This window comes from Phocoena sinus, chromosome 19 (genome assembly GCF_008692025.1).
Source record: "Phocoena sinus isolate mPhoSin1 chromosome 19, mPhoSin1.pri, whole genome shotgun sequence".
NCBI lineage: Eukaryota > Metazoa > Chordata > Mammalia > Artiodactyla > Phocoenidae > Phocoena > Phocoena sinus.
Genome location: NC_045781.1, coordinates 48,720,229 through 49,008,586, shown reverse-complemented (window position 1 = coordinate 49,008,586; position 288,358 = coordinate 48,720,229). Strand labels below are relative to the sequence as shown.

Genomic DNA, 288,358 nt, shown 5'->3' with positions numbered 1-288,358 from the left:
CGTTGGACGTTACAGTTCCGAGTTGTGCGTTACACATCAGGTCATCTTTGCTTTCAGATGCAGAAACATCTTCATAGGGGTCACACACCAGATCTTCATGGAGGCAGCCTGGTTCAGTGAAAAAAAGTACATGGGGCTTGGGGATAGAGAGACCTGGGTTGACCTCTCTATCCTGATGTTCTCTATTTGTATAATTTTATGCAAGTTTCTTATCGCCACTGAGGCTTCGTTTCCGCATCCTTCAACCAAATTCCCCTGAGGAATGAAATCACATATGCACAATTCCTGGCCTGGAATAATCACCAACAAATGATGACTCACCTTTTCTTCCTCCCTTCCTACGCATTCCTAGCTGGGCTTCACCCTACAAGAAAAGTAATCACCAAGAGAAGGAGGAATGGGGCCAACAGGGAACCGACAGGAACCTGCTTCTGCCTTCTCCTTGGGCTCTTTGAGAGATCTTTGCAGTTTACTGTGGTTAATTTTCTGCCAGTGTTGATAATTTTGAGGAGTTTTTTAAACCCGAGAATAGCTTTCTAATTCTCAAAGGAGAGGCTGAGGTGGAAAATGAGACAACTAGTTTATTTTCAGTTCTCCATCGAAACAGAGGCCTCTGTTCCTTCTTGCTTTGTCTGAGGAAAGGTTTTGCTCTTCTGTTCACATAAAGATCAGAATTTAACCATTGATTTCTCTCCAGGGAAGACGTAGCAGAATTTCTAGAGGGTCTGGCTTGTGAGCATTCATTGTCTCAGGAGCTGGAGGGAGCTTTGGAGGTTATATGGCACGATCCTTTTACTTTACAGATGAAGAAACTGCACTTTGAGAAGGGGAAATGTCTTGTCCAAGTTCATCCAGGGAGAAACTCGTGTAACCTTTTGGTTCCCTTGAAACTTCTCCTGTAGACTTACTTACTCATTATGATGCAATATTGGGAATAAAAATCCCAGAGGTGACTCTTTACATCATTCAATAAGCCTTTTTAGCAACTTTATCAAAATGGAACTTATCCCTAAAAAAACTATTTAGAATAAGTTTAGAGGCAGGAATTTTACTTCCTTCAAAGAGTGCTTCCTATACACAGTTAATTTCCTTAACAAACCTTTTCTTTCTACGGGAAGGTCCGTGGATGCACTTCCAGAGGACTACAAACCCCTGAAATTAACTACACAACTTTCTGTGTGTTTCCTGCCAAGAAGGTCAGGTAGATTCTACAGCCCCCAGATTCAGCCAAACATAACCTTTCTTCAAAGTCTGTACTACAGGGTAACAAAGGAATAATCTCTTGAGTATCTTTGGTTTTTAATTAGAGAGACTTCTAGATGTTTTTTATTAGATAAGCTTAAAATTGTGTGTGGTCATCAGTGGAAACTGGGAAACATGCAGTGGAAACTCCAATAACTCATCTCCTCTCCTGAAGTTTGGTTGGGCAGCAGAGAAGAATCTAGTAGAACCTTCTGACCTTCCCCCTCCCCCGCTCACTTTCATCCGGGCACCTTGTCCCTAACGGTCAGCAACATATCACTTCCAAGCCCGGCTACATGACATTACTTCCCCTCTTACTCAGCATTCTCTTTCCTTCCTTCTTTAGGAAGTTTTTCAACGGTAATTTTATATCACAAGTGATTTACTTACATGATGACTTAAAAAATCTTACACTTGAATGATATGTGACTCCAGTGTGTGTGTGTGTGTGTGTGTGTGTGTGTGTGTGTGTGTGTTCGTCTTATGGACCTCTCTGGTGTTCAGACTTGTTCCTGTCTCCTTCCCCAGGAAAATCTTTCTCCAACTTGCCCTGCGCTTTTCAACATGAGAACCAAGGCAACATGATATACTTTGGGAATAGTTAATCCACAGATACTTTGGATACCTCATATTTCTATCAGTGGTGATTGGACCTGTGAAAATTAAAGATGGGCCAGACATTTTTTTAGGCTGCCATAGGGATTACGATTCACTTCCTGGCTCCCATCGTTTGCCAGACACCCACTATATTCAACATGCTGGGAATACGAGAAAAAACTCCACAAGATGTGCCTTTAACCCAGCGACCACGTTCTATGTATACGCGTTGCAAAACAGCCAATTTGGATAGTTTAGGTTTCTCAAGTCTGAAAAGTAATTGACATTTCTTATTTGAAGGTTTTAAAGTGTGAGGAACAGGGCGGCCTGTCTGCTGGTTCTGATGAAAAACCCTTATAAGCTGGAGGTACCGACGAGGAACCTTCCTCCTCAGGAAGCCTTGGCCTCTGAGTGTCTGCCAAGATCCGCAGAGATCGGGTCTCATAAACCCTTGCTGCGTCATCCCCGCAGTGTCACCCCAGCTCCCCAAACAGGCACGCCCATTTTCCTTCCCCAGCATCCGCCTGCCGGGAGCACTGCCTCTCTTTGCTGAGCTAGGCATCTGTTTTCACACAGGCTTCTGGGAAGACGCTGGTGCTGTGTGACTTGTCACAGGTCCTGTATAAAGTCCAGCAGTCATGTTCATCTTTCTTCATTAGGTCTTTTGGCCAAAAGGCCTGGTAACCATGGATCACCTTTACCAGGAGAGCATTTCTATTAGCCAAAGTGTGGAAAGTCAACTTCATAGCAGCAGCCTTCACAAAGAAATGGAGCTCTTTATAACCCGTTAAGCCACTGGAGAGAGATTTTAGGGGGTCGATGTGAGAAGTAGGATGTAGGAGGAAGTTGAAACATGCAAGAAGCTCCCTGACCCAGAACAAGAGCTCTAAACACCCCAGCCAGACACATCCCTTCATTGTCTGGCCCCTGCCTACCTCCCATCTCACCCCTGCCTTCTCCCCTCGTTACTCTCCAAAGTTCATCCATTCTTAACTACAGTTATCCCTGGGGGACTCATTCCAGGACCACCCAACTCCATGAATACCAAAATCCACAGATGCTTAAGTCCCTTGTATAAAATGGCATAATATGTTCGTATAACCTACACACATCCTTCTGTATATTATAAATCATCTCTAGGTGACTTGTGATACCTAATAAATGTAAATGCTATGTAAATAGTTGTAAATACAATGTAAGTAGTTGATGACACATGGCAAATTCAGGGTTTGCTTTTTTGGAACGTTCTGGAATTTTTTCCCAAATCTTCTTGGTCCGCAGTTGGTTGAATCTGCAGATGTGGAACTATAGATTGGAGGGCCAAATGTATGCCCATCACGTGTGCTTCCAGTGCTAGGACTTTTTGCACGTGTGCTCTCAGTGCTAGGACTTTGCACGTGTGCTCTCAGTGCTAGGACTTTGCACGTGTGCTCTCAGTGCTAGGACTTTGCACACGTGCTCTCAGTGCTAGGACTTTGCACGTGTGTTAGCTTTATCTGGGCTGTTTCTCTCCTAACTCGTGATTTTCTGTGTATGTTTTCTGTTAGCAGGCCTTCTAGAACCTTTCAGATGAGATAAATATGCCTCCTCTGTGCTCTCATAACCCTTTGTTCTTCCCCTTATGTAAAATGTATTCATCCCACCTAAGGTAGTTGCTTATTTTCCCTTGTAAACTCAGCGGAAGAGCCTGTTCTCAGTACAGAATTCAGGACGTGCCTCTTGGATATGTATGGAAGTATGATAAGATACTAGCAAATATCTTGGGATGTAGAGTCAGAATTTGAACCCTTTTTTCTAGCTGTGTGATCTTGGGTAGGTTACTTAAAGAAGTGTCTAAAACTGCTTCCTTGTTTTTAAAATGGTGATGGCAACCACGATCCTTGTAGGAGTGTGGTAAAGATTAAAAGGAAACTTTAGGACACGATGGATATGTTAATGGCGTAGACCGTGGTGATGGTTTCACGGGTATATATTTATCTCCAAACTCATCAAGTTGTACGCATTAAATATGTACAGCTTTTTGTATGTCAATCATTCCTCCATAAAGTGGTTTTTAAAAGATTAAAAGGAGATAATGGATATAATATAATTGATAGATATTATTCGGAAATATTCAAGGTCAATTTGTATGGAATGGGCAGCAGCGATTTTAAAGCGTGTACCTCACCTTCTACAGGGATAAAGGAAACAAGACCCTCAGATGTGGGCATGATGAAAGCTCAACATAAGTCTTAAAAAATAAGTTCTTATTTTTCTAAGTATGTACTGAGCATCTTCTGAGGACCCACATACAATGTGCTTTGCATGCATTATCTTGGCACAATTACCTTGCAAGACAGGAGTTAATATCTCCATTCCATACATGAGAAAGAGTTTCAAGGAGAGTGTGTAACTTTCCCAAAGCCGTGAAAATTGTAGACTAAGAGTTTGGACCCACGTTCATCTAGTTTACTGTTTCACAACTGGGTGATATTCACCAGCCCCCTCTCGAGGGACCTGTGGCAATATGTGCAGGCATTTTTCATTATCACAAACTGGGGGAGGAGGTGCTTCTAGTATGTGGGTGAAGGCCAGGGATGCTGCTAAACATCCTGCAACGCGTGTGACAGCCGCCCTCCCACAAAGAACTATCCAGCCTCTAAAGAAGACGTGGCACGTATACACCATGGAACATTGCTCAGCCATAAGAAGAAACGACGTTGAGTTATCTGTAGTGAGGTGGATGGACCTAGGGTCTGTCATACAGAGTGAAGTAAGTCAGAAAGAGAAAGACAAATACCGTATGCTAACACATACACATGCCATCTAAAAAAAAAAAAAAAAAAAAGGTTCTGAAGAACCTAAGGGCAGGACAGGAATAAAGATGCAGACGTAGAGAATGGAATTGAGGACACGGGGAGGGGGAAGGGGAAGCTGGGACGAAGTGAGAGAGTGGCATGGATATATATACACTACCAAATGTAAAACAGATAGCTAGTGGGAAGCAGCCGCATAGCACAGGGAGATCAGCTCGGTTCTTTGTGACCACCTAGAGGTGTGGGATAGGGAGGGAGGGAGACGCAAGAGGGAGGAGATATGGGGATATGTGTATAGTTCATTCACTTTGTAATAAAGCAGAAAGTAACACACCATTGTAAAGCAACTATACTCCAATAAAGATGGTAAAAAAAGAAAAAACAGAATTATCCAGCCCCAAGTTTCAATGGTGCTGAGGTTGAGAAACTCTGGTCTGGTTTCACCACATTAAGGTTTTCCTTCTTTCACCCCAGAGATAAAACGTCATTTCATTAGTATGGTTTTGATCGTATGGTGTCATATAAGAGGGCAACGCCATTTCAGAAAGTTCCTTGTGCCAATAAACTGAAATAACTCTGTGTCCTATATAAAGGGATGGGATAAAAATGGCCATGTAGACATTTCCACACTGAACAACCCAGTTAGAACTTTGGCCTGCTTATGGTTGAAAAACTCCACACCCAGGAATCTTGGATATGGGAGGGATGTGGAGTGTCGGAAGCAGAAGGAATGCAGACAGAGGTTAGTTCCACCCCCTGCTCTACTTAGTGGCTCATTGTCCTTGGGACGTTTCACAGGATTCGTTTTCTACATCTGCAAAGTGGGGATATTAATTCCTGACTCACAGAGTTGATGGGAGGACGATGGGACTTAACGTAGTAGAGTGTTCAGCAAAGAATACGGCAGGCATGTCGTAGGTGTTCCGTGGTACCCCCAAATGAATATCCTCTCTGAATATGGTTCTTTGCCCATCCTCTGCATGTAAGTGGCAGAAACTCACTTCATACCCAATGTTGACTTTGAAGACTGCGCTTTTCTACCTCTCCTTGCAACCTTCCCAGCCCTCAGCTTTGCCTGATAGGAGTTGATGAGGTACCAAAACCCCCCAAGAGAATGGTGACAGATGATGCCTCACTTGGGTAATATTCTCTCACATTCTTTTTCCCACTTACCCCTCATACCCTCTTTTCACCAGCTGCTGAGTAGAAACTTCTCTGGTCACAGTGGGTGGGCAGAGCGGGGCACCTTTAGTGAGAAAGGATGCTCAGGACATTTGGTCTCTCTGGTCATCTTCACACTGCACCTAGTGGATCTCCTCATTTGTCTTCACATATTGGGTATTCAACTGAGCAAAATGCCACTTGACCTACACCTGCAACATGACAGAAACTTGGGTAAGCACTGTATAGGCCTTATCCTATCTTATCATGGCGCCCAACAAGATATTCAACAAATGTTTGTTAAATGAATAATTTATACAATAATCTCATGAAGTCAGAACCACACATCCACATGATACAGCATCTCAGAGAGGCTAAGTAACATGCTTAGGGTCACAGAGGAGCTATGGGGAAGGGCCAGCTGTAGGACCCCAGTTGTCTGACTCCAAAGCCCACATTCTTCAATAGGACAAAGTATCAACGCTTAAGGTGTAAGCAATGGCACGCTCTAAGCAGTGCCTATTGGTGGTTGGAGTCATCCCAGTGCTGGCTGTAAGTACATCCCACTTTCTCTGACTTACGAAACCATCTCCTTCATACGTTCACTTATTTAATAGGTATTAATTGAATTTCTGCTACATCCCAGGTACTGTAAGAAAAGCACAGTAAAACCTCTGCCCACATATAGTTTACACACCAGTGAGGTAGGAGGTGATGGTCCTTAAAGACAGAAACAAATTATAATAAAGAAATGTTGACCAAAGAGACAAATAAGCTACCCAGGTAGAGAATGAAGGAGGTATGCAGGAAAGCTTCACAGAGTAGGTGGTATTTAAACAGAGACTCTAAAGAAAAAGGGGCCAGACACACACAGAGGAAAATGCCCTGTGAAGACACAGACACACAAAGAGAAGAGAACCATGTATGATGGATCAGATACTGGAGATATGTAGCTGCAAGCCAAGGAGTGCTGAGGACTGCCAGCCACCACCCGAAGCTAAAAGAGAGAGCATCGTTCTGCCAGCACCTTAATTTTGGACTTCTGGCTCCGGAGCTGTGAGAGAAGACATTTCTGTTGCTTTAACACTGAGTTGGTTGTAGTTTGCTAGGTGTTAGGGCAACCCTCAGTAACTCATTATTTGCAGTGATTCTCACGAGTGATCGCGATCTATGAAAGCCAAGGACTCCTACTGGTGAATTGACCATCTCTGAGCTGGGAGGGGGCTTCTCCTGAATCCCTGAGCCGGTGACAGGCACAAGAGGGATCCCATATTCTTCTCCATTGTGTTTATACACATTCCACTCTTCCAGAAGGACTCCAGAGTGCTTCTTCCCCAAAGGTGACTTTGCCAGACGTCTTGAAGGTTGGCCATCCCTCTGTCCTAGCAGGCACGTAAGCAGCGAGCAGGCCTGTCTTTGCAGCCTGGCCTCAGTGCTGACTATAGCGTGAGCTGAGGGGCTGGGTTATATCTCTCGGCCCAGCAAAAGGCATTCTCAGTGCCTTTATTGGCCTCACATCTTCTTTCCCTCCAAGAGGGTCAGAAGAGGGGGAAAATTGGGGTTCTGCGGACTGCATCCTCTCTGTGGGGTGGTTTGGATTACCCTAACGTGGACCTCAGATAATTAAGGAAAAAAAGTTTCACTTGCCCCAGAGTGCGTCTTTCCTTGCACAAGTGTTCCTCGTTAACTTAAGTTTTTTTTTTCCCATCCTGAATGGCAACTGCTCCTTCTTATTAGCGCATAGTTGCTCATCTAAAGAATTGTTGTAAAGAATTGAAAGGGAATATGTTTCAAGAAGAGTGATGAATTCACTGCTGGCAGGAAAAGAGAATCTTCTGGGATGCTAATTGCAGGCATGGATTCAGACAGACTTGGGCACTAGCTGTGTGATCTTGAATGAGTTACTTACCTTTCTGAGAGCAATAATTCCTAATTCACAGAGTTCTTTTGAAGATTCAGTGAAAGTGCATAAGGCTCTCAGAGGTGTCTGCCATTCTCAAGCATTTGGTCAAGTACCCCATTATAGATATATGGCAGCCTAGGGAATCGTGGTGTTCGCTCAGGAACTGGGACCTGGTGGGAATGGCTTATTAGCATTGGAGATATTTCCCAGGTTGCACTGCCCAAGGATGCACGAGGTACCAGAATGCCTACTGGTGTGCCACGTGGGAGCATCTGAACTCTGTCTGGGTGCCATGAGACAAGTAGGATTCGTCTGGGTTTCTCTGTCCATTCCCTGCTGCTCTATGAAGCCTCCAGTGCTGTGGAGTCTGAGATATTACTCTACTTGCCAGCTAACAAGTTAGTCTGTCCAGATTTCATGGATGTTGGCAGAAAACGTGATACTCCTGGGTCAGCGACAAAGGACTTTGTGATTCCTGGCATAGCAACCAGCATGAGCTTCGTGTTTGTGTCATCTCCCCCTGCCCTGGTGCTCACGGGGCAATGCAAAGGGGGCCACGTGACACATACACAAGTTGTAGGGTATGTCACAGAAGAGGAAGCGGATTTTTCCTGCTAGATAGTAAGCAGGCTGCCCGTTGCTCCCAAGGGAGATATTATCTCTATCTTCCAAATCTGTGTGCTGGGTATCCTTTAGAAGATGGTACATAACAAAGTCAGTCAGTGCCCCTGCTGACAAGAGGTGCAAGGATGTGTAAGACTCAGGGAAAATCATCTCCCAATGGCACTGCCTATTCCTGTTCTGTGTTAAAATGATAAAGCACTAGTAATCATTTAGAAACTGTCCCCATGCCACTCTGGTCTCCTCCCTTTTTCTCAGCCCCCTTCCTGCTTTTAATTCAGAGACAAGAGTGTAATGGAAAAAACACACTCCTTGGAACTTAGTGCAGCTGGGGTTACTGGTATTCACACTTTGATCTGCTTCTCTTTCATTATGGAAACTTGGGCAAGTGACTTCTTATCCCCAAGCCTCAATCTTTTCATCTGTGAAATGGGGATAAGAATGCCTACCTCACAGGGTGTAGATGTCTGGCGCCTAATAGGTCCTTAAAGAATACTGCCACTATTTATCACCTACACTGGCATGGAATTGCATTCTTGCCATGGGTCAGTCAAGAGAGGAATAGACATTTTCTTGTGAGTGCCCCTGTCTCCACAAAGAGGACTACAGAGTGGAGGCTGGTCTGAGGCTGTGTGAGATATTTTGAACAGAGTTGCACAAACAGAAGCTGGCTTTCCCCATGCTTCCCTTTGGGCTCCCTAAGGAAGAAAGCTCACATGTCATCTTGGTGAGAGGTTCATAGCTGGCCAACCTCTCCTCATCCTGAGGTAGAGCAGTTTCTTGGATTTTATGTGGCGCTTATATCCTCTGACCTGTGTATTCCTTTCCCTTTTCCACTTTGCCTCTATTAAGCTAATGCAAAACACCCTCCATCCTCCCACCCTGCTCCTCCCTGGCTTACTTTCTCATCATCTACGCCTCCCCGGGGTCTGCCCCTCAGATTTCCCCCCTTCACTGCCACCTTTACTGTGCGGACAAGTTATAACTCATTGTCAGCACCTCTCCCACCTTCCTTCCCAGAGATGCTTTGTCTTTCTTCACTCCAAATGGGCCTTGGCCAGCCTTTGGAGGGCCGGACAGGATGGGAGGGAGGGAATCAGACATACTCCTCCATGCCTGGCTCTCAGAAAGTAGGTAGCTGAATTCCTCCGCTGGCCTCATTTCTGTTTTGCCAATTTCTGTTGGTTTTGATTTCTCAGGCAGGGCAGACAGAGTAAATCCTCTGCTCCTTGAGGGGTCCAGAGTCAGGAAGAGTTAGAGGGCTGCTGATGACCGGGGCTCTGATTCTACCCACGTCTTTAGGAGGAGTGGACCCGTCCCATGAGTAGCACATCTGTTTCCTCAGAATCCGTATTACCATCTGGCTGGTGACTGCACAAGGAGAGAATGCCACAGCTTCTCATACTGAAATCTCCTTTCTGATGTTTAGCTGGTCTGTAGCATCAGATCCCTTTTTATGATGACTTCTGAGTACGGGTAGTCGTGGAGAAGGAAGTGTCGGTTCATTCAAACAAAACTAATCACCAGTTTATCTATCTATCCATCTATCAATTTATATACCTATCTACCTATTTCTCTACCTGCCCATCCCTCCCTCCCTCCCTCCTTCCCTCCAACCATCATATCTATTTTCTATCTATCTCTCTACCATCTGTCTACATGTCTATCTATCTGTCTGTCTATCTATTTATCCATCTGACAGTCTATTTCAGATGACCTAAATATAACTGTGGTATTGAGGATGAATGTCTGTATATTCTGTTCTTTCTTTTTTTTTCTGATGAGGAGAATCTGTATGGTTCAAAGTTTTATAGACATTAATTAGTTTCCAGCTTCTAGAAAATCCTGGCATTCGTGGCATTTGCTCTTTTGCCACACCTGGAATGTCTGTTCTGTGGGTTTCAGATCAACACTGGCAAATATTCATTGGCCATTCAGGGTTTTGGTATTAGAATATTAGGAGTCTCATTCAGAACCTTCTGTTAACTGGAAGCTTTTCTTTTCCGCTTAAAGAAGAAAGTTTAATTTTTTGTTTAAGGACAAAATACAAAGCAGCTCTGAGGTCAGGGTATTTGTCCATTCTTTTGTCAATGAAAGCAGGGAATGGGGTGATGGATGCCACGTCGCCACGTGTTCTCACGAGAAGAGGCAAAACCAAGACATGCTGGGGGGTGCATGACAACAAGTGGGAAGAGCCACTGCAAAAGGGGGTACGGGAAAAGCAAAGGGCATGCCAGCAGTCCTGAGGGGGCCATGCCTTTATCAGAACAGTGCTAGGGAGTGAGAGCTGTGTCACGGGGCAGGGTAGAAGGCTCCTCTTCTGAGCAGTGTCAGATTTCATGTATTGAACTAAAGCCTCCTGCAATCCACTTTTCAGTGGCTCTGGGGTGGCCTGAGAGCCTAGGGTGAGCTCAAGTGGCCTCAGTTACACAAAGAGAAGGGGTGTGAGGGTTGGAGGTGTCTATAGGGATCTACCCTCAGATGCTGCAAAAATGAGAAAGAATTTACCTGTGTTCATTGTTCTTTTTGGAATAATATAAGGAGATTTTAAGCCACAGGTGTAGAAGAAGAATGTTGACTTATGAAACACTTGGTGACTTAAAAACTTCCATATGAGACGTCGAGGGGTATTTGTTTACGTTAGGCGTGTTATCTAATCCTATGCAATAGCTAGGTACAGCAGCACTTGCCGAAGGAATGAATGACGGGACTAGACTGTAGGCGACGGTCCCAGTTATTGATCTGCTCTCCTCTTCGGTCCAACAAAGCTTAGTCGTCTGGGTCATTTTCTAACAGGGGATGAGGGGCTCCCTTTAGTCATCCAGGGTCCTTGGTTTGATGTCCCTCCCATTGTCTGTCCTTCCTCCCACCGCTTTTTATTGAAATCTCTCCCAAGAAGGACACAATTATTAGGCTCTATCTTAGTGTGGTCGTAAGTTACGGATTCTGCAGCCTCAGGTGCACTGACTCATTTATAATTGGGAACAAAAGACCTTATCCCCAAGGATTGGATGTCAGGAGACAGAATGGGATAGGAAAACTGAGGATGACCTCTGACCAACAGTCAGCTAGGAACTGAGGCCTCTTCCTGGTTCCCCCCAAATTTATGTCTTCTCTGTCTGCCCTCAGACACTGTTTTGAGTCTAAATTTTCTCACTTACAAAGTATGTTAGTTATATCCAGGTCAGATGGTTTTAGAGAATAAAATGGCAAAAACCAAACAGATCTGTGTAGAAAATACCTGGTATAGTTCTTGGCACATGATAAATGCTCAAAATGGTAGTTATTGTTACCGATATTTTTATGATCACAGTCAATATTAGGGACTAGGTTAAAAGACTAGAAATAATCATGTAGTGAGCCTTTCTAAAATATATTAAATTTTATTTTAGAGCTTTGTAAAAGACAAGTTTTCACTACACTGAAGTACATTGGAGAGTTCATTTAAAATATGGTTCATCGTAATGTAAGTTTGTGCTTTAAAGATTACAGAGAAACTTGGCAATAAAGCAGTTCCTTTAAGAACACTGATAACTGAGTGAAACATCATCAGCCTGGGTGTTCGAACATAGGGAAGCAATCCTAACCAGACAGAGAAATTCACACTATGGGAACCCGCCTTCTGAATGCGAGGATGCTATCTTCCTCCTTGACTTTCATGTTGGAATTTAAGTTCTTTTGAAGACAGATGTATCCAATTCAGACTGGGGTTCAAAGACCATAACATACGAAATACTCTAAGAGTCAGGGGTGTTCAGGTTTCTAATTTCTGGGTGGACATGTTGGAACTTCTCACCAACTAGAGGATGGCCGAGCACTGCAAACATTCCCGCTGAGATTCAGGCAGCCAGAAGTTCAGCTGGTGTTTACATGAGCCGAAAGGAAAAGTCAAGGTGAGTGGGGAATAGCTTGAGTGCTAGGGAAGGGCTTCTCTGCTCTTTTATGTGCTCTTCCCAAGTGTTTACTGACCACTGCTGGGTGGTCACCTTGCCCTGTACTCACAGAGGAGATAGCAAGGAAGACTCACAGTCTGCCACCAAGGCACTCGCAGTTTAATAAAAGACTCATGTTCACAATGATAATACTCGCTGCACATGCTACTTCAAGTTAAGTACAAAGGGTTACAGAAGCACAGTGTGTGTAGCTACTTAAGTTTTTAGGGATTCAGAGAAGGCTTCTAAAAAGGGGAGTTGTATGGACTGAATATTTGTGTCCCCTCCAGGTACATATGTTGAAGCTCTACCCCCACCCCCAGTGAGATGATATTTGGAGATGAGGACTTGGGAGGTAATTAGATTTAGATAAGGTCATGAGGGTGGGACCCTCATGATGAGATTAGTGCCCTTCTAAGAAGAGGAAGAGACACCAGAATTTCCTCTCTCTGCCATATGAAACACAGCAAGAAGACTGGCTATCTGCAAGCCAGGAAAAGGACCCTCACCAAGAATCAAATCTGCTGGCATCTTGAGCTTGGACTTCCCAGCCTCCAGAACCGTGAGGAATAAATTTGTGTTGGTTAGGCCACCCAGTCTATGGTATTTTTCTATAGCAGCCTGAGCAGACCAAGACAGGGTAGCATTAGATTTAACTCTTTTAAGGATGCATACAAGCTCAACAAGAAAGAAGGAATGTTTTTAGCAGAGAGAACAATGCATGGAAGGGAGTATGGACAAGCACAGCACGGACACCACATCTGACTCATTTTTCCTCATTGTGACTGGACTATATAGTGAGAAAAAAGAAGGATGAAGTAGTACCAGTTGTGAAGGGTTTTTGTGCCAAGCTGAGGAGTTTGACTTCAACTTATGGACAGATTAGTGGGTTTCATCCAACCATGTCACACCCCTAGTTTACTACTTCTGCACCCTGCGCTTATCTCTCTCATAGTACTTGCAATAGGGTGTGCTGAGGACTAGTTATTTATTTGTCTCTTCCACTAAATAGAGAATTCCTCGAGGTTACAGATTGTGGGGTAGGGTTCCAGACAATGCCTAACATGTAGTAGGAGCTCAATAAATAAGTATCCAACAGGTAAACACATTAGGACTTCAAGGAAAGATGACATCTCAACAGGGGCCTGGGTAGAGTTGAGAGGAAAGCGTGCTAGGCAGTGAGAAGAGCAGGCATGATGGCCATAAAGCTTGTAGTCATGGTGTGTTTGAAGAAGACAGAGAAGACTTATGGTCTCTCCCCATGGTCTATGGGGAGACTGGAGAGTGGTTTAGAGATATAGGACTTGAATGCCTGTTTGGAAATGCATTGACCTCGAATTCTTCCTCTGCTTCATATGAGTCCCTAACAGCAGACAGTGATAGTGGCAGGTAGCCTCGTAGAGGACCCCCAGTACTCCCCACCTCCTGGTACTCACTCCCACTGAGTGTGGGCAGGACCTATGACTTTCTTCCAACCAACACAATATGGCAAAGGTAGTGGTGTGTCGCTTCCAAGGTCAGGTTATAAAAGATTGTGATATCTATCTCACATTGTCTTTCTCTGACCTGCGTCCTTGCTTTCACGCCGCAAGCTGCCATGTTGTGAGTTGACCTAGTGGTGAGGCCACATGGCAAGGTCTTGAGGATGACCTCTTGCCAACAGCCAGATAGGAACTAAGGCCATCAATCCACAATCCTCCTGAATGAAATTCTGTCAACAACCACATGAGCTTGGAAGCCAGTCCTTCTCTGGTTGAACTTTCAGATGAGATTCCAACCCTGGCTCGTGCCTTGATTGCAGCCTTATAAGTCTGAAGCAGAGGGCCCAGCTAAGCTGTGCCTGGATTCTTGATCTATACAAACTGTGAGATAATAAATGCATGTTGTTTTAAGTCACCTAAGTTCGTGGTAATTTGTTTTGCAGTAATAGATGACTAACACAGTGATGTTCCAGGGTCCACTGAGACAGAAAGGAGTGTGTGGGATTCGAGAGAGGCTTTGGGGTGGCCTAGCCATTCAGCAGCTGCTTCCAGGAGCATTGAGCCTGGCAAGTTTCTGGGTGTGGCTCTGTTGTGATGTTAGCCTAGACCCACTGCAGACAGCTCTGGCTTTGTGGAACTTCGTGGAACTTGGGAAAGAAGCTTCTCCTAGAATGAGTCAACCAATCCAAATCTTTGCTCCAACTCTCACGATCTGTAACAGGAACATCTCGTGGGATCTTCTAGCATCACAGTGAAATGGAAGCACCTACTTCTATTTCAGCCAACATTAGAAAGAACAACTGCTATCAACCCAGCCTAGAGGGTTGAAGCAAGGACTTGGCAGGCCAGACAGAAGGAGAAGTTTAAGAAAAATATCACAGGGCTCATTCAGAAAATCTGTTTTCCACTGACTGTTTTCTTGGGTCTGAAGGAGTCTGAAGATAAATGCTGCAAATAGCAGAGGTCTTTTCCTCCACCTGTTCTGTTCTGTCTCTGAAGTTGAAGGAATCACTCAGGACTCAACTTGCTGTATTGTACGCATTGAACTTGAAAGAAAACCAAAAACCTAGTGAATGCCAGGTATTTCTTTTCAATTCACCCGTAATGCACTTCTGAACTCGCCCAAAATATTGGGATTCTCTCTCCAAATCATGCTTAGTTGATGTCTTAACATTTTAATCAGGGCTTATTTAGCTTTGTAGAGTTTGAATTTTGCTCCAAGTGAAGTGTTTGGCTCTGAAGCTGTCTTTTGGGAGTACTACAGATGCTGGAGAGCTTTCCTCCAATAACACATACGTAATTGTTTTTATCGCTTTTATATATTGGGGTCCTAGGTAAGATTACATTTGAAAAACAAAAAGAGCTCCGGTAAGAAAATGAAAATAAAACATTTTAAAGTGTTGCCCAGATCGCTGAGTTTGAGCACCTGCAAAAGATGCTAGCCCTCTAAGCCATGATAGGGTATACTTAATTTAATATTTAAAATTATAATTAATAATATAATTTATTGAATGCTTATCTTATACCAGGCACCTGGGTGAATTTATTTCAGGCATCAGTGTGTCCTTTATTTCATACAAACGTATTTTAGCCCCTAACAGAGAAGAAAATGGCCTCTGACTAAAAGAAACCAAGGCACCTTGAGCCCTGCTCCTGAAGGATCTAGTGAGGGGGCAGGTGACACGGAGATCACTATGACTAACAGTCAGGCTCACAGCAGGCGCCAGGTGGCCAGGGGCTACCCCCCGTTGACTGGAATAATTAAAAGCACCTCCCTTCACTCTTAAAAACATCCCAGTTTGGAAGATAAATTTTATGGTCCCCCCAAGCTAAGGCTAACAGGCCAAAAGTGGTGTGTGTGCAAAGAACTGCCTTTCGGTAACATCACGCACATATTCTGCTATCACTTAACGTAAACAAACGTTGATCATCAACCTTTATATATTTAATTTACATATTGATAGATTAGGTTAAAATCTAGGGGTTTTACCCTGCCGTAAATTATTGGCAGTTTTCGAATTCTCTTGACAAATATATGAAATTAGTCTTGGTTTAACCCAGGTCGAGGGAAAATGCTGTTTAGTTGACTCACTTCTTCCAGCTCTGACAGTTTCCCAGTTGCCATGGATAACATTCATCCTTTGGAAAGCATGAGTGTGTGCTCTTCTATATGGAGATGATGACTATCATGGATTTCTGGGGAGGAAATCTACCACCCACACTGTACTTTCTTTAACTTTCTACTCCTCCAGGAATAATTGTGAATCAGAGAATAGCTATATGGAAATCAGAGCTGAAATAGCCTATAAATCACACGTGTTATCGTTTCCCCAAACTGTGGTTGATTTATGATACACCCTAATGCTTCATTGCTATGGCCACACCATTCTCTTGATATGAAATCACATACGCACACCATCGGGGACCACTTAAAGACTATACAGAGGGAGAAATAAAAACAAAACAGAGTCAAATTTGGAGATGCTGAGACACATACGGGTTGCAAACACATCAGTGGAAAATCTGGGGGAAGCTGGAAATAAATGTTCACAGCATAGAGAGCAAGGGAGACAACCGTTTGGTCAACACTGGATTATCTAAGATGATGGAGAGTGGAGGGGTTTATACAAATCTTGAAATAATCAAATGCTCGTCTCTAGGTACGAAAATGCCCCTATGACGTCATCCTCGGGCACGCTAAGCAAAGGAATCGTCAAGATTAGCTGCCAGTCAAAGCTGGTAAAGGTTTCCCTTTGGCAGAAAAACGTGTTGGGGGAAAGCTACGAGCATGGCCAGAGGAAGGAAGACTAGAGGAAGTGGGGCTGATTAAGAGTCCTCTTCCATCCTTTTCTAAGCTAGGCATTGGAGATCCGGGGATGAACTTGGGGAACTTCCGCATACCCACGTTCTCCCAGATTAAAATTGCAGAGCTGGGATTCAGCTGCCCATATCCATCGGCATTACCCCAAGAACACACTTTCCTCTGATGAGTCAGTCTTGAGGCTTGCTCTCAGTGGAATGTCCTTCATTAAAAAAAAAAATCTCCAAGTCCCATGTATTCCAGAAACCCGTCTGGGATAATTTTCGAAAATACTGCAACAAAGAGAAACGGTCAGTGATGAGCTCATGGAGGAAGCTAATGGGAGACCTAATGGTCCTCCTTTTGGGCTGCCATGAAATCTTCTCTCCCTCCAGGGCACGTCTGGAATCAGCTAAAACCCATCAGAGCAGCTCGGGGAATGGGCAGAGCCAGAGAGAGCGAGCGGTCTGGACTGTGCTCGCCTCTGCCAGGGCAGCCCTGTCTCTTCCAGCAGCCTGTCTTTTCCGACTGTAAAGGGTTTTGCTGCTGATATTTACTGGGAGATGATTCCACACTTGTGGGTCTTCTCCCTTCACATGTTCTGCCACTTAATTTGTTTCATTTTGCCTGGTTACTTGTCATCACTTTGGGAATTGAGCACAATGTCTTGGTCAGGTGGACTTGAGTTCAAGTCCTAGCTCTGTCTCTTGTAAGCTGTGATCAAGTTAGCTAATCTTTCTGAGTCTCAATTCTCTTGCCGATAAAATGGAGAGAATAATATCTAGATTGTAATGTACTTATGAGAATTGAACAGACATAAATAATCTGGCATATTGCCTGACATAGAGTAGACATGTAGTATGACTGTGTGTGTGTGTGTGTGTGTGTGTGTGTGTGTGTGTGTGTGTGTATTAGTCAGGGTTCTCCAGAGAAGCAGAACCAATAGTAGGTGTATATCTTCCTTCCTTTCTTCCTTCCTTCCTTCCTTCTCTTTCATCATACATCTAATCTATCTAATTAATCTATCATCTATTAATCTAATCTATCCTCTATCTTTCTACCTATCTATCAAGAGATTTATTTATTTATTTAATTTATTATTATTATTATTTTTTGCGGTACGCGGACCTCTCACTGTTGTGGCCTCTCCCGTTGCGGAGCACAGGCTCCGTACACGCAGGCTCAGCGGCCATGGCTCAGGGGCCCAGCCGCTCCACGGCATGTGGGATCCTCCCGGACCAGGGCACGAACCCGTGTCCCCTCTGTCGGCAGGCGGACTCTCAACCACTGCGCCACCAGGGAAGCCCCAAGAGATTTATTTTAAGGCGATGGCTCATGCAACTGTGGAAGCTTGATAAATCGAAACCTGCAGGGTAAGCTGGCAGGCTGAAAACCCAGGAAGAGTTGCACTTCTGGTCCAAAGGCAGTCCTGCTGGCAGAATTCCTTCTTACTTGGGGGAAGTCAGCCTTTGTTCTATGAAGGTCTTCAACTGACTGGATGACGCCCACTCCCATCATGGAACGTCATCTGCTTTACTCAAAGGCCATCACTTTAAATTGTTAATCTCACCCAGTAAACACCTTCACAGAAACATCCTGAATAATGTTTGACCGAATATCTGGGCACCATAGCCCAGCCCATCACAGCATGTACCTATTTAAAATTGGGACCTGTGTGGCTCCTTGCATTTATTTGCATCAGATAATTGTAGGCAGCCTAGACTTCCTAATAACTTTTGAGTAGTCACTGGCTTTCTGTGGAAAACAATTTCAGTAACTTTGGCCAGTCATTCCAGACCCCACATTTTGGGTCTTTCAAAATGTATTCCACTGTGGTTGTCCATGCCAAATCTTGAGTTAAGCAAAACTCCTCTCTCCAGCTGACCTGAAGCAAATCTTTTGGAGGAAAAGGAAAAAACAACCAGAAAAATGAACATGTCTAGGCAGAGATAGATGCTGAAGAGAAAGTAAATCCATTCACTCTTTCCTCAGAGACGTGTGATCTCTCTGGCACTGTACACTCTTCATTTTGGCTTTATTGGCATTGTGCCATGGCTTTGATGGAGAGACCACAGAGCTTTGTCAGTTCCTTGAGGTCTACAGGACTTCTCGGAGGGGACAGTGAGCTGTCTGTTCTATTACCACTCTAACCACACGAAGCATATTTTCCAATCATGGTGGTCTTTGGACCCCCTTGAAATGGGCCTTTTACATATATAAGGATGGGCTCAGTCAAAAGGACTCTTGCACCTTCAGATAAAGTCACTAACATTGCAAACCTATGGTGCGAGCCTGCGTGGATCATGGGTCTTATTTTCTATAACTTGCCTCTTGGCTTTTGAGACATTAATCTTGGCTTCCTCACTTGTCTGTCTCAGATTATGGTGTCTCTTGGTGTCACTAAATTATACAAGTCTTTGACCGCACCCTTGAGCTGCCTCCATAAAGGAATATGTTTAAGGGAATGCTGTGCTTCCCTGGCCCTCCCCTACTTGTGGTTTTTCACTCTCTTCTTGATGCCAGCAACCATCTTGGAAGATCAAACTGGTATGGAATGAGATAGGGCAAGCTAGATAGACAGCTCCTTAGATATTTTAGGTTGCTTTTAGACAGTTATTCCGGATTGACCACATCTCTATGGATTCCTTTGTGTAGGAGTTTTTCTAAAGAGACCCACCTCCCAAACGTTTTTCTGGGGTAGCCAGTGTTTCTACTTTTTCAGTTTTTTCCATCTCTGTTTTTAGCATACACATGAAGGGAAGGCTTTCTCTCTCATCTCCACATGGCCTCTCATATGTCTGGGCCATTTTCCTAAATTGCCTCTGTCTTTCCTACAGGGCTACCTAAAAAAACTCTTACTCATCCCATCAAGTTTAGGTCAGATGGATGGAAGGAGCCATGAAGATCTCAGAGGTATCCCAAAGTTTTAGTGCCGGCTTTACCACCAACTTGCTGTGTAACATAGATCAATTTGCTTGCTTTCTCTGGTTTTTCTCATATGTCAAAATGAAGGTGACTTTCAGTTGATAAGCAAGTCCTTACCTGTTCAAGTAATCTGCACTGTCAGGATGCTGCTAGGTTCCTATGGGGCAGGTAGCTTCCAAGCAAAGATTCATCCCTTTTTTTTTTTTTAACTTGTTCTTTAAGTTTATTACAGTCTTTATCTGAAAAATCTTCATAGAAATTGTGGTTTGGTTTATTAACTCTCCGCAGCCCGTTCCTGAGCTCTAAGGAAGCTTGTCTTCTCCTGAGCTACCCGATATTTCTTCTGGGCAAGTGACATCTGGGGACGGTTCCACCTCTTCTTTTCAATTTCTTCCTTAGGCTTTTTCTCATACACTGGATTCTCTCGTATTGCAGCATGAGCCTTCTTATACATCTCCTCCATCATGTCTGGAGTTACTTTGTTCTTTATGTATTGAGAGAATTGTTTTCTGTAAGCAGCTTCCTCTCCTTCGATCAGATAACGCGTATAACCTGCAGCATTCTGCCCCGTGATGTGCTTTCGGTGTACCTCAGCATTGAATTCCTTGCTTTCTGAATCATAACCAGGGGACCGTTCGGTACTGTGAGGGATAGACAAGCCTCCATCGACAGCTCCCTTCAGGGCCCCAGAAACTTTATTCCCAGTAGTAGTCCTGGCAAGCCTTGCATCCAAGTAACAGGTGAAGGCACCAGGTTGACCATCAATGCTTTCCACATTGTATTTGCCTCCAGTCACCTCGACTTGGCCTTCATAGATTTTGTCCATGCCAAACCTATTAAGAAGCCTGCGTGCCAGCAGCAGGCCAGTACCAGATGCTCCAGCATAATTTGTCAGGCCAACCTTCACGCCACACTTCGGGAGTTTGTGAGCACAAGCTGCAAAAACTATCATATCTCCTCGGATACAGGCATAAGCCATCTGACCAATGTTACCTCAGTTACACGAACTCTCATTCTGTATTTGGGTGTGTTGTACTTATTTTTATCTTGGATTACCAATCGTTTCCAAGCATAGTAGTCAGTTTCGCCCTGTCACCGTCTTCTAAATTTCACTTGGTATCTCTTGAAGTAGGCCTTATTCTTGACACCTTTAACAAACCCCGTCCTGTGGAACAGAGGCCGTAGCCGCCCCTGAGCTGCAGAACCAGCACGGCTCCGGGGAGGAAAAAAAATAGATTCGTCACTTTTGTATGGTCTCGGCATCCATCAACAAGTCCAGGTCATGCTGTTATACCAGCTGCGGCTCGGGCTAAAGTGTAGCTCTTTCAATGATGTTTATTGCCTGCTTCACTGGGAAAAGAAACACTAAACTCTCAGAATTCCTTCTCTCTGGAATCCACATACCCTATGAAGGTAGCTTAGCAGTATGGTCAGGACCATTTATACCTTGGTGACACCAATAGACACCATAATCTGAGAGATACAAGTGGGAAAACCAAAATCAGTGGATCAAAAGCTGAGAGGCAAGGCACGGAAAGTAAGTCTTGAGACTCATATACATCCAATATTGGAAAAGACGTAGGTCAGTGGCTTCACCCTGGATCAGAGACATCTTTTCCCAGTGGACATTCTACACTTACTTGATTCCCCTCTGTGACGTTCAGCTTACTACCTGCCGAGGCAGTCCCTGCGACTGTTGGAACACTGAGAAGGAATGATGGTCAAATTCTACCAGAGCTGAAGCCTACATTGTTTGAGAACAGGAACAGCTGTGATCTTAGATATTTGTATGTCCACCAGTTAGGAGTGTGTGCTCTGCATCCAGTTGCCATGAGCATAGTACTGAGTAAGCCACATGCTAACCACATGGCTTTGTGCAAAATATTGAACCTCTCGTAACCTCAGTTTTCTCACCTGCAAAATGGGGGTGATTATGGTACCAGACTTGGAGTGTAATTATGAGGTTTAAATGAGGTGATAAATACACACTGCATAGCACAATGATTAGCACAAACAAATCACATTTACTGAACACTTACTATGTCTTGTAGCACATCAGCTGCCGTCCAGAGGCTCTCCATTTTCTTCTCTTCAGCAGATTAGGACAAACACCAAAACATGTAGCCACCAGATACACGAATATCATGAAAAGGGGACTGAGTTTGGAATCAGAGTAATTCCAAGTCTCAGCTCTGCCTCTTGCACTGGCTGGTTTGCCTTACCTTTCCTTAGTCGCTCTGGGTATCAGTTTACCTGTAAATGAGAAGTTGTTACTAGGTCAGCATCGCCCACGTTGTAACAGTCTTAAACAGCTTGATCCCTTGAACGTTCCAAACAGAATAAATTGTTTGAACACCATTCAATCTAAGCAGTGAAATAATTTTAAAATCTTTCTAAGTGTTTGTGTGCATTTTCCCCTGGGAAAATCTTATCTGTACCTTCCTATTTTCCACCCTCTCCACAATATTCACGCACCCCGAATTTAAATCACTGTCGTAGAAGCTCTCTACGTTTTCTTTTCCAGCCTAGAAATGTTCACACATTATGCTCATGAAGAACCACCAGTGGAAGTTATTATTGTAGACACTTATTCATCTGTTAAAAAATTACAAGAAAATTACATTGAGGCGAACAGTGGTCTAATATTTCATCTGCTCTTTTGGTAGTGTATTTAAAAAGAAGTGAAAGTCAACATGCAGTGGAATAAAAGCATGGTGGATCACAATTAATATTCATTATCTTACAAAACTTGCGCATGCACTGAACTCTGGTGGATTCATATTATCCGCCCCACAAAGAACTGAAAAATCACTAAGCCCACAAAAATTCCATTTGTCCATAGTGTCTGCCCTCGCTTTTCCGTCTTCTCCACCCATTCATCAATGGCTACATCTTTTCCTTCTTATCAGGTTCTACTTCACAGCACGGCCCATCTCAGACTGGATGAAGAAAGGAGGCTTGCAAATATCTGAACAATAGGCTCCATGAGCTGCAGGACTTTTTACCTCCAGTCCCCTAAAGGCTGCATCTTTGCCCCACATTTCCTTGGCTTCCACCCCCCGCAAAGGCAGCAAAAGGAAACAACAGCTATCACCCCCACCAAACTGTGTCTTTCGAGATGCAGCTGAATAATCAATTAGCGGCGGTGAGTGTATCTGAATTTCCCTGGCTGCCTTCCACATGCCTTCCAAACTTCAAAGTCTCCAGGAGCAGGTCTGCAGGGCCCTCCTCCCGGACGTTCTCACCATCCTGTCACTCATCCCGAACCTCTGAGGCAGCTCCTGCCCTCACCAGCCACACTTCGCTTCATCCATCCTTTCCACAAGGTGTCTGGAAAGAAAGACCATTGTTCCCTTGAAGAAAGGACCAGTTAGTAAGGAGAGACAGGGCAGACAGCAACATTTGGCAAATTCGTGGCTCAGGGCAAGGACCAGAAGCTATGAAACAGATACTTTAAACAAGTTTTCTTTTCATTTTGGTACATTAAGTGGCTATATTACAATAAAGCAAATAGATCCAAACTGTGAAGACCTTCTGTGAGAAAGCAGAACCCTGAATGCCCTCCTGTTTCCATGTGCCCAGGTCGCACACGGTTAGAAAGGGCAGGGCATCTGTGCTTCTGGTTGTTTGCAGAGTTTACTGTAAGAAAAGTCAGAATATGAAGTGATTGAACAGCGGCATCTTGCCAACTGTGAGAGCAAGCTGGGAAACAGTTTAAGGAACAGAAAAATTCTTGTCTGTGAAGATGTCCAGTTTTTCCGAGTGTTGGTGTGGATGTTTATGTCACTTTGGGGAAGATGATGGCACAGACGGAATGCCTGACAGGAGGGTGGTTGGCGGGCAGATCAGACAGCAGGTTGTAATGGTTCCGTTGAAAAACAAATATTGTTTATGTAACAGGTCGCACACCCAGGCCCAAAGAGCCCTGTTAAGACAACATTTTCTAAGACGTACGACTTAACAGTTTTTGCGGTTTTTTGCTTGGCCAAAGCTGAGGATTCAGACAGACGTGTGTTGAGCAAGTTGGGTTAACAATTCTCAAAATCAGCCAGCTCTAGAGGCAGAGCCAGACTCTAGTGTTCTCATCTGTCAAATGGGAGCTACACTTGTTCCCTTCGCAGAGGTCTGTGATGGAGACAAAATGAAATACTTACCAGTTGCCTGATAGTAGGATTTTATTTGTTTATTCTGGGCTCCTAGGAAAAGTGATAAAGTCCACCAAATAACAATATGTGTTTCCAAAAATCTTTGGGGAGAATCTTTAACCTGAGAAGGTATGATAACAGCAAAAAGATTGTAACTAAGCCCACTATATAGTTATGGAATTCCCACCATACGTGAGGCACTGGGGACTGAGATTTGTTGCTATTTCATGCATTTGAAACATAGGAAGTAGATTATTTGTTGCCTGGGTGGAAACAGTGGAGGGAAAATTGGGGAGCGATTGCTAATGGGTATGGGGTTTCTTTGGGGGTGACAAAAATACTCTAAACGGTAATGGTTGCATAATCCTCCAAATATGGTTAAATTCAGTGGGTGAGGCGTATGGTATGTGAAGTATATCTCAATAAGGCTGTTAAAGGCAATGTAGAGAAACAGTATAAAACTAAAAGAAAAAGGAAAACAAAAGAAACAAGAACAAAAAACAAACAAGTCTTGGGCAGGAATATACCAAATTGACCTTGTTCCTATCCTCATGGAGCTTTAAGTCTTGAGGGGCAACCACACATCTGCTAGTTGGCCAAATAAATAGAGGGTTGGATAAAGGATAAATGGGTGTAAATGAACTGTGTTTCAATAAAATAAATTTTTAAAAAAAGAATAAATGGGAATAGGGCCATGATTCTACTCTGTCTACTGGAAATCACCCCACAATGAACATGTTCTTCTTTTTCATTTGAGCAGTGGTCCTCCCCGAGGTCAGAGACTATACTTAATAGTATAGCTCCTCACAGCCAAGTTTGGCCCTGGGACTCAGTTCTGGCCGACAGGATGTGAACAGAGACCAGGTGGACACTTTTCAAGTCACATCCCTTAGAGCAAGCTCTGCTTCCTTTTCTACTCTCCCCATGGATGGGAAACCAGCTTCAACCTTGTGAACTTTGTAGATGGTAGAACATCAAGACAGAGGCCAGAGCTGCTTACTGCTCTAGGTGGCCTTACTGTCTTCTTGCATCGTTTGCAATGAGAAATCTGCCTACATCCTTATCTTGGTTTTTCTGTCCATAACATGGCTCTTTTTCTCTGACTGCTTTTAAGATTTTCTGTCTACCACTGATTTAAGCAGACTTTATTTATGATTTTGATGATTTTTAAGCAGGTTTTGATTGTGATGTGCCCTTGTCTAGTTCTCATGTCTCTTGTGCTAGGGAAACATTGACTTTCTCAGATCTGTAGGGGTATAGCTTTCATTAAGTTTGGGAAAAAACACAACTGGCCGCGATTGCTTCAAATATCTTCTTCCCCCATCTGTCCTCTTTTTTTTACAGAATACAATCACAAATCTATTAGGCTACTTGAAATTGTCCTTCAGTTCACACTGATAATCTTTTCTTTCTCTAATTCTTTTTTTTTCTCTCTGAGTTTTATTTTGAAGAGTTTCTATTGCTAGAGTTCCATGATCACTAATCTTTTCTGCTATGATGTCTCATCTCATCCAGTGTATTTTTCATCTTATACACCATAGATGATTTCATCTCTAGAAGTTCATCGTGGCCTATAAATATAAATATAAATACAAATATATATATATATATATATATATATATATATATATATATATATATAAAGCAAGACCTTCTTGAGTACTCTCCCTGATGCTCCATGAAATATGAATTCTCCCTGGGGAAAAAGACATTATTCCTGGCCCTGTGTAAGTACCAGGCAATGTTCCCTTTAATCCTTTTGGTTGGTTCTTTGCCTTATTTGGGGTAATTTCCTTACAGGCTTATAATGATTATGAATATGCAAGAAGGACTGTCTGCTGACCTTTGGGGTTCTCGCTAAGTGCAGCTCTTTCCTCTCCAAAACTCTGCCCTCTATATGCTAGTCATGGTGGTCTGCACACTCTAGCTGCCTTGATCTCCCTGGACATTCAGCTCAATCATCCAACTCAAAGCGTTAAAGGTTTCACCTGGGATCCCCCTTGTCAGAAACAAGCTGGGGCAATGGTAGCATTAGCTTCATTTCTCTCCCTCTTCTCAGAGATCACTCTCTTTTGTCACTTGGTGTACAATGCCTTGAAAATAATTTTTCCATGTATTTTGTTTGTTGGTTTGTTTCAAGTGGGTGGGTAAATCTTGTTAATCCATCTTGTCTGGAACAGAAAATATGCTTTCCAGTATCTTACCTAGTCTTATCAATGAGCCTTTGGAATAGCTAACCCCACCCCCATTTACCAGAAGAAGATGAGGTTCAGACAGGTAACATAAGTTATCTAAGCTTACACAGCTTGTAATCAGCAGGGCCCAGATTTCATCCCAAGTTTGTCTCTTGGAAATAGCTGTTTATACAATTTCATGTGCTCTGCGTTCCCTTCACTTAAAACACTCTGCGGTAGTAGGAGAGGGGTTAGGCTTGAAAATAGGCCACGAAATACTGTGTGGAACCCTGTAGGCCAGTTCCCTGCTCCTTTAGGGCTTGAAAATTAAGTCAGGGTGGAAAATTGAACACATGGTTCAGACACAGGGTCTACACAAGTGACAGTCATTTCTTCCTTTCTCATAGCAAACAGTCTTCTAGCTTAGTGGGTCTCAGTTGAAAACAAACAAACAAATGAACTCTTGACTGGGAAGGATACACAAAGTTCTGAGTTATGAAGAACGATAAAATTGAGAAAATTAAGAAAAGATTGAAAATTAATATACTTAATTCCTTGCCTGAGATTCTGGCATGTGCCCCCAGTGAGAACCATCAACATGTAGAAATAAATTCTTCAAAGTGGAGAATTTCATACTCTGAGTGAAAGGAGAAAATTAGTTTTTACTTTCAGCACCCTCTTTTCTTCCATGGATATGCTCACCTCCACTCACTGTGGTTCAGCTGAGACCTGGTTGGGCATATAATGCAGACCCAGCCAACCATTAGGACCACTTTTCTCTAACTGCGGCAATTGGCTTAGTCCCATGCCCCAAGCTGAGTCGTTCCAAGTTCTTCCCTAGGACTTCGTTTATCTAGGGCTGAAAGAAAAGGGGTTTTGTCTTTGGGGATACAGAATTAGAAGGCATGAATCAGAATTATCTGGGAGCCATCTCCTAAAGCGTGCAAAGAAAGCTTGTGTGCAGTAGGGGTGAATCCAATGAGCCACAAGAGAAACACAGCCAAGAAGTAGAGCACAGTGGGGATGGGGGCAAGACATCAAAAAATGTAGGTCATCAGCGTTTAATCATTCATGATCTCCACATCCCATAGTGCTGCAGCCAGTACTTGGACTTCCCAGTTGCATGATCTGATAAATCCTATCTTTTTAAATTGGTTTGAGTTGGGTTTCTGTTACTTACAACCAAGAGAGTCCTGGTGGATAAAGAGGAAGTAATTTACCCGATGTAAAGATTCGGAATTAGTAGGGGGGCTGGAGTGAGAATTCTACTCATTCTATTTCAAATATATCAGGCAAGAGAGAGAACGCAGGACCCCGTTTCTTTACCTCATGGCGAGCAAAGTCTGCCACATGCACAAAAACTACTGACAGTTTTTATTATTATTGACATGCGCATGTCAGAACCGTAAAAGCTTAGCGTCGGGCCCATTCTAAGGGTATTACATGACCGCCCTGCAACCTCTGAGGAAGATCTTGTTATGGTCTCCCTTTTGAAGATGAGGAAATGAAGGCTTGAGGAGGTTAAGTGCCTCAGATCCAGAACTGGTTAGTGTCAGAGCCAGGATTCTCAAATGAAGGCGGCCTGACTTCCAAGCCACGCTCTTGACGGCTGTGCTGTCTTTGCCCCTGAGCTTGTGCATCAAAAGCCTTCTGCTTGAGTACCAGGTGACGTCAGGAAACGACCTTTGACCAGCCTCTCTCAGTGTAGTGTGAATTTTCGTTCTATATCAGGCACTGGCCTCCAGATTTCTCCCTGAAGAACGAAAGAGCAAGAGGAAGCCGCACCTCAGAGCAGAGGAGGACGGAGGCCCAGGATTGTTCCCCCTCTTGTAAAGCTGTCTTCTCACAGTTCTTTATCCAAATGATTCTTCATCTGGTGTTTGCTACGTTTAAGAGAGTGCTGGTCAAGACTGCTGAGTGAATTCTGGTACACGAGGGAATATCCTTAACATACCTTTCCAAAAAAGCTGTATGATCCCATCTCAGGTGCCGTTCTCGCAGAATTTAGTTGCCATTCCTGCTGATCTAGTGAATCGGAAACAGATCGACGTGCTTTTCCTTCAGTGACACCAAAGCACTTATTTTACGAAACCCTCAGTTGTCCTGATCACCATATGAGAAAAGAAAAGCCCAAAGGGAGAAAACTGAGGCTAGCGCCATCTTTGCAATGTTCTGTATCTGAATATATACACAGCATCCATGAGCCAATAATGTACGTGTCCCTCGAAGTGGACCAATGCCTGTTTGGACAAGTGAGACCAGGAAATAATTTTCCTTATGGCCATTTTTCATTTGAAATGGTTGTTGCTGTTGTTGTTAAAAAGTAAGTCAGCTTTTAACCATCAGTGGGGCCAGATCTAAAGAAAATGACACAGACGCCTCTGGCATTCACTGCAATGGCTTTTGGCTTTATCAGCAGTAGGGTTTAGACAAGTCCTGCTGGGACAACCGAGGAGAACTCAGTAGGGGCTGCATGTTTAGACAGGGTGGGGCTGGGAAGCAGTCACAGAAGGCCCACCCTGGGTCTGGGCTATGGGAACGATAAACACAGAGTAGACTCCCATGTCCTGGGGAGGAAGACAGCATCATCAAACTCTCTGGAAGAACGGAACTGCAGGGTCTCCCGTGGCTTTGCTGTCACCTCACTCCCGAGTTCATCATCACACGTGTCTTTCTCAAGCACCAGATGGTCTCTGCCTCAGAGCTGGCAAGCTGAGGCTTCTCTTCTCCCAGTTGGCCAGTACCTACAGGCTAGAGTTCACAGGAAGAAAGTGGATTTGGAACTGAGCAGAGTGGCATATTGCCCCAAACCTGCTTGGGTAGCTTTACTCAGCAGATGGTGAACAGGGAGCCATGAGCCCTCGTACTGGCTCTGCTGCTTACTTACTGTCCCTGTAAATTTGGGCAAACTCGATGACCTCTCTGAGCCCCAGGAATCGCATCGAAAAGTGAGTGGGTACAGCCTGAAGGAACTTTTGAGAGTCTCTAATTAAAACAAGCCATGATTCTAAGAGTGAAAGGACCGTCCAAGAGACCACTGTTCTTTTGCATGTAGAATTTTCAGGAGAGTCAAAATTCCCCATGTTTGTTCTCCACCCTCGGGTTGGAAGTAAAGGGACAGAAAGTAGATGAGAGGGAAACATCAGAATCCCTCAGGACATATTCAAAGGACCCTGGGTACTAATGTTCCCTTAATATTTGTCTTTAAACCAATTCACTCTTTTTCCACAACGAAAATACTTAAAAAGTAAGCCTTGTATCGTTTGCCATAATAAGAATTGTTAAACACTGTATTATTTTCATTGTAGTGTTTTTTTCAATCCTCCTCTAATGAGACACTGTTGCCAGCCAAAGGTTCTAGCCCCAGGCTTGTTCTTTCTTTAATGCTTGCTAATCTCTCTTTTTAATGAGAGGTATCAAAAATCCACTAGTTCCAGGCCAAAATATTTCCCCCTGATGTAACCAGCAAGTGAGTCCCATTTCAGTTCTGTTCAGTTCTTGAGATTTCACTGTTATTTTTTTCGTGCACTTCTGAAAATCATCTCCCGAACTATCAGTGGTGCCTGGTTAGCATTTTCTGCCCTCGGGAATGGGGAACGCAGGCTCTCCCAGGCCTAACCAGAAGTCCAATTAAACAGTTTAATCCTTGGTAGGGTGAAATCAGTCCTGGCCATGAGAGGGATCTCCTTGCAAAGGGCAGGATGCTGTACTTTTATCACTGTTTGCTTTGGTGCAAACCTTATACAGGTCTTCCATAAAAATTAATTATTCTCAAACAATACCTGTCCTGTCCAATACTTCCTGGAGAGCAACAGAACAGAAGCCTCAGTAACTAGGACCAAGATTTGGACAAGCCATCCCTCTAAACCGTTTTGGAAAGTCATCAAGCTTCTTGAGAACTGGTGGAGTTCATATTCTTACATACCTACTGAAATCCGGCTCTTTCTAATCACACAAAACATCCATGAGAAAGTCCACATAGGTTGAAATATGACACACAGCACTAAAACTTAAAGGCAAAGAGGTTTAATAGAAAAATCCCTATGTACTGTAATGTACTATGTACTATGTATAATGTACTATGTATAGGGATTTTAATAGAAAAATCCCTATGTACTATGTAATGTACTGTATCTAAACAGTACATTTTAATATTGGAGTGTGTTGATGAGCACGTGAGAAGGATACTGTTAACTGTGTGAATGTGGCAGGAAACGCTGCTGGTGAGTAATGAACTGCAAGTGAACAGGGACACAGGGATCTGGGTCTTCAGGACCGTGGCTGCTTCCAGACCAGGGGCTGTCTAGCAGATCAAAGAGCTGAGGTTCCGTGATGAGGCATAAGGGTCCTGGTTACGGGGGTCTGTAGTCCTCTGGGTGTCACTCAGGTTTTCCATTTTCTCTATCAGGGAGGATGTTGTAGTGGTGGTGGGAAGGGTCACTCAGTGAACCACCTGAACTCGGGAGCTGTTCAACTCATCATCTCATTTAAACCTTATCATGATCACATTATGTAGATCTGGTGAGTCCACTTTTACATTAAAGACTGAAGCTCAAAGACGTCAAGATGTCTACAGTGACAGAGTAAGTTATGAGGCGGGAGGCCAGTCCTCAGAGTCAGGCTTGCTCCGTTGTGTTTCCTGAAATCTTCAGCCCCTATTTGCCTCTGTGATTGAATCTGCCTTTCCCATTCCTCCGGAAGCCCTTCATCCTCTGCCATGGGTGCTTTGGTTCTGTGGAAGCTCCAACTGGAGCATTTTCAGTACAGAAATGTTATGTTTCAAAGACACTTATATCCTTCTTACACACACACACACACACACACACACACACACACACACACACACACACACGCACGATCTACTTGGAGGAAAGAGTTTACTAGGGTTCCTCAATGGAACTTTGAATAAATTATATGGGACATTTTTCTACCCGTAGTGACTCAGAGAAATACATGCCATTTTGAAGACGATTTAGAGCTAAAAAACAAAGCAAAACAACAACAACTAAAAAAACAAAACACAACTATATCTTTGCTAGAGAATACCTACTGAAGACAGAAAAAGAAAGCTTACTCTAATTTGACGATCTAATGAGGGAGTTTGATGTCACATGTGAAGTTCAATTGCTCTAATTTGTCATGATGCCCTAGAAGAGTTAGGAGATTCTGGCTACATTTACTAGTTCTGCCATTTAATAAGTTTTTATTGAGCACCTACTGTGTGCCGCACACTGTACCAGGGATACAGGTGTGAATGAGCATTAGGGAAAAAATACAAGCTGTGATGGGAGTCTTTCACAGGGATCCTAACCTTGTCTGCAACTAGAAAGAAGACATGGTTTTTAAGCTTGCTTCCAAGGAAGAATATATGCAGGCTCAGAAGTTCCCAACTTAACAAAAATTGTATCAGTTTTTACTGCCAAACTCATTCAGAAACAAAACGCAGGTAGGAAAAAAAGCTTCTTAAATATAACATCAGTTATGTCAACCGTTCGATAATAGACGTCTAATCTGGGAGAAGATTAAGGGAGTTGCCATAAATCACTTATTCACTTGTTTCCTTTTAGTGGTAAAATATTGTAACAAAATTTACCCTTTTAACCATTAAGTGTACAGCGGCATTAATTACATTCACCATGTTGTGCTACCGTGACCACTATTTCTAAAACTTTTCCATCACCCCAAACAGAAACTCTGTTATAATTACGCAATAACTCGTTTTTCCTTCCCCTATCCCCTAGAAACCTCTGAATCTATTTTCTTTCTCTGTGAATTTGTCTATTCTAGATATTTCCTGTAAGTGGAATCATTACCATATCTGTCCTTTTGTGTCTGGCTTATTTCACTTAGCGTAATGTTTTCAAGGTTTATCCACGTTGTAGCACGTGTCAGAACTTCATGCCTTTTGATGGCTGCACAATATTCCATTCTATGGATCTACCACTTTTGTTTATCCGTTAATCTGTTGACAGACACGGGTTGTTTTCACCTTTTGGCTATTGTGAATAATGCTGCAATGAGCGCTGGCATACAAGTATCTGTTCGAGTCTGTTTTCAATTCTTTTGGATTGTCTTTTCAATTCTTTTTGGAATTGCTGGATCTTAATTCTGTGTTTAGCTTTTTGGGAAACCACCATCATTTTCCACAGCAGCCTCAGTATTTTACAGTCCCATCAGCGATGTACGCAGGCTCCAATTTCCCTGCACCTTCACTGACACTTATTATTTTCCATTTTTTGATTGTAGCCACTGTAGCAGACATGAAGCGATATCTTTGTTTTTGATGTGTGTTTCCCCGATGACGATGTTGGGCGTCTTTCCATGTGCTTACTGGCCATCTGTATATCTTCTTTTGAGAAATCGCTATTCAAGTATTTTGCCCATTGTTTAATTGGGCTGTTAGTCTTTTTGTTGTTGAGTGCTAGGAGTTCTTTATATATATATATATCTTAATATATTATATATTATATATTTAATATATATTTGGATATTAAATCTTTATCAGATACACGATCTGCACATTTCCCCCACGTTTTGCAAACTGTCTTCTCACTTTCTTAAGAATGTCCTTCGGTGCATGAAAGTTCTTACTTTTGATGACGTCCTATTTACCTATTTGTTGGTCGTGTTGCACATCCTTTTAGAGTCTGTATTAGTTTGCTAGGACTACTGTAACAAAGCACCTCTGGCTTTTTGTTTTGCCATAACAGAAACACCTTTGGTTTCCTTTGCGATCTCTCTCTTTGGCTTGCAGATGGATGCCCTCTTGCTGCCTCTTTACCTGTTTTTTTCTCTGCTCACACACATCCCTGGTATCTTCGTGTGTCCAAATTTCCTCTTCTTATAAAGACACCAGTCCTATTGGATAAGGGCCCACCTATACAACCTCATTTAGCCTCCATTACCACTTTACGGATTCTATCTCCAAATAGGGTCACATTTTGAGGTACCACCAATCCATCCCATAAGAGAGTCATATCTAAGAATCCATTGTCAAATCCCATTCGTTGAATTTTGCTTTCAACAAATACTTATTGACTGCATAGCCTGCGGCAGAGAATGTACCAGGAACAAGATACATAAGACAGAAAGACTCCTGCCCGCGTGAAGCTCAATTTCTTGTTAAAGGAGACAGAAAATAAATAAATAACATTTGACATTTTTATAAACATTTTAATAAACATTTTTATCACGGGACTTGCAACAAGTCCTGCGATTAAAAGTAAAATAAATATTTAAAAAAATTTAAACTAAATGCCAGAATATAATAGGATAGAGAGTGACTGGGGGAGAGAGAGGGTACTTAAACTGAATGATCAGGGAAGCCCTCTCTGAGGAGTTGATATTTCACCTGGCACCTGAATGATTAGAAAGGACCTGTTATTGAAAGACCTAGGAGAAAATTCAATCTTAACTGCCTTGAAAACCACACCCTTAAATCCAGACCACTTGCCCATAGTAGCAGAGGCAAGGTTTGCGCCCACATCTCCCAGGTTCCTTTTGAAACAAATTGTATCGTGCAATTCAAGATTAATCAGTGAAGTCTGAACGAGTTTATCGCTGGTGGGAGAAAAGGTAAAGGGTAAAAGGGGATGTGATTTCTATTTATTTATGTATCAAATTTAAAGAATCTTTGGCAGCCGTGAGAGGGTAATCAAATGACATATTAACTTGACCAGTATTTTGACAAGCTGCCCTGGAATGTAGGTTCCCAGAATTACTTAAAATCAATAAACAACATTCCTTGCTGGGGAAGGTGGCAGGCACCCTGATCAGCTATCCTGGAAAGGAAAGCAATGCATGCATTCCAGGCTGGCCGAGGGCCGGCCACATTAGGATTTCTGGGTGGCCAAGGAGAAACAAGAAGATACAAACGCATGGTCTTTGGTGAACTGGCCTGATGAATATCGAAATGACAAATCGAGTCTTCTAGTGCCCAGTGCCTGATGGCAAAACACAGTGGGAGCTCAGTGTACAAGTCGCACTGCACTCTTGCAGGATTGCGAGGAACCCAGCCCAGCTGTCAGAGTCCTTCTGGATCCCAGACCAAACTCTCCTCCTTGAGAAAGCACCGCCCAAAGAAAATCTGCCCCAGCACACTGTCTTTTCTCAGAGCGCAACTCCCGGATCGTTGCATTTCCCAGCACCATCTCGGCACACTACTGTCTATAAAATAGATAAACAACAAGGACCTACTATATATAGCACAGGGAACTCTACTCAGTATACTGTAGTGACCAATATGGGAAAAGAATCTCAAAAGGAATAGCTATATGTATATGTGTAACTGTGAATCACTTTGCTGTACACCTGAAACTAACACAACATTGTAAATCAACTACACTCCAATGTAAAATCCAAAAGGAAAACAAAATAAAATACAAAGAGTAAGAGAAGACCCTTCTCTAGGGAGAGAGTTTACTTCTGATTCCCTAGGAATCAGTCTTATTTGCGCTGTTCTCTAACCTGGGCAGCAGAGACAATGTCTCTTTGGGGTTTTGCCGAGTCCTAATCGCCATGAACTCCATCACCCCGCTTCTTGCCCCAGGCAGAGTGTTTTAATCCCAGATTCGTTTCTCCAACCTTTGCACATAGCATTTTGTACACTCAGGGCATTTTCCATATTCTGCCTCCTTTTTCTGTGGGTTTTTTTTTTTTTTTTCCCTTTATTACTCCTCCTCAATTACATGTCTCTGAATATAAGGGCCGTGTCTTATTCATCTTTGCCTGTACCACCGCACCTACCATGCTTGGAACAAATGCTTTCTCCATAAATTTTGGTTTTTTTTAAACGGCAGACAAATTCAGTGAGTTTTGAAAGCTGGTTCACTGTTTGCCTTTACCAATTGAGAGCTGCCGTTGTAGGTTTCTGCATAGCTGTCATAAGCCAACTCTCTGATAAATGTACTAGGTGGATACTATAGAAGAAAATGATGTAAGGTTGCCACATCAGAAAATCTAATTGCCCTGTTTCAAAAGGAGAGGAACAAAACTAAGTAGAACAAGTTTGTTTTTAATTTACCAACTGGGGAAATTGATATAACACATGTCTACTGTCTAACCATCTACAAGCCACAAATGTAAGACTTGATGCGACAAAGACAAAAGAGTTCTTAGAACAGAGCGTTCGAAAAACGAACAGTATATATAACGCAGGTGTAGTTTTAACCAACACGTCTGTGCGTGAGTGGTAACACTATAAATTATTTTAAACATAAATAGTAATATACATTAAAAGGAGTGAGAATACTCATTTGCTTAGACCCAATTCTCTGTGTCAGGGGAATTCGTATCAAGGAAATAATTCAAATAGATAAAAGGCAATTCTTTACTAATAGAGACAAGGTTTGTTTTCATATCTATATAAAAATTAAATTTACAAATTTCTAGTTGTTCAACTTTCAGTATTTTAACATCAGCCTCATAATTCAGGCAGCTGACGTATCAAACTTTGGTTGCTTGTACCACTAGAATATGAAACGGGACAAACTAGGATACGTTTCGAGACTAGTTTAAAAATGCAACTGTAAAGGTATGTCGGTGATTTCCAATAGCTAAAATATGCTGGTCTGAAATGAAACTTCATGGATCTGTCTTCTCACAGCAAAGAAAAGATCAAATACATTTTTGTGGAAACTTTCCTAGACAGGAAAAAAAAAAAGTGGAAACTTCCCTAGATAGGAAAGAAGATAGTGGTCACATGCCGCAAAGCAGGTATCTTCCTTCAGGGCTTCTGAAAACAATGCTGAGATCTGAAACTTCATTAGCAAAATTTTCCATAACCTTTGAATTTTCTTAGAGACTAAGAAGGATGCCATTAGGTTAGAAACACCCAGTGTTCTACGAGGGGGACTATTGAAGTCACTTCTAGAAACCAAATAAATGACTTAATCTTTTGAAAGAGAAATAATCTCTAAAGAGCCTAGTGCCTTTTATTACATTGATGAGCATTTACAAATGTGTGTTGATATTAAAAGGCAGTTTGTTTTTGTGCCAAAATAACTCTACATACACATGAGTAGTTTTCCTACGAGGCTGGTGAGTCAGGGGACAAAGGCGAACTGGTGTCAGAGAAGGATTTGATCAAGTTGCCCTGATGGTTGTGTGTGCAGGATTATGACATGGGAACTAGATGATGGGACCCCTGAACACAATCATAGATGATTGAGGAGGTTGATTGATAACTTCTTGTCGACTTGGTGGGAGGTCTGCAGCAGCGTGACGTGGGGATCACTCCCTGACTCTGTCCTGTTTGTCATTTTTTTACCAGTTACTTGGGTTGAAACTATGCTTATCGCATTTTCAGCTGCCACAAAGTGGGGAGGGGTTGCTAATAGCACAGATGACAGAACCAAGGCACAATGAAATCAGCAGGCGGGAACAGTGTCCGAAAATGGAATGCAAATAGGGAGAAAAGGAAATCTTGCTTTGGGGGCTAATAGTAAAATCAATAACTTTACCATGGGAGACATGAGACTTGGTGAGAAAGCAGGAAAAAGAGGTCTGATTTTTTTTTTTCCCCATGCATTTCCAAATCCAATAGGGATCTTTGAAATCATGAAGACATTGAAATTTCAAAAATCAGTGTGTTTATGTCATGAAGTCTGATGGTTCTACCTTCCTTTGCATCAGACTACCCCTGGGGTACTGTGTGTAGATGAGAGCCTCGCATTTCAGGGGGTTCACTAAAAAAAATAGGAATCAGAGGAAGGTCGACAAAAGAGTGAAAGGGAACAGAAAGCCAAACGGTACTAGATTGTTATTCTGTGCCTGGTACTGTGCTATGCTGGAACCTTCATATTTTATTTCCCCAGAGCCCTGTGGCATGGGCTGTGTTCATCAATTTATAGATGAGGGGACTGAGGCTTAATTTAAGGAAATCGTTTACAGATTAAAGTGTAGCAAAGGGCCAAATTGACATTCGAATCTAGGTCCGTAAGTTGCCTAAACTTAAACTGCTTTCTCCTCCAGAGAAGACATCCAAATTCATTGAGGACACAAGCATTGTCTACATATATTTTAAGCCTTAGCATATGGAAGAGGAAACAGACTGAATGATGTGGGTTTCCAGACACAAGAACTAAGACGTTTGGTACAATTTCGTGGAGCAACTAATTTCTGCTTAATTTAAGGAAGAAGTGTTACTGAGAATTATCCCACCACGCAAAGATCTGTCCACATAAATCTTGAATTTCCTTTTACCGGAGCAGTTGAAGCAAAGAATAGAAGGTCATCTATCATGGATATGTGGAAAAGATTCCTCTCTTTCTGAGCTCAGAGACCTGCACCATCCTTTCCAGCACAAAAAATTCTGCGTCAATAAGCCAAGCCCACAAGAAATTCAGAAAGGACCAATTTGCCAACTTCTCTGCTTTAGTACTTTTGAGCTCCTGCTGTTTAATCCCATGTAACATTCCAGATTGCTGGCATTTCGTTTCCAGCCCTACAACTCACTGGCCCTGTGACCATACATAGATCAGGTTACCTAACCTTTTCAGTGTCATTTTCTCCACATGCAAATGGGGACGATAATACTGCCTTCTTCAAACGGTCGTGCAAACATCAAATAAGACATTCATTTAAAAAAAATGCTAAGCACCATTCCCAGATCACAGCAAAATCTCAGTCAGTGTTAATGATTGGTAGTAACAGCATTGTGACTGTAGTTGTGATACAGAGTGACTTACATTTTGTTTTTCTTTTCTATTGTTTAATTCTTCAGCAAGGATATGAAGCCGCTCAATGAGGCGGTGTGAGGCTCAGATGGCCCAGAGTATCCGAGGGGCTGCCTTTCCTATTACTCCACTGCACAGTTCATCTTAGAATCAAGCCAGCCCCTGGCAGAGTATCATCAGTTCTGGGGAGGGACCCAGACATTGAATTCCACTGGGTTTCAGGACATGAGTCAAGGACCGAGAACCCCTTCCATGGGCACCTTTTATCTTCTTGCTGTTTTTTGTTCTTGAATGTCTTTTTGATCATTGACATTTATATGTGAAGCATGTTCATTTTAACACATTCAACTAGTTTGGAAGTATGTAAAATACAAAATGGGAGTCCACCCTGCCATGTACTGACCCCGGACCCCCAATCCCCAGTGCCCACCTCCACACGTGCGCACATTCCCAAAAGGACAGCTTGGTTGAGAACTTGATGTGTTGTCCTTCCAGATTTTTTTTTCCTTTTCAACCACAGAGTTCCCACTTTCCTATTTCATTTATATGCTCAACAATCGCGAAGTGTCGCCACTTTACACATGGCCATAAGGATCAGAGCGGGCTATTCTCCCACAGACAGTAAGTAGCCATTAGGGTTGGAACTCTGCTCTAAATCTGCTGATTCTTGTCCCAACAGAGGCTGCCTTAAGGTTGTTTAAACCAGCCTTCTGGCTTATGGCATAAAGAATCATCAAAAACATTATGCAGGGCTTCCTTGGTGGCACAGTGGTTGAGAGTCCGCCTGCCAATGCAGGGAACACGGGTTCGTGCCCCGGTCCGGGAAGATCCCACATGCCGCGGAGCGGCTGGGCCCGTGAGCCGTGACCGCTGAGCCTGCGCGTCCGGAGCCTGTGCTCCTCAATGGGAGAGGCCACAGCAGTGAGAGGCCCGCGTACTGCAAAAAAAAAAAAAAGAAAGAAAAGATTATGCAAGCAAAATTGAATTCATTAGTATTTGCTTTGAAGATTTTACATTGAAGAGACTACTAACTTACAGAACTCTGCAGAGAAATATATAACCAAAACCTTTATCATCCAAGAATGTGTCATAATTATTTTCTTTAAAATGTAAGACAAAGAATAACACTTAAATTTTTAAGAGGCGATTTAGACATTTTGATATCTTATGTTTAGAATAAGATATGATTTGATAGACCCTCAATTTCTAGTTAGTTTAGTCTTTTCCTACCACCAACTTGTGGGAGGGGTTCACAACACTGCAATTCAGGGGAAGAAAATGTCTGTCTTCTTCCATAATGCTTCCTTTTTTGAGAGTTGTTTACTTAATAATCAGAATCACACTCTTTTTTTTTGCCGGCTTGGCAAGTGGCTACCAGTTTCGGACCCATTCTGATTTGATTAACTGGACCGCAGAGAAGATACTGGAGCAAAACTGACTAGAAGTTTCCTTTTTTGAAACTAAACATTTGTGCTTTGCTGCATTTTTTTGCCTGTATACATGAGACCACAGTGTTATACGTTCCGAAGTCCACTGTTGTATTGAGAACATTTTGGGTTTTATTTTGTGATAGCTTCTCTTCCTGATGGATAACTTTTTGAATTTTAAATTCAGTGCTCGTGATACATGAAATTTTCAGACTCCAGATGACATGTCTGTGATAGGTCCTTGGTGTAGCTGGCGGCCCTTTCATATGTCACACGATGCCATGTGGTCAGGTTATACAGACCAGAGTTTCCCAGGCAACCGAGTCATGCCCTATGGGGATTCCTTGGGGAAGTTGAAAAAAGATGTCAGAGATGAGAGGTCTGGAGCCACCACGTCTCAAAGCCATTGTTTGCTTTCTTTTGTCTTCTTCCCCGCATTCCCCATCATTCTACCGGAGTGCATTGTGGGAAATGCATTCCATCACTGGCACTCCAGAAGGTTCTTGGGGACACAGAATTTTTTTTTTAATTTTATAGATTTGTGCTTTAAACTAGTAAGATATTCACACTGGATAAAATCACTTTAAAGTGAAGCATGGTAATGTGAATCAAGGTACATAAAAATAAGTAAATGGCTCAGGTGATACACAGATTTGGGGAGAAAAAAGTAAGAAAAATTATGAGGTTGGCAGAGAACAATTGGACTCAGTTTCCAAAACTTCTGTCATTCTAGTTTTTCTTTTTCTTAGTCCTTAATGACAACGATGGTTGATACCTAACATTTTATTTTCCTTCAAATTCACAAAAGTTTCATATCTATCGATGCCTATCTGTGTAACTGTATGATCGTCCTTGACTTTTTTTTTTCAACAAGGAGGAAGAGTTATTATTTGTTGACTGGAGGGAGAGAGAGAGACCTACAAAATTGCCTCCTGGTTCATGTCAAGAGAGCTTAGTCTGGAGCCTGATAAGCCTTTTTCTCGTTCCCAGCCTCATCATTCACTAGTCAAGTGGCCTAGGGGAGTTCTTTGACCTCCCTGTGCCTCAGTTTCTTTCTCTGTACAGATTTTTTTTAAGTGATGAGCTTGTACACAGCAATTGGCATAATCCCTTCTTATAGATATTACAGAGTAATACTTCCTTAGAGAATAGCCTCATGACAAAGATAATCTAATCTGTCTTAAAAAACAAAATCTTGCTAGGTTGAAATCAAGCCTCAGTTTTTTTTGTTTGTTTTTTTTCCAATTTCTTCAAAGAGGATAGAGGCTCAAAATAAATGCTTAAGGTTACTGGATGGAATGCAAAACTCAAACACTTATTCCCCCACCCCCGGCTCTATTACTGCAAAGTGGATCTCAGCAAAATAGTCCTTTGAGAAAGGGGATTGATTTACTCCTGTAATAGTTCCAAAGATAATATTAAGAGTCTTTTCTGTGCCATGCTCAGGGCAATGATCACTAACGTTTGTTGCTCGTTTGCTATGTACGAAACGTTACATCACATAATTCTCACGATACACACGGGAGATTTGGACTGCTTTCTCCCTGTTTTACAGATGGAGGAACTAAGGCTTGAAAGGAATAAGTAACTTGCCCAGATGACTGAACAGTTTTATCCCAGTGCAATCTACCCTACTCTCATTCCGCCCCCCCTTTCTTCTTCATGTTATTATACAAACCTTGACGGAGCCCTTGCTACACGTGAGTCACACATATCAGAGTTCCTCCAGGATGGGTCCTGAGACCTGCTGTCTTCTCATTCCAGACTCTGTGGCTTCCACCCTGAGACACACACATGTGAGTCACTTCACGTTTTGATATCTGCAGCCTGGATCTTTTCTCTGAGATCCTACTCCGGGCATGCACCTGTCAGTCTCAAGGACAGGCCAAACTCAGCACTTGAAAAGCCTCCTTCTTCGTGTCTCACCTCTCACCTCACCTTGTCTCAAACTACATGCTCTTCAGAGGTGTCACCTCACTGAATGGTATGCCCATCCCTCTAGCTGCAAAGCCAGAAACAGCACTCTGTCTCCCTGCCCCCAGGATCAGCTCTTGCCAATGCCTCTCACTTCCTGCCATGTCTCTACATCTCCACCTTCACCACCCTGGCCTCCCGACCTCACCTCTGGCCTCCACAACAGCACTGCCGTCCTAATTGTACCCCTGACCCTTGTTCCTTCCCAGTCCATCCTCCACGCGTCAACCAGACTGGGAATTCTCCCAGTGCTGATTTCCTCATGTGGCCGCATCCCTGTCTTCAAGCTTTTCATTGGGTGCCATGGATCTTGTAATAAAGACCAAATTTTTAAGATCCTTCCAAGCCTCTTTTATGCATCCTGTGTCATCATTCTCTGCCCTTTGATCTCTGCATGTCGGCCACCCTGATCTTGTCAATCCCTTCAATGAGCCACCTTCATCCAGATGCCTTGACACGTGCTGTTTCCTTTGCCTGAAAAGCCACCTGCATTCCAAAGTTTACCAACGTAATATCTGTATTCCCTTTATATCTCAAAAAGCAGAGCTTCTTTGCTGAAGCTTTTCTTAATCTCCCATACTGGATCAGGTCTGTCGATTTCATTCACAGCACCTCAAATAACTGATGCTTGTATACTTATCTCTGTGTTTGACTAATACCAGTTCTCTTGGCTAGAAGATGAGCTTGTGAGCACAAGGACCATGTCTCTTCAATTACCATGATACCTTCCCATGCCAAGCCCAGAGCCTAGAACATAGTAGTAGCTCAACAAATATTTGAACCAATATGCTGTGATGAAATGATTATGACATAGTTAAACTGTCTTGTGTTCTAGTTATCGGTGAAAACACAATCTCTGTCTCTAGAGCAGGGATTCTCAAACTTTAGTGATGATCAGAATCGCCTGGAGATCTTGATAGAACAGAGTACTCGGTCCCATCCCCAGAGTTTCTGATTCAGTAGGTGTGAGTTTGTCCAAAATTTGCATTTCTAACGAGTCCCCTGGTGATGCTGCTGCTGTTGGTCTGAGGACCAGGCTTTGAGAACCATTGTACTACCCCACATACATTTTTAGAAAACAGTTACTACATCAGTGTATTCCAAACATTTTTGAGAAATCACCCCTTCTTCATTTACTGCACTACGTACATACAGCCTTGGCTGCTCTGGGAGATGAACAGGTTTGCTCTTGGCTTAGTCATTTCCAGACCTGGGAGAAGCTTCATACGTCAACCACTGTGCCTGGCGTTGCTCAGGGATTCAATATCCAGCAGGGATTTGCTTTAGCAGGACTCTCCTGCTTCTCAACAGGGACAAGTGCCTGCAACTGACAATAAAAAGGAGAGGGAGGTTGGGGAGGCTTAGGTTTCAAACATCTTTCAGTGAGGAATTAGTTTTAAAGAGACACACACCAATAAAGCGTACTCTGAGTGCAGACACCATCATTCACAGCAATCTTACCCTCTGCAACTGGCTGCATGCCAGCTTGGAGCCAGGTGCCTTTGTTGGATCTGAGTCAAGTGCCCTGCGGCCACCTACAGAGCACTCAGGTAGGATTCTGAAAGCCCCTCACCTCCATCCACTCTGCTTGATTACTATTTCAGGTCCCACCAAAGGACTCCCAGCTGGCTGGCCAGGATCCAGAGGCTCAGACTTGCCCCTCCCATCATACGAGCTGCCCTCGGGAGGGTGACCAGGAGCGGCAGGAGAGGAATGACAATTGCACTGCCTCTTTGCTTGGAGCTCACCTCAGAGAGGTATTGTTTACACATGATGAGGTGTTTATAGCTTATTATCCTGGGCCTAGTGGCTTCGGAAAGAAATAGGAGGGCCAGACGGTCGAAGCAGAGATACAGGTTTTAATAGGAAGCAAAACGGCATCATAGATCATTCTGGGGCGAGGTGGGATGCAGTGAGAGATCACCTGTACACGGAGAGGGGCAGGTATCACATGTCCTGCAAGCAGGTGAGCTCACTGGTTCTAAGCTAGCACCACAAACAGGTGCTCGAGTTCAATTCCGAGGACAGGCAGGTGACACGCTGCTTGCCCAAAGGGCATGTGTTTGAGGACATGCATGTCTAGTTGAATCGAAGACAGATTTGTGGGTGTTTTATTAGACATTTAAAAGTACCTGTGGGGCTTCCCTGATGGTGGCAGTGGTTGGGGGTCCGCCTACCGATGCAGGGGACGCAGGTTCGTGTCCCGGTCCGGGAGGATCCCACGTGCCGCGGAGCGGCTGGGCCCGTGAGCCATGGCCGCTGAGCCTGCGCGTCTGGAGCCTGTGCTCCGCGGCGGCAGAGGCCGCGGCAGTGAGGGGCCCGCGTATCGCAGAAAAAAAAAAAAAGTACCTAGCGTGGTGGTCATGAGAATGCATCTCACAAACGTTCAACTCCAGGGAAGGGAACCAACCAAGGGCCCAGCTGCTGTACACTGAATTCCCTTGCTGCCTTCATGCCAGGCCATTTCCTTGGGCTGCTTTTAACCGGTGGGTGCAACAGTGACACTAAGCAGGCCCATTCCTAGGAAACACAAGACGCCTCTGCTGGCTGGCTTTGGCTTGAGGCCTCTTCCCTGGCCTTCTGGAAACTTCCTTAGATTTCACAGAAGTCTGAGCACTTCCAGTCAACCATCCTTCCCTCTGTCCTTCTTTTGGGGTCAGACCCACATCATGGGCTGATGGGTTTTTCAGACATCCTGTTTCCTCCCTGTTTTTTCTTACGAACGTGACCCCTAACATCCTTGCGGACTTATTCCTTCTCAGAGGATCCTGGTAAAATGAGAGGGCGCAGAGGAAAGGGAAACAGTTACTGAAAAGGGGTGGACTGAGATTCTAAGAAATGGAGATATTTCTTTTTTCAGTTGGTCCAGGCTCTCCTCAATATTGTTTACCACGATTCTCTGTTTTCTGCCATCCACTAAATCTCCCCTTCCCAACACACACCGCACGCACACACACACACACACACACACACACATATGCTTGTTCTCCTATAAAGGGTCTGCAACAAAGGTTCATCATCCCTGGGGAATAATTTGGCATTCAATATTTTCTACAGTCATGGCCACCTTTTAGATGTCCTGTCTTCTCTCTTTACCTCAAGTGACAGTCTAGTACCTGTCAAGCCACCCACCATAGCAAAGGTCATTTTCAAGCCTGTAGCCTGAAAGCCTATTATATTCATGGAGTCATTAAACACAAAAAATGAGGCCACATAAATAATCTTTATAACAGCCCTAGGAGGTATAGACCATGATTCCCAATTGCTTTTAACCTGGTAGGCAATTGTGTGTCATAGTTAGGAATCAGGAAACCTGAGCCAGACCCTGTGTTGCCTTGGGAAAGTTACTTGACCTCTCTGAGCTTCTACTCTATCATTCGAGATAATGACGTTACAGAGTTATTGTGAAGATTATAGATGATAATATTAGATGTGTGAAGAGTTAACATAGGACGCTACTCCCTTTAATGCTCGATAGGGTTGACGATTGTTATCACAAAAATAGTTACGGTAAGGAAACAGGAGCAAGTTTTCCAACCCTTAGTACAAGGTATGATACATAGACAGTACTTAATAAATATTTGCTAAATGAATAACCTTTAAGATCAAGGTTTCTCAGCTTTGGCACTGTTGACCTTTTGGGCCGGATAACTCTTCACTGCGGGGGTTGTGTTCTGTGCAGTGTAGGATGTTTAGCGACGTCTTGGCCTCTGCACAATAAACGCCGGTAGCAACCCCTAACCCAGCTGTGACAACCCCAAAAGTCTCCAGACATTGCCAAATGTCCCCTGGGTATAGGAAATGACCGCGGTTGAAAACCACCATTTAATCCACCATTTTTAGCCCCTAGATCTCAGAGGCTCAAAGTCCAATAGGGAAGCCATCCCACCTTATTCTAGTTTTTGATTTAATTCACTATGCTGTGACAGAGCAAAATACTGTAACCGAGCAGGACCCTATGGGGCCTTCCCGGGAGAGACCTCGCCCCCATATCCTCTGCTGTAGCTCCTCTCTGAAGTACCTAGATAATAGTATCTGAGGCACATTCCCTGAGTTGTTTTACAGATGCTAAAACCACCACCAAATGGAAGATTTAGCTACCTGATGATCATGAGCTCGTAGCCCCCAGACCTACTGGCACCTGAGTTTTGATAACATTAACCCCTGTGATACCACCCTGTTACCTCACCATCAGCCAATCAGAGAATTGTGCATGAGCCGATCACCTGCCCTGGGATGCCCCTCCCTCACCTGGCCTTTATAAATGCTTTGCTGACGGGCTTCCCTGGTGGCGCAGCGGTTGAGAGTCCGCCTGCCGATGCAGGGGACACCGGTTCGTGCCCCGGTCCGGGAGGATTGCCACATGCCGCGGAGCGACTGCGCCCGTGAGCCATGGCCGCTGAGCCTGCGCGTCCGGAGCCTGTTGCTCCGCAACGGGAGAGGCCACAACAGGGGGAGGCCCGCGTACCGCCAAAAAAAGAAAAAACAATACTTTTGCTGAAACCCATCAGAGTTCAGGGTTTTAAATCACAAGCCATCTGTTCTCCTCGCTTGGTGCCCTGCAATAAACACTGAACTTTCCTTCACCACAACCTGGTATCTGTAAGATTGGCCTTACTGCGTGCAGGCGAGTAGACCCAAGTTTGGTTCGGTAACAATACTGAGTGTTTAAAGATCAGAGAGAAGGGTCATCAACCCGTTTGGAGGGGTTGGGGGTAGTTTGAAAGGCTTCCCACTGAGAAACCTGAGCTCAGTCTCATGCCAATTCTGGTCTATTGGATCAACCTTTATACATGGACCCATTCGGTCAGTCTGAACTAATGATGAGAAGATTCGGCTTGGTTTCACTCCTAGCTCCATGGGTGAGAGAATGTATCCTAGCTTTTATATTTTAAAAGTTAACAACAGGGACTTCCCTGGTGTCCAGTGGTTAAGACTTTGCCTTCCAATGCAGGGGGTGCGGGTTCGATCTCTAGTTGGGGAGCTAGATCCCACATGCCTCACGGCCAAAAAACCAAAACACAAAACAGAAACAATATTGTAACAAATTCAATTAAAAGACTTAAAAAAAGTTAAAAACAAGAGGAATTTTTAATCTTCTGAGGGAAACAGCAGTCTTCAGAACCATGAGGAAATCAATCTCTTTCCAGCTTTTCTTTTTTTGTGGAGACCAGGTAAGCAGAAAGGAGATCTGAAACATCAGTGCTTTTGTTATTCTGTTCTACTGAAGAGTAAAGCAAGGCATGAACGACCTTCTAATGTTCAAGAGTCCATTAATGAGTTATTTGATATGCTAAGATAGGCCTGGACTAGGGCGGAAGCTAAATTGTCCTGCACAAAAGGTAGGGGAGAAGGAAAGGCAGAGAGAGAGAAGTCTTTGGGTTTAGGGAGATGGCACACAACCTGGTGGGTGGCCAGGTGACTTGTAAGAAAAGAATATCTGGGATCACTTTAAATCAGCTTAGACCTCTGTGATATAAACCCCTCTGAGGGTGGTGAGGGTTGTACAACATTGTGGATACACTGAATGCCACTGAAACACACACTTCCGAGTGGTTAAAATGGTACATTGCATGTTGTGTGGACTTGTGATGCTTAATTTTCTGTGTCAACTTTTTTTTTTTTAATTTATTTTAGGCTGCGTTGGGTCGTCACTGCTGCGCGTGGGCTCTTCTCTGTTTGTGGCCAGCGGGGGCTACTCTTCGTTGTGGTGCGCAGGTTTCTCGTTGCGGTGGCTTCTCTCGTTGCAGAGCACGGGCGCTAGGCACGAGGGCTTCAGTAGTTGTGGCGTATGGGCTCAGTAGTTGTGGCTCACGGGCTCTAGAGCGCAGGCTCAGTAGTTGTGGCGCACAGGCTTAGTCGTTCCGCGGCATGTGGGATCTTCCCGGACCAGGGCTCGAACCCGTGTCCCGTGCATTGGCAGGCAGATTCTTAACCACTGCACCACCAGGGAAGCCCTATGTGTCAACTTGACTGGGCTAAGGATGCCCAGATAACCCATAAAACATTATTCCTGGGTGTGTCTGTGAGGGTGTTTCTGGAAGAGATTAGCATCTGACTGGGTAGCCTAGGTTCAGAGATCAGTCCCCACCAATGCCTGTAGGCATCTTCCAATTCACTGAGGGCCTAAATAGAACAAAATTTCCCAAAAGTAGGAGGAAGGGTAAATTCCTTCTCTGGGCTTGAGCCGGGACATACACTTTCCCTTGAGTTTGGACATCAGCACTTCTGGTTTTCTCAGGCCTTTGGACCGGGACTTAGACCACTGGCCCCCGCCTGGTTCTCAGGCCTTCAGGCTTGGACTGGAATTGTGGCACTGGCTTTCCTGGGCCTCCAGCTTGCAGATGTCAGATCGTGTGGTTATGAACTGGTTGACTGGACCCGTGCCAGGGTCCTATCCCAGGCCAAGACCCCTTGTCTTGGCCAGGGAGGTTCATTTTCTGCTCGGATTTGCACAGCCAATAAAGAAACCGATGCTGAGACTAGGACAGCACAAGCTTTATTCAACAGCCAAAAAGGGAGAAGCAGGAACTTAGTTCGTAAATCAACTTCTCAGGCCAATTCGGGGGGAGACACCTAATATATTGGAGGGTTGAAGTAAAAGGGGGGCATTGGAAAGAGTAGGAGGAATATTCATGAGCTGTCTGAGAAACTGGGTATGGTTTGGACCCAGAACTGAAGCAATTCTCCTTTTCAGTCCTTACATGGGCTTTTCTGTTGTTGTCATGGCAATCATCAACATCAACTGTCATGGCGCCTGTGGGTGTGTTATTTAGCATATGCTAATGTATTACAATGAGCGTGTAATGAGGCTCAAGGTCGACTGGAAGTCAAATCTTCTGCCATCTTGGGCCTAGCTGGTTCTAACCAGTTCTTACGTTTTTTCTCTTTGCAGCTTCATCCTGAAACTTAGATAAGAGCAATTACTTTCCATTTGAGGGAGGGGCAGGGGTATGACTCTCAGGCAACAGGCTTGGTAACAATGGGGCTTCTCAGCCTCCATAATTTGGTGAGCCAAACCCAATCCCTCATAATAACTCTCCTATGTATCTACATGTGTCCTATTGCTTCTGTTTCTCTGGAGAACCCTGACCAAGATGGTATTTTTCCACAATCAAAAATAAAAAGCATTTGGGTCCCCAAACTTTAGTGACAACTGCTACACACACAGATGCCTTTCTTGAGTGGTTTTGGGGAAACAAGAGATGCTGTGTTCTGTGTCTGGGTTGATGCAGGACAGAGAAGAGGAGAGAACAGTGGAGTAGGTGAGAGCCGGGGATGTAGTGGGTTTGGGGAGAGCCAGCGGAAACACGAGAGGCAGAGTCTAGAAGTCATTCCAATTCTGGCAAAGCCACTAGACGTCCAATAGTATCGGGTTGGCCAAAAAGTTCGTTTGGGGTTTCCCGTAACATCTTACAGAAAAACCCAAACGAACTTTTTGGCCAACCCAATACAAGGGAGTCAGGGATCACACCACTTGTGGTCACATTTTAAGGGATAGGGTACACCTAGTCATCATCTGGCTTAACATAAAGATGGAATTAAAAAGGTTCCCAAAGACTGTAATCTACGTGCTAGCTTAGAGTTTATCAATTGCTATTTATATTAGCAATCTCACAGGGCTGTTATAAGGGTCAAAGTTAAATAGCTGTAAAAATCTACTACCTACCAATTTTAATGTCGGGATGCTACCTTCTCACACACTGTCTCCTCTCTTTGCACCTTTTAAGTGGTTCACTTGTCTTCTCATTACATTGCATCCATTTGATAGTTATTGTCTTTGGCTTTTGTTCTCCATGCTTTTGCCCTCAATTTCCTCCTCCCTCCAGCAGGCCCCTGATTTTTGCTTCTCTTAGTGCCTTTTCCTGATCATTTGAGCATAGAAATGCCATCTTGCATCAGGCCCGTGGCCTGCCAGGTGAGCGTTATGGCACCCAGGGATAATCCGGGTGAACTATGAAGGTGTTTTGCAACGTAACTCTGAAAGTTCAGGATGAATTTCAAATGCTGTCCATTCCCAGCTGAGGTCTTGTCTGGCCAAGCCTTCAGGGATGGCTCCACAGGCATCTGCTGCTGGATCCCAGGAGTAGAGTGTCTTCCTCTGTTGAGACTCCCTGGAAACCTGAAACTCCTGCTGGCGTGATGGGGGGGCGTGTTGTACCCACTGGCCCAAGGCTTCATGCTACCCAGTAAATTAGGAGGCTGAGATGAATCTGGCATCTGAAAAACAGTAGACCCACTTTCAGATTCTACCCCTGACACTTACCCAAATTATGTCAGCGAGGAATTACTTTTTTGTGCATTTGACATTCTTACTTTCATTTTCCAGCTTAGGCAACGATGCTACAGAGTACTTTAATGCTTCTGCTCTTTAAATGTTCATGTTACCAAGTCTAAGCTTGCTCTTCTCGCTGCATGACAGGCCAGTAAATTGGGAGACAAGGTGTTCAGGCAAGGAATAGAGACTTTATTCAGAAAGCTGGGCATCTGAGACGATGGCAGACTAATGTCCTAGAGTACCATCTTATCGGGATCTGGGTGCCAGTTTCTTTTATAGAACAGAGAGGGGGAGGAGGTGAGGAAGTAAAAAGACCATAAGTCTTGCAAAATATCTCCTGGTTTTGGCCATCCTAGGGGACGGGATGTGTTCATATCTTCTTTACTGCGGCCATTCACAAGTGGGCAGGGTCAGGGTGTTTCCCTGTGGCCTGAACGAAGGCACTTTAGTTTAACATTCAGGCAGGGGCAGGGTTCCCCAAGGGAGGCCATTGTGTATGCCAGTAGCTATAGACAGAACAAAAGCAGTGGAAAGCAAAGGTCAAAGTAAAAGAAACAGATCCAACATGGAGTCAGATTTTGTTCTTCCCTGTTCCATTCACGGTGTTTGGCCCACCACCAAGTAAGCAATTAATTAGTGGGAGTAACTTCTATTATTTTCATTGTCCTCACGACATTTCTTTCTCAACCAAACTCGAGTCTCTGTCTACCACAGTGGAACTTTCTGAGACATACGTTTGCTCTGTGCTTCAATTTTCCTAGTTCTACATTATTAACTAAACCTATGACATCCTTCATACATAAAATTAAAATTTTAATTGGAGCTCTTGGGAAAAAAATATGCCTCGTGAATGTAACGTTTTTTGGGTGCAACCCACAAAAGGTTTTAGGTTTGTGAGTGAGAGTATTCATGAAATTCAAAGTAGAATGAAAGGTATTTATGAAATATGTATTCATTGGGCACTTAGCTTTTGCATGGTACGTGAAAGGACACTTAGACTCCAAACTCATGCCCTTTGAGTACGCTGCTGTGTGTCTTCAAGTGGATGAGAAGGAAGAATGAAGGGAGAACCCGACACACTTGCGTCATCATCCTGGCTGTGTCTCACTAGCTTAGTAACCTTGGCCGGTGACCTTACCTATCAGTGAACCCCAGTTTCCTTCTGTGTTAAAGGGGGTTAGAATAACCCCCTTGGAGTGCTGTTGGACAATGAAATGAGGAACCCTACAGAACATTACCTGGCAAAACGTTTGGCCCAGTGTAACTCACAGAATATGAGTCCCCCACCTCTCTTCCCCATTCTGGGGGCAATGGTGTCGACATCCCCGCTGCTGCTACTGTTATAGCTTAGCTGTTCTACAGCAAGAGAGCTTCCAAAGTTTTGCTAAGTGTGTTACGTTACACTCCTCTGATGGATTATGTCCCAACCATTAACAATGGTGGTGCAGGGAATTTTAATACCTGCAACATATTCCGTATATAATACTAGTGAAACAAAGCCATCCACAGAAGTATATTGAATGCAGTTCTCAACTATATAAAATAGTGCTTCCAGAAGGAAGGTACCATGATATCTGTGGTCATCTTTGAGGGGTGGACGATGAATTACGCTTGTTCTGTCATCATACTTTATTTTTCTGAGGTTTTCAAAAACAGCTTGTATTGGGGCTTCCCTGGTGGTGCAGTGGTTGAGAGTCCGCCTGCCGATGCAGGGGACACGGGTTCGTGCCCCGGTCCGGGAGGATCCCACATGCCGCGGAGCGACTGGGCCCGTGAGCCATGGCCGCTGAGCCTGCGCGTCCGGAGCCTGTGCTCCGCAACGGGAGAGGCCACAGCAGTGAGAGGCCCGCGTAACGCTTAAAAAAAAAAAAAAAACAGCTTGTATTGGTTTTGTCATCATTAAAAAACAAATACTTATTACTGTTTTTATCTTAAGCCCGATCTGCAGACCTTCCATACTCAGTCTACTTGTCAGGCAAATTATCTGCTTTCTTTTTGGCGGGGGCGGTGGTGGGGGGGTTGTTTTTGTCTGCATTCTCTTTCTGTGCTTTTAAACCAGAGAACTGTTTCCTAATGAGAGCAGTGTGTTCAAAGCTGCATGTCTGCGAGAGATCTTTCATTTACTGTACGGTTAACTCATTGGGCAAAGCAATATTTAGGCAATCCTGAAGAAGGGTTTTGTTTTTTTTTTTTAGGCATGACGGAGCATGGGGTGGGGGGTTTAATTGTAATGATTTTCCTCTGTGTCATTTAGCAGTTTTCCAGGGCTTTTCATTATGGCAGCACTGGGCCATTTGAGGTACCTGCTTTCTAATCAGCCCTGGCTGCCTTCCAGTCAGCCTCAGCGGAAACTCACTAGGCACAGGGTTTAATTGGGGCCACCCACCATGGAAGCGCTTCCCCCCTTTGTCCAGAGAGATGGAAGCTCTTAATGTAATGCACATAAAAACGTCCAGTACTGCAGAGCAGGCACCAGCGCTCTGATGTCCCAAGGCTGTTATTATGTCCCAGTTCAATGTCAGGTTTTCAGAGACACTCCATGCAATCGCGGGGGATGCTTGAACTCTCAGAAAGAGAGCAATAGAAAATATTGGGTTGCAGTCTGGACACCACCCCTGATGTTTGGAACCTCTCTAAATAGATCCCAGACTCCTGTAAAAATTTGAAATCACCCCCCTCCCATCCCTTTTACAATGATCTCTCTGGCACCTTGGACTCCTTCAATTAATTCCTTGCAGAAGCCAGTTGAGTTCCAGTCCTTGGTTTTAAGTGATCAGCCTCTTGAAATGGTGCCCGGTAGCCTTTTGGAAACACCAGCCTCAGGCATGGTGGGGACCAAAGTCACTACGCAGCTTCTGGAAACAGACTGCCTGCGCAACGGGGTGCAGGCCCCATACAGCACTCCTGGTGGGCAGGTGATTGTGTAATTGGGTAGATGGGGTGTCTAGCAGCCCAGATCAGGGTGGTGGTTAAGGTGATGCAGGTTCATCAAGGGAAACAGAACTTCTTTTGTGCTTAAAATTGGAAATGTTTAATTTGGATTTTAATATGGCATCTGCCAGCCTCCTATTGGCTGTGCTTCCCAGGATAACACAGTTGGCATCCTAGAAATAAAGAGTGGACCTGCTTTGCCCACCCCCAACCATCGCAGGGAGAGGGATGGAGAGAGGCAGGGGGAGCGAGAGAATGAATGCTAATGAGACTGCCACTTATCAAGTGCTTCATCGAGCTCCGCACCTGATGGTCATGAAGATCCCTAGTTCTCTTCCGTCCATCCCTGGGAGACAGTACTGTTTTTATCACCATCTTGTAGAGGGGGAGCCTGAAGCTTCTAGAGGGCACGAGATTATCCAAGTTTTACCCAGTGGTGTCACCATCCTACCTGTTTGACTCTACGGCAGCCCTTCTGAAACGTTCATGTGTGTACAACCACCTGGGGACCTTGGTCTCATGCAGGTTCTTGATTAGTGCAGGACGTGATTCAGGTCCAAGGCTGGAACTGAGATGCTGCAGGTGATGGGAAGCCTGCTGGTCCGGGGATTGTACTCTGAATACAGAGGAAACAGACAATGGTTGGGTCTTGACTAGCTGCATTTTACATTCACCTGGAGCCAGGGGGCTTTAAAAATACTCCTGATGGGCATTCAGACCCCCTAATTCAGGATCTCTGGGGTTGGGATTTGGCCAGTGTGCACCCAGGTTGAGGCCATCTGCAGAGTTGGGGAGTCCTATGGCTGAAATGATGACGGTGAGCCTCAAGGCCCTTAGGTTTACTTGAACAGCAACGAGAATGAACGGTTTTGGTTAGGAAGGGAAGGTGAAAAAAGAAAGACCACTGTGTCCTGGAGGGTGAGGTACGGGATACAAAATGAGGCCAAGCTGGGGAATAAGGGAGGGAGTGAAAACCAATAAAAAGAGCTGGAGCTAGTTCACACGCAGGTGTGGGGCCAGTTGGGTGGTGGATTCTATTCGTCACAGGAGGTGGGAGTAATGAAGTTCCCTGGTTGGGACTCGCCGAGGAGGGCTGTCTCAGCAGCCTGGATTGTTTTCCTTCCGGGCAATGAGGTTTCCATTCAACATAGTATCACCGTGAGTGAGCCCTGTTCCTGGTACCGGAAACAAAGATGTCGATGGCATCGTCCCTGCTCTAAGCAGGCGGTGACAGTTGGGGTGGGGTCTGGCCTCCACTGTGCTTGTCTCACTGACCGATCAGAGGCTGAGGGAATGGTAGGTTGTAGGAACACAGGGAGATGGACTTAACCCAGCCGAACTCAGCCCAACCCATCCAGCCACAGTGATCAGGGGAGTCTGTCCTAGATGAGATGCCCCTTCTCTTCAGTCTCAGGGGTGACAGACGCTGAGGGCCTGAATTAAAGCAATCACGGTGAGGTTTGATGACAAATATCTCCCCCTCCACATCTGAAAAATACAACAAGCTAGTGAATATAACGACAAAATCAAACCACGGGGGGAAAGTGGTGGGGTGGGGTGGGGGGAGATGAACTGGGGGATTGGGATTGACATGTATACACTAATATGTATAAAATAGGTAACTAATAAGAACCTGCCGTATAAAAAATAAATAAAATTCAAAAATTCAAAAAAAAAAAAAACAGACCTAAAAAACACACACACACAAAAAACAGACCGACAGATACAGAGAACAAACTAGTGACTTCCAGCAGGGGTGGGGCACTATAGGGTCGGGGAGTGGGGTGTACGAACTATTGGGTGTAAGACGGGCTGCCAGCATGTATTGTACAACATGGGGATATAGCCAGTATTTTGTAATAACTGTAAATGGAGTGTAACCTTTAAAATTGTATTAAAAATAATTTAAAAAATAGGGCTTCCCTGGTGGCGCAGTGGTTGCGAGTCCGCCTGCCGATGCAGGGGACGCGGGTTCGTGCCCCGGTCGGGGAGGATCCCGCATGCCGCGGAGCGGCTGGGCCCGTGAGCCGTGGCCGCTGAGCCTGCGCGTCCGGAGCCTGTGCTCCGCAACGGGAGAGGCCACAACAGTGAGAGGCCCGCGTACAGCATAAAAAAAAAAAAAAAAAAAAAAAAAAATAAAATAAAATAAAAGAAGTTGATCAGCGGAAAAAAATAAATCTCCCCCTCCCGGCTTTGCCTCCCAAATTCAGGGGAGATGCCCAAACTTCCCAGCTTGGGGTTCTGGGCAGATGGTGGCAGACGGAGAGTAGCTGATGGTTCAGGCTTGGTGCCTTGTTGAGTTTAGGTGCCTCTGATGCAGCCAGTCAAATTGCCCTGTAAGTGGCTAGAAATGTGTGTCTAGAGCTTGGAACAGAGACTTGAGCTGGAAAAAGAGATCTGGGAGACATCGGCACATCAGATGGGATGTGAATGTCCAGGAACGGAAGAGGTGATCTTATGAGAAAAGACAAGGGGAGGGAATGGAAGTCTGTGGATGCCAACCTTTAAGGGACATAAAAAGGGTGGGAAATTTTTTGATAAGTAAAAATGAAACAAGAAAGGAGAAAACAGGACAAGGTAATGACCTGGAATCTGAGCAGGTGAGAGGTTTTTGAAAAGGAAGCAGTGACCGTGAATTTCAAATGCTACAACAATTTAAAGACGATACACTGCCAAGGGCTCAGTTTCTCTCTCTCTCAGACGTTTTTAATGGTTCTCTCTGAGTGAAAGGAGCAGGGTTTACACATTTTGATCTCTCTGTATTTTGTAATTTATTTATTTTTTGCGGTACGCGGGCCTCTCACTGCTGTGGCCTCTCCCGCTGTGGAACAGGCTCCGGACGCGCAGGCTCAGCGGCCACGGCTCACGGGCCCAGTCGCTCCGCGGCATGTGGGATCTTCCCGGACCGGGGCACGAACCCGTGTCCCCTGCATCGGCAGGCGGACTCTCAACCACTGCGCCACCAGGGAAGCCCTGTAATTTATTTTTTTGTTGAAGTATAGTTGATTTTATTTCTCTGTATTTTAAAATAGCTTTTCTCATCTCATGATTATGAAATTACCCTTTGGAGTCTGGCCTTGGTGGGGACAGTTTCAGGAGACTGAGGGCAGAAGAAGTGAAGGGTAAATGACCAATGCATTTACCTTCACCTACACGGTCCAGCCTTTTGAAAGGGCACTCCGAGAGAGTGGGAACACATGGGAAGGATGCTGAGTACATGGGGGGAAATGATGAAATGGTCATTTAGAAATTGTAATGCAGTACTCAGCAGTGGGTGGGATGGATCTCTGCTCCCATTCACTTCCCCAAGCCAAGATAAGGAAAGGCTTAAGAAAAGATTGCAACCCAAGCTGGGCACTGTGGATGGCTGTGTCCTGCCTGGGCTTGAGTTGAAATGGAATCCAATAGGTCCTAGGCTTTTAAATCCTGCCCCCCCAAAGGAGTCAGTAGCCCAGAGGGGCACTCTTGTCCTAATTTGCACAGCTTCCAAATTTTGGCTACTTTAACTTCGAATGCTGCCTCAGAAGGGCATACCATTTTTTTTCATTTAATTTTTATTTTATATTGGGGTACAGTTGATTTACAGTGTTGTGTTAGTTTCAGGTGTACAGCAAAGTGATTCAGTTATACATACACAGAGAAAGATAAATATCACATGGTATCATATCATACTATACGTGGAATCTAAAAAGATGATACAAATTAACTTATTTACAAACCAGAGACAGGCTCACAGACTTCGCAAACAAACTTACGGGTGCACCATTTTTGAATGCACACTGTGTCTAGGAGCTGCAGCCCTTAAATCTAATGGAAGATATCAGGATCCAGCCTGGAGTTTAGATGAAAGAATATTCAGATGACATCCATCTCTAAGCAACAGTTCACAGCCGAAGGAAGTGGAGTGGCTACAGGAATAAGGTTCAAAGAAGTTCCCAAAAAAGGGGAGAAGAGCTGTCATTTAACAAGCACCAGTGGTTTGGGGTTCTGCATCAGACATTTTCTGCTTTATTCAACCCTCATAAAAAAAAAGATGTGGGGCTTCCCTGGTGGTGCAGTGGTTGAGAGTCCGCCTGCCGATGCAGGGGACATGTGTTCGTGCCCCGGTCCGGGAGGGTCCCGCGTGCCGCGGAGCGGCTGGGCCCGTGAGCCATGGCCGCTGGGCCTGCGCGTCCGGAGCCTGTGCTCCGCAACGGGAGAGGCCGCAACAGTGAGAGGCCCGCGTATCACAAAAAATAAATTAAAAAAAAAAAAAAAAAAAAAAAAAAAAGATGTGAAATAAGGATCGTTCAGCCTGTGTGACAGATGAACACATAAAAGACTGCATTCAAGGTCACATAGCAAAAATACAAGGACTACTTTGACTGAAACCCAATACAAACCAACTTAAAAGGCAAAGGAATTGGAAAGAGGTTTCTTGGCTTAAATGGCAGTGATTTCAAGGATTAAAGGCGCAGGTACAAGAATCATGGTCTCAAACTGGAGCGTGCATATTTTCCTCTTTCCTTCCTCCTCGATGGATTTCATTTTTGCAGCTCAAGAGGATGGCTGCTGAAATATCCAGGCTTTAATCACATATCGTGACAACCTCAGCTGAAACACGGGTTTATTTATTCTCCCAAATTGTGTAGATCAGCACCAGTAAATGATTCTAACAAGTCACACTTGAGTCCGGACCATCACCACCCCCACCCCACCCCAACACCCAACCCCGCTTTGGCCAGACATTTTTTGCCCAAAAGAAAGTGTTATTATGTTTGGGCAGGTCTAAATCATGGATTAAACCAGAAGAATGGAGATGGAAATGTTTAGAAGGCAAATCACTCTCTCCAACATTTAAAGATCTAATCAAATAACAAATCCTTCCTGCTCAAAACTGTGTCAAGGAGCCAATCCCAAGCCCGTCCTTTCTTCTTTCTATTATACTTTGCTTTCTCTGTGAATAAAAAAAGACTCAAAGGCATCTCAGAAGCTTTAAACCCTATTGGCTAGGAAGCAGCGCTGGCATTCACATGGAGGTGTAAGTACAGTGGGCCACAATTACGGGTTTGTAATATATTTAGTTACATCAGAAACACCCAGGTGTTGTTTCAAAGACAGATGTCTGGGCCTCATCCCAGACCCACTTAATTGGAATATTCATAGGGATGCCCAGAAATGTCAGATCTAACAACTGCCCAGGTGATCCTGATTAGCAGTAGTTGTTCCCAATCTTGGCTGTCCCGGGCTTCGGGCAGATGGGCTGGTGTTAAACCTGTGAGTTTGGGAGTCATCAGGGCAGATGTCTAAGCCTGCGCGTGATGAGATCTGGTGGTTGAGAAGGAGAGAATACTTCATGTAGACAAGAGTCATTTCCCTTTCTCGGGCAGCCTGAGATTTTCCAGAGCTTTGGCAAAATATACGCTCCATTCTTTGCTGCACACAGAGTGCAGAACTTGGCCTTGAGTTCGTCTGTGGGAATAGGGAGTCTAGTTGTAATGCTGCCTCTCCAGTCTGGAACAGACAAGCTACTTTTAATTGTAGGGTTTGGGAAAGGGCTGAAAATAGAGCCGTGAAGCAGCACATGTAGACAGAGCAAGGGAAGCTGAGATGAATAGAGAAAGTCTTAACAGAGAGACAGTCAGACAAGCGCAGGTTGCAAAGAGAAGAAATTGATGTCAGTGTCCCAGGAAAGCGGCATGAACGACTAAATATAATTTGAGCTGAGACAACAGTTGGTAGTTCCTAAATTGGGTTTGCGGGCGATCTCCTGTCACTAACGAAAACCGGTCTATGCATGTCATTTGCTTGAATTTCACTCTTTATTTTGCATGGTGAAGGAAACACTTTATCTTTCTGGACGGCTGTCTCTAAAGAAGATGCTGCTCTGTCCTCCTCCCTTTCCCCCTCCCCACTGTTTTTGAGGACGTGGTTGTAACTGCACCTTGTTTTCTGAGACATTGGCCAGGAAGCAGCCCTTGCCTCTCAGGGCTCAAGGATGGAAATCCGTTTCCGTCTCTTTATTTTTCTTTTTGGCTACTGTGTTGAAATAAGTCCTGTTTACTGTTTCTAGGTTACCCTGTTCTAGGTTCGGATACTTGGCTTTGGACATCTTTCTCTTTGGACATGAAAATGCCTTCTACAGGAAACCGTCAGGAACCTGTTAAATAGAACCTGACGGACCATTCAGTGCAGCTTTAAAATGCATCCCTCTGTGAAAGTCAGCTGTGATGGGAGAGGGGCTAAATGTTTCTTTCTTTCTGTGGAAGAGACCCTTGCATCCTCATGGAGCAGAGATCAAGGAAAAAGTGAATCAATAACAGGGATCACCATTTATTTCTTGCTCTGACCAGGAGGAGGTATGTGACTTAAAGCATATTATCTTGAAAAAGAGGTTAAACTTATGTCAGTGTAAAAAGATGAGAAACCAATACCTAGAACTGTACCACTGATTTTAAAGGATGGAAAAGAGTGAAACTGTGTGATCTCTCCATTTCCATTTCCCTACCATTCCCTCCCTCCCTCCCTCACTCTGTCTCTCTGTCCCTCCCTCCCTTCCTCTCTTTCTCTTTCCTCCCTTCCTTCCTCCCTTCCTACAAATACTTACTGAATGTCTTCTCTGTGCCAGGGTCTGGGCTAAGTATGACAGAATACACCATGAAAGGGATAATTTTTTTCTTTTCCCCATTTGTTCATGCAATGTTTGTATCCCTCTCCCAAACTCATATATTGAAACCTAATCCACAATATGATGGCATTTAGAAGGGAGGGCTTCGGGAGGTGATTGGGTCATGAGGGCCGAGGCCTCACGAAAGGGATTAGTGCCCTATAGGAGAGATCCCTCGCCCCTGCCACCTTGTGAGGACACAGCAAAAAGGCCATCTATGAACCAAGAAGCAGGTTCTCACCAGACACCAACCGAATCTGCTGGTGCCTTGATCTTGAACTTCCCAGCCTCCAGAACTGTAAGAAATATATGTCTGTTGTTTCTAATCCACCTAGGCTGTGGTATTCTGTTATAGCATCTCAAATGGACTGAGACAGATTACTATGAACTTTAGATATTCTTTATGGTGTCTTAGATTTATAGTTTTAAAATCAGCTCAGATTTAGATTTCCAAGTAATTTAGAAGCTGGTGCTCCTTTGCAGTTCACAGCTGAAAGGACCATGTGCTCCTGACTCTCTGTCACCATCTAGAGGCAATTTATACATATTGCAGGGCTAGTTCCCGGAATATCGAGTGTGGAAAATCATCCCAGAAGTTGGGGCTTGCAGTGTTTGTGTGCCAGCCCAATAGAATAAATTGGACCCAGTCATCTGAAAATGAATGGAATGGGAAGTTTTGCTCACATAGGAGTATATGAGACGGGGGTCTTGATTTCTGTACCAAACCACGGAGGGTCGGGATCTCCTGGGTGCAAACGTTTCCGAGGGTATGGGAGAAGAGCTGTAAAATCAGTGGGGGATGGGACACTTAGAGGAAGTTCAAGAGGAGGCCTCCAGTCCCTCAGCGGTGAGCACTCAACAAATACTTGTCCAATTGAATGAGAAGCTATGAGGCTCCAGATCAATGGAGAAAATGCCACAGAGTAGGACTGGAGTCCACACTATTCATCCAGGTTCTCACTAGGGGTGTTTTTGTTTCCCAGGGACATCTAGTAACATCACAACATTTTATCACAATTGTGAGGGTGCTACTGGCGTCTAGTGGGTAGAGACCAGGGATGCTGCTTAATATCCTGCAATGCACAGGACAGCTCCCACCACAGAGAATTATCCAGCCCCCAGGGTCAATAGTGAGAAGCACAGGTAAGAAGTGTTCTCTGAGACTCAAGCCCTGACCATGGTGAGGAACCTCTACTCCTGGTCGCAAAAGAGCAAGACCAAAGGGGTGTGGATGACTTCATGCAAAGGTGTCTCACGGGAGAGATGCAGATCAGGGACATGGTTTCATTGGGCCAAGTGTGGGCACACCATGCACCCCTCCAGCTTCCTTTAGAAGCATAAAGCACTGAAGTTACCTGGGTCAGAATCACCCACAGCTGCTTGCTACAAATGCATATTTGGGCCCAACACCAAATCTCGTGAATCGGAATGTCCATGGCTGGTGGCCCAGGCATCTGTATTTTAAAGCCAGCATCATGGGTGATATTGATGCATATTCAAGTGTGCCATAAGATGGATAAGTAAAAGAAATTCCGGGTATCATCTGTTCTTATTTTTAAAGCCCACTTATAAAGGGCTCAGAAGAACATTCACTTCATCCTTGCGATGCTTTTGCTATATTGTGCTTAACTCCCGTTTTACAGATTATAAAATGGAGGCCACAAGAGCTTAAACAGATTACGTCGTGAAACCCACGTGATTTGTTTAACCTAGATTTTCTCACTGTGAGGCCTTTCCAAACAGAAGCTGTGCCACCTTCTCTGCTTTTCTAGCCCCAGCTTTAGATCTTCACTGATGCATCCAGTGAAACAGACTCTGAACACACACACACACACACACACACACACACACACACACCCCTTAAATCTAAGTTTCTTACATGCTTCACCCACAGCCCACAAGGTCCTGTTGACCTGGCCATCTGCTGTTTCTGTCTCTCCCTCTGGCCTGTAGGCCTTCCATCATGGCAGGTACGTTTCCTACTTCAAGACCTTCACTTACACTGTGCTCTGTCTCCGGACATGCAAGACCTCACTTCTTCCTTTCTTTATAAAACTGACCCCCTCTCTTTAGTCCTCTTTGAAATGTCAGCTCCTAACAGACATCTTACAGTTACACACCCACTCTTAGACCCCCTCCAATTAAATTAGTTTCTGCTCTTATTCTTTCTAATTTAGGACCCCATTCTTTTCCTGTAGACTATTTGTGATCATTTTGGTTCTGGTATTGTCGAGTTATCCCTTGAGGGTCTTTTCCATTAGCCTGTGAGGAGAATATATTTTGTTCATCACTGCAAACAGTGGGGATCAAAAGATCAAATAAATGTGGTGTGTAATCAGCAAGCACCCAACAGAGGGGATGCGCATTCATGGAGATGGCAGCAGTGTATGTTACGGCTCATTTCTGCACGTTGCGGGGTCTGGGGCCAGGATTCAATCTTGAGGAGCTGGAAACGCGGTCACTTGAAGAGGTGAGGCCACCGCCAGCCAGCCTGGGTTTTCACAGCTGCAGCCGGTGTCAAGGCTCTTGCTTCCAGCCCTCCAGGCCGCCTGAGATTTGCGAGTTACCGGGATTACTCTTTGGGTAGCGAGGTACTCTGGAGCCCAGCCAAGCCCGGTTTCCTCGACCTTATCAAGGGGTTAATAAGGCCCACCTTTGCAAGGAGAGGGTCCGAGGTGAGCGAGATAAAGCAGAGGAGGGCAGCTGGCCCTTTGGAGGTACTGAGAACGCTAAACACCTGGGCTGTCTCGCCAGGAGACTTGTAAAACAGAAGTCTGCACTGGCAGCGAGAGAAGTCGCGCCACTCACCTGAGTGCCGCCCTGCTCGGCTCATCCCTCCGTGCGCTTCAGTGACGTTTTCCCAGCCTGGCCCAGGGCGCTCTCCTCCCTCCCTCGGCGGTCGCTCCCTCCCTCCCCCTTCCTCTTCCCCAGCCTCCCCTCCCCGTGCGCCCCCTCCCTCGGAGCGGGAGCGGGGAATCCCACGCCCTTGCACCAGCCCGGGGGCTCGGACGGGCCCGGGAGCCGCTGGTCGCCAATCACCGTGCGGTGGAGAGGCGGGCGCTCGGCTCCGGCGCGCTGGAGGAGCCAGCTGGCTCTACTGGCCCCGGGAGCCTCAGACGCTCACCCCGACACAGACAGACGCACGGACGGGAGGGCAGGCGCGAACAGAATCCCCCGGCCGTCTGCGCTCGGAGGCGCGCGCCAGCCCTGGTCCGGGGCTCCCCCGTGCCGCCTCCAGGAGCCGCAGGCGGCGCTGTGCAGGCCGGCGCCGGCGGGAGGGAGGGCGCGCGAGCTGCCGGAGCCGGGGAGGCCCGGCGCGCCCGGCCCGCGATGTGAGCGGCGGCGGCTCCCACCTGGCGCCGCACCTGGAGCGCTGCGCTCCGGGGCGGCGGGGAGGATGTGCGCCGCCCGCAGCCGCCGCGCCCGCACCTGACCATGGAGTGCGCCCTCCTGCTCGCGTGCGCCCTCCCCGCCGCCCGCTCGGGCCCGCCGTGGGGGCCGGCGGGACGGGGGCGCGTGGCCAAGGCAGGTGCCCGGCGGGGAGGCGCCGATGGCGGGTGGCCGGGGACCCCAGCCCCGCCGCGCCCCTCACGCACGGTGTCACCTTTTCTCTTGCAGGCGCTCCAGCTCTGCTGCCTTTGCTGTGCGTCGGTCGCCGCAGCCTTAGCCAGTGACAGCCGAGGCGGCGGCGGCAGCGGATTAAACCACGGTTCGTATTCGCCCCCCCCCCCCCGCGCGCCCCACCGCAGAAGGGCCTCTCCAGGCACTTTGTCCTTTCTTTCCCCCCAAAGAGAGAAAGGGCAGACGAGGCCACCCCTCCCCCCCACGTGGCAGGTGTGCGCGCGTCCTGGAAACGGTTCCTGTTTGGAGAGGGGGATGTGGCCCGGACTCTGAACTTATCGGAAGAATCAGTGCCTCAAGCTGCAAGTCACATAAATGAGAAAACAATACTTGCCCTCGTTCACAGACGGCTGGTTTAAAAAAAAAAAAAAAAAATCCGTGCTGCGGTGAGAAATTAGAAAGTGAGTGGACATTGACTAGGTAGCTGATATCAAAGGGCACCTTCCTCATCTCCTTCCTCTTCCGGCAAAGGACATGCCCCCTTCTTCCCCCATCTTCTTTCCTCCCCCATCTTTCCTCTCCCCCATTTTCCTTCCCCCCCCCTTCACTCCTGTCCCCTTTCTCCCTTTCCTTCCTTCTTTCTCCCTTTTCTCTTCCCTCGTATCATTGATTCCCAAAGATCACTTTTAGAGAGAGGAAAGCAGGTAGCCTCTGGTGGGGGGGGGCGGGGGGTTTTGCTTTATCTTCTTTGAAGTTCCCTCGCTTCAAACTTCCAGAACACTCTTTACTTCTGTCATTTATTAACTTCTCCCTGGCACCTGGAAGGAAAATCCTTGTTTCCATTGTTCCCATGGGCTACTGGAGAACAGCTGATTCCTGATCCAAGGTTTCTATAGCAAGACCTTGATGTCTAGCCGGGGTTTTATCATTTTTTAGTCTTGCAGGCTTATCTCCTCCTCTCAGGGGACCAGGGATCATACTGGGGAGAGGGGGGATGGCAGAGTCATGGAGAAAGGCTGTGCCACCAGGGAGTGGGTGAGTGAGGGGACAGGGGAGAGCCAGGAACTTGCCCTTGAGAAATTCGCCTTTTGTCCAACCAGAAAAGCTGGCTGCAGTTTCTAAAACAAGCCCTCATTGTTTCATCGGGGCCAAATGGCTGGAGGTCCCCTCCATTCCAGCTACCACCTGTAAGGACCTCATCTTTAGGTAGTCCCTGAGCCGATTAATCAGATCACTCACTGCGGGGGCCCTGACTGCCCCTCTTCCCATCAAGGACTGAATATTACCATCAGCCTGCTTGTTCATTCTCCCCTTGGAAACAAACTAGTAGCAGGTGTCTGGGTGGGGGGCTTTGCAGGCTGATCCTGCAGACCGCTGGCTGGGTAAGGCTTCTGCGTGTTCTCCCAGCTAAGAGCAGGCAGAGTTTCAGATGGCTTTGGTCAAGGAGGTAAGAATCAGCTTACAGAGACTGTGTCTGAGCACACGTCAGGGATGGTTTTCACAATTAGATTTTAGTATGGGGGAGGGAGAAGGTGTTTGTCCCTAAGAAAAAGCTGTGTTTAATCAAAAGCCACATACCAGGAAGATGGCATAGTAGCAATTTTTAAGAGAAGAGAAATCATGTATATCCCGCTCAACGTTTTTAAGGTTAAGAGAAAAACATTTTTTTCAATTGCTTTTTAATATGCATGTCAATTAGATAGTATTTCTAGTTAAAGGAGTGAAGAAGAAAGTGGGGGAGAACGGCAAGGACATTGTAAGAATGAATTTCTCAAGCAATATGAGTAACAGATGGTTCATACACAGAACATAGTTGAAAATTATTGTCATATTGGGATTTTTTAAAAAAAATGTAGGACCAATTAGAATATCACTCGTTGATCCCTGCTAGCTACAGGGCTTCTGTTCATTCCTTAGCTTTTTTCTTTCTTTTCTCTTCTTGTTTTTTTTTTTTCTTTTTTCTTTTTTCCGGTTGTTGACTATTTTGGGAAAAGGGAAATTCCTCTTGCTTTTCCTCCTCCAGTAACCAAGGACCCAAGTGACTCAAGCATGCCTCTTGGTTATTCAGAATCTTTCTAAACACGGTCCAAATTAGTTTCCCATTCTGTGCCTAGAAAGTGGAAATACAGAGCGTTTTTTAATGCGCAGAGGGCATATTCCAGATCATCTTGTGGGATGATACTTTTCAGTTTCAATGTCGTGTGATAGAAAACAGTTGGCTAGCCTCGTTTTTTCAAGCAGCAAATTGTTTAACTTCTCTTCTCTGGGACAAGCAGTAATTAGCGCTGCTCTAGGGAGCAACGGTGAAGGTATTTTTAAACACGTCTTTCCAGGTGTCCCCTGATCTGACACGCCCCCACCAACATGTCTGAGCAATTTTCAGCAACAGACTGTAGTGGGAAGTTCTGACAATTTCGAGGCGTTTTTATGTATCCACTCTATTTTATGCTTACAATTAAATGGAATTGTCCCAGGGAAAGCTCGTTTGTAAAACGCTGAGTGATACAAGTGCTGGAGTTTTATTATCACATATAATTAATATTGGAAACATAACACTACAGTTACTTGTTAATTACCTGAGAATTCATCTCAGGTTACTCAGTGCTGTGAGTTACATTTGAAATTTAAACTCTGTCCCCCCCCCCCACCCCAATGCTCCCAATGTAGTTTAAGCACAAAGGTATCATCTTGGAAAAAAGTGTTCCTTTCTTGGCTTTGTGGGTTTTATAGTTATTAATACCGTCTCCCCCAAATCAATTTTTATGTATGGATGACTCTATGACTAATATATAAAAAGTCCATCTCTCTCTGCAGACCATGAGAGTTGTGGCATTTTCCAGAAACATTCTTGACGTTCAACAAGATGGTGCTTGACTTTTAGTTTCCGTAGGAATTGCTGTGGCAGAGCTAATTGTCAAGATCACACAATTCTCCTTGTCATGAGCTGCTCTGAATTACATGTAGTTTAGGTGCGTGGCCATAGAACAAGTATCTTTCAGCTGTGTGTTGCTCTTTGCCAGCCTTTTGGAAAGGGACCCTCGGGCACTTGGGGCTGTGGGTGCTGACAGCGAAACCTTTCCCATTGCAGATTACGTCTTTGTCACGCCGGTAGAAGTGGACTCGGGCGGGTCGTATGTTTCACACGACATTTTGCACAGCGGCAGGAAGAAGCGGTCGACGCAGAGTGCCAGCAGCTCCCTGCATTACCGATTTTCAGCATTTGGACAGGAACTACACTTAGAACTTAAGCCCTCGGCAATCTTGAGCAGTCACTTTATCGTCCAGGTACTTGGAAAAGATGGTGCTTCAGAGACTCGGGAACCCGTGGTGCCAAGATGTTTCTATCAGGGATTTATCAGAAACGACAGCTTGTCCTCCGTCGCTGTGTCTACATGTGCCGGCTTGGTAAGCACCCCCTACTCCCTCTTTCCTGTGTTTTGTATAACTGGAATGAACAGATGTCTGCAATCCTAAGTGCTCTTGCAGCCAACTCCACACATTCACACTGTCAGCTTTGATACGTATAATATTCTCAATTGAATTAATCTAATCTGCTCCCAGAAAAAGAAAATCTATCTAAAAGAACTTTAATTACCATTTAGAACGTTCTTTTGATGTTTAATGGTCTGGGCCTCTTCATTTTCCATGTTTGAGACGATCCCCCAAGGAAATTAATTTGATGGATGCCATTCGCTTTGGAAAGTCTTGAGAGACCAGGCTTTATATAAATCCAACAAGCTGCGTGCCTCTACAGTGCTTTGAAACAGGGAAAACTGTATTTAATGCAAAAGTGTGTTCACTGCCCTGGGAAGCCCAACCTTCCCTGTGGAAGGGAGGCCTCTTGTTTTCTTTCGACTAATCTGTTCATGTTGTCCTGCTCACATAAGGCGTCCTTTCTGAGTGTGATGTGGTGTGTTCAGGGGCTGGTGGGATTAAGTGTGGCATCCAGGAAGGCAGGACACTTAAAAAGATTTGGGACAAGCGTTGTTTCCTCTTGTGTAATCCTCAGCTGTTGGGCTCGGGATCAAGAATATTGGTATAAAGGATGCTTGTCTCAGAATTCAGTCATCTGTGAGACAATAAATGGTGATCTGGGTTGATTTCATCTTGTGTTGCAATTGAGAAGTGTCTGTAACTGACAGAAGAGTTTGTGTGTGTTGAGACACACCATGGTCATGCTGTGGCGTGGCTAGAAGAAGGAAAATGTGAGAAAGCCCAGCTGAGGGTGTAGTTAGTGTAATGTACGGAATACATCGTGATTGAGCAAGAGAGAGGGGGGCTTAGGCGCTGGCGAGTGAAGACTCCCATGTTCTTGGCTAGCTGAAACTTTATTATTTAACCTGTTTGTTTTCATACTGTGACTTGACATGTAGTTAAAATCTTTTATCACAACCAGAGTTATGATATTTTTTCGTATGGTCTTTAAACTATAGAGTGAAGCAAAGATTTAACAATTCCTGGCTGAGCTGGATCTGTTTAAATGAACAATATGGCTTACTAGTGACCTATATGTTCTATGATAGTTACACGCACCTAAGCAGCCCACACACACGTGAATATATCTTGTTCTTGTTGTTTGGTTGGTTTGGTTGTCATGAGTCTCTTGCTCGTTTGGGAACGTCCCCCTCTTTTCCCTCTCTCCTGTCTATTCCAGTATCCTTATGTCTTCAGAAGGAGGTTAGGCCCTCCATCACAGTGGCTTAAACTATCCCATTCCAGATACCCCAGTGGTGAAGAGTAGTCTGTCCAAGTTCATCTTTCATACCAGCCCTTACTAGTAGGACCGTGGGCAAGTTATGAATCTCTCTGTGTCTTAGTGTCTCTCTCCCTCTACAATGGGAATAACAAGGGGGTTTACAGCACCGTGGGGATAAAGTGACTTCCTACATGGGAAGTGCTACGGCAGCTCTTGGAAGGAGCTTAGTCTCCCCGTGGTTAACGCGGTCAATATTCCACTTTCTGTGAGTGATAGGAAATCTGACCAATTATCCCATATTCATAGATGTCAGGTTGTTTCTCCTAAGAAGGAGATTCACTTTTGAACGGGGAATGACCACTTAACACATAGAATGAGGCAAGTTAAAAAGTTCCATCTTTGGGCTGAAGGTGAAAGAAGTCATTGGCAACCACATCTGCCCGTGTATAAGGCCGATGTAATATTTTTTCTTTGCGTACCAATCTGATTTTTGTTTGCTTTTATCTTTTTAATTCAATTTTTATTTTATATCGGACTGTAGTTGATTTACAATGTTGTGTTAGTTTCAGGTGTACAGCAAAGTGACTGAGTTATACATATACATACACATATATGCATTCTTTTTCAGATTCTTTTCCCGTGTAGGTTATTACAGAATATTGAGTAGAGTTCCCTGTGCTCTACAGTAGGTCCTTGTTGATTATCTATTTTATATATAGTAATGTGTATATGTTAATCCCAAACTCCTAATTTATCCCTCCCCCCCACCTTTCCACTTTGGTAACCATAAGTTTGTTTTCAAAGTCCGTGAGTCTGTTTCTTGTTTGTAAATCAGTTCATTTGTATCGTTTTTTTAGATTCCACATATAAGCAAAATCATATGATATTTGTCTTTCTCTGTCTGACTTACTTCACTTAGTATGATCATCTCTGGGGCCATCCATGTTGCTGCAAATAGCGTTTCATTCTTTTTTATAAGGCTGTTATAAATTGAAATCATGAAACTCACAATCTGTTCCTACTTTTCAACAAGCCAGCCACATATACTTAATTAACTTTAGTTCTGTAGGCCTCAGTTTCCTCTCCTGAGCCATGTGAAATTATTTCTAAGACCACGGCCATCTCTAGGCATCTGACTCCAATTATCCAATTGTTTGGGCCCATGGGGCATGGGGTAGGGAGAGGATCAAGCTTATCCCCCTTGCATTACCCACCTCCCCAAGTCCCTGCCGAACAGCAGCAAAATACAGACACAGCCATCCTCAATCAAACAATAAGAAAAATAAAACAAGGAAGAGGGCAAAGCCACAAATGAGAAGCTGAGACACTGCTCTGTGTTCACGCCTGTAACTTCTATTGAGGTATAATGTATATACAGAAAAGTGCAAAAATGTATGTACAGAAAAATGCAAAAATCGTGGAGTACAGCCTAGTGAATTTTTACAAAGTTCACACCGCTGTAACCAACAACCAGACCAAACAGGGCGTTACCAGTGTCCCAGAAGACCCCCACCTGTCCACCAGAAGTAACCACTGTCCTAATTTGTAACATAGCTTAAGTTCGCCTATTTAAAAATTTTTTACCTAAGAGACGGTCATACAATAATTCCTCTGTATGAATATTCTACGTTGTTTCCATCTAATTGTTGGTGGCATTTAAATTGTTTCCAGTTTGGGGCTGTTAGGAGGAGTAATACTAAACGTTCTCGTCTATGCCTTTTGGTGAGCTTATGGACACATTCTGTTGGAAACATACCAAAGACTGAAGTTGCTGGGTCATAGGTTAATATATATGTTTTCCCTAAAGCAAAATAGCGAGCAGTGTGGTCAGTGTTCGTCTGTTGGTTTTGCAGCTAGCCCTTATACAGGCAGCACTCACCCTAAGCAGGGAGAGTGGCACCACCCAGCTCCTTCCCCAGGAACTGCACTTACCGCTCTTTTCCTAGATTCAGCCAAACAGCTTTTCAGAGTGGTTGCACTAATTTACACGGCCATCAGCAGTGTATAAGAGTTCCAGTTGCTCCAACATTCTCATCAACACTTGGCTGTTGTCTGTCTTTTCCATTTTTGCCACTCCCATTGATGGATGTGAAGCAGTATCACACAGTGGGTTTAGTTTGCATTGTTCTGATGGTTAATGAAGTTGAGTATCCTTTCTTATGCCTACTGGCCACTTGTATACCCTCTTTTGTGATATCATATATGGACAAGAAGTATTATACAGGTTTTCCCTGTTATCTGAAAGTAGAGCGTCCCTATGAAGTCTTTCGTAAGCCAAAATGACAAAAGCAAAGAAGCAATTACCTTAGGACACATCTTGGCAATGAATGCACAAAATAAATTGACATAAAGCACAAGTGCTCACAGACATAGTTCAGAGCTACAGTGGCTTGATGCAGAGATTCTTAGTGCAGTTCCTGGGGAAGGAGCTGGGCGGTGCCACTCTCACTGCTTAGGGTGAGCACCGCCTGTATAAGGGTTAGGTGCAAAACCAACAAACACTGACCACGCTGATTGCTATTTTGCTTTGGTTTTCTTTTCCATAAAAACGAAAATCCTCTTCGTATTTCTTTTGGTTAGCAAAAACCAGGTGCTAATTGGGTTTTTCGTAAAAGCGAAGTGACATAAAGCAAACTTGCGAAAGTGGAGGACTCCTGTATATGCTTTCAGCCCAAACTGTGGTGCTTTTTCCTTTCTTTGTGAAGAGAAACAAGGCTTCTGAGCAAAAACACCTTTGCCAGCTTAGCATCTTTGATATCATGGCTTTGCATCTCTAACGATGCATTGACCTGCATATGAAACACTGTTGAATAGCAGTAGTGAACCCTGGGAAATCACTTGAGGCTCCACATTGAGGAATCTCTTCTCTAGGCCCATTGAGAGATGGGGATGGAGGAAAATCATCACTCCACGAGGAAGAATTTTTCCTTCTAGCTACCCAGAACCCATGAACACTGCTCACCTTCTTTGGTCAGACAGGGGGTTCCTAAAGTGAATTAGCAAGTGCTGTAATGCAGACGTAGTGGATAGAATAGTGGATGATTCAAGGCTTCAGGAGACGGGCAGGTCTCTGACATGCTTGGTGGACGGGCAGGTCTCTTACACGCGTGTCAGTTCACAAGCCAGAAGAGATAAACGACTCTTCTGGCACGAATACAGAAACTGACATGAGGTGAAGGAGACTGAGATGAATCTTCTTTCATCTGAAGTGTCTCCATTGGTGTTTCCCCGAGACGGGTGCTGGCAACTGGCATCAGAGTGACTTTCAAGGTTCTAGCAATTTCCTAGTGTGCATCAGTGTGTATTAAAAAAAGTGAGAAGTCCCCTTTAGATAATAGAGTACTGACAGGAAAGCTAACCATTAACTTGACTTGTTAGGGAAACTCCAAGAGCAAGCGAGAGAGGGTGGAGGGGTTCTAATAGTGAAATATATTTGCATACATACATATTCCGGTTAGGATTTCTCCGGCAGGGAATTCAGTAGTTCAGAATTAAACTATACTCGAAATAGTCTCTTAAAATGTACCCCCCACACACGATGGGTCTCATTTTATTCAGGAGTTAAGTAGGCAGTTATTTACTTGGAATAATCCATCAAACAGGAGTTGCAAACTTCCACGAGTGAATCCTGCCTCCTGTTATGTCTGGAGGGGGTGTTCTTTAAAATTTTTATTGGCGTATAGTTGCTTTACAATGTTACGTTAGCTTCTACTGCAGAGCAAAATGAATCAGCCATACCTGTACATATATCCCGTCCCTTTTGGATTTCCCTCCAATTTAGGACACCACCGTGCATTAAGTAGAGTTCCCTGTGCTCTACAGTATGTTCCCATCAGTTGTCTGTTTTATACATAGTATCAATAGTGTACATGTGTCAATCCCAATCTCCCAATTCCTCCCACCCCTCTCCTTTCCCCCTTGGTATCTGTACATTTCTTCTCTATGTCTGTGTCTCTATTTCTGCTTGGCAAATTAGGTCATCTATAAAATTCTTCTAGATTCCACATATATGCATTAATATACGATATTTGTTTTTCTCTTTCTGACTTACTTCACTCTGTATGTCTCTAGGTCCATCCACGTCTCTACACATGACCCGATTTCGTTCCTTTTTATGGCTGAGTAATATTCCATTGTATATATGCACCACAGCTTCTTTATCCATTCCTCTGTTGACGGACATTTAGGTTGCCTCTGTGACTGGCTATTGTAAATAGTGCTGCTGTGAACATTGGGGTTGCACGTGTCTTTTTGAATTATGGTTTCCTCTGGGTATATGCCCAGTAGTGGGATTGCTGGGTCGTATGGTAGTTCTATTTTTAGTTTTTTAAGGAACCTCCATACTGTTCTCCATAGTGCCTGTATCAATTTACATCCCCACCAACGGTTCCCTTTTCTCCACAGCCTATCCAGCATTTGTTTGTAGATTTTTTGATGATGGCCATTCTGACCAGTGTGAGATGATAAATCATCGTAGTTTTGATGTGCATTTCTCTAATGATTAATGATGTTGAGCGTCCTTTCACGTGTTTGTTGGCCATCTGTGTATCTTCTTTGGAGAAACGTCTATTTAGGTCTTCTGCCCATTTTTGGATTGAGTTGGTTTTTTTGATATTGAGCTGCATGAGCTGCTTGTATATTTTGGAGATTAATCCTTTGTCAGTTGCTTTGTTTGCAAATATTTTCTCCCATTGTGAGGGTTGTCTTTTCGTCTTGTTTATGGTATCCTTTGCTGTGCAAAAGCTTTTAAGTATTTTTTTGTGTGTGGTTTGTTTGTTTTTTTGCTGTATGCGGGCCTCCGGCCCCTCCCACTGCAGAGCACAGGCTCCGGACGCGCAGGCCCAGCGCAGGCCCAGCGGCCATGGCTCACGGGCCCAGCCGCTCTGCGGCATGGGGGATCCTCCCAGACCGGGGCGCGAACCCATGTCCCCTGCATCGGCAGGCGGACTCTCAACCACTGCGCCACCAGGGAAGCCCCTGCTTTTAAGTTTTTTAAATTTTGAATGCCTTTCAACAGGAACAAGCTCTCTCCAGCTCACCACTGCCCCCTATGCCTGGCTGCCTTACACCCTGTGAAGGTTATGTAGGTTTGCAGAACTTTGTCCCAGAATCTCAGGGTTGCCGATGAGCCCAATCTAATCACTCTCTGTCATGCACTTTCTTTTGACCATACCCAGCATCTCCTTGACCACCACGTTGATGAAACTGTCATTACATCCAGGAAGCCTATGCCATTGTCAGGAGACTCTTCATCTTGATGTTGAACTACATACAACCTGCCTTCTTATGACTTTCACCTGTATTTCTTAATTTCGTTGTCTGGGATGCTAGGACAAACCTTTGTCTTTCTTCCTACCTACTAGGAGATCTCAAAGACCCTTTTGCCCCCATTTTTTCTACCTCAGCATTCCTTTTTCAGGAAGACAGTAATTTTCAGAGTGTGGTCAGCTGGATTAGCTTAACTTGAGGTGTTGAAAATGTCAATATCTCTACATACAACAGAAGGTCAGGGAGGCTGGGCCCAGGAGTATGTATTTTTAATTTTCCAAGTGATTCTAATACGTATTAACATTAGAGAACCATTGGATTAAGACATTGGACATATAGGCAAGTTTTTCTTTCTTAATTGCTGTTGGTTTGACAGACTGAGCCGATTTCTGCAACTTAGTAGAAATGTCACATTTGGAGAACTGACCGGAACGATACATTGAATGACTGTCATTCAAGTATTGACGGGCTTCTGTTATGTCAGGCACTGTTCAGGGCACAGGGTGGAAGAAGCTGCAAGCAGGGTGGATGCTGTATTCCGTGTCACTGGATTTCATTCTAAGGAAGCAATGGAGTGGTGATATTAGACCGAGAAATGCTATTTTATTCTGAACCAGGCTGTGATTCCACGGAGCCCTGGAACAAAACGTTCATGGAGTATGGTTTTAGGTTAGGATGTTAACAACTCAGAAATGTCCTATGTTAAAGACATTTGCTTATCTCTGTTTAAAAAGTTTCCCTAACTTATTTGACTGTGGAAACTCTTTTTCAAGGAACCTCTCTTCATAGTCTGGTAGTGACAAGAAAATCAGCAAAGCGCTAATTCCCAAAAGAGGTACTATAATATTATGTATTGGTTTCTAACTAAGAGGTATTCCAGCCATAAAAGGGTTTTATGACCCTATAAGTGGTATCCTGGTCATACATTCCGATAGAATTCGGGGAAGTTTTATTAAGCAAGTGTCTTTGCTCTAATACATTTCCCACCTTCTAATGTGCATTATTGTGAAGCTCCAAGCGGTGGGATTTTGATACTAATTTGACTGCTTCCCCATCCCCTCTTTTAAGCCATGCTTCCATCCACAACTTGCCCAGGGTTCCATGGTTCACCATGAAAGAACGATTCTTAGGTCTGAGATTATTTGTACTTTATTGGTACCAGATGAATCCAGTTACCGCGTACGTCTTCCGGTTGGGAAAACGCACCTCTTGCTTAAACTCTGGACACTCAGCTCCAATGCGAAGATCAAAGCAAGAGGCATGCAAAAATGCCACCCATATAGCATTTGTGCCCAGATCTGTGAGACGTGGGTGCTTTACCTCTGATTAATCACCTCAGCAGGGGGCCCAGCTGGCGGGAGTGGTAGAGAGCTGTGCTGTTCCTTTGGCATCTTCTGTCCAGTCTCTGATTAGGATCCAGCCTCAGCATCACATCAGGGGCTCAGAGTGGAATACGTACCACGAAATCCCTCCAGCCTTGACTGCCCGATGCACCGTCCAGTTTTGTCACTTGGTTTTCCTTCCTTTCCTTTTGCTTTGTCTGGAACAATTAAACCATAAGTGGTGTTTCTCTTCCATGGCTGGCTGCCCTGATGTCCCCATTGTCTCTTTCTTAGTGGTGGCCTTTTCGGACTCTGACGGCAGGGACCCATTCTCCCGAGAGCCCAGGTCCCTGAAAGGAGCTTTGGTAGCAGTTGGTTTCAGTAGGCAGTAGGGGAACACTTTGATCTCCTTTTTTTCAGAAGTATTTTATGACTCAGAAAGCTCCGCCATTGAGTTGTCTGTTGCTGGTCGCTGGCTGCCCGGTAGTCTTTAGAAAGATTTCCATTCATAAAAGGGCTGAAGTTAAATGACCTTAGTCCAGACAGGCAGAAAGAACGCAGGCTCTCCTGCTTTGTGGGGCCTCGTTAACCAGCAGAGGTTTGCTGCGTGACACACACCCCCTTGGCACTTTTTGGTCACTTGACAGGATCACGTGAGGTTAAGGATTAGACTGGGTTCTATTTACAAGTTTTTGGACACAGGCTGACCCAAATCAGAGATGTTTCCTTAGGTTATGCCTTGTTTCATCAAGGGTAAAAAGATTTTTTTTTTTTCCTCTTTCCTGTATGCTCCTTTCAGACATGATGTGTGAAGATGATTATTTGCTCATAACAACACTTTTAGCAAAATGCCAGGCAGTCTTTTTTTAAAAAAAATTGCCAAGGTGTTCTGATGACGGGATTTATGATGTACACTAAAGTGGAAATGCCTTTGAACTTAGCTTTCAGTCTCCAATCCTAAGTTTTGTTTTTAATCACTAAAGACTCTTTTAAAAACAATTACAAAGAAAAATCTAAAATATCAAGATTCATCATTTTGGAAACTGTGTAAAGTATCTTGTGAGTTTTATAGATATTTTGACTGTGTCGTGTTTCCTGAGTACCAGTGTCTCTCTAGAAAAATTCAGTTCTCTGTGAAGACTAGGAAGGGTGTTGTATATTGAACTAGTTCTTTGTGTTATTTTGATATTTAAAACAAATGTAAAGTTCTTTCATCCTAATAAAGCATATCTAGGTTTCATTGAACAAAAAAACAAACAGAAAACCCCACCAAGGTTCTTGCCAGAGAGCGGGACCCCCAGGCTGATTTGAAGGGTGCTCTCATGGGAGGGTGAAAGGCTGATCCTTTCTCCCCATGCTCTATGCCTGTTAGAGGATGGCCACTGAAGCATCAGTCTCCCCAAGGGCCAGAATTGTGAGTCTTGGGCTCTGCACCTCAGTTTTCTCATCTGTAAAGAGATGAGAAATGGGCAATGGTTACTCCCTCTCTCAGGATTGTGACGAGCGATGAATGAACTCTATCCTCGATTATTCTTTTCATTGTTGTTTGTTTTTTTATTGAGTTATAGTTGGTATACAATATTATAAAGTTACAGATGTTCTATATAGTGATGTACGATTTTTAAGAGTCATACTCCATTTATAATTATTATAAAATACTGGCGGGCTTCCCTGGTGGCGCAGTGATTGAGAGTCTGCCTGCTAATGCGGGGGACATGGGTTCGTGCCCCGGTCCGGGAGGATCCCACGTGCCGCGGAGCGGCTGGGCCCGTGAGCCATGGCTGCTGAGCCTGTGCGTCTGGAGAGACCACAGCAGTGAGAGGCCCGCGTACCGCAGGGAAAAAAAAAAAAAAAAAAAAAAAAATACTGGCTATATTCCCCATGTTATACAGTATATCCTTGTAGCTTATTTTATATGTAATAGTTTGTACCTCTTACTTTCCTACCCTTATATTGCCCCTCCTCCTTCTCTCTCCCCACTGGTAACCACTAGTTTGTTCTCTGTATCTGTGAGAGTTTACTTCTTTCCGTTATATTCACTAGTTTGTTGTAGTTTTTAGATTCCCTGTGTAAGTGATACCATACAGTATTTGTCCTTCTGTGTCTGACTTACTTCACTTAGCATAATACCCTCCAAGTCCATCCATGTTGCTGAAAATAGCACAATTTCACTCTTTTTCAGTAGTATTCCATTGTGTGTGTGTGTGTGTGTGTGTGTGTGTGTGTAGATACACACACACACACATCTTCTTTATCCATTCACCTGTTGATGTACATTTAGGTTGCTTCGGTATCTTGGCAATTGTAAATCATGCTACTGTGAGCACTGGGGGTGCGTGTATCTTTTTGCATTACTGTTGTTGCTTTCAGATATAGACCCAGGAGTGGAATTGCTGTGTCATATGGTAGTTCCTTGATTATTCTTGACTTTGGTCTCTGAGAGGGTCTAGGAAGGAAAGGGTAATTGAAGCTCCTGCCCTGGAGCCTTTTCAAGCTCGTCAGAACAGGAAATGAGCCCTTGGATGTTGGCAGTCATCCTGGTGAGAGTCCTGGGGGTTTTCTGGGGGAAGGTAACCACTACTTGATCAACTGTGAAGACATAAAATGAGAGGAAGATAAAGAATCAAAGAGGAAAGAGCAAAGAAATCAGTAAAGATGAGGATCAAGGTGCATAAGATAAAGCAGGGCAGTGTAATGGCTTTACTGTGTGACCCAGGTCAGATTATTTACCCTCTCTGGGCTTAATTTCTTCACTGGCCAGATGAGGATAACGGGAGTTCCTCTCTCAGGTTTATGGATGCTTAACTGAAACAAAAATGGCCCGTGTACAATGCTAAAAACCAGTTCCTGGCACCTAGTAATAACATTGATAGTGTAATAATATATCAGGTAGTAATTGGTATTATTGTAGCAGAACTGGCTAATGCCGATCCACCTTACCACCCACAGACAGTAAAGTTTTAGTCTAGATATTAATAACAGTTTATATTGATTGAGCATATATTGAATTATTAAATCTGGCGCCATGGGCTTCCCTGGTGGCGCAGTGGTTGGGAGTCCGCCTGCCGATGCGGGGGACACGGGTTCGTGCCCCGGTCCGGCAAGATCCCACGTGCCGTGGAGCGGCTAGGCCCGTGAGTCATGGCCGCTGAGCCTGCGCGTCCGGAGCCTGTGCTCCGCAACGGGAGAGGCCACAACAGTGAGGGGCCCGCGTACTGCAAAAACAAACAAACAAAAAAACAAAACTGGCGCCATGGAGAGGAAGATTCAGCTAAGACACGGATGGAGGCCTTAACGATATTTAACCACCAGTCGGCATATTGCTATTCAAGGTCTAAAGTAGCAATTTTTTTTTTTCCCATGCGCTCGAAAAAGACTTGGGCACTTTGGAGGGGAAAAAACTACGTATATTTAGGCTCCGCTTCTGAACATTCAGTAGGTACTAGGTAGAGCCTGTGTGTCCACTTGAATAAAGGAAAGAAAAGCTTCACAGATGGTTCCGGGGACACTGGGGCCTGTGAATCATTGTCCTAAAGAAGTACGCAAAGAGCCTTCTCCGGGGAGATAGAAGACCAGTGGAACATGCTTTTGGAGAATTGTTTTTGCTTTTGGAATGCATCACACCTTGTAAGTGTGGTCATTGATGCTCCCTCCCCCTCTCCCCCTCCCTCCCCCTCTCCCCCCTCCCTCCCCCTCTCCCCCTCCCTCCCCCTCTCCCCCTCCCTCCCCCTCTCCCCCTCCCTCCCCCTCTCCCCCTCCCCCTCCCCCTCTCCCCCTCCCTCCCCCTCTCCCCCCTCCCTCCCCCTCTCCCCCTCCCTCCCCCTCTCCCCCTCCCTCCCCCTCTCCCCCCTCCCTCCCCCTCTCCCCCCTCCCTCCCCGTCTCCCCCTCCCCCTCCCCCTCCTCCCGTCCCCCTTCCTCCTCTTTCCTTCTTCCCCTCCCCCACCTTGTACTGGATGACTAGGTTTCAGCTAGGCTGGACCCAAGCTACCCAATGACATAATCACTGCCCTCTTTCTATGAGTCTTTCAGCTCTCTTTTCTCTTCTATCTTGCCCTTCTGCATGCAGGACCACCCGAATTCCAGACATGATTCAGACGTTTCACTGGGTGCCTGGGTATCTCGTGTGCCTTACGGAGCAGTAACTCCGCAGTTGTAACCTACATCATGCGTGAGAACAAGTGGGTGGGGCTCTGGGCTGCATTTGCTCTCTCACCTGTCAGTAAGCCTCACAGGGCCACAGTCAAACCATCTGTGTGTCCAAACAAGACTAAATCGTATTTTGGTTTCTGTCTTGGCATGTGAATTAACGCACAGGAGGAGGTCTGGCATCATGCGCCGCAAGCCAAGAGCTCCACAGTTACCTATCAGTTTGAAGCTCTTTTTGAAACCAGAGTTGATTCTTTCTGTTGTGTGTGTGCCCTTAGAATGTACGTAAATTGTGTTAGCCAGTACTATTTCTGAAGCACTTTTTTTTTTGGTGGAGAAGTGCTTAAAAATAATGTGTATCTTGGAGTTCCTTATCACGACGTAAGCATCTGTCTTATTCTTTTAACTGCTGTATATGTAATCATTCCCTTCCGATTAATATATTTGTTTCCAGTTTTTTTTTTTTGCTGTTGCTGAAGGAGCCTGCATATATATGGGTCTTCTTTGTGTGTGTGGAGGGCGGGGGGGGGGGGGGGGGTTATTTTTATAACATCTTTATTGGAGTAAATTGCTTTACAATGTCGTGTTAGTTTCTGCTTTATGACAGAGTGAATCAGCTATATGTATACATATATCCCCATATCCCCTCCCTCTTGCGTGTCCCTCCCACCCTCCCTGTCCCACCCCTCTAGGTCGTCACAAAGCATTGAGCTGATCTCCCTGTATATGGGTCTTAGTTGCATACAATTCTATATTTTATGAGAGAGGGAGACAGAAAGACCTACTCTGTGAAAAGCTGAGATGCCAAACGCATATGGGATGTAAGCTATGGCCAGAGATTGACTTGCTGACACTGACGTTATCCGCCCAATATCACTCCCACCTTGGTTGTATAACATGCAGAGTTACTGAGAACTCACTTCATTCTTTGTTTTCCATGAGCCTAAGACAGTGACTTAGAAAACCAGTTCTCTCCAGTGGAGCACATGTGCTGGTAAAATTGCATGGTTTCCCACCATCAACAATAAACAATTTAAGGGAAAATGGTACTGATTAATTCCTGAAGTCCAAGTATAAACAGGCCTAATGTTAACAGTGCACATGAAGGCTCTCATGACCCAAAATATTTGCCTGGCTTTCCTACACATCTCTGTCCACAAACCCAGGAGTTCCTCTTCAGTTAGATCAAGTTATTCCCATGGAAGCGCGTTCCCACGGTTTCTCTGTCCAGTTACAGGGCCCCGTACACTCAAATACCATAATACAAGTCTGGTGAGAGTGTTCTGTCTGGACTGCACGCTCACCTCTCCTGAAGGGATGCCTTTGATGTATGGAAGGATTTCATGTTCAGCTGAATTCTTTTGACTGCCTATTCATGCCACTGAGCTTTGAAATATCTTATCTGCCCTTATTACCACCACAAGTCAAGGGGGCATGCTTTCTAATATAAATTATAAAGTGCACATCCCTAATTTACTAGAAGCCAGCTATGTGCACACCCTTCTTTAGAACCGGCACTTGAAAGGGATTGAGATAAGCTAGTCAAAGGAGATTATCTCTCTCATTATTTACTGAGTTCTCCCACAGCCAAGTGCTGCTTGAGTGTCTGTGGGTTCATTCTGTGACTTTACAATTCCTCAGCTCCCTTTCATATTTTCCTTTGTCACTTCGAGGAGGCGAATGAAGAGTTACCCCAGATGAATTTCTCTGTCGATAAATAATGAACACAATTTTTATTTCTACCTTGATTGTGGAGTTGAGGTCTATTGTAGGCAGCACAGAGATGTGGCTGAAAGAATTACTGAAAAGCGTTCTCACTCTTTAAATATGCTAATGTGTTTTCCGAAGGCTTAGTCTTATCTCAGGTTTTACAGCCATTGTTTTCCTGTAAAAGGCACTGAAGTAAGATGAATTCCAGTCCCTTTAAAAGATTCCTTTTGTGCATAAAGCAAATGCTAATTTCTAATATTATATATTTAGCACTGTCATTTATAATAAAATAATATCTAGATCAGTGAGTCTCAGCCTAGAGAGCTTTAAAAAAATGTAGATGCCCAGAGCCTACCCCAGGCCAATGAAAGCAGAATAGCTGAGGATGAGGCCCAGGTATCTGTGTTTTTAAAAGACTCCCCAGTTGATTCTAATGTGCAGTCAAGTTTGAGGACCCCCTGCTCTAGAAAAATGTCCTCAGGGGCTTTAGAGATGCTGTCACCTTAGAAATGCCTTGTGCAGTAATTTAAGAAGGCAGGATGGTATGTTAAAATGCATGGGAGTTTTAGAAGTTCATCTCTTTCACTTAAGAGTTACGTGATCTTGGTGAAATTATTCTTTTTAAAGACATTTTATTTTTATTTAATTATTTTTGGCTGCGTTGGCTCTTTGTTGCTGCGCACGGGCTTTTCTCTAGTTGCAGCGAGCGGGGCTACCCTTCGTTGTGGTGCGCCGGCTTCTCATTGTGGTGGCTTCTCTTGTGGAGCACGGGCTCTCAGTGTGCGTGCTTCAGTAGTTGTGGCATGTGGGCTCAGTAGTTGTGGCACACGGGCTTAGTTGCTCCGCGGCATGTGGGATCTTCCCGGACCAGGGCTCGAACCCATGTCCCCTGCATTGGCAGGCGGATTCTTAACCACTTCACCACCAGGGAAGTCCAGACATTTTATTTTGAAATAGTTTTAGACTCACAAACAGTTGCAAAGATAATATAGAGAGTTCCCATGTATCCTTCACCCAGCTTTGGGACATTATCAAATTATCTGAGAATCTAGTTTCCCTGACTGTAAAGCAGAGATAAAAAAAAAATTTAAAAAAAATCAAAAAAAACCTTCAAAGTGAAACCGTACACCTAAGGTTGGGACTTGAACCCAGCCAAAACCGACACTGGGACTTGAACCCACTGTCTTTTAATTGAGATCACACACCTGGTCTCAGGACTTAATGAAGCTCCCATTCTTTCTCTAATTGCAGAAAGAATTCAGTGAGACAAAGTCATAGGTAAGAAGTGGATTTATTTAGAGAGATACACATTCCGTGGATAGAATGTTGTCCATCTCAAGAGGCGAGAACGGCCCTGGGAGAAACACACTCCACAGGCAGAGTGTGAGACATCTGAGAAGGCGAGAGTCCCCGAAATATGGATTGGTTAGTTTTTATGGGCTGGGTAATTTCATAGGCTAATGAGTGGGAGGATTATTCCAACTATCTTGAAGAAGAGGCAGAGATTTCCAGGAATTGGGCCACGCCCACTTTTTGGCCTTTTATGGTCAGCCTCGGAACTGTCATGGCGCCTGTGGGTGTGTCCTTTAGCATATGCTAATGTATTACAGTGAGCACATAATGAGGCTCAATTGGAAGTCGAAACTTCTGCCATCTTGAACCTAGTTGGTTCTAACTAGTTGGTTCTAACCAGTTTATGTTGTATCCTCAAGGGCTATGTCATGCTTTTAGAGGTTGTGCCCTGCCGCCTTCCTTCCTGTTTCAAAAGGGTTACCTTGAGAGTTAAATGAGATAATGATAACATATAAAAATTGTGGGAGTAGAATTCTAAATTGGCCCCCAAGCTTCCCAGCCTCTGGTATATGCACACCTTCTCCCAGTGATTCGATCAACTGCTAATTTAGGTGCTGCTGGGAAGGGATTTTGCAGATGTAATGAAGGCTTCACATCACTTGACCTTAAGACAGGAAGATTGTCCAGGTAGGTGTGACCTATTCTCTGATCACACAGAATCAGGAAAGGCAGAGAGTTTCATAGCTAGGGGGATTTGACATGTGAAAAATTCTCCATTGCTGGCTTTGGAGGTGGAGGGGGCCACGTGGCAACGAATGCAGGTGGCCTCTAGCTGATGGCCAGCAAGGAAACGGGGCCTTGGTCCTATAACTAGAAGGGACTGAACTGTGCCAACCATCTGAATGAACTTGAAAGTGGATTCTCTCCCAGAGAAAGGAATGCAGCCTGGCTCAGGCAGAAACCCTGAGCAGAGAACCCAGTCACACTGTGCCCAGACTTCTGACTTGCAGAACTGTGAGCTAATAAATAGGGGTTATTTTTAAGCTGCTAACTATGTGGTAATTTGTTCTGTAGCAATAAAAAACAAATGCAGAAAACGTCTAGAGTGCTTACTCTGTAGCTGGCTCAAGCACACGGTCCCTTCCCTTTGCAGAATCACGGTCATCTGAGATCATCCAGCAGCCCCTCATGCTGCCTCGTGAGGCAAGTGGGACAGTAGGTCCAAGGAGAGGCAGCAAGCCTCCTTCGATTTCACTGTTTACAACTGCGGACGAAATTGTGATATTTAGCCCACGGTTTCTCAGGGCACCATTGACACCACTGAGGCGGGGGGAGGGGAGTTGGCTGTGCATGGTAGGATTCTTAGCAGCACCCCAGGCCTCTACCCACTGGATGCCAGTAACACCCCCCTGGCTGTGTCCAAAAATGTTTCCAGACATGGCCAGGTGTTCCCTGGGGACATCTTTGTGCCCAGCTGAGAACAGTTGATACAACACAATCACAAACTGGCCTCTTTAATAGAATGCATTCACGTAAGTTTATTTTTTTCAGTGTATAGTTGTTGATCTCAATGCCATTAAGAATAATGATTTTAGGTACTTCACCTGCTTTTGAGGAATTTAGCCCAGGAGATGGAGAGGAATGGTATATGGGGGCTGGCAGGTGGATTAGGTGGCAGCAGGGAAACCGTCTGGAAGCATATTGAAAGATGTGTATTTGCTTTTGAATTTCACAGTATGCCAATCCAGCCTGCTGGAAATAACTGGATCTCTGAAGGCACAGGGATATATTTATAAGAAAATTGACTCGTATTCTTGTGCGGGACGGAGCCTGACCATGTGGATGTAGGTTAGAAATGTGGATTCCGTTTCTCGATTTGCAGCTGAGCTTAGAGAAGAGTTAAATGTCCTGTGTGTTCTCTTGGTCTATAGGACGGGGGTCAGTGGGCAGTTCTGGGAATGAAGGGAGAATGTCCTCTATGTTTTGTGATCGTGTGTTCAACCCTAGGAGCCTTGTAAAGGAATATTCGATTTTTGTATCTACTGCATGGAATTGGGCAATTTATTATACATTAACTTCTTAGTACTTGGAGAGGCGAGGTACTTGGAGGTGTTGGGAGAGGTACGGAGCTCTGTTTTAATTGGAATGCTAGGTAAGAAACCTAATTCCCTCATAGTCATAGACTCACCGGCTAACCTGATCGTTGAATCTATTTCTGTCATCCCTTCTTTGAATAGACCCTTCATCTAAGAGTGAGTAGTACATGGGTCCTATGTAATTTGCAACATTCTTTAAATTACTCAGCCTCTTTATAAATATACCAGGGAAGCCAAGTGAAGGTCCCTTTGGGGCTTGTATTCTTAGTTCTTAGTAACGAATTGCTGACATTTCTCCTTTCTTTTCTCCCTATTCCTTCCTCTTTCCCACCCATCTACTCATCCTTCTAACGCAAAACATTTATTCCCAGCTTACTAAGTGCCTCAGTCCTATAGACTATGGAAATACAAAAATGATAATATGGTTCTTAAATTTTAGGCTATTCCAACGTGAGAGTGGGGAGTATTGTAGACAGGAATATAAACACATGAGGACAATGTAACAACATTAATATAATTGCTAAGGTGTGTTTAAAGAACCATGAGAGCACAAATAAAGTGATGAGACTTATTTTTAATTTGATGGGCAGGCAATTTCAATGATCCCATTAGCCCATGAGGATATATAAATACCAGGTGATCTTATGCACACGTCTGTGTAAACTTCATTGCTCACAGGTCAATTCAGTACCCAATTCCAGCCACTACTTACCACCTTCACTGTCACCACTGTGATCGAAGCCACTCTAATCTGGATTCCCCCCGCAGCTTCCAATCTGATGATTCTCTTACGTTGTGTCCCTATGAGGTGTTTTTCTCAAGTAGCCAGATGATTTCACCTTCCTCTTCTCCACCAGCTAATGGCTTTCCATTACCCATAGTACATAATCCAGATTTCTTACCATGGTCTACAAGGCCCTGTGTGATCTGGCTCCTTTGGCCTGAAGTCCTATATCTTCTCCCATCGTAAACTCCACCCCGGCCCTTCTGATATCTGGGGAAGGAGCAAAGTGCAGCCACAGGAGTGGGGGCCTTTGAACATCCCCAGAGCTCCCACTCCTGTGATTGCACTTTGCTCTTCCCCCAGATACTCACCTGTTTTCTTCTGACACTTCTTGGCACTTCAGTTTTCTGTGCAAATGTCATCATTGCAGAAAGTTCCTCCCTGACACCCGGTTACTCTCCCTCCCCTGATCTTGCTTTATTTTTGTTCCTACTCTTTACACATACTACCTGACTGGCTTGTTTACTACCTTGCATATGCTGCCTTCCGCTCTTAAATATCTGCTCGTTGAAGACTGGAGCTTTGTCTCTGCTGTTCCACAGCTGTGTCTCCAGTGGCTAGGATAATCCCTGGCCACTAGTAGACACTCAATTAGCATTTGTTATGTGAATGTATGTAACTAATATGCTGGTAATTTAGAAACAGATACATCATTTCTATGTTTGGCATACATCAGGGATTGGATATTTCTTACGCACGCGTGCATTCATTGGAAAAACTCATCAATTGTGTATCTTTTATATGCGGGTTAGATAATGGAGATTGAGAGAGAGCAGTGGCCACCTATAATTTTTTGTCTGCCCAGCATCTGTTTCCCCAGTGTTCTGGTAAAAACATTGAAGTTTTCCTTGGGGACCTGCCTTCCTTACCTGTGCCTTGGAATTGGGTGGAGGTGACTTGTTTTCCATAGTGACCAGTCAGAACATCAGCTATCCTTGACTACAGTGATTGGTTCAGGAGTGAACATGTAACAGGATCAGAGCCAATAAAATCAATTCTGGGACACCTGGGGGAAGCAGAGAGGATGGAATGTAAGTCCAGAGCTGCAGCCATCTTTACAGCCATCTTTACTATCATCTGTGATGATAGTAAAATCATCACAGCCTTGATGTCCAGTTATGCCTGAAATTAAAGTGTGTTGGCCTTTTCATTTGTATGAACCATAAACCGTCACCCCATTTTTTGGATTAATCTAGTTTAACTTTTTCCCTTTGAAATGAAAGTCCTAACTGTGGTAGGGATGAACAAGTTCTGGACACTTTCTACGAAGAGCTCCTGGACTCCCAGAGAAAGTAAGCTTAAGGCAACCAGGCATTCAGCATGGAGTAGTGACAGGTAAATGCAGTGGGCAGCTTGCCTACGCGTTTCATGATCAGCATTTCTTGGGTGTGATGCCCACTGCACAGAGTCTGACTGCCTCTAGAATTGTCAGTATTTGTTCCTTATAGTGCGTCCTGGATGCATCATCTAGCTTGTTGATTCACTACTTTATCTGTCAGTTGTCTTTTTCCCACACACCTCTCTGTGTCCGCCAACCATGACTGCACAAGGGTTTCAAACAACCAGGTACAGGTGAGCACGTTACATGCCTGTCAGTGAGCAGTTGGAGGGAGATGGAGCCTCCATGGTTGGCTTAGAGGATGACTTCACACTCTGAAACCACTTTTCATTGATTTCTTGGGCTGATGACATGTGGACCGTTATTGTAAAGCAGGAATGCTTATCGATGCACATGGTTCAGCGTTCATACGCCGTTCATTTGTGTCTTTGAAGATGTTTATTTTAATCAATCTAACTTTAGTCTGCGGGGATTTTTTTTTTTTGAAATGATGATAACAGAAGTGGTTTTGTTCACCCCATGAATTCTTCTATTTCTTTTTTATGATGCATAGAATTCCATCTCCTCTTTGCTCTGGCACAGTGCTGTTCGATAGAATATAGTGCGAGCCAACGTGTGTAATTACAAATTTTCTAGTAGTCATGTTAAAAAGTAAAAAAATGGGTGAGATTTGTGTTGATATTTTATTTGATTTAATCCAGTATATCAAAAATGTTATTTCAAAATATAATCAATACCAAAATTATTAATGAGATATTTTACACACAAGTCCTCAAAATCCAACGTGCATTTTACAGTTACTGCACATTCATTTCAGACCAGCTACATTTCAAGTGCCTGGTAACAGCTACTGGATTGGACCGGATAGCTGTATTCATCTCCTATCGTGAAGTTTCCTAACATGGACAGTGAAAGCAAACAGGCAGGAAAGATTCCCTTTTCATTGACTAGTTGGCTAAAATTCCAAATAGTACTTGGAGAACAGCTCCAGTTTTTATTTAGATACTCTCTGGTGTGGACACGTCGATAACTTTGACTCGGAGACGCCTCACCGTTACGTAGTTACGTAGAGAATTGTGCAATCTGATGGCGACAATCAGATTTAAAGTCCAGATGCTGAATTAAATATTTCTCTTGAAGATAAGTGAAAGATACTATGTTCTGAAAAATTTCAGAATATACACATATATTTTCTTCTAATTATACTTGGTCCAAACCTGCTAGTTTAATTAACGTTTGCTCTCTTTTGAATGGAAACCTCTTTATTTCCTCTCATCTTTCTAGTTTTCATTATAACTTTCTTAGCTATACTAATTAACATATTTAGAAGCCAAAGTAAAATTGGCATTAAAAGATTCATGGTCAGGACATTAAAAGTTAATGTTACATTTCTTATTAGGTTCCCCCTCTTACGGAGGGTTCAGTGGCCAAAGTCATCCAGATCAGTGACGATTCAAAAACCCATTGTATCTGATTTAGAATCATATTTAATGTATCATAAAATGTAGTTACCCCATTGTATTTCTGCTCCAGTGGATATCTGAGCCCATTTCTGTGGCTGGCGGCATGACTCCCTGAAGCCAGCGGCTCCCACAGAGAGGCGGGAGCCGTCAGCAGAGGGAAGGGTTTCTCCAGGCCCTGGCCCAGCAGTGGCTTCTCCAGCTGCAGAGTTCAAGCTGCCTGACCCTGGTACTGAGGGTCTAGCCCTTGCTGAGTCCTGCCTGCCTTAGGCCAGAAAAGTAATTAATATATACTACATCAATACATTTAATATATATAATATATTTAATACATATATTTAATATGTATTATAACATTGTGTGTATGTATGTTTTTATATGTACATGTGTACGTGTGTATGTATATATATGGAATTGACTCTTGCATTGTTATATATATGTAAGGAAATGGCTGATGCATTATTGTATATAACTAAGGGACTGACTCATGCATTATTGTATATAACTAAGGGACTGACTCATGCATTATTGTATATATGTAAGGAATTGACTCATGCATGATATGGGCTCGGAAGTCAAGATTTGGCAGTTAGGCAGCTGAGACCTCAGGGAGCCCATGGGGTGAATTCCAGTCTGAGTCTGAAAGCAGAAAACTGATGTCCCAGCTCAAGGACAGGCAGGTGGAGAGAGCAAGCCCTCCCTTGGTCAGCCTACAAGAATTGACTGAGGCCTCCCCACATTAGGGAGGGCCTTCTGCTTTCCTCAGTCTCCTGTAACTCACAGCTTCATGTCCTCTGGAAACACCCTGGCAAACCCACGCAGAATCACTTTTCACCAGCTGTCTGGGACCCTGTGGCCGAGGCAAGTTGACACAGAAAATTCACCGTCACGGGGTCTTTTCACTGTCCTTCGGCAAAGTTGACTTTACACCCCTTCTTCTCATAACATACACCAGCTGTGCTTTTACACTTAGTAATGTGATGATTGCAATAACGTCCATCTCCTGGGCTAGATGACAAGTGTCCCTGAGAGTGTGAACTCTGCCTTAAAAATCTTCTTTCTCGTCATTGTATCTCAACGATCTGTTATAGTGCCCGGCACTCACTCTTTCTTCAAGTATATATATTCAAGTATAAACATAGACAAGTGTTTTTCTGCATTCATAATAGAGTAATATAATCAAATAATATTTTAAGTATTAAAAACATATCCAGGGGCTTCCCTGGTGGCACAGTGGTTAAGAATCCACCTGCCAATGCAGGGGACACGGGTTCGAGCCCTGGTCCGGGAAGATCACACATGCTGCAGAGCAGCTAAGCCCGTGTGCCACAACTACCAAGCGGGCACTCTGGAGCCTGCTAGCCACAACTTCTGAGCCCACGTGCCACAACTACTGAAGCCCGTGAGCCTAGAGCCCGTGCTCCACAGCAAGAGAAGCCACCACAATGAGAAGCCCGCGCACCGCAAGGAAGAGTAGCCCCTGCTCGCCGCAACTAGAGAAAGCCCGCACGCAGCAACAAAGACCCAATGCAGCCAAAAATAAAGAAATAAAATTAATTAGTTAATATAAAAAATATATATATCCAAATGACTTCACTCACTTATCAAATATGTATCGAGTGACAACCAGGTCCACCCAGGAGGTGTTCAGGGAGCAGTATAGCCTCGCGGTCCCGAAAGGGGACGTTAGTATTAGACTGATGGCAGTGTGAATCTGAGCACATCCACGTGTGAGCTGAACATCTGTAGCTCCACTGTGCTTCTCATTTTCCTAATTAACAACCTGTGGATAAGGTCACCTACCTCTTACGGTTGTGTTGTCTTACCTTCATGCAGGACACATCTCAGGATGCACTGGAGAGGGCAAGCATCTATCTCTTAATCGTTGAGTGTGTAATTTTTGAATGCCCCCTGTCTGCCAGGATGCATTCTAGGTACTGGAGATAGAGCAGTGACTAGAGAGAGGAAGTCCCTGCCTTCATGGGACAGTAAACAAGCAAGTGGACACATCGTATGTCAGAAGGTCAGAGTGCTACAGAGTGGGTAAGGCAGATGGGGAATGCTGGCAGGATGGAAGGCTGGAGAAGGAGGCGTTTGTTCTTCCCTATCGCTGGTCAAGAAAGATCTCGCTCATGAACTGAAAATTGCACGGAGACCCAAGGATGTGAAGGAGCCAGTGGTGACCGTGCCGGAGAAGAGAACTCCATGAGGAGAGGCGGTGAGTGCATGCCTTGGGGTAGATGGGAATAGGTCGTGTGTTTCAGGAGCCCCCGATACTCAGTGGACATCTTGCATCACCATAAATCATTGCTGCCACACTCATCTCTCCTGCTCATCACCTAAAACGGGTAGGCAGTGGATATTTATGCCTCAGTGACACTTTGCAGGAAAATAGGGGTTTCAGCTGGAGTAAGTGGGCCAATTTGAAGTGATGTGAGGGTCTTCCAAAAGTTCTAGGTAAACAGGGAGTATCTGAAAGGCCAGGATATTCTCTTGCTGACCACACTCTGAGGTATGAGGGCAATAAGGAAGGTTTTGGAAAGGTTGACTATGCTGAACACATCCTGTTGCCATATTAACTGGGAGGAAGAAGATGCTCTCAGCTTCCTGTACTCAATCCTCGGTTTGGTTCTAGCTAATTCCTGAAGACGAACCTCCGGTGTTTGAGTTGCTCTTCCAACTTGCTAACGTGCAGGTTTTTTTCTTCACTCTCTGAATAGGGGTTAAAATAAGGGGAAAGGTCATTGGCCACCTGCTGAGATGGTCTGGGAGCCCAGAGACTTGGTTCCAGCCTCAGGACTCATTACCTACTCTGTGACCTTGTGCAAATCATTTCCTTTCTCTGAGCCTGGGTTTCCTCATCTCAAACTGGAGGGATGGGATTAGAGAAGCATTTCTCCAACTTCAGTTTACTTGCATAGGCATTGTTTGCTGTACTTGTTAGAAATTGAAATTCCTAGGCCCTACTTCAGATCTGTTAGAATCTGAGACTGGGGTCCTTGACATCTGCACTTTGAATAATTCTCACGCTCACCACATTTTGAGAATCGGTGAAATGAAAAAATGATAGCCTGGGGATGGAATATACAGCATGATTGACTGTAGTTAATAATATATATCATATGTTTGAACGTTGCTAAGAGTAAATTTTAAAAGATCTCATCACAAAAGAAAAAATGTAACTGTGTGCGGTGATGGAGGTTAACTAGATTTATTGTGGTGACCATTTTGCAATATATACATGAATCATTATGTCGTATACCTGAAACTAATGTTATATGTCACATTTCAGTTTAGAAAAAGGTTGCCTGGCTCACACATTTGGGAAAAAAATTAAAATTCCTTAGAGGAAATATCTTTTTCACACTTGGGGTTGGGATCAATTAGTGGGTCATGAATCAATTTAGGTATTATGATGAACGTTAGTAAGAAAGGAAATACTACAGAGTAGCGTAAAAATAAGGTAGGGTAGACAATACCAGATTAACTGGTGTCTAGGAAGGGTAGTTTATGACATTTTGCAGTGTGGGTATGTATGTGTGCATTCACTGAGTCAGGTTATAAAATGTGTGGGGTGTGTATGCTAATGTTTTAGACATGGCTTTTAGTCAAAATGGTTTAAAAGACACTGTTATAGAGCACCCATATTTAATGGCTGTGATGTGGTCTCTGTCATTGTACCTCAAGAAAGTGGTGTATTGTGTGAGCCACTTAGATCCAACCCAGACAAACACTGAGAGTTGTGCTATGGTAACATTAACAGGAACTATGGAGTCATTGAACAAATGTCTTTTCTAGCACTGATAGGTCTTAAAGATTACGTACAGCTCTATACACTTATGCCATTTTTTTCCGCTTTACTCCCAAAGTGCAAGTAAGATTTCCATTAAGTCGTTGAACAGAAGTGAAGCATTCTTCCTCTCCTGGTAGCAGACGCTTGCCTTTCATAGCCCAGCTTTTAGCTGAGCTCAGATTCAAGACAAGGCTTGTTTGACCAAGTAAGACCCGTCGGAGCGCTTTGCCGTAAATGCCATAAACGTGTTGATTTAAGGGTTTCACTGTATACTGTAGGTCATCAAGCCCTAAACAGAGCACACAGTTTTTGATCTGAGGATTCAGTTCTCCGTTGTAAATCTGTCAGCCTCGGCTGTTGAGTCAGCTACTGAGGGCAGAATGTCTGTGGGGCTATTTATCCTGTCATATCAGCTTAGGTGAACAGTTTTTTGTTACTCTCTGTGGAATAAGCCAGTCCCCGTTAAATGTTCCTTGTGACTCCAGCATATAGCTCTTATCTCCACTTTCTGCTGTTGCCTGTGTCAGTAGGACAGGGCTTCAGGCGATGTAGCTTTAGTCTCGAGTTTTTGCCTAAATGTTGCCATTCAATTTACAAGGTGATTCTGAAATCCTGCGTACCATTTCTCTCCTTTAGAGAACGTTTCTATTTCTGCTTTACAAAAAAATCGAAACAGCATAACTTAGAAAGACGCACGAATAATGAATATGTAGTTCACTTAAATTTTGTGAAGTGGCTGCTCATGTAACTAGATCGAATGTAGAGGATCACCGGCATCCCTGAAACCTTTCTTATGTGTCCCTTCGTTACGTAATTGACTCACTGTTCAAAAACAATCGTTATCATGACTTCTATGATAGAAGATTCCTTTTGCGTGTTTTTTTTTTTTTTTTTTTGCGGTACGCGGGCCTCTCACTGTTGTGGCCTCTCCCGTTGCGGAGCACAGGCTCCGGACGCGCAGGCTCAGCGGCCATGGCTCGGGCCCAGCCGCCCCGCGGCATGTGGGAATCTTCCCGGACCGGGGCACGAACCCATATCCCCCGCATAGGCAGGCGGACTCCCAACCACTGCGCCACCAGGGAAGCCCCTTTTGCGTGTTTATGAACTTTGTTTAAACACAGTCTACGGAATGTTCTTATTTGACTAGGTTACTTTGTTCAGCCGCGTGTTGTGATAGCCACCCATCTTGTTGTACACAGCTGTAGTTTATTCACTTTCATTGCTCAAAGTATACCATTACGTTCATTGCCATACTTTCTTCTATTGTTGATGGACATTTGGGTTGTTTCTGGCTTTGGGCTATACAAATAAGGCCGCTGCCAGTATTTTTTTGCAGGTCTTACTGTTCAAAGATGTAGTTATTTCTGCTGGGTATCTAGAAATGGAATCTCTGGGTCATAAAGCGTGTGCAAATTCAGCTTCACTAGAAGTTGTCCATTTCTGAAGTGGGTTTACCAATTGACATTCCCGTAAGCTGTATATGAGTTTCACTTGTTCCTCATCTTCGCCAGCACTTGGTGTGTGTTTGTTTTTTCCCGTTTTTTCATTTTAACAAAGCTGGAGTGTGTGGAGTATATCATACTGTGATTTTGCATTTCCCTGATGACTGAAGAGTTTAATGGACCTGTGAATAACTTCTTTTATCCAATGTCTCGGTTGGGATTTTTTTTTTTTTTTTTTTTTTTTTGCCATTTTTCAATTGGTTTATCTGGAGATGAGATCTCCTTTGGATAAATGTATTTTTTCCCACCCTCTGGCGCATCTTTTTACCCCATTAATGGTTTCTTTTGATAAATAACATTCTTAATTTTAATGTCTCCCAATTGATCAGTCTTTGGCATCCTCTATTAAAACCCTTTCCTACATCCAAGATCATAAAGATGTTTTCCAGTGTGAAATTCTAGAAGCTTTATTTATTTATTTACCTTCACGCTTAGTCTATACTTGGAATTTATTTTTGTGAATGGAATGAGGGGTGGGAAAAGATAGCTTTTCCCCCAATTGGATATCCAGCTGATATAGCACCATTCATTGCAAAGATGATTCTTTTAAGAGTACTGCACTGCAGTGGTATCTTTCTTGTGAATCATGTGATAGCATATGTGTCGTTCTGTTCCTGATTTCTCTATTTTATTCTATTTTTTAAGTCTTTCTTCAATACCACACTTTATTAGTTACTGTAGCTTTCTAACCTGTCTTGATATCTAGTAATGTAAGTCCTACATCTTTGTACTTCAGGATTGGCTTGGCTATGTTGGATTGTCTGCGTTTTTGTATGCAGTTTAAGATCAGTTTGCCAATTCCCATTAGAATGCTGCTGGGATATTTACTTGGATTACGTTGAGTTTATAGGTTAATCTTTACAGTATTACTTTCAGTGCATAAATACGGTATATCTCATTTGTTTAACTCTTTAAGTTCTTTCAGTAATGGTTTGTAATTTTCATTATAGAGGTCTTGTGTTGTTAGATTATTTTTCTTGACCAATGTTTTCAATGTTGCTTGAAATGAAATATTTGTACTTATTTCATTTTCTAAGCTTTTGCTACTGATAAGTAGAGTGAAATTGATTTTTGCGTACAGAGTTTTATCTAGAAGTCCTTCACGTCTCAATTTTAGAAATTTACTTATAAATTTTTTGACTTCTCTATATAAAACCGTGTCTTTCAGTGGCAGTTTCTCCCAATCTTTTTGAATTTACTATTATTATTATCATCATTATTATTATTTTATTATCATTTTGCCTCTTGCAAAGTCAAGGACCTTATGTACGTTGAAGAATAGAAGTGATAATTTTTTTTTTGCGGTACGCGGGCCTCTCACTGTTGTGGCCTCTCCCGCTGCGGAGCACAGGTTCCGGACGCGCAGGCTCAGCGGCCATGGCTCACGGGCCCAGCCGCTCCGCGGCATGTGGGATCTTCACGGACCGGGGCACGAACCCGTGTCCCCTGCATCGGCAGGCGGACTCCCAACCACTGCACCACCAGGGAAGCCCAGAAGTGATAATATTGAACATCTTTGTTTCAGTCCTGATATCGGGGGGCAGTATGTTTACTCTTTCACCATTTAGCATGATGTTAGCTGTAGATTTCTTTGTTGATATACTTCATCAGATTGATAATGTTCCCTTTATTTGTAGTTTGCTAATAAATTTTATTTAAAACATTTTTAGCATCTGTTGAGATCATATGATTCTTCTACTTTTTTCAGTAAATATTGATATATTAATTTTTTTCGAATGTTAAGCCAACCTTGCCTTCCTGGAATAAACTTTACTTGGCCATGATGTCCTATCACTTTGAATCATTGCTGAATGTGATCTGAAAACGTTTGTTTAGGTTTTCCCATGGGTGTTTGTGAGAAAAACTAGCCTGTAATTTTATTTTATTACATCCTTGTCAGGTTTGGGTAACGAAGTTAGGCTGGTTTCATGAAATGAATTGAAAAAAAATTTTTTCCTACTGCTTTCCTTGGGTTTAATTTGCTGTTCCTTTCTCTTTTTTTAGTGTGGAGTCTTAGATCATTGCTTTTCAACCTTTTTCCTTTTCTAATATATGCCTTTAAAACTAAACATTTCCACATAAGCATTACTTTAGCTATATATAACAAATTTTAATATGTTAAATCTCTATTGTCATTTATTAAAAATATTTTATAATTTCCCTTTGGATATCTTTTTCAACTCAAGGATTATTTTGAAGTTAATTGATTAATTTGCAGGCATTTGGAGGCATTCCAGTTCTTTTTGTTTTTGATTTCTAGTTTAGTTTCACAGTGATTTTAGAATATCCATCCACTTTTCCACTCTGATATTATTGAGTCTTGCATTATGGTCTGGGATGTGGCCATTTTTAGGTTCAAGATAAATGTTCCGTATGCACTTGGAAGGAATGTGAATCTACTCATTGTGTGTACGGTGTTTTATGCATCAACTTTGTCAAGTATATTAACTATGCTAGTCAGATCACTTTTGCCATTACTGATTTTTCTGGCTGCTTGGCCTTTCAGCTTTTGAGAGATGTACATTAAAGTCTCATTATGATTGTGAAGGTATCTATTTTTTTTGTTAGTTTCATAAAATTAGCTTTATCTATTTTGAATTTCTGGTATCAGCTAATACAGATTTAAAATTTTTATCTCTTCCTGGTCAATTAAACCCTTTTAAGATATGAAATGTCTCTTTTTATCTATAGTAATGCTTCTTGCCTTAAAGTCTACTTTGATTAGTACAGCAACAGTTTTATTTTGTTTGATGTTTTTGTGGTATAACTTTGTTCCATCCATTCACTTTCTACATATTTGCCCTTAGTTTTAAGGTGAGATAGTAACCGATTAATTAAATTTTTTAATTTATTTATTTATTTTTGGCTGAGTTGGGTCTTCGTTGCTGCACGCAGGCTTTCTCTAGTTGTGGTGAGCAGGGCTACTCTTCGTCGTGGTGCGTGGGCTTCTCATTGTGGTGGCTTCTCTTGTTGCAGAGCATGGGCTCTAGGCCTGCGGGCTGCAGTAGCTGCGGCACGCAGGCTCAGTAGCTGTGGCGCGTGGCCTTAGTTGCTCCGTGGCTTGTGGGATGTTCCCGGACCAGGGATCGAACCCATGTCCCTTGCATTGGCGGGTGGATTCTCAACCACTGTGCCACCAGGGAAGCCCCTGATTAATTAATTTTTAATTGAAGTATAATTGACTTACAATATTATATTAATTTCAGATATATAATATAGTGATTTGATATTTTTATACATTACAAAATGATCACCATGATAAGTGTAGTTACCATATGTCATCATACTGTTAATATATTATTGGCTATATTCTCTATGCTGTACATTTCATCCTGCATGATATTTATTTTATAACTGGAAGTTTGTATCTCTTAATCTAAGATGAGTCATTTATAAACAGCACATAGTGAAGTTTTTAAAATCCATTCTGACGTTCTTTGCATTTTAAATGGAGTATTTTGTTCATGTATTCTTAATATAATTACCTGTATATTTGGTATTAAATTTACTAGCTATTTGTTTTCATATTGTCCCACATTCTCTGCTTTATATTTTCTCCTTTCTTGCCTTATCGTGGATTAATCATTATTTTATCTCTACTGTTCTATTTTCCCTCTTTCAGCTTATTATATGTGAATTACTATTTTTTAATTAATTAATTTTTTTTTTTTTTTTGCGGTACGTGGGCCTCTCACTGTTGTGGCCTCTCCCGTTGCGGAGCACTGGCTCCGGAGCGCAGGCTCAGCAGCCATGGCTCACGGGCCCAGCCGCTCCGAGGCATGTGGGATCTTCCCGGGACCGGGGCATGAACCGTGTCCCCTGCATCGGCAGGCGGACTCTCAACCACTGCGCCACCAGGGAAGCCCTGAATTATTTTTTATTTCTTATAACAATTGTCCTAAAGATTTCAACATCTATCTTTGTTTTGTTAGAGCCTAACATAAATGAATACCTTTACTACTTCTGTTATATTATAATAAACTTAGAAACACTTGAAATCCATTCTGCCCTCAGCTAGGTTATTATTGTCAAGTATTTTAATTTTACATATACTTTAAATTCAACAAGATATTATCACTATTGCTTATACTATTAATATTCACTTAGATTTACCCATTTCACTTTGTGATTCATTCTTTTATTTCCATTCTTCTATCTGGGGATGAATATGTGTGTGTGTGCGCATTTGTGTTGTAAGTGTGTGTATTCATTCATCTATGTTGTGCTGAAGAAATCTCATTAATATTTATTTCAGTATACATCTGATGGTGACAAATAATTCTCTCAGTGTTCATTTGACTGGAAATGTCTTTGCTTTTTCTTTGTCTCCAGTGGGTTTAGAATTCTAGGTTGGCCTTTATTTTCCTTCAGCTCTTTAGAGATGTTAATCTATTATCTCCTGGCTTCCATTGTTTCTGTCAAGTCAACTACTGTCATTCTTACTGTTGCTTTTTTTAAGGTAATATATCTTAAATTTTTTTTTTATTCTGCTTTTAAAATAGTTTTTTACACCTTTGGTTTGCAGCAGTATTACTATGATGTGCCTAGATATCTTTTTTGTTTTCAACTTCTTGGCCCTTATAATGCTTCTTGGATATGTGGCTTGAAGTCATTTTCGGTTCTGGAAAGTTCTTGATCATTATCTTTTCACATGTTTCATCTTATGTTGTCTCACCTCGTCTTCTGAGACTCCAGTTGCCTATGTATTACACATAGATTTTCATAAAATATACCAATAACATGTATATTAAATATTTTCTACTTAACCTGTTTTCCGAAATGTTAATCCTCCGCTGTATCTGAATCTTTTAAAACTCCATCTGAGTTCTTCATTTGAATTATAACTTCTAAAATTTGATTTTTAAAATAAATTTTGGATTTCTACTGAAATTTTCTCACTTGCTACTTTATTATTATTTTTTTTAACATGTTAACCACCACAGTAACTTTAATGTCTGTGGCTAATGACACCAATATTTACATCACTTGTGGGTCTTTTTCTAGGTTCTGGGGTTCCCCCCCGCCCCCCATCCTGCTTCTTGTTATGCCTTATAATTTTAATTAAATGGTGAGTGTTATGTGTGAAAAACTGTAGAGATGCTAGTTCAGCCTTTAGCTTCTTGAAACAGTTAGGTGAGGGTATATCAGTTTATTTCAAACAACAGTTTTGAGGCTGAACTGCAGTCTTTTTAAAGTCAACTCTACTTCCAGTATTCCCCTGTACCTAGCATGTTCACGTCCAGGTGTCTCAACTGAAGACTGAGAGATGTTTACCAGTTTTCTTCTTCCATGACGATGAATGAGCTCAATCTTCTTTTTATCTCTGCATGAAACTACCAAGGCCTTAGTTTAGCCCCCTCAAACTTTGAGTTGTCACTTTCTGTTTGGCTTCTCTGAATCATCACCATTTATGAGTTAGCAAATTCTGCAGAGAGAAAAGCACTTCAGACTATTGCATTCACTTCCATGTGCTCTTCTCTACGGAATGTTGGCACTTCAAGTCCTAGATATTTTGACAGACCCAAACACAAGTTTCAGTCCTCCTAGTTTCTTGACTCAGCAGAAAATTAGGCTGAGGTTTCTGTTTCTTACCATCTGGTTTAAATTACTCTCTTTAGCCTCTTCATTGAATGTCTTGAGGGGAAGATAATGTAGAATGCAGAGATCACTTAACAGCCTTTTCCTTCCCTCTCGGTTCTTTACCCTTTTGGTCCTGGGTATCTTTATAGTTATTTCAAATCCTAAAATAGATTTTGGGGGGAGGTAGACATCTGATAAAGCTTATCTAGTTGTTCTTAATGGAAGGGATGGTGTACTACAAGATAATCTCAATGTATGTCTTTTATTGTTTTACTATTGAATTATTGAGGACACTGTAGAAAACAGAGAAAAGTAAAATTTGAGAATGCTGACAACAGCCAGCGTAAACTATCGTATACCTGTTTTGTGGCTGGCTTTATGGGGAACTGAAGAGACAAAGAAACCACACAGGTATTGAAAAAAAGAGTAATTATTTGCATGTAATGATCCTTTTTAAATGAAGAGTTATACTTAGGTAGGGGAAACATTTCATTTCCTTATCAGCATTCCTTCTGTATATAGCTAGTAATTTTTAAAGTGTTTTTCTTGGTCCAGGGTCTGAGATTTTAAGCACTATACTGTACTATATTTCAATTTATAATAACAGTTTTTCCTTATTTTAAATATGTTCTAAGTGCTTTACTTAATTATTCATTTAAGTCTTATAATAACTGTGTTACAGAGATTTCATTATCATCGCCATTTTACAGGAGAAGAAATGAAGTATTAGGTGTTTAGGAACTGAATGTTTGTGTCTCCCTCCATTCCCAAATTCAGATGGTGAAGCCCTAACTCCCCTAAGTGATTGTGTTTGGAGATAGGAAGTAATAAAGGTTAAATGAAGTCATAAGAGTGGGGCCCTAATCTGATAGAAACGGTGCCCTTATACAAAGAGGAAGAGACACCAGAGCTCTTTCTCTCCCATGCCGAGGACAAAGCAAAAAGGTGATTGTCTGCAAGCCAGGAAGAGAGCTCTCACCAGGACCTGAATTGGCTGACACCTTGATCTCAGACTTCCAGCCTCCAAAACTGTGAAAAGATTAATTTCTGTTGCTGAAGCAACCCAGTCTGTTATTTTGTTATGGCAGCCTTAGCTGACTCATGTAAGAGGTTAATCACTTAAAGCCTCTTATGTGTTGAGGCAGAGGAATAAGTTTTGCCGGAGTAATACTGTTTTTCTTGTTAATAACACACTGGATGTGTTAATTTTCCTAAGCAGTATACTTGAACATTAAGTGGAGTTGAAACCTGATTATGGCCTGTCTGCTCCTTGAGAGCATTAAAATGTATCTGTTCTGTTGATGATTGAAATCAGGGCTGCATTGGACGATGGACTGGACATTGCAAGATGTTCTCCCACATGGGTTGGAGAGGTGCTAAAAGATATTGAAAAGAATTCCATTGTTTCAGTTTGATTTTCATTCAGGATTGAAAAGTTTTGGATGCATTTTTCCAAGAACTGCTTGTCTGGACATGAATTTCGGTCCACGTAGCTGTCAACACACCACTGGGATGCCCAGATTTTCTCTTCCACTCCCAGCACAGGGGTGGCCAAATGCTGCTTCAAGACGAAGTCTTAAACTAAGTCTGTCTTTTGCATTCTCCTTGTCTGGATTTCAATGTCACTTTTAGTCAGAGCTGATCTGCCCAAAATCAGTTGGAATTTTTTCCTCACCAGTGGCTCAGACAATTAACAGCAGTGCTAAAAAACATATTTCTGGAGGCTCTGGCCTTGCCTTTCATTAAGATTTTGTTCAAACATCCTTTTCATCAAGAAATCTTTGATGCTCCCACACTGAGTTAAGGACTCAAGCTTTGTGCTTTTGGGGCTTACCTTGGTCATCATGCTGCATGGCAATTACCTGTTTACTTAGCCGTCTCCCTGACAGGTAACTCTTTAAGGAAAAAGACCAGATCAAAATCTTTGCAGTCTTAGAACCTGGCATAGAATCAGTCACATTAGATGCAAAGGATCACAGAGTGAACTGGGTAAGAAATACATAGAAAAGTGGATGGACAGAATGACCTGAATGAGCTTTCAGAGTTTATAGCTCTCTCATATACAAACAGAACAAAGAGAAACCCCAGCATTATAACTACCCCATCTCCGTGTAGTTGAGAGTCAAATCATGATGACTGGTGTTTCCCAAATTGAATTTTTTTTTTTTTAGAGTGAGTCTTTATTTTTTTTATCTTTCTTTTTTTAACATCTTTATTGGGATATAATAGCTTTACAATGGTGTGTTAGTTTCTGCTTTCTAACAAAGTGAATCAGTTATACATATACATATGTTCCCATATCTCTTCCCTCTTGCATCTCCCCCCCTCCCAACCCAAAATTGAATTTAAACGGTAGTTAGCCTTGGAGTTTACTGTAAATTTTTCTATGGTTTGTTTCTTCTCATAATTATGTTGCTGTTATTGGTTCAGTTATTAACTTAGAAGCCCTGGATCCATATAATATAGTCGGACAGAATTGAAGTTCATCCTCAAAATCCATTTTCTCTCAAACCTAATATTTTGTGCCCTGAGACGTTCTCCTCCCAATCTCTGTTCTTGTCCCTCTGAGAAGCACCTCCTTCTCCCTGGTCACAGGGCATCCATTGTCTCATGGGGCTTTACGATGGTTGTAGTAGAATGCAGAACTCAGTTCAAGCTCTTGGTTCATTCCTTCCAAGCCCTTTGCTCTTCTGCTTCCTCCTCCTCATCCTGCAAGGAGACAGTCTTCTTAGAGGCCAAGACTTTCAAGTCACAAGAGCCAGCACCTGAAGAATTTTCAGAGGTGGTACCTGAAGAAACCTTGCTCCAAATCTAACTCCAGTTCTCCTTCAGACCTCTCTTCCAAGTCACACTCTTAGGAAGGCCCTCTTTCCAGACTAGATTCGTCCAAGTCCCTTCGTTTTACTTCTTTACAACTTGTGATCTCCATTTGTAATTAGCGTATTCTTCACTGTGTGAATCTTTGGGTGTCGTTTCTGTCTTCGACCAGACCTCAGGGACTGCGAGGCAGGACTGTGTTTTGCTCGTATTATCTGGTGTATACAAGTACCCCACATATATATTTTTTTTTTTTTTTTTTTTTTGCGGTAGTGGGCCTCTCACTGTTGTGGCCTCTCCCACTGCGGAGCACAGGCTCTGGACGCGCAGGCTCAGCGGCCATGGCTCACGGGCCCAGCCGCTCCGCAGCATGTGGGATCTTCCCGGACCGGGGCACGAGCCCTTGTCCCCTGCATCGGCAGGCGGACACTCAACCACTGCGCCACCAGGGAAGCCCCTACACATATATATTTTGAATGCAACGATTACTCCGTGTCCTGTAATAGATCATAAACTGGCTGAGATGTGAAGATCGTTTAGACCTTGTTCAGAGGACCTGCTCAGATGGCAAAAGGCTGTATTCCAGGCAAAGGGATCCAGATATCCAGAAGCCAAGGACTTCTAGCCATATCGGTCCCCAGGACCTCCTAACCCCCTTTCCCAGCCTCATATATCATATGCAGTGGGTGTAGTGGGTTGAAAGCATAGGTTCCGAACCTAGACAATCTTAAGTTCAAGTCTTGTCTCTGCTACTTAGGATTGTGACATTGGAAAAATGGCTTGAATCTTCATTTCTTTATATCCTGCCTCCAAATATGGATAAAATATTCCTTCTGTCTGGATATCATTATGTGGATTAAATGATGCGAGTCAAAGAAAGCATACTCAATAAATGCTTGCTAGGGCTTCCCTGGTGGCGCAGCGGGTTGAGAGTCCGCCTGCCGATGCAGGGGACGCGGGTTCGTGCCCCGGTCCGGGAGGATCCCCACATGCCGCGGAGCGGCTGGCCCGTGAGCCATGGCCGCTGAGCCTGCGCGTCCGGAGCCCGTGCTCTGCAACGGGAGAGGCCGCAACAGAGAGAGGCCCACGTACCGCAAAAACATAAATAAATAAATGCTTGCTTTATTACTCCCAGTAATATCAAGTCTTAGCCCAGGGATAAAGTCTCTCCAGACTTGTGTTTGCCGTTCACCTCTTAATGGTATCAACACCTCTTAATGATAAATTCCTCTTCTTTCCTCTCTTTATCTATGTGATTGTGGCCAAGGTACTCGGCCTCTTGACACATCGTTTGTCTTAACTCTAAAGTTGACATTATTATTATCGATCTCATAGTTGCATTGAGCATGAATTGAGTTAATGCATGTGGAGAGGTTTAACAGTGCTTGGCACATAGTAAGCAGTTAAGATATTAGCTTCCCTTGTTATAACTTATAGTAATTATTAATAACATATCACCACGTGGACTATTGTCCAGTGATGGCTTCATGTGTATTTGGTAGAGATTGTGTTTTATGGCATTGTGGGGCGTTTTTCCATGAGGAAGCCAGGTGCAGAGGTAAAGAATTCAGGGCATTCAGCCATGGCTGGAGCTCTTGATCTTGAGCCAGGCGTTCCTTAAAACTGGAGAGTTAGGATAATTTTGTAAGAATAAGAACTGGAAAGTTAAAGCTTTGTGTTTTGGGGGGGCCAGCAGTGCTAATCCAGCCTTCCTTCCTTTCTTTCATAAAAAACGTATTTTCTATCTAGTCTTTAATGATCCATGTTGATCAAATGCAGATTCATATATCAAGGGGATGAGAGAGGGGCAAAAACATTCTTCCACTTAAGGTTGATTTTAAAGTTGTTTACGTTCTGCTTAAATCTCTGCGACTTAAAATTTACTGTCGGAGTTTCAAGACCATCAGGAAGCGCAGCCAGCACTCAGAAGGTGGGCTCCATTCTCTGCTTCCCATGCTCGGACACTCCAGGTTGCACTCAGGGGGTTGTGGGAGCCTGGAAGAGCCCCCTGTGTGCTAGAACATCTCTTGAGAAAGGTGCTCTCAGGGCTATCAGGGTAATGAAACCCTGCTATCCCCTGCAGCTTCCTTCAGGAAGAGGACAAGAGTGATCAGAGGTGGAGGGGCAGATATCTCCCAGTAGAAATAGCCCTCTCTTTGGGTGGGAAGCAAATGTTGGGTCATATTTTGTGCTGTAACAGGAAACTTTGGAAATTGAATATTTCATTAAATAACTCAAGTTCTTTTCTACCTGTGTTTTTCCAACTGTTCTAGAAGGATACAGAGCTTGTGAATTCTAGTGTCTGCTGAGGACACTATAACACAGTGATTAAGGGTCTGGAAGCAGACCAGGTGCAAACCCCAGTTCCACCATTTGGTGGCAAATGACTTAAATGCTCTGTGCCTGAGTTTCCACAACTCTAAAGCAGAGTCAGGGACTTCCTGGTAGTCCAGTTGTTAAGACTCCACGCTCCCAATGCAGGGGGCAGCAGGTTCGATCCCTAGTCAGGGAACGAGGATCCTGTGTGCCGCGCGGCGCGGCCAGGAAAAAAAAACAAAAAAAAATCTAAAGCAGAGGCAGTAATATCACCACTTCAAAGGACTGATGAATTCATTTAAGTAAAACTCTGGTAATGGCACCTAGAACACAGTAAACGTATTAGCTCTGATTATCTGGCATTATTCAGCCTCGACTCTGTCTTAATTTGGTCTCTTTTAAAGCAGAACCTGAGACAAGGATTTGGGTGCAGGTAGTTTATGTGGTGGGTGATCCCAGGAACCAGAAGTGAGAGAGAAGGGAGAAGGCAGTAAGGAAGGAAAAACGATAGTATTAGGGTGCTTTCTAGAGGGTTCTTCTGGGGGGTACAGTGAGCTCCAGTCAGCCAAGATATCTTGAGAAGCACAGGAATGCCTCCAGGAATTCTCCCTGGAGGGTGACGTTTATTGAGTCTCATCCTCCATTAGTTGAGGGTTACCCTGAGGGTCTTAACTCAGTCTCTCCTCAATGCTGGGCTGGAGAATGAGTGGACTTTGGCATTGAAGAAAGCTACGGAGCAGACATGCAAAGATACACAGTGGTGGTTTGAGGTGGGATGTGGCCAACTGGATGTAAACCTGAGCTCACTCTGAACTGTCCATTGCAGTGGGGTTGAAATCAGAGGGGGCTCCAGGGGACGTGATGTGAGGCACCAGAGGGGTCTCCTATGAGGTCCTGAATCACAGGGCGAGTTTTTCCATTGTGCGGTGTCAGAAATTCCATTTTCAGTTTTATTAGCTTACTTGAGAGATCTGACTGCAGGCATTGATTCATTGTAACCAATGCCACTGCACACTTCTTAGTACCAGAAGATCTTTTTGTTTATTGTAAGGAGAGATATACCTGGCCAGTCATTTGTATAAGCCACTGTGTTCTTAGAAGTAGGCCGACATAAATTTTTAGATTGTAGATAGCAAAGTTATCTGTAATTATATATGTGACAGAATTACTTAGGATCATTACAATTGTTGTGGTAATTTAGCAGTATGGTAGTAGTAATAATTAAGTAGTAGTAATTAAGTGGTAGTAATTAAGTAGTAGTAATTAAGTAATAATTAAGTAATAATTAAGTAGTAGTAATTAAGTAATTAAGTCATGGTTGAATGCTGAATAGTAACTATTGACATGTATTATGTATTGAGTGTTTGGCATCACCCAGGCACCATGCTCTGTCTCTGGCAGTATTAACCTACTTGCAGCCCAAGACGACTCTATGAAATGTATAGTGTCATCTTTCCCATTGGGTGATTGAAGCAACTGAAGGTCAGAGAAATTAAGTAACCTTCCAGGGTCCTAACACCTTACTTAGAAGAAACAACACGTACCACTTTATATTTTTTTAGAGGGAAAAAAGTGAAAAATTTAGAACTCCTTAGCTTCCCTGAAGCTTCCATGAGTGAAAAGCTTGACTTAACGATTTGAGTGAAAAACAGGAGTGTCCGGTTTGGGGCTTTTTCTGGATTCAGGTGCTAAACGAGGCCATCAGGACTTGGTCTCTCTCCCTCTCTCGGGTCCGGTCCCTCTGTGTCGGCTTCTTAATCGGGTCTCTTTAATGGTGGTGAGGTTGGCCAGCACAGTCCTGGTCTCATTTCCTACAAGTTTAATGATCTCCGACTAGAGACAACCTCTCTCCCGTGAGATCCAGCTCCGTGCACAGGGCTGACCGTCCTCAGCCAGGATCAAGACGGGCTCATCTCTGGACCCAGGTAAAGTGGCAGCTCCCAAAGCAAGTGGTGGGTCCACCTGGCACCTGCACCACATGGAATGGCAGGGGGCTTGGAAGGCATTTGCCCTCAAAGAGGTGTGGTTCTGGCCCAGAAGAAGGGACACCAGGCAGGTCAGAACGCTGACGGCCACTACTCAAGCTCATGTCATCTCTATCTTTACGTCCATGCATAAATACGCCATCATTTCGTATACGCATCTCCCGGCGGCTGTCATCCTATGCCTGTTTTTTCTTCATCGAACCCAAACTTCTAGATACATATTTTCAATCCTCCCTCTCTTCAGTCTTGAATTGCTGCTTAACCCTCTCTCTGTTTTCTACCTAGAGCAGTTCTCAATCATAGGTGATGTTGCCCCCGCCAGGGGGCGGTGGACGGTGTCTAGAGACACTTTGGGTTGTTCCATCTGGGGAAGGGGGTGCCACTAGGATCTAGTGGGTTGGGGCCAGAGTGTGGCTCAGCAACTTACAGCGCACAGGGCAGCCCCCCCACAAGTCTGCCCTGGTCCAAAATATCAATAAGGCAGAGGCTGAGAACCCAAGATCTAGATCAATGTCTTAAAGCTGTCGTGACCACTACTATATATAAAATCGATAACCAACAAGCACCTACTGTATAGCACAGGGAACTGTGTTCAGTATCCTGTAATAAACCATAATGGAAAAGAATATGAAGAGGAATATGTACATTATTATATATAGTACATATATATCACTATATAAGTGAATCACTTTGCTGTACCCAGCCTTGTAAATCAACTATACTTCGATTAAAAAAAAAGAAACCACCGAGACAAAACTATAATTTGAAAAGATACATGCACCCCAATGTTCATAGCAGCGCTGTTTACAATAGCCAAGACATGGAAGTGACCTAAATGTCCATCGACAGATGAATGGATAAAGAAGATGTGGTATATGTATGCAACAGAATATTAGCCATTAAAAAAGAATGAGGGGCTTCCCTGGTGGCGCAGTGGTTGAGAGTCCGCCTGCGGAAGCAGGGGACACGGGTTCGTGCCCCGGTCCGGGAAGATCCCACATGCCGCGGAGCGGCTGGGCCCGTGAGCCATGGCCGCTGAGCCTGCGCGTCCGGAGCCTGTGCTCCGCAGCGGGAGAAGCCACAACAGTGAGAGGCCCGCGTACCGCAAAAAAAAAAAAAAAAAAAAAAAAAAAAAAAAGAATGAAATAATGCCATTTGCAGCAACATAGACGGACCTAGAGATGATCCTACTAAGCAAAATAAGTCAGAAAGACAAATACCATATGATATCGCTTATATGTGGAACCTAAAATACGATAAAAGTCAGCATATCTACAAAACAAAAACATACTCACAGACATAGAGAACAGACTTCTGGTTGCCAAGGGGTAGGAGGAGTGGGGGGAGGGATGGAGTGGGAGTTTGGGATCAGCAGAGGCAAACTGTTATGTGTAGAATGGATGAACAGCAAGGTCCTACTGTAGAGCACAGGGAACTAAATTCAATACCCTGTGATAAACCATAATGGAAAAGAAAGTGAAAAAGAATATATATACTGAGTCCCTTGGTTGTACAGAAGAAATTAACACAACATTGTAAACCAACTCTACTTCAATAAAAATTGTTTTAAAACACTCGTGACCAAAGCGATTACATCCTCTTCGTTGCTAAAGCTGGCACAGTCCTCTCAGCCCTTAGATTATCCAGCCTTTCCAAAGGGTTTGGCAATTTTGGCCGTGGCTTTCTGGAAACCCTCCATTGCCGTGGAGTATGTGACTATGGACTCAATATGTGCCAATCTGCGTTGCTTTTTAAGATACATTATTCCAAATCTAATACTATTATTTCCACCAGTAGAGAAGAAAGAGTAGCTTTCAGATCTGTTTGGGACACGGGAGCCATGTTTTAGACGTAGTTTTAAGGCATTGATTAGATCTTGGTCTCTCAGCCTCTGCATGATTGATATTTTGCGCCAGGTTAGACATTGTCGCGGAAGGTAGGAGCTGTCGTGTGCATCACAGGATGTTTAGCTGTATCCCTGGCCTCCTCCCCCTAGATACTAGTAACACCCCCTCCCCCTGGGTTTCCTGGTATTCATTTGACTGCTCCTTCCTAGTTTCTTACCCTTATCATTGTTTATATCAGGTGTCCCAAACTCAAATCCTGGGCCCAGGCAGGATAAGCAAGTATATAAAGCAATATCGGTGCACCCATGCGTGGAGGAGGGCACGGGGGTGGGGTGGGGGACCTGTGGCAAAGAGGGGCTGGGCCTCAGCTGAAGAGGGAGCTACTTGTCACCTCCAGCTTCTCAGGAATGTGGCCCAGTGCTGCCAGCTTCCTTGAGTTTCCCAGACAAGCCATGCATCTGGATAGTGTGTGAAATCTTCGCGTGTTTAACGCGGGCAACTTATTCTGTGTTATCAGTGTGTAGCCACCTCTGCCTTCAGTATCAGAATTTCCTGGGGATTTTTAAAAAATAAGCTCTGTTGCGACTTCCCTGGCAGTCCAGCGGTGAGGACTCCACATGTCCACCGCGGGGGACACGGGTTCAATCCCTGGTTGGGGAACTAAGATCCCGCATGCCATGCAGCACGGCCATAAATAATGATAATCGTCTCTGTTTTCTTCTCATGCTCTGTATAGTGGCAAACTTACCCAGTTTCCTGGAGTCAGTTTATATATACGTATATATATTTGTTTTCTTTTTTGACGTGGACCATTTTTTAAAGTCTTTATTGAATTTGTTACACTATTGCTTCTGTTTTATGTTTTGGTTTTTTGGTCGCGAGGGCTGTGGGATCTTAGCTCCCTGACCAGGGATCGAACCCTCACCCCCTGCATCGGAAGGTGAAATCTTAACCACTGGACGGCCAGGGAAGTCCCTCTTGGAGTCAATTAACATCAATAAACTAATGACTCCAAATTCTACAAGGTCTGTATGTCTAGCCAAGATGATTCCGTTCAGCTTGTCAAACAAAAGGGTGCTCTTCAGAAAGGAGTTAATTGTGCATTTCTGTGAATGTATTAGCTGCTGGGTGATGGTGCCGATGAAAATGACGACAGAGAAGAAGAGGTCCTATGATGTATTAATATTCTAGCCACAGCATTTGATAAGTCTGACATCCACTTATGTTTGTACTTCGGAATATTGGGGAAATGAGGATCCTGCCCTCCTTTATATATATATATGAAGTTACCTATGTATACTTTACTTATATAGGAATAGATAAAAGTTCCTCCTTTCCACATGGTTGATTTTTCTTCTTTCCCATGTCCAAAACAGATGTGAAAATGACTTTTGCATCTTTACTGGTGGAAATAGTAGTATTACACTTGGTATAAAGTGAGTACCCTAAACAGCAATGCAGATTGGCCCAGGCTTAGTGGACAAAGCCGGGGTATCCTTTAATATGAAACTCTCGGAACACAGTCACGTTTTTGGAATTCACCTGGTCTGTGACGTTGGTTTACAAAATGAACCAATCCCCGTTTCTGACGTGCTTTCTCGGAATCCAGACCTGCCCCGTGGGCTGGAATTTAGAACTTGGTCTTTGCAGGTTTTCTCTTGACCTGTTGTCTTACCTTCAACAGTCGTTTCTCCATTCAGATTTTTACCTTTGAAAAGTTCCTGCGGTTTTGGTCGAAAATGATTTTTCAACCTTGTGATTCTGATAACAACTTCCTTCAAAAATTACACTAATCGTGTGGAACTGGTCCATAACCCGTATGGCATCTGGAAATAGTTATTTTTAAATGACTTTATGCTGAAGTATAGTCATAGTTTTGTAGAGAGGCGGCGATCTGTTTTTAATTTGCAGCAGTTTGAAACCATATTGATACTTTTTTTTTTTTTTCTTCTGCTGATATTTCAAATTTCCCTTTACGGCAAACACAGTAAGTCGATTAACCTCTTGGCTTCCCTTGCTGTCGAGTGGCAAAGCTTTATTTACCCGATGGGGGTGTCTAGAGATTAAAAATGCTTTGATTCTGTGTAAAACTCGGATGGGACGTGTTGGAGAGTTCTAAATTGTTGTGGTTTAGTGCTCGAGCTTGGTAGTCCTATGGCTAGTGAAAAGCCTGGCTTCCCCTATCAGCTGGGTGGCCCTGGGCAAGTCGCTGAACTTTTCTCATCTACAAAATATTAATGGTATTTTTCACACCTGACAATGCTGTTAGAAGAACTAAATGAGATTAAGCGCCTTGGCACCCTGCCCAGCCTGTAGTGATAACTGCTTCGTACACATTTGAAAGAACTGCTACTGGGCCTGGTACTTGTAGTTACAGTGGTAGGAATAATAATTCTGTCCATCACATTTCTCTAGAGTGGACCTAAACATACCTAAAGGCTTTCCCAATTCTGATTTCTCCAGCATCCTGTTTGTTCATTCCATCCCTTCATTAATTTTGTTATTAACTCCTACTCGCTGTCGGGGCCTTTAGGAGATGCTAGAGATGGAATGATTGCCTTTTTAAAAGGTAGGTTCCTGCCCTTTGTGGACTGCATAGCTTATGACCTTGTCAGAGTGCGTATGTCCATTCAAGAATCCTGGAGACATGCAATTGCAACTTTGCTAAGTGCTTCAAAAGAAAGGTGCCTGATGCAGTGAAGGAGTGCTTGACTCGGAGGGGTTAAGAGGAGGCATTTGCGTGTAACTTTCTGCTCATTGAGAGCCCAGACCCACCCAAGTGGGAGGACCATGGGTTTGTAACTTATGTGCAGGTGGTCATGTTATGTTACAGCTTGGCTGCCCACACAAGTGTGAGGAGGACTGAGTTGTTTCGCCTGTGGAGCTTATAAAAGCACAGATGCTAAAGGACCATCTCAGGTTTGATGAATCCCAGTTTATCATGGTGTGGCCTGTGCAGTGATATTTATCCCAAGCTCTCCAGATGATTCCAAGGCATATTGCCTTAGAGCATCAGCTTTCTAAAAGCAGTGACTACATTGTTGTGTGTTTGGACCCTTAAGCCAGAGATCTCTATTATATTACCAATTCCCAAAAGACAAGATTGGTTTTCAATGAAAAGAGAAGAAATATATATGCATTATTTTGTGTGTGTGTGTGTGTGTGTGTGTGTGTATCTGTATCTGTGTGTACCTATTCTTTGTCACCCATTGGTGATAAAATGTCCTAATTTTTATTTTATGAAATGATGTTGCTATAAGATGGTAGTTTGGGGAATAAAGGCAGAAATTACATGTAAATATTAATCAGCTACAATTTCTATTTCCAGTCCAAGGATTCCAAAAGTCTAAGAACTCCTTGCTTTTCATGCTATGTATTTTCTTGAAAATTTCCGGTAAATCATACTTTGGGTGGAAACATTTTTTAAGCAGCAGAATTTTTATTTTTTAATGAGGTGTAATTGACATATAGCATGTTAGTTTCAGGTGTACAACATAATGATTTGTTATTAGTAGCTATTGTAAAACATTCACCATGTAAGTCTACTTAACATCCATCCCCACACATAGTTAACAAATGTTTTTCCTGTGATGAAGACTTTTAAGATTTACTCTCTTATCAACTTTCAAACGCAATATAGTGTTATTGACTGTAGTTGCCATGCTGTACGTTACATCCCCATGATTTGTCTATTCTATAACTAGAATTTGTACCTTTTGACCCCTTCATCCATTTCGCCCACCCCCTGGCAACCATCAGTCTGTTCTCTGTATTTATGAGCTTGGTTGTTTTTGTTTTTTCTTCCAGATTCCACATATAAGTGAGATTATATGATATTTGTCTTCCTCTGTCTTATTTCACTTAGCATAATGTCCTCAATGTCCATCCATGTTGTTGCAAATGGCAGGGTCTCATTCTTTTTTATGGCTGAGTAGTATTCCAGTGTGTGTGTGTGTGTGTGTGTGTGTGTGCGTGTGTGTGTGCGCGCACATGCGTGTGTGCGTGCATTTCTTACATCTTCTTTATTCATCTATCAGTGAACATTTAGGTTGCTTCCATATCTTAGCTATTGTAAATAATGCTGTAATGAACACGGGTGTGTGTATCTTTTCAAATTAGTGTTTTTATTTTCTTTGGATAAATACTCAGAAGTGGGAATGCTGGATCATCTGGCAGTTCTATTTTTAATTTTTTGAGGAGCCTCCATACCTCCATAGTGGCTGCACCGATTTATATTCCCACCGACAGTGCACAGGGTTCCCTTTTCTCCACACCCTCGCCAAAATTTGTTACTTTTCATCTTGATAATAGGGGGATGTTATTTTATTCTTATTCATAAGGTAAATCAAATGCAGTTTATCTTAATCTCCAGAAGATCATTTTTCCTCCTCCTTTCTGTTTATTAAGGTATTTTAAAATATTGATCACTTCTTTTGGCACAAATTTCTAATGCCTGTGTTTTCTCCTAAAACTTTCTTCTTGAAATAACACTAATGACTCACATTTTTGTCTGTACCAGGTATTGAACAAATATCAAATTCTCATATCAGCCCCCAAATAAAGCTATTATTTTCTCATTTTTTAGATGAGACCACTTAAGCTCAGAGAGATTAAACAGCCTCTTAGCTAGTGAAAAATGTCACTTAGCTAGCGACCAGGACTTAAAACTAGGGTTAAATAACTCCTTGCCTATTCTATGACGGTGGGCTGTCTCCACATACAAAGCAATGAATAGTCTGTAAACGAACACTTAAATTCATAGGGCCCTATATGTGAAGTGAAAAATCTCTCAGAAGTGAGATCAGTTTCCTTCCCACCCACACTCCACCCAAATGACTGCTAGAGTTGTATTTTTAATGTACAGTGATATCAAGTTTAATGGATACTGGGGAATAAGTCTTTATACAAAGCTTTATACAAAGCTGATAGACTTGAAAAAACAAAATCATTGTCAATCTTGTGAAACCCTGTTAACTTGAATCAAATATCTTGGCAACAGTAATCCCACTGGGCTACGTGCAGGGTTCATAGCCAGAATCAAATGCAGTGGTGCAAACCTGGCCTAAGTGAATCCGACTAGACGGATATGTCTCCATGTGTGGCTTACATTTGCCAGAGTTACTTGAAGAAATAATGGATCTGGAGTGGGAGTCATATGAGAGGCCACTGGACCATAACAGGCTGGGCTCACGGAGGGTTCAGTTAGGCTGCTTTATATCGCAGCTTAGGGTTTAGACAACTGTCCACTGGGCTATGCGTGATCTCAGTACGAGCCGCCTGGCCCCTGCTGGCTCCAAACTGCCCCGTTCCTCGTTTTGAATGGACTGCACTTCCCCAAGCAGCCTTTCATTTTGAGACACCTGCATTAAGCCCGTGGAGACTGTGCTGAACCAGGTGACTGGCTTGAAAGTGTGCACGTTGGGTTCTAAGCACAGCTTGGCTGCTCTCCGACCTCACAAGCCACACCCTCCTCTGGCCGTCCGTTTTCACCTCCATGGTGACCAGATGGTGACTAGGACCCCTTTCAGTTTTAGAGTTAAATAGTATCCTTACAAATACAGCTGACTTTTGGTGAAGTTGTGATCAGCACTCCTTTCTGGTACCCATTGATTTCCTACTGTGGGTCCTTTTCCTTCCTTAATGACTGCCTTCCCCTTCTCCTTTAGGTACATTCAGCTCTCCATACTGTCTGAAAATTCCCTCTGCCAGCCCACTCATCAATCAGCACAGAAAAAGATTTGATAGTTGCCGTTGATACTTTCTGATTTAATGCCTAATTAAACTTAATCATAAATGAAATACACCATTCCTATTACATCTTTTAGTACTTAATGATACTTTGCACAAGGGTCTGCCATCTAGGATGTAAATTCCATGAAGACGGAGGCACTCGTTCATGGAACAAATATTTTTCATGCCAGGAGCTGGCTGGGCACTGGGAATACAGCAGTGAGTCAGTAGGAGTGCCTGCCCTACTGGAGCCTAAACTCAGTGGGAGGAGATGGACCCTAAGCATACACATTTATAATTATCAGAAGGTAAAATGTTCTGAAGGAAAGTAGAGGCAGAGGATAGGCATGGGGAGGGGTGGGGTGGGAAGTTCATGCAGGGTGGACAGAGAAGGGCTCGCTGAAATTGACGTGAGCAGGAAGGAAAGGAGGGTGCAAGCCAAGTTGAGGGGAGTGTTTTTGGCAAAATAAACAGGACTAACAAAGGCCCTGCACAGGAACATTATACTTGGCGTGTTTCAGGATCAGCCATCAGGCCAGTGTAGCAGGTACTCAGTTAGTGAAGGACAAGCATTAGGAAATAAAGTCCAAGAAGAATGGGTGAGTTCAGATCATGAAAATCATGAAATTAACATGACACCCCCAGGTAGGCCATAATGACCACTCTGACTTCTTTGTTTTTTTTAAGAAGATGTTGGGGGTAGGAGTTTGTTAATTTATTTATTTTTGCTGTGTTGGGATTCGTTTCCGTGCGAGGGCTTTCTCTAGTTGTGGCAAGCCGGGGCCACTCACTATCGCGGGCTCTCTTGTTGCGGAGAAAAGGCTCCAGACGCGCAGGCTCAGTAGTTGTGGCTCACGGGCCTAGTTGCTCCGCGGCATGTGGGATCCTCCCAGACCAGGGCTCGACCCCGTGTCCCCTGCTTCAGCAGGCAGATTCTCAACCACTGCGCCACCAGGGAAGCCCGACCACTTTGACTTTTGCTCTGAGCTGGACAGGAGCCGCCCAAGAGTTTTGAGCAGAGAAGGGAAGTGTGATAGCCCTTGACCTGGATTATCTCCTTTCCCATAACATTATCAGCTGTGCCCAGCATGTAGTATGTGCTCAGCAATTTGATTAAATGATTCTCATTAGTTTTGTTCAGTTTCCTCTACCATGACTAGGTATCCTCCATGTGGAAGGGACTGCTTTCCTGGTACTGAAGTTTCCATGAACATAGGTAGTCAATGGAATTATTTTCTTAGTTAATAGTGTGAATTACATTTTTCAAAGCCAAGGCACATTGTCCAATTCACCAAGCCACCTTCTCCCCCCTTGGCTGCCCCCTGCTTGAAGAAAACAGTACCTTTTCTTTCTGTTCAACTTGAAACCAAATACAGTTGTCATAGTTTTTGTTACTGTTTTCAGATGTTACAATTCGCATTAATTCTAACCCCAGCAGATTACAGGTTGTTCATGAGGCTCTTTGCAGGTATTAAAAGGGAAATTGGTAGAATCTTCTTGCTGACGCCTCCTCTTCCCCCCTTCCCCTGATTGTGGGTATTGATACTTTATCAGGAACACCCAAAGAATGACTTGTTATTTGATGTGCCTAGGTCCCAGCTTGTTTGCAGCAAGCCTTTTCTAGTTTTCTCTAAGATGGAGGAAACATAAAGGGTTGGTTTCTAATCCTGCCACTTTTCTCTTCCAAATGCACGTATGCAGTGGCATTTCATTTATGCATATAGGTAGATAGAGATTCCTGTCTTTAGAAGTAGCTGGACATCTTTTAGATTAAAAAGGAAAGCAGAATTTAAGTGCGTGGGATCATGGACTATCTACCGGATACTGTTGATGTAAGGATGGTGGCGTAGTATGTCCGGTACAACTTTCTGCGCTGTCCAAGGTGGCAGCCGCTACTACATGTGGTTAGTGAGCACTTACAATGCGGCTGGTGTGACTGAGGAGCTGCGCTTCTGTTTCATGTTAATGAATTAAATAGCTATATGTGGCTCGTGGCTCCTGTATTGAACAGAATAGATTTGATGGGTTGTAGGAGTTGTCTACAGGAAGTCAGCAGGGCGGGGTGACTCTTTAAAAATTGAGACCAAAGGCTCTTTTTACCTTTGATCTACCCAGTTGCCTGCAAAAGAGTTCCGAGTACCTTCCTAAACTACCCATTCCCAATTATTAAACCCTTGTAAGTCTACATTCTTTTTTTTTTTTTAACTTGCCTGTTTTTTTTCCGTCTTTACCACCATGACTTAATTTCCGTTGCCATTTTCTCTTGCAAAACCCCAGGCAGTAGCCTCTGCTGGATTTCTTAATCTCAATTCTTAACTTTGTTTTGATCCATCCTCCACACTGCAAGCATATTAACTCTCCTCAGGATTAAATCCCCAATTAATCTTCATTTCTTGAAGGACAGAGCTCACAGTCCTTAGCTTTAATGAGCTGAATGGCTCTTTCTCTTCGCAAGTTGTAAAATTCTGGCTGTTTCTGTGTCAGCCGAATGTAAGTTTTCCGAATGATGTTATTTTTATCTGGAATCACATGTGGTTACACATTATCTTTTTCGTACTTGCGGACTTTAAAAAGTCTGCCACTTTCCACTTCTAAAGCCACATGCATGCCAGTGCACAGGACCGTTCTGTGCTTGACGTATCCAGTAGCTGCAGGCAACGGAGCCTCTCTGTCTTTCTTTCGCCTTTGCTCCCTCGCCTGGCTATCCTCCTCTACCCCCTACCACCACCTTGTTCACCTGGCCTCACTCAAGATTAAAGACTAAGCTTAGATAGCCCTTCTTCTAAGAAGCCTTTCTAAGAATTTGTTGGGTGCCCCTCCAGTGGTCTCCCAAGCTCCTTGGGAGGATGGGGGTGGGGCAGAAGGAGACTGTCTTGGGGTGTCTGTTTAGCTGCTGGTCTCCCTGGTCAGTATCAGAGCACCTGAGGCAGGGACCGGAACTGTTTCGTTCCTAATCCCCAGGGCCTAGGTTAGCATCTAGCCCATTGTAAATAGTCAATTTTTGTTGAATGAATTCATCTGACAGTCACATGCCGTCATGTGGGGAGTTTTCCAGACCCCAGCCTCCCCTGCCCCACACCCCATAAAAGTAACAAACAAAAGAAAACCCAACTCCTCACGTAGACTGGAATCCTATATACATTTTGTGGAGCTAGCTAATACAAGCTTTGGGATACTTTCGTTTTTACTTATTACTGCATCACTTCCCGGGTTCTCCAGGTAACGACTACTTAGTTGACTGCCGACAGCGTCATTAGTGGCTGCTACAAAAGCATTGTTTGGACATTGTTCATCCAATCAACGAATACTTACACATGATCTGCCATGTGCCAGACACTTTCTTTTATTGAAGTGTAGTTGCTGTACATTATATGTTACAGGTATGTAATATAGTGATTCGTAACTTTTAAAGGTTATACTCCATTTATAGTTATTGTAAAATATTGGCTATGTTCCCTGTGTTATACAATATATCCTTATAGCTTATTTTTTACCTAATAGTTTGTAGCCCTTACACCCCTACCCCTATCTTGCCCCTCCCTACTTCCCTCTCCCCACTGGTAACCACCAGTTTTTCTCTATATCTTTGAGTCTGCTTCTTGGTTATATTCAGTAGTTTGTTGTAGTTCTTAGATTCCCCACGTAAGTGATATCATACAGTATTTGTCTTTCTCTGTCTGACTTAGCACAGTGTCCTCCAAGTCTATCCATGTTGCTGCAAATGGCAACATCTCCTTCTTTTTTATGGCCGTGTAGCAGTCCATGGTATATATGTACCACATCTTCTTGATCCGTTCATCTGTTGATGGACGCTTAGGTTGCTTTCATACATCAGACACTAGTCTTGATGCTGGTAGGCTTAAGGATGAAAAACGGGCCAAGAACATACAAGGTCCCTCCTCTCTGCTACCCAGCATGCTAGAAGGAAAGATAAACAGCCAGTCTATCGGGAAACACGATACTTTTAGGCAGTGAAGTAGCAACTGAAATAGGCCAGCCAGGCACTCACTGTGTGTCAGTCACTATTCTAATATTATATTAGAATATTAATATATTATTAATGCTAATGTTAATATTAATTACCTATAATAATTATTAATGATTTATATCTTTGCCCAGAGCAAGTCTATATCCTTCATTTGTCCTCAGGAAACTGAGGCACAAGAAGTCAAGCAGCTCAGCCTAGGTCACACGTCTTACAAGTAGTGGAGCCAGAACTGAAACCCAGACATTTGGTTCAGGTCTGTGGCACAACCGCAACGCTGCCTGCAATGAGGGCATACGAGGGGTGTTTTTGATTAGATGGTCAGGAAGAACTTTCTGAGAAGGCGAATCCAGAGTTTCAGAGAGCAGGGCTTACGGTGTTCCTAGTGGGGAAAGCCCGGAATAGGTCTGGCAAGTTGAGAGAACAGCAGAAAGACCCGGCTGCTTTAATACTTCATTAGAGGGAAGCATGGGAGATTGGTGGGGGCGGGCGGGTGTAGTGGTGAGAGAGAAAGTCAGAAAGAATATAAGAGCAGGGCTTCCCTGGTGGCGCAGTGGTTGAGAATCCGCCTGCCAGTGCAGGGGACACGGGTTCGAGCCCTGGTCTGGGAAGATCCCACATGCCGTGGAGCAACTAAGCCGGTGCGCCACAACTACTGAGCCTGCGCTCTAGAGCCTGCGAGCCACAACTAGTGAGCCTGCACGCCACAACTACTGAAGCCTGCGTGTCACAACTACTGAGCCTGTGCTCTTGAGCCCGCGTGCCACAACTACTGAGCCTGCGCTCTTCAGCCTGCAAGCCACAACTAGTGAGCCCACATGCCACAACTACTGAAGCCTATGTGCCAAGCCTATGTGCCACAACTACTGAAGCCCACATGCCACAACTACTGAAGCCCACATGTCTAGAGCCCACGCTCCACAACAAGAGAAGCCACCGCAATGAGAAGCCTGGGCACCACAATGAAGAGTAGCGCCTGCTCACTGCAACCAGAGAAAGCCGGCGCGCAGCAACGAAGACCCAACGCGGCCAAAAATAAAACAAATAAGATAAATAAATTCAAAAGGAAAAGAATGTAAGAGCAGGCGCCATCTTTCTCACTGAAGCTCTGTAGATGAGTCCACAGCACCCAAGTGAAGGCAGCAGCCATCAGGTAAATAAAGAAACTGCTGGAGAGCAAAGTTATAATTCTACTCATAGTCTTGGTTGTTGATGGATCGATGTAAAGATGTTAGCTGTAATCTCAGTTCACGTTATCTTAGCTATGGTTGCAGAATCAAATAAAACTTCTTTTGGCAGAAGTTAAAGAACTCAGCGTCCTGCTACTGATTTTCTCAGTGTGACCATGGTAAACCACTGCTATGCAGTCTGTAATCTCTGATTAAAGGAGAGATGTGACAGCAGGAGTCGTTCACTTTAAACTGCTTTACATTAAAATAAAAGAATGGGTTGTGGAGTTAGGCATCAGCAGCTGAGTTACGGTAGAGCCGTCTTCGTGTGTACACTCTTAAACAGTGCCTTTTGAGATAGCCTCCGAGAACCTAGTTACCTGGTTGGTTTGTTTGTTTTAATTTTATTGAAGCGTAGTTGATTTACAATGTTGTGTTCATTTTTGCTGTCCAGCAAAGTGACTCAGTTATGCATATGTATACAGTCTTTTTCATACTCTTTTCCACTGGTTTATTACAGGATGTTGAATATAGTTTCCCGTGCTATACAGTAGGACCTTGTTTATCCATTCTATATATAATAACTTTGTAAACTGATCCATGGCCCACGACAGACTAATCTGTAACTACTAGCATTAGATGGAAGTCACCCAACATGTGGTAAGAAAACCTCTTCCTGTCTTCCTGCTACTCTGTGCTTGTAACAGGAAGGGAACTTGCATGGAGGTTGGATAAGCCTAGGAAATCTGTGAGAGTGTGAGGAAAAACTTGGAAATCACCGTGTACACTCAGGTAATCCCTCAGTTATATGTTAATGAGTTAACAAAATATGCGTTTGCCTTACATCCTGTGTCATTTATGTCTTTCTGAAGCTGAATCTGGATGGAGGGTATTCGCTTAATTGAAGGCAAACAGTCCTTTGGTATTTTTGCCCCTAGGCTCCCTCCTCCATCCCCAGCATCTGTTTAGAGTAGTAGTTTGGATGCTAAGGAAGGCAAGTTTGGTTCACAGAGCAGAAATGTTTACCCAATTGCAGGCTTCTGTAGTTTGTTTCCTGCCTGAAGGTACCGAGTATTTGCAAACTCACAGACCTCACAGGGTAAATAAACTAGGCTTCTCTTCCAGCCTTCTAAGAAAGCTGTGTTTATCTACCTGCCTCATGAAGGTCTGTCACCAAGCAGTGTGCTTTCCGGGCATTTCCTAATGTCATCCCAAGCAATGCTAAAAATTAGAATTCTGTTATTGTCATTTTACGGATGAGGAAGCTCAGACTAAGGTAGGTCATGCAAGGTTGCAAAGATTTTATGGGTTGGGTGAGAACTTGAATCTAAGTCCAGACTCAGAATCCCAGCTCTTTTTCTTTTTGCTCAGTATAGACTCAGGTATATTCCTCAGTTATTAGGTTTATGTGTGACAAGTTTCTGGAGTTAGCCTTGTCCTGGGTGATCTGGCAGGGTGTGAAAGAAGGATAAAGAACTGCCTTGGAAAATAAGACGTGACTCTTATACAAGCCATGCATCAAATGTAGGTTGAATTAGGGCAGAGGTCACAAAGGCAGATGTCGGCAAGAACCAGACTAGTAGTGTTGTGAGGGACACAGGACAGTGGGGAGTGGTGGGGACTGTGAAAAACTGGACAGTATCCTCTATCCTTGCGGGGTAGCCACTCCTTAGGAGTTGCCCAATAGCTGTACATACACGTTAGAATTTCTGACTTCCTTGAATAATTGGATGAAATGACAATATTGGGTTCAAATTCCTACATGGGAGAAAACGTTAACACAGAGTTGAACAACAAAACCCACTGAGGGGGCTTCCCTGGTGGCGCAGTGGTTGAGAGTCCGCCTGCCAATGCAGGGGACGCGGGTTCGTGCCCCGGTCCGGGAAGATCCCACATGCCGCGGAGCGGCTGGGCCCGTGAGCCACGGCCGCTGAGCCTGCGCGTCCGGAGCCTGTGCTCCGGAACGGGAGAGGCCACAACAGTGAGAGGCCCGCATACCGCAAAAAAACAAACAAACAAAAAAAAACCCACTGAGGAGGAGTTATGTCAACAAGATGGTGGAGTAGAAGTTTCCAAGTGCTTGCCTCCTCTTAGAACATCCATCCATGCATGGAAATATCTTCACAAAAGTGAACCTAAATGAATTAAAGACCTAAAAATAAGACCAGAAACTGTAAAACTACTAGAAGAGAATACAGGTAAAATGCTTCTTGATGTCAGTCTGGGCCATGAATTTTTGTATATGACCCCAAAAGCACAGGCAAAAAAGGCAAAAACAGACAAATGAAATCGCATCAAAATTCCGTACTAAAAAGCTTCTGTACGGCCAAGGAAACAATGGAAAAAGTGAAGAGACAATTTACAGAATGAAAGAAAATATCTGTACCACGTACATCTGATAATTGGTTAATATGCAAAATATGTAAGCAACTCAACTCAATAGCAAGAAAACATACATCCTGATGAAAAAATGGGCAAAGGACCTGAATAGACATTTCTCAAAAGAAGACATACACATGGCCAACAGGGCTATGAAGAAAAGTCTCAACATCACCCATCAAGGAAATGCAACTCAAAACAACAAGGAGGTATCACCTCACACCTGTTAGGATGGATATTATCAAAAAGACAAGAGATAACAAGTGTTGGCAAGGACGTGGAGAAAAAGCACACTGTTGATGGGAATGTACCATCACTAAGGAAAACAATATGGAATTTTTTCAAAAAACAGAGCTACTGTGTGTGTGATCCAGTAATTCCACTTCTGGGTATATATCTGAAGAGAATGAAAGGAGGATCTCAAAGAGATGTCTACACTCCCATGTTTACTGCAGCAGTATTCGCAATAGCCAAGATGTGGGATCAACTGAAGTGCCCACCAATGGAGGAGTGGATAAAGAAAATACACACACACGTGTGCCTGCCATGGAATATTACTCCGCCATAAAAAGGAAGGAAACCCTGTCGTTTGTAACCACATAGATAAACCTGGACGACATTATGCTAAACGAAATAAGCCAGACACAGAAGGACTCACACTCAGAGAATCGGAGAATAGAACAGTGGTTGCCAGGGACAGGAGGGGAAATGCCAAGACCTTGGTCAGAGGGTACTCAGGCCAGATGAATAAGTTCCGGGGACCTAATGTACAGCATGGTGACTATAGTTAATAATACTGGATTGTAAACTTAACATTTGCTAAGAGAGTAAACCTTAAGTGTTCTCAGCACATACACAAAATATGTGGGAAGTCTGTGACATGATGGGTAGGTTAGCTAGCTTGATTTTGGTAATCATCTCACAGTGTATTTGTATATCAAAACATCGTGTTGTACATCTTAAAGATATACAGTTTTTATTTGTCAATTATACCTCAGTAAAGCAGGGGGAAAAGAATCCTACTGAGGGCCAGGTTGAGCCTGGAGGCATTAGTTTGTAGTCTCTGTTCTAGAAGATTGGTTTTCAAACCCTAGGCATTCAGACTCTAGAAGGGCTGAGTTGGGTACAGGTGTCTTCATCTTTAAGCTGGGTGTTCAGCGGGGTTGAAGATCGGACCTCAGGGCTCTAAAAGGGCTCTGCTATTAGGCGACACAATCAACGAATATCGTTCCTTGCTATGTGTGTACCACGCTCTCAAGCGAGTTTGCTATCCTGTGCGGAAATTGTATTTGGCATCACAGTTAATCTACCTGCGTGTCATACCAACTGATAAAAAGATTAGAACGTCAGACGTGGAAGGGCCCTTAAATCATCAAGTCCAACCTCTTCATTAAGTATACGAGAAACTAAACCATCTGCTCCTCAGTTGTGAGATGTTGGGTACCTCCTTTGTTCTCCCTTGATCCCATTTCCTTTCTCTGTAAAATCAGGGGGGTGAAATACACAATTGCTAACACCCCATAATCCCGCGATTGTTTTCCTTGGTTTTACCTTAAGGCAGGGGGTGAGGAGGGAAAAGAGAAGATAAATAACTGAGGAAAATTGGGACCAGGCATTTCCAATATGGTGTCTCTGGCTCTCACACCCCACCCCTGGGAAAACTTGGGAAGTCCAGTCAATCATCCAGCCTCTGTGTGGCTGCCCAATGGGATCCCACCACGTGGCGGACGTCATCACATCACTAACAGCTGGTTACTGGCATGGCTTCCAGCTCCAGCTGGCTTTTTAACAAATGAACGCTGTCAGTTCCAAGGGAGGTGGGGAAAGGTGGGGTGGAGAGTTTGACATAAACCATCACCACTACAGAAACAAGTAAAAACATGTGTCTTCCTGATGCTGTGCATCAGCCTTGAGCATGGAGGAGCATCACTTATTCCAAAAACGGTTGCTCCACTATCTTGTAAATACAGCAGACACTATTTATACAGCTCCAGCTGAATCATAAGACCCATGTCAAGTCTTCGTTGTAGGAAAATCACTGTTTTCAGCCAACACGTATTAAGCACCCACTGCATAAATACTCTACTCTCCAAACCCAGAAACCAAAGAAATTTGGATAGTGAGAATTTACATAGCAAGTGATACCAATAATGTATGAATTATTTTCCGATAGTGAGCGGTTAGAATTTTGATAACCAGGGATACTAACCTTATATGAAGTATTCATCTTCATTGACACTGAGAGTTTAGGTTTCAATACTTGAATACCTCTAGCTAATAATATTTAGGCTCTTTTAAAAAAGAAACCTGAAGCCAGGTGGTGCGTGGTAAGAACTGACAAGCCAGATGTCAGTTAATATATGCTCATTATGTCATTTTCTTCTCTAAATTTTTGGCGTATTTCCCAATAATGCCAGGCAGAATACAAAGTATCTGATCAGTTTATCTTTCAGCGTTAACAGGAGGCAGAGAGTCCCAACAACTTGGGTCCAGCCAGTTTTCTATTCCATAGATCGATTTTTAGGGCTTTTTCCTTCAAAACCTTCAGTTGTCCCTCGCTGTACAAGAGTTAGAATATTATCCTCAAGAGGTGGTGTGCCCTGAGTTTGCACTCCCATAGAATTTTGTGTATTCCCTCATTCATTGCAGGATGGTGGAGAAGCCTTCTTCAGAGATAGACAAACCAGGTGAATTTGGAAAAAGGTACAGTATGTCTGATTAGTTGGTTATATGTTTGTCTCCTGTTGTAGAAGCATCCTTAAGTGCAGGCTTCGGTGTCTTTTTGTCTCCCTTCGTACCAAGCATGTTTCCTTGTTCCTAGCTCATTAATTAATTCCACAAATATTTACAGAGCACCTACCATGTGCCAAACGCCGACCATATGAAAATGAGCAAGAGAGAGACAAGCCCTAGGCTTCAGGGAGCTAACAGGAGTAACAGACAATAAACACATAAGCAAACAGCTACACGATGGACCGTCAAGTAGGGATAAGGGCTGTACAGGAAAATAAAGCTGATTGAGATGGAGAGGTCTGCTTTATTTTTATAGGATGGTTCAAAGAGGTCGCCTTTGGGCCGAAATCTAAATGAAGTGAAGTATTTGGGAGAAGAACGTTCTAGACACACAAAACAGCAATCACCAAGTTCCTTGCATGGGTTGGCTGTCCTGTTAATGGAACAGCAATGGAGCCAACGTACCTGGAGTTCAGTAAAAGAGGGTAGAAGATGGATAGAAAGGCTACCGGGGACTGGACTTCAAAGTGGTTTGAAATCCACATTTCTTGTTCTGGCGCTCATCTTGTGATAATACAGCATGAATGTGACCTGTTCAAAGTGATGCTTTAGAAAAGTAATTTTGGAGCAGAAGAGGGTGGGGACTGCCAACAGAGAGATGAGATAGGAGGTCACTGCTTTATTCTCCACGTGGGGTGATACAGGACTAAGCTGGAGTGAGAACACAGAAGGACAGAGTTTGGAGCTCAGAGGTCCCTCGTACATCGATGTTGTCAGCACTGTGGATTGCGTAGTTCTGCGTTCTGTAGGACACTGTTTGAAGAAGATGGGATAGTGAGGTTGGGAGCCCAAATTTAGATTCTGAAATTGACATTAAAAAACGCAACTTGGATATTAGTTCTGAACATCTCCTCCCAGGCATTTAGCACATCCCGTTCCCCCGTCTTCCAGAGGATGCTGACATGACATGTGACAGAGGAGGACTGTTATTAGCAGACACAGCACCAAAGCCTCCAATGATCTGGGGGAAAGGCTGGCTGCATGGTCCCGTGTGAAGTTTGTGGCACATCTGGTTTCTATTAAATCCAGACATGCTAGCTGTCTCTACTTGGTCACTCACAATTAACCAACAGCCGTTACAGCGGTCACGTGTTTTCCAAATGACATCCTTCCTTAAGCTCCCTTTGAAATGATCTGATTCTTGAGAGAGAGCTGGAGCAGAGGATCATGTGACACAAAGCTGTCAGATGGCTCCTACCTTGGTCTTTCCTAGATGAGAAAATCTTCATGACGTCACTGCTTGTAAGGGTCATGTAGCTTTGACATCTGTCTGTCTTGTTGATTGTCAAGGTATAGCTAGCTGTCGGAGGGGCTGGGAAGATATGCTTTCTCTTCCTTATTACTCTGTGTAGATCTCTCCCAAAGACGTACGAGTTGCCTGTGACGTCCAGGGTGTGACATAGCTGTTGCAAAGCAGAAGAGCCCAGCACTGCTCGCAGAGTACTTGCAGTGCACTAGAAGAGAGCAAACCACAGCATTGCAGGGTGTAATTAGAACTAGATCAGACCTGTCCAGTAAGGCCACATTTGAAGGTTGAGCCAGTTTTCTCCAGATCCATGGAGATGCTTTCTCAGTGAACACCGTTCAGCACCCTCTCTTTGGGGTGAAAATGGAGAGGAGAAGCCAAAAGGATGAGTCTCTGATTTTAGTGCCACTTGCCTCCAGCTTCCAGCCTGCATGTCTGGAAGGTCTGAGTTCGTGGCCATCTCTCTGTGTCCTTCAAGAATGGAAGTAAAAAGTAATTGACAGGGAGTTAGGACCTAGGTTAAGCGTGCCTGGAAGTGTTTTGTTCTTAAGAGCCAGTTGTTTGTGCTGCTACCCTACTACCTGCAGAAAGTTATATCCTCTCTGGAATCTTTCTTTTCCTTTCTTATGTAGCTTTATTGAGGTATAATTGACAAATAGAAATGTAAGCATCAACTGGAAAAAAAATTGCACAACCTAAAAGTTGAGAATTATGTTTTATTTGGCGGACAAAACTGAGGACTTAAGCCGGGGACACAGCATCTCAGATCGCTCTGAGAGATTGTCCCAAAGAGGTCAGGGAGGAGCCTGGATATATAGGAGTTTTTGCAACAAAGACCAGGTAGATGGAACATCAGAAGATGACAGTTAAAGAAAACCAGACATCCTGAGTTAAGGAACTTAGCCCTTTTCTATGTATGGGAAGATGCAAGAGTCTGAGCTCGTTGAAATCTTTCCTTTGATGTGCACCTCAGCTCTCTGGGGCCAGCATCCATCCTGTGCTTTTTCGTCAAGTCTCCTCAGGGGGTATCACTGGGGGTGGCTGCAGTGGCTGACTGCTAGATGGGGGGCATCTTGCCTCCATCCTGAGTTTCCTCAGGGCTCACCATGGCGGCGGCTGTCATGCGATGGCTGGATGGCTACAGCATCCTTTGTTTACTGACATGGCAGGCAACATTTTTCATTCACATAAGATATTTAAAACATGCAATGTCATGACTTGTATAGGCGCTCAAAGGATTCCCCTCATTGAATTAATACATCCATCACTTCACATATTTACCTGTGTGTGGGTGTGTGTGTGTGTGTGTGTGTGTATGTATGAACATCTAAGTTCTGCCCTCCTAGCAAATTTCAATGACAGTGTTTCTGGAACTTTTCTTGACTCCTAGCAGGATGTGTGTTTAAGAGTGAGGGAAGGCTGTGGACTCAGACAGCCGTGGAATACCGAGAGGTAAATAAAAGTACCCATCAAATAGAACTGCTCTAGGGGTGAGATGAGAGTTTGCAGGTAGAATGCTTTGCACAGAGTCTGGTACGTAGGAAATCAGGAACTGTTCCTCCAGATGGAGCAGTAAAGGAAGGTGGAGAGAGACTCCCCAACACCTACGGATCATGTTTAAACCACTTGGATTAATTTATAAATGTTGAACCATAGATTGTGACTGCTTATACAAACTGAGTGCGTTTTTGAGCATGTGTGCATTTAATTTTTTTTGAAATTAATACTAAAATTTATACAGTTAGGCCAGGGTAAATATGTCAACCATTTTGATATTTATAAGTTGTTTTAAAAAAATAGTTTCTTAGAGGTATTTGCCCTTCTGAGAATGGGCACAGGGATGAGTTGGACAGAATTGGCATACACCTCTCATCCCCATGTTGAGTTGTGAACCAGTGTATTCTGGTCTCATGAGATTTGGACTGTGGAAGTCATTAAGTGTTTATTTCACTAGATCGTTAATTCGCCAACTAAAAAAGTTTCATCAGCATGTTATGAATATCTCTTTAGAGCTGCTTGAATGGCATAATCTTTACCAATAAAGATGGTTATGGTTGAAATGCTTTGAAGAAAGGGGCTGAGTCGATTCATCTGAGTCAGTAGCATAAACCATTGCATACGGTCAAAGCCGTCTTAGTTAATATTATTTGGGAGCCAGATTTGGTTACTGTAAGTGAAAGAAAAGGATAATTTATTTTGAGCCTACTGGAGTATTTGAAGAAGTAGTCAATCCCTGTCTAGGAAAGAAAAAAACCAGGCATTTCTAAGAGCTCCTGCAGCAAGATTTTTGGACCTTTTTTCAAATCCATCATTATCAGTGTGATTCAGAAAGCCACAGGGGCTGAGAGTACGTGGAGGCTCTACCTGCCTGGCTGAGGTCTGGGGTCACCTGGGTAAATCATCTTTGCCCAGTGATGCACCCGCGTGTACCACAGGCATAGTGCTCAGTGAGCATCTCTTGAACGGCTTGGAGTGATCTGCTCAGGTGTTCACTGGGAGGAGGTGGGCCGTTACCTGTCCCATGTGAACAGATGGCCAGCTTGTAACGTGAGAACGCTAGTCCACGGTTATGGTGCATTCCACCCTATACTCCAGAAAGTCTACTTTGCTTTTTTTTTTTTTTCTCCCAGCAGCAACCATCCATCTAGTCTTTAAGGCTGATCAAAAGCATCCTTTTCTCCATGACATTGTCTCTTTTCAAGGAGGGCAGGTGGGTAAGAGTTTGGGTTTTCAGAAGGGAGTAAGCATAGACTTAATTTAACTAAAGAACATTGTGGAGGAGAAGCTGATGGGCACAAAAAGGATCTGGAGAGGAGCAGTCTGTGATTTCACTTCCCATCTCTCTTTCCCATCCCCATCAAAACCAACCACCGAGTCGAAACCAAAACCTAGAATTCCAGCAATTCTCCAAGGTAGAAAAATTCATGATTTCACCTCTGTCTTTAAATACCTTCAGTTATGTTTGCAAGAATTTCATTAATATGTCTCTTTTCAGGTCTTAAAGCCTTGTTCAGTCCTTTCACTGTTTTTCTCAATAACAGAACACTGATGCCACTTCCCAGAATTTCAGGTCCAATTGAAGGGGAGAATTTTAATACACACTGTTAGAACAAGGCCCGGCTTCTCTGCTCTGTTCCCTCAGATGTTCAAATATCATAATTATAACAACAATAAACGCGTTTTGAGTGTTTTCTTGCCAAGAGCTGTTCTTAGCACTTTAAAAGTATTAACTCACTTAATTCTCTAAAAACCCAATAAGGGAAGTGCTATTATTATTGTCGTTTTACAAATCAGGGACTTGGAAAATGAGAGGTTTGTTCTTGAGAGGTATGTAAACTTCCTCAGGAGATAAGAGAAAAGCTGAAAGGGGCACTTAACCATCACAGGACTGAAAATACGTTGCGGCTCTTATTAGCATCATATCCCCTCCTCTCTCACCAGGCTGTGAGGAATTTGGGGATATTGATGGTATCTGATTAAATTTTTATGGACTGGGCTTTACAGTTTTTTGAAGAAAGATCACCGTGTATATGACTCTGGAAAACATAAATTCCCTTCTAAATCGTATTTGTAGTGTGAGTCCCACGGATGTTCATATTAACATCAAGGAATGGATGAGAAATGCTAGATTTTGGTTGACATACATATTTTTGGGTTTTTTCTCCCAGCGTGTGAGATTTTTTTTCCCCCTTTGACGGTAATAGGGAATCCTGAACACACATTCCACGTGTAAGGGCCTGTTGTCTGTTAATCCAGCTCTGCACGTGTAGATGCATATGGCAAAAAATTCGATTTCAGTTTCTTAGAATTACATACTATATAGAGAACTGAGGATGTTATCAGGGTCCACATGCTCTTGGCAACATTTTATCAGATTTTGTCTCTTCTCTGATCATGGGACTGGAAATGGTTCCACATGTTTTTCACCTGGAACCTGTTTTGTTTGTTTGTTTTTTAATATACTCTCAAGTCCCTAATTTTCTTTTTAACAGTCGTTATGGCTCTATTTTTTATGTTAGCATTTACTGAGCAATACACAGCTAAGCACAGGACCTGATAAATATTCATTTGTTTAACCAATGAGAAACCCCCAAGGTAGGGATACTTTTATTCCCATTTCACAGATGGGAAAAAGAAGGGGGATAAAAGCAAACAGAAGTTCAGAGCGCTTAAGCCCAGCTACCAAGCAGCAGAGCTTAAATTTTACCTCTAAACTCTTTCTTTTTTTTTTTTTTTTTTTTTTTTTTTTTTTTTGCGTTACGCGGGCCTCTCACTGCTGTGGCCTCTCCCGTTGCGGAGGACAGGCTCCGGACGCGCAGGCTCAGCGGCCATGGCTCACGGGCCCAGCCGCTCCGCGGCATGTGGGATCCTCCCAGACCGGGGCACGAACCCGCGTCCCCTGCATCGGCAGGCGGACTCCCAACCACTGCGCCACCAGGGAAGCCCCTAAACTCTTTCATTTTTATATTGAGTGCTTCCCTTAATGCATTGTCCTTGTACCATTCCATTTTACCTTGATAATATTTGTTACTTCTTCGCAAAATCCTAAAATATTCTATTGCCGATGGTTTTCCTCAGTTAAAGTCTTTCTCGGAATTTTCCTTACTTCCTGGTCTTTCATTTCTCTGATGCTTTCTTTTTCTCCTTCCCGAATCTCTGGGCGGTGGAATTTTGTTTCATACTGATGACATTTCTTAAGCTTTTTGCTTATTCTGAACTGAGATTTCTCCTTTGGAATGTCCTCATATATGTTGGACAACAGATTAATTATTATTTGTTACTATTATTTAGACAAAAGAGTGGGGTGTTCTTTTTTGTCTTTTTTTTGTAAGAATGTGATGTCTTCACCTCCCATCCCACTGGGAGTTAAAGTAGTTGTTTATTTTTTTCCTGCCAGTTTTATTGTGATATAATTGACATACAGAACTGCATAAGTTTAAAGTGTAAACCATAATGGTTTGACTTAATACATCATGAAATGATTACCACAGTAAGTTTAGTGAACATCTGTCATCTCATATAGATACAAAATTAGAGAAATAGAAAAAGATTTTTCCTTTGTGATGAGAACTCTTCAGATTTACTCTCAACAATTTTCATATATAACATACAGCAGTGTTAATTATATTTATATGTTGTACATTACATTCCTGGTACCTATTTATCTTATAACTGGAAGTTTGTACCTTTTGACAGCCTTCATCCGGTTCTTCCTCCCGCCAACCCCTTGCCTCTGGTAACCACTCATTGGATCTCTTTCTTTATGAATTTGTTTTTGAAGTAAAATTGACCTACAACACTATGTTAGTTCCTGGTGCACAACAGTGATTCAGTATTTCTATACATTTCAAAATGATCAGCACGATAAGACGAGTTATTGTCCCTCACTATACAAAGATACTACATAATTATTGACTCTATATTCCCCAGAGTGTACTTTTCATACCCACAGCTCATTTATTTAGTAACTGGAAGTCTGTGCCTCTTAATAGCCCTCACATATTTCTCTCCCCCTCCGCTTGGCAGCCACCTGTCCTCTGTATTTGTGACTCTGTTTCTGTTGTATTATGTTTGTTCATTTGTTTTTCAGATTTCACATATAAGTGAGACCATACGGTGTTTGTCTTTCTCTATCTGACTTATCTCACTTAGCATAATACCCTCTAGGTCCATCCATGTTGTCATAAAAGAAAGTGATGTCTTCAATGAAGTCACAGTATTTTTATGTGGCTGTAGCTGGAGATATGTTAAAAAATTTTTAAGTGAAAAATAATTTGATTATTGATAAGCGCAAATATATGTCTTTGCCATTACTTCTCCAGCCAGACTCATGGGGGCTACTTTGTTATTCTGTCAGTTAGTCCTTACTAAAAATAGAAATAGATTAACGATACTGCCTGTGGAGTTCTTTTTCAATTATTATTTCGTTTGAAGTTCTGCTTCATTTTGAACAAACCTCATTAACCCATTAAGTCTTTGGTTTTTGATTATTTAATGTGTGTAAGTGTTGGGATACAAGTCACGTAACACACAGACCCTGCTTTCAGGGAGCTTGTCTTGTCCTAATTTTCATTGATCTTTAAGGCTATTCACTCCGAACTTTTTTTTTTTTTTTTGGCGGTATGCGGGCCTCTCACCGCTGTGGCCTCTCCCGTTGCGGAGCGCAGGCTCCGAACGCGCAGGCTCAGCGGCCATGGCTCACGGGCCCAGCCGCTCCGCGGCATGTGGGATCTTCCCGGACCGGGGCACGAACCCGCGTCGCCTGCATCAGCAGGCAGACTCTCAACCACTGCGCCACCAGGGAAGCCCAACTCCGAACTTCTTAAAAAAATTGTGCCTTCATACCAGCACTTAATTCATCAACTGTTTCTAGAATCTGCAGTCTCCATTTTTCTGTTAAATCTAAAGCCTTTGATAGAGTTCAAATATGACCTATAGGGAGGGAGTTTTAAATGGAAATTGAGGGGAATTTCTTGAAGTCTGATTTGTACCTGACATGAGTCCTTTGAGAAAAATTTAGGCCATTGAAATCTAAAATAGGAAACAACTGCTAACAAATAAAACATATTCTCTTACAGTATCTCCTTTTTAAAAGTATAAAATGGAAAAAATCTGATCTGAACATATTATTGACTCTTGGTCATTATCCATTGAATTTTTAAACTTAGCAGCTGAACTACAGGACTGAATTTCTAGGTCTTCAAACTGGAAGAGATTGAACCATATTGATTGGAAGAGATTGAACCATATTGATAGAAAAGGTTGAACACGTGGGAACCATATTCGGTCCAGACGGGGAGCTGGGAGCAGCTCTCAGCTTATTGCACCCACATCTCCATGGACCTGGGGCCTTTCCTGTCCTTCTAGCCTAGCGGACGCCTAAGGGTGTCCTCACGCTGCAGCCTCTGCTGAGCGGACCTCTAGGTCTCCACCAGCCTCCTCTGCCCGGCCAGCTTCTCCTGTCCTCAGTTCTGAGCTGTGTCCACCTCACAGTTCTTTCTAGGTTCCCCCTGCATGAGCCAGGAAAGGGCTTCTGGTCTCTGTGAAAATACCTGTCCTCAAAAAAACTTCCAAAAACAGGGCTTCCCTGGTGGCGCAGTGGTTGAGAGTCCGCCTGCCGTTGCAGGGGACACGGGTTCGTGCCCCGGTCCGGGAAGATCCCACATGCCGCGGAGCGGCTGGGCCCGTGAGCCATGGCCGCTGAGCTTTCGCTTCCAGAACCTGTGCTCTGCAATGGGAGAGGCCATAACAGTGAGAGGCCCGCGTACCACAAAAAAAAAAAAAAACTAAAAACTTCCGATAACAAACTTATGGTTACCGAAGGGGAAAGGGGGTGGGGGAGGGATAAATTAGGAGTTTGGGATTAACATATACACACTACTATATATAAAATAGATAAACAACAAGGTCCTACTATATAGCCCAGGGAACCATATTTAATCTGCTATAATAAACCATAATAGAAAAGAACATGGTAAGGACATGTATGTACATATGTATGAGTGAGTGTGTATATAACTGAATCACTTTGCTGTATACCTGAAGCACTGTAAATCAGCTATATTTCAATTAAAAAATTTTTTCCCTAAAAACCTTCCAAAATCAGTCTCCTCTCTCCCCTCACTCTTTCTGTTATTTTTTCTCGTAGAACCCTGCTTGTTTTCCTTCATACTTGACACAAAGGAATATTTCCTACCCAGTTGTGATCATTACTTGTTTCATCCCTGCTTCTCCCCTTCAGTTGGAAGCCCATGGGACCACAGATCCATCTTCCAAGCCACATTTTGTCAGAATGTCACCTGTGTTCAGTCACTCAAAACGCTTCATACATTCTACAGTTAAACAGATGGCTCCTTTTAGAGGTACTGGGTTTATATTTTTAAACTATAAAATGTATTTTTGGTTAGACTCCACTGTTTTCCATCAAACTAAACCCCCCAAAAGAAGATTTTTCTTCCTTAATATCCAGCCCTGTAAAATGCTGGTTCTGCTGTAAAGAATTGTTCTGAAGCTTCGTCCTTGTTGCCCTAAACTGTAATTAAAAGGATTGTTTGGGCCCCATGTGTTGTCCCAATATAAGATGCCCATTTTTTTTTATTGCTTTCTTGATGCAGAAGTTGTCACTCTGCATTTGAGTTGCCTGCGGTTCTCCAGAAATAACGAGAAGAGAGAAAGCTTCTAAACCGGTTAGTCCAGTTAAGGCAGTTGAGTGGCTTAAGTTGAGTTTAACCAAGTTAGGAAGTTAGCAAGGCTGCAGAGCTTTCATGGATAATTCCCTATTTTTTTTTTCCCTTTAACTGTTCACTCTGTCTGCTGGGAATTGTAAACGGGGTCTTTTGTCTTCCCGCAGCTTGGCGAGGTGAGGGCACTGGGAGGCCGGGCTTAGCTGTGAGGGCCCTGCTCAGGGAAAGGGGGCCTGAATCCCACCTGGGCTCCCAGCAGAGGGTCGCTCACAGGGTGGCTGTGAAGTTTAACTAAGGTATTACAGGGAGGGCTCCTGCCTTCACACTGTTACCCCAAAACTGGATTCGCCTCTTGGTGGGTGTCCAGCCAATAGACACAACCAAGCGAAGGGGGTGTTACTACTTGCAGCAAGTGAGGAGAACACTGGGGGTCCTTCCCAAAGCAGCATATCCCTGAACAGCACAATTGGGGAAGTTTGAAGCTCAGGGTGCATGCGTATTCGTGAAGGGGCTTGAGCAGAGAAGGACTCAGCACAGAATTGGGGGCCAGGGTCGACAGAGTGCAAGCTTTAGTTGATTGAAGTCGGGAGGGTCAACGTCATCATTCCATCCTCCACCTGAGTTGGGGTCTTAGTTCCTACAGAACTCAAAGACAAAAATTACGTATATCCCTTGAGGAGGAACTAGGACTCTGCTTTATCACTGCACTGTTACTTGACTGCCTTTCCTCTGTTCCTGCATTCCTTTGTTCCCTTAAGATCATTGGCTACTGAAACGTGTTCAAGGGCAAGCATGGTGGCCAGGCTTTAGATCACAAAATGGCTTAGGCCAAAATGGCTTCTCTTGTGTCAAGAAAGCCATGCCTGGTTCTCTTTCTCCAGGGACCCCATAACCGATCTGCTTACAAAATCTGTAATATAGAAAGAGTTCAAGGTTTTTATGAATTTGAACGTGTCGCTTCCCAGTTCTGGTTTCCCTGCCTGGAAAGGGAGGAGCGTGCTGGCATGCCCACCCTCAGCGTCCCCTCCACTCTGAGATTCTTCAGTTCACTTATTCCACAAATGTATGTAGGATGATAGCCAATTATTTATTGGTTGGTGATGTGTGGCATACACCAGGGATGCCAGTGTACAACTGGACGTTTAAACTGGACATCAGACGTGATGGGATGTTTGCATTTTCGTTGTTTCCTTCATTGAAGTAGGACACACAGCAAATAAACTGTGGCCTGAAATATGGGAAGTGGAGAGAGTAGTTTTCAGCAGCATCCCGGGTCCTGTCTCTCTGGGAAGATGGTATTGAATCTAAGACGAAGCAAAGAGCATCAGAAGGCCAAGCGAGTGAGTCTGTGGAGGAAGAAGTTGGCAGAGGAATGGAAGAGTGTGTGTGAACTCGGTTAAGAGTGTGTAGGCAAGGAATAAAGACGCAGACGCAGAGAATGGACTTGAGGACACGGGGAGGGGGAAGGGTAAGCTGGGACGAAGTGAGAGAGTGGCATGGACATATATACACGACCAAATGTAAAATATCTAGCTAGTGGGAAGCAGCCGCATAGCACGGGGAGATCAGCTCGGTGCTTTGTGACCACCTAGAGGGGTGGGATAGGGAGGGTGGGAGGGAGACGCAAGAGGGAGGGGATATGAGGATATATGCATATGTATAGCTAATTCACTTTGTTAAACAGCAGAAACTGACGCGCCATTGTAAAGCAATTATACTCCAATAAAGATGTTAAGGAAAAAAAAAGAGTGTGTAGGCTAGGAAAGGAATTTTCTCTTTACTCTTTTAGGTTCTTGGCTGAGACCACGCCCCCAACTCTAATAAAGGAGAGATTAACAGGAGAAAACAAATAGACGTTTAATAACAAGTATACCTCCTGTGTGCATGGGAGATGCCCAGGCAAGCTGAATAACTCCCCCAAAAGGCCGAAACCATCCCCCCCGCCTCCTTAAATACCATCTCCAGCTATGGGAGCCTATCAGGCAAAGCCCAGTAAACAAGGGTGTGGCTGTTATGCAGATGCAGATTTAAGGCGGAAACTTCTCAGTTGATAAGAATTTCTAGAGTTTTAGTCAACCTCTCCTTCCTGGTAAAAGAGGGAGGCCCCCGACACATGGACTTTTCCCTTATAAAAGTAAATGCTCTGGGGCTTCCCTGGTGGCGCAGTGGTTAAGAATCCGTCTGCCAATGCAGGGGACACGGGTTTGATCCCTGGTCCAGGAAGATCACACGTGCCGCGGAGCAGCTAAGCCCTTGCGCCACAGCTACTGAGCCTGTGTGCCACAACTACTGAAGCCTGTGCGCCTAGAGACCGTGCTCCGCAACAAGAGAAGCCGCCACAGTGAGAAGCCCGCGCACCACAACCAAGAGTAGCCCCCGCTCGCCGCAACTAGAGGAAGCCTGTGCGCAGCAACAAAGACCCAACATAGCCAAAAAAGAAAAGAAAAAGTCAAAGACACGTCCTATTCAGGATGGTATGAAGGAGAGGGGACAGACACAGCTGCCAGGCTCCAAAGTAAGCAGATGGTGGAGAGGAAAAGGGATTCGGATTTGAGATGAATACCAGGGCGCGTGAAGTGAGTTGATTCATGTTGGCCGAGGACACTGGCCAATGTCAGGAGACCATACTGGAGAAGATGGTTGGAAGATTCAACAGCAAGTGTCCAAATGAAGGATGAAAGTATCTGCCAGCCTGGCACTGGGCTGGTGGGGGGGACGGGCTGCTCTGAGATACAACCTGAGGTACGGTGGGTGGGCAGGATTTCTGGGATTGTGAGGTTTTACTTCTTTAAATTTTTGTTGCCAGTTGATTCTCCCATCATCTCTATGACAGCAGGAATGTGAACTGCTTCATGACTTTGTGCCTCTTTGTGCCAGTGCCTAGAACAGGGCTGTGAATGAGATGCTCAGTGTGTTTGCTGAACGCAGGATAGCATCGGGCTGGTGCTGCAGACCCTAAGACAGTCTTTGGTTTGTCTGTTTGTTTTGTTTTGGCTTGGTTTTTTTTGGGGGGGGGCGGGTTTGGCCACGCCACGAGACATGCAGGGTCTTAGTTCCCCGACCAGGGATCGAACCTGCGACCGCTGCAGTGGAAGCGCGACGTCTTAACTACTGGGCCGCCAGGGAAGTCCTCATAAGACAGTCTTTAAGAAGGCAGCCGACTTCTGAAGTGGAAGGAAAATCAGGACCACATCACACATTCTGGGACTCCTTTTAGGAGTGAGAAACTGAATCATGACAGAGGGTTAAAATAAGGTCTGGGGACAGCCCCTCTGATGCCACCCATCCACCCCACACACGCCTCTGTGTTCCCTTGGTAACCTGCCCTCACCCTGACACCCCCTTACGTCCTTGAATATGTATGTGTCTGGCTCCCCAGTAAACGGCATGCTGTGTGCGTATGTCCTGCACAGCTATGTGCTCGCAGTTACCTGAATGCCTGGCACGTCGCTGGCGCTCAGTGAATGTGGGTTGATTCACTCACTCATTATTGGCGGTCATCCAAACTGCTGGGGTTGAGAGTGTTTAAAGGGCTTCTGCAATGGTTATTTTATCTCCCCTTGAAAGGTGGTCAGGGCAGGAAGAATTCTCCCCATTTTGCACATGAAGAAGGTGGGACCTGAAGCACTGGGTCACGAACTCTGTACTTTGGTGTCATCCTTGGAGCAGTTTAAAAAAATTGTGATACATGAGTCACAAGAGATTCGGTTTTTGATGGTATGGGATTCTGTCTGGGAGTGAGTGACTCTCTCTGTGTGTGTGTGTGTGTGTGTGTGTGTGTGTGTGTGTGTGTGTGTGTGTGTATTCAGATCTGCAGACATTTCCTATGTTCAGCAGAGTTTAAGAATTGCTGGCCTATGTCAGTGCTTTGCAAACGTTAACGGGCAGATCACCCGGGATCTACATAAAATGTAGATACTGAGTCCGCAGCTCTGGGGAGAGACCTAAGAGTCTACATTTCTAACCAGACCCCCGGCTGAGACTGGAGCTGCTGGTCCACAGACTACACTTTCCATAGCAGCACCTGGAGATCAGGGAAATTCTAAGCCAAATGCAGAAAAGAGAGAGCGCGAAGCGTGCAGGGGACAAGGCAGGGGTGTGCTGTGGCCAAAATATCAGGTACAAAGATAGACGCATTGTGCCATGAGCCTGAAAGTGACGTTGTGATTGGATGGGCTCGCCCCAGTCCCCTCTTTCTTCTCAGCTTAGCAGATATGTCTCTTCGTGGTGGTGCAACCCATTGGATTCCCCAGGCCTCTACTTGGAGATAAGTGATAATCTCTCACTTTGCAATCCTTGCTACTTCTTTTGTTGAGCGCTTATGAAATCAAGACGGAATGTCTTTGTTTTCACTGTCTACACTATAAGCTCTTTCAGGGTGGGGCTGTTTTTCAGTTCATCACTCTGTCCTGTGTTTACCACAGTGTCTGCCATGTCCTAGATGTGGAGACTCTCAGGATGTTACATGGCTTAGCCCTTGAGTCCCAAACATCAAGGCTGGCAGCCTGGAATAGTAATTAACAGTCCTGCTCCAGTAGGTGGAGAATTCTGGGTGCCAGTACTAGCTTTCCTACTTACTATCTTAGCCTAGGTTTTCTCATCTGTAAAATGGGGGGAATAACAGTTGCCACTGCTCATGGTGCAAATAAAACGACATGAAACACGCCAAGCATTTAGCACAGTGCCTGCATATGGGAAGAAGCCGATAAACAGTTGCTGAAAATCAACACATCACAAAAGGGATGCGTGGTATCCTTAATGTTTTCTTTGTGTTTGGCTTTTTAGTCAGGTCTCATAAGGACACGAAAAAATGAATTCCTCATCTCGCCATTACCTCAGCTCCTGGCCCAGGAACACAACTACAGCTCCCCTGCAGGCCACCATCCTCACGTGCTATACAAAAGGACGGCGGAGGAGGAGGTCCAGCGTTGCCATGGCTACCTGAGCTCTAGCGGGAACTCTGCTGGTCACCCCCCAAGTCGCACTCCCCACACATCTTGGAGTCCAGAAAGAAAACATCACCACGGAAGGTTGCAAAAGCAGCATTTTTGTGGACGACGCAAGAAATGTATGTAAGGAAACTTTTTCTTGTTCTGTTCCTCTCTGGGCCCTCGACAGGTTTTCCCAAGTGCCATTGGGTGTGCTGACTTTGCAGGTTAAAATTGGGCTACACTAAGCCCCCACTGAAATTAATCTTGGAGATGAACCATAAATCATCCCTGTCAGATAAAAACTGGGTGATCAGGGCTTCCCTGGTGGCGCAGTGGTTGAGAGTCCGCCTGCCGATGCAGGGGACACGGGTTCGTGCCCCGGTCTGGGAGGATCCCACATGCCGCGGAGCGGCTGGGCCCGTGAGCCATGGCCGCTGAGCCTGCGCGTCCGGAGCCTGTCCTCCGCAACGGGAGAGGCCACAACAGTGAGAGGCCCGCGTAACGCATAAAAAAAAAAAAAAAAAAAAAAAAAAAAAAAAAAAAAAAAAAACTGGGTGATCATTTTTTCTAAGTTAAACTAGAAAGATTTATTTTCCTCTTTTAACATCTTTTACTTTTTAGTCGAAGGTCCCAATATTATTTTAGTTTCTGTACCCGTGAGAAAAGGACCCAGTCTTCCAAATGATGAAAGAAATCAGAGGTGAATTCCCAGGTGTGGTTGGGTGTTCCTTTTGAGGATTTGAGGGAAAGACTTCCCAGTTAACAAGAATACTGGCACCTGATTGGAGGTGGCGATGAAACATAAGGACCCTTGGACTTGGTTTGTGACCCGGGCCCAACCGTCTGCATTTTTCAGACCAGCAGTGTCCAATAGAAATATAACACCTGCCCCAAATGTAATTTTACATTTTTTAAATCCCACATTAAAAAATGTTTAAATGGGTAAATTAATATTAACAATATATTTAACACAATATATACAAAATATCTCAACATGTCATCAATATAATCAATGAAAGCAAATTAAAATGAAGTATTTTATATTCTTTTTTCATATTAAGTTTTGGAAATCTTTATTTAACACTTCGAGAACAATTTCAAATCAGACAATAAATTCTCACCAGAAATACTTCATCTGTATCTCGATTTCATAAAATTTCAAGTTCAAGTTTAAAAGTAGACTTCCATAGTCAAACTGTTCCAAATATGCTTAAGGTTTTCAACAGCTGAAACAAATATTACTTTTTAAGTATAAAACAAAATGAATAAAAATTCAATAAAATTAAAAATTTGGTTCCTTCAGTGGCGCCAGCCCCATTTCAAAGTCTCAGGAGCCGTAAGCAGCACATGACTAGCCAGTTGGACAGAGCAGCCAGGTGATATCCACGGAGAAGAGGAAGTGGTATCCCTGCCGTGCTGATCAGGAGGAAAATGCAAGACACTTTCTACCATTTTAATTGGTTTTGGGGATTTGGGTGTAACTGAAACATCCTTTTTAAAGAACATCTATTTGGCATGAATTTATACTAGTAGTGGCATTAATTAATGATAGCAATGCTATTTATAGTGGCAGTGATATGTATTTGATATGAGATGTAAAAGCTAATCTTTAGAGCAACCTTCTGGTTGGATATTATACTCTTTTCATTGATGAGGAAACAAACTCAGAGTCATTTATCAAAATGGCGTACTTGAGGTTTTAAATCTAACTCTCAATGATTTGATGTTTTAATTTCGCTCTGGGGAGCGTTGACTTCACTATAATGACTATACCAGTTGTTAAGTATTAAAATATATCTATATTAGTAGTATATACTGTCCTGAGCTTTTCAAATGCGTTTTTCTTCCCGGCAACCCTTGGATCCATCACAGCCCATTAACTAAAGGGGTCGTGCTTAATCCAATGCATACTTCCGGGTCTCTGCTCAGAGACTGCGGCCAGTATCCATGCCTGCACCTTATCTGTTACAAAGTATTAATTTTAAATATCACTTCTGACTATGCTGTCTCCCCAGCAGCTAAATTAATATCAGGTCAAAGAGCCCTTTTTGACCACTTATTTTGTGCTACATTAAAGTTTGTGTTGATGAAACAAGAACATGGGCAGTGTTCTACAGGATACATATTTCTAAATTTTATTTAGAAAATAATATACAGAGTGTGATAATGAATTCAGAAGCAAAGGATAATGTCTTGTTTCTGCAGTTTCTTAACAATAAAATAAAATGAGCATTTCCTTCCCACAATACTGATTTTTCTTGACCCACTCTTCCAACTAGAATTGTAGCTTGTTTTCTTTGACTCTCTAGAAGAACATTTTTGAGTTACTGAATCCATTTGTCCATCCGTCCATCCATCCATCCATCCAACCAACCTTCTTTTGAAAGAATCTCTCTTGACCATAGATTAGGTCCATAGCCCCAGGACAGGTACCAGTGGCATCATTTATCAGGAGATGAGTGAAGTGTTGGTTACATGGTCTCTCTCCTCCCCTTGTTTAGATTTCTGTCTGTGTCCCCTGGATGATCCCTGCTGATAGCCCTCCAAATGCTCTTCTGTTCCTTGTAGATGCCCCTAAACCTCCCACAGAGGAGACCTATCTCATGTTTGATGAATACGGGAGCGCAGGGCGGCCCAGAAGATCAGCCGGAAAGTCACACAAAGGCCTAAACGTGGAAACCCTTGTGGTAGCAGATAAGAAAATGGTGGAAAAGCATGGCAAGGCCAATGTCACCACGTACATTCTCACGGTCATGAACATGGTAAGAGAGATTGTCAGGACCCCAACCCCCTGCCTCTCCAAGATAGCTAAAAATCATGGAATTCCCTCGCGTGGGTTGAATAGCAGGTGTAGCCACGTGATTTTATTGAAAAAAATTAAATTTGGAGGAAATTGGCTTCATACCTACATGTATTTGGTAAAATCAAAACATACATGCTTATATATATGTCTGATCTCCCCTGGCAGTTTCGGAAATTTTCAAATTTTGGTTCTTTCACTTTTGTTTGATTTCAATTTGTTCCAACAGGTTTCCAGCCTCTTTAAAGATGGGACCATTGGAAGTGATATAAACATTGTTGTAGTCAGCCTCATTCTTCTGGAGCAAGAACCTGTAAGTGCCAAGCTTCATTCACTTCATCATTCATCCTGCCATTCAGAATACACTTATTGAACACCTACTATGTGCCAACCCATGTCATTGTCATTAGAAATTCAAATTGGAAAATTTCAAATTACCCTCAAGGAAAGTACAATCTAATAGGGTTGTGCATTTAAATACTGAAACATCACAAAATAATTATTTATATATAAACATACAATATATATGCAATATATATTTTTCAATATGATTAAATGTGCATGTATAATATGAATACAAAAGTAAAGTATGGATATTACGTTATATAAATATTATGGAAGCTTCACAAGGAAAGTGCATTTGGTAAGAGCTTTAAAAGTTAGCTGGATTTTGCAAGTTGGAGATGCTGGGTAGGGACAGAGGGTATTTTGAAAATATACTGGAAATAAGTCATCTGAAAATTCTGGTGGTAAATCTACTGTCTCCCAAAACCAACCACCTTAGTACTACAGAAACTGAACAAGGAATATTTAACTGCCCTTGACCTGCTAACAGTGAGATGCAAGACAGAACATATAATAAAGTGTTAAGTTGCATGGCGCCTACTGCTTTGTAGCGTTTTGATGTTGAAACTGTATTTTCTGAGGTGGGGATTACCAATACAACTATTTTTAAGTCCCCTGAGGCTTTTCCTCTCCATCTGTAACTCCAGTAATGAATGGCCAAAGCAGAGAGTCAGAGACCAGACAAAAATGAACCTAACTACCCAGGTCTATAGCGCTACAGAGGTTAACAACGTATCAAATTATTCTTAGAATTTTGGAAGGGCAGAAAAGGTGTGTGTTGTTCGGGAGACCCTTCTGTCTAACTTACCACTCACACTTTGCCCAAGGACTCAAAGGCAGCAACCTCCTAATTCACTGATAATTAAAGATTTTGCCTAAAAACCCTCAATTTGACCCAAGTCAATAGTTCTGAGAAAACATTTTGATAAAAATTATTTGAAGACTAGGTCCTTTCTTACCCTTTAGAATATTGTGGCTCTTTGTTTCTTCATCCATTCCGCGAGCTTTCATTTTATTGGTTGATGGATTGTAACCTATGATGTGCCGAGCCCTCGGCTGGAAATTTTGACATAGGGGTAAACAAGCTATGGTCAGTACCGTCCTCATGCTTTGTTGAAGAAGCCATGGAACTTTATCCCCATTAAATAATAATTATGTTCTAAAAGTAATAACAGTTCTATAAATATGGTACCAGCGTGAGATGAACAAAGGTGTTTCTAACTGATGCCAGTTTATTTGTTGTAGAAACACGGTTGGTCATAAAGCACACTACTGAAACTCTGTAGTAACGATCAATACTGTGAGCATTTACCCAAAATATTTTTATTTTTTTTTTTAACACCAGTATGTCCAGCCTTAGCTCAAATGTTTTCCTCTGCTGACCCTTCCCCCAGAAACAAGATGCTTCTGTGTTTGCCTGTACAAATGGAATGATGCAACATAACATCTCTGTGACAAATTCACACTTTAATTTGTGTGGGTTTCCCATAGGGAGGATTATTGATCAACCATCATGCAGACCAATCTCTGAATAGTTTTTGTCAGTGGCAGTCTGCCCTCATTGGAAAGAATGGGAAGAGGCATGACCACGCCATCTTACTCACGGGATTTGATATCTGTTCCTGGAAGAACGAACCATGTGATACTCTAGGTATGGTATGAGCAAATGCTTCATGCACACCCATGTTAGCTAAAAACACAGTCTGGAAACTTTCTGTTGGGTGGATGGCCCTCAGGTTTCTTAATAAGGAGACTTAATCTGCAAATTGTGGAGTATCTTCATTGTACCCTCTGCTGAATTTTGTTCTTTTTAACTGAACTCAGTGTGGAATGGGGACCCCTTTACTTTATTCCTGTTGTGTTTTTCTTTAAACCTTTTGATGATCCTTTAGGCATGAGATAAATTGTCATGTAACTACACAAGTTGTAGGTTATTCCATAAGCATCTTGACTGCAGAACTGGATAGCTGAAAAGAACTTGACTGGTCTCCGTGGCATTCAGCTATGCCCCTAGGTAGCACGCTTCTTTTAGAAAGTTACTTGAACTTTGAAGGACTCAGCTCTTCCATATTTGTACAAGACGGTGAATTAGAACTCTATCTTTCACATCTATATTATATTTTCTAGTATAGTCTGTTGCACACAGTAGGAATTCAACAATTTTTTTAAATGAATTGATGCTCATCTAGATCGGGGTGGGCAAATGTTTTCTGTAAAGGGCAAGACAGTAAATATGTTAGGCTTTGCGTGTGTCATATAAGCTCTGTTGAAACTACTCACTTCCACTGTATTAGTGAAAAAGACAGTATGTAAACAAGTGAGCATGGCTGTGTTCCAATAAAACTTCCTTTACTAAAACAGGCAGTGGGAACCATATTTTTCAGACACAACTGATAGTCCAGATTGATGGCAAAAATTTGGGGGTACTGAGAAAAGTTTACATGATTTACTCCCATTTTTTCCTCAAAATGTATTTTTCCTTGAAGTGCTTTATAATCCTTCATAATAGATTAAAGATAAAAGTAGATTAGACTTTAATGGGCTTCCCTGGTGGCACAGTGGTTAAGAATCCACCTGCCAATGCAAGGGACACGGGTTCGAACCCTGGTCCGGGAAGACCCCACATGCCGCGGAGCAACTAAGCCCGTGCGCCACAACTACTGATCCTGTGCTCTAGAGCCCGCGAGCCACGATGACTCAGCCAGCGAGCCACAACTACTGAAGCCCGAGTGCCTAGAGCCCATGCTCCGCAACAAGAGAAGCCGCCTCAATGAGAAGCCTGCACGCCGCAACTAGAGAAAGCCTGCGCACAGCAATGAAGACCCAACACAGCCCAAAATAAATAAATAAAATAAATTTATTTAAGAAAAAAGTAGATTGGACTTTTAGAATTTTTTATATTTTGTATTTTTCAAATTCTCTGTAATTGGTAAAGTAGCAGGGTACAAAATTAATGCACAGAAATCTTTGGCATTCCTATACAATAATGATGAAAAATCTGAAAGTGAAATTAAGAAAACACTCCCATTTACCATTGCAACAAAAAGAATAAAATATCGAGGAATAAACCTACCTAAGGAGACAAAAGACCTGTATGCAGAAAATTATAAGACACTGTTGAAAGAAATTAAAGATGATACAGATAGATGGAGAGATATGCCATGTTCTTGGATTGGAAGAATCAACATTGTGAAAATGACTGTACTACCCAAAGCAATCTACAGATTCAATGCAATCCCTGTCAAACTACCACTGGCATTTTTCACAGAACTAGAACAAAAAATTTCATAATTTGTATGGAAACACAGAAGACCCCCCAAATAGCCAAAGCAATCTTGAGAATGAAAAATGGAGCTGGAGGAATCAGGCTCCCTGACTTCAGACTATACTACAAAGCTACAGTAATCAAGACAGTATGGTACTGGCACAAAACCAGAAATATAGATCAATGGAACAGGATAGAAAGCCCAGAGATAAACCCACGCACATATGGTCAACTTATCTTTGATAAAGGAGGCAAGAATATACAGTGGAGAAAAGACAGCCTCTTCAATAAGTGGTGCTGGGAAAACTGGACAGGTACATGTAAAAGGATGAGATTAGAACACTCCCTAACACCATACAAAAAAATAAACTCAAAATGGATTAAAGACCTAAACGTAAGGCCAGGCACTATCAAACTCTTAGAGGAAAACATAGGCAGAACACTCTATGACATAAATCACAGCAAGATCCTTTTTGACCCACCTCCTAGAGAAATGGAAATAAAAACAAAAATAAACAAATGGGACCTAATGAAACTTAAAAACTTTTGCACAGCAAAGGAAACCATAAACAAGACCAAAAGACAACCCTCAGAATGGGAGAAACTATTTGCAAATAAAGCAACTGACGAAGGATTAATCTCCAAAATTTACAAGCAGCTCATGCAGCTCAATATCAAAAAAACAAACAACCCAATCCAAAAATGGGCAGAAGACCTAAATAGACGTTTCTCCAAAGAAGATATACAGATTGCCAAAAAACACATGAAAGAATGTTCAACATCATTAATCATTAGAGAAATGCAAATCAAAACTACAATGAGATATCACCTCACACCATTCAGAATGGCCATCATCAAAAAATCTAGCAACAATAAATGCTGGAGAGGATGTGGAGAAAAGGGAACCCTCTTGCACTGTTGGTGGGGATGTAAATTGATACAGGCACTATGGAGAACAGTATGGAGGTTCCTTGAAAAACTACAAATAGAACTACCATATGACCCAGCAATCCCACTACTGGGCATATACTCTGAGAAAACCGGAATTCAAAAAGAGTCATGTACCATAATGTTCATTGCAGCTCTATTTACAATAGCCAGGACATGGACGCAACCTAAGTGTCCATCGACAGATGAATGGATAAAGAAGAGGTGGCACGTATATACAATGGAATATTAGCCGTAAAAAGAAACGAAATTGAGTTATTTGTAGTGAGGTGGATGGACCTAGAGTCTGTCATACAGAGTGAGGTAAGTCAGAAAGAGAAAAAGAAATACTGTATGCTAACACATATATATGGAATCTAAGAAAAAAAAAAGATCATGAAGAACCTAGGGGCAAGATGGGAATAAAGACACAACCCTACTAGAGAATGGACTTGAGGATATGGAGAAGGGGAAGGGTAAGCTGTGACAAAGTGAGAGAGTGGCATGGACATATATACGCTACCAAACGTAAAATAGATAGCTAGAGAGAAGCAGCCGCATAGCACAGGGAAATCAGCTCGGTGGTTTGTGACCACCTAGAGGGGTGGGATAGGGAGGGTGGGAGGGAGGCAGGGAAGAGATATGGGAACATATGTATATGTATAACTGATTCACTTTGTTATAAAGCAGAAACTAACACACTATTGTAAAGCAATTATACTCCAATAAAGATGTTAAAAAAATTCTCTGTAACGCCTGTATTATGTCCTATAAAATAAGTTTATTTTAATAGTTCACCATTAATCACAGTCTTCAAAACACGATGCATGACTGAGAACCGTTTGGGGTGTTGTTCCATAGGTTGGGTTTTTATGACGGGGGTGGTATACATTCAGTCACATTCTCAGCTTGGAATTTGCAAAGTGACATTTGATAGCCCAGTGCATTGTTGCTGTTTTGAAGAGGGATTCTGAGAAGAGGTAGTTTTATCAGTCAGTCAGAGACCAAAATATACAGAAAGGCTTGGAGAAACAAGTACAGTTATGTTAGGACATAACCCTAACAACTGGTCTATAAGTCACTTATTTAAAGCAGCATGTCCCAATGCAAAGAACGTGGGTGTTGACTTCGAACATGTCTGCACTTAAATCCTGAGTCTAGAATTTTTGACTGTGGGATCTTGCACAAATTAATTCACCTTTCTGAGCCTCAGTTTCTAATATATAATTATACACACATAGATGTATACGAGGCCTATAGAACAGTATACGGTATTTAACTGCCATTCATTTAGCATTGATGATGATGGTGCCATCCACGAGGTTTGCCTATACATTAGATTTACCAGATGACCTCACTTACATCATGGCAGCAATGTGGAAGCAGTCAATTCACAAGCATATATTTCATACTCTTGGGTACTTATCCTTGTTCTACTAGTTATGAAGACCCACACTTGGGAAGAAAGGCATTCAACACTATAATGTAGTTCCAGATAAACTCGAGAACAGGCTGGAATGATTTTATAACTGCTCTTAGGAGAAAAATAAAGTTAATCTGCTAACACTCTTTCGGCCTTTCCATGTTATCTGCTTTAGAAAAAAATGAGGGTGCGTCTCTTAGAAAATATGCCTTGTTTTCTCTTAGAAAATACACCTTGAGCTTCGATGCTAATACTACCATTAAGTGACTATTTTACGTAGGTTTAGCTGTCATTTGAGCAATTGTTCTGACCCAAATAATGAGCTTAGATCGGGCATATACATATCCTGTGACTTGCTATCCATCCTGTACATAAAATGGGAATTACAGTACTCATACTGCCTTCATACAGTGTTAGGAGGGTCAGTTGATGACAATATCTTTTAAAAGCAAGAAAGTATTAAGTCCTGCTCTTATCTATTCAGAGAGGACAGAGAGGCGTATACCTTTAGTGTTTTCCTACCAAAAAAAGAAAATACATTAATCCTTTGAACTAAAACCGTGCAGGACATTTTGAGGGCATCGGAAATGATCAGGTATCTGTGTGTGTTCCTTTCGAATTTGGGTCTGAAATTGCTCTTTCAACAGGGTTTGCCCCCATCAGTGGGATGTGCAGTAAGTACCGAAGTTGTACCATCAATGAGGACACGGGACTTGGCCTGGCCTTCACCATCGCCCATGAGTCAGGGCACAAGTAAGTGACCCCTTGATATACCACTTTATATGAAAACCAGTTGGATGATTCGTTGACATTCCTCTAAGGATTATTATTGACCTGGGTAGAATAAATAGGATAAATCTTGTGTAAAGCTTAGAAGAGTACTTGACTATAAGGAGGCCTCAATCAAAGGCCAGTCATTGTCGAGGCTTTTGTTAAAGAACATTTGATAGCTACTCAATGGTACATTGTGTGCATAAATGGACTGCGAGTTATCTAATGGATCCGCTGGTCATTTAGGCATGTGTTTATTCTCTTCCAAGTTTTGCAGCAGTAAAGATACTTTTAGTTCATTATACTACAGATATAATCATGGGGACATGTCAATTCCTAGAATGTAATGACATGTTAATTGTTTAAAAACTTTTGTGTATGCTGTATGCTGGATATTCTTTTCCTCGGTGTCATTGCGTGTCCTTAATATTCTTTTAATTTAATTCTTTTGTGAGAATAGGGTTAGAAAGGAGGAATAAGAAACCTAAGAGTAATGAGATGAATGTATTTTATGAAGCATATAACCTGGTACACATACAGTTCTACAGAGAATTTTCAAACATTATTTAAGCAGTAGCATCTATATTGGAATAAGGGTACTGCTTCACAAAATGACTGTTTCAGAGGGTGTTTGAGTTCAGGAGTGTATGTATATGTGTCTTGTACTCAGCATTTATACTGAATGCTCGTTTTCAGAGCATTAGTTAATTTCTGACTTAAAAATAAAAGCAAACGCGATCTATTTCGCAACTATGATTTATATTTTGGTATTTTGGTATTAGTGTGTCTTGTGAGCTATTTATTATCTTCAGAAAATTTGAATCTTGACCATTACTGTTATCCAACAGTCACCTAGCATTTTATGTCTATGCACAACTGCTTTTATAGCAAGATATGAATGAACCAATTTTATTGGAACAGTGGTGCAAAAATGCCCATTAGGCACAAGGTCCCTGATAAGTGCAGAAAATAAAATATCTAAATGTTTCACCAGCATGAGGTCCACATGAACCAGTCTCTCACTTTTAAAAAAGTATTGGCCTTTAGGGACTTCCCTGGTGGCACAGTGGTTGGGAACCCACCTGCCAATGCAGGGGACACGGGTTCGATCCCTGGTCCGGGAAGATCCCACATGCTGCGGAGCAACTAAGCCCGTGTGTCACAACTACTGAGCTTGTGCTCTAGAGTCCGCGAGCCGCAACTACTCAGCCCGCGTGCCACAACTACTGAAACCCACGCACCTAGAGCCCGTGCTCCGCAACAAGAGAAGCCACCGCAATGAGAAGCCCGCGCACCACAACAAAGAGTAGCCCTCACTCGCCACAACTAGAGAAAGCCCGCGCACAGTAACGAAGACCCAATGCAGTCAAAAATAAATAAATTTAAAATAAATAAATTTTTTAAAAAACGTATTGGCCTTTAAAAAATGTAATCATCTTTGGTCATGAGTTAAAGTTACCAAGATCAAAATCCAACACATTAGTAAGGAAAACCAAAGACGTTCTCCAGGTGGGGTGAGGAGAGTCAGAGGTAGGAGGAAGAACAGATATAATGGAAAGTACGTACTCAAATTCTAAATAACATGTCCTAACAGAGTTACATTTTGAAACCGACAATTCATGAGATTTTGACAAGACTTTTGACATGTGCTAAAGAAAACTCATGTTATCTTCTAAAAGGGTGTTAAATCAAAGTAAATTAGAAAATTAAGAAATTTCAAGTTCAAAATTCAATTCAAACTTGGTTTTCTTATGTCCGTAAAACTACAGTGAAATGCTGATTTGATGACCTTCTCCTCTTAGAGTAATGGCTTTGATGTCTCCCCACCTTATCCCCATTTCTGTGATTCTTACCCTTTCCTGTGGTGCTTTACATGTAAATTTCCTTCTGCTTTTGACTTTCACAAATATTTTGAGAAAGAGTGTCTCCCAAACAAACCCCCTTAGTTTCCTGGTTAGGTACAACGATGAACTGAATTGGGCAAAGTGGAGGATGAGGAAATGCTTTCCCCGAGTGTGTTTTGAGGTTAATTAATACCTATGTGTGAATCCGTCGCTTCTAAAGCCCTGAGGTACTCACCGATAGGACCACAGTATACCAACATCCTGCCATTCCTTGCCTGGTAAATTGGGAGGAATGATGGGAAAATAGCTAGTTTGCAGACATGGGTCACAATAGGATCATATCTATGGTTATAATACAGTTGTTTATTTGGAATAGGCTACCTTCGAAGGATGGCTATATTGATAAATTATTATATCAGAGTAGCATACTTATTTCCACAGAAATCCTACCTGCCTCTTAAAAATATGTTCTTAAGAGACACATTTTACTCCTCTAAATAATTAGGCTAAGAACAATCTAAATCAATGATAAATTGGTATCCCTCCATTCTCTACCTCCAGAGAAAAGTCAGAAAAAGCTTTATTGGGCTCTGAATTTTTTGGAGATGACCAAAGAAGCTTATTTCCCCATCCCCTTCCAGTTTAATATGGCCTGAAGTAAGCTCTGTCTTTGTCGTGTGTGTATTCTATGTGCATATAAACTTTAATGTCACATTTATGCTACCAGTTGGGAGATTTGGGAGTCATTGAGGTGTAATGGATATGATTTCTAGGTAAACCACCTAAAATTATTTTTACTCTGTAATCGCTAGAACCTTCTTTGGTGAAATAGACCGAATTAAAGTCTTCTCAAAAAATGCATTCCAAAGAAGTCCATCATGCGCCTTCAGTAGATGGATTCAACCATTAATTTTCAAAGATGTTTATGGCTGTAGGTAGGGGAATTTAATTATGTAAAGAGTCTGTGATTTCAGCAATAAAGTGATCAGCATTAGAAGTTTATATGTCACACTAATGCATAAAGAGTCAATAAACAAGTATAATCAGCTTCTGTCTGTACTTACCTCCTACTCATTCTGAAATTTCTTACCACAGTTCCATATGGGTGGCAAGAAAAAAATGTTTGCTGTTTGGAATAAAAGAATTTGACTGTCTCATCATTTTAGTTTAACTTGGAAATCTTGACCAAAATTTTCTTGCCCTTAAAATCTGTAGCACGTATGCCATTCTTTGATTTTGCGGCCAAGATATAATATAAAAAAGCCCTTAGCATTCTTTAGAATTTTCTACATGAATTTTACAACAATAGATAGTACCTCGTTTTGTCTTTCCCTTTTCTTACAATCTCGGTGACTCTGTCCCTCACTTGGGTTCCCTGATTCTCAATACATCTTTTTCTTCCTCTGCTTATAGTTTGGGCAACGGGTTCCCAGAAGGCTTTCTGTTTTCTTCTTTGTGTTTTAGTTTCGGCATGGTTCACGATGGGGAAGGCAACCCCTGCAGGAAAGCGGAAGGCAACATCATGTCTCCCACGCTGACCGGAAACAATGGGGTGTTCTCATGGTCCTCGTGCAGCCGGCAGTACCTGAAGAAATTCCTCAGGTAACACAGACCAGAGCCAGGGGCGTTCCCAGGTTTGGAGTAGTGACCGTGAACGGTGCTCAACAGACATGAAAACAAATACTTGGTGGATTGATGACGATGATATTGTCATGATTATTGTTGAAGAAATACAGTGAAGGTCTAATGTTGTGCTAAATGCTCCTCATATATTGCCCCATTCCATCCTCACGTCGCTCCTATTATCATCCTCATTCTAGAGTTGAGGAAATTGAGTCTTAGGGAGGTTAATTGTGCTTAAGGGTCTATAGCTGGTAAGTTGTCCACATAAGCCTCACACTTAGGTCTGTTGTGACTCCATGGTCTGTGCTTAGAACTCTCTCTCCTCTATGATGTCCAGAGGTTGCTGGATACATTGCCTTTTTACTGTCACTAATTATTTTAATCTGATCAGTCACCTCAGTCATAAGAGTATTAAAAGTGCTAAAATGGTGTGCTTGTGTTACAGTGAATGGAGCCTTGTGTTGATTGGCTATTTTGTTTGAAATGGCCACGAGCTAGCTCAGTGTCCAAGAGACATCCAAAGGGCGTGATGATAGCTACGTAAAATCCCTTCAATAACTCAAAACTCCTAGATTTCATTAGTAAAATGGAAGTTAGGAAGATAGCACTGTTTGATTCATAGTAAATGATGAACACAAACTTGAAACTCTTGGACATTTCCTCTGATTTTCTTAAATATTATATATATTTGACCATTTTACAACACTAGAGTTGTGGTTAAACATACATGTATTGTATTATTTTATATGTTTGTAGATAGAGCTTGTTTATGTTGACTCGTAAGAGCATTCCGGTTCTTATCGCATCTCCCTTTGACCAGATATTAGGGAAACTAAGCACGTTTCTTTGAGAATTATTATTCCCCTGATACTTTTTGTTTCGAACCTGTGCCAGTGCATATTATTTGCAAATGTTTACAGAATTAGCCATACACACAGGCAAGGCTGATTCAATGGAAGGGTGTCTAACCAAACGATGCCCCAAAGGACAGTAAAAAATTGACAAGCCTCTCGCTATGTGACTTTCGCACATAGAAGATTTTCTAATTCATTTTAAATTTATGATCCAGGGCCTGAAGTCCTCTCTTCTATCTCATGTGAGAATGAAATCAATAAATATTATAAATCAAGGTCAATTTAGTATAGATTGAACTTCCATCCTTTTTATGATATAGTTAAATGCTTTTTTGTGTATAATAATAATCACAGCAACAGAAGCTAACTTTGAATGCTTCCTGCGCTGTGGTGAGCATGTTACATTGTCTCGCTTGATGTGTTAACAACTCTTATGGAAGTCAAATTATGTCAGTAATGAGATGTATAAGAGTTGATCTTGATTGCATGGTTGACTAGGACCCCCATCTGTCTGACTCCAAAAGGCCACATAACCGCCATACTGTTTTACCTCTCAGTGACATCCTAGTTTAATTATTTAAGTAAGTGGAGATAAGGTGCTTTCCATGAAAATCCATCCCATGAAGACTGATTTTTTTTTTGCCCAACACATCCTTTCTCCTGATTCCCTGATTTGTTTCAAAATCGTTTTCGTTTTTTGCTCATAAAGATCATTTGAGGTAAAATACATCTTTGACCACTGCCCCATTGTCTGTAAAAAAACACAGCGTGACTTTCAACTCTTTGAAGACAGGTAACTGTCTCTAACTAGTTTATTTTGTAACTTGAATACTCACCACAGAGTAGGCACTCAGACAAATTTGTTGAACATTGTTGAATGAGACTATTGGGGAAAGTTTTCAAATATACTGACTTCTCCCATCTCCTAGTAGGTCAGGCCTCACAAGCTGGATGGCTATAACTTCCAGTACCATGTACAGCCCTTTGCAGTTGTGTAAATTTCATCTTCTTAGACGGGACAGGACTCCCTCTTTTAACGTTAAGCATGTACCTATTTCTTTGCCATGTTACATTTTTCTTCACATGAATGCCTTCAGAGGTATGTTGTTTTGTGTGGCCAGATCACAGATAGACATGGTAACTAATAAGGATGTGTTATCACTGCAGTACACCTCAGGCTGGGTGTCTGGTGGATGAGCCCAAGCAAACAGGACAGTATAAATATCCGGACCAACTACCAGGACAGATTTACGACGCTGACACACAGTGCAAGTGGCAATTCGGAGCCAAAGCCAAGCTATGCAGCCTTGGTTTTGTGAAGGTATGTTTGCTTGTGATTTCAAACTTATGTTAAGATTCTATCGTGTGTCTGTGTATCTACCAGAAGTATAAACATTTGGTTTGCTGAGGCCAAGGGTTAGAGTCTGGGTTATCTCTAAAATGTCATCTGTTTGGCGTGATAATTAAGTGGCAATTTTACTGTCAGTGAATTATCCAGGCTTATCCCCTATAGACCGTGCCTGGTTTAAATACCATCTGACTGTGTCCTTGGAAGAAAATTCCTCCTCTGTAGACAAAGATTTTATCACAAGTAGTAAATCTAGATACAGTAGCTTTTACCTACTGCTCGTAACTGTTTTTGTTATCATTGTTTCATATTCCCTTTTAATGTAATTCATATAAGATCATCACCACCTCAGAAGACATACATATGCCTTTTACAGTAATACGAACACGATCATCGGCAGCTAACTTTTTTTGTATGTGTCTCGAGTAATCTTAACACTTTTGTATGTATGTTGAGTAATCTTTTGTTTTTTTTGAGTATCAAGGTGTATCCTGAGTAATCTTAACAAAATTTTTGTGTCATCTTTCGTTCAAGAAAGACATACATGTTTTGTAAATAAGTTGATTTGTATCATTTCTTTTAGATTCCGCATATAAGTGATATCATATGATATTTGTCTTTCTCTGTCTGACTTACTTCACTTAGTATGAAAGTCTCCAGGTCCATTCATGTTGCCACAAATGGCATTAATTCATTCTTTATTATGGCTGAGTAATATTCCATTGTGTATATGTACCACATCTTCTTTATCCATTCATCTTTGCTCTACACCTGAAAGTAGCACAACATTGTTAATCAACTATACTCCAATATAAAATTAAAAATTAAAAAAAAAGGAAGACTTACCTTTCTGTGAAAAAGATATATGGGAAGACGCAAAAGTCCAGGACGTAGAAATGGGAGAAACATGGTTCCAACTGGTTGACAACTACATCACTGACCATCTCAACATCCCTAAAAAGTAGAATCATTTTTAAGTTGGTTAATTCCTAGTATCCAAAGAGAAACCTGGAAATTCTAGGTATCTGGATACATGGAAATTTTGGAGATTTATAGCTCCTCTTCCCCTCTCTATTCCTATTCCTTCTCCTCCTCCTTTCTTCTCCCTCTTCCTTTTTGTCCACCACCATCAGCAACACCACCGCCATCGCTATCGCCATCACTACTGTCCTCCGTCACCACCATCCACCATCACCCCCCAGCAATTGCCAAGTGAGCCTCTGCTCCACATAAGGCATTCCACTTAGAGACTTATTTGACTTTTCCTCAGTCTTCACAAAAACTTTTGAAGTGAGAATTATCACCCACTTATTTTTTATTTTTTTGCGGTACGCGGGCCTCTCACCGCTGTGGCCTCTCCCGTTGCGGAGCACAGGCTACGGGCGCGCAGGCTTAGCGGCCATGGCTCACGGGCCCAGCCACTCCACGGCATGTGGGACCTTCCCGGACCGGGGCACGAACCCACGTCCCCTGCATCGGCAGGCGGACTCTCAACCACTGCGCCACCAGGGAAGCCCTATCACCCACTTTTTAAGTGGAGCTCAGAGAATGTATTCCATTTGCCCAGAGCCACAAAAAAAAAAAAGCTTCCTTGGTGGAAGCTAAACAAACTGCATCACCCACATTGATGTTAAGCTTCCTCTTCTTCATTAGTTAACACCAGTGTTTCCTAAACTTCAGCATTAATATTCAGTCCTTAACAATTACCTTTATTAGTTGTGCCATATCTCTGTATTATTTTTCACTTGTTGCTTTTCTATGAATCAACTCACTTTAAAAAAAAATAAAAGTCCAGGGCTTCCCTGGTGGCGCAGTAGTTGAGAGTCCGCCTGCTAATGCAGGGGACACGGGTTCGTGCCTCGGTCTGGGAGGATCCCACATGCTGTGGAGCGGCTGGGCCCGTGGGCCACGGCCGCTGAGCCTGCACGTCCGGAGCCTGTGCTCCGCAACGGGAGAGGCCACAACAGTGAGAGGCCCACGTACCGCAAAAAAAAAAAAAAAAAAAAAAGTCCAGTCCTGAGAAATAATAACCACCAAAACACCAGTTTTATATGGGATTGCATATTTTTCTAGTGCAATTTAAATGTGTAACCATTAGAAAAATTTATGCACACACCGTCCACCTTTTTTGGTGTATCCTCCATGGTATGTGGATCTTAATTTGGCAAACGCTAGTGAGCTGGAGAAGGCTGAACACGGGACAGATTTGCGGGGACAGCTGGGGGATTTTGTTTTGGACATGTTAAAGCTTGAGACGCTTGATAGAGTTTGATATGCAAGGACCATTAACGTTTTGAGTATGTCACGCTTCCCCTGAAGGGGCATCCAACCTTTAGAATACAACAGGAGAAGGTGGCCAACCAGGGACAGGACAGAACAACATACAGCATTGAGACTCTTTCCTTAAAGAGCCACATCCAGGCAACCTGAGACCTTTGGAGTCTCCGTGGTTATTTTCCTTTCCCTTAAATTATGACTTAAGTCTAGGGAATTATATAGATAAGGAAAAGTTAGATGAATAGGCTGGGGAAAAAAAGAGGGAAGAATAAGCAAAAAGTGCAAACTCTCATTTCTGTTTACTTTGAAAGGAAGCCTTCTCAGAGGGCTCTCAGGTCATCAGAGCATGTCGTTGGCTATAATTACATTTGACTTCTGTACTTCACCGCAAAAGAAATAACATGTTCATACAGCCTGTCGTATTTCACTCTGGAATCCCTGTGTTTTTGTGTTTTGCTTTATTTTCCTGGTCTTCTCCAGCTACCCCCTTTCCTTAGCCCTGTGGCTTGGCGTTGGCTGTGGGATGAGGGGGTCTCCTTTGCTTTGGTCCACCCTGGGGTCATTTTGGTGGCTGCCACCTAGGCTCCGGGTGTGGGTTATGGCTTCCCCCTGGCTGTAAGAGGGAAAACAATTTAATTCTGAAAGCCTTTCGAACTGCGGCTTTGTTTCGATGGTTACCTCCCTTTCCTCTATTTTGATGTAGGTTATCCTTTTCCCAGCTTAACTTGTCCCACCTATGACCCAATATGGGAGCACACGGAGATGATGAACCTCATTCATTTTGTTGGAAGGCTGCCTTAGGCTTTCTACTAATGTCAGTAGCAGGTCCATTTCCATGGGAAATGTTTCCATATTGTGTCTTCTGAGCTGTATTGAGCTTTGGAAATAGTATGTGTGGTGCCTATCTGGGGCTGCTGCTCGTGGTGGTGTTTCCAAGCAGTGTCCTGCAGGTCCTTCCCTTCTCTTTTTGGGAGAAGAATTTTACGGTCCGTAAGACCAGGCTCACTGCCTGTATCTCTCGTTTCCTTGTGTTTTCTTTTCTCAGTCCTGTGGAACACTTTTTTGGTGAAATATTTCTAAGTATGTTCTTGCCATATTTTCTAACCATGAAGTGTCTATTAACTGGAATGCTTGGAGAATCAGGTGCCGGCCTGGTTCATTGAATTTTCAGGAGTACAAGAAGTGACCACAAAAATCATTTTGTATCCTCCCTCATTGTTACTATTTTCCCAAAAATAGATGTGTTCACTTTCTACCTTAGTCAGTAGAATGTGGTGAACAAAATGGAATGAGTTTGGCGATTCATGATTTTGACATTCCATTAATGATGTCATTCTGAAAAGCAACTCCACCTTTTGAGCTGGAAGGAATCTGGTTCAGTCCCCTTCCTTTATTTTTTTCTTTTTTTAAATTATTTTTTTATTTTTGGCTGCATTGGGTCTTCATTGCTGTGCGCGGGCTTTCTCTACTTGCAGTGAGCAGGGACTACTCTTCATTGAGGTGCGCGGGCTTATCATTGCGGTGGCTTCTCTTGTTGTGGAGCATGGGCCCTAGGCGCATGGGCTCAGTAGTTGTGTCATGGGGGCTCAGTAGTTGTGACTCACGGGCTCTAGAGCTCAGGCTCAGTAGTTGTGGCACACGGGCTTAGTTGCTCCACGGCATGTGGCATCTTCCTAGACCAGGGTTTGAACCCATGTCCCCTGCATTGGCAGGCGGATTCTCAACCACTGTGCCACCAGGGAAGTCCTCCCTGCTCCTTTATAGATAGGCAGCCAAGGCCTGGAGAAGTTGAGAGCTTTCTAGCATCCATTGATGGCACATCCAGGTCCAGAGCAATGGTCAAGGATCCGGACTCTGAAATCAGGCCAGTTTGAGTCCTGCCTTTGCCACTCACCAGCTGGGGGACTTTACAGCTTGAAACTGTCCATATCTTGCTCAGTTTCCTCATCTCAGTGAGTGTATAAGAGGAATTACTGTTCACCACTAAATGGTGTTAACGACAGTATTTATTTCCTATGCCTGCTGTAATAAATTTCCACAAACGTAGTGACTTAAAACAACTCAAATTTATTTTCCTGCAGTTGTGGAGGTAGACATCTGAAATGCATCACACTGGGCTAAAATCAAGTGTTGGCCAGGTCGTGTTCCTTCTGAAAGGTCTAGAAGAGAGGCCATTCTCTTGCCTTCTCCAGCTTCCCAAAGTGGCTGGCATTCTTGGGTCACGGCCTCTTCCCCCATCTTCAGAATCAGCAACACCTCCCTGAGTCCTCCCCCCGCTGCCATCTCTCCGGTTCTCTTCTGTCTTCCTCTTCCCTGTTTAAGGACCCTTGTGATTACCTTGGGCCCATCTGGAAAATCTAAGCACTTCCCTGTCTCAAGGTCAACGGATTAGCAACATGAATTTTATCTGCAACTTTAATTCTCCTTTGCTATATAACCTAATATAGTCACAGGTTCCAAGGATTAGGACATGGCTGTTTTGGGGGCCATCATTCTGCCTACTACAATCCAGCATGAGAGTTATATTATTTCCTAGGCCTAGTGTAAGAATTAAATTGTCCAAATGCTTGAGAATTATTATAAAGGTGAGGAAGGAACGATGATGATCATTTACACCATTTATCCTTGAGAACAACCCTGTTGGGGCACGTGCTAATTTTATCACTTATTCACAGGTGAGGAAACTGCTGTGTAAAGGGCTTCTATAACATGTCCATAGGTCCTGCAGCCTGGAAATGCAGGACAAGGATTTGAATCAGACATGCATTATTCCAGTCTTGGTCTGTTCTGCTTAAATGATGATGGTGATGGTGGTGATGATGATGGTGGTGATGATGGTTAGAAACCAGATCTCTTAGTTAAAAGGCAAATAGTCTCCAAATTAACTATTGTTACCTCCCAGTCATTACTAAACACACGTGAATATATGGGTAGTGTAGAAGTTTCCTGCTTACGTATTTGCTAGGACATATTACTGGTTACCTTGCTACTACTAACTTCACTTGACTCTACTTTCTGGATAGTGTCCCATTTCGGCCACCTGAAAATAGAATGTTTTATACAACAGCTTTGGATATTTTTGTTTTTATTGTATCGTCACCCTTGCCATCTCTTTCTTTCCTTTCAGGACATTTGCAAATCACTTTGGTGCCACCGAGTGGGCCACAGGTGTGAGACCAAGTTCATGCCTGCCGCGGAAGGGACCGTTTGTGGCTTGAGTATGGTAAACTGCCTACTTGTTAGTTTTTAGTTCTAGAGACTTAATAAAGTATAGAACCCAAACTATTTGTACTGTTACCTCAGACTGGAACACTTTGGCTTCATCTGTTTTCGGACTTTGCTTTCAATTAACCAGCATTCTTTAGCAGCTATTCTAAAACTCACTGCGAATATAACCGAGTTGGCTCCATCTTTTAAGAAGGTTTCTTTCCTTTTGCCTTTGTTTTCCATTTTTAGATGGAGGCTTGGGTTCAAATGTTTCTAGTTCAGTGAGCTGGAGGGCTTCATTGTTTACTGTTTGTTTTTTAAACTTGATTCAGTGTAGACAAGCCTTGGGAAGCAGATATTTCCTTTAGTAGCAAAGGAAGGACTGTGCCTCCATACAAAGCCTCTGTGATGCACCTCACAGGACCAGTCATTGAGCTTCTGACATGCCCGATAGCAGCATCCTGTCCCTTATAGCAACATCTCTTGAGGGGCGAGCTGCATCTCCATCTAGGTTGTACAGAAAGGCTTTTCGCTTTCAATATCTTCAACCCTAAGAACCATTTCTATTACAGAAGATTATGGGAGATTTCTGCGTTTTGAAGGAAGGACTCTCATATATGAGTTTCTGTTTTTCTTCCCCTTTCCCAGTAGAGTCTGGAGGGGAAGATACACTTGAGGATGGGGCTTCCCTGGTGGCGCAGTGGTTGAGAGTCCGCCTGCCGATGCAGGGGACACGGGTTCGTGCCCCGGTCCGGGAAGATCCCACGTGCCGCGGAGCGGCTAGGTCCGTGAGCCCTGGCCGCTGAGCCTGCACGTCCGGACCCTGTGCTCCGCAATGGGAGAGGCCACAACAGTGAGAGGCCCGAGTACCGCAAAAAAAAAAAAAAAAAAAAAAAAGATACACTTGAGGTCCCAGTAAAATGATCCAGATTTGGGGCATAACTTTGAAAGACCATGACAGAGAAGCTGTGAACAATGAGAGAGCTGGAGATTTTGCGGTTTTTTTGGTCTCTGCCATTGGCTCTCTTGAGACAGCCAAGCCTGTAGAAAAGAATTGGCCACTTAAATTGAATTCAATTCCATCATAATTTCTTGACCACTAGATATCAGTGAAATATCTACAGAGATAAATAAAACTCCATTTTATCTCTTCAAACATTTACAGTCCAGTGGGGGAACCTGCACAGAAGCCAATAACTTTGGTTCTTTTTAAACACATCTTCTTGAAGCGCGTAGCTGCTATCGAAGCCCAAGTGAATCAGAAATGAATCCTGCTTGGAAATAGGGGTGCACTTAGAATAAACTACAATGAATGGGTGCCCCAAGATGGCTGTTGGAATTTGAATTTGAAGTTCTTCAGTTGGGTGAAGGAATTTGAATTTGAAGGTCCTCAGTTGGGTGAAAGAGAGACTTTTTCGAAGAGACCAGCAATAAAGGCAAAGACACAGACACACGAAATAAATGAATATTCAGAAGATGCTTTCTGATAGTCATTAAGGCATTTCTTCAATACCTCTAAAAAGATTTTATTTTTTAACTGTTTTTATTTTAAAGAAAATAAATATTAAAAAAATTGAAGCATCATATGCGATTTTTAATCAGATGGCCTGGTCTTAGGAAATCTCAGTAAGCATTCTCAGCGAAAATGTGCAGAAGGGTGTTTTAGCTGTGGTGATACAAAACAGTGAATTAATCGAATATGTAAATACTGCTCACATCATTTTTATTTTTGGAGTGTCAGAGTTTCGAACTTGCAACTTGAGGATTAGTGGGCATTCTTTCATTAAGAAAGCAACAGCATTAAACATGAGAGGGATGTACGAGAAAAGATTTATATAGTAAATGAGGAAAATAAGTGATAAATGGCATAGATCAAAGGTCTGTTATGTAAATACACCCAGGATCTAGTTCGACAGGGGCTAGACTGCTTCTGGATTAGACTTAAGTTAATATAGCATGAGATTAATCAGGCCAGAAATTAGAAAATAGATGTCCTTAGACCACTGCCCCCATCTCACTATTTTGAAACACCAGACTATGGTTATACAATAAACTGCGGAAAAGCCCTTACCGGTAAGGTCACCCTCAGTTGAGAGTATTCTGGTAACTTCCACCCAGCTTCACTCCAGTATAATTAGACTGCACTCATAGATATGGTTCTTGGAGTCTTCTTCCGCTAGGGGATGTAATTGGCTGTTCATTAGACTGTAAACTCCATGAGGCCAGGGCCATGTCCTGTAGAGTAGCAGTCACCCCATGTTTTGTTTCTTTCATTGTAACTGAAACCCACCTAAATCCTCCCTGCCCCCTTCTCGCTGGTCCTTCAGTGGTATTTGTGCCACGAATACTGGGTAAACGTGAGGATATGAAAGTCTCATACTTGTATGTAGGTTATGTGTACGAGGAAAGAAAGGTTTGTGCTTGCTGTCTATTATAAAAGGTATCTGCCCAAGTCATGGCCATTTAATTTGAAATTAGAAGCAGTGATAGAAGCATATATGCATAGATCCATATAACTACATGTGTCTATATCTTATGTATTATGTTTTATATGTAACAAACATGCAGATCGTGCATGTATGTGTGTATATTCCTATGTATTCCTGATTTCTCTACTGATTAAAAACGCCAGAGGAGACAAATCTCTGAGCAGCTTAACTTGATACCAGGACGAATATTGAAATAAAAGAAAGGCAAGTTAATTGAAGGATTGGAACAGATCTCAAAACCGTATTTCTAAAAAATAAAAAAAATTTCGAGTTAAGATGCATGGGTCAGTCATTTGCCTCCGAGGTGAGTAGTAAATATGTCCTTAGGCTACTGAGTTTAAACCCGGTCTCAGCTGGTTGTGTAGCTAGTTGGGTAGTTTGACTTTGAGCAAGTTAGTATTTCTTTGCTAAATTTCTTTCACTCAGAAAATAGTTATTAACTGTGACGTGCTTTGTGAAGGTTACGTTAGACACTGCATATGAAGTTTTCCCCCATCTCCCCCCCAGCACCATTGTGCACACAGAGAAGCAACTTAATAAACTGTAGCTGCTGTTGTTGTTATTTTTGGCTCTTGTTATTATTTGGTCCCAGCCACTGAGCTCAGTGCCTGAGAGACGCAGCCATTCTTGGTGGGGAAGATTCAGGTTCGTGCTTATGGTTGACAAAATCCTCAAATGACCCATTGCTTCCCCCGTCAAAGTTCTCAACAGCGTTATATGATTTCATGCAAACTCTGAAGTAGCAATTAATCCAGGGAAAAGAAAAATGGAAAACAGAGGAATTCATCAGCACATGGCAAGAGACGGAAGGAAGGAAGCCATCTCTTGACCTAGTCAAAGCGCGCTAGCAACCAAGCCTCACAACAAACCACCACGAAGCCAAGTGTATCACGGGGGAAAAGTGGAGATTTGAACGCGTAACCAACTCCCCATAATTCTGTAACCGATCCCCACTCCTCGGCAGAACCTGGCACGATCCAAACCCCAACCCTTTGGATCTAATTGCAGAGGCTTTTAGGCAAGTGTGCAATTATGCTCTAAATCATGCAGAACTTGCTCGTAATAAAAGCGCCGCAGGGGGAAAAAAGAAAGCACTCCCAGCGGTGAGTGCAACCCCAGAGGACAGAGGTGACCCACAGAACTGGACTGGATGACAAAGAAGAACTCAAATGGAAAGGTCAGCGCAGAAAACAGCTCTCGGACTGAGCAGATCACCAGCACATGAGAGACCCAGAGCTGATTCAGAAAACACACTCAGTTCAAAGTCATCAGAGGGTCTGACACAGGGACCTTTCCTATAATCAGAAGGGCAAAGGCGTTATCTGAAAACACAATTTGTGTAGCCTGAAAGCTACTCGGTTTCAACAGAAATGCTCTATAGGGATGATTTGAAATAAAAACGTATGCATCCTTATATCTGTCTTTTGGATGTGATAATCATGATAAATTCTGTGTTCATATCTGAAAAGCTGATTCTCCCGGAAGAAAAATGAGCCCAAGGGTTCTCTGAGCCCCATTGTTTCCAAACGTCAGGGGAGGCTCGCCTTCGTGTCTGCGCTGCCTCTGTAGGCGGTAGGGTAGATCCTTATCTGAACACGTCACCTGGACAGCTCACAAAGCCTGTCCTCTCATACTCAGCCTTCTGGTGACAAACGCCCCTTCTCCCTAGATGTCAGCCTTTCAGAATGAACGTGGGGAAGGCAGGGTACCAGCGTGTAAGCACAGCCAGCGAAAGGGATGCTATCAAGGCATCTCCGCGTGCTTTCCCAGGTGGTCTCTGAAAGTCACACATTCTTTTCACAGTGGTGTCGGCAAGGCCAGTGTGTCAAGTTTGGGGAGCACGGGCCTCGGCCCATCCACGGCCAGTGGTCCGCCTGGTCGAAGTGGTCAGAGTGTTCCCGAACGTGTGGTGGAGGCGTGAAGTATCAGGAGAGACACTGCAATAACCCCAAGTAAGGCTCTGACACGAAGTCAGCAGTTGTAAGGCATGAACCTTCAGCCTGTTACATATTTGCATATTTGTCTGTCTTGTTTATACCTGTTTATAACTGTAGTTTTATTCCATCTGCTTAATAGCAATCAACGAATGAGGGTTTTACTGCTTGTATATAAAGGCTGTATGCACTGGGGGAGGTACGATGGGCAGAAACCTCAAAACAGCAAAGGAGTTATTCTCTGTGTGAGTCTGCTGTCACGGATTCCAGTAATGGTGTGAATTCCTTTGTGCGTCTAAATTAGAGCTGCATGCCTGGGATATTGTAGAACAGAGAAGCTTGGCTGGTAGACTCTGTGTGTGTATGTGTGTGTGTGTTGCAAACTGATGAACTGGAGAAAGTATGCTGATTTTTGCCTTACAGGAATGTACATCAACATGTGTTGACAGATCAGCCTGACTTTTCGAGAGAAACCAGAAATCCGGAAAACTGTTGCGTGAAATTTCCCAATTTTTAAAATATTGACAACAAATTCAATTTTCTTTAGAAAGATAAAATGCTGGGAGGACTGATCAAAACATCCCTGGGTTGAGATTGGCTTGTGGGCACCATCTGATCTGGTGGTGCTGGGAGTCTGAGCTGCCCTCCGTGCTCTGTGAAATGAAGGTGGTTTTAGGTTACTTCTATCTGCTCTAATTCCCATGTGAAACAAGTGTGAGATGTACATTTCCTGACTGGAGTGGTGATGTCGAAAGAGCTCAGAACTTGGAGATGGAAAGATATGACTCCACATCCTGGGTCTGTCACTTATTAATTGTGTGGCTTTGGGAAGATCGCTTGAACTTGGAGGTTGGATTTATGTATAAAATGGAGATGACAGCGCCCACCTCACATGGTTTGGGCGGATTAGAGATTGTGTCTTTAGAATTCCCGGCACGCTGGGGAGCATCCAGTGGGCATTCGGTAAAAGGTTCTGGGGCCCATGTGGTTTTCATCATTCTCACCCTAAACTCGCCAGGAACACGGGTAACAGAGGGTCAGTGCTCAGAAGCAGCGAGCAGAGGCCTTCCTGATGAAATTGGACTTTGGAGAAGGCTATGGGGGTGAGAAACTGATGGGACCCTGAAAAACTTAGTGGATTTAATTTTACCACACGATTCGGTTGGTGACATAGCATGGAGGTTGAGGACAGAGACTCTCAAGCCCGGGAACCTAAGTGGGCCTCCTGTCCACCCCTTCCTTGCTAGGCGGCCTTGGACAGCTAACTCTCCCTGCTCTGGGTCCCTCATTCGTAAAAAGGGGATAATGATGGGACCTACCTCAACTGAGCTGGTACTTGTATAGGGCTTTTCAAAATTGCCTGGTACGTGGCAAGCATTGCATAAATGTTTGGTGGATTGCAAATTTAAATAAATAATGAAATTAGAGCAAAAGGAAGTTTTTGAAAAGACAAACTGTACTTCATCTGAGCTGGATCAAGAGGCCAGTTTGTTCCAAAATGTAAGGGAGGGTTTGGAGATGCTTTGACCGCGGTTTGTTAGGTGCTCGCAGTATCTCAGGCTGATCTAGGATCGCCCAGCTTTGGCACTCTTAACATTTTAGGCTGAAAATTTTTTGTTTTGGGGGTTTGTCCTGTATGTGGCGGGGTGTTTAGTAGTAATCCTGACCTCTACCCACTCGATGCCAGTAGGATGAGTCCCCCTCCCCCCAACCTCCAAGTTATGGCAACGGAAATATCTCCAGACTTGGCCAAGCGTCCTGTAGGGGGCAAAGTCATTCCCAGTTGAGATGCTCTGCTCTAATCAGGCCCAATAACTAGGTCTCATGGTAGGGAGGCTTGTGATACATTTGCAGTTTATACCAGATTATTAAGAACACCCTCCTCATGCTTTGAATGTAGCCGGTGTCCTGGATAGAATTGTTAAAATCATTGTGTTACTTTTCATTTTTGCAGCACATTTCACGAATCTGGTATTTCATACATCGCAACATTGTACAATCTCGCTACTTTCCCAAGAAAGAAAGAGATTACCTAATTTAATAACTCTGCCGGTGAAGTGCGTGAACGACGCCCCTGAGATTTAAATGAAAACCTCTCTCATATCTGTGGGATTGAGAACACTCATTATAATAGGGCCTTGTTCATGGAAATAGCATACTGTAACTTTAGAGATGCCTATAAAAGAATTAATCGCTCGAGTAGTTCTACTCGGTGCAGTTTTATCATTTTAAACAAGATTAAGGCTAATCAGGATTCTCTTTAATTATGCACGAAGTCACAAATAAAACAAGTAAATGATCGGCTGCTTCAAGACAATTGAGTCAGTTCTCCATTCTTATTTCACATGGTTGTCGTAAAGCTGTTTTCTTCTCCCTCTTTCAAGTTGCTTATTTCTCGCTTGCTTCAGTTTAAACACTTGGTCTGTTCAGATCAGCCTAACCATCTCATTTTTTCACGTGAAAAGCAATGCGAGCATTTCGTGGCACAGTAATGATGGTTTTCTCAGAGCATAGTTTGTTTCACAAAAAATGAATTATTTCTGGTTGGGTCATGGATTTATCCAACTTTTCAGCTTCAAAAGAATTGAAAGGTTATCTGGTTCTGGAATGGCCAGTACCTGGCAAATATGGCCCTTCTTCTTCTTCCCGTGTCTGTGACAGACCTTATTAATTGATCAAAGCCTCCCCACTGTGCCTTCTCAAAAGACTTCTCCAGGCGTTTGCTCCCAATCAGGTTAGAACAGATACGTGAGTTGAAACGTGTTGTTTCCTCTAGTTATTTTGCAAATGGGTAGCCAGGGGAGACAGAGGGTCCCATTCAGAGGAGCAGCTCTTGCTGGGTCACCAAGCTGGACATGGGAGAGTCAGACCAAGATCCCACTGTCTCAGTCCTTACAGTGAACATTTTTTCTGGGTCCCTGGAAGAGAGGCTCGTGAAATGCCTATACACTCTGTTCAAGGAAATTAATAGTGAAAATTCAAATAGTAAAATTCAAATAGTGATAAGTAAGCTTGCTAAGGCATTCTAGAACTCTCCTAAAACATGAGTCGATTTGAGAAAGAATGTCGTGCCACTGGAGTCACAGTGCCAGGAGAATCGTTGAATCATATCTCTGGCCCATTTTTCAACCAGTAAATTCTGGGCTCGGCTGATTATCAGAATCATCAAATGTGCTTTAAAAAGCACTGATTTCTTGATATCCCTCATCATGTATTTTTATTGAGAAAGCCTGCAGAGGGCCCAGGAATATCATTTATGTATATGTGTATGTGTGTGTATGTAAATCACATATATGTAAATATATGTGTGTATATGTGTATATGTATGTGTTATATACATATATATATATATATTTTTTAAACAGAGCTTCCCAACTGATATTAATGATCAGCCACTCAGCCAAGAATAACCATTTGTAGTCAGGAGTTGGTAAATTATGCAGAAGCAAATATGGGTATACTTTATAGTAGCTTAATACAAAGAAAAAATCAGGTGCCTAGATATTTGTTTTCTGGTTTTTTTTTTTTTTTTAATGATAAAAGAACTCATTGTACCAAGGGACATCATGGTAGAATTTTATGTTAATTTATCCTAATACTCACGTTCAAAGCTGCAGAAAAAAATGTATCTGTAATTGAGGATTTGATGACAAAGTCCAAATTTTTGCCAGTCATTAAAAGTAGAAAGCACTTTAAAATAGTTACAATTTGTTTGTGCTAGCTAGGCTGTAGACTCTGCCCTAAATTCTTTACCAACATTCTCTCAGGTAATCATCACAGCTGTCCTCATTTTACAGATTTAGGTGGTTAACTAAAATTGCCTAAAGTTAAGCTGGGAAAGGGCAGAGTCTGTTTCGATTCAGGTCTGCTTCACTGTCCAAGGCCAGTTCCCTAACCACTGGACATCACTGTCTCCCTCTTGGTCTTCTCATGCCCCGCCCCTCTAGCCTAACTCAGTTAAATGCATGCCTGGCAGGGCAGGACCGGCATCCGGGAGAGCCCAAAGGGATGAGGTTGAGCTCTGTTCTGTCTCTTTCTAGACATGTGACCTTCGCTGAGCACGTTTTGGAAGCTCTATTAGCCGTTTTCCACTTCATCTATAAAATGAGGGGATGGCTCTATGAGTTTTGAGGTCTTTCCCGTGTTACAGTGTCTGACTTGAAGCAGTCACACGTGGTCCTCTTTCACTTTATTGAATTTGAGTAGTCTAAATGAAGTTCATTTGTAAACTCTCCGACAAGAAAGACTTACGCTGAGAAAATTTTAATTATGACTCATAAAGATGCACAGGAATAGAGTAAGGCTCTCATATGGCACTTTAAGGTTTTTCGAAATGCGTTTCGGATAATGATTTACGAAGTCTTCAGGGATTTAATCTAGCACAGTGACTGTTGAATGTTTTAGTAGTTGTTCCAGAATGTTTTGAAATAGCTGAAAAATCTCATTCTGGCGGTGTGACACTTCCCGTTTCTGTTGAATCCATTTTAGCATAGGGGAATTTGATAAAATGTGCTGAAGCAAATCCAGGGGTGTTTTATAGCATTCCTGTGCTTCCTAAAGAGACAAGGAATTTTAATCACAGAAATTTATTAACTTGGAGCCTTCTTTCATGTTACATGTTTGCCCTGAGCCTCTGTAAGAGGTGATCCGTAGTTGGGATCTAGCCTTAGGAGAAAACTACAAAACAAAGTGGGAATGAAAAGAAGCACTTGCTTTGTGCGAGGAGTCAGCTGGGTAAGATGTCCCTGGTAACTTTCAGTGCGGCTGACGCTCCTTTTTACTTTGCTTTCCGGTCTTTGCAGTCTGCCTAGCAGAGATCTTAAAGAGCTTGCCATTAGATCACAATTATTTATGTTCTAATGGGATTCCCTACTCTGGAAATCCATTTCCCATTGTGCTTGGCAGGAAAGGAGCAGGCCACCTGCAGCGTTAAAAAGTGGTGATGCAGATGAAAACAAGGACATGTTTTTCCCCCCAGAATTTAGAATCCATTAGAATAAAACACGCGTGAGTCTGACAGTCATCAAGCTATCAGCTCAGTGACTGACAAAGCTGGATTGGAAAATATGGCATGTAATATCGTCAGTGTCCTGACTGACCTTCTACGTCAGGGGTCCCCAGCCCCCGGGCTGCGGACTGGTACCGGTCCACGGCCTGTTGGGAATCGGGCCGCACAGCAGGAGGTGAGTGGCGGGTGAGGGAGTGAAGCTTCATCTGCCGCTCCCCATGGCTCGCGTTGCCTCCCGAACCATCCCCTGCCTTCCGCCCCCCACCCCGGTTCCTGGAAGAACTGTCTTCCACGAAACTGGTGCCTGGTGCCAAAAAGGTTGGGGACCGCTGTTCTGCATCACAGCAGGCGCATGGCAAGCTGTAGGAGGATTATGGGAGTGGTCAGAGATGGCAGACAAGCTGGGGAGGAGTTGGGTCTGCGTTGGAAGAGCTTTGATGCCAACACATGGGGCGTGTGTGTTTGCATGTGTAGCACACAAGCACGCATCTACATTAACAAGAACATTTAGGTGTGTTTACAGATTTCCCTAACGCATGAGGTGATAGGATGAGTGTCAAGAATATGCCTTCATCAGTCTTTATGGAAATCGCCAGAATGTAAAAATTGGCTCAGAGGTGGCAAGTAAGTTTGGTCTAACATGGAAATTGATGAGCAGTGGTAGTGGCTACCCAAGGGCTATGCTGAGAAAAGAAAGCAAAGAAAAAGAAAAAAAATCCTTGATTGATTAGTTATGTCTGCCATGGGTGTAAGAAGGGTTGGGGCACAAGGGTAGTAGACTACATATTTGCATTTTTGTAATGGACTGTATGGACTGCATACACTGTGACCATGATCATCTTGACTGTCCCTCCTTATATTATTGCCTGTGACTAATAGCCTTTTGATTGCTAGTATTGAAGATCTTTAATTTTCTTTTTAGGCCTCAGTATGGTGGCAAGTTCTGTCATGGCTCTAGCCGTGTACATCAGCTGTGCAATATTAACCCTTGTAATGAAAATAGCTTGGATTTTCGAGCCCAGCAGTGTGCAGAATATAACAGCAAACCTTTCCGTGGATGGTTCTACCAGTGGAAACCCTATACGAAAGTGGAAGGTAATTTGGTCTCTACGAACCTCAAACAAATATGTTTCTATGTGAACAGTAACGTGAATGAACAGCACAGAAGAAGTTGCTGCCTGTGTAAAAAAGTTTCCATGTTTACCTTTCATTCCCCAGACCCGTCCTGGCCCAGTTTTTCATTCATTTCTTTAGGTTTTGTTTATTTTTCCACACTTTTTTTTTTTTTTTTTTTCACAAGACACCCCTTTCCTCCCACATGTATAAGTCGAAGAGTTCATGTGTTTGGAATGTACTTACGTTTCTAAACTTACCTTTGACATTTCAGCAATTAAGTCTCCCAGGGACGTTAATTGAAATTGGTATGAATTGTCCAGACCAAAAACTCATGAAACCATATATGCCCCATAGAGACACCACACTCGGTACCTGAGGTGGTAGATGATTACAAGCATGGAAAGGCTTTGCAGAGTGTACACACACACGCACGCGCACACACGCACACAAACGCACACACACACACACACACGTATCATGAATAAAAAATGTCTCTGTATTAAGTTCTTGGTACTTATTATACCTTAAAGTAATGGCTTGTATTTGACCTTTTATGTTGATTTGATTTGATCTTGGCTGAGCATCAGAATTTATTTTAGTTACCATATGTACAAAGTACAGGTACCAAATTTAACGTACTTTGTGTTACCTGTGCAGAATAAGCTGTCACCATTTTGGTTGTTTCCTTTTCATTTTCGCCATTCACTTGCTTTATCAGAACTCGTCCACTCTTCCTTTGGAAAAGGGATTAACGTGAATCCCAATTGTACGTATGCAGGATGGGAAGAGACCAAATTTAATGATAATTCATGGGAAATAAGATGGAGGACTGCTTCTGTGCGAAAGCTCAGAATGAACCTATATAATCAGAGACCAAAAAGAAGCTAATGTGATCAGAGACCTCGTTATGACAAGTAACATCTCCAAATCCAAGGGGATGGTACTACAGCTTTGCTCAACACCAGCCCAGCCGTTGCAGGAGTGTGAATCTAGTTCTGGGTCCAAAAGCTGCTTGTCTAAAAGCACAAATTGGGACCGACATTAAAATTCTGAAATCTGTGTCTTAGGAGAAAGCAGTGAGGGACTGACAGATGTTGACTGTAGGAGAGAAACTAGTTACCTTCAAAAATTCAAAGAGAGATTGAACAGAGGGAGATTTCAATTTATTGGAAATTGCTTCTGAAAACAATTAATTCACGTGCTCAGAAATTCCTATGGTTCCTGTGGCCGTGTCCTCAGAGAGACCTTCCTTCCTGTCATTTTCTGAATCCTTTGCCCTGCTTTATTCTTCATTGCTCTTGGTGTGAGAATTGATATTATATTGGCATTTATTCATTATCTTTCTCCCCACAAGAATTATTAGGTTCCCCAGGGTTGAAGCCTCTGTCCGTTTTGAGTATGCTTGTATCTCTCTCATGTAAGAACAGCACTTGGAACATATTTATCACTTTTGGAACAAATGAATAAATAAATATCAACTGTCCTTAATGGAAGCGTGTCCCATCCTGAGCAGTAAATGCTCTATCACTGGAGACATTCTATCAGGAACTAAGAAATTACCTAGGAAGGGTACCATGCAGCAGGTTCCCACGAACATTTAGGATAGCTGCAGTTGCTCTCAGTTCTGACACTTGAAGACTTATTTTCTCTTGGCTGTATTCACCCTTAATTCCATGTTTCTCATCTATGGTTCTTCCTACAAGAGTCTCTTGTCCTTCCTTTGCTTTGTCATCTTGGATAATCCTTGGTCTTTCCCACATCTTCCTTTAAATATAGTGTGCACAGAATCTGTTGTTACCATCCTTTAGATAAGTTGTGGGTTGAATACATAAAGAGAAAGTGAAGCAGATAAACTTTGTGACTTATAAAATGGTTTTTGATTTCAAATTTCTTTCACTAATATTATTGCAGTTTTTACCAGGTAGGGAGCCTGGCATTTCATCATTCGCTCAGCAGATGTTGACTGAGTACTTACTGCCTGGGAGACACTCTGCTAGATACAGCGGCGAGTACATTGAATAAAACAGAGACCCCAGGAACTTCCCTGGCGGTCCAGTGGTTTAGACTCCGCGCTTCCACTGCAGGGGGCATGGGTTCTATCCCTGGTCAGGGAACTAAGATCCCACATGCCGCTTGGCCAAAAAATAAAGAATAAAAAACAGACACTTAGGGTCGCACATCCTAGAGTGGGAGACAGAAAAGTTAAGGCCTTCTCATCCTTCCCTCTTCTCCTTTTGATACTTATTTAAAATCGAAAAGACTGACCATGATTTGAAGGTCTGTGCCATTCATGCAGTTTGGGAAAGAATTTATTCATAAACGTAGACAGTCTTTGTCTTCCAGTGATGAGTTTCCTTCTTCTTGTTTCTTTTTTTCTTTTTCTTTTTTTTTTTTTTTTTTTTTTTTTTTGCGGTACGCGGGCCTCTCACTGTTGTGGCCTCTCCCGTTGCGGAGCACAGGCTCCGGACGCGCAGGCTCACTGGCCATGGCTCACGGGCCCAGCCCCTCCGCGGCATGTGGGATCTTCCCGGACCGGGACACGAACCCGTATCCCCTGCATCGGCAGGCGGACTCTCAACCACTGCGCCACCGGGGAAGCCCCTTGTTTCTTTTTTTTTAATTGAACTATAGTTGATTTACAATGTTGTGTTAGTTTCAGGTGTACAGGAAAGTGATTCAGTTGGTGTGTATATATATATTTTTTTTTTTTCCAGATTCTTTTTCATTACAGGTTATTACAAGATATTGAGTATAGTTCCCTGTGCTATGGAGTAGGAAGGACCTTGTTGTTTATGTGTTTATATATAGTAGTGTGTATCTGTTAATCCCAAACTCCTAATTTATCCCCTGCCCCGGCTTCTTTGTTTCTTTCTAATAGACTAGTTCCTAAACTTTCCCAGGAACCTGTACTGGAAAAACTGAACTTTCTAGAACTTGTTAATTCCTGGGAATGAGGGAGAAAAAAGAGGGTAACATGTCTTCCAGCTCCCTAATCTCATATGCACAGGGTAGGAGGCGTGAGATAAAACTTCTATTAGAAAGAATTCCTAGGTGAGAAAAAAATGGAATCCATCCACATGGCTGCATATTTGGACCATAATAATTTCACTGCCTTCATATTTTTGACTTTATCTTTTATTGAGAGGTTTCATGAAGCACAACCGTTTGCAAACTGTTTACACGTTTGTTGTAAAACTGTTATCAGGGATATCACACAGTTGCACATCAGGTCTCATGGGAGAAACGTCATCTGGAATTCCTGGCCAAGAAAGAACTCTTTCTATTGGAGAAATAGGCACAACTCCTTTCTGATAACAAGTGCTCTATAGAGATAATACTTCTTTGTTTTTGCCTGTGATACCAGAAACTTCTCAGGGACTTAATTATCAATAAAAATTACATTTTTTAACCTGAATGTTTAGTTTGTTTGCTTCCTCCTCCTTTTCATGATATGATTCTTTTCTGTATGTTTTATAAACATTATTGACCATATGCCTTTTTTCCAAAGTGCCTAGAATTTTCGCTCTTAACAGACTGAATAAATATGTAAAATAATCCGTGTCCTAAATCACAGTCAGCAGACTATGACCTGTGGGCCAAATCTGGCCCGTTTTTTAAAAATAACGTTTTAGAGCTTCCCTGGTGGCGCAGTGGTTGAGAGTCTGCCTGCCGAGGCCGGGGACACGGGTTCGAGCCCCGGTCCGGGAGGATCCCACATGCCGCGGAGCGGCTGGGCCCGTGAGCCATGGCCGCTGAGCCTGCGCGTCCGGAGCCTGTGCTCCGCAACGGGAGAGGCCACAACAGTGAGAGGCCCGCGTACAGCAAAAAAAAAATAAAAAATTTAAAAAATAACGTTTTATTGGGACACAGCAATTGTCCTTCATTTACATAATGTTAATGGCTGACCTCAGGGCCTGTAAAGCCTTAAATATCTACTATCCAAGGAGGGTAGTGACACAACCCACCAACCACGTGTATTATGGCTGTTACTCAGGATTAGAGAAATAAAATTCTCATGTATCAATGTTAAAGCAGACTTTATATGGACTACTAAAAGGAACTCATATTTTTAAAAGCCACACACATCTGCCCAGAAAAGTGTGTGTAACATCTTCCATCTTGATCGTAATAGCTTTCTAATTAAATTTAACTCATCTTTTTCGTACTCGTGTCATTTTCCTATGATTTCCTCTTGACCATGACCTCTTTTGATCTCTTTGCTTCTAGAGGAAGATCGATGTAAGCTGTACTGCAAGGCTGAGAACTTTGAATTCTTTTTTGCCATGTCCAGCAAGGTGAAAGACGGAACTCCTTGCTCCCCACACAAAAATGATGTCTGCATTGATGGGATTTGTGAAGTAAGAGAACATCTCTGCTTTGGGGTGTATGGTCATGCTTGTGTTGCCTCCTATCAAATGCATAGCGTAAGAAGTGTTCCAAGAGATTCTTGGGTCTGGATAAAAGCAGGTGGTGTGGCGGGAAGAGGGTAACATTTTCCAGTTGGATGTGAGTTTTATCTCCAAATTCCCTCTTAATTTCTGCATGACCCCCGTCCAGTGTTTTGAGTTGCCTTTTCACTCTTTCCACATATGGTGATGATGATATATTCTACTTTACACGGTAGTTGTCAAAATTCAATTAGAATGTAAATAATAGTAGTAGTAGACTTTTCTTTCGTGTTCACTAAGTATTTTCACTCTGTGATTAGAACCTCGTAAGTGTGTTTGGAAATAGCACTCTGTTTATTTCAGATTAGTTTTTCTTTTTCTTCCGGGATCCACTTTCTCTTTGGTCTTAATTTGATTGTGAGCTCTGTGATCTTTTAAGGGTTGTGTGTGTGTTCGTGGTGGGGAAGCGGGTGGTGTCCCAGCATTTTTATTTTTCACTGGTAGAGCTGGCCTGAATAAATTCCCCTCCCATTAGTAGCAGTGGTGACGTTTCATTCCAGTTTTACAGATGTCTGTAAGTTATGTAACTTACCTGATCTTACATCCAGTCATGACAGATTTGAATGCCTAGGATTTGAATGCCTAGTCAAACTTGAGACTCTGCTTTTAACCGTAAATCTGCCCTACCTTCCTAATGTTCAGTAAATATGGAAAACCATGTACCTCTTGGTTATTCTAAGCTACTGGCTTCTATAGTCTTTGACTTTTCTCCCTTTTTTTTTTTTTTTTTTTTGGTTACAGCCAGTGGGATGCGATCATGAACTTGGCTCCAAAGCAGTTTCAGATGCCTGTGGGGTTTGCAAAGGTGACAATTCAACTTGCAAGTTTTATAAAGGCCTGTACCTCAACCAGCACAAAGCGAATGGTAAGTGATGCTGCAAATTCAGTGCTGTCATTGGTGGGACACACCCTTTGCTGCTGAGCAAACTTAAGTCATGCTCAGTACGCTTGAGCCTTTTACTAACTCACCTGACACACAGTAGATGATGGCTTTTGGCGCTTATGCAAGAGCAAGGGAGGATCGGTGGGTTTTTCGTGTGAGTAGTTTCATCAATACATACATCCCAGAGGGGTGTTCAGCAAACGCCTTTCTGCTTAGCAATTTCAGTATTCTGACCAGGCTGCCATATGCCCCACGTGCATTTGTTAAACAAAGAATTATGAAACTTAGATGGTCCACACTTAAAATGTCAGATGAATATTTGAAGCAATTCTCTCACGATCTTGCGTAGAATTGAACTTTCAGCCCTGTCTTCTTCACATCACTGTTGAGAATAGGTGGCTCCAAGTTCTTTCCAGGTAGATTAAAAATAAAAAGCATCCTTGAGTTGCATGGCCTTTGTGGTTCTGGAAAAGGGAAGAGCGTTTTCTGTCCACACACACGTGCTTGGGAAAAGGTCACCCATTTTCTCTCTCTGGTGTTCCTACCACTTGGAAAATGAAATAACTGAGTGTTTTCACTTCATAAGAGTAGAAATGAATGTCAGCTGATGATCAAACACCCCACTCTGTAAAAATGGCCACTACCTGTCTCTGAGCCCATCTCCAATGCACGATGTGGATGTCAGAAATGTTCTGTTCTTTTCCACTTAGAATATTATCCGGTTGTCACCGTCCCACCGGGCGCCCGCAGCATCGAGGTCCAGGAGCTTCAGATATCCTCCAGTTACCTCGCCGTCCGAAGCCTCAGTCACAAGTATTACCTCACGGGGGGCTGGAGCATCGACTGGCCAGGGGAGTTCGCCTTCGCGGGGACGGTGTTTGAGTACCAGCGCACCTTCAACCACCCAGAACGCCTGTCCGCGCTGGGACCCACCAATGAGACCCTGGTCTTTGAAGTAAGCCCCTTCTCTTTATTCAGTTCTCGGTGCCTCTTGTGGAATTTATAGTGATGACCCCGATTTGAGCTAGCTTAAAAAAATCCTAGTTCAAATTTGTCTCCTAATAGGCTAAATCTCAATGTGCAAAGGGGAAAAGACAGCAGCTCCATCTGGGGGAAGCGGGCAGGGATCCAATGGGTCCCGGAGAGAATGTGTTGATGTCCACATGCAGATGCCAACCTTTCACGGGTACACTTGGCTGTTCTGAATGCTGAGGAATATACAAGGAATCGTCTTTACGTGATTCCAGTTTTTGTCTGTGTCTGCTGTTGGGATCATCCATTGTGGCTGTTCGTCACATAGATCCGCTGGCCTAGGAGGCAGAGTGATGTAACAGAAAGCACACTTGCTTGATGTCCGGAAAGTGTTAGTCATAGCAAACCACCTTACTTTTGTAAGCTATCATTTCTTTAGAGGTGAGAAAAGAAAAAAAATAAGTGGGTAATGATGAGGATAACAAAAACAGCCACCATGTCTGCAAATGACTCTGTAACGCAATTATCCTGGGTACATTTTCTTTGGTCCTCGTCACGTCTCTGGGTTTGCTTTTTCCAGTGTGTAAAATGGGGCTAATCGTGGACTTTCAGAGGCACGTGATTTGCTTGAGGTTGTGTAGAAGTCGTGGCCACCATGTACTGAGGACTCATGTGACCACGCACTCCTGTTAGTCACGTGGAGTTTCAATTTCTCACTTGCAAAATTGGGATAGAAAACCTACCTCACTGACTTGCCAGAAAAATAAGCAATGAAGTGTGAAGAAATGTTAAAAGATTTGCCTAACTCACATAGCTAGGAAAAAAGCAGAGTTGAATTGGAGCCCAAATCTTTTCCAGCTACAAGCATGATATCTCCTCTCAGTCCAGTCATACTGCTATACTCTTCTGGAATCAAGGAAACATAAGCTTAATTCAACTATTATTGTTATTATTTAAGGTACTAGTCTTAAACATTGACTAAGGAAGATGAATAAAAAAAGATAGTTTAAAAGTATGACTACATATAACTTTTTTCCCCCTTGAAGGGACCTATTTTATTTTATTTTAATTTTTGCTATGAAATACATTTTTTTTTTTGGCTGTGTTGGGTCTTCGTTGCTGCACACGGTCTATCTCTATTTGCAGCGAGCAGGGGCTACTCTTCATTGTGGTGTGCGGGCTTCTCATTGTGGTGGCTTCTCTTGTTGTGGAGCACGGGCTCTAGGTGTACGGGCTTCAGTAGTTGCAGCACACGGGCTCAGTAGTTGTGGCATGCAGGCCCTAGAGCGCACGGGCTTCCGTAGTTGCGTTGCGTGGGCTCTAGGGTGCGCGGGCTTCAGTAGTTGCAGTGCGTGGGCTCAGTAGTTGTGGCTTGTGGGCTCTAGAGCTCAGGCTCAGTAGTTGTGGCGCACGGGCTTAGTTGCTCCACCACATGTGGGATCTTCCCCGACCAGGGATAGAACCCGTGTCCCTTGCATTGGCAGGCGGATTCTTAAGCACTGCGTTTTTTATTTTTTTAATTTTTATTTTATATTAGAGTATATTTGATTAACAATGTTGTGTTAGTTTCAGGTGTACAGCAAAATGATTCAGTTATACATATACATGTATCTATTCTTTTTCAAATTCTTTTCCCATTTAGGTTAATACAGAGTATCGAGCAGAGTTCCCTGTGCTATACAGTAGGTCTTTGTTGGTTATCTATTTTAAATATAACAGTGTGTACATGTCAATCCCAAACTACCAATCTATCTCTTCCCCCCACCCTTCCCCCTGGCAACCAGAAGTTCATTCTCTAAGACTATGAGTCTATATCTGTTTTGTAAATAAGTTTATCTGCATCTCTTTTTTTTAGATTCTCCATATAAGTGATATCATATGATATTTGTTTTTGTCTGTCTGACTTCCTTCACTTAGTATATTAATCTCTAGGTCCATCCATGTTGCTGCAAATGGCATTCTTTTTAATGGCCGAGTAATATTCCGTTGTATATAGACTAAACATAACTTTGGATTCTAAGTCAGATGTTGTACCCATTGTATGGTTAAGAGTACAGACTTGTAATTAGCTATGTAACTTGGACAAGTATCTTCACCTCTGTGTCACTTAATGTCCACATTTGTAAAAATGGGCAAACAATACCAGCTAACTGTCAGTGCTAGCATAAGAAGAATTTAAGATAACTTCAGTGCTTACAGAGTGCTTGGCACATAACGTTTCTAACTGTTACCATACTTCTGCCTTCTGAGCATATAACAGATATATTTTTTAAAAACCTAAACCTCAGACCATGATGAGCAAACTGGCAACCACAGGCCAAATCCAGCTCCCAGATCTTCATAATTTTTTAAAAATGGATCAGAGGTTTAATATCAGGTGATTTCTTATAAAAATATAGATTTTGACACCTTTCACGAAAAAGGAACTTCTGGTCCCAGTAGATATTTGAGTTTGCAACCCTGGCCCTAGGTCTTGACCGTGAGTTAATTTCCCATTATCTTGTGAACTTGAGATACTAGGTCCTGTCATCTCTGTCTGTGTGATAGAAGGTCCTGCAAAGATTTCACAATTGAGAGCAGCTGTCTTTAGGAAATATTCTTCCAACCCTCTCGGGTCTTTTTTTTTTATATTGGAATATAGTTGATTTACAATGTTGTGTTAGTTTCAGGTGTACAGCAAAGTGATTCAATTATACATATACATGTATCTATTCTTTTTCAGATTGTTTACGCATATAGGTTATTACAGAGTATTGAGTAGAGTTCCTTGTGCTATACAGTAGGTCCTTGTTGGTTATCTACTTTATATATAGTAGCGTGTGTGTGTGAATGTGTGTGTGTGTGTTAATCCCAAGCTCCTAATTTGTGTGTGTGTGTTTACATATTTATTTTTTTAACATCTTAATTGGAGTATAATTGCTTTACAATGGTGTGTTAGTTTCTGCTTTATAACACAGTGAATCAGCTATACATATGCATATATCCCCATATCCCCTCCCTCTTGCGTCTCCCTCTCACCCTCCCTATCCCACCCCTCAAGGTGGACACAAAGCACCGCCAAGCTCCTAATTTATCCCTGGCTGCCACATTTCCCCTTTGGTAACCGTAAGTTTGTTTTCTAAATCTGCATGATTGTTTTATAAATAAGTTCATTTGTATAATTTTTTAAAAATTAGATTCCCTACATGAGTGATATCATATGGTATTTTTCTTTCTCTGTCTGACTTACTTCACTTAGTGTGATAATCTCTAGGTCCATCCATGTTGCTGCAAATACCATTATTTCATTCGTTTTTATGGCTGAATAGTATTCCATTGTATACATGTACCACATCTTCTTTATCCATTCCTCTGTCGATGGACATTTAGGTTCCTTCCATGTCCCGGCTATTGTGAATAGTGCTTCAGTGAACACCGGGGTGCGTGTATCTTTCCGAATTACGGTTTTGTCTGGATAAATGCCCAGGAGTGGGATTGCTGGATCATATGGTAGTTCTATTTTTAGTTTTTTAAGGAACCTCCATACTGTTCTCCATAGTGGCTGCACCAATCTACATTCCCACCAACAGGGTAGGAAGGTTCCCTGTTCTCCACACCCTCTCCAGCATTTATTGTTTGTAGACTTTTTGATGATGGCCATTCTGACCAGTGCGAGCTGATACCTCGTTGTAGTTTTGATTTGCATTTCTCCCATAATTCGTGATGTTGAGCATCTTTTCGGCCATCTGTATGTCTTCTTTGGAGAAATGTCTATTAAGATCATCCGCCCATTTTTTGATTGGGTTGTTTCTTTTATTTCAGAAGATGAGATTAGGAACCCCAAATCAAATTAGACTATCTTTAGGGTAGTTTGGAGCTCAACAATGAATCAAGGCCCTAAAATCACCCTGTAATTACACCTAAGGCATAGGAATCGAACTTTCTGGTTAAAGGTTTTGAGACTTTTTATTCAGTCCTAATTTTTTAGGTGCATATATTTATTTCTTTTCTATCAAGCATTTGAGCAGCAAACATCTTTTCCATTTCTTTAGAAAAGGTGTATTTTCTTTAGAGAGGTATATTTAGCTTGCAGGGGATTCGTTTTAGAGCAGCATGGTTTCATTAGTTTTGCCACGAGGCCTTTGATCCATCTCTAAGCAGATGTACACAAACCAAGTTCTGTGGCTAGAAAGTTACCAAATTGGAAGGCGGGTGTCTCTCAGGGCTTCTGCCCCGGGCAACCAGAACTAAGTCCAAATGATTCCTCGTAAGAAATATGTGTTTTACTACTTGATGACAAGCATTTTTTGTTGTTGCTGTTTCTCTGTCCAGTTTTCTTCATAATCACAAAGCCATTCCAGTAGGTTTTCACAGTTCTGTTTGTAATTTAAGGTTTGCTGTTAAACATACGTTATCTGCGGGAAAACACAACAAAGAATGAGACAAGAAGTGATGGAAAGTGCAAAGCAGAATCACAGAGTTCCTTCTGACTTTCATCTTTAGAACCTGAATGTCCCCTGTCATTGTCTGTGTTGATCAAATTGACCAGATGATGGCCACATTGTCACCGAACGCTATGCCAGCCTGAAGCCGAGAATTTTTATTTGGGCTTTGCTTAATTGAAGCGTAACTCCTTATCTCACTCATCTCCATTATTTAGTGCTGATTAAACGTAAATCTTTGGACTGTTCACCAGGTCCAAACATTTTCCTGACGATTAGGAGCTATTTTTGAGAAATGGAAGGGTGGCCTCAATTGGTGATGGAGTTCTGCAGAATCGGTCAGGTTCATCATCGATTTTCTTGCAGGGAATTCCCAGGCGGTCCAGTGGTTAGGACTCCTCTTTCTCTCTGCCGAGGGCCTGGGTTCAATCCCTGGTCGAGGAACTAAGATCCCACAAGCCGTGGGGCACGGCCAGAAAACAAACTAAGAAACAAACAAAAACAGCTGGATTGTCCTTGCAGATACAGACGCCTCCTCGGGGGAAAAAAGCAAACACACAAACAATCAAAATGTAAGGATAAATTATTGGATAGATCTAGTAAAATTATAAAAACATAAAGTCTTCCCCAGGTTCAACTGGATATGTACGGTTTTATAAAATAATTTTCCCAACTATATAAATAGGGTAAAAACTATAATAAGATCTCTATAAATACAAAATTGTAGTTTCACCACAATGCAGTAAGGTCACATTTGCTTAGCTGTTGTTTTTACGAAGTCTTACTTTATGTATACATTCCACTTACAGATTCCATGAAAGCTTCAATTGATGTCCTAAGAATGTGACTTGTCTGAAAATATTCCAGAGGGAAACATGTATGATTGATTGGTCATGCCTTGCTTGTATTTTTTAAAGGAGTTATGGTTTCATTCAAAACTTGCAACTATTTTAGGAGATTTTTAAAAATCCAATCCAGTAACCTCGTATTATGTCTATTTTATCTTTTCAAAGAATTTGGGCTAATGACTGTAATATTTAAATTGTACTTTATTGCTCTCAGGAGAACATCATCAAATTTCAGGTCAGTTTTTATCACATGCTCACGCCTTTCCAAAATCGAGAGAACACAGTGACTTTAAAAACTGAAAATCACAATAAGCGATAAATTACATTTTCCCAAACTAGGCTATATATCAACATCCAAGTAATCCATGGCCTTCTTCTTTAAAGGAAGTTAAAGAAAGTCATATGCCTTTCCATGCAACTATGAATTGAACTAAAATGAATACTTTTGGAGCCAAAAATATGTTCAGTCCAATACGATATGTTGAATGTGTTTCACAATCCTGTGGGATGATGAAAGTGGGAACCTACCAAAATGGAAAGTGCTGTTCTATCCACAGAAAGTATAAGTCTGTGAAAGAAAGCATTTTCTCTCTTGGCCGCTTAAAATGACTGCACGTTCACTGAGCTCGTAGTATAGTGTAAAATTCAGCAGAAGGGTGTGTTTGCCAGAACACATGAGGATAGCAGTGTAAGGATAATGTCCCTTTTTATATCTCATTCATTTATTTTAATCAGATCCTCCCAATATCTTAGCTAAGTCTTATCTTCATCTACTTTGGCATGTGTTGATTTAGGTAGCTACCTTCAAAGCAGTATTCCTCTGTTTATTTTCTCTTGACGTCTGATAGAAGAAAACTAAACTTTTGTTGAGTGCCCGTTTGGGCCCAGCCCTGTATAGACATTGGAGATGCACCAATGGTTAAGACATAAATCATGTCAGCAAATCATTATAGTCTCAGGTCTTTAAAAAATGTAAAGAGCGAGTTTTGGTAGGCTGATCCCATTCTTTTTGGAAGCAACGTGGGTTTGAACAGGGAACATCTCTATAAATAGTTGGTGATACGGGTCACTCAGATACTCCTCTGTCACTTTGCGTGAGTCACTTAAACTATCTGAGGCCCAGTCTTCTCATTTGGGAAATGATTTCCCCAGACTAAGCTAATATCTTCTACTCTGTCCCGTAACACTGTCTTGAAGCACTTGTAAGCACCTGAAACCCTATGTTGCCAAAAGATGACTTAACTCCTCTTCGTAGATTCCACAATTGGCACAGTATCTGGAACGTCGTGGTCACTCAGAAACAAAAATTTACTGAATGAATGACATCCAATGATAAAATTCATTCACTCATTTAAAGAGTAGAAGGACTTCCCTGGTGGCACAGTGGATAAGACTCCACGTTCACAACGTAGGGGGCCCAGTTTTGATCCCTGGTCAGGGAACTAGATCCCACATGCATGCCGCAACTAAGAGTTCACATGCCACAACTAAAGAGCCCACGAGCCGCAACTAAGGAGCCTGCCTGCCGCAACTAAGGAGCCCACGTGCTGCAACTAAGGAGCCCACCTCCTGCAACTGAGACCTGGTGCAACCAAAGAAATAAATAAATATTAAAAATAAAATAAATAAATAGTAGAATCTTCTTTCCAAGTTGAAAAATCATACATGGAGACAATAAATCGAGTGCCAGGAGACTTTCTCTGACCAAAGTCAAGAGTGACAGGGCCCAGAGGCCAGCCTCTCCTCCCCATTTCTGCCCTTCTATCCCAAACCACAGTCGTAATCTGAAGTTCTCTGAAAGGCTTAGACTTCTGCGGTACACATTTTAAAAACCACTGGATTTCATCGTCTCTTAGGACTAGTCCTAGAATTGTACAGTTGAAAGTTAAGTACGGTGAAGGGCATTTAAATATTGAAATTTGATCTCCTCAATTGCATTTGAAGAATCGATCTGCTTTCTGAAAGGCTTGCCTTTCCCAAAGTGAATAATTTACACGTAAGAGCTTGCTGACCAGTTAGCTCACAGTTGACTTACCTTAATCTGGGAGAACAGCAACTTGCCCTCCCAGGGTGGTGGGTTTAACAGATCTTTTCACTTATTTCTGGGTGTTTTCTAGTGCAAGGCAGGGGTAATGCAGTCCTGGGACAGATTGACTGCTGTCAGTTAACCTCAAGAAATAAGTGCGTGGCCTGACACAAAAGTGTCTTCTGCTTCTGGGTATTTTTAATGTCAGAACTTTACAGAATGTCTTCATAGGGAAGCTCAGTTTAAATGGAAAACAGATTTTCACTTTTATCACCAAGTCATGTGCCTGCCTAATTTTCAAATACCGTCTCTGTTACAAACCTTCATTCTTCTCGGAACCCGGATTCTACATGGTCCAACATTAGCAACAGGTGGATGTCAATTTAGAGTGAGCTGGCCCCTTAATTTCCTCAGTGGCCAAGAGGAAATTCCTAAGGGTAATCAAGGATTTATATGATTGTCTGAGGTCTTAAATTTTTAGGCATTATTTAAGTCCATCAATCAACTTTTTATTTTGAAGTACAGACATACATATACATGTAAATGACTTGGAGAAATGGAGCTAATGTTCATGACCCTGTATCATATTTCTGCATTGCCCAGGGGAAAATGACTCACACACGTGCACACCCCAGCACAGAAAGAAATCAATATTGATTTGGCAACCATATACTTTCTGAGATCACTACAGACACAGTTATTATAAACTAGATAATTTCCACATCTTTCTTTATTTCAGCTTATCCCCTGCAACATGAGTCTGGCATGGAGTCTAAGGAATTTCTCATTGAACTAGTGCACTCATTAGTCATCTGAAAGATTTAAAAGTCAGCTTATATTTCAATAGTCTTCAGGATACTATGCATAGACCTACCGTATTTATTTTACTGGGTTTGGGAACACAAGGAAAACTAAATCTTCTGCACATCACATAGCTAAATTGTGTGTGTGTGTGTGCGTGTGCGTGTGTATGTGTGTGTCTTGTACAAGGAATTAGATGTTGAAGTGGTAGAAATGTGAAAACTGAAGTTCAGAGTTGAAATTTACACGTCTTCGTTGAAAAATAATCATTTAATCTGCAGTAGACGTCTATATGCTGGGCGTTTTGAGTATGGCTGAAAATTTAATGTTTTTCCGTTTTGAGATTGAGCTATAGGTAATGTAAGGTCACTGGTTTTGTCCTTTGTATAAGTGCAGTGCAAAAGGCCCGTTTAAGATATAATTTTAGGGAGCCTTGGCAATGAGAATGAAAAACACAAAAATTCTCTTTTCTTTTCGTGATTAGTGAAGGTGTCCACTTAGGGATGATACATTCTTTAGAAGTGACTGAAGATCAGCTTTTTTTGCTAGCTGGTGCACTCTTACACTCTCTCTCTCCCCCCACTTCTCCCACCTCCCCGCCTCCCCCTTCCCCCTCTCGTGCCCCTCCCCCCTTTCTTCTTCCTCTCCTTTATTCTCTTTCTCTGTCTCTGTTTCTCTATCTGTCTCTCTCTCACACACAACAGTGAATGAGTCATATTCTCCATCAAACTGTCATGCAGTTGGAGGGTAGGTGAGGAAATTCATCATGAGTGTTTCATTTATAAAGTAACTTCATCTCTGTCTGATAAACAGTGAGTCAGGACGACATGATAACACAGGTTGCTAGTCTAGGACTGAAATATGATCCCCTGTGTTTTTACAGCATTCCTTTTTTTAAAAAAAAAAAGTCTTAAAAATGAAAGCTCTCCTTTATGTTAAGGATTTTTTCTCTCTCTCTGTTAAGAGGCAAAAGGGGGTGTTTAACTCTTTGAAAACCCTTTCCCAGTGAATCGTGTACCGAGAGAGAATCATGCAGCAGCCTTTGTAATGACAGTAAGTGAGAAATAGGTTAGCCACAGGCCAGTTTCAAGGCAGAAAAAGACATCTAAAGAAAATTACTATAATAAACAACTTCCTCCGCTCTTTGGCAAAAGGAGATGATGGGGTGGCGGGGGACCAGGTAGACAGGCACATTGATCACTGAGTTGACAGTGTGCAAGCATCACTGACAGAGACTTACCTTCTCAGCCAGCTCCTTCCTTGTGACCCTGCTGTCTGCATCCCCCGCCCCCCACCAGGGGAAGGGGCTGAAATGAGTAAAGATGTGGCTCACGATAAAATCAGTGTAAGGGAAAGGAGATTATCCAAGGAGCAGGGATGGGGTGAAGACACAAAACACAAAAGAGGCAAAGAAGTAATGGAGAATAAATTCAGAACAGATGATAGGAAACTCCAGACTCCAGAGGACGACTCAGATGTGCTTTCATGATGCCACATCATTTGTCTAGAGATTGCCATTTGCTATTTGAAGTGCAGGCCTCCAGTTAATTCATGGCAAATACTTCTGTGACAGGTCGGAGAACACTATTTCTCTTCACTAAACTCTGAGGAATGTTGATGAGTTGAATTAGAACTGTAGTCGGGGTTCAATGTGTCAGCCCACACCTTTGAAGCTGCCTCACAGATGTACTTCCAAGGCCCCGATCGGGATCTTTGTGGTGCTGTGTCTTGTCAAATCCAACTCACTCACACCTGATAGCAGTGGTGATACCTGGTCGTGTTTTTCAGGCTTTGAAGCAAACAAGAAGGCAAAGACAACTGGCTGATTTTTCACATCGTGAGCCTTCCAAAAAAATCACAGGATTATACAAAACCAGGAATTCACACTACAAAACTATCCCTTCCCTGACTGAGCCAACGCGTGATGTACGGCACAATTCATCATTTATCGGAAGGGGTCAATCTATAAAGCAGGTTGTACTTCAGCGGTTAAAACAAGGGTGAAATCCAACAGTTCTATAAATGCAGGGGAAAATGGACTGAGGAGATTAAAAATCACGTATCCTTAAGTCAGATATTAGCGTGTTCAAGAAACAACATTTTCAGGTTGGAACCCGATAGCACAATGTAAATGTTACAGCATGCTCTTGGATCCCAGTGACAACGCCTTTTCAACAGTTCATCCAGTTTTTGGAACTTTAAATTAGAATCCTAGATGTGACATTTCCGAGCTGGAGATGCAGTGTCCCAAGAGTTAAGATGTCCAGTTTGGGAGTCGGACAATATCAGAGACTTGCATTCTCAGTGTTGCTACTTACTAGCTACGGGACCTCGTGTATTGGTGCATTCATCTACAGTACTAAGATATTAACAGCACTGTGCCTTCCTCATAGTATCGTTATCATATTATTTTTTTTAATATTTATTTATTTGGTTGCCTCAGGTCTTCGTTGCGGCAGGCGGGCTCCTTAGTTGCGGCTCGCCGGCTCCTTAGTTGCGGCATGCATGTGGGCTCTAGTTCCTGGACCAGGGATCAAACCCGGGCCCCCTGCTTTGGCAGCACAGGGTCTTATCCACTGCGCCACCAGGGAAGTCCCGAGTGTTGTTATCAGCTTTAAATGAGATAATGCTTGTACAGTGCTTTGCCTGGCATAACACTAAGTATTGCTGCTGTAACTTTTTTAAAGCGATCAAGTACATTACTGAAGACAAGAAATAAGCTTCCAAGCAGGCACTAAATAAAAAGTCGGTCTTCAGAACCTATGCATAACTCTTTAGCTTCCATGGGAGAATTAGGACAACTTCCTTAAAAGGAAAGAGGGGTCTTAAGTAATGAAACAAAAATGAAGCTGATTGAAGGCATTTATAGTTTGCACATTAAAAATTAAAAGTGGGAGTGACAGAAAGCAAGCTGTTTACCCAAGATTACTCAATGTGTCCTTTGTTTTAACTTCGTGTGCCCCAAGCGGAGCCTGCATCCCCCTTCCTTCAGAGGGCAGTTGGTTGAGTCCAGCCCCGTCTGTGGTTTTCCAACTTAAGAAGCTGTAAATTTTATAGCTCCGCACCCTGCGGTCAGAGCTGCTGAGTGCTGTGTCTGAAGTCAGGTGGTTGGTGTGTTAAAGGTAGACACTGAACAGTTCTACTGAGGACCTGGAAGCATTTAAGGAGGTTGCTTGCCAACTGTAAGTTAGAGACCCAGTGCCAGTTGGCTGGAAAATCCTCTGGACTGAGTCCAGTTAAGTAGACTGAATTGCTGGCAGTCTTTCCAAACTTGTGCATTTCACAGCTGGGCTATACAGTCCGACGCGCAGCACGGGGCGTTATTGTGACGTTGTGCTACGATGGGGGGTGGGGGAGGGTTGTGGCATCCACGTGACATGGAGGGCCTTTGTGTTCTCCACTAGTGCTGAAAAAAGTTATCGACTGCGCTTGACAGGGTCACTGAAAATATCTCTAAATAGATGTGAGTGATGGGAATTAGCATTTTCAAATGACGTATTGTTTCAGATGTGTTCGCTCCTCAGCATCCGCAGAGGCAGTTAGAATCTTAGCTACGCGGTTATCACACATCGTCCCACGGTCCTGCTTCCGAGCGTCGGGTGGGTCGCACTGTCTGTGGTCAAGGTGATGGTCATGGTCACACTGAGGTACTTAGGTATAGCCGAGCCTGCCAAATTAGTGGGTGTCATCTCCACTGAGAGGAGTGGGCAAAGTCATTGCTAGACCGCAGGACCATTTAGAATTTGGAACATTTTAAATTGTGTCTTAAAACTGATGCAGGTGAGAAAACCTCAGCCTTAAGGTTGGGCAGAGGTGGCTTCATGGACGTGGAACCCGCAAAGTCACAGGGGACCTTGGACCCAGAAGTGCCTTATGTTTGGTTCACTGTTCTGTTGTCACCAGCTTGAAATCCTTAATCATTATTTTAAACGAGGGGCCTTGCATTTCCATTTTCCTCTGGGCCCCGCAAATTATGTAGCCATTCCTGAGGGTGGGATTGACTTTTTTTCTTTTAAACAAAATCCAGTCTTTCTTCAGAATGGAGTAAAGAAGGGACTTAGAGATTCTTTCAGCCAGACGATCAGTCTATTTCCAAAGGATTGGCTATTGCAAGCATCAAGCAGTAGAAGATAAGACAACTGCTGTGTATTCCATTCTTGGTTACTTTGTTCCTCATACAGGATTAGAAAAAGGGCAGAGAATGCCTGAATTATCATGGAGAAGCAAAGAATGTAATTGGCAAATACTCATCTTTTATATATTCGGTCTTGGTGTCTATTTGTTTAAATAATTACTCTCTTTAAGAAGGCTTTGTGAGCTGATGTTAAAGTAAATTCTAAAGTCAGCTTTCTGCTGGTTTGTACAAATACTGTCCTTCAGCCTACGTGATTACACATAGAGCTCCCCTGTGACCTTACAGATACACAGACATTATAGTGAAGCCGTGAGTCATTTGATTTTTTTTAAAGTTGAGAGTCTTATTCATTTGTGCATTCAGTGAATGCATTAATATGTCCAACAAAAAAATATAAACAATATGTCCTGTAGGCCATTGGCTATAGAACTATACTAGTAATATGACAGTAACCAGCTACGACATATGTTATGAGTTAGTCATTTAAAGTTGCATAATTTCGTGCACATTTACAGTAAATCGTGGGAGTTATTTCTCTTCTTGACGTGGCTGCATAAGTAAGCTTCTTTTATTACCTTGATAGTATGAAATGGAGTAGTTGCCTTCTTGCTATTAACTACTTTCAGCGCAGACGTTTTACTTTTCAGAGGATCTTTACATATCTTTGCTTCACCTAAGGGAAGGAAGGTGGGAAACTCAATGTGAAAGTTTGTCCTTGGGCTTCCCTGGTGGCGCAGCGGTTGAGAGTCCGCCTGCCGATGCAGCGGACGCGGGTTCGCGCCCCGGTCCGGGAGGATCCCACGTACTGCGGAGCGTCTGGGCCCGTGAGCCATGGCCGCTGAGCCTGCGCGTCCGGAGCCTGTGCTCCGTAACGGGAGAGGCCACAACAGTGAGAGGCCCACGTACCGCAAAGAAAAAAAAGTTTGTCCTTTTGGGGGGAATAGAAATCCTCAAAGAAAACATATTATTTTGTTCTTTTGTGGCTTCTTGGCGGGAATCATCACCAAAATACTTCATTAATTAAGTAACAGCTACATAGTTTCCTTAGGGAGTCATGTGATCCCCTTCCCCCAGGTTCACAGTAACTTTTGATTTCCCTTGGCAGGTTATATGGCACTTCGTTTTTAACCTCTTAAGTAACCATATTATTTTTAAGTGTGGTTGTGTCCATCTCCTCCGCTAGAGAATATGGCTTCTACTCATCCCTAGAGAGCCATGATCATGGAAATCCAAAGAGATGATGGCGGCTTAGACCAAGGAAGCAGCCGTAGCAATAGATAAGGTGAGACGTGGTCAGATTTGAGTAATATTGGAAGTAAAGGTAACACCATTTCTTGGTCGATTAGGTGTGGGGTGTGAGGAAAAGAGAGGAGATCAACTTTCTATTTTAGCCTGAACAATTAGGAGGATTGGGTTGCCATTTTGTGAGACTGGGGAGAACAGCCTTTCAGAGAACAGGGTGGAAAGTCCCGAGTTCGTTGTTAGACTTTGTTATACCTTTTAAACATTCAGGTAGAGATGCTCAATAGACAGTTAACTCTTTGAATGTGGAGGTCCGAGGATGGGCTTCATTTACAGCTGTCCCGTATGGTAGCCACTACTCACACGTGGTTCTTTAAGTTTAGATTTAGATTAAATTGAACGTAACGTTTTATCCTTCGATCACGATGTATATTACTGCTCAAGAGCCACATGCGGCTCGTGGCTCATATGGAACAACACAGGTTTATAGTGTAATACTTGTCATCACTGCAGAAAGTTCTACTGGAAAGCGCTGCTGTAGAGTTACGAATTTGGGAGTGGTCAACCTGTAGATTGCACTTAAACTACAGGACTGGATGAGATCACCTAGAGGGGTGAGGATAGAAAAACAAGAGGTCCAGAGGTTGGAAGTCAATCTGACATTGAATCATTAGGAAATAAGGATTCAGCAAAAGAAACTAGGAATGAAGGCCGGTCGGTCAGTAGGGGAGGAAAAGAACTGAAATGATGAGTTTCTAGTAGCGAAAACAGGAGGAAGTGATCAGCTATGTCCAGTGTTTGATGATTGGTTGAGTAAGACAAAGCCGTTGACTGTTGGAAATGACAAGAAGCCCTTGAAAGAGAGATTTCAGTGATGTGGTGGGGAGGGATGCCTGAGAAGGAGGGACCACGGGAGAATGAGGGATATGCGGAGATCCAAAGTGAAGGCAACTCTTAGAGGGATTTTTGCTATAAAGGGAAACAGTGAATGTGAGCTGGACGTGTATGTAGAGATGAGATCATTTTTTTTTTTTTTTTTTGCGGTACGCGGGCCTCTCACTGTTGTGGCCTCTCCCGTTGCGGAGCACGGGCTCCGAACGCGCAGGCTCAGCGGCCATGGCTCACGGGCCCAGCCGCTCCACGGCATGTGGGATCTTCCCAGACCGGGGCACGAACCCCCGTCCCCCGCATCGGCAGGCGGACTCTCAACCACTGCGCCACCAGGGAAGCCCGATGAGATCATTTTTTTCCTCTTGAGATGAGGGATATCATAGCATGTTCATGTGCTTATCGAATGATCCAATAGACAGGGACATTTCAATAAGGTTCAAGAGAGAGGGGACGACACTAGAAGTGATGCCCTTAAGTAGGTGAGGGAAGATGGGATCCAGGGCAATAGTGGACAACCCGGCTGAGCATCCTGGGAGGAGCCAGGGCAGGACATCCTGGATAACAGAAGGAGAGGAGGAATGTGTGGGTCCCGACGCAGAAACACAGTTGACGGGAGAGATTGCCTACGTTCTCTTCTTGATGGTAGCATCAATAATATTTTATGGATTGCTTTACTGGAAGCCTAGGGAACCTTGACGTCTTGGTTGTTTTTGTTTGTTTAATAGTGATGACACTTTGACCTTCACAGTCCTTTTTCTTTCTCCCTCTCTTAAATGCAGCCTGCTGTTCACAGCAACATCTTAAAAGTTTACAGTGAAACCACATGCCATGTATGGCCTAGGTTCTAGAATCTGTCTAAAAGGTAAAAGTAGAATATATTTCAAATGCTCATTGAAAACGTGCTAAACCACTCTTCAATCACCAGAACATAAGTCCTTGACGTTCAAAAGGAAGAACTAAAGTTCTTTTTTATTTTCTTTGCATTTCCATTGGGGATCCCTTTCCCCTGCGGCAGTGGAAGTCAGGATCTAGTCTGAATGTGGGGTGGAGTGGTACTAGGAAGCTGAGCTAGGTGAGTGGATTTCTGTCTCTATCACGCTTGCCCTTGAACTTGTGTATCTTACGTGCGTGTGTGATGCAACTCCATTGTGTTGTAATATCATCCCGATCTTGAGCCTTAGCTCATTATAACTCTGATACATTTCACCTGTATTTTACTGCCATGCTCGCACACGTGGTGTGCTGCGTTATTTTCTTCCCTACAAGATCTCCGCATTACTACCGTGTAAAGAAAATAGTAACCAAAAGTGTTACATTTGAGATATCACTTTGACTCAAGGAGAAATTGAGTTGAAATATCCACGGGCATCAGTATTACCTTCTGAATGTGAAATTCCTCTCAATATTACCTTCTGAATGTGAAATTCCTCTCAAAATTCTAGCTTGATTGTGAACAAAGCTCTCAAGTGTCTCTGTTTACATAATATCACACGAAAGACATTAACAAAAACACCGCAAAACATCTCAAATAAGGAAGGCATTCTATTTATTCAAAATATATGAAATGCTATAACATAACGCATGATTCCAAGAACGCTTTGTATCACTTAGCTGCAAAAATAAGAAAAGCAAAGGCTAGAAGGATCCTCGTAATTCAAAGACGCCTGAGACCTTGATTTTGAGAAGGTTCTCATTGGTGACTAAGGAGAATTAGGCATTTGTTGATTTTAGTGGTACTACCTGTTGTGTTTTGTTTGCTTTTTGTTTTGGATGGGGGTGAGGGAAACAAAGACCCATCTGTTAACAATTTGGTTGTTTCTGGGAGCCACCGGGATTTGTTTTGTTGGATGACAAATGACGTCCACACCGTGGAATCTCCAGAGCAAGCCATAATACTTCTGGAGACATTTACGCTAATAGCGGAGTGGAAAGCGTTTTGTAGCATCCTAAGGAGGGTCTGGTGTAAGCAGGGCCTTGGACTGCTGCCACCCACCCAACTTTAATGGAGGTGGGATCCCACCAGACAGAGCCAGAGCCAGGAGTTCCTGTTTTTAACCGGAAACCTGCTTTGCTTCTCGGCCATGAATGCCCAGTTCTGGTGGTCACACACATTTTTCACAAGACACGGGTTGGGAGAAAACCAGCTGTTGGTATTCATGCTTTGAGCTTGAAAGAAAAAACAAAGAGAAGTAGTTAAGAAAAGAGAGGATCGGGGCTTCCCTGGTGGCGCAGTGGTTGAGGGTCCGCCTGCCGATGCAGGGGACACGGGTTCGTGCCCCGGTCCGGGAGGATCCCACATGCCGCGGAGCGGCCGGGCCCGTGAGCCGTGGCCGCTGAGCCTGCGCATCCGGAGCCTGTGCTCCGCAACGGGAGAGGCCACAGCGGTGAGAGGCCCGCGTACTGCAAAAAAAAAAAAAAAAAAAAAAAAAAAAAAGAAAACAAAAGAGAAGATCAGGAAGGGAAGCAAATAATGTGATAATGTGTTTGCCTAAACCAAAAAGAAGGTGATATCCAGACACAGAAAACAAATTTACGGTTACCAAAGGGATGAACAGATACACACTACTATATATAAAATAGATGAACAACAAGGCCCTACTGTATAGCACAGGGGACTCTATTCGATTTTTTTTTTTTTTTTTTTTGCGGTACGCGGTCCTCTCACCGCTGTGGCCTCTCCCGCCGCGGAGCACAGGCTCCGGACGCGCAGGCTCAGCGGCCATGGCTCACGGGCCCGGCCGCCCCGCGGCACGCGGGACCCTCCCGGCCCGGGGCACGAACCGGCGTCCCCTGCATCGGCAGGCGGACTCCCAACCACTGCGCCACCAGGGAAGCCCTGTTCAATATCTCGTAATAACCTGTGATGGAAAAGAATTTGAAAAAGAATATATATACATATGCGCACACACAGACACATAGACACACACACACCTATAACAGAAGCACTTTGCTACACCTGAAGGTAACACGACATTGTAAACCAGCTACACTGCAAGGAAAAGCAGTGATATCGTAGTCTTCACGCGCGTTTTGTTGGAGGGCCTAAATTCTATTCTAATCTCATCCACCGGCCTCCTGTGTGATCTTTGCACAAGTTCATTCTTCTCAGTTTTTATTTTCAACGAGAAAACAGACACCTACATTATAGAGTTGTTAGAGGACTCTTGAAATAATGCATAGAAAAAGCCCAGCAGAGTGTCTGACACCTGGGAAGTGCCAGTAAATGATGGCTCTTATTTTAGTAGTCAGACCTGATAGTGTCAGATTTATCCCAAGTCCTTGCCCTTTTGAGGTCAGATCCATCCCAGTATATATATTACCAACCACGACGTCTGATCATATTTCTTTTTGTCTTATCTGCTCATCCTGGTGCACAGTTAACAGACACCTACTCTTTGGGCAGATTCTCTTTGGAAATCCTATTGGTAATCTGCCTGGATTCTAAGGTTGATGATAGGGATTCTAAGCGGGGTGTTCTAAGGTTTTCTGTGTGCTTCCCTTGTGTCTAGCAGCTACTGGCATCCAGGAGAGGGATTATAAGTTGTGGGCCAGGATAAATCATAAAAGTCTGTATACGCTGATTCAATTTCAGCCGTTATCTCTGGAGCACCACCATGACTAGAATCTCTCTACGAGAGTTGTTGAACTGTCTAGTGTCATACCTAAAATAATAGAACAAAGATATATGGGCCAAAGGTTTGAGACCCTAGGGGGGGAAAAGACATTTAAACATCCCAAACCTGGGAGGTTCCACATATGTCTACCCAATATTCAGTATGAGAATGATTTCTGCTGAGAGTTTTATGCCTATTCTGAGAGTTAGCATATTTTAGTATCATGCTAGGCTTTCAAGTTTCAAGTGAAGGCTGAGACCTCATAGTATAACCTCTCCTTCAACATAAGGTAAAAAAATCTATTTTCTTGCCTTATTCATTGGATATGCCTAGAACTGAGGGTTGTGGGCTTATAGCAAATGTCCTGTTTCCCTACTGTCTTTCTAAATCACAGTTCTGATGCTCTAGAGGTACACATTTTAAAGTGTCATGGGCAAACTTTAAGTCAACATAAAACCTACTTGGGAACAATGATGTGAACCGGCTTTGAGGTCAAAATGGCATGCAAATATCTCTAAAATGTTCAGTGAGATTTCTGGAATTCCAGGGTCTGACCTGTATCTTGATCTCTGATTTGTATCTTACACTGTCCAGATTCTGATGCAAGGCAAAAATCCGGGGATATCTTGGAAGTATGCACTTCCCCAGGTCGCGAATGGAACTCAGCCAGCCGCAGAAAGACACAGCCACACCTGGAGCACAGTGCAGTCAGATTGTTCCTTCTCCTGTGGTGGAGGTAGTTGATTTCCTCGCCATCTTGCATGTCTCTCCTCAGACAGGGTCTCTCACTGGTTTGCAGGGTAGAAATAGAGACATAGATGTAGAGCACAAACATGGACACCACGGGGGGAATAGTGGCGGGCAGGGGTGGGTGGTGGGATGAATCGGGAGATTGGGATTGACATATATACACTATTATGTATAAAATAGATAACTAATAAGAACCTGCTGTATAAAAAAATTAAATTCAAAAAAAATTACAGCAACAGAAAAAAAAATGAAATTATGTTCTTCTACTTCAAAGTCATCCATGGTTCCTCTTTGCACTTGGATGAAACCCACGCTCCTCGTTGTGGCCCACTGGACCCCGTGTGGTCTGGCCCCCGCCTCAGTTTCCTTTTGTAGAACCCCCCCCACCCCCGACCTGCCCTGTTTTTAAAAAAAAAAAAAAAAAGGTTCTTTCACTCCAGACGTCTTTCCATTGTATGGTTTAGATAAGCAACAGAAGAACTATCTTTATGGGAACTGTCACTGTAAGGGAAAAAAAACCCAAAAGGCAAATATTATTTGTACTCTTTGGGGATTTTCCTATGTAGAAAGGAACCCACTCACACAGTTCTCAAGTCAGCCACAACCAGGACTCAAAAGTTATGCATCTGAAACTTACAAGGGGGGGAAATAGAAAATATGTGTCCATTTCCTATAAGGATTGAGTCATTGATGGATTTTTCAGCTCACAGCTTTGTGTCTTTCTGTCCTGACTTTTCTGTTGTTGTCAGCCTCCCAGTGGGACTTAGAGAAGGTAGGGGCAAGACAGTGAAAACACACGCAAGGCAGACTTAAGACAGCGATCTGACACGTGGAAGCAGTGGCATTCCAGCCCCACAGGGAAATGGATTAAATCCGAGAAATAGCCCTTGTAAGGAAGGGAAAAACAACAGCCATCCTCTCAGTGCGTAGACGGGAGGCATTTTATTTAGGTCCCAAAATATCACATATTGGTTGGTAAGTCAATCTTTGTCCCACTTGCCCTTTGGGAAGAAGAATGAGTCCATAAATGAGTCCATGATACCAAAGCATGAAGGTTGGTCCCTCATTTCCTCATGCTCAGAGCACCTGGTGACAGCAGGTCTCCCTACTGTGTCCATCCCACTGAGCAAAATGGGGCATCTTGGGACCAGAGACAGAGCAGAAATACAGAAACTGAAGAAATTCTGTCTTCAGCTGCCCATGCTGGTTAACAAAATATGAAGAAATACTTCTTTTTAAAAATATATATGAAATAACTAAAAGGGAATATATTTTTTATTAATACACATTTTAAAAGCAATATGCTATAAAGAAGAAAATAATCTCCCATAATCTTTTAACCAGCAATAGCAGCGTTAATACTTTGGTCTATATCGTATTCTTTTTCTTAAGCAAACATAAAAACACGTGTGTTCCACATACTCAGACACATGCCACACATGTATCATTTTCTGTTCTTTTTTTTCTCTTTTTAACAGAACAGAAACCGTAACCTTTATGCTGTTTTTCACATAGTCTTCGAGCATGAGCAGTTGTTCATGTATCAAATGCTAAATACAACCAAGGGGAGGATGCTGGACAAGTGCATTATGGGATTCTCCTTTGCCTTGAGTTAGCAACACCTTCGTGTGACTCACAGACCATAGCATGTCGGAAGTCTAAGAGAAGACAAGTCCAAACGAATACGTTCTCCGGAAGCAAACTCTTGACTTGGGGGAGTCCCAATATTTTGATCAGTTTCTCCCGAAAGTAAACCCCCTTCAACCTAATCGTTCTAGCGGGAGTGACTTTTCACTGTTGCTCAGATTCCATTTTAAGGAAAAGTCCACGTGAATAAAGACAGTTGAAAGAGGGGGCAGCGTTCCTATGTGGGGAGCTGACAAATACAGTTAATCACACACAAAATAAAGTGTATCTTGATGAGAGGTCCTGAAATGAATTTCGAAAACAAGGCAGTGGGGTGAACAGACAGAAACAAAAAACCAGAGTCCTTGCGGACAAGTATGAACACATATTCAGTGAGTTCAACTTTTTGTTTATATGTGCACACACTCTCAGGCAAGTGTAGAAGATGCTTCATGAAAAAGCAAAATCTTAGAGTTTCCACACATAATTCCCCCAAGATTTTTCTTTGAAGAACATTTTCCATTAGATATGTGCAGTGTGAGTTAAAGCTTCTGGGATACTTCCCTCAAACAGATATTGCCCTGTTTTCAATTTCAAAATATTGCCCTGCCTTCATTACTATATCGTTCTAGAATCCATGGCAGTCTTCAAAACTAAGACGCTACATGTTAAAAACTATTAAAACATGAAAACTGTTGGCGGGGCGTGGCATGAGGGTGGAATTCACATGAGTTGTAGATTTTATCAGAAGGAAGTGTTTTCGTACAATATTTAGATTCTGTATCTTCAGTAAATTATCAGAACCCTGGTAAACCTGAAGCTACACTTGGAAACTAAGTGGAATTGGTTACCTGCAATTTTCACTTTGTAACTTCTCATGTCTTATTAGGTTACATAAGTGTCAAGGCCATTTGCTTACGGGATCAAAACACTCAAGTCAATTCCTCATTCTGCAATGCGAGAGCCAAGCCAGCAACTGAACCCAAAATGTGCAATGCCTTCTCCTGCCCTGCCTAGTAAGTCATCTGGAAATGTCTTTCGGGTTGCATCTGTATTGTGTGCCTTTATTGTTGATAGGAGATGGTTGAAGCCACTGTCGATGCCTCTGATCCAAAGTGATTCAAAAAAAAAAAAAAAAAAAGTGATTCAAAGCTAGACAGAATACCCCCCGCCCCACCCCACCCCCCAAAAAAGTCAATATAAGAAAGAAGACGAGAGTTGCAGTTAAAATATATAACTTGAAAAACACAAATTTGCTTCAGACACTCAGACTCTGGCTATGCCAACATAACCTTGGGGTTAAAAAAAAGGCATAAAGACATCTTTTTTCAACCTTTTCACAGAGACCCCTCTTCTCTGAACTAAAACAGATATTTAAATAACACAGAATCGTATGTTAGTTAAATCTCTGTGTGGTTGTATGCTTAACGTTTATAGAGTCATCCAAGAATTTAAAAATCATATTACTCTACAACCCACGAAAGCCCAAATGCAAATTACACAGTAGCAAGACACAAAGTTAAAAGGAAGGGTGTAGAGCCCAAGTGGTAACCCCGTTTTTGATGAAGAGACACGGTGGGGAGCTCAGTGGGTTTGCTTTTGGATTGATTTTAGCCACACTACTATTTGAACGCTAATTTTAACTAATGGTCCCAGCCAAATGGAGTCTCTTCTTGTTTGATTTATCTTCTGCCAAATGTATTTATATAGAGTTGACAGCGTTTCTTCTACAGCACTGTTGTGTTCCCTGCTGTTTCCGATCATCTTAGCAAGTGGTGTTTGCTTTGTGGTGATGCGATTATATTACACAATCTTTTTATATACATACATATTTTTTTCCTTGTAAATAGTGTATTTGTCATAATCGTTTGGGGCTTCAGCTCCCCACCAATCCCCTAGGTCCAATTGTCAACTCCGTTTTTCCCTTAGAGTTTGCAACCAGCTGTATCCTGAACACAAAAAGGAGAAAGACATGTGGGGGGCTTCCATGGAATTTTCTCTCTTGCTAAGAAATGTCTGGCTCTAAAAATATCCCGTGGCTCTAAGACGTGATAACCGGACAGCGTTATTGATCCTTGTGGAATAATCTCTCCCTTAGATGGGGCTGTGTGCGCGTGTGTGCGCGCACGTGTACGTTTAGGTACGTGTAGGGATTGTCAGTACACTTGAATGGCAAGCTAATATTTTCTTATTGTAAGCCTCCTTTCCATCATTGTTTATCTCCACCAAGAAAAGAAAGGAACCCCATTCGTATGTACATCCATGAAAAGGAAGGGAGAGCGTTAGTCATGCTTAACTCCCAGAACTTTCCTGATGGCTCCATGTAGAAATGATATTCTGTGCAGTAACAAGTTTGCTGGCTCTTTAAAAGCGGAACAGCCCCTGCAGTGACTCTGCAGAGTTGGAGTGAAATGGGCGGTGTCTTTTGCTTCTTTTCCCTTTTATGCCACCCTATTTTTTTTTTTTTTTGGCCTCGCAGTGAGAGGCATGCAGGATCTTACTTCCCTGACCGGGGATCAAACCTGCGACGTCCTAACAACTGGACTTCCAGGGAATTCCCTGCAACCCTGTTATTTATCTCAGTATTTCCTGTTGAATAATGGGACCTTTTAGGGACTATTCTTCCGCAGAGATATACTAGAAATAAGGGCTTAGACTATTAGAGCTCTAAGGACAAAGGAGTTCATCTGATCTAACTCCATTATTTTCCCATGTAATGACCATGTTATATGCCCTACGGTACGCCAGGTCCTCAGCTGAGGACTGGAAGGTGGAGATGAATAGCTTGTAGTCCCTGCCATCAATGAACCCATCGTCGAATGGAAGAGGTGGATGTGTAAACAGATAATTGAGATGCAGTGAGATACGTGCTATAAAAATGATAAATATAAAAAAGCAGTAAGGGGACTTCCCTGGTGGTCCAGCGGTTAGGACTCTGCACAAGACACAAGACACGGCCAAAAAAAAAAAAAAGGCAATAAGGCAGAAAATGGAAAGTAGAGGCATCAGGTCTGTGAGGTCGGGGTTGATGAAAGCTAATAATTTCATGATAATATATATCTTTTCTTTGCATCTTACTGTAAGAGAAAATGATTATACAAATATAAGGAATTCTTTTATTTGGTATCATCTCTCTTTAACTAAGATAACATGGATTATGCAATGTTTTAGAATACTTAGAATCCTAGAACTCATGTACTAAATTCTCTGGACTAACAGAAAGGTCTTTAACCTCACACCTCAGGCTTGTGGGGGGCAGGGGAAACCAGAGCAAATATCATAGGGCTAGGAAGATGCAGACGTGTAACAAACACACATTTGGTCTCAGTGATGTTTTTATGCTTTCAAATGATACTTAGAAGATTTGTAAACCAAGAGCAGTTTTAGACATGGATGCTTTGAAACGTACCGTGATCCTATCTGGTGGATCTTTTTAAGCTCGGCCCTCGAATCAGAGAATTTCAGTTAATCACAGCCAGTTGTTGACAAGGATTCTTGGTTGCAGTTGGTCGTTCTTCAGTGTACACCAAGTCTCAGTCAGCTGCGAACAAAAGAAGGAGTGACCCGGCAATCTTTAAATAAAGAACTCGAGATTGTATCTCTAACCCATCAGTAAAGTTTAAGGCTAACCAGAAAAAGTAGGTGGGGGAACCACCTGCTTAGAAATATTCTTTGTAAGACCCTCTCCGAACGTGCCCCTCTCTTTCAGGTGCGTGCGCGCACACACACCCCTCTCTCTCCCCCTCACTGACCCCTAGTTTCATTAGCCTCATTATTGCACTTTTATTAACTTCTTTGTAGCAGTTATCAGAAAGTATCTTCTTTATTTGTCCACATAGCCACCTCTTCCATAAGCTTCTTAATGGGAGAAGCATTGTTTCATCCATTTTTTCCAACCCTAACGCCTAGGAGGTCCCGTGGCGCAGGGTTTAAGATCCCAATTGGCTGAACGAATGAATCGCTCGCATTTCCAAATGGCACATGTTTCTTTGCCTGCAGAGGACAGGAACGTATTTTTCCCCAGAATTACGTGGTGATTACGTGTGATTCCCTACGAATGGACCACACTCACGTAGGCTTGAAAATCTATAAAAGCAGAATCAGTATGAAGTGGCCATATTGGTTCTACAGTTGACCTTAGACTTTCATCAGGTGGTTAATCTTTCACAGTAACTGCTTTGGAATTGATGACCCATAGTCTTAGCTTCACCAGAAGTAATTCTGTCTTTCACTGAAAGCTGGAAGCCAGGTGAATGGAGCGTGTGCAGCCGGTCATGTGCGGGAGGCCAGCAGAGCCGGAAGGTCCAGTGTGTCCAGAAGAAGCCCTTCCAAAAGGAGGAAGCGGTGTTGCATTCTCTCTGCCCAGTGAGCACACCCACTCAGGTTCAAGTCTGCAACAGCCATGCCTGCCCTCCAGAATGGAGCCCTGGGCCCTGGTCTCAGGTAAGTGGCAAAGGCTTGGAGTCATTGGACTCGTTCCCCATGGAAAAGGAAGGTGACAAAAATATGGGTGGTATCTTTTTTTCCCCTAAGAGTGTCTCAGCTGTTGATACGTTTGTGGGAATCACACTGAGTTAGTGGGAAATGGGGCATTTGAATGAGCGTTTGTAGTGATGCTACAAACAGCTTAGAATAAGTCTGATCTCCTAAAAAATTAGAATACGGAGGCCATTTAGGCTAGACTAGCGAGTGTGGGAGGATTGGCAGATGAAACTGGCTACTGAATTCTCCAAAGCAAACGGAAAATAGCAAGAACTAGGCATAGAAAGGGTATTTAACTCTTGCTTCGATGGCAAGAGGTGCGGTTATTAGGCTACAGAGAGGAGTTGGGCGTGAAGTTGGCTCTTGCCACGAACTCCCAGTGAAAGGTACAAACTCACGAAGTTGGAAGAGCCCTAGAATGACCTGACGTTCACAACTCAGAGGGTCTCAGCTGGAGGCAGTTTGCCCCCCAGGGGAATTTGGCCGTGGAGACATTTTCATCGTCACAGCTCTGGAGGATGGCGCTACTGGCATCTGGTTGGTAGAGGGAAACATCCTACAATGCACAGGGCATTGTACAAAACGTCTGGCCCCCCGACATTATCTGGTCCAAAATGTGCCAAGAACCCTGGTACGCAGCATCCTTGCAGGTGAGAGCCCAGCCTCTGCCAAACCATGGATGGCGAGCCAGTTTTAGGGATTAATGCAAAGAAAATGCAGAGGTTTCATCACCTGAACTATGAAGCCGGGTAGGAGCCCCTGACCACATTTCTACCGAGTTTCCACATAGGGTGCATTACATCCTGGAGAGTATTGATTTCGGATGCAGTTTAGCCTTGCACCCTCCCACCCCCTTTTATTTGACAACTAAAACCAAATATGTCCTTGTGAGAACTTACTCAGTATGAAAGGGGTCCTTCAGAACTGTGATAGCAACCAGTTCTTCCATTAGAGACCATGGCTCTGGAAACCATTTGGGAAGCAATTTAAACATTTTACCATGCTGGAAAAAAAATCGCGATAAATAAGAATTCTATTGAATAAGAATTTAACTACTTGGATGTTATGAACATGAATGAGAGATGTTTAGGGGTGCAGAGCCCTGGTCTGATATCAGACGAATTTGCCCATCTCCACAACTTGGCAGACGGTCGATTCATCTCGGTCAAGGTACCTAAGCTCCGTGACTCTCAGACACCTCCTTTGTAAAATGGGATAATAGCAATTATCTCCTGGGCTGTTTAGAGGGTCATGTGATATAGGCCCTGGTATACACTAAGGTATATCATCATGCACAGAAGGCATTCAAGAAACATTCTCTGCTGTGGTTTGCAGAGGGATGATTATTATGATATCGTCATCATCCCGTCTCCATCTCCCTTAGAAACAGGAAGCATGTGAATTCCCATTGGTCCTCTGAGCAGGCTTGGAACGGTGCCCCAGATGTTTGCAAACTCACAAACAGCCAGGACAAGTGGGACCACATCTCGTGCGGCCCTTCTGAGAGGCGAACAAGAAGACTGTAAAGGCCAGGGAGGGGACACGTCCCTTGAGGGCACACCCCAGCCTGGGGCCAAAGTCTTCTAAGTGATCTTGGCAACTTGTGAAGTACAAATCTGAAAGCCAGGAGATGATTTGCCGCCTTACATATTTCACAGTTCTTGTGAAGGTCAAGACAGTAAGAGTAGAAGAGTATGAGACCACCGTGCACAGTTACCTCCAAATATTTGATGAGTGTCGACTTAATTTTTCCCCAAGAGTTAGCACAATGCCCCGCCTAGAAACAGCAGATGTTAGGGGCAGGAATTGGACACTCCCACCCCATTTTCATAAATGTCACGGTCTGTTGCCGTCCCTATTGTACATATTATACTTTGCTGTTATTCTCCTTGTCCGGAGCACTGACGATCCTCTTTCACCAGTGCCCAGATTGACTCTGCCTTGTGCCAGAGAGAGATACAGTTACATCCATGAATAGGCCCTGTACCATTTTCCAAATTGTTATCATGTGTGCTGTGCACAGAACCCCTGTCTTCTCCATCAAGAATAAAACTTGTCTTCAGACCTGGGGCAACACAGCAACCCCTGGGCATTCAGAAGGTTGAAAGGGAACGGTAATCTGTACTTAGAGGCTCTGGATGGAGGAAAGATTTATCCTGCTGGCTGCAAGGGATTTTATTGGGCATTTGGTTCTAGTGCTTAAAAATTGCTCTGTAAACCCTTCATTAATGCATTCATCTGGAAGAGTCTTTTGAGACTAACATGTACATGCCTGTTTTTAAATCTCAAGTGTTCTAAGACCTGTGGACGAGGGGTGAGGAAACGTGAAGTCCTGTGTAAAAGTTCTGCCACGGTAGAGGACGTCCCTGAGAGCTTGTGTGCCAGCAGCCCGAGACCAGAATCGCAGGAGGGCTGCGTCCTAGGACGATGTCCCAAGAACAGTCGGCTCCAGTGGGTCGTCTCTTCGTGGAGCGAGGTATGAGCTTAGATGTAGTGCTGGGTTTTATTGGGAATGCTCAGCTCATCCCCCAGCATCCACTCAATGCTCCTCTCTGTTCCACGCGTTGTATACCAAGCGGCTGCTTACTATTCATTCTTCCCTGCTGATTTCTTCCTCACACATTAATAAAGCACCCATCACACTGATTGGGCACTGCCTGGGCCGTGGAGGTACCAAACCGCATAAAGCATGTGTATAAAAATAGAGGTGGGACTTCCCTGGTGGCGCAGTGGTTGGGAATCCGCCTGCCAATGCAGGGGACGCGGGCTGGAGCCCTGGTCCGGGAAGATCCCACGTGCCGCGGAGCAACTAAAAGCCCGTGCGCCACAACTAGTGAGCCTGCGCTCTAGAGCCTGCTAGCCGCAACTAGAGAAAGCCCATGCACAGCAACGAAGACCCAACGCAGCCAAAAATAAATAATTTAAATAAATAAATAATATATACAGGTAAGGTAAGCGGAGTGCTGTGGTAGAGGTCTGTGATCCCACGGGAGAGCCTGAGGTCCACCCAACCCCCGCGTCAGGAGGAAACCTTGGCAGAAGAGACTTTCCAGGGAGTGTGAGCCTGAGGGATGAGCAGGAATCAGGCAGAGCCAGGGCCACGGCTGTTCAGACAGAGGGTGCACCCTACACAAGGGAGAGACCGGAGAATATGACGCGGTCAGGGCGGAACTGGGCAGGGGGTCGGGGTGGGAGCTGGAGGTTTCATCAGGCACAGCTCGTGAGGGCCGGGGGTGGCGGGCTACACATATATCCTGTAAAGGTTGGGGAGCTATTTAAAATGTTAAATAAAGCAGTGGAACAATCAGGTTTTCATCTCGGACAGAGGGGAACCCAAAGCCAGAGGCAGGAAAGGCGCTTGCCTGGATGTTGCAGTGATGAAAATGAAAGATGAAAGTTTTCCAGGGATGGCAGGAAGCAGGGTCTTTGAGAGTTCCTAAAGAAGCCGGCTGGTACCTTCAGGCATACGTTGGGTAGGGGAGAGGGAAGGTTTATAGATGCCTCCCAGACTTCTAGCTTGGGAAAAATGCTTTGCGTTCACAGGCATAGGAAACATGAGAAAAGACGCCAAACCGCCAGTGTCCATCAGAAACACGTAAGGCGAGGTCTCAGCTCTCATGGAGTCCACCGTCTGGTGAGCAAAGACAGATGCCCAGAAAGAGAAAAGGTCACTAGTGGGGATGGTGAGGTCCAGTAGTGGAGGGACTTCTATCCCAACAGCCTCTGGGTCTTTTCCATCAATGCTCTTTCATTCTATGTAGATGACAAGTATAGAGCAACACATCCGCCTCTCTCCTCCTCGCTCATTTTCTTTAAGAGACATTATAACCTAATGGCTAAAGGCATGGGCTTGAATCAGACTTAGCCCATTAAAAAGCAGCCTTCAGTGATTACTACAGGTGCGACCTTGGGCTAAGCCTCATTTTCCTCCTTGGCACCTTGGAGCCAACACTTGCACCTCCCTCCCTCATAGAGCTGCTGTAAGTATAAGCTCAGTGTTATCCTTCATTATTTATTTATTTTGTCTTTATTGAAGTAGAGTTGACTTACAGTGTTGTGCTAATTTCTGCTGTACAGCAAAGTGACTCAGTTATACACATGTATACACTCTTTTCCATATTCTTTTCCTTTATGGTTTATCCCTGGAGCTTGGATATAGTTCCCTGTACTATACAGCAGGACCTCGTAGTTTATCCATTTCTAAATGTAATAATTTGCATCTACTAACCCCAAACTCCCAATCCATCCCTCTCCCTCCACCCCTCCGTTTTGGCAACCACCAGTCTGTTCTCTGTGTCTGTGACTCTGTTTCTGTTTCATAGATATGTTCATTTGTGTCATATCTTAGATTCCACATATAAGTGATATCATAATATTTGTCTTTCTCTTTCTGACTTATTTCACTTAGTATGATGATCTCTAGGTCCACCCATGTTGCTGCAAATGGCATAATTTCGTTCTTTTTTATGGCTGAGTAATATTCCACTGCATATATGTACCACATTTCCTTTATCCATCCATCTGTCCATAGACATTTAGGTTGCTTCCGTGTCTTCGCTATTGTGACTAGTGCTGCTATGAACATAGGGGTGCATGTATTGTTTTGAATTAAAGTTTTTTGTCTGGTTATATGCTGGATCATGTGGCAATTCTATTTTTAGCTTTCTGGGGAACCTCCATACGGTTTTCCACAGTGCCTGCACCAACTTACATTCCCACCAACAGGGCAGGAGGGTTCCCTTTTCTCCACACCCTCTCCAGCATTTGTTGTTTGTAGACTTTTTAATAATGGCCATCTGACCAGTGTGAGGTGGTACCTCACTGTAGTTTTGATTTGCATTTCCCTAATAATTAGCGATGTTGAGCATCTCTTCACGTGCCTATTGGCCATTTGTACGCCTTCTTTGGAGAAATGTTTATTTAGGTCTTCTGCCCATTTTTCAATTAGGTTGTTTGTCTTTTCTGTTGTTAAGTTGTATGAGCTGTTTGTATATTTTGGAGATTAAGCCCTTGTTGGTTGCATCATTTGCAAAAGTTTTCTCCCGTTCCACACGTTGTCTTTTCAGTTTTTTTATGGTTTCCTTTGCTGTGAAAAACCTTGTAAGTTTGATTAGGTCCCACTTGTTTATTTTTGTTTTTATTTCTATTGCCTTGGGAAGCTGACCTAAGAAAACACCGGTATGATTTATGTCAGAGAATGTTTTGCCTATGCTCTCTTCTAGGAGTTTTACAGTGTCATGTTGTATGTTTAAGTCTTTAAGGCATTTTTCATTTCTTATTTTGTTTATTGGGGTTCTTTTTCTTCGTGGTGAGTCTGGTCAGAGGTTTGTCAGTTTTGTTTACCCTTTCAAAGAACCAGCTCTTGATTTTATTGACTTTTTTCTATTGTTTTTTAATCTCTTTTACTTCCTCTGATCTGTATTGTTTCCTTCCTTCTGCTGCCCTACGTTTGTTTACTCTCCGTTTTCTAATTTACCCTCCTTTTCCTAATTATTTCAGGTAGTAGTTTAGGTTGTTTGAGATTTCTCTTGTTGTTTTGAGGAAGGCGTGTATTTCTAGGAACTTCCCTGTAAGAACTGCTTTTGCTGCATCCCACAGATTGTGTATGGTTGTGCTTTCATTTCTTTCAAGGTATTTTTTAGTTTCTTTTTTGACTTCCTTGTTGACCCATTGGTTTTTCTAGTAACACATGGTTTAGTCTCCATGTAATCGGTTTTTTTCTCATTTCTTTTCCTATGGTTGATTTCTAGTTTCATGCCATTGCAGTCAGAGGAGATGCTCAAAATAATTTCTGTACTCTTAAATGTGTTGAGGTTAGTTTTGTGCCCTAGTATGTGGTCAGTCCTAGAGAATGTTCCATGTGTACTTGAAAAGAATGTGTATTCTGGCTTGTCTGGGTTTTTTTTGATGTACTGTCCCAAAAATATCAATTAAGTGTAACTGTTCTATTGTATCATTTAGGATCTCTGTTGTCTTTGATTTTCTGTCTAGAAGATACGTCCATTGATATGAGTGGGGTGTTAAAGGGAGAGATTGACAGGAATACAATAATAGTTGGAGACTTTATGTCTGTTAGGATTTGTTTTATATATTTTGGTGCTCCTATATTGGGTGCATATATGTTAAGGAGTGTAAAATCCTCTTCTTGTATTGATCCTCTTATCATTCTATAGTGTCCTTCTTTAAAACAGAGGCCATAAAGAAAAAGTCTATTTTGTCTGATACAAGTATTGTGACTCCTGCTTTCTTGTCGTTTCTGTTGGTATGAAGTATCTTCTTCCATCCCCTCATTTTCAATCTATTTGTGTCCTTTGCCCTACGGTGGGTCTCTTGTATTTTAATCCAGTCTGCCGCTCTATGTCTTTTGATTAGAGCACTCAGTCCGTTGACATTTAAGGTAATTATTGATACATATGTATTTATTGCCATTTTAAACCTTGTTTTCCAGTTAATGCTGTTTCTTCTTTGTTCTGTTCTTATTGTTTTTCTTTTTGTGGTTTAATGATTTCCTTTTATTTTATGCTTGTGTTTTCTTCCTCTTGGTTTTTGTGAATCTATCGTACGTTTTTGATTTGTGGTTGCCCTGTTTTTCAAGTATGTTCACCCCTTCCTATATCTGCTTGCTTTAGACTGATAGTCAAATAGGCTCAAACACATTCTAAAAAAAAAATCTACATTTTCTTACTCTTTCTCCACATTTTATGATTTTCATGTCCTTTTGTACATCTTCATGTTTATCCTTTTGCTGTTCCTGTGTTTATCATTGCTTTCACAGATAGGTTTTTTTTCCCTTTTGATCTGTATATTGAATTCTTTAAGTGATTTACTTTCCACTTGTGATTTCCTCCTTCCTATATCTTCCTTTCTGTTTAGAAAAGACCTTTCAGTATTTCTTTTAGGATAGGTTTAGTACTGCTGTTTTTGCTTACCTGAGAAATTCTTTCCCTCCCGTTCTATTCGAAATGGTAATCTTGCTGGGTAGAGTAACCTAGGTTGCAGACTTTCCCCTCCAGGACTTTGCTGCCGAGAGTGCCCTCACAGAGAAAGAAGCTCCTGTGGCAGTCCTGCCCCCATCCTAGCACAACCCCCCCCCCCCCCCCAACAATAGTGCCTTGCCTCTCTAATGGGCCCAGGCTTCTTTCTGTCCTCGCTCAGCTGGGGCATACCACGCCCTAGCCCCCTCCGGGTGTCTCCAAGCAACCAACCCCCGTCCTCTCCCTGGGTCTGACCTCCAAATCCCGAGCGTCAGCACCCGGCCCCTGCCTGCTGCAGCAGAGGACCATCTCAGGCTAGGGGGTGCCGGGCAGTGATGCCAACCCTCCATGCACATCTCTCTCCTCTTTGCCCTCTACAAACTGGTTGCTGTGCTCCTCCAAGGCTCCAAAGCTTCCCCGCTGTCCTGGTTGATCTCCCTGCCAGGGAGGGGACTTCCCAGGGTGCAGAAAGCTTTCCCCTTGCACAGTTTCCTCCCAGGGGCACAGATCCTGTCCCCATTCCTTTCTCTCTTTTTTTTTTCCTTTTTTCTTTTGTCCTACCCAGTTATGTGGAGATGTTCTTACCCTTTTGAAAGTCTGAGGTCTCCTGCCAGGGTTCAGTAGATGTTCTGTGAGAATCATTCCACGTGCAGGTGTATTTTTGATGTATTTGTGGCAGAAGGTGAGCTCCATATCCTGGTCCTCCAGCATCTTGATCCTATCCCTGTCCTTCGTTATTTATGATGGTTACACTGACGCCAGTTCTTACTGATTTATTCAGTTCATCAAGGCTTCGTACAGTATTCCATAATACTGTTTAAAACCAAAACACGTTTTCTCATACATTTCATCAGCCTCCATCCTCCTTTGTTTTTCCTGCCATACCACAGCTGCAGGTTGTATCTCAGCCAAGAGAGAGGCAGGGTAAAAATGAAGGCAAGTTACTTGTGATCTGACGATTCTTCCCCTGCACTGCCTCTAACCGCAGTCTCCCTGCCCTGCTTCCTTGGCACACCGAGCCCTGACTCTGCAGAGAGGCCTCAGGTATTCCTGGACATCCAGTCACTACACAGAGATCCTGATCTCGTCCTCTGCCAATCTTGTCTTTCTCTCGGACTTTGTCTCACTCCCTCCACGTGGCATCTCCTGGTCCTGCTGGGCAGGGCCTCATTTTGTTCTACGGTACTGATGAATTCTCTGACCTTGGGAAAGTGACTCCGATTCTCTGGCCGCTACAGCACGAGGGACTGGGTGCAGTGCTTTCGGGATCCAGGTGTGGTGTGGTTGACCTGCTGCAGTCCCATCCCTCGGATTACACGCGGATGGTGCATCCTTAGGTCAGAACGCATCTGCTCAGCAGACTTAACGATGGAGCCTGCACACTGACGCCTCTTTTCTTGGCCCCTAGTGTTCCGCTAGCTGTGGTTTGGGGGTAAGGAAGAGGGAAATGAAATGCAGCGAGAAGGCCTTCCAGGGCAAGCTGATAACCCCCCCTGAGCGACGGTGCCGCAATATTAAGAAACCAAACCTGGACTTGGAAGAAACCTGCAACCGAGGGGCGTGTCCAGCCCGTCCAGTGTACAGTATGGCAGCTGGGTGGTACTCGTCGCCATGGCAACAGGTGAGCGCACACAGATTGAGGGGGTTTACACTTAGGAGAGATTCAAGAAAAGGAGGCAGTTTACAACTGCTGCTGTTACAGACCTGTCCAAACAACCTGAGCTCCTTGGCCAGCTCCACTGCCCATGCGGCCCTGGGCAGATTCCATCATCGGTGAGCCTCCATTTTCACATCTAGAAAATTGAGATGATAATATCTTACAGAGCTGGGGTGTTTTTTTTTCGTTTTTTTTTTTCCTTGCGGAGCACAGGCTCCGGACGCGCAGGCTCAGCGGCCATGGCTCACGGGCCCAGCCGCTCCGCGGCATGTGGCATCTTCCCGGACCAGGGCACGAACCCGTGTCCCCTGCATCGGCAGGCGGACTCTCAACCACTGCGCCACCAGGGAAGCCTTTTTTAATGAGTAAATAAAGTCCTTAGTCCCAGGGCCATCACGTCGTGCTGATGTTCACAGTCGTTGCTGGTGTTCAAACCATCGCGAGAGTCTTCTGTATTTTAGAAATGCTTCTCAGAGGCTTGACTCGCTTGGTTTTTATGTCATGTTTCTGAATAATATAATAGGTAACATTTGTCAAACCCTTTCTATGCTACGGACTGTACACGCATCCTCTATTCCCTCCCTCCGTCCTGGAAACAGTCGTATCAGTGGGTATTTATTATTGTCCCTATTTTGAGGCAGGTAGAGCTCAGCGACTTCAGCAGTTCAGCCAAAGACACCCAGCTTTTAAACTCAGATATATGTTAGAGACACCCTTTTCCTCGAAAGACTTGGAGGCAACTTTAGACACACTGCTTTGGGCTAGGATTGGTATGTGATGCTAAGTCTCAGAGAATAATACGCCCTCAGGAATCCAAAGCTGTGTTTTGGTCCGTGCGTTGTTACAACCAATGGGAGTTACATAGCCCTTCAGAGACCCCACTGGCTTGAGAGGTGCTACCCACCTCATCATGCAACACAGGAGCCAGGTAGGTTTGGGTATGTCTTGGGGAGGCTCTGGGAACTAAAACATGGAGGAAAGAAAGATCAGGAAATTAGCCTGATTGCATATCTCTAACTGGCTAGGCTCCTACTAGGTGCTATGCCTATTGCTGTGAATCCCTTTAAAAAATTTTATCGTTATTTTACTCTTTTAACAGATTGGGAAATTGATTCATGTAAAATCATGTAGATCAGGGATCAGCAAATAATTTCCAGTGGGCAAATCACCTCCGCCAGCTGCTGCCTGAATAAGCTTTGATTAGCGCACAGCCACGCTCATTTGTCTGCAGTGTTCACGGCTGCTTTAGTGCTACAAAGGCAAAGTTGAGGAACTGCAACAAAAATCCTATAGCCCATAAAGCCTAAAATATGTACTACTGTGAGAGGAGAGTTCCCCAGATGACAGAGTAGGAGTTCACCCCCTCTCGTGGGCACACCAAAATAACAACTATTTACAGGACGACAATTGACGACAAAGACCGGAACCTACCAGAAAAGATCTTCTACAACTAAAGATGTAAAGGAGGAGCCACAGTGAGATGGGTAGGAGAGGCAGAGTCGCAGTATACCCCCAGGTGGGTGATTCACAAATGGGAGAATAGCTACAGTTGCAGAGCTTGTCCCCAGGGAGCGAGGGATCTGCACCAGGAAGATGAGCCTTCAGGACGTCTGGCCTCGGAGGCCAGTGGAGCTTACTTTTAGGAGTTCCGGAGCACTGTGGGAAACAGAGACACCGCTCTTAAAGGGTGCACACAGAATCTCACGCGCTCTGAGACCTAGGGCATAAGCAATGCTTAGAAAGGAGCCTGGGTCAGACCTACCTGCTGATCTTGGAGAGTCTCCTGGAGAAGAAGGAAGCAACTGGAACGAACCCTGGATACAGACACTGGCATTGGGGGAGCTCATTCTACCACATGGACACTAGTGCTGGCAAGCGCCATTCTGTAACCTCCCTCTAGCTGATTAGCCTAGGGATCTAGTCCTGCCTACCAGCCTAAAGGCACCAGTACTGGGACACCTCAGGCCAAGCAATTTAACTGGGTGCAGATGCTGCCCCACCCACCAGCAAAGAGGCTGCCTTAAGACTCCCTGGGCCCAAGCCCAGCCTACCGGTGAGCCTGCTCTAGCCTCAGAACCAGCCTCACCCACCAGCGGGTGGGCAGCAGCCTCAGGACAGCTGCAGCCGTGGCGGGACCCAGCCCACCCACCAGCAGGCCAACACCAGCTCTGAGATACCTTGGCTGCCAGCTGCCCTGGGATCCAGCCCAACTCATCAGTAGGCCAACACAAGCTGTGAGACATGCCAGACCCACAGCAGCTGTGTCAGAAAATGGCTTTACCCACCAATATTTAGACACAACCTCTGGGACCACTGGACTCTGCAGCCAGACGCCAGGACCTGACTTCGCCTGCCACTGGGCTGGCACTAGCCCCAGGACCTGGCTGAATGCACCAGTAGGTGGGCGTCAGCCCTGGGATCTCCTGGACCCTGACCCCGCTCACCAGCAAGCCAGCACTAACCCCGGGGTTCTGCAGCCAGCCACCTTGTGACACAGCCTCACCAAGCAGCAGTCAGCAGCCTCTGCACAAGGCAGGGCAATAAAACGAATCCACGTTGGAAAAGAAGAAGTAACACTGTCACTGTTTGTAGATGACATTATACTATACATAGAAACTCCTAAAGCTACACCACCAAAAAAACTACCACAGCTCATCAATGGATTTGGTAAAGCTGTAGGATACAAAATTAATATACCGAAATCTGTTATATTTCCATACACTAATAACCTGTCAGAGAAATTAAACAATCCCATTTACAATTACATCAAAAAGAATAAAATACCTAGGAATAAACCTACCCAAGGAAGTAAAAGACCTGTACTCATAAAACTATAAGACACTGATCAAAGAAATTGAAGAGGTCATAAACAGATGGAAAGATATACTGTGTTTGTGGATTGGAAGAATTAATATAATTAATATTGTTAAAATGATCATACTGCCCAAGGCAATCTACATATTCAGTGCAATCCCTATCAAAATACCAATAGCATTTTTCACAGAACTGGAACAAATAATCTTAAAATTTGTTTGGAAACACAAAAGACCCTAAATAGCCAAAACAATCTTGAGAAAGAAGAACAGAACTGGAGGTATCATGCTCCCTGACTTCAGACTATACTAAAAAACTATGGTAATCTAAACAGTATGATACTGGCACAAAAACAGACACATGGATTAATGAGACCGAATAGAGAGCCCAGAATTAAACCCATGCACTTAAGGTCAATTAATCTACAACGAAGGAGGCAAGAATACACAGTGGAGAAAACAGTCTCTTCAATTAGTGGTACTGGGAAAACTGTACCACTGCATGTAACAGAATGAAATTAGTACATTTTCTCATACCATATACAAAAATAAACTCAAAATGGATTAAAGACCTAAATGTAAGACCAGAAACCATAAAACTCCTAGAAGAAAACATAGGCAGAACATTCTTTTACATAAATTGTAGCAATGTGTTTTTGGGTCTGCCTCCTCAGGCAAAGGAAACTAAAGCAAAAATAAACACATGGGATCTAATTAAACTTAAAAACTTTTCACATCAAAGGAAACCATAGACAAAATGAAATGACAACCTACCGACTGGTAGGAAATATTTGCAAATGATGTGACTAATAAGGGGATAATATCCAAAACATATAAACAACTCACACAAATCCATATCAAAAAACAAAACAACCCAATCAAAAATGGGCAGAAGAACTGAATAAACACTTTTCCAAAGAGGACATGCAGACGGCCAAAGAGATGCTCAACATCACTGACTGTCAGAGAAATGCAAATCAAAACCACAGTGAGGGGCTTCCCTGGTGGCACAGTGGTTAAGAATCTGCCTGCTAATGCAGGGTTCAAGCCCTGGTCCGAGAAGATCCCACATGCTGCAGAGCAGCTGAGCCCGTGCACCACAACTACTGAGCCTGCGCTCTTGAGCCCACGTGCCGCAACTACTGAGCCCGTGTGCCTAGAGCCCGTGCTCCACGACAAGAGAAGCCACCGCGATGAGAAGCCCACACTGAAGAGTAGCCCCCGCTCGCCCCGCAACTACAGGAAGCCCGCACACGCACAGCAACGAAGACCCAACACAGCCAAAAATAAAACACAGTGAGATGTTACCTCACACCTCTTACTATGGCTATCATCAAAAAGAACACAAATAACAAATGTTGGCGAGGATGTGGAGAAAAGGGAACCCCTATACACTGTCGGTGGGAATGTAAATTGGTGCACACTGTGGAAAACAGTATGGACATTCCTCGAAAAACTAAAAATAGAACTACCATATGACCCAGCAGTTCAACTCCTGGGTATGTATCCAAAGAAAACGAAAACACTAATTCAAAAAGATACATGCTCCCTAATTTTCATAACAGCATTATTTACAATAACCAAGATATGAAAGCAAACTAAGTACCTATCAACAGATGAGTGGATAAAGAAGATGTGGTACGTGTATATAATGGACTACTACTCAGCCATAAAAAAGGAAATAATGCCATTTGCAGCAACATCAATGGACCAGGAAGGTATTATGCTTAGTGAGATAAGTCAGATAGAGAAGGACAAACACTGTTTGTTATCACTTATATGTAGAATGTAAAAAATATAGAGAACAAACCATTAAAAGGTACAAACATTAAAAGGTACAAACTACTGTATATATAATAAATAAGCTACAATGACATGTTTTACAGCACAGGGGATATAACCAATATTTTATAATAACTATAAACGGAATATAATCTATAAAAATTTTGAATCACTCTGTTGTACACCTGAGACTAATACAATATTGTAAATCAAATAAAAATATTTACTGTCTTGCTCTTTACAAAGAAAGTTCGCCAACTTCTGGTTTAAATGATTTCATAACACTAATACAGCTATATTTGAATTTGGTGCTAATTCCAAAACTCATACTCTTTTTACCTCAATGTATTTTTTCCTCTCAAATGCCAATCCATATAGTGATGCTTGTCCAAGATGAAGTCTGCACCTGTCTACAATAAAATAAGAAAAATGAGGATAATTTAGTGAATTTTTAAAAAGTAAAATACGTATAAAAATCTATTTAAAGGGCTATCTTTTCCCCTGATAATATTTTCTTGTTTTCCAGGCACAAATATCTTTATATGTGTGCCTGGGAAAATATAAGTTGACAGTCCTTATTAGTCTTTTTTTTTTTTAACTTTAGTTGGACAGTGAAATAATTGACTTCTAGGAAGCACCATATCCACCAAGCTAACTCAGAATTCGGCTGGGCACAGAGGGCATAATTCCAAAGCTGTCTCGGAGAGTTATTTCTTTTGCTGTCCAAGTTCTGAACTATCCCCTCCACTATCGTATCTGCAGAGATTGCCTGGAATTCTTTAAATACTGTGATGAATTGCCTAGATGTGTCTCTATTTGTTTCTGCATTCTTATAACAGCTTCTGTATTTCTGGAAGCTCTCTTCTTTATGAGTCACTTAACTGGGAGGCACACACTCTTGGGGGAGATAGATAGCATTTGCTTAAGAGCCTTCTAATCAGATCACATGGCTCCCACATGTTAGAAGAGACTCAGTGTACCACGAGCACATTGTGCCTGGCTCTGGACAATCCCTGTTTTATGGACAGGCATCTTGGCGATGTCATGAAGCATGGGGATTCCTTTTATTTGATGTCACTGACATCAGACAGGACACCATCCCGATTGTTCCTGACTCCTTCCTCTTTTCCCTTTTCTGCAGTGCACGGTGACCTGTGGAGGAGGGGTCCAGACCCGATCGGTCCACTGTGTTCAGCAGGGCCGGCCTTCCTCAAGTTGTCTGCTCCGGCAGAAACCTCCAGTGCTACGAGCCTGTAATACAAACTTCTGTCCAGCTCCTGAAAAGAGAGGTAAAGGACCCCACGTGCCAGTCAGTTTTACTGCTCTTTGGAATATTTTTCAAAAGCCTACCATATTTGACTGCACAGCTTATGCATTGCACAACTCTAGGGGGCGCCATTCACATCAAAGTCTATGTGAAGAGCACTCCTGAGAGGTGTACAAGGCACAAATCCAGGAAGGTTCCTGCTCAAAATGATCTTGTTTGCATGGGTATGCAAGAACATTTAATTCTACAATTAATGGCTTTTTAGCCATTAATTTTTACTTTGAAAGGACGAAATGGTAATGTTGCAAGGCCCTTTTGTTAAACTAAATTTAAGTTGAAAAAAGTAACCGCCATGTGCCAGAGCCATAAGAAAGAATGAAATAATGCCATTTGCAGCAACCTGGATGGACCAAGAGCTCATCATAATAAGTAAGTCAGACAGAGGAAGAGAAGTATCATATGATATCACTTATATGTGGAATCTAAAAAAAAAAAAAAATGATACAAATGAACTTATCTACGAAACAGAAACAGTCTCACAGACTTCGAAAACAAACTTACGGTTACCAAAGGGGAAACGTGGGGAGGGAGGGATAAATTAGGAGTTTGGGATTAACATATACACACTACTATATATAAAAAGATAACCAGTAAGGACATACCGTATAGCACAGGGACCTCTACTCAATATTCTGTAATATCCTATATGGGAAAAGAATCTAAAAAAGAATGGATATATGTATAACTGAATCACTTTGCTGTACACCTGAAACTAACACAACATAGTAAATCAACTATACTGCAGTATCAAATAAAAATTACATTTAAAAAAAGAAAGAAAAAAAAAGTTGGACAAAATAACCACCATATGCCAGAGATAATGCTGATCCACCAGAATGCAAGAGTGAACAAGAATTGCCCTCTAGGAACTTTTTTTTTTTTTTTGCGGTACGCGGGCCTCTCACTGTCGCGGCCTCTCCCGTTGCGGAGCACGGGCTCCGGACGCGCAGGCTCAGCGGCCATGGCTCACGGGCCCAGCCGCTCTGCGGCACGTGGGATCTTCCCGGCCCGGGGCACGAACCCGTGTCCCCTGCATCGGCAGACGGACTCTCAACCACTGCGCCACCAGGGAAGCCCTAGGAACTTACATTTTAATTGAGGCGACAGATAAATTACAATTGCAGTGACTATGCATTATCCTAGCGCTACACCTTGAATGGGTTTTTTTGGTTCAAGTTAGGTCAAATGAAGTACAGTGGGTGCTGATGGAAAAATGGGAAATTCACTTGTCTGAGTGAACCATACTGTTCCTCACTAGACCATCTTATTTTAGAGTAATCTGACAAACACCGGGAAATATTTCTTCAGCCTAATCAGATTTCCTTGTGCCCAAGAATCATTTTCCATCGTGTACCTGCTGAGTTTTCACTTTATCCAATCACGGCTTTTTGAAAACTGTCCAGTCTCCTACCCCAGGTTTTCCAGTTTGTGGTGAGTCAGGTTCAGGCCTGTTCCTCACTTCCTCTTTCCCTGTCCATACCACTTCCCATCTCTAAATTGATGTCGTTTATCTCCTTCTCACAGCCTTAGCTCCAGGCATCAATTTTCTCTCCTCTGCTCTTTCTCCTTTCTTATCTGGGGTTTGCACAAGATAAGAAAACCAATAACATAGCAGAGCCAGATCACCTCTAAGGCAATGCCAGAATTCTACAAACCTGCAGCCTTTCTCAGCAGAAAGCTTATAGGGGAAGAAGCAAGTGGTCATATACTCCCAGACTGACGACCCCTTTCCTCACCATCTGTGATTTTTCACTTTCACCCTTTAGTCAGTCGGCCACAGACAAACCCACACATACAAAGGCTCAGTCTGGAAGGGCCACAAATAAAGGGCATGCCCCCTCTACTTTCAGAAAGGCCAATGGCCAATCCTGAAAATCCTCAAGAGTACGTATTTCCTGGGCAGGACTGTGAGGTAGGGAGAGTCAAGAGGCATGCTAGGGGCAAGGCGGTGGGGAGGCTGTTGATGTTTATTATTTTGTGCACCCATCACCACACATGGCACACAGTAGGTCCTCAACATGTGTTACATGAACAAATGCAGGAGTGTATAAATGAAAGACTGTGTGTTAAATACTATTGTTTTAACCTTTACCACTCTTCTAGGGATAAAATAACATGGCAGGGTCTTGTTCTTAAGCCACAGGGAGCTCAGTGTCTCAAAAGAGGAGAAAGACACCACCGCAAATAAAACAGGGGGAACATCCCTAGCGCTGTGACGGCGGTGAGCTCTAGCTGGTTTGCAGGGATGGTGCGAGGTGAAAAAGGAGGGTGTGGGGAAAGGCTTCCTGCAAGAGGGACTTCTCTCCATGCCTCTTGACCGCGTCAGGTCTCCTTTTAGAAAGAGGAGTAAAATGAGAAGGCAAATATGAAGGACACAAGCCCAGGTGTTTCTTCCTGGCCAAAAACGTGAGCTATAGTCTTACTAAGTTGGAGATTTCCTCTCGGTTCTCCCATTGCCATCCCCAAGGTAAGGAGGGTGGCATGCACACGCTACTGCCCAGAAACCTTCCTTCTTATGTTGCTGGCTGGATGCCCACTGGGGGAAGTGATTTGAGTGTACTTTTGGCCCTGAGTTTTCAGGAACTGTGAGTGGGCAGTAAGCATTCCCGTGGGGATACAGGGAAGAGGTTTCAGTTCTCTGAATCTTCTCTGAGACCCCTGCGGGGGGCTGCGTGCTCTGCTAGGCACTGTGAGAGTTTCAGACATACAGTCTTGCCCTCAAGGAGCTGACAGTCAGGTGGAAGTTTTGAGGCACTGCAGTAACTCAAACCGGACCCCAGAGCAGATGTTTCTTCCATCCTGTCTTCCAGGACAGCCAAGCAGGTGTGACATCCCTCACACCCCCCGCCATGCTGGCGGCCGGTCTAGGGCATTCACCTCATACCATCATCACTGTGGGATGCTTTACCTGGATGTATTCATTGGGTCTCCACTTTGGGGACCAACCCCATGACTTGGTATTACACACATTTTATGTGTAAGCCTTATTCAGAAAAGAGCGAAGCCCTGGGCTGTAACCACCAGACACTTGTCGGTCACACTGCCCCGTGACTGGTAACAGTCTGGAAGATGCCTGGACTGCAGACTAGTGAGATGAAGTTGGAGATGACTAGACACACAATACTACCAAGCTACTCCTCAGGGAAGTCCTCACGTCTTCAAGTCGGGAGGGGGACGGGTGGGCAGCTCTATACAATGAAAGGAGCGAGGACTCTGAATTCATAAAAATGGATTTGATGTAAAATAGACAGCTAGTGGGAAGCAGCCGCATAGCGCAGGGAGATCAGCTCGGTGCTCTGTGACCACCTGGATGGGTGGGATAGGGAGGGAGACGCAAGAGGGAGGAGATACGGGGATATATGTTTATGGACAACTGATTCACTTTGTTATACAGCAGAAACCAACACACCATTGTAAAGCAGTTATACTCCAATAAAGATGTTAAAAAGAAAAAAAAAGCTAAAAAAATGAATAAATAATGTTGGTGAATTTAAAATAAGAATCTGGATTATTAAAGTTACAGATCTTTGGTCTTTATACCTTTAATAAAACATGCATCTGTTAATAATGGGGAAAGAAATGGATTTGAGTCCACATTGTGACACTTACTGTGTGGACATGGACAAGGTTTTAAACTTTCTGAACTATTTATAAAATGGAGAAATAATGCTTACCTTAAAAGGTTACTGAGAGTTAAGTAAGGTAATTCAGTTCTTAATACTTACCTATTTAGTGCTTACTGGGAACCAGGAGCTGTTTTGATGTCTGACTGTAGATAGAGCAGGGAGCAAAATGGGCAGTTTCACCTTCATACCTGGAAACAGACAACAAACCAACCAATTAATGTACAGTGTTATATGACAAAGTAGCAGAGAATAAAACTGAAGAAGGGTGTATGACAAGAGAATAGTTGGGGTTGAAGAGGTGGTGGGAAAACCAGTTTAGATAGAATAGTCAGGCAAGGCCACTTTGATGACGCGATATTTAAACAGAGACCTGAAGACAACCTAAAGGAAGGTGAGCTATGTATGCATCCAGAAGGAGAGTGTTCCTGGCAGAGGGAAGAGCAAATGCAAAGGCCCTGAGGCAGGAATATGTAAATCTGATCAAGGCAGGACAGCGAGACACACGGAGTGGGATGAATACAGCGAAGGGGGGTTAAGCCATGAGCTAAAAGCGGTCCTGGAGGCCCTGTAAGTTATCATAAGGACCTCAGATAAAAGCCTGAGTTAGACGGAAGGCAACAGAGAACTTAGAGCAGAGGTGCAGGAGGATCTGACTTGGAGGTCACTGGCACTTATACTGAGATGAGGGCAGGGGACCTAGAACAGAACGAGGACAGCAGTCCAGCGAGGGGACGAGTTTCCACTGGGGCAGTCGCAGGTGTGGGGGTGGCTGGATGCTGAGTGTATTTTGAAGATGAAGCCAAAAATATTTGTCAGTTGTTTACATGTAAGATGTGAAGCTCACTCTAGGGTCGTCCTTAATAGTGTAAATAAAATACCTGACTCATAATAGAAGCTCGAATAACAAGCTACTAGTAATGATCATGATAACTATAACCTAACACGGCACTTACACTGATAGCATAGTGAGACCCCTCACGTCTGCTTCGGGACTTAACGTTTAGCTTATAGCACAAGCTGCAGCTACCTGTCAAAATTCCGTTCTTATCTCGAGAGGGGTAAGTGATGATAGACAGTGCAGTTAGGACCATGCTTTTAGTGGTCTGTTTTTATCCTCCAGTATTTCCACTGCATCAAGAAGATAATCTCTACAATCTAAATAGAAACTGATCCAGGCATACATTCTGATTGATTAGGGTACATGCTAATGGGGTATAAGACACTGTACAAGCGTATATTAAAAAATAATTGAGGGGCTTCCCTGGTGGCGCAGTGGTTGAGAGTCCGCCTGCCGATGCAGGGGACGCGGGTTCGTGCCCCGGTCCGGGAAGATCCCACATGCCGCAGAGCGGCTGGCCCCGTGAGCCATGGCCGCTGAGCCTGCGCGTCCGGAGCCTGTGCTCCGCAATGGGAGAGGCCACAACAGTGAGACGCCTGCGTACCGCAAAAAAAAAAAAAAATTGAACTTGAAGATGTATAAATAGACACATAGGCAAAGTATTCATCTCACGTCTAGCTTCTGTCTCTAACAATACATCCTAAACCAGGTGCCCTACCTCCACTCCTGTAGAAGTCCCCATTTCAGTAAACATGATCCCATTCTAGATGCTCAGGTCAAAATCCTAGAGTCATTCTTGATTCTTCTTTTTCTCTCATACCCTTTACCAACCTTTCAGTAAATCCTTTAGACTCTACCGCCAAAATATACCCAGGACTTATTGGAAAGACAATAACAACTCCATTTCATCCTTACACCCAAGCTGACGCTTAGTATAGTTTCAGTTGGTTGTTTCAGCCATGAGAGGTACAGGGAATTTATTTTTTCAACAAATACTTTTTGAGTAGCTACTCGGAAGACACTAGATGTTGGGAACAAAGCAGTGAAAATAAGTAGATAATAAAATCTCTGCTCAAGGATCTTGCACTCTAGAGAGGACCCAGATAGTAAACATAATATGATAAATACCAGTAAATCCGGTGTAGAAAAATAAAGCAAGGGAGGGCATAGGGAGTCCTTCCTGGGAGGCCAAGGGGCTTGCTATTTTTATAGGGTGGTCAGAGAAGGCCTTACTGATCGGTGACCTCTGAGCAAAGACTTAAGGGAAATGAAGGGGAAGTGTCTCAGGTGTCTCAGGGGAACCAGGTCCTAGGGCCTCGTCAGTCATTGTAAGGACCATAGCTTTCACTCTGGGTGGATGGGATCCAGTGGCAGAGTTAGGGGCAGAGACATGACATGAGTGGATTTCTGTGTTAAAAGGATCACTGGAGCTACTATGAGACAGGGGTGAAGTGTGTGTGTAAAAGGAGTTTTAGGCAGAGGAACCAAGTCTTAAGGAAGGGAAGAAGGAACTGTAGGCAGTTCTGAATCGCAGGAGGACAGGATACAAATTGGGAGCAGCAGGAAAAACAGAAGAGCGGCAACCTTTCATGACATGTCTAAAGGCACACAGGGGAGCCACTGAAGGATGAACTCGGAAGGGACATGATTGGGCGCCTGTGGGCAGAGTGTGGTTTTGGGTGAGTTGAGGGTGACTTAAGGCTTTCATAGAGAAAAAAATTCCAGCTATGAATGAGAGTATAGGGTAGACCCTAAATACTTCTGAAGTCAAAAATCCTTGAGAATCCAGTAGAATGACCGAACCCTAACTCCTAAAACATGCACTCATGTTTACATAAAGAAAAATTTACATACAACTTCATGTGCTTTCTGTATCTCCTGAGGCCCTTCGGGGTAAAACCCTTCGATGCCAATGTTCTGCTTCCAGTAGATAATCACGTCTGTTATCTTAAAGAACTAAAGAAGTTTGAAAAGATTGGTGCTGACTTAAATTCACTTATTTGCAAATTGGCCATGAGATTTTCTTTAAACCTACACAGAATGTCACAGCTGGGCCTTAAATCCAGGTTTCCTGACTGCCAATATATTAGGTTCACTGCTCCCCAAAGTAACATGCCTGGATTAGCGGCAGCAACCCTGGGGTGCTTCTTAGAAATAAAAAATCTCAGTCTTCACCCCAGACCTTCTGAAGCAGAACGAGTGGTTTAACAACATCCTCAGGGTATCCCTAATGCGCTGTTCTAGGGTACATCCCTTGGAGGCAAAATGGTAGCCCCCGGGTTATTTGGGAGGATCTGACATTAATCTCAGGCTGGATATGACTTTTTTCAAACACCCACTTTCCCCCCCACCTGTTTACATTTTGTTAATGGTTATAGGTCCCTTTAGGTGTCTTAATCCTGCTTTCCCCACCCTCCCACCAAAGTCCTAATGTATAATGTAAGAACCACTCAGGGGCACAAGGCAAGTCGACCCCAAGGTCTTTGTTCTCTAGGCCCTGACCTTAAGAAAAAGGCTAAGAACCTATCCTAACGTGCTGAATGTGTTCTCTCACCTTAGAGGATCCATCCTGTGTAGATTTCTTCGGCTGGTGTCATCTTGTTCCTCAGCATGGTGTCTGCAACCACAAATTTTATGGCAAACAATGCTGCAAGTCATGCACAAGGAAGAGCTGATCTTGACACCCTTCCAGCCCGGAAGGGCCAGGGTCTTACCTCCCAGCCTCCAGAGAGACCAGCCACACTCCCATCGAAAGCTGAACACTGCAAACCACGTGTGAGCTGACCGCAGTGTTGGAGGGGCCCGCCCTCAAGTACAGACAGGCTCCTTTTTCAGTTCCCCAATGCACATGGTACTCAGAAGCACTTGAAAATGGGAAGCGATGACAAATCTGATTTACAAAAACGTAAAACAAAAAGAGAACAGCTTTGATTTGCACTGTTACACGCAGGAAGTGATGACTTACAATGAGATAGAACAAATTGTGACAAAGCGAGACTCTTGTTAACTTTGGGACAGACCCCCCCCCCCCCACCGTGAACCTCAGAGGGTTCCGTGACCAAGATGTCAGTTGTGAAAAGGCCCTTTAAGACTTCAAGTCAAAGACTGAGACTTGGAGCAATCAAATGTGGACGGAACACACTGCCTAACTTCCTTGGAGCTCACAGTTTGATGCAACTGTGGACACCCCAAACCAGAAGTTATACAAACGCCAGATGGTGCTCGTGACTGTGCTTGCTGCTGGACTAGCAAGCTTCATGTCCTGTTTATTTGGGGTGTGTGTGTGTGTGTGTGTGTGTGTGTGTATGTGTGTGTGTGTTGTTTTTTATTATTTTGTTTAAAGTATATTCTACTTATAGACAGTCTCCAAGACTAAAATTCACAACTTGAAAAGGAATATTCTGAAAACAGGGCAACGTGAACTAGTTAAGATCGCCACTTAATTGAAATGCACACTCTGAAAAAAAGGAGAAAAAAAAAAAAAAACCCACAAAACACTGTTGCCCTACACACTCTATCAACCTCATAATTTTTGGTGCTAGTCGAACAAGTACTCAGGAGCCTCAAGTCTGCTCTTTGGGAATCACAATTGGTGAGATGTTCATTTCTGGTAAAAATCTAAGAGGAGCTAAACAGCAAAACAGCCCTGTTTTGAAGGAGAGGAAAACATCATTGATAATGCTCCCTACATATTATCAGGGATGCTTGGAAAATTAAAGGCCGCTTGTGGTTTTTTTCCCTACCAACTGACATGTTTAAATTTGCCCTAGGATTTAGTTAACAAGAAAAAAGTCACAGTAGCAATAGAAAAATCCATCTGTCTTCTTGCTATGTGAATATTAATAAGTCATAATATGCCAAGACCCTTCAACGAATAAGAGTGTTCCGTAATCTTTCAGGTCATAGTTTCAGTGTTCAGAAGCCAGCTGTTGGTAGGCACTAATGAGCTTCAAATTGCGCTCAACTGGAAAAATACCACAGGATTTTGCCAAAACCAAAGTAACTTACAAGACTGTGTCCTTCTGTAATTTTTTGAGATGTGGTTATTAAGGGCATATTTATATAATTCTTCTCTATTCCTCAATGTCTTTGATGAATGTAACCCAATTTTACTGCTTTAAAAAGTCTCAGTTCAAACAGGGATTTGCCAGCTCAGCACAACCAATGAGACAGCGGTTTGTTAAATTTAGAGCATCCTTTGTTCCATTCTAATTAGAATCATGCAATCTCAGAGAAATGACTAGAATATTCTCTCAATCTCCTTGGCTTGGCCGAGAATAATGGCCATTTTATCATAAAAAAATATATATATCGTGCCATATCACCACGCCCTTGCCCTCTGAAAAACTGCAAGTTGTTTCTTTATATAATTATCATTTTATTATTTTATGGAGAATTAATTTATTAATTAATAGCCTATTATGTGTTCTCACTTGCTTCGCTAAGTGATATTAATTCTGAGGGAAAATGTTGAATAAATAAACATGGGTTATAGAGAAAAGTCAAAATATATGTGTAATATTTAATTATAAGTTTTATAATAAAGTGTTCTGTTTCTTTGTCTTTGAAACTTGTTAAGTTCTTGAATAAATTAGTGAGAAGCCAGTGATTACCAAGGTGATATAAGTGTACTAATGTTGATTAAGAATCTCAGAGTAATTTCTCAAAAAGTTGAGAAAAGGTTTGGGGTAAGATATTAATTAACCTTTTTTTTTTGTTTGTGTATGAGAAAATTACAAACCATCAAATGCTGGGATGAAATACATGACATTTACCATCTTATGGAGATACTGAATTATTTTTTTCCTACTCTTAATAGTCATGTAATCATTTATTTATGGAAATCATCCAAGTTAGATAAACCCTAAATGTAGTTGCATCTCTTTTTTTTTTTTTTCTGCTTGAAAATCTTTTTGCAGAAAGAAAGAGAGGGAAGGGAAAGGAGGGGGGAAAGAAAAAAAAACTAAGTAATAAATTGAAAAGCAAATTGCTCTCAGGTTTTTGAAATTTTGAATATTCAGACCAGAGAAAAATAAAACTATCTGGGCAAAGTAAGTCCAAATGACCTGAATAAACAGTATTTTTTCCTACATGTGATATATATATATATATATATATATATATATATACACACACACACACACACACATATATGTATAAAACTTATGCATGCTATTTTTAAAATATATTTAAGAGGATTTTTAAGTGAATTATTGCTATTTAGCAGACATAACAAAAATTATGGTTAATAATGAAAAATGGAATAGATGGCAGATAAGTTACCTTTCTACTACCTTGTGTTAATAAAATATTATTAATAAAAGCAACCATATGTTATCTTATTTAATCCTCACAACAGCCTGGTTAGGTAGATACTATTATCTTCCCTTTGCAGACGGGGACTCTGAGATTCACAGAGATCACATATTTGGCTCAAGGGCACATGGTCATTGAGTGATGGGTCAGGACTCAAATCCAGGTCTGTCAGACTTAAAAGGTTATTATTTTGTCACTGTGCTGCATCAGCCTGGGAAAGATTTTTAAAAAGAGACAGAGAAAGAAAAAGAGAAGTCCATCTAGGCCTTAGAATTTTGTTACGGCCCCTGAGACACACGTGAAGAGGGTTTGACAATAAATGACTTAACAGTGAAGAATTATGGGGAGAGCTGGGATGACTTAAGGTGGGGCATTGGAGATGGGAGGCAATACATTCCCACTTAGCCTGTCTTTTCAATAAAGGATGCTTAAAGACTTGTTGGGACTTCCCTGGCGGTCCAGTGGTTAAGACTCCAGGCTTCTACTGCAGGGGGCGCAGGTTCAAACCCTGGTGGGGGAACTAAGATCCCGCATTCCGTGCGGAGCGGCCATAAAAAGATACCTAAAGACTTGTTGCATAAGTCTTTATTCTTTAATAACTGTTTCCCTCTGGGATGGTAGTGTTTCCTGGGCAACAGGACCTCAGTGTCGGGAGCCTGCAATGCCAAGTCCATTAGGATGGAGAGAGAGAGTGAGGAACAGTGCTCTTGGCATAGATTCTATGTGCCAACTGTGGGGAAGGACGCTGTCATAGGCAGAGTGCATGATGCAAGAGATAGTTTATGGAATTAACTGCATAGAACCCGTTATTGCAAAACGTGATATATCGACAGAAAAGGCCACTTACTTATGTCCTATACGGGTTTATTTTGGAAACTAAAAATTTGTTTGCAGATTCCATGTATCGTCTGCCTTACCTTATCTCTCCCATAAGATCTTAAGTCCTCAGCTCCTCTGTGGTCGCCACTGATGCTGAGGCTCTGAACACCTCATCAGTCACCCCTGTATCTGCGTGATTTTTACCTTCGTCCTCCGGAAAGTACCACAGGAGGAAGTGATTCTTGAACTGCTGTCATTCATTTACTATAAATCTTGAGTTTCCCTGTAAGCACAAAACACCTCTACTAAATGTGTTATTTAAATTTATCTATTTAATCAAAAGTGATGTGATCTAAAGAAAATACTGTTTAAAAAGTAAACTTTTTATAACTCCTGTAAATGGAAAATTTATATTATTTCCCATAAATGAAGACAAATAAAAGCCCACTGAATAGTATTAGCATTTAAATTTATTTTAATGAAAAATAAAATATAGTCACTATGACTGGCTCACAGAATTCATATCTAAGAAAAATTTCTCCCTGAGAATAAGTGACTGTTCCTAGTTCCTCAGGAATATTCAATTTAGCATCATTAAGCTTAAGATAAAGTTCTGTGTCAATAAGATTATTTTGGTCTTGAATCCCACCTCATATTTGTACATAGAAAAGGCAGATTATATCCATTTAACTGTGCCTATGCTGATAGAATTAGACATTGAGAATCATACTTGACTTTTGTTCAACAAATTTTTGTGCACAAAGAAGACATTAGGAGAAATATCCAGAAAGTATTTTTCTAAATGTATCCAGTTAGTTGTTAGTTTCTGCAAAACAATGGCAAACTGCCTTACCCAGTGCACACAACCGGCATCCCCTTTGAACACTATGAAGAGATACTTGCAAAGTATTTCTAAGGGTTTTCCTAAACTCTGTTTCATAAGGGACACAGCTGAGTTCATAACCAGGTCATTCAATTTAAAAAAAAATAATTTATACAACTGTGGCTTGGTAAAATGGACAAATGATGTTCATGGATCGTTCCCAGCATGCTAACTGGGATGAGAAAGAGGCACCAGCGTCTAGGGAAAGGAGATCCTGTAGGCCATTTCTCCCCAACCCCCCTGTTTCCTTATTCCCCTCTTCTCTTCTTCCTTCCATCTCCTTGGCCTCCTGATTTAGGCTGCCTCTGCCTCATACAGGTTAGGACATCACCTGACATTACCTGGTGTTGCACCAGAATGTCCATATGCCATGTTGGAAAGCACTACTCTAAATGAACACTTGGTATACCTGAATCCTCCATCCCCGTGGCTAACAGACTTAACTAAAACTGGTGTGCAGTACAAAGAGTAGCCCTTTCTCTGTGTTAACAATCAGAGCCCTGGAGGAAATGGCCTTTCAAGGTGAACCAGGGCCAGGAGCTGTTCCTGCCAGAGACGAGGCCCGGACGTGTTTCTCTCTCTGACTTCTCCTCTCTCTTCTTTCATGTGGCCGGAACACAGGAAGGATGGGGCAGCCCCCCCACTTGGCAGAAGGTCTAGATAGTCTACCATTCTTGCAGATTTCCATTTCATATACCAAGGGGCATAGTATCTCCCATTTCTTGGAAAGAGGGTCCTCTCTCCCCTGCCCCATCCCCTTTGAAAGCCAAGTTGTATCTAGAATAAGTCTCAGGACAATAATTTCTAAATCATGAGCGACATTACCATCACCTAAGGATATTTTACATAGAACTTCCCAGGCCTCATTCCAGAAATTTAATTAAGTAACCTGGGGGCAAGACCTGGGCATTTACATTTTAAAAGGCATTCAGGTTGGACTTCCCTGGTGGTGCAGTGGTTAAGAATCTGCCTGCCAATACAGGGTATACGGGTTTGAGCCCTGGTCCGGGAAAATCCCACATGCTGCGGAGCAACTAAGCCTGTGCAACACAACTACTGAGCCTGTGCTCTGGAGCCCACGTGCCACAACTACTGAAGCCCGCACGCCTAGAGCCCGTGCTCTGCAACAAGAGAAGCCACTGCAGTGAGAAGCCCACGCACCACAACGAAGAGTAGCCCCCGCTCGCCGCAACTAGAGAAAGCCCGCGCGCAGCAACAAAGACCCAATGCAGCCATAAATTAACTAATTAATTAATATTTTTTAAAAGGCATTCAGGTTTCTTTGAGGAACAGCTAGGTTTGGAACCACTGGTCTAGGGCAAATAAAGAAGTGCCTTGGGTCTGTCTACCTTACGCAGGCAAGGGAGTCCCCTAGGTACTACGCCCTGCAGTGCAGCTCTGCAGTGGTCTGGGCCAAACTCAGCTGAGAATGAAGGGCCTTTGGCCTATTCTTTGCATGTATGTTTCACCTGGAAAACCCTTGTGCTGGTAAATCGTGTGTCAAGAAGAGGATTTGCAGGCAGGGACCACCTGCTCACCTTTTTTTCTCTCTTCTCATTCCCAAACATGTCAGTAGCCTATAGAGGGGTTTGGCGGGCAGTGGAACAGTATTGAGGGAAATTAGCCATTTCTCTCAGTCAAGCACCCACATGCAAGAGCTACTATACTGTCGTTTCTTTTCTTAAAAATGATGGGGGAGGGAAGGCCTACCATAGAGAAACCAGTGAAATCCCCACCGGAAAGTGTCTTTTGGCAAATCACTCCCAGCGCTCTTGTGTGTGTGTGAAGAAGCACACAGTGCATGAAAACAGTTGTACTCCTGAGATCCAGAGTCAAGGCAGAATGAAGGCTTCCGTCCTATTTCCTGCCCGGTCATTAGGTACCAAGAGGTGAATCAATCATTTTTAGGAATTAGGCCAACTCTCACTTCCTTACAAACTGCAAAAAATGCATTGGCTGACTCGGCTGAGTGAAAATGGTAACTTCAGCTTTTGTCCAACAGAAGACAAAGAAACAACATCTTTTTGTTTTTACGCGGGCCTCTCACTGTTGTGGCCTCTCCCGTTGCGGAGCACAGGCTCCGGACGCTCAGGCTCAGCGGCCATGGCTCACGGGCCCAGCCGCTCCGCGGCATGTGGGATCTTACCGGACCGGGGCACGAACCCGTGTCCCCCGCATCGGCAGGCGGACTCTCAACCACTGTGCCACCAGGGAAGCCCCGAAACAATATCTTTCATAATATAGGCAAGAGCTTCTAGGAGGATGCTTTGGGGCCATGCTAAAGAATAAACAGTTTAATTCCATGGTTTGTGCTTTTCTGGGCCTCTTATTTTTCTTGTTTAATGGCTAATTTTATTAATTTATGGGTTTTTATTTTTAAGATTGGATCCAGATATTTAAAATGAACATGTCTGTGTATGTATATATCTGCATCATTTTAAAGCAATAAAAGAGTAATTGTTATCCTATACAGTGAATTTCTGCCTTTGTCATGAGGCCCACATTACCCAGAGCTTTTATTACATGCAGATAGGTCGGCAGACTTCACATTTTCGTGGAAGTTAGTATTTGTTTTCACACTAAAATCTCTCTAACATAAAATCACATGTACTCTCTTGTAGTTCGCTCTACCTAAACTAACATTTTTTCCTGCATTTTTGCTATCTAAAACATATTCATCCTTCAACAAGCATTTATTGAGCATCTACTACAATGTGAGATCCAAGCATAGAAACAGATCTTGTTCCTGACCCAAAGGGACAGATTCTTAAAAATATGAAACGCTCATCCACACAGAAATGAGGCAATGGTCCAAGGTCATATAGTCCTAAGATTTCTTTAGAGTTCCTCACTTTTACATTCACCCCACTCAGCATTTGAAAATGCTTGTTTTCAGCCTGTATTATTGTCCGTATCACATAATGCAAATCAGGATCATGTAGATGTAGAAGGCGGGGTCCCCTTCTAAAATAATAAAATCACCCAATTATAATTAAGCAGAGTGGCCCACTTGCAAAATAATGTATAAAAACTATGAACTGGAAGAGAATTTAATTATCATTTCCTTCTCTCTCCCTCACAAATGTAGAAACTGAGACCCAGATATTTGTGGGCCTTTCCTAAAATTACCCAGTGAGTTAATGGTAAGTCCAAGAGTAAAATCAGATACAGTAATTTTTATACAAGTATTCTTTTCACTGTATTATAAAATATTTGATTTTTCACTTGATAAGTAAATGCTTTTATTGACAATTACTCTGGAGACTTCAGAGAATTTTAATGAGCAGTGAGTTTCAAATAGAAACCTAGTAAGAAAAACTGCTGAGTTCATATGATATCTATGGTATTAAGTTCCCCTTCCTCAAAAGAAATACTCTGGGACCATAAAAAACATAAAGATGTTGTCATACTTCCTCTCTGCAGGGCAAAGGGGACTTCATGAAAGAACAAAATTTTTAAAATATCTGACCCATTTCCTTTCCCAAAGGCTGGTATCTTCAGGGAACTGAACTACTGCTTTGCTTTGAGCCGTGAATTAGTAAGGATGTTGAAGGTGACAAAACTTTGTAAATATACTAAAATACATTGGACACTTTAAATGGGCGATTTTATAGCATGTAGATTATACCTCTTTATTGAGATATAAAATTGTTTAAATAAGAATGTGGTTGAAACGAGGACTGTCTTTGCTCACGCCTATGATCACATAGGAAATTGGCTGTGTAGCACTAATTCTTCCTGTACTGTTCACACCCCATTTACTTGGTTCAAGAGTGCCCCAAATCAGTTTTGTTTACAGAAGGGGCAACTTCATTCATCTATTTGCTATTTCACTCAACCAGACAAGGGTAACTTTCAGCCACTGTCCTTGGTACTGAAGATATAATTAGAATGTAAGGTCCATGAGGGTAGGGGATTTTTCTATCTTGTTTAGTATGGTATTGTCATTACCTACCATTTCTTGAATGGATGATACACAGGGGAACAAGATAGACATAGTCTCTGCCTCTTCAAACATGTAGTCTAGGTGTTAGGGATTCAGAAAATTAAATGGCGTTTTTTTTTGTTTTTTTTTTTTTGGCGATACGCGGGCCTCTCACCGCTGTGGCCTCTCCCGTTGCGGAGCACAGGCTCCGGACGCGCAGGCCCAGTGGCCATGGCTCACGGGGCCAGTCGCTCCACGGCATGTGGGATCTTCCCAGACCAAGGCACGAACCCGTGTCCCCTGCATCGGCAGGTGGACTCTCAACCACTGCGCCACCAGGGAAACCCATTAAATAGCGTTTTTACTATAGAATTGAAATCATCTATGAAATAGAACTCTGCAGGGCCAGAAAAAAGAGCACTAAATCATATTGTTTCTAAAGTTCTTTTTTGTGATTATTTCACTTGATGACTGAGATGAAAAGCTCAATGTTAGCACTTGTTTTAAACATTTTCTAAGTGGATTCCCTTATACTCTTTCAAAAAGCAGAAACATTCACAGTATCAATATTTAGGACACAGATAGTAAGCATGTTTTGACCCAAATGTTATTTATCATGAATCAGTTATGTTTAAAATGGCCACATATGCTAAGTTAAAAGGGTAGTTTGATTTACTCTATTTGATCTGTTAATAAACAGAGAACAATTGAAGCGATCATAGTTAAACCCTCCTGCCCCTGCTTGGACTGTATGAGAAAATTAAGCACCTTGGAAGTCAACCCTTCATTTTTATTGGGATGTCACTGAAGGATAAGGACCTGTCAGGAGCTGGTCTGTTTCTGCTGGACAAGAGTAAGGTGGGAAGCATTTTTAAAGTTCTGAAATCTGGTTGTAGAAGACAGTTGGGAGGGTAGGGGCTACCCTTGGCATTATGCCTTACTCATTCAATCTACTCTTCAAGAGTTTGGCAGGGGCAGCTACATCTGGCATTTCTAGCCACCTCCTTCCCCCCAAAATTATGATAAGGTTGGAGTTGGAGAGGGTGGAAGGAAGAAAAAATGAATTTGATCTTACTCCCTTCTTCCTATCCCACACATTAAAAGAGAAAAAGAGGTATACCTGAGGGAAGGTGTTTTGGACCCAGTATTCTTTAATATCATGTGCGTTCTATGAAACAGATTTTTTTAATGCTTTCAGAGTGATTTGATGAAATGTAAACGTTTCATTTATTTTCATAAAATTTTCCTAGGACCTACTGGGAAAACCAAAAATAACAATGTAATAAGATACTAGAGTGGGAACAGCAGGGAGAGGCGATGATGATGTGATGATAATAATAACTAACATTAATGCACATCTGCTATGTGCAAGGAACGTACTTGGTATTTTCCATATATTAATCTCAATTTCTGTAGTTATCTGAATCTTAAAACAACAATGTAAAATAATTTTTTTTTTTTTTTTTTTTTGCGGTACGCGGGCCTCTCACTGTTGTGGCCTCTCCCGTTGCGGAGCACAGGCTCCGGACGCGCAGGCTCAGCGGCCATGGCTCACGGGCCCAGCCGCTCCGTGGCATATGGGATCTTCCCGGAGCAGGGCACGAACCCGTGTCCCCTGCATCGACAGGCGGACTCTCAACCACTGCGCCACCAGGGAAGCCCCATAAAATAATTATTATTAACTCCCCTGGTTTTTCATAAGAAATAAGTCTCACAGACGTTTTATACGATGGCATTAGATTCGTGGTGACACTATTATGTTGATTAAGAGCAAGAAATTTCCATCTACACAAACCTCAAATTCATATCCTGAATTCCCTCTGAGAACCCATCTCGTTAGTGGCAATATCACTTCATTTCTTTGATCCTTAATTTCATCATCTAGGAACAGACATTGAATCATTTATTCAACAAAAGTTAGCACCACCTGTGCTGGATACTACAAGGTTAAGGAAAAATAGACAGAGTTCTGCCCTCTTTGGGTTTATATTCACGGGTGAGTACAGCCATTAACCAAGGCATCGGGACTTCCCTGGTGGCGCAGTAGTTAAGAATCCGCCTGCCAATGCAGGAGACATGGGTTCAAGCCCTGGTCCGGGAAGACCCCACATGGTGCAGAGCAACTAAGCCCGTGCGCCACAACTAGCGAGCCTGCGCTCTAGAGCCCGTGAGCCACAACTATTGAAGCTCATGCGCTCTATGGGCCCACGTGCCGCAACTACTGAGCCTGAGTGCTGCAACTACTGAAGCCCATGAGCCTAGAGCCCGTGCTCTGCAACAAGAGAAGCCACCGCAATGAGAAACCCGCGCACTGCAACGAAGAGTAGCTTCTGCTCGCCGTAACTAGAGAAAAAGTCCACACTCAGCAACGAAGACCCAACGCAGCCAAAAAAAATTTTTTTAATAAATTAATTAACCAAGGCATCTCATAGACAAACATAAAATTACCACCATGATAAGCACTAAGCAGAACAAGCATATAGTTGTAGCAGAAACTACATGGTATTCTAGCCATATGTGCTTGGAACCCTTAATCAATTTCTTGCACACCAGTCTGTGGTGTGATTTTGCTCCCAAAGCCAGCACCTGCATTTATTTTTCTTAAGATCATGCTTTCACTGCCAGCACCCACTTTGCCTGCAAGCACAGAAAACCACTGGAAATGTATTCCCTGACTCAACCCTGCACAAACCCTCAACCCATATGTCATTCATTCATTGGTGACTAACCTAGTCAGGAGTAACTCCAGTAACTAAAATTGTTTGAATGCTCAGTAAGGTACTGTTCACTAAATGGGACATCCTGACCCATCGTAATACTGAACACATGGTACCCGTAAAAATGACAATCAAGAAAAAGAAGACAGAATCGTGAAGAAGGCAACAGATGCTCTTGCAACAGCAAAGGAGATTTAAAGGGTAAAAGAAGAGTTTTGTGATTTTGAAGCTTTCCAGGAAATAACTTGAGAAGCAGGTTTATTCATGGCCAAGATTTCTTGAGGCCCTGGATCATCTGACCCTCAGCTGACAGCGTCCTGGCACAGGTGCACGGCTGAGGATCTCAAAAGTCTGAGAGCTGGCAGCCTGGGAATGGCCACCTGCCCAACTCCTCCTTTTCCCAGAGTGGGAGGAAGTTGGTTCCTGTGTGATTATTAATTAAATCCTGACTGGGTGGGCACTTTTAACGTCTTTTCCAAGGGGAGCCTTGCTAGTAAGATCTCATAACTGAACTGGAGCCAGCCTCAGTCAAGCAGCAGGAAACCACCTTTGGCTGGGGCCAGAGCACTTGTTCTCCATCCAAATTTACTCACCCAGGTAGAGGTCTGAGTTGGAGGTCAGCCTGCGATTCTCAATGGATCAATTGTTTCCACCCACCTCCCCTCTGCAAGGTCCGGAAGACATGAAATAGGATTGCGGGGAAGACTAATGTGTTTCTGTACCATATTGTCTACCTGGAAGGCACACTCTGGGTATTGTTCCTAGCACAAAGCGCCTTTCAGAGTTACCCTGTAAAAAAAAACTGCTTTTCAGAAGATTATGTTTGGGAGTTAGGTGTCTCGGTATCCCCAGTACAAAGTGGCAGGGAGATTTAGCAGTGATCTAGATAATCTTATCAACTCAGATAATTCAGATGTTGGTTTTACTGCCTTCAAATGCAGGAGCCAGATAATCATCACCAGCTAGTTCAATTCCTTTCCAAAGCCTTTATTGCTGCACAGAGAAAAGTGGGCTGATAATTACCAAACCCCAATCATGTGCCAGATATTGTCCTATGCTCTGTTTCTGCATTCTCTCCTTTAATTCTCACATCAAATCCCTTATTGTTATTTCCTCCCTTTTAAGGATGAGGAAACTGAGGTTCGATAAAGGTAAATAATTCTCTTGAGGTCACAGAGCAAAACATGATATTGCTGGGTTTAGGATATAAGTCTGTCTCAGGTAGTAAAATCTTTCCACTTAGGAAAGAGAGGAGCTAATTTAAAAAAAAAAAAAAAAAGACACGCCAATAATAAGATTTGTTTAAAAATTGCCCTGTGACTTCCACTTACAGGATGATGGTTTAAGTCTTCTAGAGACCAAGTCTCAATCAAAAATATTTTGGTTAAAATAGGAACAGCACTTGCCTAACGATCTTGAGAGTAAACATAAACAGGCACATTGTTGAAGGGACAAGTGTGGAGAAGCAAATAGCAAAGAAGTTTCTTTTCCTTTCTTTCCTTTCCTTTCCATGAGGAAGCTCAGATATTAGCCTTAATTTTAAAAAAGGCTATAAATCAGCTATTTCAAATATTTCAAAAATGAAAGAAAATCACGCCTGAAGAACTAAACAAAAGTGTAAGAGTGATGGTAAAGTATGAAACCAATGGTCCAAATAGAGAATGTCAACAAAGAGGTTGAAATTATTACAAAACAAACAAACAAAAAAAGAAAAATTCTGGAGTTTAAAAAGTCCACTAACTGAAACAAAAAATAATTTACTAGGGGGGCTAAGAAACAAGTTTGACAAGACAAAAGGAAGAAGCAGCAGACCTGAACACGAACCAGTTGAGATTATTATGGTTTTGTGATACAATTTGAAATCAGAAACTGATGACTCCAGTTTTGTTCTTTTTTGTCAAGATTGGTTTGGCTCTTCTGGGTTTTTTGTGGTTCCATATGAATATTAGGATTTTTTTTTCTATTTCTGTGGGAAAAAAATGCCATTGGAGTTTGGATAGGGATTGCAATGAATCTATAGATCACTTTGGGTAGCATAGACATTTTAAACAATATTAATTCTTCGAATCCATGAACATGGGATATCTTTCTATTTGTGTCTTCAATTTCTTTGATCAATTTCTTACAGTTTTCAGTACACAGTTATTTTAACTCCTTGGTTAAATTTATTCCAAAGTAGTTTATTGCTTTTGATGCTATTGTAAATATAGAATTGTTTTTTAAATTTCTTTTTCTGGTAGATTGTTGATAGTAGAGAAGCACAACTAACTTAACCTGGTGAGGAGAGATCAAGGTGGCAAAGTAGGGGGACACTGAGCTCACTTCCCCACACAAACACATCAAAAATGCACCTACACATGGAGTAATTGTCACTGAAAACAAACAAGACTGACAAGGCCAATACTAGAAACTGGTTTTACCTGACTTGCAGTCCCAACATGCTTTCTAAGAGCTCTGCTGCCTCTCAAAAATAATAAATTCAGCCGAATTCTCAACAACAAGTAATAGAACCCGATTTTCTAGTAACTGAGGATCCTGAAGCCCTGAGTTTCATTACTTAAAGAAAGAGATCTTAAGATTGACTGTCTCTCTTCCCTGAATTGATTAAGCAGATATGACTAACTGCATTAATTACTAAGTGCATTGCTATGGTACACTGAAAAGAAGACCACATCGGAAGCCAGAAAATCTGGGGTTTAGGTTTTATTCTGCATTAATTCTCTGCATGAACTTCATTTATTCTCATACCCTTCTTGAACCCACGATATCATTCGATCTTGCGATTCTCAACCCTGAATGTACATTACAGCAATGTGGAGAGAATGTAAAAAAGATTATGCCATGCCTCACCTCCAGAGATTCTGATTCCACTGATTTGGGATAGAGCTGAAAGTTCCCCAGGTTATTTTTATATTCAGCAGGACTTGGAACCATTGATCCAATTCCAACAACATTGTAGATGAGACATTTAAGGGCTCTTCCAAGCCCTTGAATCTTCCATAATTTTACGGTGGTTTCCAGTCTCTGGAAATCTAAGAATGACTTCAGCCTATTGTGTAAGTGGCCCAAAAGTGCAATTGCTGAAGAAATTTATTTATCTGCCCTGCGTGGGCTCAAAAAGCAAAGATTGAAAACATCTGTGCTGAGTTATTAGTTGCCTCAGTGACATGGGACACAATGAGGATGGGGGAAGATGGTCCTCGGGGAACTTGTTGGAAAACTCAAATCTAACCTTTTTAGATGTATGTCACTGTTGCTATGATCATAACAGCAAACACCCTGCCTACACTCTATTGGTAGGTTTGGTACAACAGGCAGTAGAGTTCTCTGGCTCCACAATCACCTACTTTCCTTCTCACCCAAGAACATCTGAAAACTCACACTGATATTGGCGTAACTCTTGACAACAGAACTACTCAAACCACTTTTGGTTGGTGAAGGTCACAGAGGAATGAGACAGGGGCATAAATGAGCCCTGCTCTACTGAGAAAAAAAATACAGCTTAAGTTCAAGATTGAATTTGAAAAGTTAGTGTTCTCTCTCTGTCCTCTTTCCAATTCCCTAGATTCCCTACTCCTAAAAGGAAGTCAGCTTTACTGTTCAATTGTTTTAAAATAGAACTTTATTAGAGTATAATTGCTTCTCAATACTGTATTAGTTTCTGTCGCACAACAAAGCGAATCCCCATATGCACACACATGTCCCCATATCCCCTTCCTCTTGAGCCTCCCTTCGATCCTCCATATCCTACCTCTCTAAGTCATTGCAAAGCACTGAGCCAATCTCCCTGTGCTATGCTGCTGTTTCCCACCAGCCAAGTATCTTACATTCGGTAGTGTATATATGTTGATGCTACTCTCTTCGCCCTCCCACCCCATGTCATCAAGTCCATTCTCTATGTCTACCTCTTTATTCCTGCCCTGCAACTAGGTTCATCAGTACCACTTTTTTTTTTTTTTTTTTTAGATTCCATATATATGTGTTAGCATACGGTATTTGTTTCTCTCTTTCTGACTTACTTCACTCTGTATGACAGACTCTAGGTCCATCCACCTCGCTACAAATAGCTCAATTTCGTTTCTTTTTATGGCTGAGGAATATTCCATTTATATGTGCCACATCTTTATGCATTCATCGGTCAATGGACATTGGGTTGCTTTCATGTCCTCAGTATTGTAAATAGTGCTGCAGTGAACACTGTGGCACACGTCTCTTTTTGAATTATGGCTTTCTCAGGGTATATGTCCAGTAGTGGGATTGCTGGGTCGTATGGTAGTTCTATTTTTAGTTTTTTAAGGAACCTCCATACTCTTTTCCATAGTGGCTGTATCAATTTACATTCCCACCAACAGTGTAAGAGGGTTCCCTTTTCACCACACCCTTTCCATCATTTATTGTTTCTAGTTTTTTTGATAATGGCCATTCTGACCAGCGTGAGGTGATACCTCATTGTAGTTTTGATTAGCATTTCTCTAATAATTAGTGATGTTGAGCACCTTTTCATGTGCCTCTTGGCCATCTGCATGTCTTCCTCGGTGAATGTCTATTTAAGTCTTCTGCCCATTTTTTAACTGGATTGTTTTTTTGATATTGAGCTCCATAAGCTGTTTGTATATCTTGGAGACTAATCCTCTGTCTGTTGTTTCATTTGCAAATATTTTCTCCCATTCTGAGGGTTGTTTTTTTGTCTTGTTTATGGTTTCCTTAGCTATGCAAAAGCTTTTAAGTGTAATTAAGTTCCATTTGTTTATTTTTGTTTTTATTTCTGTTACTCTAGGAGGTGGGTCAAAAAAGATCTTCTGTGGTTTATGTCAAAGAGTGTTTTTCCTGTATTTTCCTCTAATAGTTTTATAATGTCTGACCTTACATTTAGGTCTTTAATCCATTTTGAGCTTATTTTTATGTATGGTGTTAGGGAGTGTTCCAATTTCATTCTTTTACATGTAGCTGTCCCGTTTTCCCAGCACCACTTATTGAAGAGGTTGTCTTTTCTCCACTGTATATTCTTGCCTCCTTTGTCATAAAGTAGGTGCCCATATGTGCATGGGTTTATCTCTGGGTATTGTATCCTGTACCATTGATCTATATTTCTGTTTTTGTGCCAGTACCATACTGTCTTGATTACTGTAACTTTGTAATAGAGTCTGAAATCAGGGAGCCTGATTCCTCCAGCTCCGTTTTTCTTTCTCAAGATAGCTTTGGCTATTCGGGGCCTTTTGTGTTTCCACATATGTGTGAAATATTTTGTTCTAGTTCTGTGAAAAATGCCACTGGCAATTTGATAGGGATTGCACTGAATCTGTAGATTGCTGTGAGTAGTATAGTCATTTTCACAATATTGATTCTTCCAATCCAAGAAGATGGCATATTTCTCCATTTGTTTATGTCATCTTTGATTTCTTTCATCAGTTTTTTATACTTTTCTGAGTACAAGTCTTGCGCCTCCTTAAGCAGGTTTATTCTTTTTGTTGCAATGGTAAATGGGAGTGTTTCCTTAATTTCTCTGATTTTTCATTGTTGGTGTATAGGAATGCCAGAGATTTCTGTGCATTAATTTTGTATCCTGCAACCTTACCAGATTCATTGATTAGTTCTAGTAGTTTGCTGGTGGCATCTTTAGGATTTTCTATATATAGTATAATGTCATCGGTAAACAGTGACAGTTTTACTTTTTCTTTTCCAATTTGGATTCCTTTTCTTTCTTTTTCTTCTCTGATTTCTGTGGCTAGGACTTCCAAAACTATGTTGAATAAGAGTGGTGAGAGTGGACATCCTTGTCTTGTTCCTGATCTTAGAGGAAATGCTTTCAGTTTTTCACCATTGAGCATGATGCTTGCTGTGGGTTTGTCATATATGGTCTTTATTATGTTGAGGTAGGTTCCCACTATGTCCATTATCTGAAGAGTTTTTATCATAAACGGTGTCAAATTTTGTCAAAAGCTTTTTCTGCATGTATTGAGATGATCATATGGTTTTTATTCCTTAGTTTGTTAATGTGGTGTATCACATTGATTGATTTTCGTATATTGAAGAATCCTTGCATCCCTGGGATAAAGCCCATTTGATCATGGTGTATGATCCTTTTAATGTGCTGTTGGATTCTGTTTGCTAGTATTCTATTCAGGAATTTTGCATCTATGTTCATCACTGATATTGATCTATAATTTTTTGTGTGATATCTTTTCCTGGTTTTGGTACCAGGGTGATGGTGGCTTCATAGAATGAATTTGGGAGTGTTTCTCTCTCTGCAATTTTTTGGAAGATTTTGAGAAGGATAGGTGTTAGCTCTTCTCTAAATGTTTGATAGAATTAGCCTGTGAAGCCATCTGGTCCTGGACTTTTGTTCGTTGGAAGAGTTTTAATTATAATTTCAATTTCATTACTTGTGATGGGTTTGTTTATACTTTCTAATTCTTCCTGGTTCAGTCTTGAAAAATTGTCCCTTTCCAAGAATCTGTCCATTTCTTTGTGGTTGTCCATTTTATTGGCATATAGTTGTTTGTAGTAGTCTCTTATAATCCTTTGTATTTCTGCAGTGTCCATTGTGATTTCTCCTTTTTCCTTTCTAATTTTATTGATTTGTGTCCTCTCCCTTTGAGGTCTCTCATGAGGTTTCAGGAAAGATGTTAGGGAGGTCTCAGTAATCTGAATGCTGGGCTGGGGAATCTGCTTCCAAGATGGCTCACTTACGTGGTTCTGGGCAGGGGACCTCACCTGGGAGCCCAGCAGGCTTCCTGGGCTTGAGTGGGCGGAGCAAACACCCTCCTCTCCTCTCTTCTCTTGCTCCTCTGGTCTGGGGTCAGGAAGCCCCCTCCCACCTGCCGCTCCTGATCTCCCCGGCCTCAGGGGCGCCAATCTTGTCTGGCCTGCACTTCTCCTCCCCCTTTTCTCCCCCTATGTCCTACCGGTTCACTCTGGGGTTCCACCTGTCTCCTTGGAGGTTAGAGTCTCCCACCAGTGGCCGGCAGGCACCCTAGCTGTGGGGAGATGCTAACTCCACATCTTCCAACATGGCCATCTTGAATCTGCCTCTGTTGTTGAATACTGATCTTCAGTACTTAGCCTCTGCCATTGTATTTATTTTTCTTTCTCCAGAGAAAAACCACCCCACTCTGGGGTTTAGGATTCTATATCAAGAACAGAGAATATTGGAGCTCAGACAGAGGTGAGTTGGGCCTCCTCCAAGATTTCTCTTTCTTTTTTTTTTTTTTTTAAGACTTCTTTCTACCTATGCCTGGCACCAAATGCCTGAGTTTTCTCTTAATATTTTGGAGTTAATATCTGCTTTAATGAGTTAATATCTCATTCAATTTAATTCACTCTGTTTCTTTTCTTTAAGGTGACTTATGGGGATGAAATTAGAGAATTTGGATTATCAAACGGATAAAAGAATAAAAACCAAATCTACTCAAGAGATTTAATTCTCTTTTTATCAAGGTTAGTTAACCCTCTTTTCTAGTTAAAATGTGTGTGAAAATGTGTGTGAAAAATATGTGTTACAATCAGGCCTCAATTTTTCCAATTTGCAAAAGGAGAAATTTGGACAACATAACTTTAAAGGCTTTCTCCTGCTGTAACACTTAATTTCCATTTTATCTCAACTTTTCCCTACAGAAAGTTGTTTCCTATTAAAATTATACTTAGGTTTAGGGTTTAAGTAAAAAAAATAACACTTGGTGCTTTTTACTTTGCCTTAGGTAGTATTTTGTACTTTAATTCATTTGTATTAATTTTGGCCCCGAAAGTAGGTTAGAGATGATAGGATGAAGAAAATGATACTAATTCATTGACATGTTCCATAAATACCTGTTATTTGCCACAACTTAACTCAATATTAGAAACACTAGATAAGATATGGCCCTTTCTTTTACATACCTCTTGGCCTCATCTTTTATATCTCTCTTAGTGGAGAGATAAAACTGTACTTTACAATAAAACATATCTTTTTATAAGAGATAACGTAGCAGTATGTACAAAGTGCTTTGGGAAAACAGAAAAGAAAAATTTTAGTTCTGTTTAATGGATTCAGAGAAGATTTCACAAATGGGATGGGATCTGAGATGCTTCTAGAAGGATGGCTAGAAGAGTAATAGGTAGAGAAGAGGCAAGGGAAATCAAGGCAAAAGGAACAGCATGCTCAGAGTTATGAGTGTGGCAGCCAGCCTCCAAGAAAGCCCCCAGTGATCTCTGTCACCTGCTATTCATGCCCTTCTGTAGTCCCTTCTTGTACTGAAGGGAAAAAAAAAAAAAGCCAACCTGTGTAACCTATAAAATATTGCCAAAATGCCTGTGTGTGTTTCCAAGGCTAGGCCATATAGAATATTTTCTTGTCTGTCTTGGTCCCTCTCGGAGTTCACACTCTGAGGGAAGTCCGTCACCATGCTGTAATGATGCTCAAGCAGCACCATGGAGGTGACCCCATGAAGAAGACCTGAGGCCCCCTGACAACAACCAGAACCATGTAAGTGAGGCATCTTGGCTCAGCAGATTCCCCAGCCCAGCGTTCAGATGACTGAGACCCGCCTAACATCTTTCCTGAAACCTCATGAGAGAACTCAAACCAGAACCACACAGCTGACCACTTCTAAATTCCTGTGAGATAATACATGTTTATTAGTGAAAACCACTCAATCTGGGGGTAATTTGTTACACTGTAATATGTAGTTAATATAGGTGGCATCCAAGTTTATGTCATGCTCTGAGATAAGAGGGGAACTGGTAAGGGATGGGGTCCAGAAGGGAAGGGGATGATGGGATTGGAAAGATCTTGTAGTCAGGGGGGACAATAGAGAGCTGTAAGAGGGGACTGTTGTTGACTTTAGCAAAAAATTGATGCAACTGGATTTGAAAGTTAGAAGGTAAATGCCTAGACACCAGAGCATGATCTGAAGAAAGGTGTTGGCAGATATGATATTAGCCTTGAATTACAGTGATTTTTTTTTTCCTACTGGATTGTCTGTGTCTACCTTTATGAGAGGCTGACTTTCAGAGGAGTTGCAAGAGAATTTATGGATTCCCACCTCCTTCCCTCTTCAAGACTCTTATCTACAGCCTTCTTAACCGATAACCTTCCTACATCTGCTTGATTGTCTCCAGGGATGGGAAGCTCACCACCAGATGAGCCAGCCACCAACATGTTGATTTGAAGAGCTCTATGGCTCCCTATAATTCTAACGGACTACTGGACTGGGTGTTAGGCTTGTCCCTCCCACTAAACAACTGGCCACCTTAGGACTAGGATTTTTAAGATCAGTGAAGACTTGGATGGGGTTCAAGACTCTAGGGGCTGCCACTAGTCTGCTCATCCTCTTGAGATGAGCTCAGACAGATCACTAATAAAGTAATGATTCTGAGCTCTAACCCCAGAGGTACTCATTAACTCTAGGTTGGTGTCTGAGAAGTAGAGTGATTGAAACTTTACCATTACTACCATTTCTAGACCTGGCTTTACCCAACTGAGCAAAGGAATCATCTGAGGGAAAGCTGAACCCAACTCACTCTCTCTAGTTGATATCTGATCCTGCAGCTATTTTAAAGCACTGGATTGAAAGAAGAGGCTTTGCGTTGATTTCGCAGTTTTCTGAATACTCCAGAGAGTTCACACTGTGATAGATCATGTGCCCACTCACTCTGATGGCCCTCCTGTGGCCACGGAAAAAGGTGGTGGGAAGGTTGCAGTCCTAGGATGTCTGTGATGAAGATTGAGGTCATGGTTAATCAAGACTTGGCTCAGACCAAGCCCTGGTAGAGGAAGCACGAGAAGCATTCCAGCTTGTATAAATCCCTTGCCTTTCCAGCCCAGGGTTACAACACTTGGCGACCATGAGAGGCCTGTTAAGCGATTTGGATGTCCATACAGTTGTTTAATCAGTAGGTTCAATCGTGTGGAGTTCTAACAACTTTTAATCATTCAGTATATTATACAATCCCTGTAGGTCCTGCCAAGACACAGTTTCAAGAGAGAGGAAATAAAGTAATGGAAGCAAGATTGTGCATGAGGTCACCTTCTCTCTTGTTTTACGTAAGAGCTTAAACTCAAGTGTCACATTTATGTTGGTATTGTGTTAATGTTGGTCATCCAGTTGATTTATGAAACTTTATTTCAGGATATGTAATAGGAGGCTCCTTAAATTTCAGAAGTGTAGTGTAGTAAAAAAAAAAAAAAAAATGGGCTTTAAAGTCAGAATGACCCACTTGCATATTATGGCTTTGTTGGGACATCTAGATTCAATATGGCAGGGAGTACAGTTAGCTGAGAACTTTCAGCTACACTACCCTCATTACTCACATCAGCCTCTGAGCACAGTGGGGATACTGGAGGATGACCATTTCTGCTCAACGTGGGACATCCCTAATGAGCAATCATTGCTCTGGAGCTCCCTGTTGAATTGGCCCACACTTTGTCAAAGCCACTGCCCCATCCCCCAGTCCTACACACACACACACACACACAGACAATGAGCCACCAGAACTACTAATTCCATCTCAGTGTCTCCTTCCCAAAGGATCCAACTAACAGAGTAAGTTACTTAAACTCTCTGTGATTCCATTTTTTCCTCTTTCAAATTACATTGTTACCATATACATCATCAGAATTTGGAAGAGGTTAAATGAGGTACAATATGTAAAGTATCTTGGCTCATGACAGACCAAGATTTTTTTCCTTCACCCAACTCACTAGAAAGACCTTTTTCACCACCGGTGTGTGAAAATGAGATAGCTTCTTCACTTCCATTCACCAACTGTGATATGCCTAGGATAGCATTAACCACCCTAAAGGGGATGGGATGCTGGAAACATACAACTGTAGAAGAAGCACAGGTCTGTGAGCATCTTGGGGGTGGGGACTTCGGGTTTCCTAAGTGCCATGACAAATGGAAATACAGGGTGTGAGAGGGGAACACGGAGAAGGAAAATATACCCTGAAACGTCAAGAAAAACTACCTGGGAAGAAAACACTCCATTTGAGCCTGGAAGAATGAGTACACCATCACCAAGCAAAAGAGGAAGGTTGTTGCCAGAAGAGGGGCCAACCTTTGCCAAATCTCCAAGACACCAGAGAACAAGGTCAAGACAAAGGCAAGATGTTCCACGGATATTACAGAACAAACTGGGGAAGAAGGAAGAGGGTCCCAGCAGAGCTGCCCCATGAGAGGTTCATGGCAGGCATTATGTACCGCACTGCCCAGAAAAGGAAGCTGAGTAGGGCCAGGAGGGGTTAAATGCCTGGTCCACGATCACAGGGTAGTAAAGTCACTGAGCCACCCAGAGACAGCCCAGGTCTTTGATGCTCCTCCACCTGCAAATGTATGAATATCCCCCCATTGGAAGTTCCGGCGGGGAGGGGGGGGGGCGGGGTCCAGACAAGCCCCAACTAGGTCTTAATTAGCTGATCGCCTATGGAGCACGGAGAGGGGCACAAAATCAACACTTCGGGCCTTTTCTGGGGAGAGGATCTCTGTGCTCAGTAGTTCAGGGAATTTGAGCTCCTTGAAAGCACAGTTTTGGAGAAACAGAAGCCAGTGTGCACATTCCCAGGATTCAGTCCCCCCCTCCCGAATCAATTATGCTTAAGTGATGTCAAGAGCCTGACAGAGCCACAAAAGAAGGAACAATCTTTAACCTCAAAATTGAAGCTGATCCTCATGCCTTAACCTAAGCCTTTGTGTCTGGCCCTCCTTGCAAGCCCAGGTCTGGTTCTCATTGCTTTTGTGGATTTAAGTAAAAGCCTTCACATAATTTAGGGTTTGCATTAGTATTTCTTTTGCTATAATATAAAAAAAGAAAAAAAACACCCAAATCCCTACAATCCAGGCCATTGATCTAGTGGACAAAGGCTGTCCTAATAGAGCATTTTCCCCAAGAATGAAGAGGACACCGTACAGGCAATGGCATGAAGTGGGTGAAGTACAGCCCCTTTTAAACGAGCCAGAGGAATGACCTATATAGGAAAAGAATCTTAAAAAAAGTGGATATATGTATATGTATAACTGATTCACTTTGCTGTATACCTGAAACTAACACAACATTGTAAATCAACTATACTCCAATAAAAACTTTAAAATAAGAAAACTTTTTTTAAAATTAAAGAGCCAGAGGGACCTGAACTGTTCCCATCCCCTGCTATTGCTTATTGGTGCAGGGAGGCTAATGCAAACCATGCAGATCAGATGGCTACTACAGGAGGCTGCAGGAACAAACTGAGACGGCTGGACCAAAAAGCTGCCTTCAGATGCCATTTCTCTAGAAGGAACCGCATCTCATGCCGGGCAAGAACACAGAGACCAATCTAGCTCAGCTCCCTCCACCTTCTATGTGGAGAAATGCAGGATTTGACTGGACAGGTGACTTGCTCCAAATCAAGGTCAAGTTCATGGCACAGGCAGAAATGGAATCCGAACTTTCTGGTTTCCAGACCATCAATCTGACTTGGCTCAGCTACTCAGAAGGCAATGAAAGGCTCTGGGTCCAAGCTTTTCTCTCCATTTGGGTGAGAAAACTGGGACACAATTGGAAAAAAAGGTTGCCCAGGGAACAGTGAAAAAAATTTTTTAAATAAAAACTAAACAGTTTTGGCAGCAATAGAAAGTTGTGAAATGCTTTTTTAGATGTTTCATATTCTCATCGTCTTTGTGCACACAGATGGGTGTGTGTTGTATCCATGCAGCTCTGTGTAAATATAGACTTCTCAGCTGTCCATGCCACATGGTTTGGGATTGACAGATGTGACCTGTATCAACAAGGAGAGCATCCTGATTTATACCTGATGCTGCAACTACAGAAAGAAACATCAAACATAGGTGATGTTGGCAGAGGGGAAAAGATCGTCGAAGTTGAAAAGGCTCTTAGGAGATTACCCGCTTCAGTATGTCCCAAAGAATAATCCACGGGAAAGTAATTTGCTTTTCTAAAGGGAAAAAGGTCCGGTGATCAAATGGCTTTGGGAAACTTCACTTTAAACCCAATCAAACAGGTTTCTTTATTATCGGACTCCTTCGCTGCAGGGTCTTTACTATGGTGATGTGTACTGACGATTTCTAGGAGAGGAATCTAAGATACAAACTCCCCCAAACTTATATGCCCACCGAACCCCTTTTCATTCTGAGGACAATCTCATGAGACTAATGTTTCTTGGAAGATAACCTTTCAATGTTGACCTTTTCCAATATCCTAATGTTACAGATAAGAAGAAAAGAGGCTGAGAGAAAAAGTGACTTGGAATAGGTCACATTAATCATCAGTGGCAGAGTCAGGACTCAAACCTAGACCTTCCTTCAGACAATAACCAGAAAGACCAAATCCCTCTCTTGCTGCTGTATCCCTAATGTGATTCTAATAGAGTTTTCAATAAGTAGTAAACCAGCAACTAACCAATGAGAGTTAAGTGTTTTACCTATATTATCTTATACGGTCTTGAACAAGATCTTAAGAGATACTCATATTACCAGTTTTACAGATAAGGACATTGAAACGTAATAGATTGGCCATTTGACCTCAGGCAAGTAGTAGTACACAGAAAGTGAGTCAATGACTGAATGATACAGGATAAGATACTTTTTACTACACGTATAAATGACTACCCCCAGATATTTCCCCAAAAAGAGGAAGCCTTGGGGACAAAGGGAGAAATAATAAAGGAATTATGGTTTTCCCGTGACCACGTCAGAGATCGCTCTCTCAAACTGGAGCTGAAGACCGCAACCCGGAACCAACAGCTCCATAATTCAGTCCCATGTCCAACACAATTTGTGCACAGACTAGAGAGACGATGTAGGTCTTGCAGTATAACCTCATTTCTGAGCCTCCCACATCAAAGCCTGAGAGATCCCATCCTGGCCATAAGGAAGGCATTAGCCCAGCCTTCCCACACTTGCACCGTCTCTTGAAAGTTGCTCAAGTCTTTTCTACCACCACAGAAATCTCATCTCTTGGGATTTCAAATTGTTTCCCATCCTTGCACTTAATTCTGCGCTCCTGAGTCACAACGGAAAAACCTTACAACTTAAAGCTAGAATTCCTAAGACTGGACCCTGGCTCTGGACCAGCGTCACATGCTATGGGACCCTGGACAAATCATCTGAGAGATAAGAGAATCACTACTATCATCATCTAAGTGCCATTTTTTTTTTTTTTTTTTTTTTTTGCGGTACGCGGGCCTCTCACTGTCGTGGTCTCTCCCGTTGCGGAGCACAGGCTCCGGACGCGCAGGCTCAGCGGCCATGGCTCACGGGCCCAGCCGCTCCGCGGCGTGTGGGATCTTCCCGGACCGGGGCACGTACCCGCGTCCCCCGCATCGGAAGGCGGACTCTCAACCACTGCGCCACCAGGGAAGCCCTAAGTGCCTATTATTGACTTTACCCATCATTATCAGCTTTAAGCTTCACAGAAAACCATTGGGACAGCCGTTATAATTGCCCACGTTTTCTAAACAAGGAAATGCGGCACAGAGAAGCTAAACTAGTTCTCCAGTTTATGATTTCGGTAGAGAGCAGAGCTAGAGTTTGAACACAGATAGTCTGGGTCCACTGCTTATTAACCACCTGGCAAAAGAAGCACTTTTGACTTGCGTGTACGGTATGTTGTGAGTGTGTAACGTGAATGAATTCTGCTGTCACAAGCCTAGGAGGTAGGTATTGTCATCCCCACTGTAAACATGGGGAGACTGAGTGTCAAAGAGATTTTTAAATCTCAACGTCATCCTTGCAGCAAATGACGGGTAGGTACAGAATCGGGACTCAGAGCTGTGTGTCTGCAAGACCCAAGCTTCTGCATCCATGGTGCCGACGTTCACGATTTCCTCGCTTACACATGAAGGTAATAATAATACCCCTCCTCTCAATGACTGTAGCGAAGATCGTGGTATGTGAAAGCTCACGCGAACTCTATGCCCGAGGATGGCCGCCTGTTCTCATCTTTGTCTATACAAACCAACAACGAGGAATCTCTCTGGCAGGCTGCCAACTGCTGACTCTGGGTTCATGTGTTGGCTGGATGTTTGATTCACTCACCTAATTTTTTTTAGGGCCTTTTAAAACATATGAGGTAATTTGTCTTTGTTGGTTAAAAAAAAAAAAAGATTTAGTGATGAATTCACCCAGCAGCATAATTAACCCCAGGCCTGTCTGTCCCTGAGGAAATCCTTCCTATCTTAGCAAAACACAGGCAACCCAGGGCCCAGGGGCACTTCATTTTTAGCTAACCTAACACAAAATGCTTCGAGTCAACAGGTTTTTATTCCTGCCACCTCTAAGAGCCTCCGCTTCTCCCCAAAGCAAAACAAAGGAATAGTTTTTGCCAGCCTTAAGGCTGACCAAACAATGTGAATGCCCACTGATAACTATTAAGAACGGCTGGATTCTTGGTTTGTATTTCAAAAGATGCTCCTTCGGGTTGAAAGGAACAACGGGGGATGTTTAGGAAGCGGAAGACACTTGTTATGCCTGCCATTGCTTCTAGAACGTGTCTCTACTTGATTTTCAAAAGGCTTTCTCAGCATATAGGCTACGTGGTTGCCAGCCCACCTCAAAATGACAGAAGGATTTGCTCAAAACAGAGAGTTTGCGTTTTAATTTTAAATCATGCTTTGTTCCTGCCCACAGAGCAACCAAAAATGTGAGGAAATGTTTGCAATCCATCCGCAGTGGTTTAGATCATCTGGCTATCGTATGACCTTCGGTGATCTGATTCATCCCTCTCTTGGCTTTGCCAAAAAGTTGCTTGCTCTCCAGTTCTTCCTCTCACTGGCTGTTCAGCGATAAAATGTTTTCTCCCTACCAATCAAAGATAAATGGGGTGGGGGGGTAGGGGGAAATCCTGTGGAGATCCTACTGTCAGCAGGTGTGTGTCGGTTTAGATGGCTTTTGCCCTCACGTGCTGAAGTCCATGTGCTTTCCTAACGGTCCTCAGACTCACTGGGTTTGTGTCCACGAGGAAACCCAATGGAGTTTTTGCAGCCAGCTAAGAAAATAAACAGCATTTCTCCTCTACTCCTAGGGAAGTAACATGACCAAAGCAGGCAGGACTCACAGAAATAATCGAACTAGGAGACCCAGCAAGTCCTAGTAATTAAGGTTCCAACCAAATCGATAGGAATGAAATAATTCTGAGGCTGCTTCATGCAGGGTCTGTGAAATGACACTTCAGATGTACAAAAACAAGACTTATGGTCTAAATCTCCTTATGTAAATGTTATCTTGCTGAGCTCCTACCTTGATTATACAGGGCCCTTTATGATCACTCCATAGGCATCCCAGTGCATTGTGGGATACTGCTGAGAGGTGAGGATGCTTTTCTCCTGCTGTGTCTTTTCCTGCAATTACTCCCCTGACTCTGATACCCAACCCTGTGAACTTCTCCAAACAGTCCAGCCATGCTCTCCAGCCTCCCCCTGCTATGCTGTGCTCTCTTCTGTTCTGCTTAATAAAATCTTATCGTTAAAGACTGAGCTCAAATGTCACGTTTCTGGATTCACCTTTAATCGACTCTACTTTGGGTTTTCTCAGCGTGACACTGGTCGGTTGAAAAACATGATCACAGTATTTTGCAATGCCTCCCAACAAAAATAGGATTCTAGTTACTCATTCTTTAGCCTTAAATTTGCTTTGAATAATACGATGTGGTGGAAGTGACACTATGTTAATTCTACAACCCAGTTCCCAAGAGGCCTTGAAATGTCCTCTTTTGCTCTTTGGAAATGCTGGCCTGAGCCCACAATATTAAAAAATTCAGTCGTTCCTACTGGAGAATATAAAGCCATGTGGAGAAGATCCAAAGTGCCCCCAGAGAATGCTAACACCAAATGCCACCAGCCCACCCAGGCTGAGCTAACAGGTGACAGCAGCCCCATGATGGATCGCAAACAAGCCAAGAGAAGAACCACCTGGCTGAGCCCAGCCCAAACGGCAGAACCACGAGCAAACAAATAGTCATGGTTTCAGGACACAACATTTTGAGGTGGTCTGTTGGATAGCAGTAGATAACAGATGAAATAAGACATTTTTCTAGGTGTTTTAGAAAGGTTCACATACATATAGGAAGTCACAGGAACCTCTGTTTTGGGGAAGGTGGGTTATTTCCATAGGAAATTTCTCTCTTTCTCCTATTCTCTTTATCCAACTAGCTTCTATTTGCTATTCAGGTCTCTAATTAGACAACCTTTCTGTGGGGATTCTTCTCCAACTCCCCTGAGATGGGATCAGGTGCTTCTCTGCCAGGCTCCCTAGCACTCTCTTCTTTCTCCTATTATAGTACCTTTCACACGCTTATGGTTGTAATACCTGTTTTCCCATCCGACTGAAGGCTCAACAAAGCAAGCACAGAGCCTGCCTCAGCCGTTATTGTGCTCCCAGCTTTGGTTTCGCACATGCCATGCGTGGGAAGAATTTTCTGCTTGTGTGTCTCATCAGTCCATCAAGTGTTTACTGATGCCCTCACCAGGTTACCCATTCCGCTGCAGGACAGTGGCACGTGTGCCAGTGTTTTCCTTTAAATGAGATACACTCTGCCTCTATTTCTATTTTCTGTTTATAGGCTTACATCTGACCACCGAGAGCTCCCAAAACATCCCCTGCATGTTTGCATATTTGAATACAGGTGCTATGCTCCCCCCTTAAACATCTCCTCTTCGGCCTACAGACTAAGAAATCGCTGAGGGCCCTGGAGAGGTATGGCCCAGAGTAGGATCTGACCAAAAAGTCTTTGTTTAATTCAACTGCATTCTATTTGGAAAAGGGAAAACAATCACAAGTGACACTAAATTCCTTTCAGGGGATTGAATATTTCTTGTTGTCCCAGTGTTGCAGGGGAAACTAGAAAGAGGCTGTAGAAAGAACAGTGTTTGCAATCAGGTAAATTTGGGATTGAACCTCTTTTCCACCACTAGGTAGTTTATGACAATGCAGAAGTGACTAAGAAACAACACTGAGAATCAGCTGCCCCAAGTTTAAAGGGGGGGATACAGTTACTTCTCTCACAAAATTAAACTGTACATATGTCTAAAATCTCATTGGTTACATACATTCACTGCATAGAAGCACGCAGAGAGTCCTAGCTCCTTATTTGCTGTTGTTTCCTACTGGATACAACTTCTGTCCATCTGGTGCCCTGGTTGACCTGGGAGTCTAATAAATCCTGCCACTGAAACAGGTATTTAATGTAGAACACTTCCCATGACTGCCAAAGTGTAAAAGAGTAGGTAAAGAAGAGATGACAGCTGCCTCTGAACCTTGAGATTTGGTAGCTCACTAGTCCTGTGTCAGCTTGGAAATTGAGTGTGTGTGTGTGTGTGTGTGTGTGTGTGTGTGTGTGTGTGAGAGAGAGAGAGAGACAGAGAGAGACAGAGATAGTCACACCTATGCAGACAGCCACAGGACCCTCTCTGTGAATAGGTGTAGGGTGGAGACTTGGGGAGGACTGTTCCCTACGAGGTGCTCTGAACCAGCCCCATCTCTGACCAGCAGTGGGAACGTAGCGCCCTCTAGTGTTCCTTGAACACATTCCACGGTGCTGTGAGGTAGCAGCCGCTGCTTGGCGCATCTCTAGGTAGATGCTGCCATCTCCTGGTTAGAGTCACATTTTGCAACCTTCAAATGTTCAAAGTTCTAAGCCGGAAGCTACAGGGGCTGGGCGTTTTTCAACTGAAGCCCCAAAGTCGGCTTGTGGAAGGCATAAAAACACGAAGGAAAAGCGAGCTGGCTGTCAGCAGAGCCCATAATTACCGCAAAACATGCTCTGGGTCCATCTTCCCCTACACATATCTCTGCCATTGCACTTTGCAGACTGGCATGTGCTCCTAGCTTTCCTTCTGGTCTTTGAAGACCCTGGATGAGAGGCATGATTCTGAAGCATCAATGTTATATGAAGATTTTGTTGTTGTTGTTGTTGTTTGGGGTGGGAATTAAGCGATTCTACACGTTTAAAAGTAAATTTTAAAAAAAAAAAAAAAAAAAAAAAAAAGTAAATTTTAAAAGTTCTTCATACACTGAAACATGTGGTCCAAAATACTGGTAGATAGCCTAAACATAGCAGTTATTTTTCACTTAATAACTCCCTTTCTAACCCTGCCCCTCAACACAACACACCCCAAACAAGGTGTTATGTTCACCTCCCCAGAACTGCACACATCTGTGACTGCACACTCGTCAGCTACTGCCTAACCTGTTTGATTACCTCTGGTGATGGAACTCTCACTACCCAAAGTAGATGCTGATTCTACTGTTGGACCTTATTTGTTAGCAAGTCCTCATCTGTCTGGCTCCTTTTCGTGTGACCCACGTTGAGAAGTACAAAGAGGATTTCACTATCCATGTTCATCAGAATTAATTTTCTTAGGTTCTTCAGCCTCAGCTCTCATGATACAGGTTTCAAAATCTTTATCATACTTCTCCTACTTATTCGGATATGCTTTATTTTGTTAATATCCCTCTCAAACTGAGTTTATCAGAGTTTTACAAAATGCCTTGATCAGTAGGACCATGATCTTCTTGTTCTGTACACCAGAGTTGTATCAATGCATTTAAAGAAGCATACACGTGGGCTTCCCTGGTGGCACAGTGGTTGAGAGTCCGCCTGCTGATGCAGGGGACACAGGTTTGTGCCCCGGTCCGGGAAGATCCCACATGCCGCGGAGCGGCTGGGCCCGTGAGCCATGGCCACTGAGCCTGCACATCTGGAGCCTGTGCTCCACAACGGGAGAGGCCACGACAGTGAGAGGCCCTCGTACCGCAAAAAAAGGAAAAAAAGAGAAGCATACATGTGGTTTGAAAAGGTTAATAAACATTTTTATACAATGTCATCCAGCTCTCTTTCATAGAAAGTTCTACTAAATTTTCTATATACTGACCCTGGCCTTTCAGCCAGAATATAAAGTACTCCCATTTATGCCATGACAAGATTGGCTCTGGCTTCTGTTTTCAGACTTTCCATCTACTCATCTTCCTCTTTGATTATGAGAGTCTAAAGCTACGGTTTCTGTTTACCATCTCTGAAGTATGGGAAATGCTGATTTTCAGGCATGTCTACACTGGTCATAACTGTGTAGAAACCACTCATTCTATTTTAAATATTTCTTTAAATAACCTCATTTTTTTTACATAAATGTACTAAAAAAGAATCTTTTTATTACTATCATACTTGAAAACCTAGCACCATTTGTCTTTAGAAGGAAAGTGCAAAAATAAATTGAGGAAAAACTAAACAAATATTAAGTTCTAGAAAAACATAGTTGCTTGTCAAAGGCTTTATTGAAAGAGGAGGGGGCATTAGACATTTTTGAGATGTATTTTAGGCATTTCAAACCAAAGTAAGAGGTTTTAAAATTTTTTTTTTATTAGAGTATAGTTGATTTACAATGTTGTGTTAGTTTCAGGTGTAGAGCAAAGTGAATCAGTCATATATATACCTATAACCACTTTTTTAGATTCTTTTCCCATAAAAGTCATTACAGAGTATTGAGTAGAGTTCCCTCTGCTATACAGTAGGTCCTTATTAGTTATCTATTTTCTATATAGTAGTGTGTATATGTCAATCCCAATCTCCCAAGTTATCCCTCCCACCCCTTACCCCCTGGTAACCACAGTTTGTTTTCTACATCTGTAACTCTATTTCTGTTTTGTAGCTAAGATCATTTGTACCCTTTTTTTAGATTCCACATATAAGTGATATCGTATGATATTTGTCTTTCTCTGTCTGACTTACTTCACTCAGTATGATAATCTCTATGTCCATCTATGTTGCTGCAGATGGCATTATTTCACTCTTTATTTACGGCTGAGTAATATTCCATTGTATATACATACCACATCTTCTAAAAATATGAAACACTTCACAAGTTTGCATGTCATCCTTGTGCAGGGGCCATGCTAATCTTCTCTGTATCGTTCCAATTTTATTATATGTGCTGCTGAAGCAAGCACCAAAGTAAGTTTTTAATGTATTTAACTATTCTGAACAATTCTGAGCAATGAATAACACCCCACCATGTGATTCAATGTTATTAAATGGGTCACCTGGACCACATGGATGACAGGTGATATGAGTCCCAGACTTTGGTGAAACACTGACCTCAGCCATGGATAAAGAGTGTTGCATTCTGACCTATAAGGGAAAAGAATCTGAATCACTGTGCTGTATACCTGAAACTTACCTGATGTTGTAAATCAACTATACTTCAATTAAAATTTTAAAAATAAATAAATAAATAAGGAACAACCCAAAACATCAAAAAAAAGTATTACATTCTGACAGACATATTTAGCATTCGAAGCTTCAATTCAGGGTGAATAAACAAAACTGCTTATCATTCCCATTAATATATAGACTGCATATCATGAAATAGCGATCCCCTTAATAAGGAAGGGAGGTAAAACGACACTACCTTATTTCATCCTTACAGTAACTTTATTTAAACCACTATCTCAAAAAAAAAAAAAAAAAAACCCACCTCTATCTCAAATCTCTACTTACAGGTGAGGTAATTGGAAATTAGGAAAATATTTTTTCCTGGGTCACGTTTTTAGTTGGTGAGGATCTCAAGCTTGGACCTAAAATTTTCTGCCTTCAGAGACTGCCATTTTTATTATTATTAGTGTTGCTGTTATTATCATTATTATTAAGTCTACAACAAGAAGGGACATGAAAAAGCACAAGACTTCAGAAGCTCTTCCTTGCGGTACTTCACTAGTTCTCAAACTTGGTGGGCAGGTAGTTTATGAATGCTGATATAGATCTTCCCCTTTTTTCTACACTGGAGGAAAACGTGGCCAAAAAAGAAGTGACCGATGAAAGGTTGTAAGAGCAAATATGAATTAAAAATTAGAGGCTCAGTTCTTCCTGTCGAAAATAAGGGAAGAGGCTTCACCTGCTTCTTCTTTCAGCATCTACTTTAGAAAATTTGTTGGCTCTATCTCTGTTTCTTTGAAATGCATATAAATCTTACTAAAAGCTAAATCAGCCTCTTACCACTTTTATGACCCAGGAGTGTCTTTCTCAAGGACCTAGGAACCATCTCTTTGAAATGTCATCATTAAGGAAGACAGCACCTGTATCTCGCATTTTCTGTGAGAGGGTCAGAGCCTGATTTGGCAGGTGCCTTGTTCCAAAATGACCTACTGTCATTTGATTTTTCCTTTGAATAAATCATACTAGCTAACACATATGATCACTCCAATTACCAAATGAATTTCGGATAGCCTATGTGGGACAAATGGTGCTGTCAAGCCTGCTGTTTGAGGATGAGTCATTGTTTATCCGCTTTCGGTCTGTTCTTTAGTGGAGTGCCTGCACTGTGCATCACATTCTAGTTTAATGCTTATTCAGTAATAAATCTGTCTTCTTCCTCTTCTACTTTTTGCAGAGAGGTTTTGTGGGTTGGCAGAAGATCTTGTTTTACTAATCTTTCCCAGCATGGTCACACAATGACCAGGACTGAGTGAGTTAGAAAGGAAACACCTGATTCCTGGCTGGATACTCTTTCTATTGGCCCCGATTCCTCCTAACAGTGAAGGGGAGCAAACATACCACCTCAAATATGCCTCTTTGGCATACTGATTATTTTCAGCTGGTTATTTTTAAGAAAGAGCAGACATAGTGAAACTGAGCAGGACCGAGTGGGACTCCTGGGCACAGAAGCATTTCTGTATCCCTCGTTTCTTGTTTGTACAGAATGGGCTTCAGCTTCCATGTCCTTCCCTGAGTTCCAAGGGGCAGGTTCAAACAGTTGCTAATTACGGGAGGGAGGGGATGCAGAGACAAGGGAGGAACAGTCAAGAAACAATAGTGCAGCCTTGAGACAGGATCCTGGTCCTGCCTCAAGGGATACACATAACAATATCTTTGAACTCTTCTACAGAACTAATACCCCCAACAAGTGGAAGATGTTAACTAGCTGATGAAGCATTCTTCATTCCAGGGAAGGTCACAGTTTGATGACCTTGAGAACCACAGAAGCTCTTCAAGAGACCACCTGAGGCCAGATTAAAGGAGTGCAGGCCCTGAACACACCCTGATGCTTAACAACCCCACCCTTGAACCAATGCTATAAAACTCCTCACCAAATCCTCCCGGGTTGAGACACACAGTTTTTGAGGGCACAAGCCCACTGTGTCCCCCTTTGCCTGGCAAAGCAATAAAGCTATTCTTTTCTACTTCACCCAAAACTCTGTCTCTGAGATTTGCTATGGCACCAGTGCAAAGAAGCCGAGTTTTGGCATCCATAGAAGATGCTCTGAAAGCTTATCCTTTCATAAGAGACGTTGACATTTATAAGGGACATCTCTATTTGTAAAAGTTACAGACTCCTCTCTGTACCAAGAAGAGAAGGCTGACTCTAAAGCTCCAGAAACTCTTATCAGTGGAGAAGGCAATGACTTAAATCTGCACAACTTCACCTTTGTTTACTGTGCTTTTCCTGGTCCCCTCCAATAAGTGGCCTCCCCCTCCCCCAACATCTTTTGTCTTTTGCTGGAGATGGTATTTAAGGCCGTGACTTGGGCCATTTAGAGGAGTTACTCAGTTTATCTCCCATGTATACAGGAGGTATACATGTTATTAAACTTCTCCTTGTTTTTCTCCTGTTAATCTGTCTTTTATTACAGGGGGTGTCTCAGCCAGGAACTTCCAAGGGTAGAGGAAAAATGATCCTTCCTGCCCCACAAATGCATACTGTTTTATGTTTGCTACTGTTAACTGTGTAAGTCTTCTCCCTCAAGTGAGTCTGTAAGTTCCTTGAGAGCAGAACGTGTGACTAAAACACTTTCTGTTATTTTCCCAATGACTAATAATGTGCCAGGGATGTGGCAGAGTCTCAACAAATGCAAGTTGAATCACTGAACTTCAAAGAATTAAGTCAAATGGACTGTGATCTTTACTCACTACCAGACTGTAAAAACAAGCTCAAATGGAGTTGCTTATGCTAAGCTCCACACTAGTTAGGTAACGTCCTAGGTAAGCACTAGTTACGTAACGTCCTGATAGACCCCTACTACCCCCAAAGGAAACTGACCTTGTGATAACCAGCGTTTTTTGTCTAGTGTAACTTCCTTGTTCCCGTTCCCTTCTGCCTATAAAAGTCTTTCATTTCATACAGCTCCCCGGAGCTCCTTTCTATCTGCTAGACTGGATGCTACCTGACTCAAGAATCATTACATAAAGCCAATAAGATTTTTAAATGTATTCAGTTGAATTTTTTTTAAACAGTTTAGTGGCATTGATGGGATCTGGAGACTTCTGACAGCTTTAAGGACAAGAAGAAATGCAGGCATTGGTGCCTGTGAACCTTTTGAGCTCTGTTTCTGTTTTTTTTTTTTGCTGTCTCCAAGGGCCGTGGGTAAGTTCCTCTTAGAACTAAGCTCTGCTGTCTGTGTGTTGAGCTCCTGATCGAACTGGCATTGCAGTCCACGGTTAGGGAGTCAGTCTAGACCGACAGGTGGCTCTAACTCAGCGTGAGTCCTTAGCCACTGGTTAGTGTGTGATCCTGGCCCAGGGCTTCAGCTGGCAGACAGTTCCAGCCAGAACCTGAGTCCCCAGCCTTTGGTTGGCCCACAGTCCCCATTTGCTGGGTTCTGCTCGTTTAGTCCGTAGTTCCACTTTGGAAACTACTGGTTGTGAGCACGTAAGGCCTTCTCTTGGCCAGTCCGCAAGACCATCTCCTGGGCTGCTGCTGGTGTGCACAGCTGTTTCCTTGTTAACTGTTGATTCCTATGGATGCGTACATGAGGTAAAGGAATAATAAATCTATTGTCAGTGGGAATCTTGGAAGCCAAAGCCACAAAACTGGTGGGCATGGATCGAGCACATAAAAACTATTATAGCACCTGCCACCAAACTCTAAGGCGCCTGTGCTAGAATAAGTCGGTCATGGAATAGGTTGGATTGACAGTAAGTTGCTGGCCAACCTCATGAAAATTTCCATGCCATGAGGCACAGTGTAAAACACCACACAATCACCAACCCAGTGCCACATTTCTCTTGGGTACTAATTTGTCTTAGGAGAGACTTAATAAGTCTTAGCTAAAGAAACAGGGTCCTCAAGTTTCAAAGAATTCAGCATGCCAGTGTCTGGCACAACTGCATTCTTTTATATCTAAGAACTGTGGTCCTGGAAGCTGTAGATATTTATCAAAATGGCAGAATCTTACTGAGACAACCTAGGATTATAATTACTGTTATAGGGAATGTTCTCACTAGACAAGAACTTTCATCTAAAAAGGACACTTGAAAGGAATGGCTGCCAAATCAAACAAACAGTATGGGATACCTACTTCATCTGGCGTGCAGAAAGCTCCAAAAGCCTTCAGTACTCCAAAGTAGCTTCACTGGAAGATTCACTGCAAAAGGCTAAAAAAAACTAAAGACACAGAGGTACCTACAACAAAAGACTCAGACTTACATGACTCCTGCTACACTCCTCTATCCTCCTTTACCTGAATATTCAGAGTCTATGAATCGTCTATCTGAATTGCTTTTCCACTTTGAAGAAACTACAAGACCATAAACAAACGTCCAAGTCAGTGGCCTAACTAAGTGGCCAAGTTAGTGGCCTAACAGACAAGCCCATATCTACCCTCCCATATGAGCTGCTCAGTTTATGGGACTCCAAGGGATTCCCTGGTAAACTGTTACCAGAGGGGAAAATAAAATTAAAATTAATGGAAAACCTTGCCAAATTCTGGAAGGTATCAGAGCTATAGTCTACTTTAAACCCCACTAAGCTAAATGTATGCAAAGGAAAAACAAACAAACAACAACAAATATTCCAAAGACAAAGCTCTAAATCTATAACATGGCAATCTTTTGATTTCCATCATAGGTGAAGATCCTCTCGCTGATATAAAGAAGCAACTTAAAGATAAGTAGTTAGAATGGGAAGGACGGGGAGCTTTTGAACTCATCCAGGTTGCAACCCAATTCTTTGAGGAATTAAAAACAACCCTCCTTGTCTTACAAACTGAGTCTTTACAATAACAGAAATGCAGCTCTGAAAGCAATTCAATGCCCACCTATCCTGTTACCAAACCTCCCCTATTCATCTCAAAGTCTTGTAGATATTGTAAAATTCTGGCCTTAGGGGGGAAAAGTCCTTCTCGGAGGAACTTGCGTTCTTTCTCTGTGCCTTTGAGTTGTAAATGTTCTACCAAGTTTCTCCAAGCACTCTTATCTAGGCCATCTCTTTGAAATGCAAACTTCAGGAAGGTAATTCTTATCAGAAGGGTAAAAAAGAGGGGGAAGGCTATTTGGAAATTAAGCAAGTGAAAAATCTTAAGTTTCTGTTCCATATATATCAGTAAAAAGCTTTAGCCATCTGAGCAGAAAATTCATTCCCTCTGCCAGAAACAATTTAGAGCCAACTTTTTTTTTTTATAAACTAGTGGTTTTTGCATTATTGTACCTGTCTCATGGCTAAAATTTTAAAACAAAAGCTGTAAGATATCTGTTTTTATTTGTCTGTGTGTTTATGTATGTTATAAAATCTGTGATTTTTTTTGTACCTCTGTATGGTATTACTAAAATTAATTTGTGAAGAGCTCCATTTAATTGGCTGAAAGACAAACAAGCATTTATAAAAGAAATCAAGTATACCCTCAGAAATATAGAAACTAAGCCAAATGTTTTAGAAGTTCACATGACCTAGGATAATCTTCAGTAAATAAAAGCTAGTTTGTTGATTGAATTAAAACATGCATGTCTTTAGAATTATCAGCATTAAATGTAATACTTTTATTCTACCTAGGTTTACTAAAAGTCAAATAAGTGGAACTGAAATGGAGCAAAACACTGTGAGGCCCTCCCTGGTACAAATCTTTTCTATGTGCCCTGTTTCTTATTTGCAGGAAAAGGGCTTCAGCCTCCTTGTCCTTCCCCGAGTTCCAAAGGGCAGATTCAAACAGTTGCTAATCAGGGATGTGAGGGAGTGCAGAAACAAGGGAAGAGCAGTCAAGAAACAACAGTGCAGGGCTTCCCTGGTGGCGCAGTGGTTGAGAGTCCGCCTGCCGATGCAGGGGACACGGGTTTGTGCCCCGGTCCGGGAAGATCCCACATGCCACGGAGTGACTGGGCCCGTGAGCCGTGGCCGCTGAGCCTGCGCGTCTGGAGCCTGTGCTCCACAACGGGAGAGGCCACAACAGCGAGAGGCCCAAGTACCGAAAAAAAAAAAAAAAGTAAAAAATAATAATTTTTTAAAAAGTAAAAAATAATAATAAAAAAAGTTTAAAAAAAAATGGAACAACTGTGTATGAAAAGTAGATAAGGAAAGTAAAATGACTGATTGTTCCAGAATGAGAAAGAGGAAAAAAACCTTAAAGGAATTAGGAAACCTTCGCAGAGGCAGTGACATCTCAGCTGAGATCTAAACAACTATAGAGGACAATGAGGTAAGAAATGGGGAGAACATCGTCCACTCAGAGCCAAAAATATACACAGAGGATGGAGAGTGTTGAGCAGCTAACAAGGTAAATCCATGCTGTAAGGTTTAGAATGTAAAGGGGAAGAGAAAATGGGGAGAAATGAGCATGGAGAATTAAGCAGAGGCCCTTGTGAACCACTGGAAACCAGGTAAAACCACATTTAAAAACTCCATCTCAGAATCAAAGAGTATTCTGAATTTTAGCATTCATCGGTCATTCCTGACAGCAACCAAAGATTGCATAATTGCATGATCACAGGATATTGCCTGTAATTATAACCATGGTGCAACTTCTCTCTGAAGTTAAAAAAATAATAATAATAGGGCTGGGCTTCCCTGGTGGTGCAGTGATTAAGAATCCACCTGCCAATGCAGGGGACATGGGTTCGAGCCCTGGTCCAGGCAGAGTACACATGCTGCAGAACAGCTAATCCTCTGCACCACAACTACTGAGCCTGTGCTCGAGACCTTGTGAGCCACGACTACTGAGCCCACATGCCACAACTACTGAAGCCTGTGCGCCACTACTACTGAGCCTGCGTGCCACAACTACTGAAGCCCACGTGTGTAGAGCCCGTGCTCCACAAGAGAAGCCACCGCAATGAGAAGCCCACGCACCGCAAAGAAGAGTAGCCCCCGCTCACAACTAGAGAAAGCCCGCACGCAACAACGAAGACCCAAGGCAGCCAAAAATAAATAACTAAATATGTTTTTTAAAATAAAAATAATAGGGTTTATGGGGAAAAAAAGTTTCCCCCTATCTACACAACCTTGTTGCCGGAATACTAACAAAAATAAATTTCTTCTGAGGAGATAAGTTTTTAACGTCAAACCAGGCAGGCAGTCAGGCGAATGCTGCCACGGTAAAAGGCAACAGTTGTTTGGAAATGCTGCAAACCCTCTGCTGAGAGCGGGGATGGCACATGCTGACACCACGCAGGTGAAATGCTGTCTCTCAGGTGTCCCAAGGGGCAGTGCAAGATGCCACGGGCAAGGGCTGCACACGGCTGACTTTGGCAAGAGTCATCCAAACCTAAACTGAAAAGATGCAAGGGACGATATTCCTTTCTTCTCTGCTCTTTCTTATCGTTTCTACGTGATACCTGGAATCCCTGTAGCCATCACGCAACACAGGAAGGGAGGCTGTGTGGAAAAGCACAAGACAGAGGAGAGACACGGGAAGCACCAAGGTCCTCGAAGACGTCAGTGAGGGCGTCACCACCCAGCCTGAAGCCGGCCACCCCTCCGACGATCGTTACGGCAGAAAACAACCTTCTCACTGCATTGGGCGTTACTGTAGTGAGGATACTGTCTTACCTGCAGCCCGAATCTTCCCAACTGACAAAGGAAACCCACGATAATCTTAGTGAATGGAGTTGCAGAGAAGCAGCCCGGGGGGCCGTGTGCCAATACCTGTTCCAGGCCACTGAGAAATTATCTGATTACATGTGTCACATGTGCTTCTAACCTCTGCAAGTCAGAGATGGAGATAGAGATGGACAGAGACAAACAGACAGACACAGACACACATGCACAGAGCTACCACGATGTTTTGAGTGAGAATAAATATATGATCAACATAGGTGAAACCCAGTAGTAAAACAGAATTCCTCTTCTCTAATTTTAAAAAATATTTATAAATAAGTAAATATGTATGAAGTGTGTATTAAATTCTACTTAAACGGTATACCTTACCCATGTCCTTAGTGTTTCAATGTCAGGTTTTACGGAATATGAGGAAAGGTCACAAACCATTCACACCTTATTACAGTATGGAGAAAATCCCATCCCTGTACGCTGCACACCAAAGTGTGACCGCAGTTCTCGTCGTTTGGAAAGATCACATCGTAATCTCTGTGCTGCTGTAACTGCATCCCTTCTCTGTGGGGCACAGAGTGGCAGATGAACCCAGACCAAGCCTATCTGTGTGAATTAGCAAGTAAAGTAGGTTCTCTGTTTTCAGAGACATCAGAGATGAGGCCTATGTATTTCACAATCCTCCTTTCCTCCTTCTAGGTCCTAAATGTTACATATATATGTAATGATTTAGGGAAATGGAATAGCTGTAGATATTATACTGGAAAAGAGTATAATCTTTAAAGTACAGAGTTTTCTTTCAAGTAGTTGTTTTTGTTTTGGATGACAGGAAGAATAAAAACAACAGGATGGAGTAAGGTAAAGGTTTTTTGCTGAGAATCTGATGAAAGTCAGAAAAGAACAGAGCTCTCATTTCCACCATCCATTCCCTGAAAGTGCCAACAGTGAACTGGCCAATTATTTTGGAGGCAATAATGTCAGTTAGATGATACAAGTCCAAGAAGAGAAAGAATACAACATGGTTTTTGTTCTATAAAATTAATTGTCACGCTATCACTACAAATAGTAACTCTGGAGCACCCATCCCGCTGGGGAAGATATTTTTTGCAAAGAACTTTCTTTTCTACGGATTTTAGGGATTATGTAGTACAACCATCCTTTAATTTTCCTATATACTCTACAGTGTATTCTCTGAATGGTTATTTACCTTACCTTACACCAAACAAAAGGAATTACAAGAGTGAAAAGAAAACCTGCTGTCTCTAAGCCTGGCTTCTAAAAAGAATCTCATCAAACAGTGATGACTCATGCTGTATTTTCAGATATGACTGCTCTTTGATGGAAATGTTAACTTTTACTTCTATACCAGTGGCATTGTTAATAATTCTAGTACTGACACGATACTTAAATCTCAAGTGATGACAGATCACACTCGGGTTGAGCTTACCAGATGGCTCCCCAAGAGTTTGAAATTACAAAAAAAGGAAAAATAATAGTGACTAATCCTCGCATAGTGTTTTAAATTTACAAACCATTTTCTCGAGCAATTGACTCATCAAGGAAACCTAATTAAAAGAAGACAGTGCAGCCCAGATAGGAAGATTTCTTAGTGGTCAAGTTGTAATTCAAATGCTGTGTTTAGAACTCAAGTACTGGAAATTCCCTGGTGGTCCAGTGGTTAGGACTCGGTGCTTTCACTGCTGTGGGCCTAGGGTTCAATCCCTGGTCAGGGAACTAAGATCCCACAAGCCACACGGTGTGGCCAAAAAAAAAAAAAAGAACTCAAGTACTGGCCGCTTCCCAGGGCAAACTCCTGGTTGTCATGGCACGGACATTGGAAGGTCACCTAAAATAAATGTTTCCATTGTATAACTTCTCAAAGACAAACCATAAGATTAAATTACATTCAACTTCAGAAACAAGCTAAGCGATTTATTGTTTCTTCTCTGAATTGTGCTTTCATGTATGATTTCTAATTGCTTGGGTGGGAAATGGTGGGATTTGAAGAACCCAGAGGAAAATGGGCTTCTTGGTAACTTAAGTGAAAAAAACCTTAGTTACCGCCCCCTCTATGGACTCCCAGGGCAGGGGGCTGAGTTAGAAAAACAGCTGTTCTCTTCATACCTTGATTTGGTTGGTTTGCTTATGTATTTATTTGCTGCTTAAATCTGCAGCAAATAAATACATAGGCAATACATACTATTACCTGCTGAACCTGTGACCACTAAAACGAGGATTCTGATCACCCTGTTATATGTGAAAGTTCTTTGTAAACAAAACCTGCCTTTAAAAGCAAACGGTGATCCAACATGGCCAGGTTGAGTTAGTGCCTTGAAAATCTCAATCATTTGGTGCTGGGGTGTCCCAAAGAATTATATTTACCTCAGACAATTGTGGTTTTCATTGGGTTATTTGTGCTAGCTTTGGTAGGAATGGAACTGAGCCGGACCCTGTGGGGCTCCTAGGCATAAAAGTCTTTGTGTGTCCCCCATTTCTTATTTTCAGGGAATGGGCTTCAGCCTCCATGACCTTCCCTGAATTTCAAAGGTCAGGTTCAAACAGTTGGTAATCAGGGAAGTGAGAGGATGAGGAGACAAGGGAGGAACAGTCAAGAAACAATAGTGCAGGGCTTCCCTGGTGGCGCAGTGGTTGAGAATCTGCCTGCCAATGCAGGGGATACGGGTTCGAGCCCTGGTCTGGGAAGATCCCACATGCCACGGAGCAACTGGGCCCGTGAGCCACAACTACTGAGCCTGCGCGTCTGGAGCCTGTGCTCCACAACAAGAGAGGCCACGACAGTGAGAGGCCTGCGCACCGCAATGAAGAGTGGCCTCCGCTTGCCACAACTAGAGAAAGCCCTCGCACAGAAACGAAGACCCAACACAGCCAAAAATAAATAAATAAATAAATAAATAAATTAAAAAAAAAAAAAAAAAAATACTGTCCCTAAATCAGGCCAATTAACTTAAAAAAAAAAAAAAAAAGAAAGAAACAATAGTGCAGCCTTGAGGCAGGGTCCTGGTTCCCCCTGAAGGGATATAAATAATATCTTTGAGCTGTTTTTCAGATACTGAAAGGCCCACCAGCTGGGAGGATTAAACTGTGTGCTACCCACAAGCATGTAGACCACAGACCAATTGGAACCAGAAGGTTGATGATGCTGACTTCCACTTACCTCACCACTGACCAATCAGAAGAAAGTGCACGAGCTGATCAACCCTCCTCTTTGAACCATTACTACAAAACTCCTCACTACCACCTCCAGGTTGGGACACACAGTTTGGAGGGCATTAGCCCACTGTGGCCCCCTTTGCCTGGCAAAGCAATAAAGCTATTCTTTTCTACTTAACCGAAAACTCTGTTTCCAAGATTCAATTCAGTATCGGGGTACGGAGCTGAATTTCGGCTACAGGAAGGGGTGAGAAATTACGTATATTTATTGTATCTTTACTTGAACGACAGTAGCACACTAAATACACATTTAAGTATTTTTAAATGTTTGATGAAATTTGTAATCCAAAAGAATTTAGGATACTAAAGTATTGGGTGGGCCAAAAGTTTCATTTGGTTTTTTCCGTAAGATGGCTCTAGTAGCACTTAGCTGTCTTTAACTTCATTTGAAACAATTTTGTTAGAGTGTATGTGACAGCCATCATATCAGCATGCATTTAAAAAAGACATCAGGGCTTCCCTGGTGATGCAGTGGTTGGGAGTCCGCCTGCCGATGCAGGGGACACGGGTTCATGCGCTGGTCCGGGAAGATCCCACATGCCGCGGAGCGGCTGGGCCCATGAGCCATGGCCGCTGAGCCTGTGCGTCCGGAGCCTGTGCTCCGCAGCAGGAGAGGCCACAACGGTGAGAGGCCCGCCTACCGCAAAAAAAAAAAGAAAGACATCAAAATTGGTTTAATTTTTGTGTAGACATTTTAATATTGAAGATGGAAGGAAAAAAAGCAACATTTTCGGCATATTACGCTTTATTATTGGAAGAAAGGTAAAAAAGCAACTGAAACACACAAAAAGATTTGTGCAGTGTATGGAGAAGGTACTGTAACTGATCAAATGTGTCAAAAGTGGTTTGCAAAGTTTCGTGCTTGAGATTTCTCACTGGACGATGCTCCACAGTCGGGTAGACAGACCACCTGAAGTTGATAGCGATCAAAACAATAATTGAAAACAATCAACATTATACCACGTGGGAGATAGCTGATATACTCAAAATATCCAAATCGAGCGTTGAAAATCAGTTGCACCAGCTTGGTTATGTTCATCGCTTTGATGTTTGTGTTCCACATAAGTTAAGCGAAAATAAACCTTCTTGACCGTTACTTCCACATGCGATTCTCTACTGAAATGTAATGAAACGTTCCGTTTTTAAAACAAATTGTGACGGGCGATGAAAAGTGGATACTATACAACAATGTGGAATGGAAGAGATCGTGGGGCAAGCGAAATGAACCACCGCCAACCACACCAAAGGCTGGTGTTCATCCAAAGAAGATGATGTTGTGTATATGGTGGGATTGGAAGAGAGTCCTTTATTATGAGCTCCTTCCAGAAAACCAAATGATTCATTCCAACAAGTACTGCTCCCAACTAGACCAACTGAAATCGGAACTCAACGATAAGCGTCCAGAATTAGTCAACAGAAAATGCACGATCTTCCATCAGGATAACGCAAGACCACGTTTCTTTGGTGACCAGGTAAAAACCGTTGCACTTTGGCTGGGAAGTTCTGCTTCATCTGTCGTATTCACCGGACATTGCACCTTCACATTTCCATCTATTTCGGTCTTTACAAAATTCTCTTAATGGAAAATATTTCCATTCCCTGGAAGACAGTAGAAGGTACCTGGAACAGTTCTCTGCTCAGAAAGATAAAAAGTTCTGGGAAGATGGAATTATGAAGTTGCCTGAAAAATGGCAGAAGGTAGTGGAACAAAAGTTCCATAAAGTTCTTGGTGAAAATGAAAAATGTGTCTTTTATTTTTACTTAAAAAACCCAAGGCACTTTTTGGCCCACCCAATAGATCTTGCAGAGACTTAATGATGGATATTTGCAATGAACAAATAGCTGTCAGATATGAAGTAAATAGACGCTCTCTCCGTATGTACGTATATACATACACACACATATATATACAAACATACACATAAACACACATATAGTGTGTAAATCAAAATTTTTGAAAATTTACTTCTGACAGTTAGGATGTAGTAATTTCATAGTAAAACCCTACATTTTTAAGAACTGTATCTAGATAAAGGATGCAAGTGTCATAGGAGACCAAAATAGTAGGCTTCTCATCGAAATATACAGCTCTATTCAAAAGCAATTCAGAGTTTATTCTTACCTGTCTCTGTAGGGTATTTTTAAATATTTTAAGATGCATGGAAATAATGAGCATTCAGAAGAATTACATCTTTGACAATGAAAACTACATTGAGAGGTTTTAGAGCCTTCGCAAACTGCCACTCAAGCGTATTATTTATGAACTCTTTGCTCTTTAAAATTGAGAACAAAGCAATTAACTACAATTTTACACCTTCAGAAAGACTAAGAACATGGTCTGCCATCTCTTGTAAATTCCAGAGTGTATTTCACTCAAATTTATAGTTCCATTGTGTGGAAATTTTCCTCTTCTTCAAAAGACGGTTCAAAAGTGAATCTTCTATTTTGTTCACTGAAAAGGGGCAATACATACCAATTCTGTTCCTAAGAAAATAAACTTAATAGGTCCCATTGTAAAAATAATTGCGAGACCAGTATTTAAGAACATGATACACACAGGCAGAACCTATCAGGCAGGACGTATACAGCAGAACTTGAGCACCTCCCTCTGTGTACGATACACTCTCCCTAACATGAGTAGGAATCAGGTGCTGAGCTCCACCAGACCAATGGCACGACACCAATAACCAACCCAACACGCCTTCCACCCAGATAGAGCAACAGGACGTTCCTTTTGGAGGCCAACAATCAAAGGAACACAGTGACTCAATGTTCACACTCCGGAGAGTCTCAGAGAAGGAATTAGAATTGAACTTCTACCCCTGTTCTTTAGATCCCAGTATTGTCATCTCTTTCTTCCTATTCCTGCTGCCGGGCTTAGGCCCCCGTTGCCTCCTCCTGAACTATTAGATTAGATTCCAGTACCATCTTTCCTCCTTCAATCTCCTGCTCAGTTAAATTTTTCAAACAGTGGTTCCGCTCATGACTGCTCCACCGCTCAAGAGACCTTTCAGGGGCTGCTCGTGACGAGATGACAAAACACAGACAACCTGGTCTCCTGTGCCCTGCTTCCCAGCTGTGCTCTCAACAAGCCCTTCCTGTTGCCACCAAGAAGGAGCCACCAATGCAGCCACTTCCACCTAATCCCCCTGCCCCAGCCTCACCTCCAGGGCTCTCATCACTAAGATCTTGCTGTGCTGAGTGGTCTGTGGTGGGCACGTGGGTAAACGCACATAGAAACCCTACTTGGATATTTAGCAGTCAAGTGAACCATGCACGTATGTCACTAAAATAAAATGACTCAGAAGGAAGAGAACTCAGAGATTTGGTCGCATTCAGTTAGGAACTGGGTATTCAGTCAACTCATCTATTTGGTCATCTCATCAACTGAAGCAAATTAACATGCCTGGTGTGAAAATGGTGCTGGATTTCAGACTGGGGAGATTAGGGTCATGAGGCTGACTTTCAAGAGGAGAGAAAGGCACAGAGATTTCCTTCTCTCCTCTGCCTTCATTTTCGCATTTATTTTATTTACTTCTTTAAATTTTGGGGGGATACACCGTTTTGAGGGCATGAGCCCGCTGTGGCCCCCTTTGCCTGGCAAATAAAAGGATTCTTTTCTACTTCACCCCCCAAAAAATTTTGTTTTAAATCTGCCACAATATATTTTCTCGTTTTCCCACTCTTGGTCACCCAGTTTTCCCGGTCTAGAAGAATTTTTTTCTCACTCTTTGCCTAGGAAAAATATATACTACTACTACTACTATACTAACCTATCAAATCTCAGCATGTGGCCCCTGTCACCATCAATGACCATCCCTTCTGTGAGGTCCAGTAGCTCTCATTGTTCCCCTCAGTCCACACTTCTGTCCCTATCGGATATCTGGGGAAGCAATGTCCTTCCTTCACTATCAGATCACACTTAATATATCTGCAATCTTGTCAGAGCCTAGGTCAGGGCCCTAAACATGTTTTGTTCACTGAATATTTTCCCCTCAAAATTCTCCTGTGTCATGTTATTTCTCTTTTCTTTTTTAAAAAGTAACTTATCTTTCATTTGCTTTCTGTTTATCCTTTTTAAAAAATCTTTTCCAACTGCGTTTCCAATGCCAACTGCTTTAAACAACATGTTAAGCTTGTTTCCTCATCTGTAGACTGGAGATAATATTATTACCTAAAATACAAAGTTATTAGGGGTACCAAATGAAACAATGCATGAAACATTTAGCACCTGGAAGTAGCAACTGAATAATTGGTGGAGAAGCTTAGGCTGTAGCCTGAGAATGCAAAAGGAAACATATTCCTGCCCTGAAGGATATGCTGTGTCATGTGACAGAGAAATATGTAGACAGAAAATAACAAGAAAACATGCAGAATGTTATTAGAGAGACGTCGTAGAGATAAGAGCAGTCTTCCCATTCAGGATATATTTAAGTTGGATGTTTCACAAAAGCAGAGAATGTGGACTGTAGCATCTGAAGTTGTTTCTTGTCTACTTTTGCCAGGACAAGTCAGTGAATGACCTGGTACAGACTGAAAAAAGTTTGAGGTTCACGTCACAGTGTAAATCATACTGAATTAGATGATCACACGTAGTGACTTTGTTAAATGCAGCCGTTCTTCGTATGCCCATATATTGAGACTGGAGCTAACACAGGAGGAAAACTGGTACACGGATGGCAGCCAATCCTCCCTGCAGAACAGAAGCCAGCGGGCTGCCCCACGTTGAAATGGACCCAGGCATTTACCACAGGGGGACTGATCACCGTGCAGGACCACTTCTGTTTGCAAGAAAATGCGTGAGTGACCACCAACAGCAAATGGTCCTGCCTTCCCACTTCCCTTTCGTCCTCCTACATGTAAAAATAATTTAACAGGTACCAATAAGTTAGAGAAATGATTGTCATTCAGTTGCAGGGAAGGAAAACAAAGATTTGTTCTGATTTGTCATTGTAATTATTTGTTTTGACGTAATTTTATTTTGAAATAGCGAATATAGCTGTACAAGTGAGTGCCCGGCTTCCTGCAGGCTGTTGGCTGGAGGTGACTGCAGGTCATGGGGGCCCACGGGCCCTGGAAGCCTCCTGCAGGTCCCTTCCACGGGGCTTCTCTAAATGGCCACTCTTTTCATCAGGTTCACAAGGGGAGTCTGTAGCTCCAGTAGGATATGACAGAGTCTTATGTAACCTAATATAATCACAGGAATGCCAGCCCATCATGTTTGCTGTGTTCTACTGGTAAGAATATCGTCACAGGCTCTCCTACACTCAAGGAGTGGGGATTTCACAAAGGCATGAACATCAGAGGTTGGGAATCACTGGGGATCACTTTAGGTTCTGTCTTCTACATTAAGTAATGTGAGTAACTTATAAAGAAACACATTTGTATCCATTACCTCAATACTTAAAGGGCTGGGAGAAATAACTGATAAAAAAAGCTGGACTTTCTTAAAGTAAAAAACGTCTGCTCCATGACAATGTCAAAAGAATGAGAGGACAAGCCACAGACTAGAAGAAAATATATATCAAAGATACAGCTGATAAAAGACTGTTATCCAAACTACACAAAGAACTCTTAAAACTTAATGACGATGTGTTTTAAAAAATGGGCCAAAGACCGTCACAGACAACTCACCAAAGAAGACATACAGATGTCCAATAAGCATATAAAAAGATGTTCCACATTATATGTAACCAGGGAAATGCAAACTACAAGAACAACAAAATACATCTATTATAATGGTGGAAATCCAGAACACTGACAACAGCAGATGCTAGCGAGGACTGAAGCAACAGGAACGCTCATTCATCGCTGATGGGAGTATAAACTGGCACAGCCACTTAGGAACACATTTTGGCAGCTTCTCACAAAACTGAACATACACCTACAACCCAATCCATCCATCACACTTCTGGGTCTTCCCCCAAAGGAGCTGAAAACTTAAGACCACACAAAAACCTGCACGTGGGTGTTTATAGCAGCTTTATCCATAATGGTCAAGACTTGGAAATAACCAAGATGTCCTTCAGCAGATGTGGATAAATAAACTGTGTCTAGACAATAGAACATTGTTCAGCACTAAACAAAATGTGACGTATCAAGAGTCTTAAGTGAAAGAAGCCAATCTGAGAATGCTACATACTGTATGACTCCAACAATATGGCATTCTGGCGCGGGCAAAACTATGGAGACAGCAGAGACATCACTGGTTGTAGCAGTTGGGGGTTGCGGAAAGGATGAAGAGGCAGAGCACAGAGGATTAACAGGGTAGTGAAAATACTCTGTATGATACCATAATGACAGAAACATGTCCTTATACACTCGTCCAAATCCATAGACTGTACAACACCAAGAAGGAACCATCATGTAAATTATGTATTTGGAGAATTATGATGTGTCAATATGGGCTCATCAATTAAGACAAATATACCATCTAATGGGTGGATGTTGATAATGGTGAAGGCTATGCATGCATGGGGGTAGAGGTATATGGAAAATCTCTGTACCTTCCCCTCAGTTTTGCTGTGAACCTTAAACTCTCAGAAAATAATGTCTTTTTAAAAATTAAAGGATTGGTCAAGACTTATGCAGAATAATACCTCAAGCCTCCATTTCACTGTGATCCTGTACAAATGTTAAGTTCTTAAATCAGATACCCTCATGACAAGGAGCTTTTAAATGTAATAAAAACTGAAGATAAAATTTTAAAACTTAAGTCTCCTGATTATGTTTATCTACAAATTTTGCATTGAAGAATCAACACTTTCATGAAAATTGTTTTCTAATTTGCTTCTGGAGACCAAAATAAAAGTCATACATAATAAACAAAATAGAATCATAGCCTTTTATATGGAATGGAGCCAGCTGCTGAAAATTAAATCTTAACCTGCAGACAACATGTTGATATTTGAATGTCAGGGACTAACTTGAGAAGGGAATAAGTCAACAGTACATTGAATAGCTGCAAATTCATATTTTTTAAAGTTCTTTAAACACAATTTGAGTTCTATAAAAAAATTATATATTTAGAACTAAAATTTTTTAAAAGACATTATTCTAGGTGTTGGGAAAAGTGTTAGTTATCTACCGATGATGCTTAACAAAATCACCCCGAAACCCAGCAGCTTAATACAAAAACCATTCAGCAACAGTTTCTGAGGATGAGAATCTAGAAGCGCTTTAGCTGGTGATTCTGGCTCAGGGTCTCCCGTGGGGTTGCCCTCAAGACGGCGGCCAGGACTCGCTCGTCGGAAAGTTTCACTGGGGTTTCGGGATCTCCTACAAAGACCACTCAGGTGACTACTGGCTGCAGGCCTCAGTTCCCCACTGTGTGGACCGCTCCATAGGGCTACTCATCACATGGCAGCTGACTTTCCCTTGAGTCAGCGACCCAAGAGGGAGCGAGCAAACCAGCAAGCCAGAAGCAGCAGTATCCTATGACCTCACCTCGGAAGCTGCTTTCCATCCTGTCTTCTGTATCATGTTTACCCGGAGACCAACCCTGGTGCAACGTGGGAGTGAACTACACGAGAGCGCGAATCACAGGGAACCTGGCTCCCACAGTGAAACAAACATAAATGAGCCGTATCAGAATATATATTTTTATCTTACTAGGTGGGTTATTTTTGATAATAACCAAAAGTCACTTGGTGCCAAGCAGGATGAACCAAGTAAGTGAGCAAGGTGGAGAATACTGGCTTGTGTCCAAACAAACCATCAGTCGGCGGCATCACCCCGCTCTCCTGAGGATGTGCGCGTGCCCGCCTCCCCTCCGCTCACAGTGTTCCTTCACCGGGACCTCCTTTCCCGACCTGCACAGTAACGCCCACTCTTCAAGTTTCACTTCAAGTTCCGGCGCTTCTGTAATTGTGTGCATCCTCCCTCCCAACTAAATGTTGTCACTTTCTCTTCTGAATTCCCCTCGCAGATGTTTTTTTAATAAAATTATTTATTTATTTTTATTTGTTTATTTTTGGCTGCACTGGGTCTTTGTTGCTGCGCGCGGGCTTTCTCTAGTTGTGGCGAGCAGGGGCTACTCTTCGTTGTGGTGTGTGGGCTTCTGAATGCGGTGGCTTCTCTTCTTGTGGAGCACGGGCTCTAGGCGCACGTGCTGCAGTAGTTGTGGCACGTGGGCTCAGTAGTCGTGGCACACGGGCTTAGTAGCTCTGCAGCATGTGGGATCTTCCTGGACCAGGGCTCGAACCTGTGTCCCCTGCATTGGCAGGCAGATTCTTAACCACTGTGCCACCAGGGAAGCCCTGCAGATTTTTTTTTTTTTTTTTTTTTTTTTGCGGTACACGGGCCTCTCACTGTTGTGGCCTCTCCCGTTGCGGAGCACAGGCTCCGGACGCGCAGGCTCAGCAGCCACGGAGCACGGGCCCAGCCGCCCCGTGACATGAGGGACATCCCCGGAACAGGGCACGAACCCGCGTCCCCGGCATCGGCAGGCAGACTCCCAACCACTGCGCCACCAGGGAAGCCCCCTGCAGATGTTTTTAATTTCTGTAGCACCAACTACAACTCTTTTTCCTGCATTGTAGTTACTAATGTAAATACTTCTTTCTACTGATACAGTTTCACTATTTGAAAGGCAGTATCTTATTATATGTCCTGAATAGAAATTATTTTTAAAATAGTGAATTACTGCGTGAAGGGGGATATGTTAGACAGCACTCTGTCGAAAGAACTCAAAAGGAGGGAAGAGCCCAGGGGGTTGGAAGACATGAAAAGGCAACTCATAAAGAGAAAAATACATTTTGAGATTGAAAGTAGGGCAGACAAATCATTATAAAAAATGCTTTAGGTGACAACTCTACCACAATATTGACCTATCCTGCATGCCTTTTCCCCCAGCTACTGTAGTAAAGGAAATGCTCCACATAACTGGGGACATTTTTGGTCCAGCTCTTAATTTTAACATTCTTGACACATATATGGGTTACCGCATCTCATGGTATTTTAAGTTTCTACTCATTTCCGTCTTCTTTAGGAAGTATAGACAACCGAACTGGAAAACGGTTCCACCTCCATTACATTATCCATTTCTAAATCCTGCTTGTCATACAGTGTGTTTTGTCACCTTTTATCGTGATACATCAATACATCCAGGATTTATTTTTTCAATCCATTGATGCTTAAAAGAATCATGTCACAGGTTAAACATGAATTGAGTTCTAAATCTGCTTCCACCACTTAACCTTAGTCTATGTCATTTCAAAGTCATTATCATTTCCCTCAGCCTGTCAGCCCTATCACAATGCTTGTACTTTTCCACTGGATGGTCTGAGATCATTTGTTTTCAGGATTAAAGTAGGTATAAAGTAGTTGATATATTATTCAATAATTTGTGCTTGTTCAATCATTTATATTGAGTAACAGAATGCCAATTAGTAAAGAAATGGAATTAAAATATTGAACTATTTTTTATCTGTACGCTGAACACATTACATGATTTAAAAGGCCCTAAATGATCCAAACTACATCTCCCCTGACTTCAGTTCTGTCTCCTCCTCAGCACACTGGCTCCCTGGGCCCTTTCTCAAATATGCTCAGTTTTGTCCGTCTTCAGACTTCTGCTCATGTTATTTCCTTTCCCTAGAGTGGTATCACCAAATTTTCACAGGGTGAACTGGTCATATCTATCATTGAGTCTGGGTTTAAATACTAATTCCTTGAGGGACTTTCATAACCTTTATTTCTGAACAGGAGCCCCACTAAACGATTCTCTATCATAGCACTCATCAACTATAATTGTATTATAATACAGAATTTAAATTTTTACTTGTCCACTTGTTTATTGATTCCCTCCCAGATTAAATTTTGAGTTCCCAGGGGTCATGTTGTTTTTTTTTAATTTGCCAACTTATAACCAAGCATAATACAGTGCCTGGGACACGGAGGGCATTCAGAAATATTTCTCAATAAATGAATGCACATCTCAATCAATCCCAATCTTTTACTACTAATCCTTTACAAAATTTCACCCTACATTCTTGATTTTCTTGAGTAAATATTTTTAACTCAGTTTTACAGAGCTTTTGTGTTATCATTCACCCAAATGATCGGCCTGTCGAAAGCACAATTTAGGAAATGAAGTCAAGCCATGCCCAGGATGGGACACATCATGGTCACCTGCAGTGGACGTGCTGGGCAATAACACACCATCATCGAGTCTAATGTGGTAGAGAGCCACCACACAGAAATAAAGCAATTTCCTGGAACTGAAATGAAAAGAGCACTAAAAATCTCTTTTAAAGAAAAGAGAGTGAAAATGCCAGCTAAACCTCTGTTCCAATAGGTGCTTGCACTGCAGAAGCCTGGAGAAATTTCTTTTTTTTATTAAACCATATGGGAAAGGCTGAAAAGAACTGCATCTGGTCTGGAAGTTGCACAGCTATACAGCAAAGAGTGATGGGACTCGGCTAAGTGGCCTCATTTTTCGGTCCTCTCATTTTCACTGTTTACCTCTCCACTCTCCACTCTCACACACCCAGCACAGCAGCTCGTCTGTACATTGTGTTCAGAGGCCTACGTTTGTGAGGATCATTTGCCTGTATACATGCACAGTCGTTGTTGTGCATTTACAGTGGAAACCACCGGACGATGGTTATTCCTTTTTCTTCCCCCAATACGATGTAAACTTCTAGAAGCTGATTAGATACTGTCAAATGCCTTAACGACTAAGTCTAAAAATTCGTCTGGTTATATAAATGTTAGTCCAAAAGTTTTATTTTCAGAAATATATATTTCTGTATAACACTCTTATAAATATAGGAAAGAAATCCAGGCATTTTGGCATCACTAATATTCTTTAAAAACAAGTTCTGGGGGCTTCCCTGGTGGCGCAGTGGTTGAGAATCTGCCTGCTAATGCAGGGGACACGGGTTCGAGCCCTGGTCTGGGAAGATCCCACATGCCACGGAGCAACTAGGCCCGTGAGCCACAACTACTGAGCCTGCGCGTCTGGAGCCTGTGCTCCGCAACAAGAGAGGCCGCGATAGTGAGAGGCCCGCGCACCGCGATGAAGAGTGGCCCCCGCTTGCCACAACTAGAGAAAGCCGTCGCACAGAAACGAAGACCCAACACAGCCAAAAATAAAATAAATAAATAAATAATAATTTAAAAAAAAAAAACAAAAACAAGTTCTGGAAAAATAAATGAATACATACATACATATATACATACATACATACACACACGTACATACATACTTACATAAATTCCTCGTCTGACAAACTTTGTTTCAACCTAAGAATTCTACTCTTTGTTTTCTTCAACCAGAGAAAAATCAGAAATCAAACTAATGATAACAGCTGATTACATTTATGACCTGTCTTCTAGGTTCAGAGAGTATCTGCTATTTAGAGCTCATGAATCTTAACAAAAAATAATGGTGTGGGGAATTCCCTGGTGGTGCCGTGGTTAAGAATCCGCCTGCCAATGCAGGGGACACGGGTTGGATCCCTGGTCCAGGAAGATCCCACATGCCGCGGAGCAACTAACTCCGTGCACCACAACTACTGAGCCCGCGTGCCGCAACTACTGAGCCTGTGGGCCTAGAGCCGGTGCTGTGTAACAAAGAAAAGCCACCGCAATGAAGAGTAGCTCCCGCTTGTCGCAGCTAGAGAAAGCCCGCATGCAGCAGCGAAGACCCAACACAGCCAAAACTAAATAAATAAATTTATTAAAAAATAACTTATAAAAAAAATAATGGTGTGTAAATACCCAGAAGAGCATTTCATTTGAATCTTGTATAAATATATAATACGCGAAATAAATCTGGACATAAGTGCAATTATAATAAGGAAACCCTATCTGAGAGAATTGTGGGAATTCAAAAATTTATTTTGGGGCTTCCCTGGTAGCGCAGTGGTTGGGAGTCCACCTGCCGATGCGGGGGACGCAGGCTCGTACCCCGGTCCGGGAGGATCCCACATGCCGCGCAGCGGCTGGGCCTGTGAGCCATGGCCACTGGCCCTGCGCATCCGGAGCCTGTGCTCCGCAGTGGGAGGGGCCGCAGCGGTGAGAGGCCCGAGTACCGCAAAGGGAAAGAAAGAAAGAAAAAAAAATTATTTTGAATTTAATAAATATTGGTTCCTATTTATGTCACACTTGTGTTTAAAAGTAATCTTAATGTATTTGTATTATTAATAGACTCTTTTCTTTGTTCCTGTGATGATTCCAGGGAACATAAAATCTGACCTCCCCAAAAACTGAGTATATTAACAGATGAACTGTGCACTCCTAATGTTACAAATTCAAGAAGTAAATATGCATCTTCCGTTCAGTTTCTACATAACCAGGCCTAGACAGAGGTCCCCATCATGCTGACGGTCTCAGATATTCCTTAATCCTGGCACATAGAATAATATGAGTAAATACGATTTCAGACAACCCTACCAGCCACGGGCAGAATGTGACTTACGGGATGTGAATCACTCTCCCACAGTGACTAATGTGAGAAGCCAAAGGAAGCCAAATTCCGCTCCAGGGTCTCAACTAAAAGCTGGCTCACAGGTTTATCTCTAATTATTTACCTGATGCTTTGTGATGCCTATCCAAGTGGTCTACAGGGGAAATTTTAGGGCTTTTCTATGGATGTTTAAAACTTGTATTTTCCCAATAAAGAAAAGAATAATCCCCAATTTTTCCCATTGGTGCTTATACGTATAATTTGTAAGTGTGGTGACTTGGTATTCTCCAAGAAAGTGCATTGACACTCATCCTAGCATTACACTGTGAAAAGCACTGAATCTAAAGTCAGTAAACTAGAATTCCTATTTTACCCCTAACCAAGTTTTCTGGCCACAGACAAGTCACTTCTCTGAATCTCAGCTTTCTTTCTCTCTATAATGTAGAGCTAAAGTATGTCCATATGAAAAAAAAAAAGTATACCACTTGAACAGATTGCGATAACCTAAAGATTTCAATTATGTACCCTAAACAATCCTTAAAATAACTAATATACTGACACTGGAGATAACACGGAATAAAGAAATACACAATCCAGAAGAAGTTACAAAAAGAAGGAAAAACTAACAAATACTAGATGAGACTAATTTATAAAAAAAGAAAAAAGAACAAGATGGTGAATTTAAATCCAAGCATAAAAATAATCTCATTAAACGTAAATAGTCTAAACATGCTATTGAAGACAGAGACTATCATATTGGACAAAAAAGCGAGACCCAACTTTAGGGTGCCTACAAGAAATTCACACTAAATACTGAGATACAAATAATTAAAAATGAAAAGTATGGAAAAAGCTATCAGAGTAGATTTTAGAGAAAAGACTATACCAATGACAAAGACGGTCATTTTATAAAGAGTTACAATGAAAAATTCACCAAAAGCACAATACCCTAATAACAGAGCTTGAAAATGCATGAATGTAAAAGTAATAGAACCGCAAAGGAATTGGCAAACCCACCACTGCAAATATTTAAACCATGGGTTAACTCCATTTCACCTGACTTCACTAATCAAGGTCATTTTAAGACTTGCAGTTCCTTCAAGCAGCAAGTAGCCTCAACAATAAAATGTTTTCAGGAACTTGGAGTTCAGGAACTTGGAGTCAGCTGCATCTAGTTGAAGCTGAGCTGGTTGAGACTGGATAGGACCTCTGACCCTTCAACTGGGCATGCGCAACTGTCCTCTCAGTGACCTTAGAGGACGGAAAACTCCACCCTCAGAACATACAGAGGCCTGCAGCCTAGCTGCATCTGCGCAGAACCATGACTGTCACACCTTTTTCTCATCCCCTTTCCTCACTCACCCCACACCTCAGGCTGCCCAGCTTCTCTATTCTTTATCCTATAAATACCCCAAGTCCCTTGCCTTCACGGTGGCAGATTGGAGATTTGCTCTCCTGTCTCCCCACTTGGCTGCCTCACGAATGAACCCCCTCTTTACTGCAAACCCCTACATCTCAGGTTTACACAAAATGAACCTGGTTCGGTAACATAAACACTCCTCTCTCAATAATACATAGAAAAAGTACACAGAAAAACCAAGAAAGATATAAAAGACTCAAACAACATTAACCAGCTTGACTTAATTGACATTTATAGAACCTTGCACCAAAAATAGTATGATATACATTGTCTCAAACGCATGTCTATAGAGAGAATTCTATGAAATCCACCAAAAAACTCTTAAAACTCTAAGTTTAGTAAGCCGATACAAGATCAATTTACAAAAAATAAATTATATTTCTGTCTCTAGGAACTAACAATTTGACATTGAAATTCATAAAAATATTTGTAATATCAGGCTTCCCTGGTGGCACAGTGGTTAAAAATCCGCCTGGGGCTTCCCTGGTGGCACAGTGGTTGAGAGTCCGCCTGCCAATGCAGGGGACACGGGTTCGTGCCCCGGTCTGGGAAGATCCCACATGCCGCGGAGCGGCTGGGCCCGTGAGCCGTGGCCGCTGAGCCTGCACGACCGGAGCCTGTGCTCCACAACGGGAGAGGCCACAGCAGTGAGAAGCCCGCGTACTGCAAAAAAAAAAAAAAAAAAAAAATCCGCCTGCCAGTGCAGGGGACATGGGTTCAAGTCCTGGTCCGGGAAGATCCCACATGCCACGGAGCAACTAAGCCCGTGAGCCACAACTACTGAGCCTGTGCTCTGAAGCCCACGAGCCACAACTATTGAAGCCCATATGCCTAGAGCCCGTGCTCCACAACAAGAGAAGCCACCGCAATGAGAATTTTGCATATAGCAATGAAGATGCAAAGGAGCCAAAAATAAATTTAAAAAAAGAATATTTGTAATATCAAAATATGTAGGGCTTCCCTGGTGGCGCAGTGGTTGAGAATCCGCCTGCCGATGCAGGGGACGCTGGTTCGTGCCCCGGTCCGGGAAGATCCCACATGCTGCAGAGCGGCTGGGTCCGTGAGCCATGGCCGCTGAGCCTGCGCGTCCGGCGCGTGTGCTCCACAACGGGAGAGGCCACAGCAGTGAGAGGCCCGCGTCAGCGCAAAGAAAAAAAAAAATTTACATGGCTGAGCAGAATCTTCGGAGGTGGTTTTGGGGGAGAAGCTGAGTCCACCATCTCCCCAGATTGTTGGCATTCTGATTAAAGGCGCCTTTCTTTTCTACCATTTGAGAGTACTGATTTTGTAAGCGGCGAGCAGTGGGAACCCACATTTGATAACAAAGAAATCTAGACACAGGCATTTTGGAAGATGGGTGTTTAATCGTCATATTTCCAGTTAGGCAAAGAGCCAGAATTTGAACTGAAAACCTTCCTGAGCCTCACTTGGCTCTTTTTCTAAGAATTTTTCCCTATCTGTAGTGGGTTCACTACTGTGCTCCAAAAGCCAGAACATCTGAATGTGACCTTATTTGGAAATAGGGTCGTTGCAGATTTGATTAGTTAAGGATTAAAGTAAGATCATGCTGAATTTGAGTGGGTTCTAAATCCAATGAGAGTGTCCTTAGAAGAAGAGAAAAGGACGCACAGAGGCACAGGGAAGAGGACGATGGAGATGGAGATTGCAGTGATGTGTCCACAAGCCAAGACACTGCAAGGATTTGTTACAACCGCCAAAAGCGAGGAGAGAAGCACAAGACAGTTTCCCTCAGGGCCTCCTGAGGACACTAAACCCTGCTAACACCTTGACTTCAGACCTCCAGCCTCCAGAACTATGAATGAGGACATTTCTGTTGCTTTAAGACACCCAGCTTGTGTTATTTTGTCACATCAACCCTAGGAAGCTAGTACACCATCCCTTATAGGAAAAAAATTTTATTTCCTCATAAAATCCACGTTCTTCACAAAGCCAAATGCCCTCTCATTCCAGTCTCTTGAAACATGTCATGTAGACTTTTCTAGAGTGAATCTGAAAGTTGTGAGGAATCAGAATCATTTATACTGCTTAGGTTAGCTGTAAATGGAATGTAGTGATTAATTTCCATTTGAAATTCGCTAATGTTATGGTTGGTTTTATTTGAAGTATAGAGGCTCCTTCTAAAATTCTCTCCAGACCTCAGTTTATCTTCTTATATTTTTATTCAAAATAATTTAATTACACTCACTGAGGGTGAAAAATCATGTTTAAATCCATTTAGTTGATTACCTGTTGGATGGAACAATTGAAAAATCATTCACTGCCTCTTTAACAAACCCAACCCCAGAAGTGATTTACATTGTTTCACTTATTTCTGACTCTCTGAACCTGACACAACAAAACCATGAACAGAAACTTTTCTAGGGCTAAGAAGGAGAAAAATCACGTTACATTATTTGGAGTGTTTAAATACTGTGAATGCAGTGAGACTTGCCAACGGACCACAGCACTCCATCTCTTAAATGTTTTCTTTTTCAGATTGAGCCTGTCCCTCTTTCTGGAAATCATGCAGCCATTATACTCTTGAGGATGGAATGTATTCCCTGCAATCTTCTCATCTTTTTTTCCTCACCTCTCCAATCTCATTCATCTTTTCCTTTTTATTTAAAATCCTACCAAGATTACTTTTTCCTGAAACTCATTTTTGGCAAAAATCTAGGACTTAACTCTACAGATAAATAACAATTAAGACTAGATTATAGCCCAAGCTTAACATTTAGAATCAGTTCATTATTAATAGCACTTAAATGCAATACCATTTCTTTCATGACTACTTCATTGTGCTTGGAATTGAGGGAATGAACGTACAAATGGACAACGGCCAGAACACATATGAAAGTAGAACTGACCCAAATCTGCGACAACGACAGTCTTCAAGACCCTAACCCATGATACCTAAAATCTATAGCAACCCATCCAGGAAGCCAAACAGCAACTCCTTTAGCAACTGTCCCAAAACGACCAGGACTTGATTAACAACTGACAGGTTCCCTAACTCTTGCACTTACTTCCAACTTAGGACCAACGGGAGACAGCCTTTACCAAGCAACAGGAGAACACGCCTCCTAACCAACCACGTGGATGCCCTTCTTGCAGTTCACCCAATCACAGCTTCCCCACCCAACAGCCTCCAATCAGGGCACATCTGACGCCTTTTTTTTTTTTGTTCTTGGCACTGTAAAGCTTTCTTCTCCCCTGCCTGCCTTTGAGTCACTGACAAAAGCAAGTGATGGTGGCAGACACCCTTTCTACAGTAAATTCTGCATAAACAGCTTCTGCTTATTCTCACTTGGGTGGTCTTCACTGACTCCCACAGAGGAGTGAGAATGTTCCCACTCGACTGGCACTTGATAAAGGAGATTTCAGTGTGACTATTTCATAAGCAGAAACACAGATTAGGCTATTGTCATTTTCAGTGGCTGATTCTTCTCTGTAACTGGAGCTTATGCAATAATTTGTCCTGTTTTCCAACACATACTTTGTACTCATAATCCAACTTTATAAATATGTATACAGAGGCAGCTGATTCCCCTGATATGTTATTTAACACACGTGATTCATTTTGTTAGGTAATCTCTCATAACACTTGCTTGTGTTTTTATTTCTGCTCTTCCACGTGGGTTTCAACTTATCAATGTCAGCATGTTATAAATTGAACTGAAATCACCTAAGGATTGACTTCTTATTTTTAGCTTGTGCTATGTTCACAAGGAAAACTGGGAGATTTGCCAAGGATCCTCTGTTGTCTTTGTTCAGATGCCTTATAATACACAATCAAGGCTCAAATATTAAAAAAAAAATTTTTTTAAAGAGTGCTGATGTTTTAAGGGGAGATGTAATTCCCAGGGGGAAGAGAGGGAGGGAGGGAGGGAGGGAGGGAGGGAGAGAGAGAGAGGGAGAGAGAGAGAGAGAGGGAGGGAGGGAGGGAGGGAGGGAGGGGGGAGGGGAGAGGGAAGGAGGGAGGGGAGGAGTATCTGGAAGCAGAGATGAAGTCGTGCATTACTCAGGTGGCCACTGCTTCCCAAAGAGAAACAGCTGGGCCCAGCCACACAGGACATCTCTGGACTGTGTATAGCATCAGAGGACAAAGAGAGGACAAGTGTCTCCAGCTCCCTGTCACCTCCCGTCTCTCACTGGTCCAAGTCTGGCCCACTAGGTGTTAACTCCTCATTGCCAGCTTGCATCACCCAAGCGTTACAGACATTCACAGGTGAAGCCACACGGCACGCTCTGGACCATGGCACTTCATCCTTGCCCAGAAGCTGTGGGAGGAACCAGAGCCTCAGGGGGTCCATCAGGTCGGGGCTGCCTGGAGCTTGTGTGTCTCCATCCAGCGGTGACACAAGAGTCCTTCCAGATGCCAGCACTCACCCCGGCGGGGAGGACGAGAAAGCCTGTGCTATGAGATGATGGGGCAGTGGCCATGGTTTGGAGGTGGCAGCAAAGACTGGGACTCGCTCCATAAACAAGTAGCCAAAAGCCCAAGACCCAGTGAAGCCAAGAGAAATGTGACCCACACAGGTGTAACCTGGGAAGACTCTGACAAATGAAGTGTCAACACAATAAAGCTCCGAAGTAAATAAGTTCCCCTAAAAGGGGAAACAGAAAGCTGTAGGATGCCGGAATGTATGCTACTGGAATATACAGCCACCCGCCCTTCCAACAGAGTGAGCAGAACACAGTCATACTAATGGATTCCCATTTAATAATGGGAATCCTGGGGGCTTCCCTGGTGGCGCAGTGGTTGAGAGTCCGCCTGCCGATGCAGGGGACACGGGTTCGTGGCGGAGCGGCTGGACCCGTGAGCCATGGCCGCTGAGCCTGCGCGTCTGGAGCCTGTGCTCCGCAACGGGAGAGGCCACAACATTGAGAGGCCCACATACCACACACACAAAAAAAATGGTGTAAGGCCAACTGGCCCGAGGCAGGGGAACACAACCAGATTCACAGGTTGCATCAGACCGAAATTCTCCGGACCACCCAGTCCCAGAAACTGCCCTGGAGACATTCCGGACCACCCAGTTCCAGGAACTGACCTGGGGACTTTGAACCCGGCCCAGCCTTCCCGCCTTTCGAAGGGCAGGACTAACGGTTCCCCAGGATACCCGAAAAGACCACCAAATAAGGAATACCCTGCGCCCTCCCGGATTCACCACACCCCTTTCCCTTCTTCCCCTACAAAATCTTGCCCAACCCTCGCCCGGGGGCGACTTCTCTGGCCCCGTTTCTCTCGGACCAGTGAACCTCTCCCGGGAGCGCTCCCTAATAAAGCTCACTTGAAGCTTTCCTCTGTTTCGCGGTGCCGTTTAAGATCCGACAATACACGTGGGAATCCTGAAACCACTTGCCTTCAGCGTGTGAGTTTAGAGAAGCAACAGTGAAAATAATCTACCGTGAGATTAAGGATGAATTTAGGCTGACCAAGACAAAATATAAAGAGGACACAGCATTTTTAATGTCGGAAAGCAGTTATTTTGAGGGAAAAGATCACTATTGTCTTTGATGTATAAACATAGTCCTACACCCACAACAAGTACAGAGCATTCGTTCAAGGAAAAGCCATGCTAAATGAGACGTCACAATGTTTTCAACTGTTTAATTGCATAAGAAAATACTAATATTTGTTTTAATATGTATTTGTTTCACAAGAACTTAGCTATGAATGAGTCAGGTCCTGGGGCACACGTGGTCTTGTAAGATTATCGTCAGCAAAAGTGGTCCTTTTTAAGCATGTTCATAAGAGGACATTAAAGCTAATACGTGTGGGATATGCAAATATTTGGATACTCGATTCCTTTTCCCTCTATTTCTCTAATCCCTGTAGCATGCAGCACAGGAACGAGCTCCTCGTTTGTGTTCGATAAAGCTTCAGACGTGAGAGGGCACCGCTGCCACCTCTGTCCTCCTCCCCGACTGCCCAGGCAGGGGCCCTGCGCTCACCCCTTCACGGGCGCCTTCTCCAAACTACCACTTACTAGTAAAAGAGTTCCAGAGACAAGACCGCTAGTCAGTCAAGAGCAGCCTTGCGTCTGTTAAATCCCCAGCTGGGGGCCTGCATGGACTAATGACTGATTGCATCTGCAACACGATGTCATGGGAACCACAGCGAGCTTGGAGTTAAAACATGTGGTTTCAATGCTGAGTCAGAGACTCTCAGCCCTCTGGTGTCGGGAACGCAGTTTTACCTAAGCATCAGTTTCCTCACTCAAACAAGGGAATTCTAACATCTAGTTAGAATATAGAGCCGATGGTTGTAACAAACCCGAAACAGAAGCTTAAACAAGGTAGAAGTGATTTCCCCTGTGCCTCACAGTAGGCTCCTGACACATCCACACCTGACATGGCAGCTCCACGGGGCCAGGAACTCGGCCTTCTTTCCTGTTCTCCCGTCACTGATGATGTAGTTCTGTCTGCCGGGTGAAAGGAGGCCCATAATCACACTGGGGGCTGGGGTCACATCCCAGCTGACAAGGGGGAAACAGGAGTGGAACACAGACCTCTCTCTTCTAAGGGCACAAGCAGTGCTGTGCTGGGGATGGTCAGAACCAGCCTATGAGAGCCAGTTGTCTACTTTTCAGGGACTACAGGAGCTGCTTGTTAAACAGCCTTTGTTAAAAATTATAGAAATTCACAAATTATGTAAAAAAACAAGGGCAGCAGAGGCTCAGATCTCAACCCTTCCTAATTACCACACTACATTTCACCTTACCCCTGTTCTGTGGTTATTTACTGGTAGTGTCTGTGTGGGAAACCACATGACCACGTGCCCCTGCAGGCCTGCAGACAGTGAAGACCCTTCATGTTGCAGCTTGAAATCCATCATGTCAGTGTGCTTCCACTACAGAAATTGGCAAAGACTGCAATTCAGGCCTTAATTTATTGTTCTGTTGATTATCTAAGACCAGGAGCTAGCAAACCACCCAGAACCTGTTTTGGTTTAGTCCTTAAACTAAGAGTGATTTTTTTTTTTTTTTTTAACATTGTGAAGTACAGGAGGAAGGAAGAAAAAGAGGGAGGGCGAAAGAGCAAAAGCATGAAAGCAAGAAAGCAAGCAAGAAATAAAACATTTGATGGCAGCAGGCTGTACGTGGCTGCAAAGCCTTAAATATTTACCAGCAGGGCTTTTGCAGGAAATGTTCCTGAACCTGATGGACAAAATATTAAAAATGCAAATGAAACTGAGAAGCCTCCTTGCTGGCTGTCGTCCTCAGGGGATGGAAGCAGCCTCATTCCTTGTCATGTGGCCCCTTGAGATTCTAAGACAGTGAGGAAGAATATCCTTTGTGTTGAATTCCTCTCAGGCTTTGACTCTCTCACCAGGAAGCACCCAGTGCCTTCAAGGTGCTCACCTGAATAGCTCAGGGGATAAACACCCTCCCTGGAAGTCAGCTGTGCCACATCCCACACTCTCACCACCACGGGAAGGCCCCACCCAGCATCTGTCTTTATAGTTACAGGTCCCGCCCCCAATCTAGAGGATGGATTCCACATGGCCTTGGATCACTGGCTCATCCTAGAAGTCCTCCTACTACAAGGGGAACCTCATCGTTGGTGCCACATCTACCCCTTTTATTTACGTGTGTGTGTGCGTGTGCGTGTGCGGCCTCTCACTGTTGTGGCCTCTCCCGTTGCGGAGCACGGGCTCTGGACGCGCAGGCTCAGCAGCCATGGCTCACGGGCCCAGCCGCTCCGCGGCATGTGGGATCTTCCCGGACCGGGACATGAACCCGTGTCCCCTGCATCGGCAGGCGGACTCTCAACCACTGCGCCACTAGGGAAGCCCTACATTATTATTTTGAGAATTTAATGAGATCATGGATATATAAAAGCACTTTATTAAAATTGAAAGTCTGTAGTGTTAAAAAGTCCTCTGTAAAAAGTTACAAGTGCCAAAGAAGTCTGAAGTTATTCTTCCTGACCTCTACTCTTCCTCAAATTCATGTATCTGAATGTTTGATAACAGAGCTCCTTTCCAACTCCTACCTCAACCCAGGATGCAGGTACACCTCTGACCCTGCTCTGGTTTTGTAACTTCTTCCAAGTCTCCCTGAAGAGCTTATTGAACATGAAGAATACAAGACCCCTTCACGGTCTATCTAGCAAGTTCACTGTTTACTGAATAAATCCTTCTTTTGGTAACTGAGAACTCAAGATTTTCCGTCCTTCCTTCCTTGTCCCTCCCCCTCCCCCTCTTCTTCCTCCCACTTTTTTTTTCCTTTTATTTATTTCACTAACACGTTAGGAAAGTGTATAAAAAGCCTTCTAGAGTTTAGCAATAAGAAGTTAGCTCGCACTTCTAGTCAGCTCCCAGACACTGCTGCGTCGGCCGGAGGCCAAAAGATAATAATTACAGTTTTTAAGTTCATCTTTATAACGTACATCTGCTGCCCCACCATATCTATTCATAAGCTAGTCCTAAATTTTCTAAGGAAATAAGGAGGCAAATGTAACAGATTCTCCCCCCAGTGGAGCCCAGCCTTTCAGTGAGATGTTATGTGCCCAGGCACACGAGGATCTTTGAGGCTTCTTCCAACAGGAGTTACAACATTTGATCTCAGCTTCTTTTTAACTGAAAGCAGTATTTTCAGTATTGATGGTTAACAGAACTTACTTCAGGTGCAGAAATAAAGCAAAAACCAACCAGCTGTATTTCTCACAAGGTCTGCAGAAACACTGGGAACCCACGTGCAGGTGGATGACATGTAAACAAAAGTTGCATCTGCCATTTCAAGTGCCCACGATGTCACCTCCACCCCAATCTTTTTAACAAAGATAAAGATAATGCCCCCAGCCTTTGTTAAAAACAAGACGGCGGGGCCCCAAATGGAGTCACTCAGGCTAAGCCCCGCCTCACCAAACAGAGACAAAGAGTTTCAGCTCTCCCAGAAATGGAATCTTAAATAAATACACCAGAAAGCCCCTGATTGGCGCTACTCAGGTAATCTGCCAGATGGGCCCCTGCCATCCCCTAAAGGAAAGGAACTTTGCAATAACCAACCGGCTTTTTGACTAATAAAACTTCCTTGTTCTCATTCCCTTCTGCCTATAAAATTCTTTCATTTTGTGCAGCTTCTCAGAGTTTCTTTCCATCTGCTACACTGGATGCTGCCTGACTCAAATCAACTTTTGCTCTTAAAGTTTGTAACATGCCTCGGTTTATCTTTTCAATAAATAGGCGTCAGAGAGGGAACCTAAGGAGACCCCCTCCCCCGACAGCCCCCAGGAGCGCTGAGCAACCAGGGAAGGTACCTGCTGAGTCCCTGGAGCTGGCTGTTTTCTCGCTGCCTCTGGAGGTGCTGGGCAAGTCCTCGCGGTCTTGGATCCTGGACCCACAGCTCTTGCCTCACGAGCTTTCCGACCATCTGAGCCTTCCTTTTTCTGGCCTGGGTCCGGAAACCTGATGGAGGCTGATTGGTCTGACGTAGAAAGGCTCACGCCTGGATCTGACTTGAGCCGGAGCGAGCCAGTATGAGGCCTCACGTGAAAAACATTGTGTTTTAAGGCTGAACTAGCAGGTTAAACTTATCAAAGATAATCTTGAATTAGAGAGGCCATAGTGGAGAACTTTCAACTTCGGTAAGCTTATCCATTTACAAGATGCCCTAGAAAAAAAGAAGTCTCAGCCAAGGACTCACTATAAAGGGGAGAAGAAAAATTACTCTTCCTCTTCTCTAGAGCCTGCAGATGGCATCCTGGGAGAGCTAGCGGAAGCTGGCAAAGCGTGAGAGTTTTTACCAGTCACTTCCCCCAGGTCTCTATCTGTGGTGCCTGGTTGAGACAGGAATGTGCAATTTTACATTGTCCTTTTCTTTGCAAATTCAGACTCTTATTAATTTGGTTCTGGGGATCCACCGTGGTTTTTTATTTTTGTTTTTTTTCTTTTTTGGCCATGCCGCGAAGCTTGTAGGATCTTATTTCCCCGACCAGGGACTGAACCCCGGCCCTGCAGTGGAAGCGCTGAGTCCTAACCACTGGACCACCAGGAATTCCCTGTTTTTCCTTAATTGAATTTAACTGACATACATTATATTAGTTTCAGGTGTAGGACATAATGAGCCCACATTTGTATACATTGTGAAATGATCACCAGTCTAGTTACCATCTGTCACAATACAAAGTTACAAATTTTTTTTCTTGTGATGAGAACTTTTAAGATTTACCTTCTTAGTAACTTTCAAATTTGCAATACAGTATTACTAACTATAGTCACCATGCTGATGACTAGATATTTAGTTGCATCCCCATGACTTATTTAATTTTAAAACTGGAAATTTGTACCTCTTTATCCCCTTCACTGGTTTTACCTACCCCCCTACCAACCCCCCTCCTCTTTGGCTATCATAATCTATTCTCTGTATATATGATTTCTTATTTGTTTGTTTTTTAAATTCCACATAAAAGTGAAATTCTACAGTATTTTTCTTTCTTTGATTTATTTCACTTAGCAAAATATCATCAGGATCTATCCATGTTGTCACAAATGGCAAGAGTTCATTCTTTTTCATGGCTGAGTAGTAGTCCAGTGTGTGTGTGTGTGTGTGTGTGTGTGTGTGTGTGTGTGTGTGTGTGTGTGTGTGTATCTCACATCTTCTTTTCCATACATCTATTGATGGACACTTAGGTTGTCTCCACATCTTGGCTATTGTAAATAATACTGCAATGAACATAGGTGGGCATATATCCTTTCAAATCAGTGTTTCATTTACTTCAGATAAATATCCAGAAGTGGAATTACTGGATCATATGGCAGTTCTATTTTTAATTTCTTTAGGAACCTCCATACTGTTTCCATAGTGGCCGCACAAATTTACATTCCCACCTAGGCTCCCTTTTCTCCACATTCTCACCCATATTTATTATTTCTTTTCCTTTTATGA

The 288,358-nt window shown here is 42.9% G+C and overlaps 1 protein-coding gene, 1 long non-coding RNA gene, 1 other non-coding gene and 1 pseudogene across 10 annotated transcripts; 1 reads left to right on the top strand and 3 right to left on the bottom strand.

The window, feature by feature from the left end:
* Window positions 1-19,702: 19,702 nt before the first annotated feature.
* LOC116744766 lies at window positions 19,703-20,720 on the bottom strand (annotated as a pseudogene).
* Window positions 20,721-62,142: 41,422 nt separating this feature from the next.
* ADAMTS18 (ADAM metallopeptidase with thrombospondin type 1 motif 18) lies at window positions 62,143-220,701 on the top strand. Its single transcript, XM_032614263.1, has 23 exons — window positions 62,143-62,232; window positions 62,326-62,416; window positions 65,357-65,673; window positions 136,494-136,776; window positions 139,208-139,401; window positions 139,669-139,752; window positions 141,276-141,435; window positions 146,047-146,152; window positions 149,479-149,616; window positions 151,659-151,812; window positions 157,244-157,339; window positions 161,616-161,764; window positions 167,677-167,849; window positions 172,098-172,228; window positions 173,060-173,183; window positions 173,912-174,156; window positions 192,746-192,887; window positions 195,417-195,543; window positions 198,766-198,970; window positions 201,300-201,485; window positions 207,392-207,604; window positions 213,377-213,524; window positions 220,586-220,701. Exons 1-23 carry the CDS (start codon window positions 62,143-62,145, stop codon window positions 220,699-220,701), a joined length of 3,672 nt encoding a protein of 1,223 aa, XP_032470154.1.
* On the bottom strand, window positions 190,067-287,047 carry LOC116744468. 8 transcript variants are annotated; one of them, XR_004347051.1, is made up of 13 exons: window positions 286,731-287,047; window positions 224,260-224,444; window positions 220,741-220,916; window positions 220,581-220,643; window positions 217,288-217,376; window positions 213,388-213,512; window positions 212,575-212,645; window positions 209,072-209,296; window positions 208,545-208,603; window positions 207,688-207,776; window positions 197,937-198,068; window positions 192,737-192,939; window positions 190,067-190,703 (listed from the first exon to the last, which is right to left on the bottom strand). It is a non-coding gene; the product is annotated as an uncharacterized LOC116744468 (long non-coding RNA). The 8 variants fall into 8 exon arrangements; XR_004347056.1 differs by lacking the exon at window positions 207,688-207,776 and having other exon boundaries at window positions 192,707-192,939; XR_004347049.1 differs by lacking the exon at window positions 207,688-207,776.
* Window positions 252,492-252,598, bottom strand: LOC116744848. The gene has a single exon (XR_004347176.1). It is a non-coding gene; the product is annotated as a U6 spliceosomal RNA (small nuclear RNA).
* Window positions 287,048-288,358: the final 1,311 nt, after the last annotated feature.

Coding starts and splice junctions, on each gene's coding strand:
- ADAMTS18 (XM_032614263.1), top strand. CDS start 62,143: ATGGAGTGCGCCCTCCTGCTCGCGTGCGCCCTCCCCGCCGCCCGCTCG. Junction 157,340..161,615: donor CCGTTTGTGGCTTGAGTATG/GTAAACTGCCTA, acceptor TTCTTTTCACAG/TGGTGTCGGCAAGGCCAGTG. Junction 172,229..173,059: donor GCATTGATGGGATTTGTGAA/GTAAGAGAACAT, acceptor TTTTGGTTACAG/CCAGTGGGATGCGATCATGA.